At 39.2% G+C, this 253,528-nt stretch overlaps 11 protein-coding genes across 33 annotated transcripts; 4 read left to right on the plus strand and 7 right to left on the minus strand.

Moving 5' to 3' along the window:
* Positions 1-20,373: 20,373 nt before the first annotated feature.
* On the minus strand, positions 20,374-85,674 carry LOC112558727 (microtubule-associated tumor suppressor candidate 2-like). 10 transcript variants are annotated; one of them, XM_025229331.1, is made up of 19 exons: positions 85,520-85,674; positions 64,954-67,057; positions 63,003-63,155; positions 62,337-62,438; positions 61,864-61,909; positions 60,040-61,246; positions 54,765-54,853; positions 54,163-54,271; positions 52,432-52,605; positions 34,551-34,773; positions 33,998-34,079; positions 33,510-33,731; positions 33,122-33,177; positions 32,848-32,953; positions 28,489-28,562; positions 27,194-27,292; positions 26,441-26,560; positions 25,951-26,048; positions 20,374-25,627 (listed from the first exon to the last, which is right to left on the minus strand). In XM_025229331.1, the coding sequence occupies exons 10-19, from the start codon at positions 34,617-34,619 to the stop codon at positions 24,781-24,783; spliced, it is 1,773 nt and encodes a 590-aa protein (XP_025085116.1). In that variant the 5' UTR covers positions 34,620-34,773; positions 52,432-52,605; positions 54,163-54,271; positions 54,765-54,853; positions 60,040-61,246; positions 61,864-61,909; positions 62,337-62,438; positions 63,003-63,155; positions 64,954-67,057; positions 85,520-85,674; the 3' UTR covers positions 20,374-24,780. The 10 variants fall into 10 exon arrangements, with proteins under 10 accessions (XP_025085116.1, XP_025085123.1, XP_025085119.1 ...); XM_025229338.1 differs by lacking the exon at positions 85,520-85,674 and adding an exon at positions 85,088-85,219; XM_025229334.1 differs by lacking the exon at positions 85,520-85,674 and adding an exon at positions 75,869-76,549.
* Positions 85,675-86,436: 762 nt separating this feature from the next.
* Positions 86,437-96,374, minus strand: LOC112559585 (vacuolar protein-sorting-associated protein 36-like). Its single transcript, XM_025230916.1, has 12 exons — positions 96,223-96,374; positions 94,972-95,040; positions 94,234-94,325; positions 92,732-92,855; positions 92,429-92,551; positions 92,097-92,174; positions 91,419-91,553; positions 90,633-90,698; positions 89,891-89,955; positions 89,528-89,612; positions 87,534-87,610; positions 86,437-86,985 (listed from the first exon to the last, which is right to left on the minus strand). Exons 1-12 carry the CDS (start codon positions 96,316-96,318, stop codon positions 86,889-86,891), a joined length of 1,107 nt encoding a protein of 368 aa, XP_025086701.1. The 5' UTR covers positions 96,319-96,374; the 3' UTR covers positions 86,437-86,888.
* Positions 96,375-96,538: 164 nt separating this feature from the next.
* LOC112559923 lies at positions 96,539-99,376 on the plus strand. Its single transcript, XM_025231417.1, has 3 exons — positions 96,539-96,680; positions 97,821-98,023; positions 99,054-99,376. The coding sequence occupies exons 1-3, from the start codon at positions 96,632-96,634 to the stop codon at positions 99,108-99,110; spliced, it is 309 nt and encodes a 102-aa protein (XP_025087202.1). The 5' UTR covers positions 96,539-96,631; the 3' UTR covers positions 99,111-99,376.
* Positions 99,377-100,202: 826 nt separating this feature from the next.
* On the minus strand, positions 100,203-118,353 carry LOC112559922 (apoptosis-inducing factor 1, mitochondrial-like). Of its 3 annotated transcripts, none has more exons than XM_025231415.1 (17): positions 118,212-118,353; positions 117,218-117,441; positions 115,867-115,990; positions 114,944-115,086; positions 113,809-113,939; positions 113,134-113,221; positions 112,126-112,210; positions 111,419-111,495; positions 111,055-111,163; positions 106,078-106,122; positions 105,614-105,676; positions 104,700-104,788; positions 104,288-104,428; positions 102,990-103,132; positions 102,143-102,296; positions 101,785-101,943; positions 100,203-100,555 (listed from the first exon to the last, which is right to left on the minus strand). In XM_025231415.1, exons 1-17 carry the CDS (start codon positions 118,294-118,296, stop codon positions 100,484-100,486), a joined length of 1,932 nt encoding a protein of 643 aa, XP_025087200.1. In that variant the 5' UTR covers positions 118,297-118,353; the 3' UTR covers positions 100,203-100,483. The 3 variants fall into 3 exon arrangements, with proteins under 3 accessions (XP_025087200.1, XP_025087199.1, XP_025087198.1); XM_025231414.1 differs by having other exon boundaries at positions 114,944-115,083; positions 117,218-117,444; XM_025231413.1 differs by having other exon boundaries at positions 117,218-117,444.
* A 957-nt stretch (positions 118,354-119,310) lies between these two features.
* On the minus strand, positions 119,311-135,279 carry LOC112560744. Of its 2 annotated transcripts, none has more exons than XM_025232781.1 (7): positions 132,035-135,279; positions 127,937-128,043; positions 127,521-127,639; positions 126,213-126,398; positions 124,242-124,335; positions 122,550-122,716; positions 119,311-121,875 (listed from the first exon to the last, which is right to left on the minus strand). In XM_025232781.1, the coding sequence occupies exons 1-7, from the start codon at positions 132,079-132,081 to the stop codon at positions 121,642-121,644; spliced, it is 954 nt and encodes a 317-aa protein (XP_025088566.1). In that variant the 5' UTR covers positions 132,082-135,279; the 3' UTR covers positions 119,311-121,641. The 2 variants fall into 2 exon arrangements, with proteins under 2 accessions (XP_025088566.1, XP_025088565.1); XM_025232780.1 differs by having other exon boundaries at positions 122,538-122,716.
* On the plus strand, positions 129,951-163,523 carry LOC112559586 (transient receptor potential cation channel subfamily M member 2-like). The gene is made up of 36 exons (XM_025230917.1): positions 129,951-130,421; positions 136,559-136,577; positions 136,755-136,886; positions 138,525-139,053; positions 139,262-139,441; positions 139,736-139,957; positions 140,196-140,406; positions 140,848-141,046; positions 141,415-141,562; positions 141,847-141,940; positions 142,197-142,327; positions 142,868-143,059; positions 143,538-143,702; positions 143,942-144,123; positions 144,456-144,708; positions 145,125-145,212; positions 145,438-145,514; positions 147,184-147,201; positions 149,433-149,573; positions 150,008-150,151; positions 150,343-150,576; positions 150,811-150,985; positions 151,456-151,539; positions 152,110-152,127; positions 152,379-152,499; positions 152,840-153,059; positions 153,930-153,962; positions 156,641-156,780; positions 156,892-157,031; positions 157,586-157,710; positions 158,317-158,411; positions 158,765-158,968; positions 159,156-159,363; positions 160,155-160,274; positions 160,579-160,782; positions 161,304-163,523. The coding sequence occupies exons 4-36, from the start codon at positions 138,541-138,543 to the stop codon at positions 161,403-161,405; spliced, it is 5,181 nt and encodes a 1,726-aa protein (XP_025086702.1). The 5' UTR covers positions 129,951-130,421; positions 136,559-136,577; positions 136,755-136,886; positions 138,525-138,540; the 3' UTR covers positions 161,406-163,523.
* A 522-nt stretch (positions 163,524-164,045) lies between these two features.
* On the plus strand, positions 164,046-197,636 carry LOC112560740 (transient receptor potential cation channel subfamily M member 2-like). 7 transcript variants are annotated; one of them, XM_025232770.1, is made up of 32 exons: positions 164,046-166,246; positions 167,154-167,333; positions 167,484-167,705; positions 168,212-168,401; positions 168,833-169,025; positions 169,276-169,423; positions 170,027-170,120; positions 170,925-171,055; positions 172,037-172,228; positions 174,071-174,232; positions 174,692-174,873; positions 175,333-175,585; positions 179,206-179,293; positions 180,124-180,200; positions 182,075-182,092; positions 184,369-184,506; positions 185,854-185,997; positions 186,508-186,741; positions 187,502-187,676; positions 187,883-187,933; positions 188,125-188,139; positions 188,735-188,855; positions 189,118-189,340; positions 189,674-189,801; positions 190,351-190,490; positions 192,458-192,582; positions 192,977-193,071; positions 193,494-193,694; positions 194,174-194,381; positions 194,800-194,919; positions 195,603-195,803; positions 196,180-197,636. In XM_025232770.1, exons 2-32 carry the CDS (start codon positions 167,211-167,213, stop codon positions 196,285-196,287), a joined length of 4,500 nt encoding a protein of 1,499 aa, XP_025088555.1. In that variant the 5' UTR covers positions 164,046-166,246; positions 167,154-167,210; the 3' UTR covers positions 196,288-197,636. The 7 variants fall into 7 exon arrangements, with proteins under 7 accessions (XP_025088555.1, XP_025088553.1, XP_025088554.1 ...); XM_025232768.1 differs by having other exon boundaries at positions 164,046-165,670; positions 165,877-167,333; XM_025232769.1 differs by having other exon boundaries at positions 164,046-165,613; positions 165,877-167,333.
* LOC112560742 (centrosomal protein of 135 kDa-like) lies at positions 196,825-225,066 on the minus strand. 5 transcript variants are annotated; one of them, XM_025232774.1, is made up of 25 exons: positions 224,929-225,066; positions 223,944-224,268; positions 223,158-223,325; positions 221,894-222,123; positions 210,663-210,791; positions 210,142-210,357; positions 209,846-209,911; positions 208,434-208,584; positions 207,998-208,245; positions 207,566-207,691; positions 206,947-207,039; positions 206,350-206,412; positions 205,723-205,896; positions 205,463-205,540; positions 204,886-205,037; positions 204,277-204,547; positions 203,709-203,764; positions 203,064-203,232; positions 202,637-202,747; positions 202,263-202,448; positions 201,265-201,474; positions 200,812-201,014; positions 200,146-200,250; positions 199,531-199,683; positions 196,825-199,346 (listed from the first exon to the last, which is right to left on the minus strand). In XM_025232774.1, exons 2-25 carry the CDS (start codon positions 224,257-224,259, stop codon positions 199,223-199,225), a joined length of 3,798 nt encoding a protein of 1,265 aa, XP_025088559.1. In that variant the 5' UTR covers positions 224,260-224,268; positions 224,929-225,066; the 3' UTR covers positions 196,825-199,222. The 5 variants fall into 5 exon arrangements, with proteins under 5 accessions (XP_025088559.1, XP_025088562.1, XP_025088560.1 ...); XM_025232777.1 differs by lacking the exons at positions 221,894-222,123; positions 223,158-223,325; positions 223,944-224,268; positions 224,929-225,066 and adding an exon at positions 218,209-218,471; XM_025232775.1 differs by lacking the exons at positions 221,894-222,123; positions 223,158-223,325; positions 223,944-224,268; positions 224,929-225,066 and adding an exon at positions 213,488-213,661.
* Positions 225,067-226,453: 1,387 nt separating this feature from the next.
* On the minus strand, positions 226,454-233,080 carry LOC112559901 (ATP-dependent (S)-NAD(P)H-hydrate dehydratase-like). Its single transcript, XM_025231384.1, has 11 exons — positions 232,723-233,080; positions 231,612-231,820; positions 231,122-231,257; positions 230,674-230,719; positions 229,978-230,066; positions 229,627-229,735; positions 229,264-229,314; positions 228,590-228,694; positions 228,154-228,274; positions 227,548-227,680; positions 226,454-227,035 (listed from the first exon to the last, which is right to left on the minus strand). Exons 1-11 carry the CDS (start codon positions 232,989-232,991, stop codon positions 226,873-226,875), a joined length of 1,431 nt encoding a protein of 476 aa, XP_025087169.1. The 5' UTR covers positions 232,992-233,080; the 3' UTR covers positions 226,454-226,872.
* Positions 233,081-233,294: 214 nt separating this feature from the next.
* LOC112559902 (ATP-dependent (S)-NAD(P)H-hydrate dehydratase-like) lies at positions 233,295-241,302 on the minus strand. Its single transcript, XM_025231385.1, has 10 exons — positions 241,003-241,302; positions 239,543-239,669; positions 238,986-239,031; positions 238,429-238,517; positions 237,189-237,297; positions 236,813-236,863; positions 236,286-236,390; positions 235,673-235,793; positions 234,926-235,058; positions 233,295-234,238 (listed from the first exon to the last, which is right to left on the minus strand). Exons 1-10 carry the CDS (start codon positions 241,076-241,078, stop codon positions 234,076-234,078), a joined length of 1,020 nt encoding a protein of 339 aa, XP_025087170.1. The 5' UTR covers positions 241,079-241,302; the 3' UTR covers positions 233,295-234,075.
* A 416-nt stretch (positions 241,303-241,718) lies between these two features.
* On the plus strand, positions 241,719-248,133 carry LOC112559587 (coiled-coil domain-containing protein 138-like). Its single transcript, XM_025230918.1, has 13 exons — positions 241,719-241,749; positions 242,082-242,249; positions 242,569-242,640; positions 243,006-243,136; positions 243,476-243,595; positions 243,922-243,999; positions 244,383-244,514; positions 244,674-244,820; positions 245,088-245,210; positions 245,553-245,781; positions 246,268-246,392; positions 246,722-246,912; positions 247,306-248,133. The coding sequence occupies exons 1-13, from the start codon at positions 241,719-241,721 to the stop codon at positions 247,439-247,441; spliced, it is 1,683 nt and encodes a 560-aa protein (XP_025086703.1). The 3' UTR covers positions 247,442-248,133.
* Positions 248,134-253,528: the final 5,395 nt, after the last annotated feature.

A 253,528-nucleotide genomic window follows, 5' to 3' on the forward strand; every position in this document is an offset into this window, starting at 1 on the left:
CAGTCCTCTCCTCTCGGGGCCAAAGGTCAGGGCAGTGTCAACAGAACTGTCCAGAGCTCGCTGGGAGCCTCCTACTCCCTGGCTGACGTGGACGATGTGCTGGCCGAGACCACGGCGGTCCCCGTCGACGAAGAGGACCGCACCACAACCACTTCTGGAAGCTACACCATCAACGCCGACGACCTGTGTAACGAGATCGAACACCTCTTCTTCAACGACGTTGTCGTGTAGGAGGCACGCCGACGACGTCGTCTTTAACAGACCACACAATTCTGTCTTGTTGACGACTTGTGGAGACATATTGGCCAGCCACGCACTGCAGGCACCGCCTACTCATTCAAAAATAAATATAATAATCTGTTATTTTATGTGTGCCGATCGTAAGCGTGTGTATACAACTTGTACTCTTTTGTGGCTAGACATTTGGGGTTGCCTTTTGGGCCACAAGAATAAGACCAGAATGTGTGGCCTCCTCCACCGTCGTGCTAGGGAATAAAAAAAACATCGTCGTGTGCAAAACGGAATTATGGCTGCTAGCATCTAGAAAATTTGCGCCGACGGGAACAGTCGAACACCGAAATACGATTTGTCGTCCTTTCTGTAGGAGTGTCCAGTGTTTCTGGCCTAGAGAGGACGGGTGAAGGGCCTCGCGCCTACTGCGGAATGTTGTGATTGCATTTACGACAAAGTAGACTTGTTGTCGAGGGAGACGATGGCTGGCCGAGACGAGGGTCACAGAGACTTCTCCAGTCATGTGATTATGTACTTGCTGCTGGACAGCACATGTTCCGACCTTGCCAGAGAAGAGGGTGTTCTTGGTGTGGGCACCACCGCACACATCCCGCTGTGAGAAGAAACCTGGGTGGAAAAGACTGACCGAATCAAAAAGCAAAAATACTATTATTCCGTGGCCGATAACAGCATTCCCACAAAGTTCAGTGCATTGTTTTCTGCATGAACTGCGTCTCGCTGTGCATCAAAACCACTGAAATCAGAGTAGACTGCATGTTGGTGATTCCAAGAAACGGTACATCAAGTGTGTTGGTACAGGCGTATGTGTGTGTGTTCACATCTGTACGCGCGTACGTAGATACAAATAGTTTTTGCACTCAGCGAGAACCCGTCGGCGATGACTTTACACCGGAAGCTTTTTAGTCGTCGGTGCTCTTGAAAGGCTTTGCGTCGACGTCATGTGTCTGTGCCTCCTTCCTTATCGATATGTCGCTTCGGACCCCAGGAAGTCCACGAGGATTGGGTGGGGTGGTGGGTGGTGGTGTGAGGGCGGGGAGGTAGCTGAGGACGAGTGTTGGGGGTCGGGGGAGAACCACGTCGGGCAGCACGCGATTATGACGCTAGCGTCACGTTTCTCGGAAACAGCGCCCCCTAGAGTCACAAAGCGGCCTGAGCCGCTTCTTGCGCATTTGCATAATGACGGCTGTCAGATTGAATCACAAGGTAGATTTATGAGGTTTGCCTCCTCATCCCGACACGTCCTCTGCTCCATCCAGCGCTCGATTCAACATCAAACGGACAGTCAAGCATCTTTCTGTATCGCCAATACGCCTCCTCCCTACCCAACCCACTCCCGCCCACCCACCCCAACAAAATGTGCGCGAGATAATTTCAATTTTAAAACTGCGCGCGAAGAATTTTTTCAAATCGTAAAGCATTATTACGTCATTTCCTGTGTTTGCTGTCGCTTTTATCAGCCGACACGTGCGCGTGCAGGGACATAACTGTTGTGCGTGGATGCGACTAACCGCTGGCGCGAACCATTGACTGCAGCTGGCGAGACTGTCGCCGCTTTTATCCTTAACAAAAGTTTACCTCACCTTTTATTGTTTTTGCGGCAGTCCGCATCGTACCGCTGACCTCATTTGCATAATCGGTGCTAGGCGTCTTCAGCGCTTGTCTGCTTGTTACGTTCGGCTTTCGATGTCTTTTAATTTTTAATTATTATTATTTTTTTTTTTTTTGGGAGGCAGCCCTGAACACGCACCTGTGAATTCTTTTACTTGAGTGATCTTACCTTTTTTTGAATGTGGTGTTGTACGAAGGACGAGCCGTTGGCAAGACGGTGATATTTTACAGACTTTTGCTCCCCTTTGGGTTTTGCTGTTCTTACACGGCATCGTGTTTTATTTGTTTGGAGAGCCTGTTACTTTCAGCATCAGACTGACGATGGGAGGAACTGTCTTCGGCAGAAGTTATTTTACCTGTTTATATTTATGTTTTAATCATTGGAATGTTAAGACGGATTTTAGTCTCCTTTCTTTTGTGTGTATAGCATAATATTTTAAAATGTAAATATGTACCATAGTAGGTGTATGGTGAGAAACAGCCGTTGCATACTTTTAAAAGGAAACATTCTTTTAAAGGAAGGGGGATGAATGAGTGTTAGGAACAAATGGAAGATGTCAGGAGTGCGTTTGTGCGCGTGTTTGCAGGTCTGTATGTCTGTGTGCTCATGCGCACTCACTCATGTCTTAGCTTTTATGCATACGTGGTCGTGGGAGTGTTTGGCCAGAGGAGAGAATGGAATGGTGTTGGAATGTATAAAATATTTTATTCACTGCAGATGTCAGTAGGTGTTCCCGTGTGGACTATTTCCTGCTCGCTTGCCTTGTTTTGGGATCTGAAACGTGCAAGCTTTTACATTTCCATCATGATTTTCGTGCCGGGTATATTTTTTAAACCATCGATGGTTGCTTTTTACCAGTGTTTTTAAAGTCCTGTTCATCTTATCCATCTATGTTCTGTCTTTTCTCCCTTTTTCTGTCTGCATTTAATACACTAAGTTTAATCTGCCGTCTCTTTTCTTCAATCCTATCGTCCAGGAAGATAATCAGGGTTTAATTTTAGGGAAGCTGTAGGATTAGAACTTTGAGGAAGCGTATATCGTTTTCTGCAGTTTGCAAAATTTTTACGAAACTTATGCTTTGATAAAAAAAAAAATATTTTGCTGGTTTGGGGTACATGTCATTTTCCACGCTTGCACCTTTGCAGTGGGAATTTCTACACGCCCCTCAAACCAGCACAGAGAAGTGATTCCAAAGATTTGGACGATGAGGATAGGGTCAAAGTTCAGATGGTTTGATAATGTATGCATTAGGAACAACCGACCTCCCCCTCTCTCTCTCTCTCTTTCTGTCTCCAGCGCTTACTCATCATTTCATTCATAACGAAATCAATCTTGTAAATGTCAAATGTTTGTGATAATTTCATTTCACAAGATCTAACATTCATTAAACTGCACGGCTGTGTTCAGCCTGGTCACGTGTAATCAAGAGTTCCCTCTTCTCTTTTGACTGCGCGAGTCAGGAGTGCATGGTGGAGTTGTGTGTCCTCCTCCCCGCCTCGCTTTGTCCTTATTTATCCACTCTTATATTTTCCTTATTTATCCCCTCTTTATTTATAGCTATGTCCTTCTCTCTCTTGTGAGTGTGTGTGTGGTGAAGAATAAACTCTTGGCACTAAACTGAAAAAAAAGTCTTTACATAGGATTGTGGTCTTGTTCTTACACGACATGGCGGCTACAGGAGGCTGGTCAAGGATTTTGATACTGGGCATTATGGATAGCAAAGAGTTCTCTGACCTTACGGTTGAGACATCAGAAGTGCACAGCCTACACACAGTTAGCCTTAAATTGTCTGGAAAAAGGAGAAATGTCAAGAGGGAGGGTGAGTTTTGTATTTCCCTGAAGCATTGAAACCTTGACAGCAACATCGCAGACACAACAGAAGCTAATCAGAGGTGAGCCTCGGTGCTAATCAAACCAGTGAAACGTCCATCACCTCCGTGGTTATCTGGGTCCTCCAATCCCTCCTCCGTAAAGCTGGATTAACCTATTCTCCCACAACCAGGGAAACATAGGACTCGGTCACCAGGAATGAAGATGCTGTCACATTCATGTGTTTCCTTGCCCAAGTAAAGCTTGAAGAATTTCTCATTTCCTGAGCCTTTTCCTGAAATGCCAATCTCAGAAGAGCTATTTATATCTGAAATTACATTAATTTGATTAATATAAACTTTACAATTTTTTTTTAATGCTTTCTTACCTCTCTGTAGGAAATGATCTCGACAAACGGTCTCTAGTACTAATCCTGGATCTTACACGTTTCTACTGAAAGAATTTCTTTGTTTCATTGGTTTGTTTTTTTGTTTTTTTTTTTTTTTAGGTCTCTGGATTTTCAGTAATCTGTGTGTGCGTGCGCGTGTGTGAGAGAGAGAAAGAGAGAGAGGGAGATGCATTCTTTGCGCGTACACACACACACAGACGTGGCGACGAAGAGAAAGACGAGAGATCGATTCAAGAAGTGATGTAAGAACATCTACCTGACGAGTACAAACAACAATTCGTTATCATTTCACAGTTAATTTCTCGTAATCGCCGTCTGAGACGTCGAATCCTGATGATCCGTTTGCACCGCGCTAACGAGGTGGGCAGATCCTCCTGTAATCTGCACACGTGACGCCCACGTGCCGCCTGCATTACACAGGGCAACACTGGTGCTAGGAACACAAACTCTAAAGTTGTGAAAAATGTCTAACAGCTTCACCGCCTGCATCCTATCCTACCCGTTACATTCGCTTGTGTTTTCACTCTGTGCACGTGACTTCCGGCTGACAGTAGACAGGTTCCTGTGTTGATGTTAGACAGGTTCCTGTGTTGAAGCTGGCTTGTACATGGGGTGATGTTAGTGCGTGGTCCTGTGCTGAAAATGTTGTTATGTTAACGTTCGTTAAGGTTTCTCTGTTGATGAGACAGGCTTCTGCTTCGGTGCTGGATTACAAAGCCCGTCCCACTCCACTACTCAAGTCTGTTGTCCTTTGAAAAACTTCTGTCGCATCCTTCTCCTTATTCAGTGAATGGAAGTTAAATTGTTAATGTTCTTTTAACATGCACCTCAGTCGTGCTGGATGTGTGTGTGAGAGAGAGATTCCTCCCTTCGCCGACAGACAGAAAGTGACCAATCAATTTGAAGAGACTTAAGACACCCGCTAAGACGATACACTCGGTAAACGTCATAGGAAAATAATTGATGAAGCGCGGAAGCATCCAGCCGGGTGCAGCTGCTCACAGTAATGGCGGCAGCACCGGGGAGGTGTAAAGGCTGAACAGTCCTTGTCCCCCCACACACCCCACACCCCGCCACCCGGTCTGCTCGCTCGTGCAGTCAACCACACCCGTGAGCTTTCAAGCAGAACCGAGTCGCAGAAGAAAGTGAAACACGTGAATGATTGAACAGGTGAGATTCTCTTCCATGAGTTCCTTTCATCATCCATTCTTCCTTCCATATTTCTGTCTCTCCTTCCTTCGTTCTTCGTTCACTTACACGCATCTACAAGCAATCACGCAATCGTTTTCAGGGGAAATGATTCCCTTGTTAGGGGGGAACTTAGTATAATCTCATCACAGCTCCCAGGGGATGATGGAGAAGGTGCGTTCTCTCGATTCATCGGTTAAAAAATGGGGTGATAACTGTCTTCTGCAAATTACTTTTTCTACAGTCGCAGATGGGATTCCGTCCTCCACCCCACTCCCCAACTTTCCCTCATCCCCACTTTCTTCGAGTTATCAAAGTAATCTCCCGTTTTTCCCTCTGATGGTTTCCTGTTTGTAAAGCGTGAATCACTATGATATTTACTTCTAGGGGTCCGTGCCAGAGAATTTAATTTTAAGATTTTCTCTTTAACGATTGCCTAGCGCATGCGCAGTGCATTTCCTTGCGCCGTCAGGTTCTACATACAAGGATTTTGACTTCACTGTCAGCCCGAGACATTTTGCCTTTGGGGGAGAAAAAAGAATGGGCCTTTGCTTCATTGTCGTATTGTAGAAGCCAGGCCAGAAGGAGCGGAGGGATGAACGCATCACCAAATACAGATTAAAATAAGATGGCCTCCTCTTTAAGAAAAAAGATGAAGAAAAGGAGAGAAAGAAAAGAGGATTTAGATGACAGCATCTGAAATGCATGTTTACGGAAATCATCAATCGCAAGGCAACCTTGGCAAGGAGATGGGAGTTGGGCTTCAGTGTCTCTCTGATGTCCATGGGAACAAGACACAACACAGAGCACAGAATACACCGACTTTCGAACAGATACAAAAAAGTGCAAGTCCACCAATGCAAAGACCCTTTCCTGGGGTGCATTACACAGATTCCAGAAAGCTAGTTTTTCAGGAGGGATGGAAGTGGGTTGGGTTGCTTGGTGGCTTAGCGGGGAGGATGTCGCGGGAGAAAAATGGCGACTGTGGTAGATGCTGTTTCTAAGTCAGTAAAAGAAAACCCATTCCTTCTGTGGCTGTCTCTGAAAATTTTCTGGTGATGATCATCACTCAAAGAAAAATCATTTTATTTTTGCTCAGATTATATCTTGAAGTACACATCAGAATATTTAAAAATGTATGTGAATATGAGGGACAGTAACTTCCAGTTCAATGATGATCTGTGTATTCATAACAAAATAAAGTTTTTTTTAAAATTTCTTTAGACCATTATTACAAATACGGAAGAAGATATACTGACTAATAGACAATTGTATTATATATGATCAAATTTAGACCACACTTAGGGTGTTAATGGTTGTTTTGCAAAGTTAAACTATGCAGAAGACATAGGACATGAAACAAAACCTGACTTGAATAGCAAGAGATTTGCCGCATTGCATGATCAAATATTATTTAGTACATTTTATATTTAATAATCAGATTTGCTTTTAAGTTTAGTGTATATTAATATTTATTATATTAGAATTGTATATTAAACGATAGCAGAGCCCTGGAAGCCACTATTTCGAAATAAAGTAGTTCAGTCGACCAGGCGCTGTACACCTCCACTTGCCACTTATTCTCTCCCGTGATCCTTTTGTCAAAACGCTGGGACTTTTTTTCCCGCGTTTTTGTTAATGTTGACGAAAGCTGGCTGACTCGATCCTGCCGAGCACAAAGATGAAAATAGTGAAATTACGGTTCGAAAAAAGTGTTAAAACCTCCACTTATCTCTAAGCCAGCATTTTTGTGAGGGCGGTGTCCGTTTTCTTTCGCTCTCTGCCTTATCTTCCCCAACCCTCTGAGGACCCAGGTACACATTTAGCACCGGGGCTAACTGGAGGAGGTACGCAGCGTCACTCGGGTATCGAACCGAGTAGTGAGCGTTTCTTCAGATTTGAAGGCCCTTGCCCTTGGACACCCGCTTGTCATTCTTCATCCCCTGCTTTACCAGGTTGTCACAACACACAAATTGAAGTCTGATAACATCAAACAAGTCAAAAGGGCACAGCCCTAACTACAAGCAAATGTACATAGAAATGGTATATACATAACTCAAATACATGTGTACCTAAAAATAGAGTTGAGGTGCAGCCGTTAGTCGCGTCACAGACTTAGATAGAAAGAGGGGGGGGGGCTTTCTTCCGTTTTTTTTTCTTTTTTTTTTTTTTGGTTTATGTAAAGCTCACACTATATGTTTCTGTGCATCTACTTAATCTTTTCTTTAGTATTCATAACATTCGTACGAGCGCACCAGCAACGAAGCGCACGCGCGCACACACAGAGAGAGAGAGAGAGCAAGGGAGGTAATTATAGAGATTTGTTGGAAGAACTGAGAAGGTAAAAGTCTACCACTACAAAAAAAGCTTATTTTTCTAATAGCCAGTTACAGTGTTACTGATAGTCCAGAGGCAATGTTACTAATGGATTTTAGGTATCGATCTTTCCGTTTTAACAGATCTTCTTAAAGGACGAGAGTGGTTGCTCCAGTACTTTACCATTAGAAACTTATCGCTCCCTTCCTTGTACGAGAGCAATGCTTCCTGAGCTATCTGTTAGGTTTTTTCCATCGTGTTAGTCACACCGTCCGTGGAATACTCTCGCTAAAAAGCCCACACTTTGCACAAAAACAGACTTTCGAGTACAGTGTGACCTACATAAGTCAGACTGCCTCCATCCACCCACTTCAGTTGTCTTCCATCTCCTCTTGTCGGCAACACCCGAGATGCAAGATAAGGTAAACCAAGCTCAGGAAAATCATTCCTGTGGAAATCTAAGTCTTGGCAGGAAAGGACACTTTCATCTTTAAAAGGATTCCATTTTGCCAGTCTGTTGACCTAACTTGTATTTTCAGGTCTGTAAAGTCTGTTATTGTCAGACGGAGTAATTCCATCGCATATTCTGCTCAGTGGTGGCCATGTCTTGCCGAGTGTAATAACGAGGTTCTGTTTATAGCAAACAATCCCTTTCTTCCAGCATTTGGACAGTTTTATTCACTTCTGTGAAAAATTATATGTTCGTGTTTTTATGTCGTTAAATGATATTGTTCCAGCGGAGATAATACAGGACTAAGCTGCAAGACTGCTTCTGCGTCTGTTCAATACTTAAATATCCACACACTCCCCGTGCGCCCTGGTGAAGTTGATGGTCACTTGATTGCATACAAGACGATAAAGCCCTGGCAAAAGGCTAACAAAGCACAGGAGAGAAGAAAGAACTGTTTTTGTCTCTTCACAAAATAAATTACATCATCGGGTTTCCTTCTCTACTTCCGCCCCTCCTCCTCCCCAACTTCCTGTACTTCCTGTAGCTGTGGAACTCCTTCACGAGGACTCATGTTTAATCGCTAGGTTACCCTCATAGCCCTGTTGATTGTCAAGTAGAAAGACAGTGCATAGCTACAAGAGTGGAATTATGAACAAAGCAGTATAAAATATTTCTCATTTCTAATCTTCTTATTTACTTGCTTGCTTATTTATTTACTTTCGAGGGCAACAATTTAGAATGAAAAGGTAAATTTTTAGTTAAGAAATTAAACTCCTTTACAGGTTATGAGGTAGAAGTATTTATTTTGTTGAATTTTGCCAATCTTAATGTTCTTTTTCTTGTCAGTTTTTGTTGCCATTAGTGATTTCGTTCGTCATCTTCCGTTTCCCACAATCCCGTTCTCGCGCTACAAGAACGACAACTTCAGGTCTGGACGCGCGCAATTGGTTGGCTTGTCCCCACCCTCGCTTGACATCCTCCCCCACGAACACTATTCTGTTTGTTAATCTATGTTTTTGTAGCACAGCATCTCTGATACAACGCAATTTCCTTTCCACGACTTCGTCAGCCATCGATTGTTACTTTGTCTTGGTCTTGGAGTAGCTACTGGCGCACTCCTATTGGAGGCTGAGCTCCTAGTATAGGTATGGAGCTACTTTCTCACTTGGCCGACAACAAGTCCAAAGGTTTTTTTCCAAGAGAAAATACCAGAAGATGTGGAAGGGGTGTGTGGGAGAGATAATAAGAAATTTAATGATAGAATTCTCCAGAAGATAATGTAGAGGAAGACGCTAAAGCTACCGATGGCATCTGTCACCATCAGAGATGAAGTCTGAAGAAAGTTGTCACAATTACAGCTTCGTTTCTCAGATCCAGCATCACAGACGAAATTTCCGTTTACTTCGTAAAGCTTCTCGTACGAGGGTCAAGAGAAGAAAGACCCTCTGACCTCTGGTTCGAGGAAACTTATATGCGATCTCATCCAGTCGATCTTCAAGAGGCCGAGCACATTGCTGGAGTCCACCGTCTGTGTGAGAAAGGTGTTCTCCGTTTTCTAAACCTCTGTTATCTTCCAGAACTCTCCTCCCACCGCTGATATCAGCAATGCATAAGAATGATGGAAAAGGGGAAGGAAGGAGAGAAACAAATTACCCCCTTGATGGCCGCCTTGTCCGGGGGCTGATGATAAACTTCCTTTTCTTCTCCATTATTTACCCGTTATCCAAAACCTTCACCTGACTAACTTTTCAGTCTTATTTAATCGCTCCGTCAGTTGATGGCTTTTAGCCGACTGTTCCTGTGTTGTTTCACTTGCAAATTTCATGAAGCTGAATGGCACTTTATTGTGACTTCTTTCTGTTCGTTCGTTACTTTAATGTCTCGGAGCCTCAGAGCTCACCTTCTAACCCCACCCACCAAAATCACCAAAAAGCTTTTCTTGGGTGCGTCTTTCGGCGTCTTTGGGCTCATGTTGGTAGATGTGATTATAAACAACACTGTCATTCGTCTTTCGGCGGTCACAACAGAAAAGGAGAAAATTCCTCAAGATGTTGGATACTCAGCTGTCAGTTTTATCATCACTGGTCTGCACAGCGAGTGCGATCTATCTTAGTTGTGGTGCTGGGCATTACAAATACCCATCATCATCATCATCATCATCATCATCATCATCATCATCATCATCATCATTATTATTATTATTAAGAAATATTTGATCCTTTAAATATGCGGTGGTGGTTGTGGAATAAAAAATTTTACCATCTTCCCCTTCGACTCTTTCTCTTTTTTCTTCCTTTACTTAATCTGTTTTACTGTTTTGTTGTTGTTGTTTTCTGTTTTTTATAAACTATTACAGGTTATTCGTGTAATTTAATCCACTCGCGACTATATTGTTCCCAAGGAGTTTTCCGCCTACGCAGACCTTCTTTTGCTTTGTTCCTTCAAATTAATTAGCTGCTGACTGCTTTCACTGAGGTTGCTGTGGGAAAACCATGGGAAGATTCAAGTTTCCATTGCTATTGGACATCTTTTCTTCCTTTTTTTAGTATAAAGTTTTTATTTACTTTTTTCTGGTTATGGGGCTTGGTGTGTGTGTGTGTGAGCGTGTGTGCGCGCGCATCCTGTCGCCTGTGTCAGACTCCATTCTCGGGATGCTGCAGACGTCTGCAATCTGTCGGCGTTTTTGTTTCACGGGCTTCCTATTATTTCCCTCAGAGTGCTTACTTCGTCTAGCCTGGTGTACAGTCTACCGGAAAGATGTCGGGCCGCCGTTTTATGTTGCACTTATCAAAAACGTTTCTACGTCTTCCAACATTTGACGATCTGACATTTGACATTCCGTCATTTCACGTTCTGACATTTGCCTCGGAGACTGACGCTGATCGAGCGTGATCGTCGGGATGAGCGAAGGTCGGGCACCAGGAGGAGGCTGTTCGCGGCACTCCAGCGAAAGACCTTCTAATATATCGCCACCATCGTCTGCTTGACTTCCTCCCCACCCCCTACTCACAAAAAAAAAGGTTTGTTGACGACATTTGTTTGCCGATCACGGACCGCCGAGAAACTGCTGGAGCGCGCGCAGGCCGACACGGGAGTGAAATTATCAACCTCGTTCCGCCCCACTGAGCTCGAAGTCACTGGTGTCTAGCGCGAGGTGTCGCGGTATTGGCTCACGTGCGACTACGTGCTGGGCATGGAGAGGTGCACGAGGTGCGTTACGTTCCACTGTGACGGCGCGAGGCCCTTTGATGTCATCAGCAGGCTGTCAAGATGAACTCTGACCTGTGCCAGCCGATTCATACAGAAGCTTTGTATGAACTGAACACCACAGTACTGTCAATGTTTTTTGTTGTTGTTGTTTTGTTTGTTTTTGGTTTTATTTTTGGTTTTTGTTTTGTTTCTGATTTTGTTTTTTGGTTTTTGGTTTGTTTGTTTTGTTTGTTTGTAATCCCGTCCCATCATCTTAATGAGACATAAATTATAGCAACACTCCCTCCCCCTTCTACCCCTATTCCTTGGGGATCATTCACCAGCAATTTGGCTCGTCGCCATCACAGTTACAGAATGTCCTTATCAAACCTCGAAGAAGTACAGTAGAAAAGAAAGAAGAAGAAAAGCCTAGCATCAGAAAGCTGGGAAAAAAAGATGCGTCCCAAAACATTCACCATCATAGGCCGGTACACCGATTGTTTTGCCTCCTCCATCTTTTGCTTGCCCACATGCCAGCACTAAGTCATCGCTATCCGTGTCCGTGATTCTCGCCACAGTCAGCGGAACCTGTCGTCCACACGGACAGAGGTCAGAGGTCGTGCGCAAAGCGTGCCGTGAGTGAAATAACAGACTTTGCACATTTTAACCGTTTGCCTGCTGAACTGGAACGGCCTGAACACTGAACAGCAAGTATATTAAAATAGTAATTACATTTTAAGATGTAGGCCGTCACTGTAATATTTCAGAAATAAAATAAAAGTCGAGAATGGCAGGTGGGGGATAGAAAGCAGGGGAAACAGTAGAGGCTGAAGTTCGTTTACCAGAAGTAGAAATCAGGGTTATGGTTTCTGGTGAAATTTGAAACTAGTATATTGTGTTGTAGCAGCAAGAAACGAGGAGAGCTCGGTGCAGTGAGAATCCAGCTCAATCACCATGATTTCAGTTTTAACTGACAGTTTTACACTTCCATTCCGCAAGTTACGACATGCCATCGATGTCAACATTACAAAATAATGAGCAAAAGCGTGAAATAAATTTTGAAATAGCTTTCTTGATGAAAAAATGTTACCTAGACCCAAGAACAGTAAACCAAGGGTGACAAAAACTGCGCACCATTAGAGAAAAGTGACAACGGCTTCAAGAATTTAGTCTGTGTGCGTGTGTGCGTTCGTGTGTGTGTGTTTTGTACAAGTTCATGTAGACATAATAACTATTTTGAAATTATCTAGATTTTTTTAAATCGAACACACCTCAAGGTAGATTGAATGCGCCACAAGCTGTAATTCTTTTGAAGAATATTTAATGAATTTGATGAATATTTAAAACTTAGCATTTCGAATGTTTTCGCAACTGTTTGTAGGTCAGCTGTAAGCACCTTTTCATCTTCAGTATGAGCAAAGTACATGGCCTATTATTACTAGTTCTAACAAAGCAGTGTAGTCATTAAGCTTTTGAATTTTAAAAAGTATGCACATGCATCAAAACACTTTTTAATTCTCACCTAGTCTGTCTTGTGCTTCGACCCGCGATTATCGCCGAGTATTATGGACACGAGTGTACACTGTACAGACGACAAGTGGCAGTTTCCTCTGTTTAACGACCACCTCTTTTTTATTATCAGGAGAATCATTGACTATAACTGCTATGGTCTTGAAGGGAAAAGTGGTGCTGAAGAACCTCCAAATTATCTTGCAAACAATTCACGGTAAGAACTCATTTTTCAATCGAAGCAAAACATTTAATTTTCATTCTGACATGTAGTCTACTGGTCTATCATTCTGCCTACATGTACGCACGATAAGTATATATGTAAAGATATCTATATAATTTTTCTTTTTTTTTATTTTAATCGTATGATCCATAGCTTACCACGGGAGAGGTGTATGTTCCACCATCCTAGTTCAACATCCCCGGTAGAGGTTGACCGTGGTGTCGGGTCCCTAAAGTCTCTCCTGCGCAAAACGATACAAAATTGTTGGTGAGGTCAGGCGTGTTCTATCGCAACAACAGATCAACAACAAATTTCGATTAGTTCTCCATTTTCCAGTAGAAGCTGGCAGAGCTATGGATATGGTGAGATTTCTGTGACTGTCACTCGTTCATGGACAGATGACCTTGGCGATATCTGTGGACGGCCTTGACCCAGCAATGTCTGCGATCTGAAAGCAGAACTCTTTTGTTGACACGTGCCACTGTGTGTGACATATCGTGACATACAATATAGTTGCGCCACCTAGGCACCAGCGAGATAAGCAAGGTGCAATATCAACACCCTGCTCCCTGCAACCAATCAGATAAGAGGTAATCCGCGAATAGTCCGAACAGCTTTGTGAAAAGCGAGCAAAGTCGGGCAAAAGTGGCAGGTGAAAATCTAATATCTGCCCTGAAAGTCAGGTCGACACTTGTCTTTAACCTGATTGCATGACAGAGGACTAAGCATGATGCCCAAAATAACATACAGTTGCAAAGTCTCAGTTGTCCGCAGGACGATCGCAGAGTGTGCACCGACTTTACGACGATGGCGCCGGTAGCACATTTGAGGTTCAAAGTTAAGGCACTACATGGCGTGCAATCATGCAAGGTGGGGTGAGAAACAGGAGACAAACACACACAAACCATCTTTCCAACAAACAGATCCAACGGTGGGACTTGCCCACACCGAGGCTTTTCCCCCTAAAAGCGCTTGAGTAGACGGAAGCAGCTCAAATTTCGATGGAAGTCGTGAGGAAAATAGCAATGTGGACTGCAAGACCCCTTACCCCCAGTCAGCAATGCTGAAATGCGATTGAAAATTATTTCCAAGGACCTCTTGGGGTGCAAGTTCCCTCTTCTGTATGCAACATGGCAGAAAGGCGAAAATTTGAAGAAGCTGTATGCAAAATATTGAGTCCTGAGGCCAGTTTCACAACACATGCCTTAAACCTCTAAAACATTTTCACAAGCTACTTAGATGTGTTTTTAGGAAACTGCTTATAAGCTGTTCAGAAGCGTTGCAAGGGCGTTTCAGAATCATTTTAAGGACGAATTTCTCCTCTAAATTTTAAACACCTAGCGGCAGTTCTAAATTGGCTAAACAGTTTTGAAAGCGATGAGCTTGAGTATCAGAATCAGCTTCAGAGAAAAAAACCAGGTGTTGAGAAGCACATGCGACACCAGTTGATGAAATACAATAACGACGACTTGTTTAAGCGGTTTGCGTTTCAACAAACTGTTATCAATAGCCAGAAGAGGTTGCAATGACTGCTCACCAAAGCCCAGGTCAAGTCCGCAATTTAAAGAAAAAAAGTGTATAGACCCTTTAAACGGTCATCAATCAACATGTATAAGGTTTTTTATTTGCAAACTTATATTTCAACATTTAATGTGCCATAGTGTACATTACCACGGTAATTTTACAAAAGAATTTCTGCCGTCTGTGCAGTGGTCAAGGTGTCTGTTGACAGTGATCGTCTGGTGGCTGTATCACAGTACAGCAGCAGCACTGCAACAGATGCTACATGAACAAATAAAGAACATTCTGGGTCAGAGGTCAAGTCGATCTGTTGAATCACGTGGCGATCTGATTACACTTGCCCCATCATCCATGCATACAACTTTATTTACACTATTGTTGAATTTGACGAGTAAACAATGCAATCAGTAATTCTGCTCCCGCTGCGTCTGAAGACATGTTCTTTGGCTGACTCTCTAGTGTAGCCGCCATTGCTTAAACTAGTATGTGCTGAAGTCAAATATGGAGAGCTTTGTCTTGTTTAAAACGATTTTAATTGAAAATGTTGTGAAATTGTGTTGTTGACTGCGTTTAGGACTTGTCTACAAAACTGTTTCAGCCAAATACGATTAAGGTCCAGACGTTTCAGGATTCGAAGTGTTGTATTGTGCAGCTGGAATGAGATGGGCAAGAGAGTCTGGTGACATCTATGCTCGTTAAAAAATAATAAATAATTAAATGAAAGCAGGACAAGCCGTTGCAGCTCCCAGACTTAAGCTGGGAAGCGGGCTGAGCTGGTGCGGAGCTAGTCGTGCAGCGCTGCGTAAAACAGGGGTCGCAGGGGTCGAGTGGCTTGCGGCCCAGATGCCAGTGACGATACAGGGACCAGCGCCTGCGGAGGCTTGCACTGAACTCGGGGTGAGGGGCCGATCATGGTGCGTGTGAGGCCGTGCGGATGATTGCCATCTCGACTCCTTGTGTGCGTGCATCCATGACTCCGTCCACGTGACTGCGATGTTTTCTGCTGTTTGACCTCGTCTTCAGACCTAACAGCAGATGGTTAGCGTCGTCACACAAATGAGACATTTACAGTAACATTAGTTTTCAAGTCTCTACGACTTCAAACATTTTCAGTTTTCTTATTTTCATCTTCTACGATTTTCTACAGTAAGCCGCAAAACGGGGAAAAATCCATTTAATTATTCATGGTAAAGCCGCGAATAATCAACGCTGTGAAAGTAAAAAAAAAAGCTCGAATGCCAAGGGCTAACTTTATAAATAATTATATTTTGCAGTAACACGTGAAAGTAACTTTTGTTCAGTAGCGTTGTCTTAAAATCTGCTAGAAATGCACAATATTGAGCAACAAGGAAGATGCAGTGAATCATGTCTCGCACTGACCCACAAGACACGCGTAAATGAAATGGCCAGAGCACTGACTTTGGGAAGAAACTCGATTTGACTGAGTGGACAACCACAGAGCATTTGTCAGAGGAGTGAAAGGGACTGAATTACGGTAAGGGCAGATAACTGGACTGTCGTATTGACAAGCCCTCAGAGAGCGAGGCAGCCAACGTGAAAGGTGAGAAGACATCTCACATTTGACAAACTGCGTCCCGTGTTGTCATACACACCTCGTCATTTCGACAAGCATGAATCAGGGGAAAGGATTAATCGAATGAAAGAGAGAAAAAAATAACACTAAGGGAAATCTTTGCGAATCAACTCCAAATCTCCATCAATTCCTGAAGGTAATCTAATAGAGCAGCTGAGAGTTGCCCCCTTACTCTGTTATCACCAAGAACAACACGTTGTTTCAAACAATCCAATGTGCAGTCGTTTCTCATGGGGACAATGTTATTAAATTTTCGTGTGATTAGAAAGGAACTGGTTTGTATTGCGGCTACTCAATCACTTTCTAATCACAAGAGATAAAATATTCTTTCGAGCACATTTTGCGAAAGCGTAGATGAAGTGCAGCGGTGCAAGACCCTGTGCACGTGATGCGAGACATTCCGCCTTCAACTCTTCAGCTTTGCTGGGTGGTGGCAGCTCATTCCACGTGCTGGAAATCCCGTGAAGATGGTTCATTAACAGTCCCTATGTGTGGTGTTTTCATTTGATTACATTTTCAAAAATGTTCTTGTTTATATTTACTTGTTTGGCTTTTTTTATTATTTTTAGTTTTCAACTGTCCCGTTGTCACTCGACTACCATCTCCTTGCTCTGCCGACATCGACTTCTAACCACTAACAAAGTGATGATGGCTCAGCTCCCCACCTCCGCAGGTCTCCCAGTTCTTACTTTCCCCTCCTCCCAGCTCGCCTCTCCTCTCTCTCTCTTCTTTCTTTTTATGGGTGTAATCATGCAAATATCCAAGAATCGATCTCAGAACAAACGAGCAACGAGTTAAGCCGCGTATTCGTAGGTTCGCTGGAAAAACGTCGACTTGTAATCACCGCGAACTTGTACTACTGGACTGCTGGCAGACGATTTTTTCCAGTTAACTACTAAAACGAGGCATGATACTACAAGCTTCCTGTTCAGTCACATTATTTGTTTAGGCTAGCCGAGACTAGCAGCGGAGAACTTGGCAAGAGGCTAAGCGTTGGTCTCAGCAGACAGACAGTAATCCGCCAATAAACATCCATGTAATCACTGAGTGAAGCTAACTCACTGACTGAGCCTCGCTCTCGTCCTGCCCACACATGTCGCATAAACAAACCTTCGGTGAAGATTGTGAAGGTGAGTGTGAAGGCGAGTGTGAAGGCGAGTGTGAAGGCGAGTGTGAAGGCGAGTGTGGCGCGTTTCCGAGGTGTGACATGAGGGAAGGTGAGGGAGAACGCGGGCTTGGAGTGTTAGTGGGGAGAGAAACGAAAAAAAGGCAAGACTGTATATTCATTCAGGTACACAAGCGGATATGAGGATCACAGAGGTGGCCGTGTGTTTCTGAAAGCTGCGCTTATGGAATCTCTTTCTTTTTCAATCTGACAGAAAAGGCAGCACACTATACTTATACTCACCTTTGGGATTTCGTGTTTTTACATTTTGATGTCCACTATTTTCGCAGACATTTGCAACAGTGACCACTTAGCACCTGAGCATTGCTTTTGGGCTTCAACTTATGGGTGTCTTAACTTTTGTTTCACAAATTGGTTTATTTACCGGCAAATTAGATTGTAAAGGGTATCAAAAAGGTTAAAGGTTACAATTTGTATGTTCAAGTCATACTGATGTCGTTTTAGTAGTGCTAAATTTAGAAGCCGCTAGTCGAGGTTTGTTATGGGCTTTCTGTGTTTCTGATACTTTTTCATCTTGTTTTACTTTTTGTTAGCTTGCTAGCTTAGCTAAAATAGTAAATAGTGTCAACCATCCGTGTTTGAAAGAAGACATCTAAACTGAATGCAAGGACTTACAAGATTTGATTAAAGGAAACCAAACGCAGGAAAAAACCAAACAGCTACACCTACTCCCACCGAAGCTTCCAAAAACAATAGAAAAAAAAAAGCGAAGCTAGTATAGGCAGCACCCATGTAACATCAACAAAGCTGAACATCACTATGCAAAGAGATTAAACTCGTGACCTCACGTTCGCCCGCACACAGGCCTAATTAAATATTTGGTCCTACTGGTTATCTAATTGCCAGTGGAGACGTATCCGTGTACTATTCTGATGTCTATGCTGTTAACTTCAGTGTGTATGGCGATATTTGTGTCTCGAGAACAAAATGTAGGTATTCATCATTTAAGCAAGCATTTTGAAATGAGCTTTACTCAGTCATTAGATTAGAAGAAAAACACCCACCAGACCTTTAACAGCCCACCCAGTATTACCAATACACTTGCACAAAAATTCCAGACTGTTACTCCGTGAGGGCTGCTGGGTCCAAGACATCAGTACAGTGTTTAACATTGAAAACTTTCGCGAATTGTTTTGAGAAGTCAAACAGCAGGCAGACCACAGTCCAGGAAGGAGGGTTGGAGCGGGGAGGGGTGATGTCTGTTAAGTGCTGTATGGCGTGCAAATGCTTTGCCTTACGTTCCCGCAGTGAAAGAAACGCCCGTTTGGATCTCTTCACACTTGAACGCGCGCGCAACTCGCGAGTCACGTGCCAGCGGCTCCCGGGGACGTCCGCACGGGGGCCGAGTCTTTGATGAATGCCCACCGAAGACGTTGACAGACCTGGCAGGGCCAGCAACTGCGTCCCCAGGGTCCGGGGACTTATCGACGCCAGACGCTCGGGGTTCGAACGAAATAATTTATTACAGCTCCGCTAACAGCTTCTCATGTCGCCCATTGCAGAAGGAGACTGTTGGCTTTAAGCTTATTTCCGGTGTGTCTGGGCGACTGCGCCCCTTCGCCAGTCCAAGGGCGTGACCAGACTGGGAATTTAGAACTGACAGGGCTACGAGGGGATGCCGGGACCACATGATGGAAACGAGTCTCCAAAGGGCCTGCGAGGTTCTACGAGGACTGAAAAGTGTGGAACGTTCAAGAACACACACACACCTTCTCTCGGCATGGCAGTAGTCGAGGAGACTGTTTTCGGAGAACTTTCAATACTCCTTTTGCAGACTCGATCTGCTGCTGGTACTGATCTCATTCTCTTGTTTTTTTATGTGTAACAACTTGCAAGGTTCTGACGGTTTTGCATTAATCCATCGTCTGCTAGGAGAGAGCAGATCTCTTTCTGGAAGATTCGCCGCGATCATTGAGCGCTCGCTTTTCCCTCTTCCCGAACGCGACTTGCGGTTTGTATACATACTTTTTTTTATTTTCCATGAGGTTTTTGTTCATGGAAGCTTCGTCCTTCACTCGATTCTTACTTAGCAGTTATGGGCACCATAAGGAGGCCAACAGTTTGCTGAGCCGTTAACGATCTTCGAATGGTAAAGGCTGCAGGTAGTTCTTGAATTCATTGGTGTGTGTGTGTGAATTCGGCACTATGCTAGAGAATACACACAGGCACTGACTCTAATTTCTCTGTCAGTCACAACACAGGGCTACTTTTTAAAATTATATACAAATATACTGAGAATTTAGAACTTAGTTGACGCAGTCAAGCATGATCGCTCCATACATCCTGTATAGGTGCATAAAAAGAGAAACAGGTAATGCATTCCCAGCCAATTATTTGTGAAGTATATATTCCACCACTTTCTCTAACTCGTCTAACTCTTGGTTGACCTTTTGTCATTATGATGAAATAGTTTCAACGAGACATGTAAGCGTGCGTGTTCGCGGACTTCAACGAATGGGTCACAGGGAAGTACACGGTTTATTCAACAGGAAAGTGCTTCCACCTTGCGGCGATTTCGCACTATTGAAAAAAGGAGGGCGGGGGTGAACCGGAGAAAACCACCGACGCCCTAACCTGTTGACAGGTGTCACATATAATGTCCCCAGACGAGATCTGAACCCTACACCGCTCACGGCAGTGGTGACAAGCGGTGTTTAACTACTACCCTACCGGGCGCCCTTTCACAAAGTAATTCCACACCGGCTTCTGTTACGGTAGAAGTGTGTAGCGCATAAATAATATACACTGCACTTTCCTATCATTTTAAGCCTTTAAATTTTTTTTTGTTACTTTTACACGTATACATAAAATGCTTAATGTAATCGAGTATTGATATAAAAAGAAAAATCGATTATGGCATTCGAAATCGCATTTTGCTGGGTATAGAAATTTGTAAATAGTATCGCTGTCAGCCGTTCTATAGCTCAAGGGAAATAACTGTTAAAAAACACGATGGGAGCTGAATCGCGTTACGTCCCTTATAATACGCGACTGTCTAGCGATTTTTATTTTCTTCTTCGGGTCATTGGCTACAAATTAAACGAGCGTTGTTGAGTTCTCTATATTTCTCGCTCAAACACACACACATTCTGCAAAGCTAAAAAGAAGCAGACGCTGTTTCATGTCAGCATCATGTAATGATACTCAGAAATAAACTGCTGCCTCATTGGCTGGAGATCATACCTTGACACTAAACAGATCCACACAACTCCTTCAGTCACCTGCAACACCACAATCCATCTTGATACAAAACTGCACCCTCTTCTGCGGCCCAGTTTAAAAGCAGCTAATACTAGAGACCCTGCCCCAATGGTTCTACAAATATAGTCAGCATAATCTTTTCTTACTCTGTGAAAACATTTTTTTTTACAATTTTGTACTGTTTACTTTAACTGGACACATTTTTTTTGAAGGTACATGCTTACCCTAAATACCTTGACATGAAATTATGGTACCATGTTTTCTGCAAAGATAGAAATGAAAGTAGAATTGTCCCATTACATCCCTTTTATGGATCCCAGAGATTATAAGTGTTAGGATAAAAGAGAAGAAAGAGGAAACAGCTAATAGTTAGCATTTATGGAACCGCAGTATAGTAAAATCAGGCTAATTGTTATCATCAAAACCAAACTGTCTTCTGCAGTTTCCACTAACATGCAAAATATCTGTGCTTCCTCTCAACTTCATATGATGTACATTTCTTTGAAAGGGACTGGTGCCTGAAGGTGTAGGATGAAAACTTTTAGCTAGAGACTGGCAGAAAATTCAAATATTGATTAGTTCACCGTCTTCAGTTCAACAGCCAATGACTACAAGGATGAAAAAATAGTAAATCTATGACAAAAACAAGTCACAAAAAATAATCAGGTATCAACCAAATTCTCTTTTACAAAAAAATTAGCTGTATGCTGACTTGATCATACAACATGTCACAACACCAATAGAAAAGCTTCAATGAAAAAAATGAACATTGTAATGCACATTCATGCCACTCTCTAGTATATATGTATATGCTCTCCTGTCCAGTTAGTCCTGTTTTTAACACTTCACCCTTGGCCGCTATGTAGACTAAACACCAAAGAAGTTGTAACATTTGGATGTACTGTCCTAAGGCAGCTGTATTTCATTAGAGAACTGCAACTTCCAAGCCTGACTTGAACTATTTTAAAATTTGCAAAATCACTGTTTTGAGGAAAATTGCACAACATATTTTAATTTTAAACACTTCAAGGCCTTAAATAAGTTTAATCAGGTTTATAGAGACACAGTGCACAACACAAATCAAAAACTTTTTTTAAATACTAAAATTGTTTCAGATAAGATACATCTAATTAATCTGAACTTTTGTTCCTGTCAGCAAATTTTTGTTTAAAGGCATAGCAGAGCAACTGTTGAAAACTGTTTCTAAATCTACTTCCTTGGAATTGTTTTAAGTTTTAGGAACACGCTGGAAAATAAGTTATGGTCCATAATACACTGTCACCACATCATTCAGGAAAGATAACCTACAAAGATGGGGGAATGACAACATAAAGGCTGTTATTTACAAGCACATAATCGTCTATATACATGTGCATGGCTCAGTTAGGGCCCATTTACAATGCATGATACAACAAATCTATATCCTTTTGAGGAACACGGTGTTACAAAATCTGCAATAGCGAAACACGAACTTCATAGAATTTTTAGGCAAAGTAACCAACAACAAAGAAATATACTCTTTTCATGCAATAACAATTTAAAACTTTAACTGCAATCAAACTGTACCAAACAAATCTTGCATCTTAGGAGAAGAGGCCATCGTATGTAAGAAAAGTATCAGAAAATCTCTCAAAATCACATTCACTTTAAGTAGTAAAAGATTCTTAATTACATGCATGTTCATCATAGACAATGTGATCGATATTAAGGTTTCTTGTTTTGGGATTTGCATCATCTATATATTATATGCTACAATGAAGGATACTTCAAATCTACAATATCAAAATTATGAAAGAAATTATAAATTTAAGTAACTTTTAAGCTCATTCTACTTCAGCACTACCATCATAGCCTCTTATTATTAAACCCTTTTCCAAAAACCAGTGACCCTAAACATTAAAGATCAAAGAACAGACTGTGTTTATCATATGGTTTCCCAGTTTTATCAAGTGTCTGAGCACAGTGTAGCCAATATATGTCCTGTCTCTATGTGAAAACTGCTTATTTTAAAAGCATCTACTTCAGACATAGCATTGGACTTGATAATAATTCTTTCCACCATAGGAAAACAAAAAAAAAAAAAATTATAGCAGACTTGTGACAAAACAGCTTATAGGATTAAATTCAAAAGACCATGCAGAGAAAACTCTTTGTAAAAATCCATCTCTTAAACGGCAAATACTTATTAAACCACAAAATAACAAATGAAATGTAATTTGGTACAAGTTTAAATAGTGACACACTATAAACACACCCACATACTTGTCATCTTTGTACAACTTGGAATCTACTTGTGTACTTATCACATTCTTACATCATGCCACAAATCTACAGTAAACAACGAAGTCCTGAGCTGACACACATGGAAATGTCTGAGAAATAAAGCACCATTACACACAAAAAAAGGCATTACACCTGTTGAGACTGATGGATATGGTTTTTTTTTACTGCTTAAAAATTGAACAAGCTGTATCAGTTCCTTGTCGAGCGTTGGCCTTGCCAGTTTTGAACTAGCCACTAGGATATTAAAGGGAGAAAATGTAGAGCAATTTCTTTATGTCACTCCAGCAAATATCCTTGACACCTGGAGACATTTTTGGAGAACATGTTTTCAGAGTTATTTTATCCAGCTGTCATCGGCTATCAAATACTAATAGCAAAAATAAACAGCATAGGATGAAAAAACAGTTTAACCTAAATATTATGCAACATTAATGAGCAAGAAAACTCACTACAAAGGTCAATATCTTTTAATTTGCATGTTATAACAGGCAAACTGGAGATGTTTCATGGAAATAACCATCCTATGATGACTCAGTATCCCCCTCTGCAAATATGTTGCAGAGTTGCTGTGAAATCTTTAAAAACTAGTGAAGAATGGTTTAGTGCTTCTAATGGGGATGGAAAATGAGGACATGTTACACATAGGGCCACTCGCCAACTACTGTGATGACTTGACATGTGTGCCTTATTTGTGCAGAAGTGGTTACTGTGATTGTAATGCAAGTTCTGTAGTCACACAAACAGTAGCAATGAATCTTTGTTAGTAATAGCTGACTACAGATACATTTTTATGAATGCAAAAACCAAAAGACTTTCTACGGTGGAAATGCCCTTTAACCCAACTATTTTTCTTTTTAAGGATGATGAATGAAAGTCTATCAAGCATTGAATCTAGTAAAGGCAATTTTAAAAGAACTATCAGGAAAAATATAGCACCATGTCTCATTCCGTACAACAGAAGCACTGTGAACATGAACTACAACTACAACTGTTGGGAAAGTCACTAAGGGAGGCTTTGTTTCTGTTATCTAAGGGAACTATTCCACTCAACACAGGTCTTCAATGCCCTTTATATGGGTTACCTATTTCCTCCTACTAAATCTATTCTAATTCCATTCTTCAAGCATTTACAAACTTGTTTCAGCAGTCATTGCCTTTTTTACCCCTTTACCTTCTCTCCCCCGAGCAAAAGTAGACGCCTTTCTACTTGCCCCTGTTTCATGAAGGATATGCAAGAACTTGACAAATCTGTTTTACATTCTGTGATACATGTTATCACAGTCCCACAATGTCATTAAAAAGAAAGAGGCACTATTTTGAAGCTATGTGTACTCTGGGTCATGGCTAAATCTTGTGACTAGCTTCTGTCACACCACTGACTCAGATGTGAAACAGTTGGCCTGGATGCAGTCATTTCTGGTGCTTTGTACACACCATTATGTACCACATCTGACTAGCAGCAAAATAATACGGGGTGATGGGATAGGGCCGTCTCATTTGCGGAATATGTGCTAAAGGATGTTAAAGTTTGAACCCACAGGGGTTTTCACAAATAACCCCTCACCCCAACTTCACCTTCGCCTTAAAACTGGACAAAGCTGTTCACCGGATCAAAGTAATAAACTGATCACAATATTTCATTTCAAGGACTGCAAATCAGATAACAATGCTTAGCTATCTTTTGATCTTGCAGCTCCCAAAGGCCTACATTACTAAGGCAGAAATACAGGAATACTTTTCAGCAACACTGCTCTAAATGTAGAGCAGTCTGCATAATACAGCCAAAACCCAAAATATTTTTTAAAATCTTTTTTTCCAGTTTTTTTTCTCTATCATTCATTGCTTGTTTAAGGATTTCCCACATGCATCAAGTTAGTCGTGGTCTTCCCTCTTATTTTAAGTTTAGAGGAAGATGGTACACGACTATACACTGACACAAACACGGTCAGGTGCAGGGTTCCTCATTTCTGATGATATGAGGTGTCTGGCATTAGACAAATGAAAACCTGGGATTAACATTAATCATAGATTCAGTTCAAATCAATCCCTACAGAATGATCTAACGTAGAGCTTAACTACTTTCAACAAAGCTTGTAGTGGTTGGTACTGCTGTGGTGGTGGTGTCACATTGGATGAACTGGTCTCCAGCATTTCCATTTTGTTGCCGCCACTGAGATCGGTGATGGTGGTCTCCAGTGTTGCTGCAACAGTGCTGTTAACACTTTTCCCATCAAACACATCATCCTGTGCCTCTTTGTCACCATTGACCTCATCAGCCACAGTCACACAATAGGAAACATTCCCAGATGGCGTCTCAAAGTCTCGGGAAATTTCTAGTACTATGCTACTTTCCAAGTTCGACTGAGCATCATCACCATCATCAGTGCCAAAGTTCCATGATTCATTGTGGTCTGTTGACAGGGCCTCAGCAATATCTGCAGAGTCTGCTGACCTGGTCATAAGCTGGTTGGTCGATGATCCAGAGTGAGTTGTACCACAGTCGTGGCTTGCATTGACTTTAGGCGTTCTGGATTTTTCCATCACAAAAGTTGCAGATCTGCAGCGTATTCTTCTGCTATGGTCCTCATCTCCTCCCGAAATCTTCCGCTGCCTTCGAGTCACCGAGGCCGCACTGTCAGCGTCAACTCCTGCTTGTCCAGTGTTGCTTTGGCTTCGTCGAATGGGACTTGGAGACCCATGCTGGCAGTCTGTGCGGGTGGGCGAATGAGACAGATGGCGCACGTTCAAGTTATCTGAAGAAAGTGAGAAGTCAGCAGACTGAGACATTCGCCACATGGCCTGCTCATAGTCCATAGAAAGCCGCTTGTTGGCACGAGATTCACGGTCATACTTCCTCATCAGGACTTGGCATTTTTCATGAAGCTGCCTGTCAACAAAGAAGAACACACTGTAATGGCTAGGAAAATATGATATATGCAGATATGTTACATGAAACAAACAATGCATTTTGAGATCACCATCTCATTTATCTCACATCTTCAATAAACCTTTCAGTGACAAAAACTTTTTGTGGATGATAAAGTTAACGAAATTTCAAATCATAAAACTGGCTTTAAAAAGCATGATGAGTCAAAGATGGTCCTTTCACCATGACTCAATGTCCAATCAGCTCACACAATCACAGACTTTCCTCTGCCTTTCAGATTCAATTACTTCCTATGGATTAGATTAGGGTAAGGGTTAACTCACTTTTCATGATCTGTCTTGATGCTTATAATAGCCTGGAGATTCTCAACCTTCTGTTGCAGGGACAACACCTTCTCTTGTGCAATAGGCAGTTCCTCCAGCTACACATGCATGAAAGACATCCCATAAATAACATGTATTTCTAGCACCACCTAATCCCTCCCCACCCTTACAATGATATTCTCACACATTCTTCTCTAAACTGATTACATAATTAACATGTAACAAATCATGAGCATGCGGAAAGCTATTTTTGGGGCTATACAGCTGGCTCTCTGCCCCAGCAGTCTTAAGAATGTGATATGAAAAAGGATGCTTTGGGCATATAACACACTGAATACTGAAATACTTCTGTCAACAACCAAGAGACACCATCACTACCTTCTGACTGGTAGGAAACGGACCTCACAAAAGGCATATCATGGCACAAGACAGCAGTCACCTGTCACAAGACAGGACAGGGCAGTGTGAATTTAGCAGCTGCAATCTGTACCTGTTTCTCCAGATCCATGTTCTGTTTTCGAAGTCTCTGGATTTCTTCTGTGCGCATATCAACCACAGTCCTTAAGCTCTCGATTTCTTTGGGAAGGTGAAGGTATGGAGCTAATGCCAGCTGCAACAGAGAAATGTCCAAATGATGTAGAGGATTAGATTACTTTCTGATGCATTTTTAAATTCCTTTCTTTTGTGCAATCCCATTTTTATTACAGCAAGGTTACATACTATCCAAGAATTGATGTTTCAAGGATGACTATCATTCCCATTACAGTAAAATCACCCCATTTTTCTGATAACAGAAAAGTTTGTTGTTTTCCTGAAGAATGAAGATCAGCTATGTGGCAGTCACCATTAACTCCGAAGAAATAAAGAGAAAAATAAAAAGGAAAAAAAAAGAACAATCTTGTCACTATTTTGTCTCAATTTTTGTTCTCGTCCAGTACTGAAGCTTCGATGTCGGACAGAAATTTAGAAATAAAGCTGTTCTCCCAAAAAGATCATGTTTAGAGTGCTTTCACAACTGCTTATGCTGTCTTTTGAAAAAGAAAAAAGCACTTGTGTGTAGATGAGTAAACTATAGCAGGTAAAATTCCCCAGAAAACCTTTTTTGATGTTAAATAGAATCAAAAGTTTTGACTTTACGTGGTGCAGTTCATGTAAAATAGGTCAATGACTAAAGCTGGTGAAAATTTTATGAATATCAACATAATTACCCCAACATCAACCTACCATGAAAATGACCACTCACCTGCACCTTGGTGTCAGCATCTCTCTGAAGAGCCTCTTCACTGGACTTGGCTCGAAAGCGTAAATCATCGCACTCCTGGCAGAGTGATTCTACTTTTTCCTGCAATTGTCCACATTGTAACAAATCATTCTTAAGCCCATCTCTACTGATCACATTTCTCCTCTAATTGCTACATCTGGCACTGAACAATCCATCTACCTACATTCCAATTAAACTACCAAGCAGCTTCGCAGAAGTAAATCCAAATTAGACTGCACAAATTCTGAGCTAAAGAAAGAACACTAGAGTGAAGAAAATATCATTATTAGATTATGTCATGTGCAATCTAAAACTAGTCAGATTCTGGATTTCAGGGCACATTATCCAACATGAGTAGACTTTAAACTTTTCCCCAATATGTTTGATTCTTCTTCATTATCTTTTTCTTCCTTTCTTTTCTATTATCACCTGAACTGACATCAGCATCTTTTTGTATGAATAAACATTAGCAAATATGATGTAAAAATTCTACAGAACCTCCTCTATATACTTGTGAAAAATATAATGCACTGGTAACGTCTTGTTTGTTTACACTATCCCTGTTTGTTTACACTATTGGTCTGTGCAAATGAATGCTGATAGGTGGCTGTTCTGTTAGTACATCACTGAGCTCCTAAGATACCTATCACTGCATCCGCTGTGTCAATAGTTTGTATCTTTGACTGCTCCTAACATTAATAAGAAAAATGCAATGTAATGGAAAAAGGGAAAGCTAAATGATTCTGTAAAGAAATGGTATGGCAGCATCTTGCTATACAAATCCATTACTCATGACAGCTTAAAAACTTCACTGCCAAAGATAAGGACTAATTCTGAAAAGATTTCTAGACAGCTGGCTGAGCAAGCCTCCTGTGGATCTGGCATCAGCGTTGTCTGCGTTATCTTGTCTCCTGTTATTGAAATTGCTTATAGATAGCAAAGCAGGAGCCAAGCCGGTTGAGAACCCAGCTACAGAAATGCTTCATTAAATAAACTATAGCAGACACAGTATGTTAAGATACTTTATTGCCATGCTTTCACAATATCCACATACATACCTCATGTACACATGCATGCACACACACCCTCTCTCACATGGAAAAGCATACCACACAAAGAGCTCCGATAATGAGAAATTGAAGGTTGTAAAACAAAGGAAAATGTGTGCATAAATCAACAAAAGAAAAAGACTCCAAATAACTAGGCAATAAAATGAACAAATCAACTTTGGTAGTGCAATGTTAGTATAATTTATAATACTTTCATTAAAAACTCACTGAGAGACAAATCTTGATGCTCTCAAATCGCCGTGTAATATCTTCCAGTTTGTTTCGGTGTTGTTCATGAAGCTCTGCACAAAATGAGGAAGACACATAAATGCGTGCTGATATTGCTACCACAGTAAATAATAGCAAGCATCTACCCATCACACACCATCAGTCTTTCTATTTTCATCTTCTATTTTACAAGATTAGGATGGCTTAATAGTATATCACAGCATTTTTGTAAAGAAAGTTGAGAGGTATTGCATTGCACATGTGTGTGTATGTCTTCTTCCCCTGCCCTATAAACAGGGTTTGTAATGACTGCTTCTAAAACCTCAGCCAAATGTTTACATAGCGACTACCCATCTCAGCCATCACCTGCCAGGTGAAATGAGAACTTTTCAACCTGATGCTGGCTTACTGTGAATGTTCTGCCATCTTTCATCTTTTACACCTCCTCCTCTTCTGACATTAAGGTGGAGGCAGTAGCTGTATATGTTCTTACCTCTCATTCTCTGACGTATATCCCCAAACAGTCTTCCTCGTAACATACTGGCCACAGTGTGTGCAGACATTGTCAGGGCACTCTACCTTTAACAACTGTAGTCACCTTGTATATGGGGTGTCAGGCCTCGGGTCTCTGTATACCAGTCTAACAACCTTCTAGGTTGGGGCTCAACTCAGGGAAAAACTAGGGGTGGGTGGGGAAGTGGAGGGCGAACTCGCCAGGTGAAAGAGAAATGGGAGGGGGATGGAAAGGGGCACGCATGCCCGAGTACTCTTGGGGCTTCCGCCATCTCAAAATAGTTCCTGAGAGTCTGTGAAGAAAAGCAGTGGCTACCCCATCTGCAGATACAAAGAGTCTAGCTCCTTAAGTCCTGCAGAAATCCGAAGGTACAAGCGGGGATCCTATCAAGAAGCGGCCTATGCAGCCTTTATCAAAAGTCTAACGGAAAGAAACAGCGGGTGTAAGTGTGAGGCGGATGTCAGAGTGTGTGTGAGGTGGGGTGGTGTGGTGGCGGTGCCGGCTTTCCCTCGCCTATCAAGAATGTACATTGACTGTACACCCACCCTCCCCGCCCCTCATTCCTTGTACCGCTACATGTGGCGAGAGACGGGAGAGACAGGGAAGGATTTTCACACAGTTTCTTTTCTCGCGCTGTGCATGAGAGGGGCGGCACACAGGAAGGAGACAGTAAACGAGAAAATGCCAGGCTAATCGCAGGAGCAGCGACCTCGCTCAATCTTGCAGCACGTGCGTGTCGCCGACCTTTCTTTGTGGCGGTTCTAGCGGCGGTCAGCTGACCCACCAGCATGGTGACCAGACCTTGTCCACACCGCGGACCTGGACTGGCGTTCACTTCACTCACTCACACACTCCCTGAGGCTGATGCTTGGTCAAGTTTTGCTCCATCAGGCTCGGCCAAGCTGGTTGTTGACAAAAGTTAACCAAACTATCTGCGAGTAACGATGCATAGCCGTGACCACACCAGTCTACCGCGCGTTTCTGGCTCGACGTTTGCCCGCTACCCGGGCGTTCCAGCATGCACGTGCCACGTAATGAAGCGGACGGGGTGCAAGGTAAATTAACTTTTATTCACAAGCGCACTGGAGGCACCTTCGTGTTGGGGGCATTCATGTGTGCACAAACGCGCGCGTGCGGTGAACGGGTGAACTGCTGGTGGAAGCCACTGGTTGCGCCTCGGGCCTGCAAGTCTCCACAGCACCTGGCAGAGCGCCGACAGGTAAACGGCGCCTCTCTCCATCCTCCTCGACCCCTGCTACAAACTTGTGGGATCCGTCGCAAACTAAAGCGCCGGTCCACGTAGATTAAATCTGTTTACTTCCTTTCACTTTTTATAAAATCCTGCAGCAACACGCGCAAAGTGCGCTCAGGTATATTTCCCAAGTGAACATGCCTCCCCCTCTCCGCCGGTCTAACCTTTCAAACTCCAGCAGCTGCCGTCTGCAGCACTGCATTCCCGACGGACGGGCAACGAACGTTTGGCGCAGGGCAAGCCAATCCTTGATCTCTATAACCCAGTGCCTGGCGAACATCCCACAAGTGTGTAAATAAAGTTGATCCTTTTCAGTCTTAACATCACTTTAGTCGACGCGTCTTGTCGAATTAACATGCTTTGTCTCGTATCTGGACATTTTTCAATTTAATTTTTTTTTACTCTTGGGCCAAAACTGCTTAGAAACTAAGTCATCTGCGATTAACTACTTCTGACCTGCAACGATTAAGAGCACTGACAATAACAGTCTACAGACAAGGGACAGAAAGCGCACACACTAACCACCAGAATTATCTTCTGATGATGCTGATTAGAAATGCTGCAGACATCATGCCTGAAGACTAGAGCTAGGCAAGGACTGGCGGCAGAGAGAGGTTGGGAATGATGAAACAGAAGATTTGAAGGATGCTGATGCAGGCAGACAAGAAAACAAATGAGTTTAATCTAGGCAGGATATAAAATGGCCAGGAATCGCATGCCTTGAAATAAGAGTGATGATAAAAGGTGTAATGCTGATAAAGGGCGACAAGAAATGGTGTAGAGTTGCCATAAATGAGGACAGGCAACAAATTGTTGGAGAGTTGCAGAGATTCAGGAAATGCTGGCGATACGCTAAAACACCAATGCCTAGTAAGATATACCTAAAAGACACCTCTACAACCCTAAGTGAGAGCACCTAGTCTCTTATACCTTCTGCTCTTTTCCCCTTGTGCATGCGCCTGCATGAATGCACAAGAAAAATGAAGTAAAAGAACGAGAGAGGAAATAGAGGGTGGGTGGGGAGAGAAGACCTTGGCATTTGTTCACTTTAATTCAAATCAACACACAAAGTTATTGCACAGCTAATATGACTGCGCATGTGGATTGAAGTTTATTCTTGGATTAGCAGATGACAGGTCGTTAGATAAGCACACCATAACTGCCTCCAAAAACTGAATAGATTGCTTGCATCAAAAGGTTGGTGGGGGATACCATCACAACATAAGCAGCAATCAAAACTTGTCATTTGACCAAGAGTTTTGTTTCAGTTCATTAATCTGTCATTAGGTTCCAATTACTGTGAAGAAATACTGTGTACACTTTTAACAATACTGCTAATTTCTTGTGACAAGATTATCATACAAAATAAATCTGATAATCCAAAAGAATACATGCACATAAACACATCTATGCAAAAGACTACCGTCTTTACACTAATACTTTTATGTGTCTGTGAGATTAGTCATTTTCAAACACATGCTTGACTGCAGTGACTGTTTCTGTCTTGCACCAAGACTGACAGCCTGAGAAAGATTGTGAATGCCGTTTCATGTCTCACGTTATAATGAATGCTTTTTCACTCTCATGTAAAAAAAAAAAAAAAAAGATGACAGGTCACATGAATTTGTGTAAAGAGTTTATGCTGTAGGGATGAAATATTTCAGATAACTCTGTGACTGGAACAAGAACTATTAGTGATTGTGTATGCATTGTTTTTTGGATGGCTTGCTTGGCTGATGGATATACTCTTCATTAACTGTTAGCTTTTATGCATATGCTGTTTTATATTTTTATATATTGTATTTTTATGAGTTTATCTGTGCAACAGAATTTTAAAAACTCTATAAAAAGATCTTTCTTATTTCTTGATTTGCATATAAAATATTTCACTAAAGGAATGCTGGGTGCAGCACAATGCCACTTTATTAATTTGAGTCACACAGATATAAAGCAAGAAGTAACAATACAATTTAAAATTCACTACCAAAAATAAGCCACTATTTGTGCCTTCAGTCTTCCAAAATGCACGATTTCTGTGTTTCACCATGACTTCTCTGGCATGCCCCAGTAGCTTCAGATTACCTCCCTTTAATATGGAGCCCCACTGAATTTTACAGTCCACAGGAACAGCTCGACATCATCTAATCAGATCAGCTTAATGGTTTTAATTTTTTAAAATAAATTTGTATTGAATTATGCTTCTACTACATATTCAAGTGTCATGCATAGTTTAGTTTATTCCTTGTTACTCTTCAAGGAGAATAAGGTCTGCAAAGTGTCATGCATGTATTACCTCAATGTTAGGGAAGACCATGATCAAACTGTCTCACCAGTTATAATCATTCATGTTCCAAAACTTCAGTCAAGTTTCATTGAAATTTGGAAGATGTTCCTGCCACAATTTACACCAAGTAATCTTTCACACCTGTTTATTCATGAGTGGAATATTACTAACCAATGTTCACACAATTAATTGGTGCAAAGCTGGGACCTAATGTTATTGAGAAAAATAAAATGTCATAAGAAAAAGAGGCTATTCAAGGCCAAATACTGCAGCATTTTATAAAAAGATTATGCTAGATAAACATGGTACCTTCCATCTGCATGTCGTGCTTGTTCCTAAGCTCCTGAATCTCCTCCAGGTGGGCAACACGCAACTGGTTGGTTGCCATTTGATGTTCTGCTGCAAGTTCCGAAATCTGGGACCAAACAAAAAATAGCTTTCAGCAACTGAGCAATTATGGTGTACATTTGTTTTTACATCACCATTATCATCAGTTATCGCATCATAGTTCAAGCCTAAAATGAGTTGCTTCCCTTAGATTAAAACTGTGGTTGTGATGGCTGAGTGAAGCTCTTATTCTTACCTGACGTCGACTTGAATCGTGCAGTCGTTCTATTTGTTTCTCCTTGTAGAGTTGCACTGAATGTCAACAAAAATAATAATAAAATGCACACTGTGAGTCTGTACATTTTAATGTAGGCTGGCATTGAATACAAATATGCCATAATCTTTACAGTCTAAACAGAAGGTTCTGGTATAATACTAGCTCATGACAGTTCACCATCAAAATTATTAAATTGAACCCCAAAAATATGCATATTTCAAAAATAAATTCTGTTTGCTTGATTATTCCCTCTCTACTCTAGCATAGTAAAGAGTCTGTCTCTCAGGCTATGATTCTGAAAGTCTGAGGTTTCAGGTCCGTTTCTCAGATATAGAAAGCATCAGTAAGGCCCTTGTCCTTGACTTACACTGCTGGATGGCTTGCTGATGTTGTGCTGTAAGATCTTCTTCAAGCTTGGCCTGGGCTTCTCTGTGGGCTTCCTGCATGGCCTTCATTGCTTCGGCATGGGTCTTCTCATTTTCCTCAATCTCTTCTTTCAGCTTGGTAACTTCCTCCAGTGCTGTATCCTTGGCTTTGACAATCTCCAAAATCTGCTCTTCAGCCATTCCGATCTGCTTCTGCAGCCCATCTGTTAATAAAAGGAAGCAACAAGAGATGAAATTTAAAGCTAACCAATATTTTGAAGCAACCCAGAAAATGGTTCTGGGAGATCTGTTAAAGATAAACTCCTCACCCACCCAACACTCAGCAGGTCTTCAATATATAACAGCCAAGATAAAGGTATCACCATTTTCTTAATCTCAAAATTATTTAACACTGTAAAAGATAAAGCCACTTTGTCACCAGGTGAGTTTCCTTCTTGACAAACTATTTCAGTCCCACTGTAGTACTAACCTATCTGCTCCTGCTGTTCCAGCACTTTTCCTTCAGCAAGCTTTAGTTTGGCTGTCACCTCAGGACAAGAGAAGGCATCCAGCTGAAACAAGAATTTATTTTTATATATACCTATCACAGCTGGTTTCTATATTACTTTACTTTTTCTGATCTTACATACTGTTATTTACATTTTTAATATAATTTATTGTGCTATCATCAGCATGTTTACTATGGTCTCTTTAAAGCACCATGAAGCAAACGCAAAAAATGTGTCCACACCCTTGTATGCTGGTCATAATTTAGTATTGCAGAGCCAACATATCAATGCTCACACACTGAAGGCAACAATGTCAAATATAATCATAGCCAGCTTGCTACAGGTTCATATGACTCTCAGTGAAATAATATTGCAGCTCTCATTCCAGCCCTGTAGCCAGCAGAACTACTTGAAACATCATCAGCAGGTCCCCTCTATCACCACCATGACAACAGTGAACAACATTCTCTGCATCCACTCCCCTCACCACAGATATATTCATGATGACCATGAACAAAATCTCTTATCTCTTACATCCTGAGCGCAGTAGTTGACCAAGCAAGCCATGGCATCAAAGGCCTGCAGTCCAGCCTTCAGCTGCATCCTAGTGTAGTTAAGGTCTTTGGTTCGGGCCTCACACAGGGACTCAAGTCTGGCCACCTCTTGTGCCTGCGTGCCACGGGCGGAAGTGGACACCACATCTGGGGGCTGACCAGATTTTAGCTGACTGCTAACCTACTTCTCAGGCGACTTGTATCTGTGCAGAGGAAAACAAGTGACCATGCATGTCAGCCACAAAGATCTATTACTGGATGAAAACAACTGCACATGGGGAACTGCAAAATACCAGCAGATTAAGTGAAAACCTGCTTAACAAGTTGGGAGGGAAAAAAGAAGCTCAAATCTAAAGTTCAAGATGTCAGTGTTTTCATTTACTACCTTCTTTAGTTTGTATACAAATGATGGAGATTAAGAGCTAAGCATTTTTTCAACAAAACCTAATGCTTACCTAGTACCTAAAATCTATAACCCAACATTAAGATGTACAATTTATTATTTGTGAAGCAATAGTATTATAAAACACTAACAGTGTCATCTATTCACAGATTATTTTATACAAGTAATCACTAACAATAAAGTCAGCATTGCTGGCATGTGAGAGTGTATAAAAGATTATTTATATTTATTGTTAATGAAGTATTTCATTATCATTACCATATTGCAATAAATAGTCAATCTACTTAGTTTTAACCATCTTAACCTTTAACTTTGTTAACTTTCTTTTTCTTTGCATGACTAGCAAATTAGTTCCCTCCTCCTCCAATCCTTAAGAAGGAAACCTACAAAATTTTCTGAGTGAAAATAAAGCTGTAAACAGAAGATTCACTGTCCACACTTACAACTGCTGTTGTTATAGCCTGGCAAATTTACTGGCACTAACTATACCACAGCTCTTTTTACAGTAGTCTGACTGTGCCACTAGATACATCAGAGCTTTTATTTGTGAAGTAGTGTGGCAGTGCTGTTTTAGTGATTTCTATACACCACAGTGCAATAGTAACTAGTCTTCATTAAAAAGTCACTCAACTTGACCTCTGTGTCCTTCGGTAATATTAGCATCCATGAACAGAACGTTAATGAGGAAAAAAAAAATTGTACTTCCTGCATATCTGTACTCCTGAAATACTCTTTCTATGCTGTAATCAAACCCAACACCTTGCTCCAACATCAAAGGACTTCTTAAGAGAAAGTTGATAGATGCACCACCTCCTCTCTGTACATACCTTAATGAGATGACAACCTTTACCGCCTCTTCTCAAAAACACTATTCAACAAAGTTACTGATCTTAAGCTATGACAGGCTGGCACTCTGCGAACATAATCTGATACTACAAGCAATATGGGAGAAGCCACTTTTCACTCTTCATCCTTAATTCAATAACATGAGGCTAAAATACTGAAGGTCTTTTCTGGCCATGTAACCTGAGATTTCATTATAATTTTCCTTTTATCAGGAAGGTAAATTATGCACACCCTTTTTCCATTAACTACACACACTGGCTTCATTCAGCCTCCTACATAATGATTCACCATTCTAGAAGCAGATTAAATACAAAATCGAGTTTGCTTGGTCCCAACACAAAATCTAGTTTGCTCTACCTCTACCACCTAGCGCTGCCACCCGCCCTCACCCTCTCTCTCTCTTTGACACTTCCCTTCTTCCTGTTTTGCTAAAGTAAGACCCTAGCTGCCCCTACTTCTTTTTCGCCCACAACCACCAAAAACTCAAAAAATGCACGCCAAGACATTATGAAGCCAAATGGCTGTAATAGTCAGCCAGAATCGTACACAGCTATGGACTTGCGGTCCTCATTATTGAAGAAGTCTCATACCACCCACAGGAAAACAACTTAAAAAAAAAGGCGGAGCCCAGACTGTAATAATCTCCCCAGTGCCGCTCACCACTGTTCTGATAAGTCACGGGTACCGGTGTATGACTAAGGACGCCGGGTCCGCCAGGAGTCGCCACTAGACAGCCGCTGAAGAAATTGCGACACTTCTTCCGAGACACCTGCTTCAGCAGCTCCATTGAACGTGCACCACACCATCACCACGACTACGACCACGACGGCCGCAGATGAGGGAGGGGAGGGGGACACGTCCTCCAGTTCACGATGGCCGCAACCCTCAAAGTCTTGACGTATTCCGCGCGCATACGGCAAAGGTCTCACAGGCAAAATGCATTCTCGACGTGTCCAGGCACGCCAAAGACGATCCCACCAATCTTCCTTTGAGAAATGCTGGTTGAAAACTGAATTAGTTTTTGAACCCTTGAAACCTTCGTCCGCAATAGCAGTGACCTGTGCAGCGCGTGGCACACACCTGGCGGAGCGTGACACCACAATGACGTCACTGACGCAGTCGGAGGAGTCGGGTTGTTGTCAGTCACTTGGCTCGTCCTCCTGGCTGCACGCTAATGCGCCGTCTCACACGCACACGATCTCACACGAACATATTCCTCTACACCGGACAGGTTACCATAAGCCAAAGAGTGGGAATATGTCGTCCTGACGATCAGACGGTCTTCTAGGGCAAAAGAAAAAGTGTGGCTGCCTCCAATATGCTTCCATACATAACGCCGCTCCAATTTCTGCCTGTACCCGTACCTGCCAGGTGAACCAGTCACCTGCGGCGGGCAGCGGTTTCCTCGTCTTTTTATTACTGCTCTAAGAAACCCTGGCTCATTACGGGTTCTACCTTTCAACATCTTGCAAAGGTAAATGAAGATGAGGGAGTGAAAGGGTGGAAGGTGGAGGCCTAAGACTAAGCACACACGAAGTGGCAGTTGATTGATAAAATGCATCAGTCTCGGGTCCAGCCAGGTTACGCTCAAACTAATAAATTAGCTTAAAAGGTATTGCGGGTTCCTAAGTAACGGTGAAGTGGAAAGTTGATAGGGGAGGGGGGAAAGTTACACCGGGTTTCTTTGAGTCTCTAAGAAAAGATTTACAACAATAGAACTCGCCGAAGCAAAAAATGCTGTATATCTATGGCCCACTTGTCCAAGGGGAAGAGGATAGTCGAGTGGTTAGAGCGCTGGCGTCCAAAATGAGTTCAAATGCCCGATTAGCGCAGCAAACTTCCCCAGTCCACCCAGCTGGCAGGAATGGGTGCCTGACTCCTCACAGGGTCAAGGAAGGTAAGGGCAGCGAGGGAGAGAGATGGGCACCGCCCTCATGTAAAGCTGGCCCCGCGAAAAGTGATGTATCTAACACCTCGACCCCCCGAAAAGGTTAGGGGATGATCTTTACCTTTACCTTCCTCCATCCCACCCCCGCAAAAAAATTTCACTCCTATTTCCGCACCCCGGTTAATAAAAATGTATTAGAACAAATCATAATAATAATACGTATCTATCCAAGAAATGATTTCTAGTCTACAGCTGTACAATCTGAAAAGAACAGTTAGTTGCCGGAAAACACTTAGATTTTTAAAAAATATTCAAGGTCATCATCGTTACCACCTCTCTCGATGCCCTTCCCCTCTGTAGAAAGGAAGGCTCCGTTAATCAAGGCTGGCATCGGAAGTGCTATTAGCTGACGACGGCATTAGCACATCCCCTTTCATTAATCATTTCTCGAGCTCGTTCCACGGACGCCACCGACAGAGCTCTAACCCCTCAGCTAGCACCTCGACACCTCGGACCGTCCTGATCTCGTTATTGCATAAACGATGTGCACATCATTATTAACAGTTTATACTTCTGCCAGAATATGCTGTCAATTCCAACTTTCCTTCTGTTTTGTTTGTGTCGCCATCTCGCCATTTCCTCCTGCCAAGCACAAGAGGCGTACAAGAGGAGGGGCAGTATGAGTAATGGCTTTATATAGCAACAGCATGCCTACCAGTTGTACCACTCCTCTATCACCCCATTCGATGCATGATTTCAGAAGGAGCTACATGTTACACACACACATTTGCAACAAATAAAAAGATTTATCGGCCCTATACAAGAAATAAATAAAAAGATCGATTCATTTGTACGGCTTTGCTGTTTGTTCTTCAATCAAACCTGCCACCCCATTCAGGCACTTACCACCTCGTGTCAACCCAGTGCATTTGCCTACCACCCGTTATGCCCCTTCTCTCCAAAATAAACGAGTAAGACAGACAAGAAAAAAAATCACGCACACTAAACACCTGGAGGTCAGAAGTCAATTGTACCCGGGCTAACGTTCGTGCTTGCCTAAAATCGGGGTACATAGAAGGTGAGCGCATTTGTGTTTCACAGTAGGGACTGGAAGTTCCTTTTGCTGTTGCTTTCGCGCACTTAATTACAAAAATGTCCATAGTGCCAGACTTTGTTCCAGAAGTCGCAAACAGAATTTTCAATTTATTTACAAACTTTCCTTCATGCAGCGGCCGTCCTTTGAGAGGGTGGTTCCCAAGTACTGAACTCTTCATGTTCGTATACATCTCCGCTTTGCCGTTGTCACTGACTGTAACTTTGCTCTCGTCAGTGCTGGACTTCATTCCGCATACGTTTGAACTCACTGTCTCTGTAAGATCTTGCAAGTTCTGTGTTAGTGCCTGCTAACAGGTCGATGTCGTCTGCAAAGCGTAGGTTGGAGATCGGCCTTCCACCGATGTAAATTGACGAGTGACGGTCGTGAAGGGGGACCAAGCGTTTTTTTTTTCCCCTAACTCTATTTGAACATTGAAAAAAAAAAAGCCCACTGCGACGCATGTTCTGATTAACGTACAGCGCATGTGCGGAGTCTGGTTCAAAACGCAAACAGCGCTGTCCTCTGTGACACCCAAGTACTCGCGCTTGCTCATTATTGTACCTGCCTGCACCTAGTCACCCATGAGGCCAGACTGTGTCACCGATGGCCCGTCACATCTGCTTGGCACCTTAACTCACCCTCCCCCACACTCCCTTTCCTCAATTTTTCTTCTTAAGGGAGGGGAGGTCCTGTGTTCCATTTATCCGTGTGTAACAAATGTGAGACTCAAGTCGCCGGGGATCATTTTTAATCTAATGTTCTTTCAAAGGCAGCTTTACCGCCCCGCCCCCTTCCAAGCAATAATAAAAAATTCAAAATTCAATATGGTTGAAAACACAACAATCCGGCCACCTCAGCTGATACAGACTGTGTCATCTTTCATGATCAACTGTTTGTGACCATCATTCACGGTACTTCTGCAAGCTAAAGCAACGGGTACAGGAGAAACAGAAAACACTCCCACATGGCCAGTCAAGTTACGTGGTCTTCTCGTGGTTCTCCTGATCAGCTTCCGTAGTCGCCAGAGATCCAAACGCCGCCATGTCGACAGACGCTTCCAGAAGAAGTTAAGGCAGGCTTCGGGTCCCCCAACCCCCAGGCTCCCTTTACTTCGTTACCATCTATTTTTTCTGTCCCCAACTTGTCACCAGAAGCCCCCCCTCAAAACCCCCAGATTGTGACCCTTCCCCCGACTTCAGAGTCTGCCCTTGCAGTCCCCAAGCTTGTTTTCCCTCATGTCGACAGCTCAGATTATCACACAGACTCCAACAACAACATCGCCCCCTGACATTTCACGACCCATGTCGCCAGCAGAAAGACGTTGTTGTACACATGCCCTCTGCTAACCACATAATTACCTTCGCCCAGCTGCGGCCTTGCAACAATTACACCCTCTGACCTCTCAGCATGGCTTGCCTCCCCCCAGACCTCCAAACCACCTCAACCCCAATCCTTGTTTTTCAACAAGCAAGTAAAAAAAGACACCGCCATTTACCGTACACTTCTCTGTCAGAGAGTTCTCGTTGTCGTGGTGGTGTTTACTAGTTTATAACACCCGGAACTGTCTGCAGACTGACGGACCTGCCTGCCACAGCAAGTGCGCCAGCGTGTTCACTTCGTGTTCAAACATGCAGACAACTGAATGGAGGTCAGGACATGCTCCCAAGTACTTTGTAAAGACATCCAAAACATCTACATGATCTGTCTGAAAAGTAACTGGAATGGTGTCACAAATTTCAGTTTCAAACAACAAACCAAATGGTTTTCCCTTCGAATATCCCTCCCCACCCCACCCACCCGATCTGCCAGAACAACAGAGAAACTGGGAGATTATCAGACATCACAACGTTCTTAAGACTTTGGTTTATTCCATTTTATCAGGATGGAGTTTTCGCGGTGAAGACACTACAAAACATCCCGGAGAACGAGAAGAGCGGCTTCAACGCCATCCCGATGGAATGTAAGTAGCCGAGATTAGGCCTGCACAATACAGACTTCCCATACCCAGCATGAGAGACAGGTGAAGCTCTCTGTCAGAGAAATACTGAAATACCAACGGTGACAGTGACCAGACGCACACCGAGGGCAAGCTAATCAGCCTGAGAACTCGCTGAGTGCAATGAGCTTCATCCTGCTCGTGCGGTCATGAACTGCCGCCGTCATTAAACTCTCAGGAAACAAGTCATTCCACTTGATTCTTAATCTCTTCCTCCATGGCGTCTTCTCTCCAGCAGGAAGGCCTGCTGCTGAGTTTTTATTCGAAGAGGGAGTAAAAACCAGTGTTTCTTGTCATCCATCATCATTTCAGGAGAAATGGTAACTTCTACTAATTGCTACCGGAATCAGGCAAGTCTGGCACCAGACTAAAGCTAAGGCAGCGTAATTCAGACTTTGGCTCTAACTCATGAACCGTCAAACACAGCCAGCTGGTGCCAACAGGAATTAGAAATAACGCTTTGTATAAATGCGCATTTATATACAGATTATTTAAATACAGCTATTTCTGCATTTCGAGACGTCATTTCCTGTCTACAGACCGTTCTATCATTTTATTGATGCCCCCGCCCGCGAGTTTCTTGACAGTAATGGCCGAATGGAGGAACCAGGTTAAAATAAGGGAATAAAAAATAATTCGCACACACACACATACAGAGAGAGATCAGCAGCGATATTCTCTGGTGACCGCTGCGATTCCAGAAACGAAGGCATGGCAACGTGAACTTGGCATCGCTTCAGAGGCTTGTAAGCAGCAACAGTTCTGTGTGCGTGAGAGAGAGACAGGAGGAGTGCATATGGTTGCATAATTACTTAACTATTTATATACCCCACACAAATGCCAAGCGTTGCAACATATGGCAATATAACTGGCGACATTTGTATGTGTATGTGTATCTGCGTGCTTGTGACAGGGTGCAGAGAGAGAACAACAAGAACTCCATTTTGGCCACACCGTGGTATAATCGTATTGTTCTCACGCGGTAATAAGCACCTGCCCACTATTCCCATCCTCTTCCTCGGCCTATCGCAAGCCTTCTCTCTTCGTGTCTGCGCTCTACTGCACGTACAAACTAGCCATCCAGCCAGCTGCACCTTCTGAAGAGTCGGTGCAGCTTGGGCAACCTTTAGTGCTCCTCCCCACACGTGCTGCACCGTCTTCAGCACTATTGTGCAGCCTGTGAACTCTTCCCTCACTGATGCTTTACATTCGGCTGCTCGCCAAACATTTCTGGGACATTCGCTGCATGGAATAAAACAAAGGCCATGTTTAACGTTCTGTTGAGACACTTTGTTGATAATGTGATAATAACACCTGTTATTTTAAATGGTTAGGATAAAACCTACGTGGAAACATCCGTAGAAAATAGAAAATCAGGCATGACATGATGTAGCCATTTGGACCAGTTCAGGGTTAGTTGCATAAACTAGACCAAGCTCGGTTTTTCAGAATGCCGAAGCGCCAGTTAAACTCCTCTTCCAAAGTATTTTGTGTTCACGCCCATCTCCTACCTTTCAGTCCTGATTCCAAGCCAAGATTTGGGGGCTACCTGCGTCACGAGGCGCGATGTAGCTCTAAGCAAGGAATGCAGACGACTCCACTTCCAGACAACGCCAGTGTTTTCTATGACGTGAGGAAGCCAAAAGGGTCTTGAAAAAATAGAGAGACAGAGAGAACTCGACAGTTCCCGCGCGCAGTACTGTGCGATAATCATCAGCATTGAAGACAGCTACCACGACACATGCCTGCAAGCAACCACCTGCACCCTTCTGCACATCATCCAAAAATAAAAGCCGTTTTCAATGAAAGTATGTCCTCCCACCCCATCTGCCAGAGGTCACAAACAACAGCCTAGTGACTCGTGGATGAACTTCAGTGGGAAAAAACCCCACTAACGCATCAGGGTGGTAAAGAAGGCGGGAAAGGGGTGGAAGAAAGACGACTCATTACATGTACCATCTTGTCTTTCCCCACCCACCTCCCATGAAAGTAGCAAGCAGTTCTACATGCACGCCACCTAGCGTGGACACGACTTACCGTTGCTGAGGTACTTGTAGTCATATCTAGAATGGTTTCGGCTATAGTCGTAGGAAGACGAGGTGGAGGTGCCGGTGCCGGTGCTGGTGTAGCCCATGTACCACGACGAGCGATGTCCCAGGGAAGTGGAGGTCGTCGATCGTCTGGAGTAGCTCGACATGGCGAACAGCTGATTCCTTGGCTTCGTCAAGTTCTTCTAATCACAGCACTGTGCTTCCAACGCAGCACGTGAATAAAAAACCCAATGGAGAGTCTTTGTCTTGTCTGAAAGAAGCTACTTCTGTGTCTCTTTGTCTTTAGGGAAATGTGAACGGCATCGACAAAATTAATCTCTGCGAAAAGTGGAAACAAATGGCCGGCCCACCGAGCAGATAAACACAACACCAACAGCAGCTTCAAACAGTGACTGTCTCCGTAGCTGAATGCTCACTCACTGTTACAAATGTCCCTGTTAGCGCATGAACATTCTTTCCTTTGACAAAAACAAAGAAGCGATGATCATGTACCTACTGTCCAGAAAGTTGGGAAGGAGGTTTCTCTTGTTATTTCTAAACAGGAAGGTGAACTGAACCTCTTTAGAAAGTACCTTCTTCTGTCTTCCACTATACAGAATCCGATCGCGTCCAGATGAATACCAGAACTTTAGGCCGGTTAAACTCCAAGGCGACCTCCTGAGATAAATTTTAGCGACCTAAAGCTCACAGTTAACGCTCAAAGAGGTTGACTTCTAAAATGTAAAAGGTCAGTGAACATAATCCCCCAAAAACTGATGTCGTAATATGCCAAATCAGCACATCTCTACTGCAAGATCGAAAGCTAGCTATGAAGCTGGCACCTGCACGCTCCCCCCATGTACACCATACACTCGAGGACTGACGTGATGGTCCATCTGGAATCAGTCGCAGGAACAACAATCAGGAGCAGTGACAGTCGTTCTAAACTCCACCTCTCTGTGGTGGTGATCCTGAGGTCGACGTTGTATCACCTGCTCCGTTAGCGACGATTACCACAGTTTCACTGACAGTGGCGCCGACACACAAGCAATCGCTCGTTATTCACACGATACACGAGGGCAAGAGGGAGCGAGCAGCAGCTCTGTGGGCCAGACAGCCAAATCGCACATCCCTAGAAATCATCCCGACGGGCATCCTAGCGAACGATGAGGAGAGGTCTTATCGTTCCCAACGAGCAGCGCTGATCGTATTTCTCGCACAGTGAGGTGCTTCTGTATTCCACCCCTTGACACAGCACCGTGGTGAGCAATATATTCAGCCAGGGCACCCAGACAAGCCAGCTTTTGTGTGCACGATACTTTATATCAAACGACTTGCGCTCTCACGGAAAGCATTTGGATTTCGACTTAGAATGAGGCGCAATCGGGGACTGCCTCCCGTCCCTTTGATGCCACCGTTTTGACACGACACACTCTCTCTGTCCCCGTCTCTGCAACTCCTCGTAGGGCGTGCCTGCGGGCCACTTGGCTGGCTACCTGTAACACCTGTAACTCTCCCTAGGTAGGTCGTCTCCTGCAATTTTCCAACGCACCTCTCGCGGTCGCCCGACGATCACAGTGAACCGAGAACGGTTGTACGTGTGCAGGTAAGCTGCACTGTCGCCGGAGCTGCTCTAGCCAGCAGCAGCAGCTGTAAAGTGCAGTTAACAGGTAGAGGTGCAGATCTGCGCCAACAACCGACTGTCGGGTGGTAGCAGCAACAGCGTCATCGCACAACGCTGTGCCCCCCACACCCCACGTCCCGTCCCGTGCCCTGACACCTTGCCAAGCATCCAGCTTCAAGACGAGAGGGAAAACAAAAATGTCCTTTTACATCACAGTGGTAAAGAGATGTAGTGGTGGCGTGGGTGGTGTGTGCGCGAGCAAGCTAGAGTGTGCGTGCCGTGCGTGTGTGTGAGAGAGAGAGAGACGAATACTGTGTGCACACTTTCACGTCATCGGCCGGTTCAGACGTTTTCATCCAGAACTACTGCACCTCACCTGCCTGGCGATGAATAGCGTCTCTGCCTGCCAAAGATATTTACTTCTTTCCTTCAGCTGAGAGACTGTCTCTAATACAACACTATCGTGAATAGTAGTATAAACCTGTCATAGTTATTAGTGGTTCTTCAGGTTTTTTTTTTTTATGGACATCCTATTCTCACACACATACACTCCTATCCTACAAGCCTTCCCCTTTGTTGCCACTAGCTTGTTATACCTTTTTTCGAAGTAATTCGAATTAAAAAGTACCCTTGACTGCAACAGGCATCTTCCTTTATTTTGTATTATTATTTGCCTTTGCTTTTGTTAATACATTTCGTTCATTTTTGTCCTAACATTTTGTTTAAGGGTGACGAATTACACAATTTAGGGGTTCGGATTATACCGTATTCTCTCCCATTTTTCTATTGAAATTTCGATGGTCCTTTCAGTAAAATAAAATGTGTAAAACCATGTCTGTCCTAGTATACACTGGTACACACACAGACAGGTGTGAGAAGAGGTAGGGTAGACGGTACAAACAAAACAAAGCAGCCGCTCTTGCAGTGCACGCTTTCCTTACTCTAGTCACTGAAGCGAGACCTGCTCCTCGTGCTGGTGACACGGGAACTGTGTGTTGACAGCCATCAACACGGCCAAGTAAACACTGTGCCAACAGAGAATCTTGGCCACGCGCTAGTGTTCTCTAGTTACCATAGCCGCAAACAAACACCAGCGCAGACGGATTCACCTCCCCAACCCTAACTTCCACCCCTACTCCAGAACCCGATTTAATTAAAGCTGTTCGTCACTCTGCATCAATCAAGTAAATTTAAAGTATAGAAATACAGTTTACAAATACAGTGCCCTCAGGCAGGCGCTACAGAGTGCCACGTGTACGAAAAACTGCCTACCGAAGGTCCTTCGTGCCAGCAGCCATCACCATCCTAAATAAAAGACACAAGGACTCGTAGATCTACTGGCGTCCTGCGAAATTACCTATGTGTGTGTGAGAATGTGTAGGTGCATGTGTGTGTTAAATGTCTGTATGAGTATGCATGCCTGCCCGACATATTATATGTCCTTGTGAGCGAAAGAAAAATTTCTGTCTTGGGTTTCCTCGACAGACAAAAAGTTAGATTTGATTTGATTTGAACACAGCAAGAGTGTGTCTGTGTTTGCGCACGCGCGTGCCGCTGTTTCTCACCTTCTCTCGAGTCATCAACCCTCATCCTGCTGGTTCTCCTTGACCGCAAGGTGCTGCACGTCCAATACAAGGAGAGTAAGAAGGAGACCACAGTGAAGATGACTGTCCCCTCCAAGAGCCCGAGTCCCACCCCCGCCGTGGCGACCATGTCTATTGCTGCGGTACTCCTCTCGGAACTGTTGTGCACGCGCCGCGTCATCATATTATGACGACATCAACGTGTGACGTAGAAATGACGCATGTTGTTGTGTTGACGTCCACAGTTCTGCACTCCAGCGAGTTGTCGCCATGTTTCCTTCCACTCAGGCTCTGTGTCCTTTGCAGTAAACACACTTCTACACCCGAATCCTAATCAGTCTTACTGGCTGATTCACACAAATCACCTGCACTTGAAAAAAGCATCACGAAACACGAAGTCTGCACGCTTTTAGTTGTCCTGCATCTACAGTATCCATGGAAGATATGCTGCTCAAGGCGACATGTCATGTCATGTCAGGTAAGGTTGGGTTTTTTTTCTCGTAGATATTTGTTTACTTTCCTCCTAATTCCTTTATCGAGATGTTCACCACTCGCGTGCCTGCAGGTAATGCCTTCTCTGATCAAATCAAACCAAAACAGAATTCCTCGAAAAGCGCAAAGGCACGTCCGGAGAGGAAGTAATGGAAGCCTCCCTGCCTAGGATTCGTTCTTTCAGAAACTCACACCCGGCGTCTGGGGTCTGCCTGTTAATGATACACCAGCCCCTAGGGCGGACAAGCTGCACAAGAAGCTGACAATGGCTGCAACGCCCAAGTTAGCCGGCAAATGGCTGGATCCTATCTCTCATACACTGCCAGTGATCTCGCGAGAATGTTCGGTGTATAAACTGCCTGCAGATCTTAGAATCATAAACAAACCTGCCTGGTAGCCCTCGTGTAGTTGGCCAGCCTCGTGGAACCAGCAAAAAAGCTTATCTCCTTACATAACCTTAACGCCGAACGGCTGAGTTTCGACACGTCACACCTGGCCCGCCGCCTGGCCCGCTCTCATAAAGCCAACTGGAGGAGATAGGCAGCGATCACAGGAGAGAGTCGACACTACACAGCCCCCGGAAGCGACTTGAACGGGTGTGTGCCAGTAGGTAACTCGAGATCCCTGTGCTACTAGCAAATCAAATGAAGACTTGAGCTTCGTCTCCGTCGCTGGTCTACAAGTCACCAGGATCTGCGACTGCCGCGATGTAAGCGGTTCGCGGGGTCAGGGAGTTCAGGGTTTTTTTCTGGAAGATCTCGACTATGCATGCTAGTTCTGTTGTCTGGCCGCATTTTTTCCTCTTACAGTGCCTTCAGACACATAATTGTTGTTTGTTTTTTTTTGTTTTTGTTGTTGTTGTTTAAGAACATATATATATTCAACAATATGTGTCCGGTTAAGAATGTCCTGTAGCCAATAGAAGGTACACGGTATTATCAACGAAAAGTGATCAAAGTATCATTGCCTCTAACGAACTATTTTCAAAAGTCTCTTCAAAAGGTCCTTCGGGCGGCAATATCTAAATCTTTCATCTATCCGAAAGACCCGCTCACCGAATCTCTGTCATTTAAAGACCGTTCTCACGTGATGATCAGCGACAATTGTATAACTACATATGACTACTGCGCAAAAGACAACGGCGTTTTCACACACGTCGTCCCCACAGACAGGGGGAAGAGGGGGAAGGTGTCAAAAACACAGCACGGGAACCCATCAGGTGGGACAGATAATAATGAACCATGTAAAACCTGTCTTCGGTCACACATGAACTATTTTCCTATAGTTTTTGTTGCACGAAGGCTCTCTTTAGTGTGTGTATGGGTGAGAGGCTTTAAGCTCGAGGCCAACTGTGAAGAAGCCATCTACTGTTCCTGCCTGTAACAAAGGCCACCTAGGTAAGCTGGCTGAGTGCACAGACACTCAAAGAATCTCTTTGCCAATACCTTTTTCTCTTTTCTCTACCTTCCACTGTAACTTGAGAGAATAGTAAAGTGTGGTAGACTATGTTCGAGACCAATGCCTACAATACCAGTCAAAGGACGAAAGACTATTTCACAGTACAAATGTATCTCGTAGATCATGTGACCTCGGTTGGTTTGTGTGATTCCCAGTGGAAGTGATAAGACTGCATTTACACCAGCACCGAGGTAGTTATTCAGACCAATAAGTCAGACAAGTCGACAACTCATCTCTTTTTTCACCTTGATTATAATTACGTTCTACATCAGGGACGCCGTTCAGCCGTAGCTCCCTCCCACCTCCCAAGTACGCAGTTTAGCCCACTGCTAGTGCACCACGACTGACATGGACTATTGTATGAGAGGTCAAACTGAGATGATTACTGCTTGAGAGCTGTCGTGTACCACATCAATACCCTCTAAATGTGAGAGCTTCACACCGCAATACCCGTAATGTAGCTCTAAGACCGATACAACATGTCACCTTCTCATACACACTTAAGTGTCGGCAAGTGTACGTCACTCCCACCCACACAATTATACAACAGTAGATTCTGTAGGCCTCACTAGCCAGCATCTGATTTCATGATCAGTTCTTGAAACAAATATATCACCACACTCCCATCCATCTATCTTTAAAATAAAATTACAGAAATAACTATACGTTTGAATAAGCAGCGTTTACACCCTACAGAACGATCCGTTACCGCCGAGTACTGCTAAAAAAGGTAAATACCCGTTGTTACGTCACCTTAGCGCACAGATGACCCACCCCGGTGGCCATGCGCACAATGTTTCACAGTCTAGTTTTCTCTCTCCGTGTGCAGGAGAAGGCGTCTTAGACAAGATTAGCAGCAGACAGTTCGCTTGTTGTTGCCACGTCGCACAGCGGCATTTTGTAAGAGATTCCAGAGACTGCGGCCAAGAACTCTACACTTTGTCTCGCCATCCCGACTCTTGGAGTGTCAGTCAGCGAAGAACGGCCGCTCTGTCCCTCTGCTTATTTCCCCTGCACATCGCGATTACCTGCCCTTGAGACGGCGCCCCCTACTCAGGTTATCAGTGGAAGAGAAGACAAAAAGCCCTTGAACTACCATCGTGGAGGCTTTCCTCCCTCGCGTCCTCGTTCTCAGTGCGATTAGGGATGCTGACTGCACAGTCTAAAATATTCAGGACCGCGATGCTGCTACCTAGCCGCCTGAAGTCCATCAGTCTGTAGATACATTCAATCGCCACCAGGAGGAGCACCAAGAACATGTTTTTACAGCAGTAAAACGGTGAAAGTTCGATTGTATTGATCATGTCAGGCGGCACAATACACCGAGACCGTGTTTCATGCTACCTTGACCAGGATGACGCAAAGATGAAACAGAAGGAACTAGATGGCACACTTAAAGGACCGCCTTTGATACCTCACTGTGAAGAGCTTGCTTAATGCCCCTACACAGCACACAGAAACGCTTTTGTAATAAGCTTTGTAGCGAGCCGTGAAGTGTATTCAATCCTTATCCTCCTCGCCCCACCAAAAAAAAAAAGAAACGCACACACACACACTAACCGACGAGCTGTACGACAGCATGGGTTTTAAGCAGTTCACGGCTAAATATGAAAAATACCTTGGAGAGGGGTGAGAAAGAAAAGTAGCCACTAAACCAACCATCCTACAATACCACGATTTCCGACACGACCAGATCACGTAGGTGTCCGCTCCTTCCTGTCACGTAGCGACGTGAAAACGTTCTGGCAGCGCCCCTAGTGTACGTCACTACTGGCACCGCTCCACCCGCGGACCCTCGCAGACTCCTGTCTCTGTGCTCCGACGTTCGACTAATTTGCGCGTAAATTGTCCTTAATGGTAATAAACAGTTTCGCGGAGCTTGTTTACCCCAACACAGTTCCCACCAAAAACGTATGATGGGGTAGACCAGACAGGGGAAAGAAGAAGTGGTTACTATTTTGGTGGGTTGGGTGGAGAAAGCACGTGTGATCTCTGCATCACGGAAACAACCCACGTGACCCGTTGGGTATCAGTCGGTAAATCTTGATTAACCTGCGCAGCGCTGCACACACCAGGTGCGCTCACACTCAGTCGTTTACGTGCCACTTAACTACAGCAAAACTCCTACTCTCGGCACATCAAATAAATCCTTTAAAAATATTACCCCGATGTGCTTGAGAAGTGGCCATTTACACATAATCAATTGAATTTATTTTCATACTTTATTCCTTGGGGCGAGCAGAACAACATGTTCTAAAATTTTCAGGTGTACTTTTTGCGCATCTTTGCCAGATTATTTATACACCACACTCAAATCTCTTAAAAATGATGGGTGTCCTCCTTTCTGCCAGCCTATTTGCCACGGATGAAGAAAGCAGTTAACAGGAAGTTTACAGCCAACCATCTCTGACTGCATTTCCGCCTACAACAGACCTCATCAGTGCTTCCTCCCTGTCGTCAATGCTGAAAATCAGTCAAAGATAACTGCCACCAGCGCTGGAGCAAGAGAAACGTTCGAGCCATTAGCGCTGCTCTTATGACAAGTTCTAGGAAATACTGTGAAGACATGGAGGACAGAGAAAAAAGGCAAGGAGCTGGCCGGAAACGACAAACCACCCGTATCGCATACTGAGCGTGTGTAAAACATTCTAAATAGCCAGACTCAGTCTGCCATGTAAAAGCTCCATATACATGTCAGGCGGTTACTACCCGATACCCGAATGAATGCCAGCGACGGAAGAGGACGTAGAGGATGCTATGGTGCTTGAAAAGAGGAGGGCGTGCACTTAGGTGCTGTTCATGAACTGCTTTTAATTAACAGTGTGACGAGAAGCTTTAAGCTTTTTTTTTTTTTTTTTTTTTTTTGCATCGGTTAACTGACTCTACGGCGATGAGGTAAAGCTTGTCTTTTTTGTTTCATTTCATTCAGTCTGTTGCAATAGATCCATAATATATAAAATATAATATTTAAAAATATAAATCAGACATATGCACATAAGTTTAACAGTCATTTAACAGTGCATCCATCAGCAAGCAAGTCGTCCAAAAGAGGCAAAGCTTGTCAACTGTTGGCTCGGTGAATGGACCTGTCAGAAACAGTTTTAACTGCCACAAAACCCTGTAAACGATTTTCAAACCACAAACCACTCGTTTAGGCATTGCATGCAGACAAAATTAAACTTAACTTGATTTTTTTTAATGAAAATATTGTCTAGTAAACTGAGCAAACCACAAAACAATCTGCTTACATGATTCAGAGTCTACATATCAATGTACAACTTTCTTTTTAAACACCTTTAGGTTGACTTACCCATGAAGTTTACTGCACTAAGTAGGAGCACATGCATACGGCAAAACGTTACAACCAGAAAACTTTAACAAAACATTATAAAAAGCTGTAATGCCCGCTCTCCCTCTTTAAAAAAATGAAAACATCAGTTTTTGATAAGGACTTGCTAAGCTGCGACACCATCATGCCATGTACACTATGCACTCACAGTAAGCAGAATATAAGTAAAGGTGGAGACTAAACATATAATACGCAATGAGGCATGAACAAAGCAGGAATAAGCAGGAACCTCAAACCAAGAAATGGCTCTCAGCTATAAGAGTGTCATAATATTACAACTGGACACGAGCTGTTCTCGCGACTTCACTATCATAATTTCCCGCTTTATATAATAAACAGTAGTGTTTAACCCAGTCGCACAGCTCCAGCTTGTTTTATTCACAAACATTAATGTAACATTTATATACTAATGCAGGATAACAATTCATTAAAGAACTGTCCTTAGTACATCATAATCCAGTCCCTTTCCACCACCCACCACCCTGTTTCATAAAAAGTCAAGGAGGAATCACAATACTGTGGACAGAGCCGTTGTATTTTTAGCACGTGATATTCTATCTTCTCTGTTTCATATAAAAGCCAAACTGTCAAATTGTTTTACGATTGTAAAATCTTCTGCACAATATAAATAAATTTTTTTAAGGCCACAAGGGTTTAAACCTCAAATAAGACAACATTACAATTTAACATGTGTACCTCAGGATCCAAAAATCCAAGAAACAAATAGTTTTACGGATGAGTAAACTTTTTTTGAGTGAAATAAGGGAAAACGAGCAAGCAATGCACAAAAGGAAGGAGGGAGAAGCGAACCGACACCAGCATAAAAAAGCCAATCAGTCTCCGACAAGCGACAGTTAGCAGGGAGGTCAAAGCACCAGCCACAGCACGACTGCAGAATATGACGTCAGCGGGGGAACAGCCGAGGGTGTAGTGAGGAACGAGGTCTGCCACAACAACTGCCCCATCAAACCTTCATGCAGCAGTGCACAAAATCCAGCAGCGAAATGTGAAAAAATGTGATTTTTGGAACTAAAAAAAAAAAAGCCGATGGCGTGAATGTCCGTGAGGGCGTGACATCACACACAGCGCCACTTACTGCAGGTCAAGGTGGAGCGTTTGGGCAATGGCCGCCCACTGCTGGCCCCGCTCTTGGTGTCTGGCACTCGGGTGGTGGCGGGTTTGCGGGTGGCCGAGGCGCTACTAGCGCGCTCTGGTGGCGGCGGCTGCTGTTTAGTGCTGGGTGTCGCTTTGTTTTCAGCTCGTCGGGGTGCTAAATACGAAAACCACCCAAGTAGGTACACCACCGAGATAGTAAGATCCTGTCAAGATGGCTCACCACTTCTCCGACTGTCCTAGCCTTTCTTACGGACTTCCCAACTCCGCTATGCGTACAGCTTTTTTATATGAAAGTTTTTTTTTAGCTTACATTTTTAAATAAATTTTTCTGAAACCGTTAAATCTAGGCAGGTCTTACATTGGGGTCGAAGCAATGAGTACCTGCTGATGTCATGTTTTTAAAGATTACATATAGTGACGGTGGGAGGAATTAATGGGAGAAAAAAATTCTTTTAGCACACTACCTGGATATACACGATCCATATCAGTAACATTAAGGTGGGGTGGAGATGTGGAAGAGGATATGGGGTGGGTATGTAAACAATTAACAGAGATATAAAGGTTTCAAACGATCCAAAACAAAATCAAAACTGTCTTCATCCCTCTTTCTTTCTACTTCCGATTACGTAAGTTCGGAGTAAGCAGCAGAACGTACAGGTTATTCAACTATTTATCAGTAAACTGAAATGAGGACAGCCAGCTGACATAATAGCAAGCTTGACAGCTTTTGCATTCAAACATGCACATATACAGCAATTAATAAACAAAATGTTTGCATAGCTCGTCAGATGTTCGATCTGCACAGCGCATCAAAAGACAGCTTTTGCAGCATGCATCAAAAATACATGCTGGGTAGCATAGAACATTGTCTTCAAATGTGAGCCAGTCAAAAAATAAATGTACTGTCTTCTCCTTGCAATATACTAGATTTCTTAATAATCCAAAAATTTGCTTTATGACACTAAGTAACATTTGGTACCTACAGCGTGAAATGATTTTGCATATACGAAGACTGAGCTTTATAATATTTATTGGTCTAGTGGTTTTTGTGTCTACAAAGGAACTTTGTTTAAGTTGTGCACTTTCAACCATATGTAACAGAGAGGGAGTGGGCAAGGAAACCGACAGATGGAGTTTGTCTTCCCTGCATGTGTGTGTGTGAGCGCGTGCGAACGGTCTAACCTGAAAACCGATTAAGAGGATGGATGGAGAAAGAGGGAGACAGCTAGTGTCCAAAGATTACAATTCCTGCTTAAGGTATAAGACACTACACTCTGTTATTGCGCTCACTAGCGCCATTGACAGTGCCTCATCGTCTGTTCTAAATGCCGCCAGGTCAGGGTGCCCACCCCTTACAGTGGAAGGGAGAAAACTCGCTTTCTGTTCAGTTTTGATTAAATCTGATGTTTTCTTGCCTCTTCTCTCTCCCTGACCTTTGCCCTCTCTCCCCTACCCCAACCCCTCACCATTTCTTTCATGAAAGTGATGTTGTTTAGTGTTAACCAGCACGCATGCTACACGTGTGAACATGCCTGCCTGCCTGCAACACTTGTTGAGGTTGCGGGGGACGGTGCGTGCACACAAAGCAGTCAACTCAATAGGCTGGTGTTACCTGCTAATGACAGCGAACTTAATGATACTGCACACAGCTGTGACAAAAGTGATGCTCGTATTAATATGCACGCTAACAACCACACATAGCCACACTTACTCAGAGGTGGAATGGAGCTTTTGGCAGACGACTTCTTGACTTGGTTGGCTTCGGAGGCACGACTGTCCGTTTTGTGGGCGTTCTTCAAGTTCATTGCCTTCACAGAGCGCTGGATTTGCGAAAAGAGAAGAAAAAAAAATCCTTTAATTCAAAATTGAAATAAGGTGTTATGAGAACAGGCTACAGCCTTTCTGTGCTGCCCACTGTTGTGTACAAAAGCAATAAAGTTTAGACAAAACACTGTAGCAGAAAAAAAATAAAGTACTTATAATTAATCATGTCATCACTCCACCGCCCCTTCTTTCTCTCGTTCGCACACACACTTTAGGCCATGCAAGTATTGAATGTATGTGTGTATATACATGTACGCTTGCATAATGAATGAATGGGGTGGACGACTAGACAGATGGAATGACGGGTGTTATCGGTCAAGCCAGCTGCTAGTTGTTGTTTCGTTTATTGCACTACATCAGTCAGAAGCTGGCGATCTGTTTCTGTTGATCTAATGAAGTCGGTCGGTCGGTCCTGTTTGTTATATAACTACTGGTCAGATGCTAATGGTCTTGACGGTACCATCTGTAAGCTGATTCTGCTGTACATACCTGGGCAGTGCTGACGTCAGACCTGGAGCTGGCCACGCTGCCCGGGCGCTCGCCCTTCAGGCGGGGGACAGCGCGACTGGCGGAATTGCCTGCGACACATCACAAGACTCAGTTTACAACACGACAGTCTCTCACTATCTCTAGCTATCTAAACAAACACTATATTTCTGGAGGAGTCATCTGACCATGAAACGCATTTCATTTTCTTCTTTATTTTCATGATTCCATGTTAAAGGTACCATGACCTCAAGACGAAGAAAGAGTCTGTACCCAGTGATTCTATCAACATCCCTGGTGAGACCGAGAGGCGTGTCCTATACCAGTGATTCTAGCAGGCTTGCTGAGACGTCAAGATGCTGCAGGTTCTAAAGGAATCTCTTTCCTATTTGTGTTTGGTGTTTATGTGCAGCTTGAAATGAAGGGTTGTATGCGCGTGCGCGTGACGCCTTGACGTGCAGTGAGAGATGCTAAGGAGCCTGCATCATCAGCCTAATGCCCTCGTCTTCCGGCGTCAAGGAGGCGCTAACGTTGTGGTGAGTAGAGCTCGTCCCTCGTGTCAGCTCTGTTCTCACAACCTGGTCCTTGTATATTTTGGTTCTTCCGCATCCAGTTCCAGTGAGGGGGAGAGGGGAAACAAGGCTGCTCTTACAAAGTGCTGAAGTCGCAGTTCAAAGCTACAGCGCGTGAAATCATACCGAAATAGAAAGGAATTGAGAGAGAATAATTATATTTATCACTACAAACTAGCCGCTTCTAAACTGTAGTCTTCACTTTAAAGATATAGACGCCAGGGCCACAGCCCCTCCGCTCATTAACACGAAAACCTCTCATCTGTAACTAATTATGAAAAACAAAGTCGGTGATCAGTGTCAAAATGCCACCAATAATTAGCCGAAGCTGGCTACAGCCTTTTCTGCCGCAAATGAGAAATGTGACGAGGACAGGGCGATGTACAAACTGAAGATGTAAAAGTCTTTACAGTAGAGTCAGTTCTGAGGGAGAGATGCGATACGTGCACGATGCTTCCCCTCCCCATCCAACCTTCCAAGCCACCCACCCACTCTTCATATCAGCTGACAAAATGCTCCATCCACGATGGCAATCTGCTGCGCCGGCTGCGTTTAAGGGGTTGCAAGTATATAACTGCGACGTCAATTACAATATTACCAATTACCAATATTACATTGGTAACACGAACATAGACCAAAACAACAAAATCTCGGAAGTTTCATAACAAAACCTTCTTGTCGACTCTGAGTTACGTCACGCATGTAACCGTGCGGACGTCCACAACTGGTGATGAACTACAGACTGACCATGACACGCCATGCGGCGTATTCGTCACACACTTATCAAGATACGTCACAAAGTACAGAAAGTATAAAAGAGTTGACGACCACCAAGATACGTCACAAAGCACAGAAAGTATTAAAAAAAAGTTGACAACCACCCTCAACAATTAAAGTTACCTACCTCCCATGATGATGTCGTAGGTTCGTATCTCTTTCGCCCACTAAAAACCAACCACCGCCGCCAGTTGCTCTACAAGCTAGGTCTCCAGCAGCTGTGCCCAAGCCCCGTGAGTGTGTGAGTGCGTGAGCAAGCTCCCTGTACTCTCTGGGTGCCGGCTCAGTGAGCAGACAGCCACAAAGCGTGGTGGGAGCCGGCTTACGTACGGGTCCTTGCCATCTGCGCCCTCGGCAAGCGGGCAACCCCATTAGCGCAGTGAGCGTTTGTGGATGCGCGTAGAATATATATGTTTATGCACATGTTAGCGAGTGCGTCAAGAGCGAATGGATAAAAAAAAATTGAACGAAAGCATGATTTTACTGCTTGGGCTATAGGATCACATAATTTCAAGGGTCTGGGTTTTGAGTTTGTGTGCACAAAGTCGACTGACCAGAAGCTCGGACCTCGGAAGCAGACTGATGCCCTTTAGGTCTTTGCCATTGACCAGGCCCAATAAACCTAACACATCGCTGCTACAATGAGGCTAACATGCCTTCCACAACGACGAGACTGCGATGAACTAGCCTGATGCCTTGTTATTTTAAAGCTTGTAAAATTCTCGAAAGTTCCGTAATCAAGTTTGTTATCAGACTTTACCTTTCCAGTTTTCGTTCGGAATTTTATTTTTTTAAAAATCACTCTCAATTTCTAAGTGCCTGGATGTTGCGCCCAACCTAACCGGTCCAATCGTCGGCAAACAAGTCCTCCAGCAGGCCGAGAAAGTCCTACGGTTTTTTTCAGCTATAAAGGGGCTGCGCTGTCTGAACTGCTCAAGTAACTCTTTAGCAGCAGTCGTGGAGTCGGAGGGAAGGAAAACTGTGGATAGTGGAAGGAAAGGTGGTGGGAAAAGGATGTTCCTCCCGACGATGGGGGTAAGGATGAAGGGTGATGCCAACGCCGACACCACCACCACTGATCTGGCACCTGCATCCGCACCCCACCCCACCTAACCCTCCTTTCCCCGCCGGTCACGCCAGCCATCTGCTCGCACCGCCACCCTTTGTTTTGCATGCCTTGGGTACAGAAAGGGAAAGGAACTATGAGGGGGGGGGGGGATGAAACATTTCCCAATCTTGCATGAGACCTTCTTTTAAAACAGCTGAACGTGCAATATTCCGAGTCTGAATACCCCCATGTACATCAAAGACCTGACGCGCCTTGTTTACTATGACGCCATCATTGTCATGTCCACACATCAGCGGGCGGAAATAACCATTAAGCTATTTATAAACGTCAACCCAAGTAAAAATTGTGTATCCCTTCTTACTCTCAACCCTTCCCCAACATTTACCCTTCCCATCCCTTGCCTTACCAAAAAACCGGCTACGACCAGACGCCTGCCTCCCTGTCAACATCGTTCACGAGCGTACAACCGCGAGAAATGCGTGTACGGACGTGACTCAGAGGTCATCAACACGACGACGAAGCATTATACATCGTCACGACCTAGCTTCTCCCTCGCCACCCTCGCGTCCACGAACCTCGCCCAGCTTTTGCACGACTGGCATCTGCGCTAATCGTCTGTAGAGCAGCCTGCCACAATGCCACTCCAGGAACTGCAAGAGCGGCAATGTGGTGCGGGTGTGTGTGTGTAGGATGGGTGGGTAAATGTCAGCGTTTAACTGGGAAGACTCTCTTGTCCTAGCACTCACTATTTCCCTGCACCACCATCCACCCGCCCACAAATCTCTTCCGGCCTGCAGCTCCATTCCTCCAGCAAACGCTCAACTCGCTGCTTCTCCAATTATCCTCCCTTAGCTTCCTCTTGCATCCCCCAAAACCCTCCCGTTACTGACGCTGCTACTTTTAGAATTTGGAGGATTCCTCTAAACAAGTCCGGCCACCATCATGCGAAGTTTCTTTTACTGATCCCATCTCCTCCCACTTTCCTCCACGTGATCATAAAATGAGTCCCTTAACAAGAGCTGACATCAACGAAAAGCGGCATTAAAAAAAAAAAACCTTTCTGTTTGCGCGGCTGCTCTGGTTTATAGAAAGCACTTTCTTTCCCGGTGGCCCGAGTTTTGTCTTCAGACACACAGGTGAAGACACGCACGGGTGCACGTACGAACAGGTGCATGCACTTCCGAAATACAAAGAAATATTAACCATGCGTTTGCAATGCTTTCTTTTTCTCCACACCTCACCCAATGTCTCTTTTAACATTTCTTGTTAATGAAAACGCACTAGCCCACCATTTCTGGGGGAAAATATTGCCACAGCAAGAATCCGATATGCTACCACCTGTGCACGAATATGACACCTGACTCAGCCGTCCAATGCGATGTTCATCAATGCGCATCCATTCCAATAAATCGCTGGAGCCACCTGTTACTAAGTTGTTATACTCTAGTCTCCCAGCGCTCCACCACATAGCATCTCTCCCTCTCCTCTCTCGGCACACACACATAGAGCAGCACCTACGAACCCACACCATGACCATAATATTATTTCGTCCTAACCCTCCTACTAAGGGTATCGAACATCGATCCTATCACATGTATTTAGTCAAATAATTAGAAAGACAAAATTTCCTAGGACACCGTGGACAACTATTTCGCACTGTCTACTTCTCCCTCAAAGAACATGCAGGTGAACCGGCCAACTGCAACAGGAGGCTCGAGTGCACGTGCACGTAGGCTGAAGTCGAATGAAATAAAAGCTGAACTGGTGACTAATGATCCCCACAGTATCACACTACGTAAAGGTTATTACTTCCAGTAGTCAAGTACTGGAAATGCCCTTGTCTACAGAAAAAGACGGATTCCTAGTACAGCTACAAAGTTTGTATACACGAGTCATACATCTGTGCACAACCTGTCGTTACAAACACTGCACGAGAGGAGGACCGGCTCGTCCTGAGCTGTTGCATGCCATTACACTGCGTAAATACGCAGCCACGTAAATGTTAGAGAATTACATGGTCATAGCAGACTGCATGCACAGGAAATGCATGTGCAGGGTTTACGTTAGCATGCAAAACACAATTTCTCTCTCTCTCTCGCACGCGCGCGCGTACGTGCGCATGAGCACACACATTGAAACGTTTTTTTCTCACTAACACACACGATACGCAAACACCGCCTGCACATGCAAGAAAACAAACAAACACACAAATGGCCGTGAGGTTGTGATTAGTTTATGCAAAGCACAATAACTGGTTTACTGAGGTGCCTGCAGCCACTGCTCACTGCTACACCACCCCATTGTTATTTGTGCCGATATTCTTTGTCACTGGTTATGAGAACTACAACGATGTCGATGAGCCCGGTGCACCCGTAATAACGTGACGTTTGTGTGTCCACACGGCTTTCACACTCACAACGACAGCAACACCGACAACTCTGACCTCACGTTGCACCGCAGTCGTCGAGGACAGGACACGATGAAAGGCTAAACACAGAGCCAATAGACTTGATCGATGACAGACCTAGCAATAGCTTGTGACAATCTGTGAGGCTGTTTATGCTGCTGTCGCCGCAAGCAAGTGGTTACTGAATCACTGGTGTGCGCAACTCGCAATCAGCAATGTACAGAAATCAATTCTCCCCACCCACACTCTGAATGTTATATAATGTCCGCCATCACTGTACACAGGTCAGGTTATAAGCCTGCAGGCGCAGATGATATGAACCAATCTTACCCTCAAAGCAATGAGAGATAGCGTTGAATGAGGTGAGGGTGAGCATTAACAGCAAACAAAAAAAAAAAAACGCGAGAAGAGAAAACGGCAAGCACGTCACAACACACAGCAACCGGAACTGACCTTTCTTCTCCACATCCGGCTGTCCGGGCGAAGGCGAGGCGCTGTCGGTCACGTCGAAGACGCTAAGGTCAGTGCGGCTGCTGGTTGCCGAGGCTATGGACCAGTTGTCCACTTTCTCGTTGTAGTCCAGCATCAGTAGCTTGCCGCCCACCTTAGGCGCACCCTTCCGGGGGTTGCACTCCTCTTTGGTCTGGGCGTCCGGCTCCCCGTCTCGCTGCGCGGACGGCGGCTTGGGGAGGAGATGGAGATGTTCAGCTTGCTGCGCACGTTGCTGAAGTCCGGCTTGGTGTGCCTGGCGATCTTAAGTTTGGGCTTGGGCGGGGGCATGTCCTCCTTGTCCTTCTTGGCCGGCAGGACGGGAACTGGAGTGCTGAGGTACGCCGCAATCGAGCTCTTCACTTCCGTCTTGGGTTTGACCTTTCGTATCCTTGTTGGCCTCGATCTGCGACATGATGTTGCCCCACTTGCTCTTGGGGGTGGCTCGTTTCACCTTCGGCTTCTCTTCTTTAACTGACGCCTGTTTCTTCTCGTCTGTAAGAAGGCTGTCACCCTTGGATTTGTCGGGGACGCTGGCCACGCTGTTGTCTGGACTGGCGTCCTGCTGCTTGAGGCTCTTGCTGGTGTTGGCAGCGCTGTTCCTTTTTGGCTTTGCGTCCATTTTGTTCTCTTCCTTGGGTTTAACGGGAAGAGGCGCCTTGATATAGTCGGCCAGCTTGGAAGTGGCGGCCTTGACGTTGACTTTTTTGTGCTCGATGACTATCTTTCGTGGTACTGCCTTGCCCTTCTTGTGAGCGGAGGTGTCAAGAGATTCCTTGCTGTCTTTACGCTGATTTTCCTTTCTCTCCAAGTTTTCATCCCCTACCTGGGCTGAGACCGCCCCTGCATCGAAGTCTGCCAAGGCTCCGTCCTCAGATTTGGTTGGCGTTACTTCCTTTACGGTGGAGTCGCTTTCTTCCTTTTCTTCGTCATGGGGTGCCAAGGGTTCGGCGCTCTCTGTCATCTCGCTGTTCAGCTGGACCGCATCCTGGCTGGTGATGCTGTCCTCTTGCGAGGACTCTCTGCTCTCGCCAGCAGCTCCTGCCCGAGTCGTTCTGCTCGTCTCTATCAGCGGCTGGTCAGCTTCTATTCGATCGTCCTCAGGTCTTTCGTCGGCCTCATTTTCTGACGAGCTGGTGTCCGTTGCTTCGCCCTCTTCTTCGCCTGCTTTCTACATTTACAGACAAAATCAGAACGCCTAAGTGATGCTGCACCGTCAACGTAACTTTTCACTTCAAAGCAATTTAGTTATTTTCCTTTAAGTATTTTGCCAAAATCTTTCTAAACAGACAAAATCTTGCACTTATGAAGCATACTAAACACAGACATGTGTGAAAATTTCATATATCTGTGAGAGGGAGTGGACAATGGTTGTTGAGTGCTGGTAGACACCCATAAATGAGATGGACAGACAAACAAATAAACCTATTCCTGCCCTCGAAACACCATTCCGAATATCCTCACACTGTGCGTTTACAACTCCCATTGTATGTGGCTCAGTTACTGGGGGCCACCACTAAACTCATCAACTTCCAAGATTTCCAGCGCTCACAGATTCTAATTTTAAACAAGTAATACAACCTAGAAATGAATCATTGCTACCATATAAAAATAAATGAGCCAAATAGCAGTATTTTACATGTTTTCCACTGTTAACAGATGCAGCTCACAACAAGCAAATACAAATGTACAAATATCTTAAATCATCACTGAGCATTAAGGACTTTTCAGCAGCCTAACAAAGGCTTAATTCCATGAATCCTGGGAATGAAAAAGAAATCATCTTACCTCACTATTCACTGACTCGGGGCAGTCCGTCCTGTCTAAATCGTCTCTGAAATGTGAAATATGCAAGTCACTTAGAGCTGATGCTATTATTTCTAAACCTGTTTACATCTGTCATTGCTTACTTTACCAAACAGCAACAACACTTAAAATGCAATTTACATATACAGCACAAAGACTCAAAACATAATTTAGATGAGAGAGAACAAACATTCAGAATATACATGAACATACAAGATTTAATTTAGGTTTCTCAAGAAACTGCAAAATAGGCGAACAACCCATTTCAAATATGTAAACTACAAAGGACTTACTTATCTACAAACATAGCCATCAATAATAACTTAACTACAATCAAGAAAACTTACTTTTCTAACACACACAGCCACAATACAGCAAAGTTAACTTATATTTCCACAAACAAACAAACCAGAAACAATACTTTCTAGTGATGATAACTTTTTTTTTATACAAACATTTCTGATGGAGCCTCTGCCTCCAGGTCTATTACTGTCACTGCTGTGTCGCTGTATAGATCTCCATCAACTTCTACTCATTCTCCTTTAATCCTTGGAGCCCTGAAGGAAACAGAATGTAAATATTAGTAGCTTGTAAGTTTAGTATTTCCATTTCATGTCTCTTTACTATCTGCTCCATTGAATGTAAATGTAAAATGACACAATGCATAATGATTTGACTTTAATAACCCTACATCCATAAAGAAAAAATATTTTCATATATATAAAATTAAATTAAGTTTAAATACTATACTGACAAGTGGAGGGGGAGAGTGAGCATGCATAAGGGAGACAATTCACATATCAAAGGATCATTGTCAAGAATGCAGCAATTGTCTCCCTTTCAAACTCCTCAATTCTTTGTAATATCTTGAATTAAGCATTTTTTTTTTAAATTCTTAGTTTCACTTCATTGCACATACAGTTAGGGAGGTAAAATCATTGCTCCAAAGTTTCTATGTCCCTTTAAAGGCTTTCAGAATGCAGTTGACTTCTTGGCTCCACTTTTAGAAAAATGTCTTGGGAGACAGTCTAAATACATTTTATAAAACTTTTACAAGGTTATGTACCAGGAATTCTTAAAAACTAAAATGAAGAAAAAAAATAATCTTCAAGCATTCCTACCAGATGGTTGTCTTTTCATTAATCCCAACCCTTTTGCTTTGACATCTGAATGAGCTGCCACTGTTTGCCCACTGAGCTGATGTTTTTCTGTCCAGTCAGTTGGGGAATTGGTTGTTAAAGTTCCAGCTTCAGAATCCGTGTCAGGAGCATATCCTGAAAACAATTTTTTTTTCTGTGATTTCTCAGCTATGAACAAAACTCAACATCCGATACAATGAAGAGAAAATTTACCTGTATGGAAAAACTTAAATACCAAACAATTCTCCTATCCCTCTAAAAATAATGACATAGAAGTACAGTTTGTCTGTGAGGCAGTTTCATTACAATAAGATTATTAGAACTGGCTCTACATTTGTGTCCCATAAGAACAATAGCATGATGAAATGCTACTAACTGCTAATCAAAAGCCTTTAAGTCTTTATCCTTTCTTTTAAAAACAGAAAATTGATTAATATTACACTGCAGTATTTATTTTATTATATAAAAGAATCATAAGGCATGTATACTGATTTAATTATTACATGATAATTCCTTCAACAACATTATTTCTACCTACCTGAAGTATTTAGACATATATCAAGCAGTTTCCATGCAACAAGACAGGTAAGGTAAACAACACACAACGTTATCTCTTGAAAGTATATTGGCCTAGGCCTTTAGAGTGTTTCTTAAAAATTCACATTAATGGCTTCTTACTTCAAACAAGATAGTAATTCCCAAAATCTGAGCCCTATAACTCTATTCTATTTCAAAAATAAAAGCTTTTAAAGATTGATACACACACACAAAAAAAAGTTCAGACTTATGGTGTCATGCCATCTCCATAGTTTAATTTATGCTAGCTGCATAGCCTGTCCTCCACTGTTGAGGAGAAAAACCTGTTTTTGTTAACTTAGGTTTATTTTTAAGTTTGCTGCTAGTCACCAGACTACTTAAACTGATGAGTTTCCCAAAGCCTTCACCGATACCAGGCTTCTTATGCTGTATAGCCCCCACCCCCACCCCCACCCCCATATGACTAGCTAGTGTGACAATACATCCAATGCTTTGCATCGACACAAGTATTCAGACCCTCCCACACCTCCCATTCCAGGCTGTCACCCAAGTCAGAATCTGAGTCTACATTCCTTTGCTGATGCAAGGGTGAACATTATACTTAATGGTCATACCTTCAATCTTTCGCATCTTTTTATGCGTTGTTATTTTCTATTATTATTGGTAAGCCCCATTTCAAATTGTTCAGGATTATGTGCAAGGGAGGTAACCAGGAATGGGAGCTTCAAACTGGGACTGGAGACATCATAGCTAACAATCTATTGCATATGAAAAAAACTGGTGTCACACCAAAAAGATGGGATAAAGTAGCTGTTTCTGAAATGCAGGTCAGCTTAAAGCTGTTGGAAAAACAAAATTTTTAATATACCTTTGGGTGTCACTGGGTACTGGAATCTAAAATAAAATCAAGTTTTCCTAACCTCTGTGAAGTTGCATGCATAGACATGTACCATATTAACCCTAATCCTGAAAGTGCTATAAGGTTACAACCAATGGAGGGGCTCAAAATGAATGTTAGTTAGGTATTTCCGTGTTCTAACATTACCTCACTGATATGACATCTTTCCATGGACGAGTAAAAATGTCAAACTCTCAAAAAGTTTATATCCCCCATGGAAGTACCACCCAAAGCTTGGGAACTAGAATCTAATTCCAAACTACCCATGATTTTCTTTTTATTTACTTATTTTGGTCCCCCCCCCTTTTTTTTTTTTTTTGTCACCTTGCTCCTCTCAACGTCTTATGCATGCTCTTCTACATCTGTATCTGCAAATCAGTTTCTCGGATCAAAAATTTTAATGGGATTCTATGGCAGCACAAAGTCAATGAAACCACAAGAGACAGAGGGTTCCACATGTTATGCAATATTTGTTATATGTTCTTAAATTTATCCTACCTGTGTCAGCACTTGTTGTAGAGATCAAAGAAAGTGGGCGCTCTTGCTTGTTATGTCCATTTGCTAAATCCCTAGAAAGGTTTTCATCTGTGACTGGTATACCAGCTGAACCAGACTTTGCACCAATGTCTTGGTCAGAATGTATTACAACTGTTGCATCAAAGTCTACTGATCTTCGATTTGACACAGCATCAGTGGTCTGATCTCCGAAATCTTTCAAGTCTTTTTCAGAAATCCCAGAATCAGTCATAAGATGTTTAGCCTCTTTAGACATACCAATGGGGAAATCTTCAATGCTGTCAATGTTTTCAAAACCATCTTCATTGTCTTCAAACTGGTTGGATTCATCCATTTCATTGCAGGGCAGCTCCAGGTCAGCACCACTTTTCTCGACCAAGGGTCCCAAGGGATCCACACTGGTCTCACTGCAAGAATCTGATGTACTGGTGGACATGCCATCTTGGCTCTTCTCCAGAAGCTTTACATCAAATGCATCGTGGTCGTAGTCCCATTCTAGTACTTGGGACACTTCAGGAGAATACCATTAGAGCCTTCTTCCTGAAGTAGTTCCTGTTTCACTGGAAATGCAGCACCACTGCTGCTGCTGCTGTCACTATCCCGATATCTGTCCTGCACAACTGAGAAGTTCTGTCTTATCTCCTCTGTTTTTGTCTCATTTTCTGTGATATCCTCGCTTCTCTGGACATCCACATCCGAAACACTAACTCCCTTACGACCAAGCAGTTTTCTTAAATTATTTCCTTGCAATGGGGTTGATGTCTGACCCTCACAAAGGTCAGCAATAGCAATGGAGGTCTCTTCCAAAGTACTAGAATTACCAGAGAGAGAAATATCTGATTCACTTGTTGACGAAACAACTCTCTCGCCACCTGACAGATTGTCCAGGAGGTTTGTATCATCCAAAAGAAGGTCAGGTTCCAAAAGACCCAAGCTCATGTCAGAAGCAACAGTGGATGCAATATCTTGGGCACTTTGGGTCTGATTTAGTGCACCAGGGATCTTGCTGTGTGAAGGTGGAGAGGGAGTAGGTGAGGCAGACGAAACCACATCAGGCAAATTACTGACTGACTGTGGAGTCCCAGGCAGACCTTCTTTATTGAATGTGATGTTAAAATACTGACGGCTATCAGATTGCAACTTCTTCTCAACTCTCTGAATGTAGTTTTCATCTAGACTTCCTTCCAGATCCAAATCATCAAAGGAAGTACTGCTTCTGTTGACAGACTGATTCTCAACAACAAATGTCGAGTTCAGCTGAGAAACAGGAGGTCTATCCCTCCTAATAAAAGCTGCTATTCTGGTCAATCCAGATTTTACAGGGGCCTTGGGTGTGTCAGTGCTATCCTTTAAAAAGCTCTCAGCCGAAGTGGATTTGACCACCTTTTCTGCTGGTCCTATTCTTGGGATGCTAGAAAGGCGTGCAATCTGCGACTTTCCAGAACTTGCTGCTTTAGCCTGAATAGGTTCTCCTGCAGGATCTCCAAATGGAGTTCTTTCAGGGAGATCAGTTACCAAAGCAGTTAATTCTACATCTTCCTTCTTATCAAGCGTCTGTTCATCCTGTTCCTGAGTAGCAGTAGGAGGTGGAAAAGATCTAACTTTCACTGGCTTCTTCAGGCTTGGGAACAACTTTGTCCAGAGGTGCAAAAATTCCATGGAAAGGTTTGCACGAAAAGTAACGCTTTCCATCTACCTCGCCATCATGCAAACCTGATGCATCGAAAAGCTCCACCCCACACCAGAAACCAGGAGCAATGTGTGTTTTGCCCACATAGCGCAGTATCCCAGGCTTGACACCACCTATGGTAACCTTTCCATTGATCTTTAAGTGAGATGCTCCAGGTATCTCTTCTCTAACTGCTTGAGATTCTTCATGAAAGTTGTCTTTTTTCACACTCCCTGGTGCCTTGATAGAAGGAAGAGTCGGTGCAGCTGTGTAGTCCGATGAGATGACTGACGTGGAGGACAACCCTGGGGTTGGTATTCCCGAGTAGGATTTTGGAGCAGGCAAGAATGATCGTCTTTTTTCTCTTCCTCCATATCCCCCTCCAGGTCCTGGGATTCTACTCTCTGGTTGAGATGCCTGTAAACAAAGCCAAACATTTATGAGATATCACAGAAATATTTGTACCATAGTTTCTGTGCTCCTTTTTTATCATTTCAAAACAGTTACAGAATCTTGAAGAAGTCGTTCAAGTACAACCATGTCTGTAAATCTAATGCAGAACAAGTTATTGTATCTTCACTGCAAACTTTTTTCATATCATACCTTTCGAATTGTTTACATTTGTATATTCTTTACTAGATACAAAATCATCTAAATTTCAAATAAATGATTGTTAATCACATCACGGATACGACCAGAACTGACCATTTCTATATGTTTGTTTTTGTTTCTTTCCCTTAATTTTTCAACAAAGTGCATAACTGGAGAAAACTTACAACTTTTTTTAAAACAGCCACAAGAAATCTCCTATATTTGGCAACTTAAAAATGTTACATGTGAAGTGTATTCTTCCACTGAACAACCATTGTAAACAATGGCTGAGTGAATGCCTGATTTATGCAAAGCATGTTAGCTGATCATAAGAATCACGAGGTGCATTTTATATCGCAATCACCATAAAACACGGTCTTTTCCAAAGCCAAAAGAAAACCATTTTATTGCGACATTTCACATTAGGAGGCTGCGTGAGTGTTTAACGCCCGCCCTCAGCAGGGTCAATCAGTAACCTTTATCGATTTCATATGGTTCTCCTACCATATATTGAGTAACCACCGGTCGTCTGCTGCCAGAAGCTGGTCAGACGTGAAGCGTCGCGCTTGAGTGACCGCGAGAGTTCGATCGTCAGCGCTGCGACTGCGCGGTCTATTTTTAGACGCGTGTATGACGTGTTGCGTCCGGCTGGTCAGGCGTGAAAGTATATACAGGTGAATGACCAGCCACCAACAGGTAAAACTACTGTTGCTCAACTGATGCTCGGGTCTGTTACTCTCCTATTCATGACAGTCGACTGAACTCTTGAACCCGTCACGTGTAGAGTGTACTTTTTGAAGTAGCAGTTCTTCATCGGTGATGTTCCGCTGAGGAAATATTAATCTACCATCTAGATAGTCGTCTTTCATTTAAATTCCTACTCAATGTTCACGAGTTTTATTTCATATAGTCTCAATGCCCTTGTTAAGAGAGCATCTACAATGACAGCTTCGGTGAAACGAAAGATAAAGATGATTAAAGACTGACTATTTGAATGTCGTGTGTAATTGAGCATTGCATCATTACATGGTTTACAAGCTGTATTCCGATAAATGATAGATAAGAAACGCGAACGGCTGTGTTGCTTGTCGACACACGGCACTAATACCGTGGGTTGGATGAAAGGCCGACACTCCGATGAGGACATGTCAGTCATGTCCACGGCCTCGGCGGACTCCAGCTGATAAATGAATCAAAGGATCGTCAAAAGATAAATAAATACCGAGCCTTTAGCCGTCTCACATGAAGTGCACACACACACACAAAACCTTTCACCGATTGGTATGTCCCAATCGATCGATGGTTTATTTGTACAAGATTAAAAAAAAATTCTGATGGATAACCCAGGCCAGTAAAGATTTGTGCCAATACACTAGTCGATTGAATTTACAGATTTTTTTTTTTTTGAAACCTCGAAGAAGTCGGCTGATCGACCTCTACATTCAACGTGTCAACAGAGCAAGACTGAACAGAGTTCACTCCATATTCACACACTGGTTGCTATATTTTACATACTGACGATTATTGTTATTATTATTATTATTAAAATAGTACTGAAACGGTTGCATCGAAACTATTTCCGAACGTCAACACAGCCATAGCAAGATATTAAGACCACCAGGGACAGCACCAGAACTGCTGAACGAAGAAAAAAAAAAACATGGGCAGGTCTCTCTCGACCTTGCCACACTCACCATGTCGTGTTATATCTCCCGTCGTCTGCGCCGCACACACTGAACACACACACAGCCGGGTAGGCACGGTCGGTCGGTCCACCCCAGATCGCTCACAAATGTGTGAACACCCGTGTCCACTTGATTCAACGTCGATGACAATTCGTGGCAAGCAAGCAAGCTCCAAAATATTTCAGCTGTGGGGACTGGCTGCTGGTGGCGCGGGCATAACATTATCAACTCACCATAGCAGCTGTAGGCTGTGACGACACCACGCCGCACCCGCGCACGCGCGCCTCACCACTCGCGACCGCCACCACCACCAGCATGCGCGCTATCGATCATTGCCAATAAGTTATGCACACGATACGAGGCCTACAACAACCACGCCACCTTCAGCATGGCTCTATCTCTCTTTCTTTTCATGTTGAAGTCTTCTCTTAGCTTTTATTCATATTCGTATCAACAGATACAAAAAAGACACAAGCCTGGCAACCAATGACGGTTTTTTTTTAAAAGATCACCACCGTGGTTATATATATATAAAGACTTTTTAAAAAGTGGGGGTTAGGAAATCGCACACCCATGCAGAATGACAGACAGGACAAGTTAAAAAAAATATATATACAATGATACGATTGTGGCTGGGGTTGTCATGGGACCAGATATTAAGGACGATCGACGATACTCAACAGTCTGCGTCACTCCTTCCATCCAGTCGTGTCTGGATGCGGCCGTTGGAGGGAGGCTGAGTGGGTGCTGGAATATCGATCACCTTCACAGCTCGTGTCTATGAGAGGAGGGGGGCTGTGTAGTCCGGTCTGCATATTCTGGCGTACATCCACTAAATATGCAGCATCCACTACCAACAAAATCATGGTTTCGAAATCCAAATCATGAACATGAGAGACTGATGCTACCCATCCGTTGGATGACCTGAGGCCGAACTCCTTAACGTATGGGTCCTGGGAAGCGGGGGATATTTGGTCTTTTCTGGAAACATGGAAACACACTGTGTACGCAGTTCTCTAGTCCACGCGCATAGTCTATGCTTGAGATATTCACTTGCGCCAAATACGTCCGCGGAAAAAAAAGGATCCTTATTTTTTTTTAATACCTCAACCATTTGCAAGTAAATCAAACGCTATGGCACCGAAAGTTATCCATACTGTGCGCTTGACCCACTTAAAGAGACTAAAAAATCCTAACCCTCATTGTTATGTTTGCGCTGGTGACATCATCATTGAATGATCTAGGTATCCTGAACTGAACACCACCACCCGGATACACACCGGATCGGCAGAGTTTCAGAGACTCCATGGTACTCGTTTGCATGTCCGATAGGACGAAGTACCGTGGTCAAGAACTTGTCACCCTGAAAACCTCCGTGCTGTGACCTATACCATCATGTAAACTCCTCTTCTGGGTGACTTTGTCATTAAGCTTGCTCCTTCGAGTCTGCCATCCTCCATCTGAGATATGCGACAGAATGCCATCACAAATAATGTATCGATAATAACAATAAATCTGGCAAAACAAAAAAAAAGTTATCGTCTGTAGTGGTGGAGCCTTATACATAAGCAAAACATTGCATGGCGTATCCCATGGTTAGCTTGCTGTCAGCGATCAATGTGTCCATCTCCCACTGCACCTCGGTACAACAGCAGCCACCCTGAGGGCCACACACCCTGAGCAAATACTTCCAGCTGTTTCAAGCCACAAGAAGTGACAAGACGAGTGTAGGGAGAAAGGGCAGGCAGACCAGACCCACTACAGCATTCGTGCCAGAAACAATAGTTCTAATGGGATGTTCATTAGCACTGACAGTTGATGATGCTCTTTACGGGCTCTAACCTGATTTTGATGGCGTGGTCACGAGAAGTCGGGATTGGGGGGAAGAGAAAGAGACAGAGTAGTTTGGATCGGATGCATTAGCATTCTCATAATTTTTTTTATTTTTAATAGATTCTTTTCCCCAGGGACTATTCTGTTTCACAGTTGAGTTCGCAATTAAACCTGCAACAGGAAATATGGATTAAAGCCATGGAAACCAAGGCAGCAAAGGACTAGCAGCAGTGCAGAAAAACTGGTGTTGCCTGTAGGTGCGCCGACAGTTTATTGGACGATAAAACTTCCATTTACATGCATGTCTTATGTTCTTGAACAAGAGCACCGTGCCCTCGTCTGAGGCCGGCACTAGAAAGAGAAACAAGAGACGAAGACTGACTGACTCACTGATGAACGATTATGAAAGGGTTTATCAAAGACGAATGCTTGACACAAATAAATTTTCTTTCAAAAAAACGAAAGTACCTCGAAAAAGAGGTGTGCGATCGTTGCTTTCGTTACAAGAACATAACCAATTCTCTAGAAACTTTTACTGCATTGAAATTAAAAAAAACAACATATACAAAAACATCTATCGCTCTGCTACAGCAGCCTCAGAAAAACATCTTTGTTTATCGCGAGTCGTGGAGCCTCTCCAAGCATGGCCGCTAGAAAAATATCTTCTCGGTCTGAATTTAACTGTGCCATAGCAGCATTCCTGGCCAGCACTGTGGCTTCTCGCTGCGATGGCAGCACTGTCATTGTCTCACCACAGTGACAGTAAGCCAAAGCTGTGACATCGTTGTGACAGCGCTCGTGGTCGCATCACGCTCTCCCAGCGCAGTGTTTCCAGCAGTTAGTCCTGTTTTCGTTGGGCCGACATACAGCCACAGTCAACACTTAACTTGTAATGAATAATGTTGCCGAACGTGTTTGAAATTTTTAAAAAAGTTTACAAAAAAGATAGGCATGACAATGTCCAATTAAACCCAAGGCTGGACTAGGTATGGGATTCGTTGACACGTACTTCCGCAAGCAAAATCCATCTCACCTGGAAAACGTCCAGTAAATGTTTAAACACGCACCCCATTAAATACTCGCCTAAACTCACTTATCACCCCCAAAAAGGTCTGTGACACGAGTCACCAGCATGATTTCTGCAGAGAAATGAGAGGGAATGTTGAGGAATTTGGTGTCCGAGGTGTGCCTGGTCTTGAAGTGTTCTCATCAGATCACGCATGTCGGTCTGTGTACATAGTCTTCCAAGTCTGACCTACAGGTCCTGAACTAAGTAAGGATCCCAGTTATGCATTGTCCACACACTGACATATGAGCAGCAAAATGGATAAATTAGAAAAGGCAAGATCTAAAGAAAAGGTAGTTACCTAAGTTACACCAGAAAAGGTAGAAGTCTGAGCCCCGAGCAGGACAGAATTCTCTAGTAAAACCTCATGCCACGACCTACCGCAATATTTCCGACCTCGTATCTTGATGAAAGACCCATACAAAGTCCTCCTGCAAGAGACCAGATGACCCACTAGACTATTATGGGACTTAGCTACAAGCTCTTCTAAATAACGATAGGCGTTCTAAGAGCTCGTTCCTAGATGAAGTCAGATCTTCAACAGTCTGGAACAAGAACGAAGTGCTGAACAAAACGCTGACTTTTTCTTTCTCCCAATGAAAACTGTGTGCACAACAATCTTCCTTACCTCCCACTCGATCCTTTTCAGCAGAGAACAGCGGAATCTCCTGACAATGGGTAGTCACAGACCGCGAACACACACACACCTCATACAATGGCGGTAAATGTTGCTGACATTTCCTGCACATTTCCGAGAACCATCAAAAACACACCGAGCCCTCGGTCTCGTGGCAAAAGCCAAAACCTGAACCGCGGCCTCCCCCGCCAAAAGTCACGTGACCCTCAGTTTGCGCCTCCGAGCAAAACGTTGGTCAGTCGTTGCGTCAACCGAGGACTGCGCAGTTGAGGACAGCGTGGTGTCGGCAAGGAATTTTATTTGGCCTCCAGTCCCCCACCGACAAACGGCGGCTTTATTGCCGCGTGGGTACATTTATTGCAAAGTGTACGCGTAGCTCTTGCATTTTTCTTATGCAGATTTCAAGATGAATGGGATAGTTATGCATGCCATTAGTTTTCCCGTTGAAGTTTCACCTGAACATAATTTTCCAGGTGGAGAGCGTAAAGATTCACTATAGCAACTTCGTTGAAAGTTGTCCCCAGTACAGTTGGGCCTGTAGGTAAGGTGCCATAGAGAGTAAAGAAGTCAACGTGGCCAAGGCCTTTGTCGGAAGGAGAGCGGGGAGGGGCAAGGAAAAGCGCCCCCCTTGCTTGCCTCCGGTCTCACTTGCCAAGCGATGATGACACCAAGACAATGGACAACCGACTCACAAACAACGAAACACCGATTACCCGCAAAACACGAAATACAAATATTCACAAAACACAAAATACTAACGAATACCCACAAGATAAATACAAAATAATACCCACAAGATAAATACAAAATAATACCCACAAGACACCAAAGGTAATAACTATTTACGAAACTCACACAACGAATAGTCGCAAAGACACAATAATAACGACAAAAAAGATTAAACAAGCCGCATATGGATGCATCAAAATTTCCAACATCTAAAACCACAATATTTTATATCTTATAAAAAAAACACAGCAAGAGACTTACTCTTGTCAGTGCAGGGATCAAAGTCTTCCGACTAGGAATTTTAGAACTCAAGCGTCTGCTATGCCCAGAAACACAACTTTCACCCTCGTGCATTTAAGGTCGTTCATTTAGACAAAACAGAAATTTTTCAGGAATGGTTCAAAAAGTTCATCAGTCGCCTTCTAAGGACTGAAAACAATCTACAGCACAGAAGCCGAACACACAACACACAAGTTTGTTTTTAACGCAACGAATGTTGGTGACGACAGATTTATCATTGATTTCATGAATTCTGATAAAATGTAGCATTGAAAATATCACTCACCAATGGCAGAGCGATCTAAAGGCTTGTTTATCTCTGTTATCCTGTGAGGAGAAGCAACGCCTACATCAGCATACAGCCTCATTGTAGCAGCGAAGTCGCCCTTCTGGCCCCGGGCAAAAATTCTGAGACAACATCGCTAAGTGCACTTCAAAGTGCGATGCAATGCGAATGAACCCGTAGTTGCCTCAGAAAGCGCGTGCTGATACATTCGCGCATGCAACCGCCGTATATCCCCCATTCCCCCACTCGTCCCTCAGTTTGCCCCTCCCTCTGCACGAGGCCGAGCGCCCACCCTCATCCCCCTCCGGGACGTCAGGCATCACCATGCACTTCACGATGATAGGGAGCCTGCCTTACATTAACCGTTGGTGCTGAGCTGAGAACGCCAGCGGTGGAAGCGACAACAAACCGTCTGTCTCACAGGGCTGACCATAGCCATCGCATCTTGTCTTCGCCCATAGCTCCACAGTTCGGTCCTTAACTGCCCATTACTATCTTTCCCTGCAAGAAAAAAAAAAGGTCTCAATCTCGTCAATCTCGAATCTTCATTCAAAATGTGAATGTGCTCAGAATGCTGATAGGCCCTCGATCATCGTTGCTGTCAAGTGAGCAGCACTGGAGGACCGCATACCTTCGACATGCCAGCGCATAAAAAAATAATCATAAAATAAAATTCAGGAATTTGTTATAGGGCTACACTGTCCTAGAAGAAACAGGCAGAAAGAGAATGCTCTGATTTGCACAAATACGCCAAGAAACAAACAGCAATTCAATCTGAATATGTGTTTCCATTAAAGATTTATGGTCACAGCCAGGAATAGTGAGGACTGGAGACAAGGCAAGCGAAACACGAGTTTCAGCATACTCATCGTCATGATGTGAGTGTGAATGACAGAGAATTTTATTGTTTTCATTATCTGTGCCGGGATAACTGTAGTTTCAGGGGAATAAAACCATTGCCTCATCAAGCACACGGCAGATAATGCACGGCTATTGTTACTGGACTTGTGTTATAACATCCCGACAATGATAACAACGGAAACAAGACTCCAGGCTGAAAGCACAGAGGATGAACTCGAGGGTTTGTGGAAACTATTCGACATCGCAACATCACGAGTGAAAAAAAAAACAATTAGATGTAGATCATTAATCTGAGCCTAACTGACGAAATGAACGATTCTCTTTATCTTTCTTTCTTTTCTCTGTATTTTATGTATGTACGCGCGCAGTATATTCTTCTGCCGAACCGTGGGAAAATTTGTCATTGTCACCGTTTGATCTCGAAATGGTTGTTGACCCACACAGTGGTTTTCAATACTACAGGTGAACAGCAACTGGTTAAAAAGAAATAAAAAAGGAATGGAGTACCAGAGCTATGTAAGAAAGAGGCACAAAAAGGTTAAACACAGAAAAGAACGACAGAGGAAACCTAACCTGTCTCGAAACAGCCACGATGTTCTTGACCTATACACACACCATCAAGTTCTGCACAGCAGCTGCCACTGGCAGCCGAAGCAAAAGAAATGATAAAAATTTGTAGCACCTGCTGAAATAATGGCAACCACCGTTGGCAGGTACAGACGCAATAGCAGCCAAGATTTTAAATGAGAAAAGGGGAGAGAACCATAAAATGTGGAAACTGTTATACAAAGTGACATTTGCATTACAAATGTGCGAAGAACTGATGAAGTGGTTGGAAAAAAGCACTGTCGAGTGATGCCTCCAGACACCCAGCGAAACAGTCATGTTTCCGGGTGCAAGCCAGGCTGTGCAACTTCTCTCCTGTCTGCACAAAACCAAAGGTCAAAGGTGATCCATGGAACTGCACTGCCAGGTAGTGGCAGGAGAAAGAGAAGCCATGGCGCAAAATGTTTGTACATAATATGGAACTACATTGTTAACAGTTTGAAGTCTCAGACACCTTAAGGACACATGTTTTGGACTGTTAAGGCTATTTATATTTACATACATGCAAATATACATTTCTTATGACACTTCTCACCAGCATCCACAACAACAAAAGATAGAAAGTACTTATGACGAAAATTTGATACCGGTTCCCTCTGTGTGTCTGTGTGCGTGCGTTCGTGTCTTCATTCTTTCATTCTTTAATTCCTCTTACCTGCCATGTTGTTTGTTTTATCTGTGCTCTCTCCTAGATACAGGTGGTACAACACACACGGCACTTGTCGACGTTTACAGCACCACGCTACCTGGCCACCTCCAAACTCTTCAAAGGTGTTAAATCCCCACAAACTAACCCCACTTCTCCAGCCTCTTCGTCGATCGACTCCAACTACTCTCAGAAGCACCTACGATTCCATTTTTTCCCCTTTTCCTGTGGCGGCAGCCAGAGAAAACCTCTCAGAAGCACGGGAGAGCCTGTTGACAAACCGCCGGAAGTAAACAGTCCACTCCTCGTTTTCTCCAGAGCCCTCCAAACACACGCACGACAGTGGCAACCGTACCTTGTTCCCTCGGTCATTTACAACACGTGAAAGGCCACAAACACCCGATAAGGCACACATGGTGGCCTGCCAGAGTTGGTGTGAGAGTAGGTTAGTCACCGCCCTGCCAGCCTGCGACACGGCGCTACCACCACTGCACTCTACGGACTGGGGAGAGGTTTGTCACGGGGAGGAACACTGCCTTGAACCCAGCTGCCCCCGGACTAACGGTGTTGCTTCATGCTCGCACAGCGTGAACCATGGCGGGGTGCCGCCTGCCACTCGAAATGCTGGAACCGAGCGGATGCGGTGTGATAGCTCACCCACACCACAACCTACATCGGTGTGGAAGTCAAATATTCAATCGAATGAGTGCCGAATATGTTTACGTTTCACTGACGGTAAAACACGGGGGGTATTCCGCATTGTTTATGCTTCAGCCCAACGGTGGGTTTTAAGAAAATAAACTGGATAAACATCTTAAAGTCTTTTTCCGGTGCAAACATAACGCGCCTTAACACGCGGGTCCCGAAAGAAAGTCAAACTGCGGGACACGAAAGCAAAAGACAAACACGCGGCGTGTTCTCGTTCCAAGTGCAAACTATGCGTAACCATAGGACAAACATGACTGCCCAGGTGAACCAAATAGATCTTTCTTTCTTTCCCGTTTTCGGCGACAAAAAAAGACAATATGAGATGAGAAAAAAGAATGGCAATGGAGCAGAGGATTATTTCTGTAAGTGAAGCGTCTTTCAACCATTCACAAAAAGTTCTACTCACGCCAAAATGTGGTAGGAGCTAATAAAACAAACCAGATGAATGAAAAATAGGAAATGAGGCAAATGGGAGGGTGGGTAAGTCTGATGTAAAAAAAATCCCTTCTATTATTCGTCCTAGGTATAAAAAAAAAAAATCAGGTTTACTCTTGGCAACGGGGCGCCATCAAGGTTCCGCTTAATGCTTGACACTTGTCTGTCCCAGCAGCCAGCACGAGTGAATAATCTGTCGCTGGATAGTCGCAGGTGTGCTCTAAATTTCATTACAATTCCTCCACCACCTTTTTTTTTTCTTCCCCACTTTCTGCTCCACCCCACCCCCAACTCAAAAAAAACAATACAATAACAACAAAATCAGTCGTGCTCGTACCTGAACCCGGCACGTGTTACTAGCAGTCGCAAAGCTGCACGTACGTTGGACGCAGCCCTTCCTCCCCAAAACCCTCCATCCTCCCGCATAAGATGGGCGAGCTCTTCCATAAACAATGACGTCTGACCGTGGGAAATGGGGTCATGGGGCTGGGTGAACCTCACAGAACTTTTAAACATCGTGCTCTTGAAGCATGTCATCTCATCTTTCTCTACAAATCCTGTTGGTCCCAACTTCATCAACAAACAAGCACCAACAACAAAAATCGAGTGCAAAGGCCCGACGTCCCCGCTGCTGTGACATTTGATAACTTGCACGCGCAGCCCAGCGGCGCCAGTAACCTTATGAACTCTTCGCTCCGGCAAACACACGCGCACGCTAGCGGTCTCTCTTCCTTAATTAATTGTGATGATAATGAACCAGCCCGTGACTGATGGAGTATTATTGTCGGACGATGGACATTTACTGCCTACACGTGAATTAAAAAAAAAATCCGGTGATTGTGATCGCCAGTTCTAGATCGCATCATCCAGCCCGCCCTGTCTTAACATTCTGTCAACAGGATGTACACCAAAGCGGGAGGCAGTCTTACTGGAAAGGCACACAAACTTTGGCCTCAAGACTTTAACAGCAGTGAGGGTATGTCTTGATAAGCAGGTTCGGTCCTGAGCACGGGTACCACACCCAGAAACAAACTATAAGTGCTGGAGGTAAGATTTGAACCCACAATCCTAACTAGCTGCACTGGAAAACACTTCGTAACTTGCGAGCGCTAACAAGGTCTACACGTACAGAGGTCTGAAGGACCGCTCGAATTGAAAAAAATTTAATCAACACGCTCATATACTTGCGATTTTTTAAAATCTTCATCTTCTAAGAACCTTCTGGACCTTAAAGGCTTCCACCATCCACCTCACGATCTAAGGAGTTCTTCGCTAGCCTGTCAACCTGCCAAACTTCCAGATGCAAACAATTTATTTCGTGATTCACAAGCACGCTTAGTGCTTATGAATGGAATGTAAACACAGACCTAAAATCCAGCCGATCGTTCCTCTTCAGTTCCAGACAAAACAAACAGACTTTACGGTCCTGTTTCAAAGAAAGAGATAAAAGTCAGATATTGGCGTCAAAGAATACAGTCTTTATCAGACAGTAAGGTTTCCCCACCCTACCTTGTCTCAAGTATCCCACGTGTTATATAAATACAAGGACTACCTTACAATCACTGATTAACTGATTGATTGATCTGCTCAAAAGTAAGGATGGACTTAACGATTGATCCCATTAATGCTGCGTACCCTAACGCTAGTCAGATCACGAGACTACCTTTATCTTATACATGTCTACCACACTTGTTTGCACGATCATCGTCAACGAAAGTGAGCTAGATGTTACAGTAACGCCTTATAATCTCTCCCCGTCGCAGGTGAGAGCCTTCAATAACAAAACCACGCCCCCAAATAATTAGTGCATTTGTTTTAGCAAAACAATGACAGCAGTGAGCTTTATTTACCATTCAGCATCACTAAGCTTGTCTCGGGTGCCTAGCCTTGCTAAGGCATTCGACGATGGTAGAGTGGAAAGCCGCTGTGTCAAAGCTCGGTTGGGGTTGTTGCTGAACCCCACCTAACCCACCCTTTCCCTCCACACAGTCTTTCCTCCAGCAACCGCTTACTATAAACGGGTACCTGATTTATCAAGGGAGGTAAGACCGGCGGAAGAGGGTTAAGCTTTGCCTTCCATGTATCACGTCCAAGACACGTTGAACCATTTTAGGTTCCTGCTCCTCCAGCATCTCGGCTATGAGACTCATTGCTTTGACCATTCGCACTAACGGTGGAGCACGAGGGAGCTGCGCATGTCACACGCACGGCGCAGGAACCGCTGGGTGCACGTTCATGTTTTCACACCCCAGGGTTGGGGCTGCCGGACGGAACTACAGAATGATGATGGAGGGATTTCTTCCCACATTTTTACATCATCGCCTCTCGCAGGCCTTACGTGTCAAAAGAAGAGGCACGTGTTTCTCCACAAGATATTAGGGGTAAGCGCAATCGGACAAGAGCGATGGCAGGGAGGATTTGAGGTGGAAGAGCTTCAGCCGCCCAAAAACAGCGGAAGTTAAAGATGCTCATCTCTTAAGACCGGAAATCGCTCTTCCCACGCCAGTCCTCCGCATTCTCGGTGCTTATGAATGAAAAACGAAAGAAAGCGGCGATAAAATGTGAACGCAAAGTACAGGTAAGATTCACTCCGGCCTCACGATCACTTTGTATAAACTCGCTGGGTACGATTTCCCATTTAACTCATTAAATCTCACAGGTCAAACGGTCGTACTATCCACCCAAAACTTTTCTAGACCTCACTAATTAAATCTTAATAAATTACTCAGTCACGCTTTTGAATTCCTCGAAGATGACGCAGTCTTTTTTCAAATGTTCTTAAAGCAGAAGAAATGTTGCAATTATTAAATTAACTGTTTTAAAAAAGGAATCTTGGACTCGAGTGTTTCACATGATAAACACTCAAACATTTACACGTATCTATGATGGAGGTGTCTACTACCTTCTACCGAGTTTTGCGTGACTTCTGGAACGGGTATATACGTTTACCTCCCTTTTCACGCAGACAAAGACCCTAAAGGTATAATTATTCCCCCTTAACTTGTTATCACTTTGCGGGGTACTTTTTCAAACAGCCTCGTTTGCTGGAAATGATATAGCACTTGCTGTTAGATTGTGCAAGGAGAAAAGTAATGGTAGGCAATATCAGCGGAAAGTTGAGAAGCGCGGCTGCGTAGATGATGAGATGTAGATGTGCAAACAGAACTCGGTGAGAAACGAACTTCCTCCAGCCAGCTCCTATGTCACATATTTCATTCGGAAATTTGCACTCTCCCATCGCTTCTGCCGTCCTCGGCGACAAAACGCATGCATTAACGGCATCTGCTGAAGATTTCCATTTCATAAATTATCCCTAAAAATCCAAACTCAACGAGAAGTTTTTTTACACCCTTGAGAAGCTTCGTGAAGCAGTTCTGAAGCGACTGAAGCAAGCCCACTCCACCCATCCGAGAATTCCAGCTATTGCCCTCCGATCCCACCCACAGCAGTCCACTGCCCTTCCCTCCTTCCTGAGGGGCCTTAGATGGAACCAAACACTACTGAATCCATGAAGGAACAGCGTCAACTGAGGGCACCATTAGCTTCGATTTCCACTGAAAGCCGCGTCTTGCCTGAACCGTTAACATCCCAGAGTGCAAGCTGACGTCACTGTGTCATGGTGACATCGCACAGCTCCGCGCGTCTTGATCGTGTTGGGAAGAACCAACTTTTTTTTTTCTTTCTTTCTTTTTTCAGAAGATCAGGCAGACGCAACGTTCGAGTTCAAAGGAATCTCTCAAACAGTTTTTTTAAAGGTCTAATCGCGGTAAGACACGCTCGCCCCAAACTTTCAATGACACACACACCCCACCCTTCAATTATTTTTTTTTTATTTGGAGCGTGAACGCAGTTTTAGCAATTCTATTTCATGTTGATGGTCTGAATAAGCCCAGTGTATTAATATACAACTAGGGTACCCGGTTTTCCCCGGATTTCTTTACGCCGTTAATTCTTGCAGCTGCGGTTTTACTGTCAATTTTCTTTCATTGTCGCTTCGTTTGAGAGTACGGTATTCATGCGCAATTTTGGTGCATTGAAAATGGACACAGCCGTACGCATTCTAAAGCTGCGAGTTTTAGAGCTTGGTGTTTTGGTTGGGATTTTTTTTTTTTTGTGTGTGTGTGTGTGTTTTTGCCCAAGTATAACAACATTCTGAGTTCTTGTACTGCACCACGGCAAATCGAATTTATGTGTAAAGGCCGGTCCTCTCATTTGGTTTTCCTTTACCGTCAGCGTGGCACGAAATACAACAGTAACCTGTTCGTCGCGGCCTATTATTTAAATGGCGCACGACCGGCCGTGCTATAGCATTGTACCTCGGCAGATTTTGCACACTGGCAAAGACACTATGATCTTTACCTCGATCTGACACGAGCCGAGAAGGGTTCCACAGCATCCATTGCTCTCCTGCCACTCATTTCACGTGACATTAGCGCAGTGGCTGTGACAGGAGGGCTGTTCCATCCCTCCCTCCCCAACCCCCAGGGGACACCTTTCCGCTGACTTTGCCCCGAGCAGTAGTTCTCTCCCACAGCGGTCGTCACATTTTCTTTCTGCTTCGTCTTCTTCACGCATGCGGCTACAAACCCTGGAAATAAGTGTTTGCAGGGGGTGGAACTCACCAACACATACGTTGTTGAAAAAGAGTGCGTGTTCGCCAACACATTAGTAACACATACATGACATAAGGAGAATTCGATTTGTAAAATACGTCTACGAGTTCTGCTCAGGGAGTTTCGCTGCCAGAGGGAGAGGGCGGGGTACGAGGATCGCCCTCCCTGAACTCTTCGCCTGTCTGTGTATATGTGTGTGTGGCGCCTGGAGGCGGCCTGTTGTTGTCGCACGCTGACTGCTGTACCCAGCCTACCGGCCGACAGGTTTCGATCTCATCATCTTCTACCCTTCCAACGCTTCAACGCAAGTGTTGTGGCGCGGTGTGACACCCGTTCACTAGCGGCACCATCGTTACGTGGGCAACATTGAGAGGTGTGCACGTGATACTATGGAGGGTCGCTGGACCAAAGCTGTCGTATTCAATCGCACCGACTACATCTTTCCCGTGCAGCATCACGGCATCGTTTAATAGCACTTGCGAGAAGGGTGCTCTGCAATGTCTTCGGCCCGTCTTACTGTCTAACAAACCACCCGGATCCTAATTTCAGTTCTTGTCAGCATTTTAGCCCAGTCTAAAGCCCATAAATCATCCAAACATTTTCAGGCCTAGCGTTTTGAAGAAACTGAGGCCGGCTAAACCTGCATCAACCTTTCGTCGATCGATTCAAGATGTGCCGTTGAAACTTGAACACGCAAAACACACCAGCCGGCGTTAGGTGCATGTTGTATTATTCTCGGTCGACTGAAGCAGAAAATGACGACGACAATGATAATGTGACTGAGGAAGCGACGTTGTAACAGTGTCTCAAGTCCCCGGAGACTTTGCAAAACAGCCGACTGTCATGTTTGCTGGGCTGGGGTAGGCGGGTGGGAGTAGGGGGAGTTCCCGGGGGAGGGGTGCGGCAATCAATAAGCGTGTCAATTTCAGCTTTTGATGCAGCCTCGTCGGGCTTATCTACGGTGACTGTAACAGATTTTGTTGGTTAATGCATGGCAGCACTCTTAGTCACAACGATTGTGCATGTAGGACAAAGTTGCCTGGCGGCGGTGCTTAGGCAGACTACACGAGTTCAGCTTTCTAACATCTGGTTGACATTTTTTTTAATCTCCTTGCGTGCTGCTGCCAAAGTTAACGATGTGGGTATTTGAATCTAATTGTGTGACAGAGCTCTTAATGATGTCATTTTTTTTTCTCAAGTTATAACTTCCCGTTATTTAAACTTTTGTTTCACGCATAATGTCATGTTAAGATACAGGTTTAGCATAAGATTCTCGGAACACCATGTATGTACCCCTTGTAAACTGCAAGGCTTTTGAGAAAAGTATTCTTTTAGTACTGGTTAAATAATAAAAGAACACGAGTGGAAAACGGAAAGGAGTCAGCAAAATGCTACAACGTGTTTGAAGCACACAGAAGACGAGAGATATAACACGTAAATATTCCGTGACGTGCGTACTGTGGTAACCAAGGATTGTCACGACTGGCATCAAGGCAGAAACAAAAAAATCTAAAGGGAAACAACTTTGTATAGATGACTTACAAAGACTACGTGCTTGTCTCTCTTTGCCTAGATGCCAAGTTTTGGCAAGCTGGGAGGTTTACTGAAACTCTTAGAGGTACAGAAATACTTTTGAAAGTTTTGTGCCTGCCATTAATTTTATGGTATTTTAGTTTACACTTTATACATCAAAACAAAATGCTGACATCTGGCATGTACCTATGTATGGTGTATGTGTGTGTGCGTGAGAGAGAGAGAGCTGCCCATGATCATGTCCCCTACTATCCCCTCTTTCCTGAATCCCCGCATAGACGTTATACCCTATAACGTCTACGATTCCCGCAACAGTTTTCTCGTGTTCTGTACTGCAACTTGGTGGTGAAATGGTACGTGCCTCCACACTCCAACTATCATGATCCGACGACCTTCAAATGCACGAAAATAACAATGTGCCAGGATACGACGCCAAAACTCGAAAAGTACAGCAGTGAATGAGACCTTCTGGCACTGGTGAGAGCGGCCCAGACCGCGAGGGTGGGAGGTGTGTGTTGGCTTGGTGTCACGGCAGGAGCCAGCCGCTACCTCTGAAGGCGATCGCCGCATTCCGGTATCACCCTGTGACGCCATCCCCTACGCCCAACCTATTTTAGGACGGTGCCTGCTGTTACAGTGTCTTGGTAGCACTGTAGTGTTGCGTTGATTAACCCTTTCCGAACTGCCTTCCACATTCGTTACTTTTAAACGATTTTCAGATGAGATAGAAATGGTAGTTGGATGGTGATCTCTAATCACCAACCAACATTACTACCAAGGGTCAAAATATTTGCATTTTCACCAGAAACAAGGGTACCATATTTTCTTCAGTCTCCTATCAAGAATTGATAGTGCTTGTCATCTCAAAGGATCATCATCACAGAATACACAAAATTGTAATACTTTAATGAACGGTTCCATATGTATAGTAGCTCTTAAAATGTGTCATCAAAAATCTGACTGGTGTCTTAGGCAAAACCCAAGAAAGTCCAAAATCCATGTCTCCTGAAATTTCTGTTTCATTTCATTCAGTTGCTACATACTTATTAATTTCATTATAGTTCCACAGAAGACTGTCTAAAACATCTTTCTAATCACTGTATAAATTGTAATGAGCAATTGTACAGAAGCAAACTCACAGTTTCATGGTTGTATGTCATGTACAAGAATCATTGCATATTATTACTATGGCTTCTCGTGCCTGGTGCAGATATGTTTGTTTCCACTTGTCAACAAAAATTAGAAGCAATTTTTAAAATTCACATCATGTATTTTTTTTTTATTTGTTCACCAGTTTCTATATGTTTAGCAATTATAAAAAGTCACCACCTTCAACTTTTATCCCTGAGCTCTTTTAAAATCAGAAAAACCAATCATCTCAGCAATATCCTTACTGCCATCACAGATACTAATCTGAACCATTTTCAATTCATTCATTTTTAATTAATAAGATCCAAGCAGTAATATCCCTAAGGCAAATACAATTGCCTCTTAGTAATAGCAATACTGATGTAGGAGGTGATTCTAACATGATAGAATGTTTCCATGTATTCTCAATCTTTAAATATTTCATCATTTTGTTCCAATCAAACGAAACGCTAAAAGCATTTATTTTACTTATTTTTTAAAAGCGTTGATTTAGATTTGTGTAGCAAGATGGATAATGCTGAACTGAACGAGATATGCGTTTGCCAACTGCACTCTTCTTATATGTGTCTATTTGCTGCAGTGTATACCTGACTAAAGGGAGTGGAAAAAGAAAAAAATGTAAACCGGCCATGAAGGTATACTTTTATCTGGTGTTTTATACACACACAGAGCAAAAACTTTTGGTCATTAAAAAAAAACAACAGTTACTGCGATCATACGTGTACAGCACACAATTTTAAATCTAACGGGATGTACGTTTAGTCTTACACTGTATCTGGATTTTACTTACGGTAGAGTATCTCTTATTTTCTCTCATTTTGCTGATCAAGGTACGTGTGCATTGAGCTCTGCACTTCCCTGACTCGGTCCACGTCGGCCACCGCCAGTGGCGCGCGAGTTTAAATAAAAGCTGTCACCCTTCAAAACACACAAACGCACACCCCGACCATTCAGGGCGTCAGGGCTATTGTTGTCACATGCTGCATCGAAAACGCCACGCGCACTAAACTTGACATGACCATGACCCATGAACAGTCGTGTCCTCTGCTGACAAAATAACGTGTCGACAATCCACAGGTACGCATATTATGGGACAACAGTCTTGGCGCCATCCTCCGGAGTTGCTACTAGATCTTCATTCAACAACAAAGAGATCAAAACTGCCCATCCACCTCATCGATTCTCCCACCTGTTGTAAACAACCAACACATTTTTTACTCACCATCACGCAGAGGTAGATATCCAACAGCCTAGGTGACAGCCGAAAAATTACATGATGCTGGTTCTCTCTCCTCTCACTGCGCCCGACGACGAAAGATAAGCGACACTCGTCTGTTTCATCGATCTCTTTTCTCCCCTGGGGCTCTTCCCATTTTTACGAAAGAGGGAAGTCAGGTTGGCATTGACACCACACCTTGGCTCAGGTAGGCGCTTAACGCCGTTAGTTTTTGTTGGAAGATGTGGGTGCGCATAATGCTACTTTAGTTATGGGGTGAGGATGACATTTTGGCCCTAACTCCGGTGTATGTAGATCTTGTCGGCCTGCTGTGGGTTTGCCAAGCGATGTCGTCGAGAGGAGTAGCAATACGCACAGCAAATGTTGTGTTTACTAAACTGGCTTAATACGATAAATTGTAAAGGCGAATATTTCAGATTTGGCAGAAAGCATTACGGTTGCGAATTATCTATGCAAAACAGTGTTGTATTGTTTTTTTAACGATCTAACCAGTTATACTCTCTTTCCTCACCATCTCACAATTTCCCCTCCCGACTTTTTAAAAAAGTATCAAGAATGTAAAACATGCTTTATTATGCATCCATGATGATGTGATCGTGAAGCAGAATTAATTGAGTGGTTCCACTTTTTTATGGGGAGGGGAAAATGCAGATTTTAAATGATCATAGTAAGCGTTGTCATTTATTTTGAAAATATACCAAAACTTTTATGCTGTTATATTAGATTTGTTTTCTTTAACATATAAACCTTTAGAGTGACATTATCCAACACTTGCGGGCGCACACACACACACAAAACATATATACAGACTCACCCATAATGTGCATATGTATGTGCACATATGTATACACAGGTAAATGTAACCAAACATGCTCCAAGAATGATGACACTCTAAAATAAAATTTTGTACTTCAAGTTTTATTGTTATGTTTTTCACATTTTAAGTATACTATTGATGTTCATATAATAAAATACATATAAGTACCATCAGAAATAGCTATAATTATATACTAGATGGTCGATGTTAATGGGGCAGAAACTGTATGCTAGGAAATTGAAATGAAGACTTTCATGATAAGCAGATTTGCCACCATTCTTTGCCTGAGAGCTAACTAGTTACAAGACAAACTTAAATGCAAAGTCATGCTGTCAGACAAAATTATTGCTGTCAAAGTTAATCTGTTTCTAGAATTTAAAGCGCACAGGTCCATATTTTTGTACTTTTCTTTCAATTCATATACATGTGTGTGTATATATATATATACACACACAGAGAGAGGCCGAGAGGAAAAGGATGCAAGACAGTCACACAACAAAGAGGTACACATGCACACATGACTAACATCACCAAAATCTAGCTCATGATGTGTAGAAATAAGTTAGGATAGAATCGCAGACCCTCAATGTGCTCATCACGACAAACTCCACCCATTTTTTCTGTTAGCAAAAGTCTGGCAACAGAAACAAATTTAAATTGTTATAACCTAATCTACACCATTTAATACATAACAAAATAATCAGCTTATAGATATATCTTTAGTGTCATATGGTTGTTGAAACAAACGGAATAAAATCAACAATAATTGTAAATATAGGTTTACCATGTCACTTTTTCTACCTCCTCCTCTCTGTACTCTTTCGTGTTCCTGGTAATGTTCACTGTGTATGTATGTTTGTATGATTGCTAATTGCAATGCCGTTCTAAGTCATACGACATCACTACCTCCTGCCCTTGAAATCTTTTAAAGCACACTGAGCTCACCACCATGTGGAAAATGTGCTATATAAACATTATTATTATTTTGCTTATATAAATAATTATGTAATTTACTATGTATATAACGTATCTTTGCTTCTTATCATGACAGGTTATGACTTGCTATACTATAATATTTTTGTGACTTGCATCCTAAAATACTTATCAAGAGCATGCCTGCTACACAGTCAATAATCCTACACAATAGTCAACAAAAATTATCAGCAATTAAGGACCACTAACCTCTCTTTTGCCAGTAAAACAGATACACCAACTAACTGGGAGAGTTCTTCAGCAGATAATGACTCGCGCTCAGAAACCTGGAGGTAAACACAGCTTGAGGTTTAATACACTTTGCAAACTTTTTCTCCCAGAACAGAAAAGGAGAAGCTTCACATACAAAATAATAAATACAAGGTACTAAATTACTCAAAAGAAAATTACTATGTTTTCCTGAAAATCATTTGGCAAATTAATGACAAATCATTATTATGAACTTAATTTGAGTTTTTGCCCTGCACAGTGTCTATACTTTCAACAGATGCTTCTTTAACCTTCTTGCACTTTGAGTCATGCGGTCATTGATAACATCCAATAATGACCAAACCATCTGTCATATGATAATTTTTTTCTCAGTTCCCATGAAATTATATTAGTTGCTATTCTTATTTAGTAACTGTAAACTCATCTTCACTGTAATATATATATATGATACATATCACTAAAGGAGGTGGCCTATAACAGGAATAATGTAAAGGAATTTTCCAAAAACAGCATATTCTTTGGAAACTAAAGCAAGAAAGATCAAGGGAAGAACATCCCACTGTCAATATGACACTGTTTTGATGAAGATGAATCCTGTTTTAACTTATGGTAGTCTATATTAATTAAAAGAATAAGATGGTGGTTAAAACACTAAAAGGGAGTAGCGTCCCTTAGCCTGGCAGGTTTTGAGGGAGGCGGTTCTCCGCAATTTTTGCATTTTTAATAGTTTGCTGTGTTTTTGGTGCCCATTGGTTAGCCCGGTGCTTTTTTTTTTTTTCGTTTCGTCGTTGCTGTGCAAGACTATTTGTCTTTGGTTTCTTCTGCGATTTCGGATTTTCCGTCGACTTCTGGTCTTCTCTGCATAACGGTTTTTTTCTGAAGATCTTGAAGATCACACAAGTCAGTCCTTTGCTTTCAAAATTTTCATGCAGTTTTCCTCTGTTTTGTGATTTCATCATTGTTCTATTCTGCGTTGCTACTGTATGACGACACTATGGCTTTCCAAGCTGTAGATCTGAACTCAGGGCCGTTGAGATCCAGTACGGGCCCAGGGCAGACGACTTGCTCAACTGCCTGATTGTACACCAGCAAGTCAGCCTTACCATCGACATCACCTCCCCACCATTGTGCAGATAACAAGACCCTGTTTTCCTGTTCTGTGAACACTGAGGACAGGCTGATGCCACACGATATTTCCGATACAAGAGCTTTTCTCGGAGTTTGCTTCTATGGCGGACACTAACAGTCCTTTGCGCAGCTGATACTAACACTGGCAGCTGAGAGTCTCAACCGTTCCACGAGAAAGAAGTGCAAACTATTTGTAGTTTTGTGGTTATTTGTGGTTAATAAGGGCGATCACTGTAGATCTAACGGCGACGACTTCAGATAACAAGGATCTATGACATCGGAAAAATTTTGAGAATACACTGAGAACATCTTAAGACTATGAAGGAATCTTATATACAGGTCACAGAGATACGACCACAGTGCATGTAGCTCAGCACTCGTCAAGAGGACTGTGGACTGTACTGCAGGGCCAAGCACCTGATGATCTAACCCTTCATTTTTGCCCATGCAAACACCTTTTTTTTTTTTTTCCTTTTTCTGATTTGTGGTCCTGTGTTGTGAGTAGTGGTCATGCGCTTTGCAGCAGCAGATCGTTCGCTCACAACTGTGGTCCTTTTTTAGCCGTCCGATCGTTTGCTTCTAACTTTCCTTTTGGTTTTCTGCAGCTGCTAATGTTTTATTGGTGTACTTTTCTTTAACATTTCGGCGCATTGAGCGTTTCCCAAGGATTCGGATTTTGCGCGTTATAAGTCTCCTTCATATCATATCATATCATAACACTCTTGCAAAAAGCACACACTACTCATCTATCATCCAATTAAAACTATAAAAAATGCTAAAATATGTTCCATTACTCTAAAGATGAAATTATCCTTGAATGATGTATAAATGGCTGACAATCTTACCAATGCCATTGTGGTGTTGACTAGTTCTTCTTCATTCTGGTTCTGTGCCTGCAGTACCATGACACCACTGTCAAATGTTCTTAGCCTGATCAGGAAAAAAAATGTGCCGTTAACACAATCCAGTCTTTCCAACTGTTGAAAACCCATCCATATTCTCCCTTCTGTGCAATTAATGGTATTTCCATTCTGATCAATAATTAGCCACATTCAAAAGAAAATAAGCACACAAGCATATTTCGTTCATATAAAAGAAAGATGTGTTTTGCATTGACTGTGAGAAATGTGCAAAAACCTGGTTAATGTATTATTACTATAGTGTAAAGGTAATGTTAGTTTCTAAAAATTCAAGATAGCTATCCTTACTTGACAGAAAGTCCTAACAATTCCATAAGTTCACATGCATGAAGAAGGTCTTCTGGAGACAAAAGCTGAAAATGAAATTGCAGACTTTTAAATTTAAATAAAGTCAAAACTGCATGCATACAAATGGACAACTGAACCTATCTGCATCTATACACAAATGTAAGCACACACATGCACATTACAACTAGCATTCCTATTAACCATGTTCAACCTCTGAAGTTTTAAAAAAAATTTAAATGACAATCTTTTCAGTATTTTGATATTGACACATTTTCATTTTACCTCCAAAGAAGATTTAAGGATTTTTTACATAAACATAAAATATAAACATTTAGCCTGCTGGTTATAAATAAAGGCATTGAATATTATTTATGGTGCATCATATCTAGGGCATGGGGTTTAGCAGGTGAAACCCAACCCTCTCTTTCTGGTGACTTTACGTTCCCCAACTCTAGTACTCCCTTCTGCTTTGTTTTCAGACATAAGCATGAGCAGGCCTTGAACTAATGATCTTCTACTCCAAAATCCAGTGTACTAACCAGTATGTTTTAGAGCGTCTTTAATTTTACAGATTTGAAACTGTAGCCATTACTACTCAAAGAAAAATCAAGCGAAAACAACTTTTAAAAGACTTGGTTCATTTTTCCATTCTCACTTCTTAAACATCACAACACTTTTTTAATAAATAAAGAAATTTAATGAAAGGTAGAATAAAGAATTTATATCTCCAGCTATCATTTACCTCCATGCCTCGTGCCCTGTTCACCCTGCAGTACACATCTGTCAGAGTCATCATGCCACCACTTTCCTGAAGTCAAAGAAATCCAAAGAATCTCGAACTACAAAATTATTTAGAAACTGTGTTGACTGAAAAGCAGATGGCAAATAATCTTTTATGCATTTCTGAGTATACCCTATGCCAGGTCTTGAAAGACTTTCAGGGTGCAAAATTTGTTTTAATGATTGAGGAAGGCTCAGTTTGAGATAGTGTTTCCCCAAATCCAGAGAATAGCCTCCTTCCATTCTTAAGATACACACCAACAAACATCACCATGCACAGAGTGAAGTCAACATCATAAACATCGGGAAAATGCATGGATACATTTATGTTGTGAAGGTCTCAACCAAATGGAAAGCTGAGACAATATGTTAATTAGCATAACGTAGTGTCACAATTTTAACCTCTGCATAAGGTGATGTTTGTAGGTGTTTATCTTAAAAACAGAAAAGGGAAGTGGGTAAGAGGTGCCAGGAAAAAAACTGTGCACTTTACTAGTCTCTTAAATTACAAGATGTATTCAGATAAGTAATTATTGTCAATAAAAGCATGTGCAGGATATTTAGTAAGTCTAACTGGAAGTGGCAAATGACATCACCTAAAAATAACCTTTCAGAACTTTATTTCTATTTTAATATAGGTAAGATAAAGAAAATCCAGTTTCATAGTTCTTGCATACTTTCCTGAAAATATATCAACGCTAAAATGTGGTTACTATCAATTAACAAATTATCCTTTATCAACACAAACCTCTATGGGCCTAGATAACATTGTGGCCAATTGTCGAGCAAGTTCTGTGTAGTATTTGTCACCTGTTCCATGAGTTTCTCTTGTAACAGGGTTTGGGATACCCATGCTCAGCAAATATGACTTGAATTTAACTGTCTGGAAAAATGATTGTGCATGGCATATAATACTAAACAGCAAACCTAAATATAAATAAGTAAATTTAAATAGTTATTTATATTTAAACACAAATATAATGTAAAAATGAGAACTGAAGACCTCTCTATTACCTTGCTGAAAACAACTTTAATGTGGCTTTATTTTCAACAATCTCTTTTCTCGTATTGCACTACACAGAAGCCAAGGCAAATCAATCAACACTGTTCCAATTGCCTTAAATAAAACAAAAATAAGGTCAATGTAATTATGAATATTGCAAATGCATTTCAGTTCTTTCTTTCCTTGTGATTCCAAATCATAATTTTTGTCAAAGTTGGAAGCACTTAAATGAAGACCACTGTAAATAAAGTTCCAGAGAAAAATACATAACCCAAACATGGTCCAATAGATATAAGGAGTAATCCTGAAAAAAATGGTTACAATCACATGGTACAGATTTGTAAAGCACACACACACAACAGCCTGAAATATTTTTTTAATATTTAATGTACTCTAAATAAAAAAATAACAAAACTTAGTTACCTCATCTTCAGTAATAGCTCCTTGTTTTTCCTTTATTTTGGAAGCAATAGTTTTAGCTGTAGTAACCATTTCCTTTGCCTGAAATAAAAGTCTTTTGAGACTAAACTCTTTTGGATATTTCTTAACGATATTCCATAGAAAAAACTACTTTAATTTAAAATAAAACTACATTAAGAATTTTCTTAACAATTAAATTATGTGAATGAAATATGATTTAACAATGATTTTCATGAACAACACTGCACACCCGGATACTTTTTTCTGTATATCACAGAGATGCAAAAAAAATAAATCCAGTATCAAAAGGATACCCCAATGTTCAGAATACATACCTTCTCCATGAGCCTATTGAGATCTTCAAAAGCTCTGGAGATGTTTCGATTCATTTCCATATTTTTCTTTTCCAATGACCGTTCGATCCCAACTATCCCTGCTCTGCTATGAGGTAGCTTCATCTGCCATAATAATTTTAATCAAAGACCAAAATAAACAATACTTTTAAAAGTAGTCGATTTGGCCCTAATTCAGACACATCTTAATATGAATACACCTAATCTGAATAGCATATCATTCCCCCCCTCCCTCCCAGTTTCATGCAACTTTGTAGACACAATGACATAATTAAAAGGCAGTACCTGTGAGTTCATTGTGGATGTACCAGGAGCTGAAGTTTCCCATTTTGCTTGCTTAAGAACTTCTTGCAATGCTCTGTGAAACTTAAAGCAAACAGTGTTTTCATACTTCTCTTTCTCTTTAAGTCTTACTTATGCCATATCTCTCACTCACACACACAGAGGGTGTCCCAAAATTTGTATACACACTTTTAATGATTATAAAGGCAGTATGTATTAAAATACATTTCATTTCCAAAATGTATTAGATTCTACAGACGTCATTTGTGTCAGCGACTGTTTTCAAATGGATGTCCATTATTGTTCAGGAATTGTTGATAACGCAAAGCAATGGAACTGCAAACATCAAGAAACATTTTGTTTAGAATTTAAGTACATTCATTCAATGGCTACTCTCAATTAAGCGATTGTTCAGCTGCCAAGTTCTGGTAAGTGCTATCCAAGACTTTTAATCTTTCAACCTTGCAGTATACACACCCCAAAAAAGTCCAGAGGTGAGATCTGCTGAACAAGGTGCCACTGTGTGTATACATTTTTGCAAGACACCCTATACTTTATATATGTTTACATATTTATGTAAAACTTTTCAAAATAGTGTAAAAGATATGTAGAAAGTCTTGTACAACAAATTCTTAGTTCGAAGAAAGATTCAAGAGGACTGTCTCCATAATATCTTATTTTCTCCAAGACTATGACAAAACATGTTTTTCACAAGCCAAGTTCACCTTACAGAGACTCTCAAGTACAATTAAAAGGACAACACTAAAATCAACAGTAAAGAACTCAAATCAGCCTGCAATGATGACATCTTTCCCTTTCTTTTTCATAGGTTTCTTTTCCTTCGCTTTTTTTTAATTTGGTCATTTCACAGAAAGACAGTAAAACCAGCTTTTTTTTTTTAAATGAGGTAGATGGTACTAGATTAGATCCATGAGATTTGTTCAGAGGGAATATCAGGACCCACTGCACATAATTAAAAATCCAATTTGTCTTGTAATCGTGCAATTTACCTTCCCTTTTCGCATCCAGAAACCTCTCGACGCATCCGCGCAACACAAGTCTGAGCATATCCTATATGTGACTGGACCCATAGCTTTCTTAGAGATCGCACACTTAACACAATAAAGATCTACACTGCCACTGATAGAAACTGGCACTTTCATGGCGTTTTCCCTTTTTTCAATGTTTGTCTTCAATCATTTTACATCATCTACATCCTACCATACAATCCTTCCTCGGGAACCACTTGTTTTTTTTTCTTTTCTCTCTCTGAGTCATACAAATTTTATGCAGAATCAGAATACTTCATTTCCTGTTAAATTACACCTACAAGACTGGCATTAGAAATGCCTGGGGGATAGGGCACTTAGACTGCATGGGAAAAAAATTGATAAATAAATAATCATTGATAAATAATCTAAAAAAATCACTAAACAAATCACTCATATTATTCTTCATACTCCTCATCATTTGAATTTACTATTTATATGCAACACGGCACTTGCCTAAAGCCAAGAAAAACAAACCTCTTTGTGAACCCAGAAGCCTGCTCTTCAGTGTTTATGATGAGCGACAGTGGCAAACAGATTACACAGTTCTATTTAAAAAAAATGAATGGGAATGCATTGTTACAAATTGTAATGTACATAGATAAACACAAATACTTATGTGTATCTATGTACATCACATTGAATGGCATAGAGCAAAGATATACAACTCTTACAACACAACATACTGGTATGTACAGGAGAAAATACAAAGTGATGGAGCTAATAATGAGCCTACAAAGTCAGTAGCACATATACAACTGTTTACATGCATGTAAAAGGAGAAATACAACATCATTTTTAAAGCTACAGGCGTGAAGAGGTGGTGGAAATAAACAGATGGTATAAGCTGGAAAGATTCCATAGCATAAAAAAACTAAAGCATGAATAATTTTATGTTCTCATGTACATAGCTGTTCACTGAATTGCTGCTTTACCATTTGATAATCAAGTGATATTTAGACGTTGGTTGTAACCAGATAAAGTACTATACCTTGAAAATGCTAACCAATTTCTTCAACCTACTGCACTGGAATAAAGCTTTAATGCAGCAAAATGCAATCAGTTTCCAATAGTGTGGTAAATGCACCTTACAGTTTACTTTGTTTTTAATATTAATGGCTATTTTATTGCCATCCTTTCATTCCTTAATCCGAATACAGGAAACATAGTCTGATACAATAAATGGCATATTACCCTGTTTCTCTGGTCTCTCCATAACAGGCGATGTGTTGTTAGCATAAGGACCCCAAAATCAAAGGCTGTCTGTAACAGTTAATTTTATAAAATCTTATTTTCTAGACAAGCTGCTTGAAGCAAGTTTTCCAATTTTCCTGTTCTACACAATGTACATTTTTGTGGTCCTTGGCACTTTTTTTGCTGTAACTTTCCAGCTTAATTCTTCTGAGAACACAAACTCGGTTTAGTTAGGCTAATTCACAGAATTTTTAGCAGCACGTCATAATGATGCATGTCAACTCACAGTCAGCAGAGTCCATTATGGAGTCTTATTAACTCCTGTTCTAATTAAAGTTGTCTCACCTTATATCCAGCTAAATGCCATTGGATTACATTTCTTAAGATAAACAGTAGAAGAATCTGCTCATGAAAGAATTAAAACTTTTACATTACATCTGCATGTGTGTGCTTCAGAAATTTATAGAACAGTGCATAATACCCAAATCCTGCTCTATGCCATATATGATTCTAGTTCACATCAAGTATTAAACTTTTGCATCGATCTGAAATTTTGATTCCATCTGCAACAATTATGTGGTGAGAGATTTAACTTGATTTAATCCTAGAAATTAAAAACAAGAGATACTGCTGGACCTGTCCTATCCCTTAGCTAGTTGGCTGCTTTAATTGGAAAGTGTTTCCATCTTGAGTTGATGTTGCACTATAGATGAAATTGTGATGGAGAGGTGAAGGAAACCCTTAATGGCATCCCTATGAACAAAAGTCACATATACAGAGCATCCTTGGACTGAACTTAAAACCATTTTATTGCAGGGGGGACAAACTGCAAGACTCCCATCAACCGATGGTTGTGACGATTAATTCGTGCAAGTTTCAACGAAAAGCTGACTAAAAAGTAATCTTGGACTTGCAGACTTGGCTTCTGTACCTCTTCACTCTTTCGTTGCACTTTGTTCTGTTTAAATGTCTACATGGTCTGAATCAGATTTTAATGTTAATAATGCATTTTTTTTTAATTTTTAGGGTATAAGATTATTTAACACATTCATTTTTTTCTCTTTTTTAATTCAATGATATTAATCATTGAGCACCAAAGTGCTTAAGACTGAAAACATTGATCTTCTCAGTGCGTGTCGTGGTCAATGTGTCAAAGCCGATCAAGAATTAGTTAATGTCAACGCCGTCAACAAATCTGTGAAATAAAGACTACCTGTCATCAGATTAAGCACTTTTTCAATCGACACTTACTTTTTCACTTCCATCATAAATAGCTACACCAGTCTGTTGATCTACAAGTTGTTCTGATGTTTGTAAAGAACCATCACACCATTCAAAGCGATCCATTTTAATGTTATTGTCGAGTGTTACATTTTTTTTCCGATTCCACTTTTACAATCACAACCTTGGTTACCTCCCTTAATTATACCGAAAAAAAAATAAATATACTTAAAATTAAATATCATTTAGCAAATGTTTAATAAATATTCAAAATTATTTAAGCAGAATTTAATTAATTTATGATCTAGAATTGCTATGAATTTTTAAAATGTCATGTAGCACTATTCCTTACTCTTCGAGCCGGACACATATTTTTCACGCTCCCTATCACAAGGTCATTCTGTTAACTGGACTGGTCACTTCTCCGGTGCAAGAGAAAATGTTATCACGATTCGTTCTCGTCGCCAGGACCGTGAACAATGTTTCAAGTAAGATGTTCATCTCTTATTTTAACAAGCCAAGATGCCCAGTTTGGTGTATTTGTCATTTCTTTTGACTACCGGTGTGAGCCAAGGTTGATATCAGTCGAGTTCTTTACTATCAGCACGTAGCCACCCAATTGTTCGATTTTCTCGCTAGTTAAATCCGAGCGATGACAAATGAGTATTCTTTATTTCATCTTTTACATCATTTACTCAGAGTTTTTGTTTTTACATCGGATGATTTTTGTATTTTGTGTATATTCAGTTTTTAGTTGTTTTCAAAACCCGTTTTAAGCGAGTTAGCGTCGATCCTTATGCTTTTGAGTATCTCAATTTTTACAGTCCGCTTAGTAATGGAGACAAACAGTAAAATCTTAAAGAGAAAAGTGTTTTCTAAAATTTCTTACAACTTCATTGCTTACCGCTAGCAAGGTCTTGAAATCGGTATCAGTAACTTATCAAAATATCAAGTTAGTAAATTGTGACGGACCTGCAGTCAAGTTCGTTTTTGTACATAAAGCAACATCTTTATCACCTAATAATTTTTATGCAAATAATATACTAGAATAAACAGGATTAAACAACCATTCGATTAGGAGATCCATATCAGAAGCTTTAAATGTCATGTATTCCCCAGAAGACAGAGAGGTCTGATGGTGAATCTCAATAAAAGTTCTCCAGAACAAATTAAATAATCCATATATTGATAAAAGGAATTCAATCAGTACTAGGATGTAGCACATGCTCAAAACCTTAGATCCTGTGAGCAGCTAAGTTTGATTTTAAATATCAGAAGCAAAAACAACAATTGAGAACAAATTCATTTGATATCCCACATAGTCTTCAGTGATTTCTTTGCTCATAAATGCTCATTAAAAGTATTTTCAAAAGTCCATTTCAAAGGATTCACATCCAAAGGGCATTACTATGCACTTTGGCATTTTTAACCATTTTGGAGCTATTTCACTCACTTTATTAATGTACTAAAAGAGTAAAACTGTAACTTTCTATGCTTTATTTATATTTTAATATAATGTAATATTGTAATTTCCCATCTCAGTATAATTTTTAATGAATATAATTAAATATTAATTAAATTTTAAAGGTTCCTTACACAGCAGGATGTGCTTTTTTTCCATGTTGCAGGGCAGCAAGCAGTACGCTGTATGGGCAGCCATGCCCCTGCACACTGGAAAACTGATAAACAAATTGCTATTGAGCAGAAATCTAGTATGAATGACCTTCCAGTTCCAGGAGGATCTTGGCAGGAATATTATAATCAACGTAATTCTAAATGGAACCTTTTATTGGGTCTGTCTGCTGTGTTTCTCCTAACCACTATAGTTGCAGTAAGTTGATATTTGTGTTTCTTTTTTTATTTTAAAAAAGCATTTGGTGTAGAATTATCAGCAAAATAAATATTTATGAGGGTGCACAAGTATTTATCACTTTTCATCACAATAAAATAATTGACAAAACTGTGGTATGTTCTTATTTTACTTTCCAAGATATAACCCAACAATAATATTTTCAAAGTAAAGACGGTGGATGTAATTAGAATGTTTTTTCAACTATTGTATGGCTATATACTTGTCATCGAATTCTAGCAAAGCCCAGACTTTGGTTCCCTCCCTTACTCAAACAAAAACAAAACCAAAAAAAAGTCCATTTTTGCAGCTGCAAGCTAGTGAGTGTTTAATCGCACAACTTTAGGAATGTGTGTTGGACTGTTATCTCAGAAAAAGGCAGTGTACCTTAAACTAAAGGATGTTTCAGTAGTCGAAGTCACTACAATTGTATCAAATGCAAAATATTTGCTGGAAGGTTTTGCAGAGAAAGGCATCCTCTGAAGTTGAATACCTCTTGTATTCTGTATTTAAGGATTTTGGATTCTTATTTCTTGAAGAGGAAATATTGTTTATAAATTAAATTTCACGCATAGTTTCCAGTACTTTTGAAGAATTTATCAAGTTTGTTGGACATCTATAAAGTATTTGTGGAAACTCGAGAGTTGTGCAAGATGATTCAAAAATTTTCCAAAAATATATCTAGAAATGTCACACCTTGCCAACGATTGTGAGAGCACAAGTTGTTATTAAGCAGTTCATAGAAGAATGTTATCATCAGTGTGATAAAACTTTCAGAGTTACAATTGTTAGTAGTGGTAGGATTTAGTAAAAATTGTGCTTTCTAATAGTGTTTCATGTGCAGACTTAAGCTTTTATGCTTGCACTCACCATAAGTGATAGGAATTTCCAAAAGATGAAACAGATGGTCAGAATCATTGTCTTGATGTTCTTTTCACTAACTCACCACAGTAAAGTCTTGAAAAACCTGCAGTTAGTATTTTTCATGTTTTAATGTCATTCTCTGCTACAGCTTCAACGAGCTGGATGTTTCTATCTGCATACTACACCACCTCTGAAGAAAAAGTGAACACCTCCCAACAAGACCTGTCAACGTCAGACATGATAAATCATGTTTCTTTCCATATCAGTGCACCAGCTTCAGGGATGGATGTTTATGTAGTCTCTAAGAGTTAAAATCTTGTTTCTCTGAAACCTGGTTTCTCTGACTAGATTTTCATGTTCTGACATTTTTTAGTTAAAGGTTTCAGCTGTTTATATAGTGATGTCTATGGACACCATCAATATTTCCTTTTATTAAAAAAAATGTGATCAATAAAGCTGTGAAAACTTGAATCTTTTGTGTTTGTCATTTGATGAAAGGCAAATTTCTAACCATTAATCTTTTACTTCTCTCACATTACCCCCTTCCCCAAATTTTCATGACTAATAAATTGGCTCTAACATTCCAGTAAATTGGTAAAACCCTGCTAAACCACCTTGTTTACCTGCAAAAAGCTTATTCTTGGTGGAAAATAGACTGCTTAATCATGCTTACTCTTTATTATGGGAATTCTAAAAGTGCATCAGTGTGTTAACTTTCAAGATTGATAATTGGAAATGGAACAAAAGCCAGTCAGTACTCTGGGGTAATTTGTAGTGTTTGCGGGAATGGAACACGGTGTAATAAAAAATGTGTTTAACGGATTTTTATGAAAAAACCCCACTTGATGGAGAAAAGGTATGGCAAAACTTTTATACTGCAGGAAAAAAATAGTGGATAAAACTAAAATTGTACAAATTTCCGTTAAAGATGGGGGCAGGGGAGTTGGACCATACTCCTTAAAATTAGGTGCTATCTAAAGAATTTCTTAAAGGCCTTGCAGCCATCATAGCTGTTGCTGCATTAGTTCACTGACATCTTGTGTTATCTTTGAGACAACTAAAGAAATAGACCTGATTCCAGAGGCTAAATATTAGCGAAAAAGACAACCTATAAATTCTTGTGTTATGTAGGTACTACTTTGCAAAGTCTGCACTCTAACAATTGTTACAAAGTAATTTACATGCTTCTATAATAATAAGATAGTGTTCTTGTGATTGAACTGCTTTTCTTAGCTGCATCAGCTTTATTTTACAAAACTGCTTGTATCATTCATAATTACAAGTCTTGAAAACTTGAATATGGAAACACTTCTTTTTACTGAAGATTTTACATCCCACCCACAACGGGGAAAAATAAAATCGATAAACATAAATTTTGAAACATGCATTCTACCAAAGTCTCATTCAAATGCTGAACCTTTAAAACTTCACATTATTGGGAGGTTTCCCTTGACCAAATCTGGCTATTTAAACATGCTTCTGGATCACACATTGTACAAAGTAGCTGATCATGACGATGTCTTGAAAAATCCATCTGAAAATTGACATGCCTGAGAACAAAGCGTGCGACAACATTTATCAAGATTCGTGAATGTTGAACAGCTTTGCAACTTCATACAGATCCTCATTTTCTGCTCCATCTCTCAAGATCTGAAAAAATAAATTGTGTCACTGACTTGGTGAATTAGGTGAATCAAAATGAAACTAGATATTAACATTGAAATTAAAAAAGCCTTATATGGTAAACACATTTCCCACTAGTTTTGCTATGCTCTATTATGGAGAATGCTTTTTGCTTTGAAAAATAATGGTCACAGCTACAGGCTTACATGGAAATTCAGCTCTGGCTGCTGGACCTTAACCCCCACATTACCTAGATATGCACAAATGTCAAGCATTTTCAACAAAAAAATTAAAAAAGGAAAACAAAATGATAAATCAAAGTTAAAAAGTATGCAAAAATAGTCTGCTCATAACTTACTCCATGTAGAAACAAATTTTTAAAAACCAAAGGGAAGAAGGTATTTATTTTTAGAAATATATTTGAACACAAAATATTTGATGAATGGTCTGTCTAGTTTTATTAGCAGTGGATTCTAATGGGCACACATGTAAAAATGAACAAACATCACATTTGATGATAAAATTCAACCATAGTGTGTAAAATAGGCTTCAAAACATGAAAAATGCCTGAATATGTCACCAATGCTCTCTGAATGTGAACCATGTCCATATTACTATGAATCAGCACTATGAAAGTCCTGATAAAAAAAAAAATCACTAAATTTTTTGTAGGATATCACATGAGTTGTGCTATTCCAAATTGTTTTTACTTTTGCTATTTATCATGAAACTACTTTCATGATCTGAAATTTTGAGCACATGCATGTGTTTCCATATTGTACTATTTGTCCTACAACAGATTGGATTTTCTTCTGAAGAAAGGGATCTGGAAATATTACAATTTTCAACAAAACTTATTCCTGTTTCTGTTCTAAGCAATTCATCTATTGAAAAATGGTTCTCCTGGGTAAATAGCCGAATTTCATCCATTTTTAATAAAGACTGCTTGCATAAAAATTACTAAAAATATAGCTAATATGGTTTGAAAAACATGACTGAAAAGCTGCTTTTGCTCTTTATGCGACATAGCAATTTGTTATTAAAACTAAAATCATGCTTGTAACAGGATCTTAAAACACTTACAAGTTCAAAGATGTGCATTTATAATAAATTGTACATGCAGTCCAACCTTCTCTCACATTTACGAGCACAAGTTTTTCTTCTTGATTTTCTTTGCAACTTTGCTGAACTAAAATACTGCAATGAGATTACCACTGCTTGTCTTCTATAACAACTATTTTTTAAAACTCCCTTACCTTTCTTGCAATAGGCATCTTGTTAAAGGTGTTCCAAAGCAGAATACCCACAATGATATTGTTTCTCCGATAAAAGACAACACCTCTTCCGAAATCATCACTCTCCTGTGGTACGCACAATGCAGGTTTTCCTGCAGAAGGTGCACTTGGCAGTGCAATCTGAAAAGTAAACCTTTCTTAAATTCATATCAACAGTGGATTGTGAAGCTAACTACAAGGAGGTAAAGGCTGGGAGTGAAGAGAGATGGGCAGAGGAAAGGAGTCCAAAGACTTGCTCTTCTGAGACCCTAAAGCAGACTTTCACTCCTGTTTTAAATGCTGAACAACCATTACTTGGATTACAAGAAATTATAATCACCCTCTCTGTCTCCGATCGCAAGCCTTCTCCTGTTTCCTCCACAACAGCCTGAGGGGTGTCTTTGGATGTTGCTTTGGCAAACACCCCAACAGTAGGCAGGCTGGAATCCACAATCCCTATAGCCTCATAGCCTATGTGAGGGCCTAAATCAGACCTGCATTTAAGTAGCAGAAATTAGGTGATTACCATACTAACACTGACTGCTAATCTCAGATAAGTATATGTCAACAGCATATTTTAACTACACAATGGTACTGCATGTGTGCAAAAATTTCAAAGGGGCTTCTCTGAACAACGAATAAACAAGAAAATTTTTCTGGTAAATTTGAATCCCCCCTTCCCCACTTTTGTGTAAGAACAGTCATGTAAGGGGAACTGCTGCTTACTTAAGCTGAATACTCTCCAGTTTCTTCCTATTAAAGGCGTGGATAGGTAGGGAATGATGCAACTTAAACTAAAAGGCCAAACTTCTAGTATATGGCAGAAAAGAATGGTTAGATCCAAAGATGGCTGATGAGAGCACCTGCTGGGAGAAATGATGGTATGACCATTAAAGCAACCAGCACCTGTGCTCCTTACCTCTCTCCTCTGAGTCAAGCCATCTTTTTTCCATGCTATATTAGACCTTTGGCCATCAAGAAAAAGATTTGGGTGTTTAAATGGTTTAAAGTTTTTGATGATATATTTACTATAATAGTTTGCAATAAAAATATGCAATTGTCATTGTAACTTAAAAAAAAAAAACCTATCTTGTTTAAGAATTTTTTATTTTATTCAGGAGGAATGAGTAGAGTGTTTCTTCTCATTACAATGCTTAAACATGAGATGAATAAAAATTTCAACTGACCAGAACATAGACTGATGCCAGTATGGTTTGGATGCCCCTGTCATGTTCTCCCCAGCCAGCCGGCCACTGACAACAGCATGATCATGATGTTCCACACGTCTTCGACCAAGTTTAATGTCATAAAAACAGAAGGCATCACCAGCCTGCAAACATTATGATTTACACCTTCTATCTGGCAAATATAAACTCATCTTAAATCCATGCCTGCATGTATACACACATTTGCATGCACACACACACATATGCACCTGCGCATCCAAACCATAACACAAGAATATACTTTACCAATGGTCAGTTTTAGTTTAATGGCTAGGATCTGTGACAGTCTATGGCTGGGTTAGGGTCAGTTTTAGTAGTTAAAAGTGAAGGAACTCTTGGAAGTTTTTTTTTTTGGCTGGGATTTTTTATTTTTTAGGAAAGCTGAGAAAGAGGTTTTTTTCGAGAAGGGAGAGAAAGAGGTTGAAACTGAGGTTTCAGAAGAGTCTGGGATGTTCCTTTCTTGTAAATATGCCTCCATGATTTTGTGCATTGTTAGCTGTACTGAAAAATGCACACACAGACTCATATGCCTACACACAACAATTTATTCACAGAATGAGAGTTCTGTTTCTTCGCATAACAGGCTGAGGAGATCAGCTCCCCTTGATTTTATGTTTTGTGGTCATGCTTCGATTAGGATAAAAGTGTTGGACCTTCATGTTCACACGTGCTTCTGCTGTGTTTTTCTTCCTCTTCTGGTTTGCAACAGGACTGTATATAATGTTATTGTGAAGAACAAACTGATTGGATTTATTGGCTGGATTCCACTCCACTGTGCATCACTCACTTCAGCAGCAACCTTGAGTTACAGTGAATAAACTGAAGTGATGTTTGCAGTTTTATACGATAACATTTCTTCATATTCTCATGATTACTTAATATCTTCCCAGTATTCTCCTGATTTCACTAACCTTATTCTCTGGAGTCATTACTGCTAAATCTAGTGATCACCCTTTACTGCCGGAGCGCAATGAGTCTTCATATTGTTCTTCATTCTACATCTTTGTTACTATTGTGTGATGTCATTCTACATCTTTGTTACTAATTTATGATTTTTTTTAAGCACAAGCCCATCTTTGGCTGAGATACTGCGCTTCATAAATTCCCACATCATTATTATTATACAAAGCAATTACCCTGATCAGAAATCTGCTCCAAAAGCCTGAGAGGTCTTAAATATCTTTTGTAGATACCTTACAATCATCTGATCTCTACTGTGACAAACTTAGAAATTTAACGCTGTAAATGTTTCAACATACCACCCAAATGTTGGATCGTGCCTCAAGTTCTGCATTGACACGAAAACCACCATGAATTTCATCTACCTCCAGACCAGATGTGCTGGCAAGATCTACATTTGGCTCAATACCCACAGCTGCCACCACACAGTCAACCTTCACCTATTGAAAAACCATTAGATGAAACAGTTATAGGACTGGGTAATTTGTGCAAACTTTTAATGAATCAACTCCACACCTCATTTGTTTACTAAAGAGCCCTGAACAAATACATGTAAAATGCTAACTTTTTAAAGATGTTATCACATGATGATATTACTGGAAAGTGGAATATGGTTTTTGGTTTAGGAGACTCTACAGATGGTGAATCGTGACTTTTTGTACTAGCTATCTACAACTGATTATGGTGAAATTGGTCAGCTATTTTCCTTACCTGTTTACCATTGTCCAAAGTCAAGATAACTTTATTGTCCCTGTAGTGCGCAGCAATGACACCACTGTTGGCAAAGACCTCCACTCCCTCTGTAACCCCACAGATGTTCTACTCAAAAAAACATCAACTCCATGAAACTGGCGTACAATATATCTGATAGATTGCTTGGCTGATTAGTTTAGTTTTATGACATGCCGGAGATATCTGATGTGTATGTTTATTGCTTTAACTCTTTTGCTGCCATAGTCAACATCTGTCAACTTCCCAGGCCAACGCTAGAGTCGAAGCATGTCAATTTATGGGTAGACTGCCACTGTCAATGAGCATCATCCTGCACACTTTATCCCATCTTTTTGTTTGCTTGTGTGAGGGATATGAAACAGAAGCTACTAGCTTAGAACACGGTTCATTTGTGTGATGGTGGATGGTCTGTAGCAGATGATTTTTGCATATTTTTGCAGAACCCTCATGCTGGGAATGGCAGACATATGATGCTGAAATCAAGGCCTCAGACAGCAATAAGAAATGGAAGTGTCTTCAGATTCTGTTGACTGTTAGGTGATGAAAAATTGAAAAAATGAGCAGTAGAGAGCAAGGCAAGGACATCTGAGCCACATGGGCCCAACTGAAAGGGGCTGCCCAAAACCAGATCTGCTGGCGAAGTGTTGTTGTGGCCCTATGCTCCTCAAAGGAGCAACAAGGAATAAACTAACAAACTCCTGCTGACTGGTTTAGATTTTTATGTCAAATATAAATAAAGTTTTTTAAAGTTTATCACAAGATCTAATGTACTCTAATAACGAATCTAGAATGTTAATCTACACAAAATAAGCATTATCATATCTGGTTGCTAAAATAATTCTTTCAAGGCAAAAAAAAAAATACTTTTGCTAAGAAACTCATGAAATAGTTACCTTCCTGAACTTTTTTGGTTGTCCATTTGCACAGATACTCTGGCAGCACACGGCCCATATTTCCTGCAAAATGATGCCAGTATTTGAAAAATATCAAAATTTCCATTGCTTTTTTCCTTCAGTAAATATTTTTAACATTTAAGCACTAAAAGAATAGGTTTCTGTGGATAACTGCATTGTTTTGTTTTGACACATTTTTGTAAAAGATAGATTTTAAAGGTTTAGAATATATAAAAACTTTTTAAAAAAAAAAACATTAATATATAAAACATGCATATATTTAAAGATAATTTTTACCTTACCTCTCTCTCATTTGTGGATCAGGAAATCACACTTTTTAAAAATTTCCTTTTCCTCATTTGAAACTTCAGCACATGAACAAGCAAGCGTACATTGGATAGCATTTCTATACCTCAAATTTACACACCAAGAAAAAGTACACTCTTTGTCTTATGCATGTCTACCTTTTTCTGGAAATATCTGATACACTTTCAGTCCAGTCTCCTGACCTAAAAAAAAAAAAACACATTACACAAAACTTGTCTTAACTTAATGAGACCAAGACTCCAATGCCACAGTCTTCACAAAACATGAATAATACAGATTACAAAAAAATTAGCAGGAATAGCATTTTTAAAAAATCATCATTATAAATCCTCCCAAATTGAAAAAATACTTATTGCTCATACCAAGTCATAGTTCTTAAAAACAAACGCGAGGGACATTCGGATTGTTCAAGAATTTTACATTTAAAATGCTTGACTTTCAGTTCTTAAAAATTAATAAGTGCTTACCTGTATACTGAAATCATCTAGTCTTGTGACTTGCATTTATGACAGGTGGCAACGTTTGGATATTTTGAAAAACAATCAACATTTGTAAGGGTTCCCAGGATCAGGGATGGTGCTCAAAGGACTAAAAGGAAAAATTTTCATTCGAAAGGCTAAGTGAAGTATATGAAGTTTTTCTTTCTTGGTGGTACGGAAGATGGTATTTTTATTGCATTTGTTTGGTTTTCACTTCTTATTTCTTAAATACATGTATTTCTAAATATAAAGAGTTAATTTTGATTGCTGTCTCAATTTGATTAGATATTAAAAAAATGTCCCTTTGGGGTGTAATAATTCCAAGTTTCTAGAATCCTAAGTATAATATTGCATAACTGAAAGCATTCCTTTGGTGTATAAAAATTGTCCGTGTTTCATCTGTCGCAAACCACCTAATGAAGAGAGATAGAATATAAGCTATGCACAGTAGTACTAGAAGATCAAAGTTCAAGAAAGAGTAAGTTTCTAAAGAACTTTTTGAAAAAAAGAGCGTTTTTTGCGAATACTGGAAGGCAACTAGTGTTGTACAGATGTGTAGACCAAACATTTTCTTGTGACTACAAGGAATGCCAAGGATTGGAGGATCAGATGAGGAATGAAAAGAGTGTGATCCTAATGCTAAACCAAAGATGGAATGAGTCGAAACTGTCAAGCATTACAGCCATTTATTTTTAACCTTGAGATATTATTTAAGCATTCTTATTACACATACTGTAACACATGCAAACATTACATAAACAGCATGATATACTAATACACATAAGATTAGATTACAAAATGACAAGCAATCCATCTACTATAAGCAGAAAGTTTCATTGATGAAATTCAATTCTTTGTCACCCTACAGCTTTACCAATACTAAACAATACAATTTCTTTACACAACCTAATTTCCTCTAAATAGTTCTGGTTTTTTAACATGTTCCATAGCATACATGTAAAGATTGTGCAGGCTTATTAACTGAAATAAACATTAATTCTGAATGTCACAATTCAACACCTTTTAATTTCTTCCTGTAATCTATCAATGTCTGACTGAATCTTTGTTATCTCTTCTTCTTGTCTTTGCTAACAACGCAATGTTGTTAGATTCTTTCAATAAGTGAAAAACTTTTTTGCTCTTCAGCCTGGAAACTATGTCTGTCAGCCAGTTCCAGCAGGTGTCGTCTTCGGCACTGTGGTCTTTAGCCTTTTGTTGAGTATTACCAGCTCATCTTCTAATCTTTCTGTGGACCTGCTTTTCTTCTGTTTCCTTCTGCTGCTTCTGCTCAGAGAGGTAACGTTCATACCTGCATAGGCACTAGAAGCGGATATCATCAGTGGTTTGGAGATCTCAACATTTTCCACCGCCTTCCCACACTGTGAATATGATCAAGATTAACTCTGCGTGCTTTTTAGTGCAGTCTGACTAAGATTGTCAGCTACTGTTTCTTTGTTGAATGAAAATCCTCTTTTCCACTGTAGCTTGACCATGAGAGAGTAGGAGTAACTGTCTGACAACAGACCACAACACCTGAACTCTGCTTTTCCAGCAAGGGCATCATAAAACCAACTATCCAGTCTTTGTGTCATAGGTCAAAAAGCCTTACTACCCACTCACCTGCAGAACTGTCAAGAAAATTACGGAACTCTGACAATACCTTGTCACAAGTCACATCATCAAACCTTTTCACACCTTGGCAATACAACAAACCTTTTTTCATTTTTGTATTGATTGTCTTTTCCCCCATGGTCTTTGGGTTTAAGAAAGTTATGTTTCTCACTAGGGTTGTACTTCAGTGGAGATTTATCCTGCAATTTTAGAACAACTGCTTTCAAAAAATCTCTGCATTCAGCTCTGAAGGCCATGAGAGTTCCATCGTTTACTGATGACTGTTTCTTAGCTACAGCCAGTAGTCTATCACCCCTGAAGCCAGTTCGATCATGCTCAGATTGACATGGTTAGAACTGTTGCATATATCAACCTGCACAAGTTGGAGGGCAGTTTCACATTTATTAAGTACATTTCGACTTGATAAATTTGTGCATCAGATTTTTCATAATGTCATGTAAGTCTAAACAAAGGAAAGGAAGAAGAGGCTGATCAGCTTGGTATTTCTCAAAAAAGGTTCAAGTATACTGGCAATTAAACTAAAGAAAGCCAGACGACATGAAAGCAAAGGGGTAGATAAGACTCCATTTTTTACAATATCAAAAGATTTGTTCTTTGGCAATGTTATTTTTTTTTTTCCATTGCAGCTTTGACAAATTTTCCAAGTATGGAAGCATAACAATTGCTTTTTTTCAGCAACAGAAATGTTTTTCAAGCATCGGTGAGCACAGAACTTGCTGGAAAAGATGTGGAACAGTTACTTTTATATAATCTTTCTCTTCTGGCTGGGCTGTCTCTGAACAAATATAACGATGTAAGAAATGACTCAAGCTCCATGTGATGAAGCCTCGCACCCACGCCTAAATGCATTGTGCATAACTGGAGTCCACAGCTGCCACATTTAACAACCAACATTGTGATTGGTAATCATGTCGTATATTAATTTTCTCAAGAAGTTTAGGTTTACAGAAGGTCCATCCATAGAAATTTGAAGTAAATTAGCTTGCTTGAAGTTTGATTCGCTAATACCTTACTGAAACTTTTGTTGAAGGTCTATGGCCGCGAATGACCCAAAAATTCCGAGGTCAGGTAATGATCCTTACAGCATTGTCACTCCAGTAACGAACATGGAAATCCAGCTGTTTAGTTTGAGTCTTATGGTTAGAAGATTCATCAAACAAAAGAACATACTCAGGCGACGAATTTACACAGTCCAGAAGCAATTTCGAAAAGTGAGGAGCAAGCCCAAATGAAGTTAGATAACTGGCTTTTTTTGTTTGACCGCACTTAAATTCTGCAGCTACTTGGCTGCTGGGAACATAAGTCGAAACAGTTCAGCAGACTTTTTCAGCAGATCTGAAACTGTAGTGTGATTCCACAATCTTGAGAGTCCACAGGATCTCTGCCTTCAATCGTTCATTGCTCATCACGAAACCTATTCAAAAGAAAACATTTAAGTTACCATTATGTCTGTAAACATTATGTTCTGTCTGAATAAAAGACAGGTTTCAAAAAGCAATAATTAATGACATGATAATATAAATAATACTAAACTAAGTTAAAGTATAAAGATGGCAGCATAGTTGAAAATGAAAGTTATTTTCAGCTAACTGATTTAGCTTTAATGTTAAATTGTTTGATTTTAAAAATCCAAAAAATAATGTATTTGCTGGTAAAATAGGATAATAAGCATACATTATTAATTATACTTTCTTTTTAATCTTTCCTGATCAGATGCCAAAAATTCAGATCAATTTTCTGCAGCAAAGCTGTAGTAGATTCGTGATTGTATAAAACTCTATTTGTAGTTCGAATCATGAGAAAATGAAAATCTCAACTTTTTAATTTAAATAATTCTTTGCTATTTACTGATCTTTAAGCTATTGGCTTCACCGTAAATTAGACGATAGGCTTAATAAAGAGTGGAAAAAACGCAAAATGTTATGCACGCTTTAATTTAATGTGTTTTTCTAAGTACCCACATCGTTAACTAAATGAATCGCTAAAGAATAAATAATTGTCAACTTACTGGACACACTTGCAGAGCTGGTCGGTGCCGTCTGATTTTGAGCGGGCTGTGGATGTTCTCGATGACGAATAATCAGTTACACAAAACGCCGCGCATCTTTCAGAAATACTTTTATTTGCCCTTTGGCATTGTCTTTCGGTAACCATGTGCTGTTTCAGAAACTTTCGCCCATTGATGAAAGATTCAGAGATATTTTGCAGGCAGCACATCGTGCCAAATGTTTATGCTCGAGTCTTTTATTAACCAATCTTTATACTTGTCTTCCTTAGCCACTTCTCCTGAAAAGAGCACTTCCCCGGCATCTTTCAAATTGTTAAGCAGACAAAGAAATGTGGTCGACACGACGAGAGTGAACTCGCGAAAGGCCGAAACGGACGTTCCCGCCGCGAGCGAGACTGGGTAGTCATGTGATTAAAATAGCAATGCAGCGAAAATCGTCGGTATTTTGCGCCAAAGTCTACTCCGGAAATAAATTTGTTGTAATATTTTATCGATAAAAGGACTTAAAAGGTCACAGAGAAAATGTAAGGACCTGTTGTGAGAATTTGAAAGGACCGCATGGCAAATAAAAGGACTTAAAAGGCCTTTTGGCGAAAATTCAATATAAAAGGACTTAAAAGGACCTTGCAAGGACCTGGGAACCCTGTGTACGGGTAACAATTACAAGAAAAGAATTTAAAATATTCTTGAAACTTTGAATGGGACTGTAGCCACTAACTGGGTTAGTACCAAAAACTTCCAAAGATCTTTTGCAGAGATCTGGAACAGCATGATGTTTTTCTTATTTTCTTGTGTAGTCACAATGTGTTTAGAAGTCTATTAAATGTATGCCACTCATATAAAGGAATGGTTAACTTGAGACAATTTATTACTGCTGACATGTTTCAAGAAGCTGGTTTGTTTGTATTTAACGCGGTGCCAGCAACAAGGTCTATATCACAGCTTCAAGAAGCTTGAAAAAATTGTATGTATACATTTTCTCAATAGCTGCTCACTTTTTTTGCCCAAAGCACAGGCCAGTTCACTTCCCAAGAACCCTCCTCCAATGATTGCAATTGCCTCTGATGAATTTACAGCTGAATCCAACTCCACAAAGTCATCAATCTAAACATAATTACCAGGTGTGTTAACAACCAGCTAAAAAAAAATGTATCTGAATAATAAACCATTAATTAATTGTATACTAAATTTGTATTACCAAGAACTGAGTGTAAGTATAACAATAATAACTTCTAATTCATGACCTGAGACATACATTTGTAGGATCAACATGTCATAAAACCTACAAGGAAATAAAACAAATTATAGAATCTGACACAATTGCCATGGCTAAAAAAAAACTATACATAAGAAACTCACATTTCGAAAAAGGATTGTTCTCGCACGCACTTCTTCACTAGCTTTTTCAAGAACAGGATGATTCTTTGGCCTTCCACCTGAAAACAATCATAATGCAAAGAGATGATATCAAACATGTTAAAAATTCATCTACCAGTGAGCTCAAATATTACTATATTACACACAGTAAAAACAACTTTATTTTTAGGATAGATTGCATTGCCTGGCCTGGATGGGAGACTTGAAAATAAAAATAGGTCACCAACGTTAAGTCAGAAAATGAAAGGCTTTTAATTTTTTGTTTTAAGAAGGGACATTTGCTGCTGCTTTGTTTATTGTTGTTATTTGTAACTGACTTTGCTTCATACTTTTGCTCCAGTTTCTGCAACATTTAGCCAGAGAGAAAGAGATCATGTTTACATATGCACTTGTTGATATGCATGACTTGGTACTCTGGAAACAAGTTCTTTCAGGCATTAAATTTTCTAAAATACCGGTAGTCTGGGCTGTGTCTCTATGCTCAATAGTGTTTGAAGCGTTTGGTGCCTGGTGCATCTCAGCATCACTTTTAATAACAAAACGAAGCCATTTGTCCAATAAGTAGTTGTTACACAGTCACCCTTAATAACAACAATAAATGAATGTTTTTTGGTCTAAGCATCAAAAACACTGAAACACAGTCTAGAAATGTGTCAGTAAGAATCAATGAAGTTAAGCTTTCAGCTGACCTGTTGCTATAAGGCATTTATCAAAGGAAATTTCTTTTCCATCATCCAGGAGGACTTTCTTTTTTGATGCATCCAGTTTCACAACCTGTCAAAGCCAAAATAAAATATGTTTTGATTGATGTATTTTATCTGTATTAAATTTATGATTTATGTATATTAAAACTTATACTTTATATATTTATTTAGCCTCTGTAAAATGGTTATAACCCATGTTCATCTCTGCCAAAGTACATTGAAAATATGCATAACCTGAATGTTTGGATGGACAGGTGGCTTAATAAAATAACCAATATACCTATTTAAGTTGTTCAACAAATTGCTATACTTTTAAAGATTTCCTATTATATGTTTTACATTATCTGTAATGTGTTTTCAGATTTTGCACATGTGTTTGCATGATTAAAGCTTATGCTGGATACCATCTCCCCTTGCTCATATACCTTGATATTTACACTGTTCTACTAATATCAGTGACATCACTGACAGCCACATATATACATGCCGGTAATTGTTATTTCCCTGATAAACTTAAAAAAATAAGTTATTAATTAGTACACTGAATTTATTGGGTAGAACAGTGTTGGCTTACCTGGCTGCATCAATGGACTAGGGATTTGGGAAAATATTATCTTGCACAGAACTTCATAAAATTATAGGATAAAAATGCATTCCACTCATTCTTTAAAACATTGATTATGCATTCCATGACTGATGACTGATTTCCTAATCAGATGACTGATTACGTAATCTGTAAAAACCATTCTTCCATCTTAAATTCCAGCCCTTTAACACATGTGACTTTTATGCAGATTACTTTTTAAAATCCACCCTTCAACCGAAATGTGGGCTGAGCAAGACACACATCACACAGCTAATCAGATATTTGCAGGTTCAGCAATCTTTTGGTAGATGTGTTCCACAAATGTCATAACACATTCCCTAAAGATCAATCATAGAAAATTATGCCAAAACAACAAAGAAAATGTAAAGTTAAAATATTTTTCATACTTTCCCTTGCACGATGGCCACACCTCCATTTTCCTGTCCCTCTAGCTGATCTGGTTTCATGTAAAAGCTTTCAGGCTCAAAGAATATGCTTGGCACAAAAAAAATAATAAAAGAAATTCTTAGAGTTCTGGTTTTACCTTCAATAAAACTAAGAAATAAACAGGCTACAACCTTAAGTTTAGTAAGTTTTACCATGATAATATGGTATGTGTTGGAGAGAAAATCTGAATCATATTAGTCAAAAAGCATAACATTTTTAACTTTTGGTCTTGAAGGAAAATGAATGAAGTTACAAAACTATAACTAACAGTAAACAGCATCAAAGTGCAGTGCATCCAGGTTCTGCTCTTTGTAAAGCATTATGATCCACTTTTTCAAGATGTGCAGAAATGCTGCATTACTCAGAAGTACAGGAATAAATACTTCAGCAGTAGTATAAGCCAAAGTATATTCAGAGCTTCTAGTTTCTGATATTTTTGCCACACCAGTATAGTATTGATGATTGTAAAAATAAAAAAGGCCATCATAAAAGTCACTGTCTCCTTCCCTCACTGACATATTGTTGACATAATTATGCTAGTTGAAGAAAGAAATATTCTTTTAACACCCTTTCATTCCTGCTGATCCTTTTCTTAGCTCTATTCTAGTTTTCTATGATGCAAAAAATATTCCTACCTGCGCTCTTTACCATTCCACTGTTTGAACTTCATCTGTTGCAAGGAGGCTCTATCTTCACTGAACCAAAGTTCTTTAGACAGTGGAGGTCGCATGTATGGTAAACGGCCTTCTTCTGTTATAATAAGGACCTATGCATCAAACATTTTAGTATTATAAACATTGGACAAAGAACATGCATGACATCAAGGCTGAAAACCCATTGGGGATGTTCCTTTTTTCTGTTTTCATGCCCGAATCAATCAATGGGCCTAAAATAAACGTCAAAGTGAATATCATATAAACAACCTCATTGGTACACCTATCTGTCATTGGAATTTGAGCCCAAAAGATTGTTTAATTTTGAATAAAAACTTCATGGGTTTTAATCCTGAAAATCTAATGTGGTGGTACCATGATACTTTTCATTAATTTGTTCCAGAACAAAGGTCTAGTATCAAAAAGGTTGAGTACCAAATAAATTTCCATAATGTAAAGTAAATGGAATAATCTTTTTCCAGACATCCTCACTATATCCATTATTTCACTTAATAAGCATTTAAAATATGCAGACATTAAGAAAAACAATTATTAGATTAAATAATGTTCATTTTACCTGTATTAATATCTTTTTTAACTATGGTCGTTTTAACTAATTTCATTTTCTGCTGGGTGTTATCACTAACTTTTAGGCTACATGATGACATTTGTACAAAAAATGTAATGAAAGGCACAAAATGTGAAAACAAAACAGAGCACTTTGGTAGAGCATCAAAGCTAATACATAATTCTTTGTTTCACCTACAGCGGGCATTCTCTTCCTGGGATTACACTACTAACAACTTCTAGCAAATGCGTTTAGTGCCAAGCAAATGTCAAATACTGCAACAATTTTTTCTCTTCAAAATGCATCAAAACCATTGAGCACTAAGATCTGTCTGTACTAATATCAAAAATCTACAAATCAAGGAAGTTTAAAAAGTAAAGAATAACATACAGATCATCTGAACATTAAGAAAAGGAAGCTGTAAATACTATGTAATGTCATTATTTAATAGACATCATATCTGACTGAACAAGAATGTCCAACAGAATGTAAGAAAAGGACTGCACATAGCGAGCTATAGCAATTTTCACCGGACTTCTTATTTTATACCTTTGCGGTTGGGTCCCTGGCTTTGATGGAACGAAAAGCTCCAAAAGAGGCTGTGCCACCTCCAATGAGCAAATACGGCACATGCTCAGGAATGGCTTTGGCAACAGGAAGCCGTTCTGGAGGTGTCAAAGGTGGAGGTCCTGCTGAATTACACATAATCATCACTACACAATCTAGGAGCTGTTCAAAATGTTTTTGTCTTCCTACCCCACATTAGCTTTGCATTGTACAGCCAGTTTTAAAGCCACCAAAATGACCAAATAACAGAATGTTTCATACAACTTAACTGAAATGTTTTGAACTGTTTGTTATAGCAAGAAAATTCTCAACTTAAAATCTAGGAGCTTGATCTCCCTCTCTAATGCTATTAATATCTGTGTGCAGAGGAAAGCAGTCCTAACAACACTAGCTTCAGCAAAGTCAGAAAATCATATCAAAATAAGCTAACAATAAACAAGAAAACATCAGCTATAACAGTCACTTGAGAGATTATGATTTTGGATACACAGTAAAAAAAATGTGTAATAACTACTACCTCAGATGGTGTTACAATAATACCTACAGCAACAACTATTAAGCAAAGAGTCAGAAATGTCAGATCTGACTATTATCTCTAAAAATACATGTTAATATTTAAAAGGCAGTAAAACTTATCAATGAAAGAACATTTCTTGAAATTCTATTAAAATGCTATCTTAAAGCAAATGTAATCGGCGTTTCAAATGCTGAAAAGTTCAAGTTGATGCTTAGCAACCAATATTCTATGAATCTAGGAATGGTAATATAAATGGAATAAAGTAGTTCAAATCTGAATTTTTCAAGTATCCTGAAAATATGAAAAGTAGCATATACACACAGCACACATGAATTTATGAGAAGAATGTCATTGCACTAGAAAGGTATCGATAAAGACAGGTTACTACCTTTCTTGGGAAGGGAAGAGGCAGGCTTAGATGCACTCTTTGCTCTCCCAATCTTCTCTGCATCTGGCGTTATTTTTTTATAGTCTGATATATTATGAAGGTAAAACACCCCACTCTTCCACATCTAAGACAAAAGCAGTTAAAGCAGCTTTTAATATTGCAAAATGAAAATCAATTATCCTTTGTGGGTTTTGTTCTCTTTAAAATACAAGCTAGTACTATGGGAGCTTTAACAGTAGACATTAATACTACATGTATTAGACAACAAGCATATAGTTTATATAAAAGTACAGTTTTTTTCCCTAAATAAAATATTCAAGTGCACTGCAACTACCAACTTCTACTTCCCAAAATCTAGGTGAATAATACCTTTACAGGGTAACCCCTTTCCATACAGAAGCTACAACCTATGGGAGAGCTAAGAGGGTTTATTAACCACACACTTCTGTGGTATCATGGTTATGACGTTACACTGCAGAGGGGTTTAATTTTATTTATTTTCTATGCTTGAAGTTTGTACCAATGGTAAATACACAGCAACCTTGACGATATGGCAAATAATTAAAAGAAGAAATAAATCTCAAGTTCACCTTAAATCTTATTCAAGCAACTTGCAACCATCACTTGAGCTTCAACTTCATTATGAATAAGATATTACTAATATTAATCGCTATTTGACAAAAAAATGTGTTAATGTGTTGATGTAATGCAGTGGTGCCCAACCTTTTCTCGCCCAAGGGCCACACTGGACATTATATATGATCTTGCATGCCAGAACATGGTGGCTTTGCCAGAATTATGACGTCAAAAATGAAATTATGTTGTGTCTGGTTAAAATGAGTGGGGCAGATGAGGTATCTTCACGGGCCATAGGCTGGGCACCCCTGATGTAATGTCTTCAAGTATATACATTAAAATACATACAGATTAAAATAAAGATAATAGTAACATAAAGAATATTAATAATAATTACTTTATACAACATGAGTTCAATATAAATTTTGTTGTTCTCAACAATATTGTAAAATACTGATATTGTGATAAGTGCCTTCTATTTTACTTTTTAGGATGCTAAAGAAATAGTTTTAAGACAAATATGATAATTCACAAAAGAGTTTAAGGAAACGACTCGTAAGTTTCACAGCAAAATCGTACAGTGCCCAAATAACTAGTGATATACAGTATCAGGACATAACAGAATGGTCAAACCATGCAGAAGAATCTAACAATTAAAAATAAAATCTAAAATACACATACAAAATGAGCTTTGTTTGTCATCTGCTCCAAAACTCAGCTTCAAAACTAGTGCTTCTATATTGAAAGCTTTTTACAAATTTATCTTTTTACTTACTGCTATCAATGTGAAGGCCAGAAAGCCAATGCTGCCAAAAAGAAGCATATTCCATTTTGCATTGCGTTCTCTGTAATTGTCATACCATGATCCTTTTGGAACTGGCAAAAAGTTCATGTGAGACTTATTTTCTTCGGCCACCTGTTTATCAGACTTCCAATTCGATGGAACATCACTACTCATGAAGCGGGCATGTTGGCTAATTGAGTGAACAGGAACTGGTTCTGCTGAAAGTTAAAACATAAAAAATATAAAACAATATTTATTCAGAAAACTGAAATAAAGAACAATCCAAGATCTCATTCTTTATTAGATATTAGCAGTGCTGAATCTGTTTGAATAACCATTCTAATGCAAAATCAAAAGCTTGAAGGAAGACACTTAAGGTACTGTCTGCTTCAAAAAGTTTCGGCTACATAACATGCTTGCAAGAAAACTAAGTCATCTTAATTTATATGACAAAGTATGATAAACTGTTTTCACTTTTGCAGTTTTTAAAAAATCCTAGGACTTTAGTCATTAGAGTTATATATGTTTATATATATATCAAACTAAGCAAACTAAACTGCGTGTGCATGTGGACAGACACAACACATGCTCACGCACGCACATACACACCCATATCTGAAAACACTGTTCAATATGTATAATCAATGGAACGAAAACTTACGAACTTTGAGCGGCTATCGAAAGATGCATGCCTTGACATAATGTAAAATCAATTTACAAAACTTTTGGATCTAAATCGGTCTTGTTCGACAGGTACCTTCTCATATTTATCGCCTATTTTGTATCCCGTAATTAATTTACTGAAAAAATTCACATTTGAATAGACACAAAAGCTAATAAAGACCACAGCACTGTATACGGAACAAGCGAAGGGCAGATAGAACTCGACTCATGGTGACCTTAGGAAAGGATATTCCACTGCTTCAAAGACTGGCAGATGACTGTAAGCATACAGCTTTAAAAGTCTTATACAAATTGCACTTACCAAGAAAAAGAGATAATTCCCTCGGAAGACTGTGTAAACACCTCTTCGCTAAGTGCAACCGGCAGAGAAGTAAACAACGTGACATTTTTTTTCGCAATCCTCCACTTCGCCACTGAAGACTTCTCAACTTGACTTACGTCCCTTGAGCTGTCTGCATAACGCTCCAGAAGGCGCAAAGTTTCGAAATAATTTATATTATTTGTACCTCATTCCAAAGTGATGCTCTCGTTTTATTCCGCATTAAATATATAATTTATCTGTTTTCAGTACTTTAAATGTTTGTCTTTGGTGTTGGATGTCTATACGGTGTGACTGTGTAGGGTAGACAACAGAAGTGTTATGTGTATGGGTTCTGATCGAAAGTAAAACGAGTTATTGTTACTAGCAGTGGATTTGTTTCAGTAGTATCAGGCACTAAATTGAACACTTAGATGGGTGTACAGTGTACTGATCAGTTATTCTTCTTGTATAAGTGGCCAGAATGATTGGTTACCAGTAGATGATAAGTGTCCAAATCTTTTTTTTTTTAAAACTTTGTGGTCCCCAAGCATAGGGGAGAAAATTGGGTGTGATATCCGTGCGCCCGACTTTCTCAAACCCCCTGGTAGAACACTAGATTGCGAATACAGTAAATAAAATGAAAATAAATATCTTCAGGAGAAAGTAACAAACAAAAGATAAGCTGGAAGTCTGTCAACTATTTCCATCGGAAAGTAGTATCATTACAGTCATAGCTGTGCTGTAATAATTACACCATGGACGTGTATATAATTATAAGTTCGTGAATCGTGAATTACTCTATTTATGTATATGACAGATATAAATGACTTCCAGTTTTCCTTAACTACATTTTTTTGCCCTGGTTTTGTCATTCTGTTCTAGTACTTAGGGATTACAGATTTGCAAGAGATTTTAAATGTGAAAGAGTATCAGCTTTCAATCAGTGTGTTTGAAACGCATTTAATTAATATCATCTCATTAACGACACCAAAATGGAAACTGGTTTTATGTCCAAGAATATAATATTGTATGATGTTGAGTGTTCTGGGGCTACTTGCAGATGTTAGTGGGTAAATGTGGTCCTTTGTGTCCTTAAAGCTTTTCCCGAGATATTCATTTAATGCCAACCAAAGTCAAAGGATCAGGCATAGGCGACACTTTTGTTCGCTTATCGGATTTTGTTTTAATCCTATCAATTAGTTACAAATGCCTGCTGCTTACAAAGGTAGCACACTAGCTATATAGACAAAAAAAAAAGCTAGCGTTTTGATGCTTCTTTTCCTCGTTTTATAAATTTGTTCATTCATGACCAGACAGACACAACAAAACAAAAACAAAACAAAACAAAACAAAAAAACAGAAATTAACAAAACCCGCATTAATCACGCACGATAATGATAAGCCTTTCCCTTCAACTGCCTAAATGCTACTTAAACATGTGCATATGATATTTGTAAAGCCGGCGTGGTCCATATCAAAAAAAAAGAAACACCGAAAATATGACTGGCCGGAATAATGAGCTATTGCGTTGTTAATTTTACAAATAGAGATGTTCACATAAAAGATAAACATTAAGAAAGAGAAATGATAGAAAATTTGAGAAATTATATTTTTTCGTTTGATCGTTTTTATTTTTAAGTTCTTTCTCGGGATAAACTATTATCGCCGTAGTAAACTAACATATTCCAGCTAAGTGACATTAAGTTCCCTCGACCGGTGCAGTTTTCTCCGTGATATGTCAACCACCGCCTTCCCCCACTCCCGCCCCACGTTCTCCCCACCCCCGCCTCTTTTCCCCACAGGCCCGTTAATTAGGTCGGCCGTCCACGAATAAACTGCACAGACGCATAGATACACTCGACTCCTTTGGTACACAGGCGCGGGTCGACATTTTCAACTCGTCCGCACACGTCAGGACAAATTCTATGCATGTGTTTATCTTGTGCAAATTCGACCTCGTTGTGGTGCATCAGTGGTGAGAACGCCAAAGAAGGGTGTGTTGTGGTCTTTGATCTTCTTTTACATACACCCACCACTGACTAGTCAGTTGCCATTTCCGACCCGAAGCAGTGGAAATGATGAGAAAATAAGTTTTTAAGGTCCACGTGCGATAGACTGTTAAGCAGCTTGTTCGAAGATCCAATAGCTCGGACTTGTCACTGGAAAACTTCTTCATTCCCCTCCACGGAGAGAGAGAGAGACAGGTGAAGAGAGTTAATAAAGCAGTGATAAGAAAAGGTAACAGGTGACATTAAAATATCGAAGGTTGAGCAATCTAGTCACTATGCACGCGTTGAACCACTTGGAGACTTTTCCGCTGGAACCTAAAACTCCGCGAAAAGGCACACTGGATTGGAAATAAAGTGTTCCAGCCCCGAATTTGACGACCGTTTCTGCCTCCTGACATCTGCTTGCAGTGCCAGGATGTGGTCTTTGCGCCGCAGGCTGTTGAGTGCAAGATAACGTCTCCGTGAGTCGTTGGGTAACCCCCAGCGCTTCCACGACTCCAGCTGCTTAGACTTCTGAGCCCCGGTACCTTTCAGCGCTCCAGTCGCGACTGCCAGACTGTTCCTGGGGTTCATCTGCTGGTCCTTGTCCTCGTCGGCATCCACTTGAGAAATCGTAACCCCAGTGACCTCAAGCCTAACCGTTGTCTCCGCTGAATGTTCGGGATTTGTCCTGCAGTCAAAGGAAGTCGGACCAACCGGGACAATGTCTTCGATGTCTGACGTCACATCCTCAAGTTCGATGTCTACTACATCGCAATCATCTGCATCCTTCATTGACGACAAGCGCCTTGTCTCGAATATTTTGTCACCCTGAATGTGGGTCTCGGATGATTTATTTTTGTCGATCTGGTATTTTCTTTTACTTTCAGGCCAGCTCGTCTCGTTCCGGACGTTCGTATCTGAAACTTTTCGCTGCTCAGAGACTCTAAAAAAGACTCTAGCCTGTTTGGCAGCTTTTTTATCTTTTAGTATTTTGACAGGTGTGTACTTCACTTTGTCTATACTCTTTAAACTTTTGAAAGGAACAGCAGCACTTTTCTTGTTTTTCTTGCTGAGGTCGAACATCAGATCAGATTCCCTAACAAGTGTTTCAAAATCTCTCCCTTCGCGCGTGTTCGTCTGTGTATCTGTTGTTTCCAATACGTCTTCAAGCACAGAGTTCGCGCCCTCCGTCTCCCATCTCGATCTGAACTCTTGTCGAAATCCTCCCACTCTTTTGTCCTCGACGAGCCACATATTTCCATCTACAGTATTACTCGGTCCACGATATTGTTGAACACAGACTACAGTCGGCTTGCATTTAGGGTCGACAAGCGAGTGACGACCACGTCTGATGGCAAAGCTGTCTATGGTCGGAGTGCCTCTTGAACCGTCAGGATTTCTGTCTAGAACCGAAGACCCCGATGTAAAATGAGCACCACCTAGCGCCGGGGGAAAGCTGATGTCAAACAATGATTCTGAAGGTCGGTTGAAGCGGTAGAATGAGGGGCCAAAGGTTGCATAGTTGTATCCATTGTACTCTGGATCCGGGTGACGGTCTGGTGATAGGTGCCCCGAGTGCTGTCGCAGTCACTCCCGCTATTGGCCAGCGATGCAGATTCACTTGCGGTGTACTTGGTATAAAGGTCGTCTGGGGAGCCTCTTTCCACATCAGTCTGTACCACGAGAGAACAAACGATCAGCAAAGGCTATGGTAATAACTTATTAACGAAAATGCTAATGTCATCTCTGGATGTGTGTATGGGTGGGGGAGACATATAAGCACGGACGTGTATAGGTGGACAAAAACTTGTCTACAAGCAGTCCATTAATACAAGTTCATGATATAACGCTGTGCTGATATACTGGTCCGTAATTTGTGTCACAATGTTACAATGTTTCTATAGACTGCACCGTAGTGTGAGAGTGTGTGTGTGTTTACAGTGTGTGTCAGGATTTTTGGCCCTTCTTGCTTGTTTTCTAAGAATGCCGACACGACAACGCCTAGGATAATAAACATGCCATTCTTAATTAATATGACCAGAACTTCTTTTTATCGCATATAGTAGCATTTCAGCTGTCGAGATTATACACACTGTCCTCAAAAGTCTTAGAGATAATAATAATAAATGCAAAATCTGTAAAGCTCATACTCACACTCCTAAGGACTATGCTCTTAGCGCTTAAGAACAAGAACGAAACATGGACAGCAAACGAGGGACAGGAAAACAAACAAATAACATATGAGCTATAAAAGAATAAACAGCCGTACTAAACGAAGAATAAAATCAAATACAGAAAACGCAAAGAGGAACCAAACAATAAGAACATTTATTACAGAGTGATAGACCTCCTCAGCCTGGAGACTTGGTTCATCGTTTTCATCGCAGTCGTCATCGTAACTCTCAAGGTCGCTGTTGGATGTCTGGGTCGCAACCTCCACCGCCTGACGGTTTTTCTTTATCCGCGCAGGCGCTTTCTTAGCAGAAAAATTCTCAAGAGGAGTTTTGTTGACGTCTGGAATTTTGAAAAATGATGCGTTAATAAAAAATGTGCTCATTTGCCTCATACAAGCTACATTTGAATGAATGAACCCAAGGGGACGAATATATAGATCAACTGAAACACACATATTATAGACAGACAAGTAAATAAACGTGTTTCCTGCGCAAGTCTGAAAACATCTTGAAGGACTAGTGGACTGCATTTTTTTTTTCTTATGATAGGGTCAAGCTCTGGGCATGATACTATTTTCCAACATCTGGTTAAATGTCTGTTCTGTTCTCGAGCTATGCGTCTACAAGTATATCCATGAACAGAAAAAGGTCCAAATCAGGATCTCACGATATGTCTAATTGACATAATTATGTTCCCAGCTCTCACATCCGCTTAGGCCTTTACAACGTTAAGTATTCATGCACTATCCTGACATTTATTTGTCGACATGTATTTCGATAACGGAAGGGAAGTCTTCATCGTTTCATCCAGAGTTGGGAAAATACTATCGTGTACCGAGCAATACAATGCAAACTAATTTTGCACTCCACTGAAAGGATGTTGAGATCATATCAACATAAACGGTGCTGAGACACAAATAAAAGAATCGCGACGAGGGAATAAATAATCATCATAATCATTAATCATTTAAGAAACGCGTACACATAGTGTATCATCGATCTTCGTGAAGCAATAAGTAAAGATCAAATTGCATACAATTTTACTGCCTGTTTACAAAACATTAAAATTTGCTTACCCCGAGTATATCAGTAAGGAAGCTTTTAAAAAAATCCAACAACAGTAACATCAACATATTGTGAAATAATTCCAAGTGTCAGTTTCTATCTTGTGGTTTTGCCACGTTGGACATGGAAGGATGTGAACTTATTGTGTCTGGCCTTGACTGTAAGCAGAGACAAAAACAATCGGCATCCTCGATGAAAAAAAAGGGGGACCATATATTGGACTAGGTTCTCTACAATCAGGGAGTGTTCCCATGCAGGACACAATAATTAGACTGGGGTGTCTATAATCAAGTAACACGCCCATGTAGTGCACCTCCTGACCCCGACATCCACAGAAAGATCTGAGCCTGGGGTCAACAGGTATTGGCCTCAAGTGAAGTAAACGTTCGCCACACGTAGTCACGTACTCAGCAGGATATCTTGGCTCCAACGGTGAGTGGAGCCGTGCTGTCGGAGCTGTGACGTCACAATAGAACCTTCTAAGCTATTGTGTCTGTCAGACCACGTTGCTCATTATACCACATTGATTGGGTTAAAAGGCTTCAGATGACTCAGGGCTTATAGTAGCTCTTGCTCTATAGATTGTAGAGTCTGTTCACAGAGACTGTTGGAAGCTTATACCTCCACGTTAAAAGGTCTTACACACAGACATTAACTCTTAGGATGGCTTTTTTGTCAGGGTACTATACAGAATTCTTCATTAGCCAATTCCCTTTTCTAACTCAACACTAGTTCAATGGAAGCACTTAAATAAATCCACTAAAAGCCACTCATGTGTTCATCTTTACAACCATTTTCACCTGCACACTGCTTCAGCTGGCCAGTCCTAGTGCACAGAGTCAGTTCCTCATCTTGAAAGCAGATAACAATGTCGCAGCCCGACATTCTTCGGAACTGAAATCAGATCAGGTTTAGTCTCAGACCATGAAGTTAATCAGGGCTAGGCTGCACGGAAAATGTCTGACCCTCATTGTACCCTGATAGCACATAAAAAATATACATAAATAACAAGTATAAAGGTAATGTTTCTAAATTGTTTTTATGTTTCCTTGCCATCAGGGCAAGTCTTCGGTCTCAAATGGAAGCCGATTCCCCTAAGTTTGGTCTGAACAATCGACCTGCCACTTGAGACCGACGACTGAAGATGAATTACTAAGGCCACACATGCACTTCATCCAACGGCGATTCTTCGAAGTTAACCGCAATACTAAGTGGGCTTAACCTCATATAAAACCAACAGTTTGAGTCTATAAATATTAATGTGCTCCTTGACTTCCTGGCTTCGGTCGGCCAGTTCTCTGCATTTGTTGTATTTTCTTGGTTGATTTGTTTTTAGTCTCCACTATTTGACATACGCGTGTTTCTTCTTACCCTTGGCCTTTTATTTTTCATCTTATGCATTGAACTTGCCCATCGACTGCCGGTCTTCTCCAACGGTTTTTTCGTTTTTTTCGTCATTAATTATAATTGTGATTTACCTTACATCAATGCCTGTCACGTGCTTAAGCATTTTCCTGAAATTTTTCTCAGCTTGATGGTCATTTCGATACCAATAATTTCCTGACGATTTTATCTACCTGCCTGAGAACTGATTGCTTTCGTCACGAAAGCGGTATATGTCTTTCCGATCCGTAAATTTGAACTGTACGTAACTCGTATCTCATCTTTGCCTGTGAAAAGGATGTAATCCGGCAGAATAGCGATTTGGGGCTTCCATTAGCTTCACTAAACGAGCCACAGGATTTGTCCTGTTTATTGTCGCTGCATATTATTTGCATGATTATGTGTGTCAGAGAGGAAGAAATACGGGTTTTATAGAACTATTATTTTCCTTTTATTTGTTCTTGTTCTTGTTTATTTTTATTACGCAAGTAGGTTGTGGTCTGTATGCTTCATAATCAAATATTTTGTGTCGATATTTTTACGTCTTTAATTTTGTCACGTGCACTGGACCTGTTAATTTAGTGGGGTAAAGCTCTATATAAATATACTGAATCTATATAAATATATCATCGTCATCATCATCATCTCACTTTATAAGATGTGCATGTTAACATTCTGATGACAGTTTCTGTTATGCTGATCGTGTCTGGCAGCAATGCTCAGAAAGAGATTCGTCTGGGGTGTCCGTTTTATGACTGAAACTTCGAATTAATTCGCGCCAAATGTTAAATGTCAAAGTGCATGTAAATACCACCCTGATAATTGAGAAAGTGCGCAGAGTTTAGAAAAAAATATTCCGTTCAGCCTGTTGTATATTGAATTAGTATCACTATTTGAGACACTGGCAGGCTTTGCTGGCTAAATCGGAGAGGAAACTTAACAGAATGATTACAGAGAAAGAAATTAGTGAGGTTTTAATAAACATGCATATCTCTCGCATATCAAGAGCATTTACGAAGAAAACCAATTTGATCAGCGGCATATGTACACACCTATTTCTCTAGCAGAGCACGGGCACAAGTAATATGAATCAAGCATTTTCATCACACCAAGCTGAAATGACACATTCATACCGCATAAGGAACTCGATCAGTTCCACAGTACTTACAAAATTTATGAGTCAACTATGCCTTACTTTAAAAACCGAAACATATTTTTTTAACAGGAAAGTTTTCCTGACCTTTGTATTAAAAGGAAAAGTATTTCAGTGATAATTTTCCTCACTAACAGTGTGTTGGTATTGAAAACTAAGCCCATAATACTTTTGCTGATGCTTTATAACTTAACTGGGTATTGTACCCCGTAATCCTGCTGTTGCGTGCGTTTACCTTATAAAAGAGTTTCCTCAACCCTGCCACTGGGAGACAAAGGAGAGAGAATGGAACCTTGCCCATCCAAGAACAGGAAGTGGTTTCCGTTATTTTGTTGGTGATGACCAGACGTCCACCACAAACTTTGCAAGAGGTCTTCAGCACCGAGCTGCACCATCGCTGGACTCGGCAGTTCAGGTCCAGCTGATAAAAAACGCGAGCGCGCGCGCACACACACACACAGACGCAAGAAAGAACGGACAAATCATGTCATTAGAACTTGTAAAAGTAAGTGTCGCTTTAATAGTTAATTTGTGCTACAAATTGCTCCCTTCACAATGTATTAAGACATGGAATGTTGAGAACGGAAGAAAGGTGGCTACAACGTCCGCTAAGAAACCATAGAACAATTTTTTTTAAGATTGAGTTTCTATAAAGGAAGGCACACGCACATACTACCCACGCTGAGAAATCTGTTACAGAGTGAAACATTCATTTTTAACAATCGGGCTGTGATCGGGTGCCGCGTGCACACCACGCAAATGGGCGCGAACTGGGTAGCTAATGATTAGCAGCTAAAATCCATTTGCTATTCTTGACCTCAGAAGTGACAGCCTAGATATAGAGTTCCATCATATTTACTCAATCATCAACATATTGCTATCATATAAGCCTAAAATGTATTGCTTGCTTGAATAATTATGAACTTACTGACTGACAGATTTATTTATTTATTTTAAAGAGGTTAAACCCACACAATCTGCTGTAGTAGGCGTTGGATTATTTTGCTCTGTCCGGTTTAAACACTGATTCAGTATAAAAAGATTTCTAGTGGGAAAGGGAAGGGGATCATCGCCAAACATTTCTTACTGAGAACTGGAGGCCCAACGTGTCCGAATACCATAGCCTACACGTGGCCAGATAAAAGCAGAAGCTGGAGCGATACCTGGTACTTCTCTCTCATGACGAGGTGTGCAGCTCATGACACAAATCCATCTGGATTTTCTCCAGCTTGATTAAGCTGCTGTTTCTTCGAAATGGCCGGTCCATAACGGGTACAGAGGTGATGTAGGCGGGGGGTTAGTTTTCTATTGATCGGATCAAAAGGTCGCTGATTCGAGACTTGCCTAGAGGCTAGAGGCCAGGGCCTTGAAAACTACCATCTAGCCTCACCCAAAGATCTTCAATAGAGATAACCTTCTCTCTCCAGTTTGCGTCGACTGTTGTTTGTAATGAATGATTTACGTGCTATCTTTCAATTTTCCTTCCACCCAACCCCCTTACATTGTACGCACACAAGCTTTGAAATGAATGTCCTTTACTTACCACCACGCTGAAGTCGCGGTGACTGAGGAAAGCTGTGGCAGCGCTGGACAACGTCTGGTGAAGATCAGACCTGACTGTGTCGTTGTGCGGGTTGACTGCTATCACCCACAGGTCTGGAACTGAAAACATTCAAATCTTTTTTTTTTCTGAGTCCACGTTTCACCTTTATTCGGTTAAAACAAATCGACTGAAGAGAAAAACAAACATGTCTCAATGCTTCTCTAAGTTTAGTGCCTTTTTATTTATTTATTTTTCACGGTTGTTTGTTTTTTTCTTATTTTTGATCTATTGTTTTGGTTCCCTGAAAAGTGATAATTGAGTCTCTCGTGGATGATGCTTTTGTCATATAAGATGAGACATTGTTTGGTATATAAATCCAACGTGGACGGACGCACAAACACACACAGAGTATGCACCTGTTTTGTTTCCTTTTGACAGGAGCTGAATAAGCAGCAATGATATCCGGTCTGTAAGCCGGGAGTGAACAGCCATGAGGTGGTTGTACGTGTCCACAATAATTGTCCTGGAGAAATATTGTTAGCCACACCAGATCAGCCATTGTTGTTTACTAATTGGTATATAGCGATTATTTATAACTGACAAGAAACTAGGCGTGACATATGAACTGGGATCTTGTGTAATATATCACAGTGCTACTGACACTTCTCAGAGTTTCATCCATCCCTATCTCTCCCCCTCTCCGCACACCTGTTTATTTGGTCTCTCTCTGTGTGTGACTGAAACCACTGATGTCCCTCAACAACCCATGAATTTACCGCTAGAATGTGAAAGGTGTACAAGACCAGATGACATAAAGCATCCTGAGACGAATGATGTCATTGTGTCAGACTTGGCTTATCTGTCAGGTGCTAACAGTCATGAGGTGCATCGGATATAGGCGGCTTCTTCCCTATTCCCTTGCTGCCTTCGTGCATCCGTCAGCTCGCACCTCTAACAGGTGATTTTTTGTTTTTCGGTTTGCGTTACCGGTGTGCCTTATTCGAACCACCTTCGCAGGAGTGGTAAAACACGAAGGAACTGAAGTCAACAATAAAACAGGGTTCATGGTGTTGGCACACTACTGTTTGTTTATCGACTGCTGCCGTGTGGTTTTCCATTCTGTGGTGTGCGCTTGCGTTGCCACATCATCGATCGAATGTTTTCAATCGTTGCTCGTCAAACGTCCTTTGTACCAATCGACAAACGTTGCAGAAAAATAACATACGTAATCTTCTTCATTGATAATGTATGTTCCAGTATCTCATGTGATGGCGACGATATTGTAGCAGTTAATCTATCTAAAAAGACGGCGCTGTTTTGTATTTGGATGTCATAAAAAGCACCTTCGGTATTTGAGGACACGATCAACCGGGGTAGAAGATACTGTTAGCAAATGGTGCGTCACTATCTGCATTCCATGACGGAAGGGAGAGAGAGAGAGGAGGATGGAGGATACAAGAGACAGGGTGAGGTGGAACTGGCTCCGAGATCGATCGACTGCCTAGAGTTCGAAACGGTATGGTTGCAGACTATTTCTACTGATAGAAAAATAGCAGATAAAGGGTTTAGTCAGTCAGTCTGTAGCGACCCTTAGACAGCCTAGGTGCACTTGTGATGCACCTTCAGACATTTTCTCGCGTAGGCAAAGCCTTGTCATTGTGCGCGTGTGTAGGTGTACGGGTGTGTGGGTGTGAATAAGGGTGTGTGATGGAGGTGGTACAGTGGTATTGTATGTGCACCTGTAAGTTAGCATGTGTATGTGTACATACATGTGTATGCACTTGCATATGTGATATTTTAATGTGTGTATGTGTGTGTGTGGGTTATTACTCATATTCTCATGCCTCTCTTTTATCATTCCTTCCTGTTCATATCAATTTGAAAGTCAATTTATTTAATGTGATACATATTCAGTTTTGTGTGTGTGTGTGTGTGTGTGTGTGCGAGTGCGAGTGCGCGTGTTTATGTCATTCTTTACTACACTTAGACTTTAACATAATAACCAAAGAAGTTTTAGGAAGATTTTTTTTTTGAATTTGAACATGTACTATTTTCTTTCCTAAATTTCGCCTTGCTCAGTGGGACCACATGATTCTAGACACAGGAAAAGAAAATATAGACAAGAAAACGACAGCATCCGACTTTTGCTCTCAAAAAAGGCGAAGGAACTGACAGGAAAGGGAAGCATGGACCTTATAAATTGTTTGATGATGGTCCTTGCATAGTAGTGCATCTGTGCATGATCTTGATCTCATTGAGCAAAGGCTGCCTGGAACACAGTACACTTGTACAGACAGCTTTTTCTGGCAGTGACTCGATCCGCCTTTACATTAAGCTCCTATATAACGAAAAACACTCCCGTCGTGTACTTGTGACCCAACACGCCGGGTGGAAATAATGATCTGGGTGCCAACAGGCTGCGTGCATTGTAAGCCTAATACTGAAGGGTGTGTGTGTTTATATGTACGTCCTGCATCCGGTCTGCGGTCGCGAGCTGCAGCTGCAGACGTGGGTTTGAGGGTCCTACACGTTTCAAGGAAGAAATATTTGACAGATGAGAGATATCTTTCGAGGGCCGCTTCCCTCATCCGCCACCCCTACCACCTCCCCCTTGCAAGACGAGTACGATGTAATAATTTATATCCGCCTGAGAGATCAGTCCACACGTTTCCGGCGGCGAAGCAGCTGTAAACAACACGAGGTCACTTGCTTTATGTATGTCACCTTTGTCGACCGAAAACGAGGCTGTGACGTCATCAGTAGAGGTTCGGATCGGCCTGACTGAACTAATGTCAAGTTTGTATAACTCGCCTGCGACTTGAACAGCTGAGCCAGGTCTGACGAGGAGAGGAAAGCTGTGGGAGCTTTTGCTGAGCTAATGATGAAGCTCGAACAATCCTGGTAAGTTGCAAGAAGAATGCTTGTATATGGTGTTCTATACTTATACTGGGTCTACACCTACTCATCCCCTGAGTACAATTACTGGTAGTGGTGGTGGTAACAGTGGTATGTGTACGTGTATGTGTACGCGATCTGAAGTTTAAAACAGAAACTGTCAGGTGATGGCAGTCGTGGTGCAATTTCTGGAATTTCTGTAGCTCTGTTCAAAGGCTACGCCTATTTTTGCGAATTGTCGGGCAAGAAAGTTTGCGGAGGAGTGCAACGGCCAATGCTGACGCCCGACCCGTCACCTGATCCCAGGTGTGAAGCAGGGGTAAGCATGCCGCATGCTAAACACTTTCTCCGCCTATTCAGGCGAGTTGTAACTTAAATTACTGTATCTCCTGATAATCTCTCTCTCACGCACGTACACACGTTCGCGCACTCTTTCTTACTCATTGTTTACTTTAGCGGTATATTTTCTTTTCAGGTTTTCCTCTTTCTAGACTCTTAGTCCCTTTAAGCCTACGGAAGTGCTCATTAAAAGTCAACAAGCGAGATGTTTTTAAATGACAGGGCTGGGCTCAGTTCGTGATAATTTGTCGCAGAACATACTGAGTCAGACATAGCCCTTCCCTTTCTAGAGATACACGCCTACAAACATTCCCATGTTGAGAACACTGCCAAAGGTTCTAGCATCAGGAATATACATGAGTACGTTAATGTGTTACCAAGGGACAGCTAGTACTGTATGTTAATTAGGCATGAACATTCACGATGTCACATGTTGGACTTTTTCTGAACAGGGTGATGCTTGTATGCCTATATCTCTAGAATAGGAAGAGGAATATTCAGATTGTGGTTAATAGAAAGCCTGCACTGAGTTCAATCCTTTGATTGAAGAAATAAGTTTTTTCTTGTTGCAGACATGCAACTTCTCTGCCAGGCGCTGTTAGTGTCTACTGTTAAGCCGCTAGAGCGCCACCAAACGATCTAAGCTAGAAGTAAATGATAACATGGTTTGAAAAAGCGATCTGTTAGTCGCCACGAAGAAAACGAGTAGCCTAATGGAAGGGTTATATCCTAACCTAATGATAAGTCACAGTGGTTCCAACCTTTTCGCGCCCGAAGGCCGCACTGGACATGATATAAAATCTCGCGGGGCAGAACATGGCGGTTTGTGCCAGAATGCTGACGGTAAAAATGAAATTATGTTGTGTCTGGTTAAAATGAGCGAGCCGGATATGGCCCGCGGGCCGTAGGTTGGGCACCCCGGGATTAGACCAACGGCATCCGAGCTCGGAGGCTTGAACACCCTTTAGATACCCGTTTGATTCAGCGTTCTTCACCTTTCCCATCTGATCCCCCCCGTGAAATAGATACATTAGAACCTTCGGGATGGTAAAGCAACTCAGGATAGGAGACGGGCACCGCCATCATTATGAAAAAGCTAATAACCCCGAAATAAGTATATTTGCTAGCCTCTCGCTCTCAAACAAACCACCCACCCCGATTTTTCAAAATCTCATGTTACTTGTTAAACACACACCACATCTAAAGTATACTTACCCCGAAAAAAATCCATAAACGTAACATGTTACATGTTAAATATTGGCCACACCTATTATACTTACCAAGAAAATCCGTCCCCGGAAGGAGCCCCTAGAGTTGCCGGCTCCATACTTGCACTATGAATGAAGACGTTCACCTGTTCGTCGTTGAACTGGATGACTTCTTGCTTGCGTCGCTGGAACAACCCAGCCAGCAGGGATGGCTGTTTCTTGAAATTCTTCCCAGGTGATGATGCTCAGACCAGGGAGGTCTTCGAGGTTCTCAAACGGAAGCGTCACGTTAGGAGGGTTCACGTCTGCGCACAGCACACAGTCTCTGGTGTCCGTTCGTCGAGGATCGGTCATAGCAGCCTTCTGGATGTTTTTTTGATTTTTTAGGGAGAAGGGGTTCCGCATACAGGTCTTTCGTTTATTTTAACCTTCTTTTCTTTTGGGACTCTAGGGCTTTGTTGCTTTGCTACAAGAGTTCGGCAACGTCTTGTTGCGATCACAGGATAACCGTTGTAGATCCGTTCTTCCTTAGAGACATCAGTTAGTGAAGATGTGTTTAAGCGAACAATGGAGACGAAAATGTCGATGAGGGTTTCTTGCCGTTTTAGAAGCAGCCTTCTCTTACTTCATTATGACTTCTCTTTCATCAGCTTTTGTCACCGTCTTTACTTCGTCCTTTTGCTCACGCCTTTTTAACTCACATGCGACAATTTCGTTTAGAAACAGCTGTTAATATTGCTAATGACTGTCTTCAGAAACTGATTATGGGCTCAGTTCGACGACAAAAGAAGGTTATGAAAGACAATTTTGTCAGACACCACGTGCAGCTTCTAGCATAATATAATATATCCCGTTGTTAAAGTGTCACAAAGTGGCGTGAATGCGGCCATTATTTTTTATTTTTTTTTGTTCACATTTCCTCACGTACCCTCCTACCTCTGCCGTACGAAGAAACAGGTTTTTTCTCGAACACAAGACAGCGTCACTATCAGCCATAGACACATGTGTTTTGTTTAGGCGTTTCCGTGTCGCTAGGTTATACATTAATCGTGGTGGTTGACTGTTGTGTCTAACGAGCCACCAACCAAGCCATGAACTTCTTTCAATTCTTGCTTCAATGATTCGATGACGATTTAAGTAGGACTTAAACTGAATCTTCAAGCTCTAAGTAATGCATAGAGCTCATTAGTTCAAATCAGTCTGATTTCTTTTATAAATAATCAAGTCAGTATCTTAAAAAAAGGTTAACTAATGATTACATGGATGGCTAACCTGTTTTATTCTTTCATTCCTCCAGCAGTGGCGATAGGAGTAAGCAAAGTGGCAGCCATAGAGTTATGTACATATACCATTAGCTCCGGGATTTCAGTAGCCCTTCTGCTCACAAGTTTGTCTCTTTTTTGTTCGTTCGATCCTTTGATCTCCTATTTGGTGAACATCTGATATTCCAATCAGTTCATTGTTCTGGAGTATAACATGTTACGGCTTTCCATGCAGTGAATTTCAGAATTCGTTTTCTTCATACTTAAGCCATCTCTTTTTAAACATTCTGTAGCTTCTCGTCCAGAAAACCTGTCGAGAGAACTCCAAGACATTCACGAGACTCCTCTTAGCCCGTGGCTCCACGATGTAAGCAGAAGTCGTACGGAACTGTCGATCTGTGACCGTGTCGTCTGTGCTGGGGGTCTGTTGTCAACGGTTGGTTACACAGATTACACACACCAGGTGTGGTCGTCAGGTGATTGTCTTGTACCGCGTCTACAGTTCAGTTCTTGATACCTTTAACTTTTTCGAGGGTGTATGCTGCGTTAATGTGTTAGTGTGCTTCGAGAAACAAACGATCAGTTTATCTTACTGTGTGTGTGCATCCTTGCCTGTGTACATACGTGATTGTGTATATGAGCGGGGAAGTAGTACATCCCTAGACAGTCAATCAAAGAGACAGCAAAGAAAGTACAAAGCTTACCTGTCACCAAACCTAGGAGTTTCTTCTCTAATATTAGCATCTTTATTGTCGACACAGAAAAACCAGGTCAAGCGCACTGTGTTGCTGCAGTTGGAGGATAAGTTTTTCGAGCATTTTTCTTCACTGCCGCTTGTCGACTGTTTTTAGTTTTGTTTAGGGTTGTTGTTGTTTTGTTTGTTTGTTTGTTTTTAGTCTTGTGGTTGTGTAGTATGAGCTTGACACCCATCATTACATTGTATTATTGTCAGAGCATTCTACCTGTGAGCTCATGTTGATGAATTTTTCCATTCTTTAATTTAAAAACAAAATAATGCTTGTGAATTATTTGAGAAACTGCCCTGACCGGATCGTCAAATGCGACTGGTGTTTGGGTGGAAATAGGAATGAGGACACCCCCTTCACAGTAATAAACTTGCGTTCCACAGCTAAAATGCGAATGTTGTCGAGCGTCTGACCGGCTTTGGCCAAGTTGTGCCTCAAGGTAACATAAAACCAACGGTCTTGGGGCGAACGTTGGGACATTAGAACTTTGGTCAACATGTTGAGAGAAGTGAAGCTTGTCGACCAGCACAACTGCTAACACAATGACTTTAAGGCATTTGGGAGACTTTGATGCTTTGGTACTTTGTCCCGTTAGAACGACCTTTAACACAGTCTTGTTTGTAATTTGATGAAACCTCGCTAACGCATGTCAGTGTGACAGTGTTCCCCATAATATTTCCAAGCTAACACCCTTTGGACGCTTCGGGTCTGTGACGTGCTGGCTGAGAACGGTTCGCGGACTGTCAAAGTAAACATGTACGTGGCTAATTCATTTTGAACTTTTCCGCCTTTACATATATCCCTCCCTCGACCCCATCACCTACCCCCGCCCCTCCCCACACACACACTCACTTATGCATGATGCATTTCTTGCGGCGTAGTCTCTTATCAGCTGGAGAGAGGGGGAAAAACAATGGTGCAATCGTCTTAACTTCGATGTATCTCTTGGGGTTGAAGATGGCAGATCAGTTTTCGTGACCAACTGACCATCTATAGATCATAAGAAGCATGAAGTATGGTAAGAAAGTCTTGCACAAATGACCACAATGCTGCATCCGAAATAGTCTTGCAGATCGCCACGGCTCGGATTTTATACACGTCCGTGGTCACGGCATCTCGCAGCAAAATAGAACTTGCCTGTGATGCGATGGAGATCAATAATATTCACCTGTCACCAGTGATTGAAAACAATCGACGTGGTTCAAAATCTGTTCAAGACCGATAGTCTGGGAGGGAAAGTGCTGGAGTGTACCTTAATTATTTTTAAGCGAACAATACTGAGAGAACGTGTTTTATTTCATCAATCATCGTTGTCATCATCATCCCCCTATTGGCTATTGGAGACGTCACACTCTCGATCTTACTACCAAACCTCTCCTCTCGTGTTTCTTTCCCGTTCTCTGGGATCTGTTGAAGGCCTGATTCTAAAGGTCATTGACCAGCTTGTTCTTTTGTGTGTCTTGTCTTGACGCCTCTCTCTCTCTTTTTTTTTTGTCTGACACGCCTATCTGTTCCTGTTGTGCCCCAAACAGGATTGCAGACGACCTCTCCGGGCCTCTTGTAATTGTAATCGTAAATTATTTTCCCAGTATATAATAACGCTTACAATGCCATTGTCACTATTTAAATTTCATTCAGTAACCTAATGTAGACTGCAAACATGACAAATGCACTAGGATCTACACCATTACTTCAACAAAGCGTTGTTTACACATGAGTGGTTAGTAAATCGGGAAAAATGACAATAAAGGACCAAACTTGTAGCACCCTGCTCCATAGAAAAATATCCCCAGGCCCGTCGATCACTACCCCGACGGCCCACCTACCTTCTGCCTTGAAATAGTACCGCAGGCTTGAAACTCAACATCTGCATATGTAATGCGTGGGTGTTCTTTCCTCAGACCTTTCTTTTTTAAGTGAAAAAAATCCACTGACCAAAGACTGACCAACTTCACAGCCGCGGACCCGGGTACAGCATCCCCACTGCCATCCCTCTCGTCAGGTGCCTGGATTTGATAGGATTTGAAACTATACACATAACTACCACAATGGTGCATATATATATATAACTGAACACAACTCTCTAATTATCGTCATGCATGACCATACATATATACTTGCGAAGGGAACCGATAGAGGATCGAACATTGTAAGAAGACAGGGATTAAATCAGGAATGATAAGCTGCGCAGGTAAATGTAAGTTGTATATATGTAAAGAGTGAGAGATACTGCATGTGTGTCGTACAAGACAGTTTATATGGGTTTTGCCTGGTAAGTGGTAATTTATAGCCCTTCATAAACTAATAAAACACATTTAAATGCTACAACCTCATATAAAGACCATATCACTAAGCCAAAAATGACACGGGATGGTATTGATCATACCTGCTGTAATTTACTGTAAGAATGTGGTCGCGATGAGTTTATTAGAGGGAAATGTACATACGCCTCATATATGTGCTTTAAACTGAAACACAATGACGCTGGACAAGCGATATTTCGTGTTATTATTTTTTTGTTAACCCCATGTTTCATGTTGGACACCATCGATCTGGCGCCATGCGAATGCACTCCACGCCTCCCCCAGGCAAATGACGGGTCAATAAGTACGTCATGCTTTTCTTCTCGTCAGTACAAAGACACTTGATAATTTACCTTGAACATGCACGTTTGTCTGAGAAATCTGCTGTGTCCAAATAATAACAATAGGGTATGTCTGTTGTATTTATAAAATTTTAGGCAGCACTCCTTAACATTATGATGGAAATTCCCCGCGTCCACAGGGTTTACCTTTCTCTCGGCGTGACCCCCGAGTGCCAGCGTCACGTGACTAGGAGGGCGAATAAGAAAAGTCTCAGCAGCCAAGTGAGAATAAGTCACGATCGGCTATTCACAGATGAGGTCGTCTGCGTTCAGTGAGTTTCACTTTTTTAATTCATTGTAAACTAATAACCACTTAGGCTGTAAGCATCAGTGTATAAAATTGAGCATCGCTTTCTGGAAGATTTAATACACACAGTCAACATTAACCACGCGGAACTCGCCGCTCGGTGTGGCGTGCTCTGTGTTTAAACCTCACACAGGCTGCGAAGCGCGAACGCTGTCAGAAATACAGTCGCGATCGGCGACAGAAGGAAGACATCATCACAGTAGAAAGTTCATCTTGTGGCAGTGTCAAGCCTTCTTTCCTCAACCAGTTTAATGCGGTCGGAAAACGAACAGAGTTGAGTGGTTGTAGTCGCTGTGGAGTAGGCAAGAAGTGGACCACATAGTGTGCGATAGTCGATATCAGGAGTATAGAATGCTGGTGGTGTTGTTGTCATTATGTAACATTAGGCAGCGATGAAGTGAGTGAGTATCGTTCGACCTTAATAGTGGTAGGAACATTTAGCAGCAAAACTTCAAATATATGCATACACGCAGATACCACAAAGCAAGCAAGCGCACACACACACACACGCGCGCGCGCAAGCATGCACTTTAAAAAATAAAAAAAAAGTGATATCATTTTAGGCCCACTGCAAGACCGTTTGATAGGAACATTAACAGATTGATGATGACGAATTTTGTAGTAAATCATTTTTTACATATCTAATATTTACGTGATCGATTTTAACAAATGCAGTGTCTTGGACATTGCTTATTTAAAGTCATCTGCTCGGGACTCTGGTTTAATGTCAACTAATTTGCAATAGAAAATATATAGATGCACAAAATTAATGAGTTACTTTTCATATTCATGCTTCTGCTAGAATGAAGTGAAAATGCCTTACTCTTGCCCATCCCATTCTTAATTTGCAATCATACTGTAAGGTCTTTTGTTCTTTTGTTTTTCTTTTCCTTTAGTCTGATTATTAAAGCATCAAAGAGTGGTAAGCAACATGCAGCTATATATACATGTACCTTTCGACAAAGAATGGTGAACTTTTGTTTTGTTTTTGCATGGACCAGAAAATGGACTCTCCCATGAGCTGTAATTGTTTATAAAGACATGCACAGATTCTTTTAAGGCTTCTTGTTCAGAGTGAGAGCGAGAGTTCCAAGGTACCAGGCCTGAAACTGTTTGTCTAAGAACATGGGAGAACTTAATTTATGAAGAGGGTGTGGTTGTGGTTTATGTCTTACTCCTTATGTAGAGATCTAAGTATAGCAGATGAAGTATATCTGTCTCTCTTTTGAATGGGGCAAGAATAGAAGTTCACAATTTGTCTCATTGCTTGTGTGAAGGTGTCATTGATCATGGTTATATCCAGATGAACAGTGTCCTTTTCCGTTGTATTAATGTCCTTTTCCCATTCATCTCATCACTAAAGGAGATTCTTCAACTAAGTAACAGTCACACATGATGCTGCATTGGCTTTTGATGAACATTTGTTTTTGTTTTTTAAGTAGTGAAATCCTTGCGCCTGCTTTTTATTTTTTTCTTTTGTATGTGTTTAATACACTGTGTGGGTGCGTGTGTATGAAAGACATGCTTACACTTAATGGTTTTGTTTTAAACCTTTGTGTTTATGCCATAAGTATCTGTACGTATCTTTTCAATATTTTCTCAGGATTGTCTAACAGACAATGAGCTGCACTGAAGAGCAAACTGTGAGAATGTCAGGTATTTCAGAACATAATGGACAAAACTTGACTACTTCTGCCACGCCCTCTACACCAGTTTCACATGCCTCTCCACAGACTCCACTGGAGAAAAAGACACAAGACTTTGATGTCCCCCATGAAGAATCATCTTCTAAGGTCACTCCTCCTCGGCATCGGACAAGGAAAAATACTGACAGAGACCTTGCTGCTGTCGCACGAGAAATCGCCCAAAACAGAAATGTGTATCTCGGCCAAGATGGAAAACCCACACGTGTTGACTTTGAGGAAGGTCACACTGTGTTGGGCAAAAGTAAAGAATCAGGAGCTAAAACAGGAGGGCAAATGTATTTGTGTTCTGACATGGGCTTCAACATGTATGACAATTACAACACCTACACTAGCATGCATAGCAGGGACAGCTCAGAAGGGATTCTCTGCCCTTCGTTCCCCGCAGGTGTCATTCGTTTTGTGTTAGAAGGGGGTGAGGACCAAAAGGTAACAGCCCATGTGGTTCTTATTATGCTTTGTTATTAACCACTTATCGTCATTTTGCATTTTTAAGGTAGTGTTATACAATTTAATAACTCTGTTTTGTTTTTGTGATGATGAATGATAGGAAATCAAAATATGTAAGTGAAGATTTTCTGTTTATATTAATTATCTTTAACTTGTTTTTGTGTTTCTCTTTTGGTTCCCTCATTAGGACCGATATTATGTATCGGTACCAAAGGATGCCAGCATGGATGATGTAGCACGTTTCATGGCCTCTGCTTGGCGGAGACGAACACCTAAGCTTGTCCTCACAGTCATTAATAGCTCACGTTACTTTCAACCTTGGACAAAAGAAAAATTTGCTGAAGAGTTTCAGGCAGGCATTATCCAGGTAACATTACCTTCACATAATGGAGGCTAAACAGAGTTTTTGATGCAGTGGGGTTTGGGTGTTTGTTTTTTTTTTTTTTTTTTTGTTTTGAAGATTTATTTTCATCCTGTATCGGAAGAATTTATGATAAGCACATTAAATTGCAGAGCATGTAAGCGCACTTGTATGCATGTTCATGTGTTATATAAATATTAAGATAATTTTTATTGTTATATTTCTTTCTAACTAAAATTAACGAAACTTTGGAAATTCCAAAATTAATTGTGTGTTGTGTATTTTATGGATTTCCTTTAGGCAGCAAACCTAACAGAAATGTGGATATTAACAGAAGGTCTTGATCTGGGAGTCTCCAAACTAATTGGAGATGCTGCTTTTGTTGAAATGACAAGGCGAAAGAACATGGAGCTAAATCCATTGCACATAAAAAATATCAATGCAGAGCGCTTGCCTCGCCTTAACATCATGGGAGTGGTATCTAAGAGCTGCATTGTCTATGCAGACATTTTGAATGGCTCAGTAAGTAGCACTTGTTAAGTTTCATGTTGGGTTAATGTTTTAATGTTTGTTGTTATGCTGAGAAACTTCAGCTAGTCATATAACTTAACAGTCCCCAGAAATGTTGTCCAATGCAGAACTTCAGCTAAATAAGTTTGGATCATCACATCGCCTGCTATATTTTTGTACCACAGAAGTCATCGATGAAATGATTATTTTAGAAGTTATTCTTCAACAAGCTTTTTTCTTGTGTCAACAGCATACTGCAGCTTACAGTGTACAGAATGTAGGAGGTAAGCCTAACCTGCAGCTGTTTGAATTGAATCCAGACCACACTCACTTTGTTCTTGTGGAAGATGATCTTGTTCCTGACTCAGAGGCCTTAACCAACTTCCGTTTTGCCTTGGAGATGCGTTTTACCAAGCCTGTGGGCAGGCCTCGGAGATATTGTCAGAATTTTACCACTTTGTGTGAGTGTAACTCATTTTATGACATTATTTTGTGGCTAATTTAAAGAAAAGGGATGTCTAATCATTATTATTTTTTTCTTATTAGATTCTCAACTGCTTAGAGATTATCTATATACTATTATACAAGATCACTGCTTCCCTTAAAACATTTGTAGCTCTATTCAGTTTTCATTAGATTTATTAAACCATTTCATCAAGAGATCATCAGGGATAAAGTGAATGCTGGTACAAGATTACAAATAAAATAAATATCACTGAGTTACAATCTTGTATTTGCATAAGAAAATCTATAGCTTAGATGCATAGTTAAATATGAAATTGTAATTCAAAATGCAATTATTGTTCATCATTGAACCAGATATTATAAATACTTTTTTTCTTCTTTCCAACCACCCTTGTAGATAACTATATGAAAACTTTGCTTGATTTCTATGACTCCAGTGGGTAGTGAAACCAACATCTCAACGCATGATGTGGATCCTGTGGTTACACCAGTCATTGGCCTCCTTGTGCAAGGTGGGCCATCAGATATTGACCACACGCTTGGTCTGCTCAAGAAGAAAATTCCTGTAGTGGTTATACGTGGCAGTGGGTTAGCTGCAGATCTCGTATCATTTGCATATCAGGAGATGGAAGAGAGGTATGTTATTTTGCATGCAATAAAATAGTAACAGATCACAGAAGCTAAAGAACACATTTTTGATAAGCACAAGCAAAAACATAGAAGACGCCATTTTCAGGTTTTTGAAAAAATAACCGTTAACCAAATAAACTACAGTAATCTATTTTTATTCAGACTTGGTTGCATTAAATAAAAACTGTTAGCTATACCAGATTGCAGACATATCCATGAATTTTGCAGTAGGGTAATCTCTTGAACTATTAAAGCAGAATGGAATTTTCAACAGACTTAATTTGTTTTATCATCAAGTCAAAGTAAATTTAAGACAAATAATGAATTTTGTAGAAAAGTATGCAGGTTCTGCTATGTTCTCATTATTATTTTAGAGGAGATGCAGAATACCTGGATACTTACATCAAACCAGAGTTGGTACGGCGAGTTTCAGAAGCTTTTCCTCAAGACTTTGTCAACAACGAAATTGCACGCAATCAGTGCAGGGACAAAATTATTGAATGTGTCAGATATGCTCATCAGGTAAAACTAAAATACTCAAGCATTTTTTCTTTAATTGTGTTGATTTATGTAAATTAATTGTCTTTAAACATTTTAATGGATCCCACTTTATTTTGTCAGTTTTCATGAAATGAGATAACAAAGATTCAGTTTATATTTTGGGAAGGATGACAACTATATTTAAAATCTTTCTCATATTAAAATGGGATCATCTAACCCATGAAAAATTTCTTAAATTAATAAAACAGTAAAGACATATTTTGTGTATTTAATGTAATGATTTAAATAGGGTCTTGTGTGTGCAGGATAACCTGACGTTCCTGACAATTATCAATACCTTTCATCATGATGTGCGACTCAATGACCTCAGCAAATACCTTCTCATGGCTCTTTTTAAGTGTATGATGCGTTATGTGTTTCAGAGTTACAGCAATGTGTGAGAGAATTATTTTTAAATACAGTTGCTTCCCAACTTTGTCACCTAATTTTTAAATTTTGCATTAGCAAGTCAAGGAATTAAGAAATTTAGTTATTTGTTTTATTTTTAAGAGGTTATTGTTATAGAAGAGCTGGATTTGAAAACACGAGTGAAATAGTTTTCTGCTTGATTTAAATTTTTTTTAAAGCAAAATGATAATATACTTATGATCTGCAGCTCAGTTGCGAAAAAAGGGTCGCCAATGGAAAGAACAGCTTCAGTGGGATCTGCAATTGACACTTGACTGGAACCGACCAGACTTGGCACATTCTGAGATATTCAACCGGTATAATCTTGAGAAATTCAGGGTAATTTTTTTTTTAAGTTCTTCTAGCAAATATGCTTTTTTGGGAAATACTTATATACAGGAGTTAAAAGCTTTTGAACATTCTAGTGGCCAGAGATGTAAATTTCTGATTAATGTGTTCTGTCTTTAAAAGTAGTAAGTCAGTCTGCCTGCTTTAAATATGTCTTTCTCAATAGATTTTATTTGTTTACCTTCCTGTCAAGAGTACGCCAGCCATGAATAAAGTTGCATTTTTTTCATAATGCTTTTCCATGACAATATAATTATCTTTATTCAGTTTCACATGGAGAAACGGTTGCAGAATCTAGTGTCTCTGGTATAATCAAGATTGAGCCTAGCTGTAAAGGCATAATTAGTAGCACCTTTAGGTTGTGCAAGTGTATCTCTAGATATTGAGGATTTGAGATATTGAATCTTTTAGATTTGTTACTTTGTTTCCGGCATGTGATGCACATTTTAGTTGTGATATATTGATATATAAATCTGTGTGTAAAATATATATATATGTTTTTTTTTCGATACCTTTTTGTGCAATTTTTAGGTAGGAGATCATATATTCCATCAAGCTCTGATTCGGCCTAACAGAGAAGCCTTTGTTGAACTTTTTCTTGATAGAGGAATGGAAGTGCACATGTATCTAAACCACAAACGTTTGCACAATCTTTTTGAAAATGCAATTGACAAAGATTTCTTCATTGGCGTGTGCATAGAGACTGTGCTTGGAAAGACTGTGGTATGTATAAAAATGTATATATGTAGCATCAGTTGTTTTCAGGGAATGAGCTATTTACTGTGTTTTGGGTTTGTTTACCTTTGTACCTCAACAGAGACAGGTGAATAAGTATATGTGCAGAGTTCTTTGTCCAGCAATCCTTAAATAAAGCTTGTGCATGGGGGTGGAGGAAGTCTCTAAAAACAATCTTACGTGCTGAGACCATTACTGCATCAAAAATAAAGATGAATTGATTAAAAACTGTCCTAGTATTCTTTTCTTTGAAAATGGAACTTAACATTCAGTTGAAGTGAACCCAGTGTAATGAAATTTGATTCATGATTTATGTTGTGAGATAGCCTTTAAATTAATATTTTCAGCTAAACATACAATTCAGTAACATTGGCAGTTTCTGAAACTGAAAGTTTTTGCTCTGGAGATATGAAAATGCTGAAATTTTTTTAAAGAATAATTTATTGGATTTTTAATTTCCATTTAGGTTGGAAACACTGGTCTGAGCAATGACTTCATTGGTGATGTTAATTGTGATCTCAACCGGTTGCTATACAAGTGCACAGGCTTGCAAAAGCTGGTCAACCCTTATGAGTTGTCCATGAATTCTTTGGGCTCCTATGTCACAAATCGTGCTGTTGCTGAGAGAAGGGTAGGAGTATCTTTTGCGTTTGTGTTAAGCAAGCAGGAGGTGGAGATATAGTTCATTTGATTGTAAAACGTATGCAAAATTGTAGATACAGACCAGGTCAAGATAAGTTTCTGATCCAGATTCCAATGATTTTGATGACATATTGGATGCTGAGTCTAATTCTAGTTAATAATTGGAATGGAAAAGGATGGTTTAACAACAATTTCTTGACTTGAACTTGAGTATTTTATTTTTATTAGGCAATCAACACACTGGTGCTTTGGGCAGCATTGACCAATCGGCCAGAACTAGCCAAAGTCTTGTGGAAGCGAACTGAAGATCCCATGGCCATGGCACTCATTGTTAGCATGATCTTGCACCGCCTTGGTTCCAGGTGGTGCAAAGACCTTGATCTGAGGCAACGGATTAAGGAGAGTGCTGCGTAAGTTGGGCTGCAGTATTGATTTGACCAGTACATCAAATTCTGGGACCTTTCTGTTTCATTAGATTTTCGGCATGATACCTATTTTTAAAAAAATATTTCAGCGTAATGTTCTTTGTGAGGATTTTGAAAAAAAAACTTCATCAAAGGGCCATGTTTACACTTTTTAAAAGAAATTTCATTTGACTTTGTCATATATCTAGAAAATAAACAAATTTTTCTAAACTTTATATTTTTGACTTGGACATTTGGTTTCATGTTTTCAAAATGTCTAAATCTTCTTTGCTGTATGTAACAATAAAAATACTTGATTTATGTTTCTTGCCTTTTAGAAAATTTGGCAAAATGGCTGTTGAGATGCTAAAGCTGACCTATGCAGAATCAAGTACCTTTGCCTTCTCTGCTCTAAGCAAATGTCTAGATGACTTTAACAATCGAACTGTGGTTGAGTTAGCCAAGATGAGTGAAAACAAATACTTCATTGCTCATCCATGCTGCCAGAAGTGGCTGGCTCAGCGATGGCTGGGAAACATCCATGTCCGCGAGCTTGACTGGGGCTACTTCAAGTTGCCAGATTTTATCAAGGTGCATTCTTAAGTCAGTCAATTTTTTAAAATGTATAAGTAGGCTTTTGATGTGTCCTGAGAATATAGCTGTTGGTAATGGCACTGAAGTTTATTCCTTGTTACTCCTTGATGAGCATAGGGTCGCAGCAAATGGCACAGAAAGCATTCTGAAATTATAAAATCTTAGCAGCATTTTAAATGTTGTCAAATAGGAAAATACTTGTGCTTGATGAAATTGTTCTTTTACAAAACTTCACAATATTTCTTCACTCTCACTACCCCCACCTCCCACACCCAATGAATAAGATCCTTTTCTGTATTTTAGCAAAATGTAATCTTTTAATCAAAATTCCATTAAAATAACCTTTCATTTCTTGAGTCAGCAATTTGCAAATTTATACATATTTTGATCTACTCGTTTTTCTTTTGCTTCAGATCTACTTGAGTGTGTTCTTGATCTTTCCCATGTTCTTGTGGATCACCTTTGTGCCAACAGACGGCGATAAGAATGTCATTATTGAAGGTAAGCTAGCACCTCTTAAAACAGTTTTTTTAACAGTACAAGTCTCCCTTACTATGAAGAGTCCGAAACATTAAATACCTTGACACATGAAGCATATATTTATGGGGGTTTATTTTAATGTACGGTGTGAGTAGAAAATTATTGGCTGTATGTGGTTGGTTTGTGTTAATGTGTATATGCATCACTTTGTGTACTAATGTCAAAGCACTTTTTCCCCTCCTCCAGAAGATGAAGATGAAGTGATAGATGAAGCAGCTGAAAATTCTATGCTACTCCGTATCACTTCTGTGGAAGACAAACTGGTAAGCCAATCTTTCAGGATAGTCTTTGGACATGTTCAAGTGACAGGAACAAGAATTGTAAGAGCCTGGTCTCCGTCTGCCACAGGAACTCAGTGTTCAAGAGTTTGATGGCTAGTTACAGTGTTAACAATGACAAGTTTCATAATATTTTTTTTTTTTTTTTTAACAATAACAGTATACTCAAAAACAGAACTTACTTTCAATCAGAGTACTTCAAAGCCCGGTCCACTTCTATGACTCCATGAACTCACACATCCCTTTCATAAATAGATTTTTTTAAAGCATGACTGAATATACAAACCTAGGTGCAAGAAGGCTTGTTGCTTTTTAGTAAATATTTAAAATTAGATTTTCCCCCCACTTTTCCTTAAATCATCAGTTTTTTTTAGTTGAGACTAATTTAGGATAGCAGGTTCGCATCAATCAAGTTAGTTTTCTTTCATTCTGTTTATGCAGTGTTGATGAAATTGTGATAAGTAATTTTTAGCTGAAAATATTTGCAGATTCTGCTGGAGGGTTTATTTTTTTAGGACAATTGGGGGCTGAGAGCTTAGGGCTACTGTAATCTTTTGTCATCAAAGGACCTGTATCGCCATATTAGTGCAGTATTCACGAGCAGGTTGATAAGTTTCTTTTATGGATGAGTCTCACAGTGCAAACATAATCAGCAAGTGTTGTGCATGTCATAGGTTTTTCATGACCATGAGATTCAGGTATTTCTCAAACTTATATCTTGAAATCCATTGCAGTCTGACTGGAGGCCGCTTAAACTGTATGTGATTGTTACATGTATAAAGTATTATTTGCTTATTGCCATTGTTTTGTTGTGAGTTGTGTTCAAAAGATAGCAGATTTACAGTTGTTTAGTTCATGTTATCTGTGTTTTGAGTTTCATTTTAATTGCATGCTAAATTTTAAGGAATATTGCAAGTATTGATGTATTTACTACATCTTTCCTTTCCAAGACCTCGACAGCTGTGATCATGAAGATTTGCTAACTGTTGTTGAATGATACTGGTTTTAGAGCCAGAAATCATAAGGGTTTTTTTTTTTTCAGTAGATACTTTCAAATAATTACTTCAGAACATGTTGATCCTGTTGGAAACGCCAGCTTTAGCTATAAAATGTAGATCTCAGGCTAATCAAATTTGCACCCTTTGTCTAGCTGAAAATCTAATGTTCTTTATGTATTTATAATTTGTGTTATGTTTCTCCCTGATACTGCCATATCTGTATAAAGTTGGTATACAGTTTGAATATTTCCTTGAAATACAGCTTTGATAGGATCATTAATGTAGAAACGGTGGAAGATGTGGTTGAAATGCATACGCTTACATGAGACTTTGCACATTTTTCCCCAAACAAGATGCAAAAATGGCAGCAATGAACAGAAATAACCAAATTTTATTAATTTGTCTTTCAAGACAGATCCCAAAAGTACTTTCTTGTACTTAAATTTTTATATCATAGAAAGCAAGATTTGTGAGTCCCATTGCACGTTTATTGCGTAAACATTGTCTTTGCACGTGCATTTTATTATTGCAGTCCGACTCGATCTTTACATGCAATTAAGGAACATCTTCATTTGTTATAAACCTATTAACACCAAAGAAGGCTTTGAGCGCACAACCACTACCCTTATGTATATTTTCTTGTTTTTTTTTCCAAGCATTATTCTGGGAAGAATGTAAGTAAAAATTATTTTCAAGGTAGTTCTCTCTTCATTCTAATATTAATAGACATATTTTAAAACGCTTTTTGGTCCGGTACAATTAACAAGTAGTAGGTATTATTTAGAGGATAAGTGCTTCAGGTAATTTTGCCACTCTCATTTTCTTTTTTGTTTGATAAAACAACACTGTCTAGTTATTTTATTGTTTTCTTATTGATGGTGGCTGACAGTTATTTGGTGATATACTAACATGGGGTTTCTATATGGCTGTCACTCTTTATATAGGCTTTTAACTTTTTTGCATTTCATAATATATTTAGCACACATACTGGCTCAGACCAGTCTATGCCTTTATTTTACTTAAATGCACATGTTGCATTCAGCATAATTATAAGGTTAACTTAAAAAAGACATAGAATGAATTCTTTCATCATTTACCTATTATAGTTAATCTTCTAGGAACTGTGAGGGGCTATGCCAGAGAACATTTGCTCTATCCTATTCTTTCTTTCAAGTTTGGATTAGTTGTCTGCAGCCCATTAATCTTCCTTGACAATATTTTATTCATTATTTTTTGAGCATGTGAAGTGAATTTTGTAATACATTTTTTGTTTTAGGGCTTTTCCATAAAACAGAAGAATAAAATGCCTTATTATGTAATTTGCTTATTTGTAAGATTATTTGAAACGTTGGCAGGCATAGTCCTGTTATCCATTCGAGAGCTGCTAAAGTAAAATAATATTTGACTGTAGTAAGTCATACTAGAAATCAGAAATTAGCAGTCAGTCCAAAAGTATTGCATGTTGCACCATAAGGGAGAGGCTTGAGATTAAAATTTTTTGTTAGTAACATTGTAGAACATACTTTGTATTGTCAGTTGCTTAAACAACATTTGTTTGTACAAAATGTCCTGTGTGACTGAATGCAAGTATGTTTTAATATCCTTAGGATTTTGAGATATGCCTTGTACATTCAAGGAGACCTAGATTTTGACTTCTAAAAGTATTCACAGTTGTCAGCCATAAGTCAGGTTAGGGAGGTAGTCATAATACAGATGACATTTATATAGCAAAATGAACCTGTGAAAAATATTTGGGTCGTAACTAAGAGGGGTGGGGGGGAGAGCATAATCGTGAAGGTCTGAATAAAGAGGAAGAATCGGGTAAATTATTTCCATTGCAGACAGGTTTTTCCTATCTTTTTGCTCACATCTTTGTTTCTGTGTCCCTTTATTCATTCATTCTTAATTCTTTTCTTGAAATTCCTGTAAATTAAAATCTATCTCAGAAGTGTTAGGTGCATTAAATTGTACATCAGCATGTTGCCTCTTTGAATGTGATGTGTCGGCATGTATCTTCTGCAGAGTTCTCTCCTTTAAGGAGTTGATGCTGTGTCTTGATTCTTTGAACCTTCTGTTAATGGCTGCACTGTCTTTGACCTGTAATTTGTACCAAGACATGCTTTACTTCGTGTATCAAAAGATACTATGTGACTGTGTATTCTTGTGATCTTCTTAACTATTTGTGAAGATATCTAATGAAAGGTCTATTACTACAATAACTTACATTCACATGCTTATATCAGGCTTGTTTATAAATATTTCATTCTTGTTTTCTCTGTAAGTCATCAAAGCCACTATTATCCTTTATATAATATTTAAGTATTTGTTTCATTATATTTATGTAAAGAAAAGGCCTTTCAGTGGTGATCACAAGGTAATGACTGTTTATCTTTATGACAATGTGGGCAGTCCAGTGGCCCAACGGTTAACGTCTGTATTCATTACAGTGAAGATTGGCTGTCCTAGGTCCAGATCTTGTCTCAGCATGCTGTTCTTTCTCTGTATGTGGCATCTGTTTACAGGGCTTGCTTCCTTGCCATGATATAGGCTCAGTTCATGGCTCGGCCTAAAACGCCAATTCCCCCCACTCGGTCGTGGTGATTGCATGCCACGACTCCATGAACATTAACATTTTCTCAAAGTAACCTGTATATTTCATTCTTTGCAGTTATTCATAACTAGGATGGACAGTATTAGAATGTTTTGTGCTTTGCGAAATACAGTAATTTTTTTTTTTTTTTTTTTTTTGAGAAATCGTTGTCTGAAGATAGCATGATTTACATTGTCTGTTTCTGTTTATCAGGAGCGGTTCATTGGAATAACTACTTAAGTACATACCTGTGCCTACAGGCAACTAATTTTGTTTTTGTGGTCATTCAGTTCATCTTTTTATAAATGTGTGCAGCGAAAACGCAAGAAAAAAGGCGGTCTCACAGTGACCATTAAAAATGCTCTGTCTAGTGGCAATGGTTCATATCGACTTCCTTTCTGGAAACAGATCTACTACCTCTGGGCTGCTCCAATCACCAAGTTTTGGCTGAATTTGGTATAGAATAAATACTTTCATAGTTAATTATAGTGATCATGGCTGACATTAATGGAAATCTGTTTTAAAAACTCTCTTTCTCAAAAGTCTTTATTGGGTGCAGTAGTAGAATTCTTGTTACTGAGACAGCGAGGATCATGATTGTGGTTGTAGCACACGTCTGTGACACATAATTTATCTTTGAATGTGATTCTTGTTTACGTAGCTGGACTAGCATTCTATGAAATAGCTTCATTGCTTGCTTTGTATAGAATTCTGACAGCTGGCCATATTTTTCTGTTACTAGTTTTTACTTTAAACTTCACTTTGGTCTAGAAAATATTATTTGCTTTATTATTATATCCTGTTTTCCTTAAAGTTGACAGCTATGTATGCTCCCCTTCAAGTTTATGAGTTTTTTCATATCAGACATAAAGCTGTTTGTTTATTCACAGATGTTCTCCATTGCGTACTTGGCACTATTTAGCATTGCTCTTATGATGCCTGCCTGTGGTTCTGTGGTTCTGAATTCCATTGTCTTTGTCTGGACTCTGACAATCTGGGTTGAGCTGACTCGGCGTACTTTTGTCAAGAAAAGAGTAGGTGGAACATTATTATTGAAACTTAATTTCTCTCTTAGGAATACATTTTAAGATTATGTTTGTGAATGAAAAGCTGAAGATTCCTTAGTACATGTATTTTCAAAAGGAATTGAAGTGAAAGGGGCAGGTAGGAATAAAGCTCTTAATGTATATGTTTAGTCAATAAATGTCTTACATGCTTGTTACAGCGCTACCCTGAAGTGCGTATCAAGTGGCACTGCATAGAGATCATTGGTATTTTGTTGTTCATCCTCACTTTCCTTGCTGTCCGCATCCTGCCTCACTTTGTGGAATATGTGACCTACATGACTAGCAAATTCTTCATGAGCCTGGGGCTCCTATTCTTCTATTACCGAACTATGGGGACTTACATTCCAATCAGCCCAACTCTGGGACCAGCCATCGTCAGTGTTATTGCCATGGTTAGTGATTTCCAAGTTTGTTCATAGCACTGACAATGCTTGATTCTTTAATAATAATCCTGTGATTATTTTTTTTGTTATTTAATAGTAATGATATAACCTTTGCACAGTTTTCAGTTTTTTTCATTCTGAATGCAGTAATTTCAGCATATGCCATACCTGAGAATCAAGCATTCTTAGGTCTTAATTCTGATAGATAACACTGCAGTGATGGAAGATGGTTTATCTTTTCAGACCAAAAAAGATTTTTATAACTGGATGCGACTGTACCTAATGGTGCTAGTGTCAGGAGCTATAACAATACATGCAGTCATCTATCCTAGTGCTCCAATTGCTGAGGAGTCTATTCGTGCTGCCCTTCAACGTGCTATTTTTGGCCTTTTTCTGACAAAGATTGATGATTTAGATGGTACGTTATTCTCTTTTAATTTTCAGCTCACCTTTATTGTTCACTTGATTAGTGCACATTTAACATGTTAAGTAACCAAACTGCGCATTTATAACTTGGAAAAATTTTAAAATAACCATAATAGTAAACTTATCACGATAAACTACTATTAATGTTTTGTGCTAAAAAGGTTATTCATATCTGATTTAATTTGATTTTTATTATATTCAATGTACCTAACAATACAACTCATAATAACTGAGCACATTGCTATAGCATAAGTTTTCAGCTGATTATTGTTCAACATTCATAGCATAACAATATTGTCTATTATAAATCATCAGACGACCCAACTATAGGAGCTTAAGGGATCACCTGCTCTTAAACTAATGATAAAAAGTTAAAACTGTAAGAACAGTCACAATACAGCAGCAGGCATTGTTCGCCATTCTAGAAGTAGCATTTCAGAGTATCTCCTTGTGGAGAACCAGGGTTTTTTGTAAATTTTATTTTAAAATTGCAGGTCAGCCCTGTTCAAAAGCTGTACCATGAAGAAGGTGTTGGGTATTGCAAAGGTAAGTTAAAAGAAAAGCAAATAGCAGTTTTCATACTGATATGTGGAAAAAAATTTTAAGTTCCAGGGGCAAGATTATAACTTTTTTTTTAAGTCTTAAGTCAGATTATCAAGTCTCAGTTAATGAAGGAAAGATTACTTACAATGAATTACAGCCTGAATCCACTAGGGGGATGTGGAGCCTTGGGGGAAATAGAATTGTGGGACCTTTGGAAGCCAGTACAACATATGCAAGCATTAGCACAGGACCCTTTTCAGCTTTGGGGCCTTAAGCGGTTGCCGCGATGCCCCCCTCCCCCTTCCAACCGCTGGCTCTGCTGAATCCATGTATTAGTTCACTGGATTCTAATTTTTCCTGCTTAGATTACATCATTTCTACTTAAAGCTATAGCCAGAACTAGCATCTTAAAGACCAAAGATCGGTTGTGGGGAATAGAAAGATTTTGGGGTTATCATAAAAAACATTCATCAGAATATCTTTAATAATATATTAAATAAATAGTATTTGTAATGCACAGCACCACGACCAAGATATATTACACTCGCTAATATGAGGTGATTTCGTTTGCAGCAGACAGCGTACTAACTGGTAAGTATGATGTGTATAATTACAAGGTATAACAGCCTGGAGAAAATTTTGAGAATAACTTTAGACTTAACTGAATTGTGAAGCATTTAAAAAAAAACACACACATTTTAAGGGGGTGCACTGCTGATAAGAAATTTCTAGAGGACTTAAAAATGTAATAGTCTTTGATTTCTTTTAATTTAGGTCATTATGTTCAATAATACCTTTTAAATCTTATCTTTTGGAAAAGTTACAACTGAGATTTTGTGCAGCATCTCAGCTGAAAACCCTAGAAACTTGTCCCCATGGTAGCTGGGCAAACTATGTCATGGTTGTGCAGTATCTCTTCAATGTGAAGCTCATCTTTGTCACCATTCTCTATGCTATGTTTTCGTAAGTATTATGATAAGTATATGCCTTATTAGAGAAAACAAGCATTCGTTATCTGATATTTCAAAATGTAAATATTAGTAAATTTACTGTTTACTTGGCTGAAAGTACATGTACCTTGAATTTCTTTAAACAAATATTTTATAAGATGCATTCTTTAATCATTTGATGAAATATGCCAGTTTGGTAAATCTTGAGTCCTTATGCTTTTATGCAGGGATGGAAAGTTGTAAAATGTCTTCACACTGATGTTCTCATTTTTTAAAACAGTTGACAGGTTATGCTTAAATTAATACCTCTTAACTGATATATTTAAGACCAAGAAAGTTAAATCTGATTCCAGTTCAACAATGGGAAAGGTTCAGAAGGAGTCCATCGAGATTTGGAAATACCAGCGCTACATGATGGTGGTGGACTTTGAAGAACGGCTTATCCTTCCTACTCCCCTCACCTTACTTACTTACATTATGTATGTCATCAAGTGGACTTGCCAACTTATCTGGATGGCCATTCGCAGAATGCTGAACCTCTGTCGCTGCTGTCGTAAAAAGCCTGACTATGCAGTAAGAAAGCATCCTATTTGTCTTTCCCCTTTCATCTTTTTTTTATTTATATATGTGGAAATGTCAGTCTTTGCACTACCCATTGCTTCGTTTTTCACTGTTTTGCCTTCACGTTTGACACAATTTCTGCTTTAATGTGTTACTTTCAAAGCCATTTGGAACACAAACAGTATTTAAACTTTGATCTACATCACTCTGTGTTTGGAAAGTTCAAGTGGGTTCAGTCGCTAAACTTGCTTCCAGAACCATTAATTGGGACACCTTGTCAAGAGATATTGGCTGCTGCAGCAGTTTTGAAACAGAAGTGATTAACATGGTGTTTTAAAGTGCATTTATCTACCAGTATGTATTCTTTCTCTAAGAACATTGAGAGAAGTTTGTGTAAAATTAATTTTTCTTATTCGGATAAACAAAATGGAATAAAAAACTTTATAGTTAAGAATGTTTGCAGTCCTCATTTTTATACATGCATGCATTACAATGTGCTTGCATAATTTTGTAAATGCATGTGCCTTCATAGGTAAGCATTTTTCTGCACGTATGTACACCTTTTGTGATATATTTATGCAAATTAATTTATACCTGTATCCAAAAAAAAATCTTTGATCCTATTTGCTTTGAAAATTAAGTCAGGTTTGCTCTAATGCACAAATAAAACACCTCAACAAATCCCAGTAGGTGTAAGAGAAAGGAGGCTTGCTGTCTAGACATTGTATTATTACCTAGCATGCCTCCATAACTGCCTGGTACCCTACACCTTGTCATTAAAAGGTAAAGACAGCGTTTACACTTACAAATTCTTTATCTTTTTTATTTGAACTGAAAAAGTTGCTTAAATTTTTCGTTTGCTCATGACCACCATGGTTGCAGTTTCTAAAAGGAAAGGGATCTTGGCGAAACAAGGTCTGTAAGCATGCAGCTGCTAGTGCCTAGTGATCTGTCAATTATGGCTTGCATCTCTCCTGTGCTTTGTTCTCCTTATTATAATAAATCGTGTATCTGGAGCTTTGGTACTAAAACCCATTAGTTGATTTATTGGGCGTCAAAGGTGTTCATTTACATAACAAAATGAATTTCATTATGTCATATAGTATGTTCTTGGTGTGGCTTTTCTTTGCATATGTTATAGTTTATTTATATATTGTTTTTATAATTTCCAGATGAAGCAGGTGAAGGTCTCATTTAAATTTGCTTGGTTTCTGTCTGTTTTTAGCAGCTGTGATGTTCTGCATTAAGTGTATATATAGAGTGGGATGTATGAGTAATCACTGTTTGGTTGGTTCTTGGTTTGTTTTTCTTTTGTTTTGTTTTTGCAATGTCTGATTTGTTATTTACCTTGCAAAACATTCAAAAAATCAGTGAAAATAGTCTGGTGATGCAGGAAAAAACTTATTATAACTTCAAGAAGCTTTAAAATAGTATTTTTACATAGCTTGCTCTCAAACTGTTTAAAGAATAGACACATCCATCTTCAGCAAGTGTACAAAATATTGTGATTCATTGTGCCCTACTTAAAGACCACATTGAATGGTTTGCACTTTTTGCAGATATTGATAGATGTTGCAAAATATATCTACTCCGTAAATTGTGGTGTCTTGCAATCATTTATTAAGTATCCACTTGCAAAGTATGTTTCCAGCTGTAATCAATGCAAGGTGCAAAATCATAATCAAGCTTAGAAAAGTGGTGCTATATCATGCTAAAGTTACATCATCTCTTATAGTTGTTGTTTCTGAGGTGTACAATTTGATTCCAGTGGAAAAATTTCACCTTTTTTTTTCTTCTACAATATCGTAATAGTTTAAGGGATAAAAAACAAAAGTGTTTTATAGTCTTGAAGTCATTAAACTAAATTGCAAAATATTTCTGAAATGTGCTTTGAGAAACCAAAATTTGGAACAAAATTCACAACCCATATATAATCTGCAAACTTCATGTATGCATGAGAACAACTAAAAAAAAACAGAACTGCAAAAAAATTTGGTTATTGAAAAACCATAAATTTGCACAGTGCACATTAAGAAGCACATCTGTGCTCAGATACACAAAGAGGGAGAGAGACACTAAGAAAGCATGCAAAAGGAGTGATCTGCTCGATTTCCTTGCAGCCCACAATGCCAATACAAAATAGGTTACATCAGCGCATCTGTTTGAAGTTTTCACTGCCCATTGAGAAGTGAAAAGATTGTCCGTGGACAGAAAAATGTGTATTCAACATGTGGCTATCAGTTGAGTACAAAAGTCTTGGATTTACTCAGAAACCTTTGTATTCTATAGAGAATTTCTGATTTCATCTAACACTCCTTCTTTGCATTGTGATGAACGTGTATGTTTGGGGCAGCATAGGAAACCACTGTAATGCACAACATATGAGTAAAAGAAAGCTGAGGTGGTATGTATTCAACATCACAGCTGTATCCCCTACACCTGTTTTTAACATCAGACATTTTCTGAGCTTCTTGCTTAGCCATGATATATAGTAAAGTGCAGGCTTGCTCACCAAATACTTCTGCTGCCACAGCTTTAGAACAGGTGAGCCACAACAAATTAATTAAAAACCACCTTTTCTCTTCATAATTTCAATTTCAAAGTGTTTAATAGTGCTTCACATGTCTTTAGAGCACAACATAGTTTTGTATTTGGTTAGGTCATTTAGGTATAGAGAATAACTTAGCAGCAAAAACTTATGTTAGCAACCTAATACCTGTTTCACATCTTTTTGTCAGATAAAAGCATGAAGAAAATAAGCATGATAGTTGGTACAAACCGATTAAACATAATTTTATAAGATAAAATGTCAGTCACATTAAAATCAATTTCAAAAGATGAATCCTGTTTGGCTTCTCAGGGTTAGTGTGTGCTCTGGGTTTAAGAGCATCATGGCTTATTTAGATGTTGAGATTTTTTTAAAGTTGCGTGTTCATTCACTAGTTCATTAACCAGATGACCAAGTTATTTTAACTCATGAAATTTGTTAAAATGACAGACTTTATGATTGCAGCTTTTAATTAGCATATTTTAGTTTATTGTTACTTTTGGAACTGCATCTGACATTATCTTCATGGATGGTAGACAATGGTTTTATGTGTAAATGATCAAAGCCATACTTGATGTTCTAATATTATTTTTAGAGAAATTTATACAGTATTGAAAGTTGAGCTTTATGGATACGTTAAAATATATAAATTATTTAAAAACTTTTCTCACCATGAATCCTTCATTCTGTCCCATCATAGAATGCGATAAGTATGTAGTTCAGCATAGATATTTGCTCCCACCAGCCATATCAAGCAGCCTTTTTTGGGTCCTAAAGGTTGAATCTTTTTTCGAAAATACTGTTGTCTTTCAATGCATGTGCGCGCACGCACACACATAAACAGATTCATAAATATTACAATGATTGATGGTTTCTCATCTTACCATATCAAAAGTATTAAAAATCAAGAAAAGTAAATGTAGAGAATTTTAACCTCAGTGACTATTAAAAAATAGTAGCTGAAATCCCAGCCATGCCATTTTAATTTATTATCAGGGGCTCTATCTTCTAATCTGGTGAGTGATTAAAATTTTTTGTTTTACAGGATGCTGGTTCAAAAATTCAGATCGTGAAGTTCCGACGGACACAGGACTACAACTACTGGAAGAGCTGCATTGAGCGCTTTGTGGAAAATGAGAAAGCTGTTGAGAAAGAAGAAAATCGGGCCAAAGCACAGAGTGAGAGGCAAGGCCTAATTTATTACTATAAGTGAGGTGACTTTTTTCCTACCTGTAATACTGTGTAAGAATGTAAACCCCACTTTCATATATATATATATGTGTGTGTGTGTTACAGTCTGGACCAGTTATTGGAGGAGGTTAGACAGCATCGGGCCCTAGGCCGTCAGCTGAATGACCGCATCATTCAGATGGAGACTAACTTCACTAACAGTTGTCTGCTTCTAGAGGAAATGAAACACATGATAGAGCGTCTCAGTAAGTAGTGTTAAGTAGCATGGCTCTTCTTGATTTACAAGCAGGGTCAGTTGATCAGTAAGGATTTGTAGCTCTGTAATTGTCAGCTTCATTATCATTTGTATGATATTTGTAGTTTTTTTTTCCAAAGGGAATACCTTATGTGGATCATTCTATTTGGATTTGTGGTATAACATTTTATCTCCACTGTATCTAGTTTAAATGGGGGAGTTTGAAAGCTTTGGGATGAAAGAGAGAGGGGTTTTAGGATCTCATATTTGAATGTATTCAATATTTTACTAGAAAATGGTGCAGAAATAATAAACCTTGAATATAAACTTTAAATTTTGAATGAGTGTTTGGGTATTTTATAACTAAAAACTATCTTTGAATTTAAAATCACTCATTTGGTTTTATCAGGTGTAATCCAGATAAAAGACTTAAGACATGTTAATGAACAAGTCTTTATGGAATTATCTTTACTGTCAGGTTTGTACAGGAACGCTGACAGAAGGATGGTTATGCAGACATGCAAATGTGTTCCAAATTTCTACTTGCAAAATATTTCTTTGCAGATCCCAAAACACAGGTTTTACCTCAAGAGCCACAGAAACTGCTTCATATTTCTGCTCGACAGTCCCCATATCCTGGAACACGCATTAGACGTTTTCCTGTCTTTGACAAATATGTACTTTGGGAGGTAACATTATCTGAATCTTGAGGTCTCTTTGTGTACCCCTTTTTCTTCCTTTTATTATTACTGATCCCATTAAATGTTCCAGCCTGCGGACAACAAAGAAATGATTAGTATTGAAAATTTCACCCTTTCTGTCCATGAAAAAATATTGGCATACAAATTTGGCATGGGATGAAAAATATTCTTTTTTTAGCTAGTTGCTTTATTTATTCAGGATCCTGAACACCAGCTGTTTATGCAAGTGGTCTTCTAAATACTTTTTGGTTAACAAAACACATCTTGAATCTGAAGAGATTCAACTTGCTATCCTCAGGGAGTTTTAAGACTAACTTGGATGAAAGAATAATACCTTAAGTAAATTGCTTTGTACTTATTGTAGATGGAATAATCCTCCTAATTATAAGAGATATACGCACAACTTTTCTGAGCAGAAGGGAGAAAGAAAAGGTTGATTTGCATTTTTAATGATCATAGATGGAGAAATATTTTAATCAGCAACTTTCATCACAGCACATCCTTTTTTTTTTAATCTTATTTAAAATTTGTATTTTATCATTCCTTTCTTGGGGGTTGCTACCTGTGTAACTTTTAAATTTTCTCAATCAACAGGTTGTGTACGATTCATATGACCCAGCTGTCTACACAAAGCCAGTTTCTGAATTCCCTGAAAGGATACAAATATTTGTTGACCCTGATATTCTGCAGTAAGTGTTATTTCCAGGCATTAGTATAGAAGGAATTCATGGCTTGAAAGTAGGGTATTATCCTTAGGTCGTTTGTGAACTCCTTTTTTTACCACAAGAATCTACATTTGAAGCTAACATTTTAAAAATAATGACAAGGGCTAGGGAGAATAATCAATTTTTAGGTGAGGGTTGTTGGACAGCTTGGCTATCTTATTTAATCAGCTTTTTTGTTGTGGGCATTATAAGGTATAATGTTTGAATGTATTTCTGAAGTGTCAGAACTTCATTGAGAAAGAGTGAAGTAACAGAAATTGGTTAATGTTAAATACCTGCATTTATTGTTGCACATAGTGGAATTGGTTATTTCCTAGACTCAGACAACAGTTAGACGAACGGCAAAAATTGCCTGCTGAGGAGGCAGAGCTGTTACCTTCTCTGCCAGAATTTCATCCCCTGCACAATGCTTTGACTTCTACAGTCATAAATGACATTAACATAGAGGTTGACAGGACATCATGGATTGCTGTAGACAACCATCCTCTGCGATACAAGCTTGATGCCACAGATCTCCCTCAGTAAGTAATTCTACTCATTTTAGATTAATATTAGGAACTACAACATATGCCTGTGGTGCAGAAATGAATGCTTTTAGTTGCACCCCTACTGTGTTTTATATCAATAAAGCTTTGTAACTTAAAATGAACTATGTGCTAAATATATGATGCACATATGACCTGGATTGTCTGTCTGCTTTTCATCTAGAAACCCACTAGGAAGGACTGGCCTTCGTGGTCGTGGTAAGCTTTGGCGATGGGGACCAAACCACAGCATTTCAGCAGTTGTTACCCGCTGGCGGCGAAAATACTCTCCCTTGGGGCGACCCTTGGATCCACTTCTTGTTGAGGGAAAACGTGTTCTTGAGTTCATAATTGTCCAGCGGCCAGACACAGGAGAAATGACATTACCTGGGGTAGGTGTTGAAAGGATTAGAGCTTTTAACTTTGTTTACTACTTGTAGGTGTATTAACATAATTTTTTTCACCACTCAGATAAATGCAGCATGATCATTTTTTTTTTTTTGTCGTTCGCCTCTTTCACACTTGGAGACCAGCTCTTGATATGAAATCGGTGGTCTTCTGCAGAGACTCCACTGGCCCGTACAGCTTGTTGTGCAGGGTCTCCGACTGTGGCCACGTCAGGTACGGAGATTCCTACAGTCCTGTAGGATGGTTCTACAGTCTGGTCTGCCTCTCCACAAGAGCATCTCGGGGACGGCACTAGGTGCAACTTCCTGTGTAGGTGGTGAAGCAGCCTGTTGTGCCCAGTCCTGAGTGATAGCGACCTGGTCGGTCTGGACAGCTGATGGTAACTGTCCAGTGGTTGCTGTGCCTGTACAGAACTTAATGATGTTTCATCTCTGACATTGTTGACTGCACTTGCTCGTCCTCTGCACCCAACTTAGCCATCCTGTCAGCTTCCTCATTCCCATCTATCCGCAGTGTGATGGATCCACTTTCTTTGATGTTTAGCAGCGCGGCTTCCAGGTCTGGCACCTGCTGTCATGGTCTGCTCTGCTGCTGATGATGCTGCTTCTATCTGCTCTTAGTACAGTGGCAGTTGCCAGCATGATCATTATTTTTGATAATATTTATGCAGCCGACTAGTCTCAGAATGCTATCTTCAGATTAAACTTTCATGTGACACCAGAAAACCTTAAGTCTACAGATCCATCCAATCATCTTTTTTACTGCTATGTTTCAGGGCAATGTTTATGGCAAAACAACGGCCTATAGTGTGATGTGTGAACAGTTTCTTAAGGGTGTGTTTCAAGAAGAGGAAGTTGAAGGCAGCCTTAAGCTGGATCAGGAGGACATGGTCAATGTGAGGACAAAAGCCTTTTTTTTTTATTTCTTGCTTGCAGTCAACTAATTATGTTTGAGTGAGACTGGGGAACTGTTCAACCAAAGGAAAATTCAGATTTCACTATTTCCTCTTTACTACTGTTTAGTCAGCAACAGAAGACATGAAGCCGCAGGTTCAAGGAAAGATTGTCATTTAGGGTGCTGAGACTGCTCTTTTAGTACCAAAATGTGTTCTGAATGTAAACAGGACAGACATTTTACTTGCAACAGGGATACACCCTTGCTTAACTTTTTTTTGTTGTTTTTTTTTTCCCCCCTTGTAGTTCTTTGCCCAGTTTGCTCGATCTTCAAGCTCACTGACCTTCACAGACAGCCGGATGGACATGGCAGCTTGTGGATTTTCAGCCTCCATTATATATCGTGGCTATATTGATGATATAGCCAATACTGACAATGCTTGGCGTGAGGCAGAGGTGTGGAACTTCCATTATGAGCTGTGTGACATGTTTGATGATAAGATCAAAGAGGTGAGAACTTTTTAAAAGCTTGCTTTAAAGTACTTAACTGTTACAAGCCCTTGATTGGCCTGTTTTTGTTTTCAAAATGCGCCAGAGATATTGTTATTGGCTGCCCGTTCTTTTTGTGTTCACGCCACGATCACACGGTTTTAGTTGGGATTTTAAGTCATTTTTTCCTCAGGGATATCTCGTCTTTTTCACCGACAGCACGCTGATACACATTACAACATTACGAATAATTTATTTGTAAGATATGTCAAAAGCGCGGGGCCTTGAAGGTAGGCAGATGCCTCGTCCCCTACGGTAGTATAAATAACACTTGTAAGTTCATTTTTATGCCTGATCTGCCAGGGGGTGAAAAAAAGATAATTATTCTTTGAGCTGCAAAGCAGTTTAATAACTGTTGTATGTGCATGTAATATCAAACATTTCCTTAAAAAGAAAAATGACAAAAAGGAGATTAAACCCAGTTCTTCACTGTTACTCAGCATGTGTCTTACCTTTGTCTTTTTTTTTTTGGTGACTTTCAGAGAGAGAAAGTGTGGCGTGAAGTGTCACCATACATGCGTCTCTATGGCAATCAGGATTCCATTGTTCTGAAAGCTGCCCACATTCATAATGCTTACCTGTGATCCAGTCAGAGAGAAAAACTCAAGACACAAACAGCTGTTTACAGATTTTGGAGTGGTAGCAAAGCAAATGTTTATCGCTTTTTGTAGTTGTTGTTTTTTTTTGGGTTTTTTTTTGTTTTGAAAAGTGTTGCACATTTTGGAAAAGAACAATGAACCATGGAAGATTTGGTGAAATTTTTTATTTTACTCAATGCGATCTTGAGTCCTTATCCTAGTTTGTTGGATTATAATCCAACAGACTGGATGAAAACAGAAAATTGCTGCTGAAGATGAATTTGAATTCAGTTTCTCATTTCAGGTTGTCTTCCACCCATGGATTGCTTATTTAACAGGGTATTGTTTGAATAGTCTCCAGCATATCAAGTGCTTGAAATCTTCTAATTGTAAGAGTCTCTGTTTAAATAAGCAATATTTCAAGATTGCTACTAAAAAAAACTTTTCTCCACAAAATCTTGCATTTATTCTTTGCTTCATAATACTAACGGATGATTAACTTCATGGTAGTTAGGTGGCCAAAATCTCAATCTGTGGTCTGTTTGCTGATCTACTCCCGTGAAAACATTTAAAGAATTTCTATGCACTTTTGTTATTTTAAAAATAATTGTGTCATAGTCAAACTTCAGAAAACTTGCTTAGGTCCTAACTTTTCAATTCTAGGCTTGTCCTGGCAATGACTCTACAATGATTAGATGACCTATGTTCTAGTTCATCAAATGTGCTATGAGTATTATGGTACTTGTGTAACATACTGCAAAACATTCCATTTAATATGTGTATGGAGGTAATATTTATGACTGTACCTACCTCTGCCGTCAGTGTGTTCATCTAGTCAAATAGGTAGTTTGGGATGATGAAGCTTTTTTGTTTGCATCTAGCTAATTACTGTCAATGTAGAGGGTGAATGCTAGTGAAATGATAGATTGTAAAATGTTTAATCTGTAGAAGTCAGTACAGTTTACATGGACTGAGAACTTTTAATGGTGTGGGTTTCTAATGACCATTATTTTTACTTTAAAATTTAATATTAGGTTAACACAAGCAACACTTGATGAAATAAAACTGTGCATATTTTCCCCCATTTATTGCATCTTTTCATTTTAGCTGGACAGTCATTTGAAACTACAAAAATTTTTCTAGATGCACATCTCCAGTTCATTATTGTGACATATGAGTCATTACATGAAATTAACCTGATACTGGAAACATGGTATTCGAAGAAAATACAACTTGCCACCTCAAAAATAACCACACCATTATCGTGTTTATCTGCAATTTTCCTATTTCACTAATTATTGCAAAGGGCGTGGACTAAACCTGTTATCAGATATTAAATCTGTGTGCATTTTAAGGTGAGATTTTAGGGGGGAGCACATGGCTTGCTTATGCTAATATATGAATGTGTATTCACCCCTCATACACATACCAACATTTTTTTTTTCCTCGTACATTTTTCTAAATTTCAAAAAGATTTTCTAAAAAGGCATTGTTGTGTTCTGTGAAATCACTGGGGTAAATTTGTAGACATATAGTCTTAAAATTACTTAAATAAAGATTTCATTTATTATAAATTTGACATCTGTTTCGATGATCGGTACCATCATAGAACTATCTTAAAAGGCATAACTTCTCATTTTTCAGTGGTCTGTTTTAAAACTTCTTCTGTACCTGTTTTGAATATTGTAAAATGCCTTGTGATATTCCTTGCAATTTTTTTTTTAAGAGTATCTGTTGATTGCAAAGAGAAAGTCGTATTCTAAAATTTTTTTAATTACTTCCAGAGGACTTCAGACTTTGTTTTAAGAATTCCCATGTGTTCTTGAAGAAGATAATGTGGGACTTTGCTTTTGTGTTCACTTTGTGCTTCAGTCTATCATTCAGAATCTTGGTGAACAAAGAAGCATATCATCGAAACTGAGCAAGATAAATTTACATCCATTTTCATTAAAAATATATTACATGGCTATTTTTCTGCGATTGCATTTATTCAGTGGATCATTATTATGGCTTAGGTTTGTTAGGGAAGTTTTCCTTTGTATTGAGTGGAGAAAGCTACTTAGAAAAGAGTGAAGTTTTTTATGTCTTTTTTATTTTATGAGAAATAAATGATGAGGTTTATTATTGTTGGTATTTTTCCCATATAGAATGCTGTTTTCATTTTATGACTATTATATAAGATACAGGTGGACATCTAGAAGTTTTCTGGTATAACATGGCAGTGCAACCAATATTTACCACCAAACAGTCATATATCTATGCCTTATAAAATGGTGAAAATGTTTGAGGAAAAAAGTCTTGAAGGCAACTGATATCAAAAGGAATGCAAACCTAGTTGTCTATATCATGCGATACGTTCCCAGTAGTAGTAGTAGGGGCCAGCTATCATTTGACTAGGCCTCACTGTTGTCTGGGTATGAGTTTTAAGCAGATTACAATCAGGCCTGACGAGAGGGGGGGACGGGGTCTGGTGTACCCGGGCCCGCGGCTGTCAAGGGGGCCCGGCCTTGGTCAGTGGATTTTTTTTTCTTCTTCTTCTCCTTTACATTATATTATATACTGGGAAAATAATTTACGATTACAAGTACAAGGGGCCCGGAGAGGTCGTCTGTCCCGGGGCCCGGGCTGGCTCTCGGCGGCCCTGATTACAATGTATTTTGTTAACTATCACAACTAAAATAATTCTACAAATTGTAGACTGTTATCTATAGAGTTCTTGAAGCTGTTCAAATTTTAAGTTAGTCGGCAGCAAATTGCAATTCGCACCAACTCTTTAATTGTGAAAAGTAACATTTGTGCTTAGTTGTGGAGCAATGTCCGATACTTTCCCACCTGAATTCTAGCAATGTTAGTTTGTGTTTGTGAGAAAAATACATGCATATCGATGCCATCACAACCGTGAAAATTTTTCAGCGTTTAAATTAGGTCCCCGATTCTCCTTCCCATGGTGTGGATCTTTAATTGAAGCAAAGATAGTAAGTAGTATTCAGTATCTTTGAAGTATGTAAGTCTATCAGAGCAAGATATATCTTTACATTTTAAAAGTTATTTATTAGCAGGTCTTTGTACTTTTTCTGCTTTTGATTGCCTCTTTAAGATCGTACTCCAGATATTGGCATGGTACAAATGTGGTCGCACAAGTGCTTTGTACCATTTCAAAAACGTCTATCCAAATAATTTAAAAGTGCTCCTAATATTGCCTTACTTACCAGTCTCAATATGCACCTTAAAAACATCAAAACTAACCCACAATTCTTTTTCCTCATTATAAGCTTTTATTATCAGAAAGTCTTAAGGCACATTTAAGAAATATCTCGAATTTTAAGCGGCATCTTTTATATTTACCGCTTCACCGTTTTTATTTGTTGTGCAACATCTATTGCATTATGTTAATTGTTCGTTCTGTTGATTTGCGCTCTGAGCATGATCGACCTGAATGTTGTGGGAGAGCGCCATATACAGATATGCATTTAATTATGCGTTTATTATGCTCGCCTCAAAACATAATGAGAAGATAAACGACATGTAACATGCCAATCAACCATGCAGTAAATGGTTATAATCGGCCAAGTAATTAAAAACTCGATCTTTTCAAAATTTCAGCTACAGGGAAATCTATGTTGCGATTTTTGTGATTCCGTACGTGGCGAATCAAATCCAATATTTACTTTTTTTTAAAATACACATCTGAACTTTAAAAAATAAGAAGAGGACGTAGAGAAACTCTACTTCAATTTGTGGTACTCACAAAGAGTCTGGTGCGTTGCATCCCGTAAATCGAAACGAAAATCGTCTTTGAAATTTACGAATTATGCGCATAGATCTAAGTATCAATCTTCAAATATTCAGGGTTAAAATAAAATGATTCTGAAATTCCACAAGTGAATGGCCGGTGTTTTATTGACAGACATACTGGTTGATTGATACAGATTTTGTAAGACGTCAGCAACTCCGCAATATTCAGTTGTTCATATCTAGAAATAGTTTTCCTTAGACACCGAAGATCTAAGAAAAATACTTGTCGTGTCGGTTCGTGTTTGACGTTGCTGATAATACAGATTTTGAAAACGAAGTCTGTGCACGTACAAATATGGCTCCTTTGTCGTACAGTCGGTAACTTCGCAAGAAACGGTTCCACATCAAACCTTCACTTGCAAGACTATCGAGTAAACTACTGTTGTCGCAATTACGTGAAATGAAAGCGTTTTATCAGCGTACGTATTTGTTAGCTTATCGTCTGATGTTGAGCTGTTAAGCTCGTTCAAGCAGAGGTATGACAATTAAAATGTTAACAATTATAAGTATTAATGATGAAAACTCTAAAACTAAACTAACGTCCACGGTGAAAGCATATGGATCAGTCTGGTAATTTATTTGATGAATACATTCTCACGAAAAGATTAGTTTTTACACATTTGCATGAAATCAATGTATACGTTAGGCAGCAGAAAACGAAGTTGACTGTGAAATGTTTCAGCATCGGCTGAGTAAGGTACATGAGTGCCACATCTTCAAAGAGCCCAAAGACAACGTACAACTGAATCAGTAACACAAAAAAAAGACATGCAGTCTGATTTGAACATTTTTGAGCGTGCCAATGATTTAGATGAAGCTGACTTGGAGAATAGTGTTGATGGTTCTGTGGAAACCATGGTTGGTGGGAAAAAAATTTCAGTAATGAGCAAATTCCCATCGAAGAAAAATTTGCCTGTGTGCACTGTGACTTTTGACGACTATAATCCAATTAACACTCCACAAGTGAACACAGCAAGGGCAGTTTCGATTCCGCCCCTCCTTTTCGAGGGGGCCTTATCCGATTTGCACTAGATGGAGGTGTGGATCAAAAGGTCAGTTCTATTTGTTTTCTTCATTTTACACTGCTGTGTTACGTGGCTCTAAATTATATATGATCATCATATAGATAATTTATATTTATACCTTGAAACAAGTTTTTGTTATCTTGGTGTTGTATTTATATTAACATTCTTAGGAGAAGCATCAGCATAAAATAGAAATTAGTAAAAGAGCTTTTTAAGTACAAATTCTGCATGCTTACCTTGACATAACCCTTGAAATACCAAAATGCATATTTTATATATTAAATGATACTAACACTCACCTGATTTTACCAAACAAAATTAACGTTCCAGTGGTGCGCAGCAGTCGTATATAGTGATGATCAAATGTCCTGGATTCCGATTTTATCTTAGACTATTCTTTCTCTGAATTTGGCATCTGTTTATAGGGCCAGCTGGTTGGCCATGATATAATTAGTTGTTGGCTTATCAAACACCCATTTCTCTTCCCACCCCTCCAAAAACTATTACATCTTATACATACATAAATTCTTACATGAATTCATAAATGCACAGATGAACCCAAAGTTTATCTTTAAAACATTAGTTGATATAAAAGGTATTACCTGATGCTTATTAAAGTTTAGTCATATTGAACCAAAATTGTTGGTTTTTTTAAAATATTTTGACATTTTAAAGTTTAATTGTTTCTCACATCAGCTGTTTTGCATCATGCATAGTAAACACACACCTATAAAAGTTTTTCTTATTTTAATCATCTTTGCCTTACGTGAAGACAAGAGATTGACAGCGTGAAGTACATGTATAGCAGTTTGGTGAAAATAAAATCATCAAAACACAGTTCTGCGAATGATTTTAATAGTGGACAGGAAGCTGTAAGCGTTCAGAAGCATACAGAGAAGAGATACTTATGTTACAAACCATTATGCCATTGCAGGACCGGCATTATGTGTGTGTGCCAAAAAATGCTAATGCTGATGATGTAGCAAGGTACATGGCTGTTGCTTGGCAAAGACGAACACCAAAAATGATACTTACAATTCTCAGCTCCCCTGAATACTATCAAGCCTGGGAGAGAGAAAGTTTTGCTGAAGATTTCCAGGCAGGCCTCATACAGGTATGCTGAGCAATTTGATAGCATGAAAAAACTTAAATTGTTGCTTTTTAAAAAAAAAAACTGTTTCTGATCTCTTCAGACTTGATGGTTATGGTTCACATGATTAACACATATGGTTTTAAAACTTCTTAAAAGATTTCTATGTCACAGGCTGCTAATTTGACAGAAATGTGGATTCTTACTGAGGGCGTTGATGTAGGAATGAGCAAGCTTATAGGAGATGCAGTTTTTGTTGAAATGACAACACGACTAAACATAGAACAAAATTCTCTGCATCTTAAAAATATCCAAACAGAACGTCTTCCTCCTCTTAACATATTTGGAGTGGTTGCAAGGAGCAAACTACTTTATTCTGAATTACTGCACGGCACAGTGAGTTAAAATGTTTTAAGTTGTTTAAGCCTTAGTTTTTCTGTTTAGCTGCTTATGCACTCCATCTGTAAGGGTAAATGGGCTGATACAAAGTCAAAACATCAGCAGCATGTCACGATGAAAGAAGACCATTGTTTTCTCCCGCTCACTTGGCCATTTTCAGAGCAACTGCCTTTCTTAATACATTTTTCGTCTTCAAGGGACATGGAAGAAATGACGCACACAAGACGTCAGACACACGTACGACACCATTTGTACACGAAACAATACAAGACCTACCCCAGCTCATTACACTGTCCATTACCGTTTTATAGTAGACAGTTTTAATCCATCCACTAGCCAAATCAAAAAACAAAATCATAGTTTCTTACCATCTTCTTCAAAGAATAAAACTAAGCAATCTTATCTCAGTTTGAATAAAAGTTTTAGAGGATACAGCTGCTGTTGTGCAGCATTCTTTCCCTCGCATATGTTTTTTTAATTTTAATTTTTTTTTTTTTTATCAGAAAGTATTCTTCAATGTGAACAGGGAGAATACAAATCAGCTGTTTGAATTGAATCCAGACCATACTCACTTCATTGTAGTAGATGATGACTGTGACACAGACTCTCTTAACAGCTTTCGCTTTGCTCTGGAGATGCGTTTTACCAAACCTGTTGGGAGACCTCGGCGTTATCGTTCATTATTTACACATGGTAAGTACTTAAAATGCCCCCTTCCAAAGAAAAGGAAAGAAAAAAAAAGGGCCAGACAAGAACAACAGGAGATCCAGGTGAAGTTTTAAAATGCTTCTTCGTCATGATACTGTACTAACATTTTTTTCCTCCCTTTAACTAAGGTAAATTTGAAAAGTCCTTACAGTATTTTGATGTTTCAATATGAAGTGAAACTGGCCTTGCTTCAACAATCACAAATACACTCACATGAATGAACTCACACATGTCCTCCAATGCATAGATACATCTTAATTCATCTGCTTGGATATTCATGCCACATTAAAATATGTATTTTAAATATGCTTTATAAAACATGTAAATTGCTGAAATACAGTTAAATTGTTAATAGCAAAAATTAAAATGCAAAATGATTAAATAAAATACGTAAAAAGTGTTTTTTTTCTGTGCAGAGAAAGAAGAAAATAAAAAATCTGATGCAGAATCCATGCTGACTCCAGTTGTGGGAATTCTAGTACAGGGTGGCCCACCGGATATTGAACATACTCTCAACTTAATAAAGAAAAAGATCCCTGTCATAATAGTTCATGGAAGTGGACTGGCAGCAGACCTAGTGTCTTTTGCCTACCTGGAGATGGAAAAAAAGTCGGTTATTCTATTTTAAAAAATGAGATATTTTTGCAAGAGCAATTACTAATTTTGATCAGAAACAGACTATACCAAAACTAAACATGTATGTAAATGAAAACAGAGGTCCTTGTACTCGTTTTAATAACATCAGGGGTTTTATTTTACAATATGTTTATTTTATCACACATATCAAACAGGTTTTTGCCTTTATTTAACACTTTTTTATGATGTTTCAAGCATAAAATTGAACTGTACATTATTCAAGGCAGGATACAGAATACTTAGATGGATATATAAAGCCAGAACTACTGCGAAGGTTGACCGAAGCTTTCCCACAGAATTTTGCCAACAGTGAAATTGCTCGCAAGGAGTGTCGCGACAAAATCATTGAGTGTGTCAGGAATGCAAAGCAGGTAAATCATTTTGAATTTAAAGCATATATATTTATGCTTTAAATTTATCTTTGATGCAAGATGGCGGGGAAAATATCTCTTCTGGATGCCATTATAAGAAAACCGTTGTTCTGAAATCCCATATGTTTCAGAACACCGATATTTATTATTTAATCGCAGTTTATGCTTTAACTTTCTTTACTCTTTAAAAGATTTCTTGTCCTACCAGAGAGCCCATAACTGTCCTGTTCGAGCAGAAATCTAAGTATGTCTTATTTCATTACATTCAAATTTTTAAAGTGATATTAGATTAAAAAGCAGAACAGACTTTCTGTTGCAAGCACATTTTTTTTATTGTCTTTATCAAGCATGACTAGGTGCAAACTAGAAAAAGGCTTGTTTACCGTTTAACTTTTAGAAGTCTAGGTACTTTACTTTGCCATTTAGGGTATTAGGAGGGAAAGAGGAAAACAAGTATAGAAAATGCAGGAAGTAACAGTTTTCCTTCATGGAGGTCACAGTTTATGTGTATTTAATACAACATTAGACTTTATCATACAGCTGTATCATTTGCTCATCAGTATGTGATGAAAAGGGATACCAATGACATGTAGTTTGTTTCAGGAGAACCTGACATTTCTTATTATTATCAACGCCAAGAAACCTGAAGAGCGCCTCAGTGATCTTAGCAAATACCTTCTCATGGCTCTTTTTCAGTGTGAGATTCTTAATGAATTTTCTTTCACTTCATAGACCATTTTTTACCACTTACTTTTTATATTAACTTGTTGTCAGCTTTTTAATTAATAAATCAACAGTATACAACTGTATGCTATATTTTTCCATATATATATATACTCACATATAAATAATGCTTTTTCTGATAATTTAAAATATTTTCTCATTAAGACATTGTGTGATATAGCATATGAAGGCTGGTATTTGTAATTACTTGGGTATCAAATATCAGTAACATTTTACTTGCATGGAAACATGTACTCATAATTAAAGCAGTTATTTGACATTGGTGATCTTGAAAATATTGTTAACTGAGGAATATGTTTACATTGTTTGCATTTTTTTCTAACAATTAGTGAATAAAGCCTCTGTTTTACTGTATGTGTTAAAAAAAAAACCTCATAGTTTTAGTTGTCTGACCCTGTCGTTATTGGCAAACAAATTAATTTTCGAGACCACTTCTATAGCTTTAAGTTATCACAGAGATAACTGAAAGCATATGCACTAATGGAGCTGAAAAAGTTCTCATTCAGTAACACATTTTTAATTTTTATGTTGCCTGATTACCAAACAAATGGGAAATATTCATACCCTTCATATCCAGTGGTGTTTAAATGGGAGATTTAAAAGAAAACTGATAAAGTAGGTTTGATGCATTGCAGGGAATTATAAGTTGAAGAAGGCACATCCATGGAACCATGTCAAAAATATGTTGAGGTGTGAAGTTTGTTATTATGATATTATGCTAATGATATTAACAGTTGTTTGTAAATTTTCCTTATAGCTGAGTCCATGCGTAAAGATGCACTTTGGTGGGAACAAGTACAGTGGGATTTACAGCTGGCCCTTGATTGGAACCGACCAGACCTGGCAAATTCACATATCTTCCATAGATACAATCTGAACAGGTTCAGGGTATGTGCTGACATTTTTAGATGCTGGTCATTTATGTATTATTTAGTATCAAAAGATTAAAAAGCATTTTCTTGCCACTTACTTTTTACAGCAACTGTGTTCTCAGCTTGTTCATAACAACTGTTTGCAATTCTGGGGTTTTTTTCCCTTTAATGATCCTTTTTCATTGATGGCCTAATAACTGGTTCTTGAAATCAACCTTCCAATCTCATTTGTGTTAAAACATATGAAAAGTGAAAGTGAAGGAGGAGGATGTTTTTACTCAGTGTTTTTCTTTGTCTTAAAGAAAATAAAACAATTGCATCTTTTTTCCCCTTTTTAGGTTACAAAAATATTTGCACAGCTCATCACAACCACCAGCTTCACATACCATGCTGATTATGTTTGTATAAGAGGGTTAGGGTGGTACAGATGAGAAGACATACTGAGCTACATTGGCCTTATTTTCTTACAAGAGTGTTCCTCCCTTTTCTAGGCTATCCTCTTTTGATATCATCTGAAACCACCATATTTTTAGTAATAGCCTTTAGTCTTTTTATCTTATGATTATTTCATCATGAAACTAGGTTTATTTATAAGTTATAAAGTATGATATTGAAATACCATTCTTAGTGATGATTGAGATCTCCTCAAGGGTTTGGGCTTCTGTTTATTTTGACAATCTCTAGTCCAGTGGTGACCCAACCTTTTCTCCCCTGGGGGCTGCACTTTTCATAATACAAAATCTCGTGGGCCAGAATAAGACTGTTTTGCCAGAATCATGCTGATGTTAAAAATGAAATTATGCAGCAATATACCAAAGCATAAGATTCGGTTAGAAAGAAAGAAATTATAAGCCTATGGCAGCATCTGGATTGTCACCCTGTGTCTGATTAAAATGAGTGAGCCGTAGGTTGGGCACACCTGCTCTAGTCTATATCTTCATTTTTCATTTGTCATCTATATGAAGCTTGCTGCATAACTGCTTTGAATATGCTACAGGTTGAAGATAATATGTTCCATGCTGCATTGCTCAGGCCTAATCGAGAACGTTTTGTGGACTTGTTTCTTGCTCGAGGGATGACAGTGCATGAATACCTCAACCACAAGAGACTTCTTAACCTTTTTGAAAACGCCCTGGACAAGGATTTCTTCATAGGTGTTTGTCAAGAAACAATCCTGAGAAAATCCTTGGTACATATTTGATAAATATTTTGTAAAACGTAAAGAAATGTGAAGATAGTTTTTAATTGCTGAAAGCATATTAATATATAATTTGTTTTCATTGTAATTTATAATACTTCCATTATCAAGCTGTTTAATTTAAATGAGGCAAAGTATTAAAGAGATTAACAAGGATAGGGTAATACCTGTGCTAAAATAATTCCTAACCCAAGATTTTCACTGTTTCTTTTATTTTTAAAAAAAAAAAAGTCAGAAAGTTGCCAGCTTTATTCATGTTTATTCATCCTGCAATGACACATATTTAGAGAAGAGAAGGAAGAATTTTTTTTTATCTCCTAATGAATAAGATCCTTGACTCAGAGAACCTGTTTATCTTCGGAGATTTTAACAGAAGACAAAGAATACCTTGAGAACTTTACCTCGTCCCACACATTGATATTGTCACAGACAGCAACTACAATGGGAAACAACTTTTGAGCCCGTGTGCACAGTATCAACTTTTTTATTACCAACACATTCTGTCAATGCAAGGACAGTCATCGGAAACCCATAGTACAAGTGGAATGATCTTGCCAGAAAATCACAGACTTCCTTTTGGCAAGAACTGCCATGAGGCTCAACATACTTCAGAGATGCAAGGGCCATACCACACCAGCCTAAACACAGATCATAGAGCCATAATCTTGTTCTACACAACTTTCATACAGAACAAAATAGAAGTAAGAAAACTGTGGCAGGTTAGGCAGAAGATGTAAGAAGAAATGAAGAAGAAAAGAAATTTTCAGACAACTGAAGTGTGGAAGAATGCAGAAAAAAATTTAAAGCAACCTTATTAAAACCTTAGAAGAAATGTGTAATGAGAGAAATATAGGAAAAGATGATGTAATGTTAATGTGAACAAGCAAGTGAATGAGAAAAAGAGACTGCTTTGGTCCATTCCACAAAGGATGATGATCATTTGAAGTACAAGTTGACCAGAAGATTCTGCAAGAGAGTGTTAAAGGCAGCAATAGATTGTGGGGAAGAACTATTTACATCATACAGGTGGTCCCCCAGAGAATTTTACAAGTGTGTCAAGGCAGTGAGATTGAGAGACAAGTCCTCTGACCCAACAGCAGTTATCAGCAACACAAAGAGCAACCGACTATTTCATCAAGCAGGTTCAGGGAGAGTGGAAAGGATATTTTAAGCAGCCCCTGACTTAGTTACAGACCAGCAAATTCAGCACCACTCATATCAAAATTTCTAGAACAAGAGACACCTGCTATAACTGAATCAGAAGTCAGACAGGAAGTATGAACCAGCCCAAAGAACAAGGTAGCATGATCGATGGATGAAATCATCTCATAGTGGTACTAGCCTCTGGGGAAATAGGCATCATGTATCTGACCAAGATTTTAAAGGCCTGAAGACACACAGAAGCTGCAAGAGTACATGAACAAGGTGTACAAGTCTTACAACATACAAATCAGCACATTGTTGTTTGGGTGGGGTGGAGCCACACCAGTCCACCAGCACATCCAGGGAGTCAAGTGTCTAGTAAAAGATGGTCTTCCATCCAAGCAAGAGAATGATCCACAAACACTAAACAAGTGTATTTTAGAGACCCTCTTGTTACATAACCTTACTGTCAGCCTCGCGCAAAGCTATCAGCTACTATTTTCATCTCCCCACGACACTCAAGGGTACCAATGGATGATAAATAATAATAGAATCAGTTCTTGATTGAAGAAATCAGAGAAAAGAGTAACCCATATTCTTTTCCTTTCCTACACCTTAGACATTCTATATTGCTGTCAGAGATGCTTCTTTTTGAACTATGATTGTATATCTTTTATGCGATTTTTCCAGGAAGGAAAGGCAGTCTGTAAAAACTTTATTGGTGGTGCAGACTGTGAATTAAACAGACTGCTGTTCAAATGCACAGGCCTTCAAAAGTTGGTAGACCCTTTTGAACTCTCCATGAACTCTCTGAGACCTTATATCAGTGACCGGGCTGCTGCTGAAAGGCAGGTAGGATGTTTTTTAAAATCTATATTAGACCTACTGGCATTTTCTTTATATTTAACTCATTAACAGCTGTTTGGACTAAAGTCAATTTAAGTCAAACAGGCTATTAAAGATAATGTTGTAAAGTGATCTTCACAGGTTCCAAGATTGTATTTTAAGGTAGACAGCAGCTTCCTTATACAGAGGAATCACATAACCATCTCAAAACCCACTCAAGGGCAGTCTAGGGAAACCAGTCTATATAAGTGTGTTTCATACGAATCATTTGTCCATTTCTTAAATTTGGTCATTTGATTACCATTGTAATCTTAATTTTGACATGAAATAATCATTAATAATTGGTCTATTTCTCCTTTGAAATAAAAAAAGTAGCAGACAAGCTTCTACCAGTCTCATACTAAAAAGAAGAATGCTGAAGGTATATATGAGGTAAATGCTCACAATTTATGCCTTTAATTTCAGGCAGTCAATGCACTGGTGTTTTGGGCAACACTAACTTACCGTGAGGAGATGGCCAAGGTGCTTTGGAAGCGTACAGCAGACCCCATAGCTGTGGCATTACTTGTCAGTATGATCTTGAGTCGCATAAGTTACAAATATTGTGACGATGTTGACATGAAGGGCAAAGTCAAAGCCACAGCTGTGTAAGCTTTTCTGTAACATTGTCTTTTTTTAACAGTTAAATTTAGATGAAGTTTGGGCGAAAGGTTTATTTAATGTTTCATGTACTCCATTTAATATTTACCTGCGAAGTGGAGAACATGAACTTACTAGGGTTAAACCAAGTGAATGATAAAAATGATAAAGGATAAAAGGATGATTGTTGATTTTATGCTATTAAGACAGCTCTACTTCTAGTCAGCTCTGTAGAAGATTACTTTTATTGTTAGGTCTATTCAGATCAAAATTTCCAGCCATTTGTTGTATTTCTTGGTTTAAAAGTGGTATTAGAAAGATTCATGCTCTGTGTAGTTAAGTAGACTGTTCAGCAGCACTAGACATTACTGATCTTTGAAGATGATTGAATTGGAAAAGGGAAAACTTATTTTACATGTTTTTCAAAGTATTGTTTCATGGTATTTGTCATGATACTTTTTATTCAGAACATTTGGCAAGATGGCAGTTGAGATGCTAAACCTCAGCTATGAAGAATCTAGTACCTTCACATTCTTACTTTTAAACAAACGCCTGGAAGACTTCAACAATCGTACCCTAATGGAACTGGCCAGACTGAGTAAAAATAGGCGTTTTATTGCGCATCCTTGCTGCCAGAAGTGGCTGGGTCAGCGATGGACTGGAAATATATCAGTCCGAGAAGTAGACTGGGGTCTGTTTGCACTGCCAGACTTCATCAAGGTGGGTGCATTTCATTTTCACATTTTTGATTATAAAATCACATTATCAAAGCAGCATAGGTGTTTTTAATGGCCAACCTGAGTGGGACATAACATAAAGCTGAAAGTTGCCGTGATGTTAATAGTTTATTCCTTGTTGCTCCCTCAAGGAGCATAGGGCTGCAAGAGAGATGTTAATGGGGCTACCACTTATTTGTGATAATAGATTTTTGGGGAGTTTTTAAAATTGGTAAGAAAGCACTTGTTGATTGACCTTAATTCAGACCTGATGCCATTGAAGACCCCATCTAGTCAACGAGGCTTTGATCTCTGTGTAAATACAGTTTAGCATTCTAATGTTTGAAGGCTTGTATCTTGTGAACTCATTTATTCAGGAGTAAGTAGTTTGTATTGAGTGTAAGCTACTCATTTAATAATTATTTTGCACCTTTCTTGGCTTTTATCATTTCTGTTGGTAATGAGTAATACAAATGGTTTCTACATGCATGTACCTCATTTCCTGTCATTTTGAACAAGCTGTCTTTGATCTTAACTGATGTACATTCAAGTCTTTTACTTCGCAACTTAAAAAACTCATTCAAGTGATTATTCAGTTATACACAGATTCAAGTAGTAGAGTCAATATAAAAAGATACTCCAAATTTCAACACTTGCTTAAATATAACCATCTGTTATCTAATTTCAATATACTATTCTTACCTTATATTCGCCAATAATTGGAAAGCATCACTCCTGCACTTAAACCTTTGGAAGTCAAGGTAGAAGATGAAAAAGAAGGTGAAGAGCGACCATACTATCATAGCATAAGTTGATGTTCATCAAATTTTGCAAGTTGCAGCTGACCATGAAAGAGATCAAACTTTTGTTGAGCAGCATTTTAAAAATTGTGTTTTGTGGATGTAGAGAGTAGGGCTTATTGTCACAACATGCTTTATGCTTCTGGCAGAGAGCCTGTGAGAGCACATGTTTTTTTACTTAGTAAAACAAAGATCTGTGGGCTTCCAAAAATACTTAGCTCAAGATGAAACATGTAAATTTCTCATTTTCTATTTTTTTCGTTAAAAAGTAGTGAGCAACCAGCAAATGAACGATAGACGAAAAAGAGAAAAAAATAATTGGAGAAGTACACATACGCGTACACATGCCCACGCACACACACACACACACGCAAAAAAAACAGGGGACTACCCCACGCAAAAAAGTTGTAATGAGAGATGTTTGTAAGAAGGTATAATAATAATTTTTTTAAAAAGCCATGCACACTGCAGCAAAGTACTGTCAGAGTTCTTGCCCCTGAGGCCTTCAGGCCTAGTGTTATAGAACACTGTGTACTCTGTTGACACTTCCTTCAGTTTCTGTGGCTTTATGTGGCGCTCTCGCACTGACCACCACTGCACTGTCCAATGTGCACAGGGACCCTTTGCTGATCCACAGTCCGAGCTGCCTCGTTGACCACCCGACACACAACCGGATGACAAAGGCGACGGAATGAAGAAATGAAAGGAGGACGAAGCATAGAATAGTTGAGACTCCGCACACACAGGGGCAGAAAGGGCGCAGAAGAATGAGCGACGACAAGAACAAGGACAAGGTTGACAAGATCATACAAGGATACAAAGAATATAAAAAGTTCACAAGAATAGGAAGTAATAGATAACAAGGATGGTAAGGATGACTATGACAAGATCATACAAGGATACAAAGAATATAAAAAGTTCACAAGAATAGGAAGTAATAGATAACAAGGATGGTAAGGATGACTAAGAGGATAAAGATGTCAAGTTTATGAAGTGTCCGGTGGTCACCTGCTCACAACCAACAGTACCGGAAGCCCACTCATGTCTCACACTGACCCTGGTGGTCACCAACCGGCTACCTGAACCACTTGCAGTCCCCAGGGTGTGGAGAGAGCCAAGCAGGCACACAAACAAGTATTACTTCTGCTTGGTTCCTCCTCTTTCCAGCAAGATAATGAAGCAAAAGAAGTCGAGAATAATCTACCCCAACATTCCATCTTCATTGAGACCAGTTCCACATGGCGAGAAACTTCCTATTCCAGAACCTCTGGCAGAATGTTCTCTTGATTCAGCTGATGGGGATAAGGGTGAGCCAACCTGTTCTTCTCCTGGTCAGCATGCAGTGATCCAGATTTTACCTGTGGTGCATCAACCCCACAGAAAATAACACAGGAAGAACTAAATGACCTGGTTCATGATTTGGACTTATCCAAGAACAAGGCAGAATTACTAGGTTCAAGACTTCAATAATTGAATCTTCTATGTCACAATTAATATTGAAAGCGCCATCAGCAGTTGGAGCCTTTCTTCAGAAGGGAAGGTAATCTGGTGCTCTGTTCCAATATTGAGGGCCTCCTGAATGCCTTAAAAATCACTTATGACCCACAAGAATGGAGACTATTGGTAGTCTTTGAAACTGAGTCTTAAGGCTGTGCTTTTGCACAATAGAAAGTGTCTTCCATGTATTCCAGTAGCGCATGCTGTCCACATGAAGGAGACTACGATAACTTAAAGCAGAAACTGAATTCCTTTGAGTATAACAAGGACAGCTGGCACCTCTGTGATGATTTGAAGATAGTTGCCCTTTTATAGGGACTGCAGCAGGAATTTACAAAATACATGTGTTTCTTATGTGAGTGGGATAGCCAAGCAAAGGAATTGCACTACTTGCGGAAGGAATGGACTCGCACACAAAATGTAGCAGTTAGAGAGAAGAATATCCAGCACCCAGCTCTGGTCGAGGCTCACAAAATCCTGCTACCATCCCTTCACATCAAACTAGGTTTGACGAAGAACTTTGTGAAAGCCATGGACAATCATTATGATATCTGCATGAAAAATTCCCTTGATTCAGCGAGTTTTATGTGGGTTCTCAGATTTGAGAACTCTTCAAACATGACTGCTTCAACAACTTGCTGCAGGGTGATGTGAAACAAACATGGAATGCTTTCACGCAGCATCTACAAACTTTCTTGGGAATGTTAGGGCAGAAAACGACAATGAGCTAGTAAAAGAAATGCTAATGCAGTTATCAGAATCTTGGCTGCTGGGTGTCTCTAAAATCCACTTCCTTCATTCCCATCTGGATTTGTTTCCTGACAACTGTGATATGGTTAGTGAGGAACATGGCACACATTTTTATAAAAATATTTCAACAATGGAAAAAAAGATACCAGGGAAAATTTCCACTATCATGCTGGCTGACTACCGCTGTCCACTCCCCAGATTGAGATGCTTCTGAACAGCTGTACAAGACACAGGCAAAGAAATCTAAGACGTAGTCTATGACTTGATTTTGTACAGGTATTAACCACAGGTCAATTACTATTAGCATGCATTTCGTGATGTACACAATAATTATTGCATATTACAAAAAAACTAGACTCAATTTTGCACTTTGATTGTCATATTCATGTTGAGCACAAAAATTTATAAGAAATGACTAATTTTATTTCAGTAACATAACTTCTGTAAAAATTTGTTGACCAGTGTAACAGGAACATTTTTGTTTGAAGCAGCATATTAGATTGTAGATTGTTTGGAAAATCCTACTGAAAGATCATTTCAGATTCCTAAAGGTATAAAGAAACTTTCTTGTTTACAGATCTACCTGAGTATGTTTTTCATCTTGCCTATGTTTATGTGGATCTCATTTTTGCCAACTGAAATTGACAGAATTGGAGGTCCAGGAGGTAAAATTATTAGAAAAATGTTGTATTTTTTTATATATATATATAATGAAGAACAAATCAAAAGTATTTTTTAACACCAGCAGCAAATTTCACCAGCAGCAAATAGAAAAATCTGCTGCTAAACATAGACTTTTCTTACAACTAAATGATGTACAGGTTTACATAAATGGATTGAGTTAGATCTGTATGTTTGTTTTCAGGGGTCATATTCTAGACTCACCTATGACAAGACTAAAATTCTCAGCTATCACTCTGATATAATGCAACATCTCAGATATGTGGAGATTTGGGGCCTGGTGTGCATTGGATGCTCAAATAATTGTGTTGGGGATTCCATTTAATATGCATTATCTGTCTGTGGAAGATCAATGGCAGGCTCAGCTGGTATAGCTATGTAAAATCTAGTAACCTAACAAATGCAATTTGAGTTTTAGATTTGTCAGGATATACCATCACTCCTACACTAATGGTCGAAGTAATGTCAGCCTCATCCACAGAATTCACCTATATGATATTTTGAATCATTATTCATTCTTCTGTTGTTATCTGTTACTGTTTACCTGTATAAAGTTTCTGTATTTCTTTATGTGACATGAGACTCAACATGGAAATATGACTTTTTTAATTTGTTGTACAACTCTCATAGCCTTGGCTTTCCTTCTCCCCCTCCCCCTACCTCTCCCCCCATTAACTTTTGGTATGTTGCTAAGTTTCCATGATTTAGTATAAAGATGACAAACCAAAATACAGATAGCTCACAAAATAGTTGCAATAAACTACTGAGCCCAACCATCAGGAAGAAATACTCAACAAAGAATTCCCTTTTTCAGCTGAAGATAAAGAATTGGCAGATGAAAGAGCACAGGAGAAACTGCTTCTTCGCATGTCTTCTGTGGAAGATGAAATTGTATGTCGCAAAAACGTTAACATTTTAAAAAATAATGTTTAAGTGAACTTATCTCATGGCACTTTATAAAAAAAAAACACACACACACACACACACAGACATTCTTCGGACACACGCAACATAACATGCAAAAGTATGTTATACAGAATGTTGTCTAAAGAATGCCATCAGGATGAAAGTTATGTAGCCAGAAGCTGCTCCCAGCAGCTTGCATAATTTATTTGAAAAAACAGTAAGCAGACTGAAAATTCTTTTTTTTCCCCCATACCACAGTTCCAGTCATTGAACGGATCTATGTGGTAGAATTTTTTTATCTGCTGCTCATAGGATTGCCTACAGAATACCTCTTTGGGAAACCATAATGAATTCACAAACTGTTGGAAGGGAAGCAGTGCTAATCCACCGACATAATACTTTCAAGACATTCAACTGTTCGTCATCCTTCTGAGTCATAAGTCATCTATGAATGGTCAAACTCTGCTTTAATCTTCTGCAAAAAATGATGTAACAAAATTTCTACTACATTTATACACCACTAAATTAATTCAGCAATAGTCATAATGTCAAAAGCAGGAGTGTAGCATCTAGTCACAAAACTCAGCATCATCTGTGTGACCTTCTCAATGGCGAACTGCACAAAGAAACTGTTACGGAAAGATAAAGCAGGGACTGAGAGGCAGGCAGGCAATAGCAAGAAGTTGATGGAAAGTGCCGTGTAAGTGAAGATGATCTGGTGCAGATAAAGAACAGTCCAGATGAGTCAAGAGGAGACATAGATCCAAGAACAAGACTAAAAAGAGAGCAGTTTCCTCCAGTTAGGTGAAGGGACATCCCTTCAAGTACAAAATAATAATACATATTTTTTAATTACAAATTAGTTCTTTTGTGGTAAGAAAGTGTGCTTATATGTCATCATTAAGGCTGAGGGTTTGGGAAAAAATTGTTTGATGTCCTTGTCTTTATTTTTTATATTTACTAAAACTTTTATTTTGATAAAATCAGTACAGCACTCTAGTAGTGTACTAAGTTATTTCTTTATTTTGTAGAGGGTAGTGGTCAAACAACTTCCAGGGTTGTCCCTTCCCGTGCATGCTGTGTATGTAATAGGCAACCTTGAACTGTCTTGCTATTTACTGGACCTACTGTTACAACCAAAATTACAAAGTTGCCTGACCCACTTGGGAAGGTCGTGACCAGACTGTGCGGGATGGGGGTCTTTTGCACACCCTTCGGACTATCACACACATGCACACACACTGGCATATATACACAGTTATTACATGCATACACACATGCACACTTATCTGCATGTGTACCCACCATTACACACAACCGTTGCATGCCCACATATGCACACTTACTCAAACACAATCACACTTCACATGTGTACACACACAAGGCTAGAAAGTCCGACCTTGGACTCAAGGAGTTGGGGGAACCACTGCCACCACAGGGTGGGGAAAGATCAAGGCTATGTAACCAGGCTGTGGGAAAAGGAAAAGAATGGTTTCTGCAATGTTTGATGGGGATGGGATAAGTATAGTGCAGGTTTGGAGTTGTAGGAGGCTTTTTGGATTTGTAGTGAGAGTGGAGAGAAGGCAGGCCAGCTGCCAAGTGAAACTCTGAATAAAAAAATCTACAGCTTGGCAACAATATCCATCTTTGATGTGTTCAAATGTGACTAGTTACCCCTTTGTAGCCATCAGGGACTGATGTGTTGGTTACATAAGCTTAGATCTACACAGTCAATTAAATATCTTTTAGCTTAGTAGGTGTGATAAATAGAATATTTCACTTCGTGTGTGTGTGTGCACATGTGCATGCATGAATGCATACATCTGATGTTTGTATCTTGTGTTTTTTTTCTGCTTCAGCTCAAGATGATGCCGAAGGTATGGTGTAAAATTTAGGTTTTTATAAATGCATTTTATAAAATTCCAAGAGCACTAACTAGATGACAAAACTGTAAGAAACAAATAAAGGAGCGACAGGATTTTATCCAGAGACCCTACATAAGGAATTACAGAAACTAAGTTTTATACATCAAAGCACCTACAGGCAGACTCAAGAGTTCTGAGTGACCCTCAGACCCTCCTCTGTTTGCATTGGTAATACTAAAACTGTGAAGAGGTATCCTAGTTAAACCTATTCAAAAATTACAATTCTGAGCATGTAGCTACAAAATATACATTTGTCAGAGAAAGTTTTTGTGTAGCACTAAAATTAACAACCATGTTTCATGTAATATTTTTCCTTAATACAAGGCAACTACTATAGCAAACATAGAAACATGCAATGCAAAGTGAATCAGATAGGGAAATACAAAATATTTGATGTTTATTAAACAGGAAAAATGGAGATGCTTGCCCAGTCTCACCATAATAATAAAAAACAATCAAGACTGATGGGTAGAACAGGCTTTACTCATATGCTGGTTGATGCTGCTGGCAAAGGCAAAATGTTCACAAGCAATCTCTAAACTCCTCAGTGGGATGATGCTCCCACCTCACCAACCCTCTCTCCCCAAATCTTTTCTGCTTCACCCTCTTATTGTCATCCCTAAAATATTGTAGAATGTCTCCCCCTCCCTGGGAAAACCAGGTCATTGGGTTGCTGACCAGGAAAAAAAATCAGCTTCCCCATCTATCTCTCTTTCTCTGGATAAACCTTAGAAAGGGTAAAAGTTCATTGGACATCAAAGCACCATGGTAGCTCCCATGTGTGTGTGAGAGCATGTGTCAGTCCCTGTCTAATCCTACACTATCATACAAAATTGCTGCTTAATCAAATCACTTAATTGAAATAGTCAAACATCAAGTATCAAACTAGTAATAATCTACCACAATATTATGTGCTGAATGTAAGTAGTAAGACCAGACAGGTTAATTTTTATAGAGCATGTTGCAAAAAGAAACCATATACAAAGTAATTAAGAAGTCAGTTGTGGATATCAATCACTGATGTACCAAAATACTTGAAAATATGATAACCATATCAAACAGAGACTTTGAAAATAAACTATAGATCAAGTTTATGATAGTCATAGCTGTATCTCAATAAGTATGATCCCAGGAGTGCAACAAAATGAGTGATTAGCATGCAGCTTATTGTGACTTTGACTTTACCCTACCCCTCTGTGTCTTGGTTCTTACTCTTCTACCTTTTAAAAGGATGGTGTGCAAGCATTAAAATTGCAGTAAACCTTTCTTCGGTATTTTTATTTCTGTTAGATTTTGAACTGCCTGACAATATGCAACAGCAAAGTGAGTAATATTTACTCCCATAAATAAACAAGACTGAAGACCTCTTATAAGTACACCACTAATAAATTATTATAATCTTACCCTGGGTGCACAAGGCGTCCACAAAGTCTCTTAACAATTTCAAGATTTTGTTAAAAAAATAAGTGAACAGACAAATATGTGAAAATTATTTCAAAATGAGGAGTAGATATTGAAGTTTGTTTCATGAAGTACATCAAGATAGTGCATCCTCAGACATTCATTCCAGCATGTTAACTGCACTCTTTTCATCTTAGTTTATCGTTGTGCTCAAGTGCCTATAACAATTGCACTTTATAAGTATACAATCACAAGTTCTAGTGTAGGACCTTGTACACGGTTGAACATGGTAGCTGTAACTGTTTGGCAGTAGTACAGATAGATTTTCAAGATGGAAAAGCAAAGGATTATCTTACATGATTGATGTTTTCCTCCAATGTTCTTTGTCATCCACTCCATTCTTTATACCAGTCCTCATAAATTTCTTGTGCTATGCACGAATTGACTGAAATGACGGTGGATGTTTTCCATAGGTAGTCTTGTGGTTTTGCTGTCAGTGTATCTGATTTTGTTTCAGTAAACCCTGATATACATTGTCCCTTTTCTTGAGGAGCAGCCTTTTTTTTTTTAGAGGTTTATTTAATAACCTCTCTTTCCTTAACAGGATACCTGAAATACACAAATGCAATGTGATTACAAACTTTGATGATAACCACTGAGTACATAGGACAGATTTGATTAACATATGTCATCACCTGCCTTTTTGAAATTGTAAAGAGACTTTGTGGAGACCCTGTATATAAACTTAAAACAAGTATTGTAATCTAAATAGTGCAGAATTTTATCTGAAAGGTATCTTTCAAAACATTGTGAATGATCTACTGCAGATTGAAAACAGAGTTGCTCACTTTGGAAAGTATATCAAAACAATGTTGCCTGTGTATGGTGGAGAAATCAGACTACCATTCTGGAAAAAGATTTATTACTTGTGGTCAGCGCCTATCTCCAAATTCTGGCTGTATTTGGTATGGTATTTTAAAATAGTGTTGATGTGCTTTTCTCTGATTATTGCAATACTCATTTTGGTTATATGTGTCCTAGCATAGACCTGTAAATGTTGACTTTTGCACATTCATTAATACAAGAGCTCTTGTATCATGAGCACTTTCAGACAGTTCAACAGATACACAAATAATTGAGTAGGTGCTGGAGGAGACTGGACAGGGAAAAAACATCATCCACTAGGTTAGTTAAAGGTCATAGGTAAAGATACCTACTTTGGTGAGTGATTGTACTTAACAGACTCCACTGAAGCTAATACTGCATTAAAAAAACCTGTCTTTTGACAGTATCATGGTGACAGCCTTCACATGCCGCCATCTTTGTATTGATATTCAACTTTTGATTGGAATAGCAGTCTTCCCTTTCCCCTCTCTGCCTACAGTCCTGCACAAACATGCATGGGAGGCACAAATGTCTACAATTTGGTTCTTCACATTGGCAATTAGTGACTGTCAATGTTCTTTTTTGTTTTACCCATTACCGAGAGCATGTCTGTCAGACCTCTATTCTCAATGATAATGAAGTTAGAGGGTCATCCTATTCATATTGGCTTTGAAGCCCTTGAGTTTTTCTGCCAGCGTGGCTCCCTGAAACCACAGCTTTGTCTGTGCCTGCTTGTGTAGTAGGCAGAGCTGCAGGACATACTAAGGGGTCTATGAGCCCATCTTGCATAGACAGTGTTTGACAGACCCAGGTGGCGTATATATGTGTGCAATTGGCAATGTCCAGTGTGCAGACAGACAACCATAGTCTGCTGGTAGCATTTCAGCATCTGTTCATCTGATGGAAAGTAATGGTGTTTATTTGTCCACTGGCTTTTAAAGTGGTGCTTGAAGAGGGCTTTCACTTTGTTGTAGATTGTCGTACACAGTGGAAGAACACACAACTCATGAGCCCTTATATTAATGGAAGTGCAGTAAATTGACATTACATTGGGCCACACAGTTGTGGTTAAAGTGCTTGTCACCACTGCAATGTGAGGCCATATAGGTTCACATTTCATTTCAAGACAATCTCTGCATGAGACTCCAGTTAACAGGGCTGGCCATCAGGTTCTTTTTTTTTTGTCTGGGTGTGAAATAACTGCTATATGGAAGCATTTTCCTGCCAGATCAACCAACAAAACCTTGACATTACAGGTCAATGTTTAGCTGCATTTTTTCCTGCTTAAGATTGCAATTAATATGTCGCATATAAAAGTGTATTGTGAACATGCATGTCTACACATAAGAGATAAATAGATCAAAAGAGAGACATTACCAGTTTTCCTTGGTTTTAACATGTCTTTTTTTAATTATTATTAATTGCAGATGTTCTATGTGGCTTACCTTATTGTTTACACCCTTGCTTTATGGACACCTGACTGTGGTGACATCTTTATCAACACTGTTGTCTTCCTTTGGACTCTTTCTATGTGGATGGAACTTATTTGTTCAGTTTATATCAAGCAAAAGGTAGGAAGTCTATTTGAATAAAATAATTTTATTGTTTAATTGTCAGCACGTGTGGGGTCCTGCGCGCAAGGATTAATTTGCACTCGCATGCACCCGTCCAGCATGCGTCCACACGCTCACTCCAAAACACTCCTCAAAATACAGATTGAAATTGCTGTATTATACATGGAGAAGAATTTATATTCTGTAAATTTTCTAAATAAACCTTAGAGAAAATTGAAGACATAAAGTACAAATAATTTTCTTGATTTCTTAGTAGATAACTCTTCATGAATTAAAAAAAAAAAAAAAGTTGGAAGCTTAATGGGATAGTATATATATAGAAGCTGGTCAAGAATTAAAGTTGTTTCTTAACAGTTTGTGCCTTTATAATGCTGTATTTTACTAAAATTTGAGAGCTTGATGCAAATGGCTGGAAAACTTTGGTCTATTAGATTAAGATTCTCTGACAGTTAAACTTAAAAAAATACTTGGCCACAGGTAAAAACTTCATGATCTTTGTTTTTGCAGAAAAACCCAGAGCTGAAGATAACATCTGAGCTCACAGAGATTGGCATTGTTCTATTGCTTCTTATTGTCTTCTGTGCACTGCGAATTCTTCCCCACTTTATTAATATCATCAGCTTTATGAAAGCAAAATTCTTCGTAAGCATTGGGCTCCTTTTTTTCATTTATCGTGGAATGTTCCTCTTCATTCCTGCGAGCTCAGAACTGGGTCCAATGCTTATTAATATCATTGCAATAGTAAGTGTAATCTTTGAACGAAAAATAATTATTGTTAAATGCTGCTGCCTGGTAGTTTTATTTTACCCATATCAGTCAGTATGTCATTTTATTGATCATGTTTGTTCAAGATATTTTAAAATCAAAATGAATTATTGTGTATCTGCTTTTCACATGTGAAGCTTAATTCTTAATCATATGAGTTTATATGTATATGTGTGTTTTGAGATCAGTATGTTGCTGATGATTATTTATATGTCTTGCCCATTGCAACCATACTTGGAATGTGTAATAGATAATAGCTAGGTTTGAGTCATTATGGAACACTTATTGTATTATTTGTTTTGTTACTAAGCATCAGCTCAACCTTCCTTTAATTTCCAACCAACAATTCAATAATAATAATACAGCAAACTTATATAACACTGTATCCCAGACAGGCTTATGGCACTTAACAGAAAAAAGTTTTCCCTTAGTGGTAAGAGGCTCTCTGCTATGTGGTTATTGCTATTGTTTTGATCACTTGATGTACATGCTAAAATGAAATCTTTCCCTGTCTGTGCTGCAGACTCTATGCTCTATGCAGACTCTCTTGCACAAACATGTACATGAGAGGAGTCTTGAAAATTTATCCGTTAACATTCTCAGGCACAAAATCCTTGAAGTATTTTATTCATAACTTTACATGTCCAGTTTGAAGAATTGGACAAATCTTAAAAATACTCTGGTACAAATTCATTGTCATTGAAAAAGTTCACTTAAAATTGTTTTGGATTTTCAGATGGGGAAAGATTTTAAAACCTGGCTTAAGATCTACTTAATAGTAGCAATAGCAGGAGGCATCACAGTACATGCAGTTATCTACCCCAGTGCAGCTGTCAGTGAGGAAACATTTCGCAGAGCTTTCAAGCGTGCTCTTTTTGGGATTTTTCTGGCAGATATCAGTGACTTGGATGGTGAGTTATGAACAAGAAATTTAAATCTCTTTATGTAATGAAGACAGTGACATGGATGCATGCATTGTATTAACCAGGTAAATAGAGTTTGTTATCTTTCTTGTTCATGATGATGAAAGTAAAGTTAATGAATGGGTTAATGAAATTGAATGGAAAGAGTTTGCTACTTGTTTCTTTGCTTGTTGAATTGAAATGTTATTTTGCAGGTGCTGAATGTTCCACCATGTATGATAAAGAACAAATTAAATATTGCAAAAGTAAGTAAGGCCAAAATATTTATATGTGATAGTGATGACTATGTAGTTTCACATAATAACAATTTTCTTACATGTCTAACTATAGTGTGTACAATGTTGAGAACAAAAAGCATCATCCTTGTTATATACCCTATAAACTATAGTTTGTTTTACTATGCTATTGTAATCACAGAATAATATTATTTTTACAGATAATCAACTGAATGGTAAGGATCATTTTTCTTTTTCTTTCTTCTTTAATACTTAAACAAGTAATAGAAACATATGGTAGTCCTTTGCAACATAAATATAAAGCTGAAAGTTAAAAGGTTCAGTGCTTGGGAAAGAGTTAACCTTATGCAAGTTGTGCTAAAGAATCACTATTTACTTTATTAAACTGTGTTTTATAGAAGAAAGGCAAGTGAAAAGAATTTAATGCCAACAGTGTATGATTACCTCAATGAAATAGCCAGCTATAGTAGCACAGTGCATAGTGCATAATTTTAATGCTAGTGCAAGTTTGATAATATCCTTTTAAAAGACACTATATATAAGATGTCCAAATCTGTTTATTATGTTTTAGTAGAAATGGGACAACCAAAGTGCATGAAGAGCTGCATAGATGATGTAAATTGTACTTTTAAGTCTAAAGCAGTTTAAAGAATTTTTCAAAGAAAAGTTAAAGAGGGCAGTGTCAAACTCAGCTTCAAAATCAATCAATGCTCTGTGTATTGTTAAACTGAGATGCATCTGTCTACCAAAAATATTTTCACATTTACTGCAGAAAACTTAGAACAAAATGTGATGTGTAATTTTCTGCAGCATCAGAAAGGTTATTGCTGGAGACTTGTCCTCACAGAAGCTGGAACAACTATATTATTGTTGGGCAGTACCTTTTCCTGGTCCGACTCGTCCTCTGGGCCACCATATATGCCATGTATACGTAAGTGAACCATATTTAAATAAATGATTGTTGAATTATTATATGAAAGAAAAAGTGTAATTGGTAACGATTCCATCATTAAATTCTTCAAGAATGTAATACAACAAAAACATGGCTAGAATTACTTTATTTTGTTGTCGATTTTGAGATTATTGTTTGTGCTAGTCGGATGGCACTTTTGCTATAACTGCATTCCAGCATTTCTCCCCATACCTTACAGCTCAAACAAAATGCATGGAATTTTTAAACAATACAATTTCAGGGCAACAGTTGGCAGGCTCAGAACTGAATCTATTGAGTTGTGGAAGTATCAGCGCCAAAAGGTGATTCTGGACTTTGAGGAGAGACCCATTTTGCCCCCTCCTCTGACATTCTTCACACACTCTGCATACCTTGTGAAGGGGGCTGTTCAAGTTTTATGGAAGTGTTTTCGTCGATGTGGTGCTATCTGTGGCCTCTGTCTTTCCTCATCAAGCATCTCACAGGTAAATCCTGACTGTCCTAAGCAAGAATTGTAAAATATTAGTTGATAATAAACATACATTTATAGTACATAGTACACGAGTTTGGTTCCTGTAAATAAACCTGAGATTTATTATGGCAATCATTTGCTCATTGCTACATGAAGCACAAAATATCAGCTTTATGTGCAATTAAAAACCACAGTTCTGATTAATATTAGTAGGTATAATTATGACACATTACCTGTACTTGCACTGTTTTACCGGTATTCATATGTATGCATATACGCATTGGACTATTCCATTCTAAACATTTGCATCTGTATGCTTTTTCTTATGCCTGTTTGAACCCCATAGGAAAAAGTAAAAATGAAATTCAGAAGTGTAAAGGATGACATCCACTGGAAAACCCTGATCAACCGTTTTGTGGAAAAGAAAGAGAAGGAAAAGATGGAAGAAACAAGAGCACAGAGTCAAAGTGATAAGTGAGTTGGTCCCTCTGCACCCATTATCTTTAGGAAACCACTGACATCCTTTCATGGCTGCACTTTAAAATATAGTGACAGTAAATAGCACTGTAACATTAATCAGAGATTTACAGAATTTTTTGCTTCACTGTTCTTACTGTACCTCTTTTGTAAGTTCTGTCTAGCCCAGTGGTTCTTAACCTGGGTTCGATCGAACCCTAGGGGTTCGGTGAGTCCGTCTCAGGGGTTTGGCGGAGCCTCCGCCACGGAGGTCAAGACACACCCGCAATTAGTGATGACACTAAAGGGTTCGGTGAAACGTGCACATGAAACTAAAGAAGGGTTCGGTGAATGTGCATATGAAACTTGTGGGTTCGGTACCTCAAAAATGGATAAGAACCACTGGACTCTAGACATTTTGTATGTTAGGGCATCCGTTTAAAACAATCTTTGTTTCTGTTTAAAAAAAACAACCCATTCAGTCTATATTAAGCCTGAACCTAGTCAAGAATATTTGACCTGTGTGTTTGTGTTTGTTTTATGCACATGTGCTCATTTGTGAGAAAGCCTAAATCGCATTTGGGAAGAAGTGAAGCAGCAACAAGTTCTTGGTCGTCAGTTGAATGATCGCATCATGCAGCTAGAGAATCAATTTACCAACACTTGTCTGCTCTTGGAAGAGATGAAGCACATGATTATAAATTTAAGTGAGTACAAAGGAGTTAACTGCTTTAATCTATGATCCTACTTAAATAAGTCGTACTTTCACAAATTTAGCTATATTTAGAATGTATCTTTCTGGCACTAAACTAAGAATTTATCATATTTACCTGCTTTCATTTTTCTTGAAGACTTTCACAGTAATAGTTGGCACTTGCGCCTCACTCCTCCTTAACATTTCTTGTCTTCATCTTTCTAAGGAATTATCATTAAAAAATAGGACTTGATAATTATGAGATGTTTGTAGAGCATGGCATCATACTCAACTGAACATGCATGCAGCTCTAAGTACACAGCTTGTCTAGTAAAGCTACATTGGCAAAGAATTGCAGAGAATTACTAACAGTGCAATTTGCTTGTATCAGAAAGACTTTATAGCCACTGAATTGCGGATGTTAGTTTGAGATCTTGTATGAAAAGCAGTCCAGAGCTTTTTTGAATTTGTTGAATCCTTTAAAATATACAAAAAGTAGATCAATCCTGGGAATAATTGATAATAACAGTATTTTTGAAGCACCAGTTCTTGAAAGAGTAATTCAAGGCACACACATACAAGCACTCATATATGCATGTGGCTGCATACCCACACACACAGAAAAAGGTGTCAACAAGAAAATCATATGCACACAGCTTAATTCAAGCAGATACAGGAAGGTCAGGATTGTGGCAAGAGCTAAAGGATTTCAGAGAAGTTTTGAAAGAAGAAAGAATAGATTTCTGGAGAATTTGGAGGACAATGTGTTCTAGGTGAGTGGGCCAGAAATAGAAAAGAAGGATGGACCCAATGTACCATGTCTGGCTGGAGGGATGCAGATGTGTAAGGTATTGAATGAGGTGATAGATTGACCTAAATTGAGGTCGCACGAGAACTTGTATTGAGTGCATTTAGATATAGGGAGCCCTTAGTGTGCAGCAGAGGAGAGAAGTCATTTGATTGGTCTTCTGCTTCCTGAAGATGAGGTGGGCAGCACTAAACACATTGAAAAATATAGATGGAAGATTCAAGAAACCAGACAAAAAAGATTTGCAGTAGTCATTGTGAGAGAATGACAACTAGAAAAATGTTAATGGTGGCATCAGTAGAAAGATGTCTCCATATCTAGCAATGGTGGTGAGGAACACTGCAGGTCAGTTGAACAGGGTTGGACTGTAAGTCATTGATGAGAATAGTTTATAGTGTATTGAAAAGGCAGGAAGAGAACAAAGAGAAAGTAATTTTCAGTGAGCATAAAGCCTGGTGAGAAAGATGTAATGGTTAATGGTGTCAAATGCATTAGTGAGCTACTTGAATCAGTTAATAGAGTAAATGAGTGCAGAATCTGAAGAAAAGCAGTTTCATTGCTATTGTATTGTCAACTGAAAGGGATTTAGCAGGTTAACATAGGGTTAAGTATTTTTGCTTGAAGGGTTTCCTGTATATCTGAAAATGATTAGACAAAATAGTGGAAGCAGACTATAATCGATTCTTTAGATCACATGTTGGACCAAGAATGATGCCAGCATCTATCCAACGGGAACAGGTTAACCAGGAGGTTTGGCTTTCATTGCAAAGTCGGTGATATATTACAAAACTTCAAACTGATTATCACTTTAGGTCATCAAGTAATAAGGTTTTAATTTCATAGCTACTAAGCACATTTTCTTAAGCTGAAGCAGTCATGATTACAGAATCAACAACAATACCAACCAAGATAAGGAATATTATCAGGGGCATCCTTCCACTGACTGGACACTAAAATACAATACAAAATGACATTTAGTCAGTGTTGAACATGGCACATGCCTTGACTGCAAAACAGACCTATCAGATAATTTTAAAGAAGTCATAGAGGCAGGAAAGCCATCATACCAGCTAGGCCCAGTCTTATTCTCACTTTCCTTTTGTCTTCTTGAGTCAACAGACAACATATGTTTGTCCCCTTCTTCCATTGTTGATGCATTTGTTTCCTTACAGACCCCAAAACTGAAGTTCTTCCGCAAGAACCTAAAAAAATGCTTCATACTGAATCTCGGCAGTCTCCATACTCTGGCACTTTCATCCGTCGGTATCCTGTCTTTGACAAATATGTTCCATGGGAGGTACTTTATTATGTTGCAACACACCCAAAGCATTAAGAGATAGTAAAAGAAATAGTACAAGTTTTTAAACTACTTATGCCCTGCCAGCAACTAATCTATCCATCATAACGAGAGTTACACTTCATCAAAACCGTAAAAAATAAGACTTCCAGGTGATACAATAACAATACTACTGACAATATAAACTAACAAAAAGGAATTAGAGGAAGATTTATGCTGCTGTAAATTCCTGACTGAAAAGGTAAGGAAATGAGAACCAAGTCTTATGGACATAAAAAAATGCTTCTTAATGCTGGTGTGGTATGGTTCTCATTTCTATTATCTACTGATAGTATTTCTAGTATAACTTAATGCTATCTTTCCATTTGAGTGTATGGGCATGTGTGTATGACAGGTACCGTATGAGTCATATGACCCAGTTGTGTATACAGCACCAGTCAGCGAATTCCCAGAAGACATACAGATGTTTGTTGATCCAGATATCTTTGAGTAAGTTTTAAAGAAAAATTACCTTACATTTTTTTTATTGTTCCTTGAAAAATATTATCCAATGATTAGAAACAAAATCTGCCATGAAAATTGACCATCCAAAGAAACCAAAAAAAAAAAAAAAAAAAAATATTTGACACTTTAAAGGCCAGCTTCAGCTGTTCTGTCACTACACTATTCTTTTAGTCCTTCCTATTTGTCTTTATGCTTCTACCCACCTTTTCTAAAAAATTTTTTGTTTAGCTGTACAACTTTCCGTAGAGACATTGAACACAAGCTGTTGTACCACATTTTCTGACGAGCTAACTGACCTTATCACTAGAACCTGGCATGCAGTCTTCCAGCAACATGCAACACTATAACACACGAGGGCTGAGTCCATTCACCACAGCCGTGCTTGTCATTTAAATTTTCTTTCTTAGGATAAAGCGACTTGCAGAGGAACGCCAATTGTCAGGAGAAGAAACAAGTGATTTGCCACCACTGCCTGAATTTTCACCAGTCTATAATACTACGTGCATCATCTCCATTAATGGCGTCAATGCAGAATTAGACAGAACGTCCTGGATCACAGTTGATGGGCAGCCACTATATTATAAAGTTGATGCCTCCAACATTCCGCAGTGAGTGCTACATCTTGAGTTCTCTGTGGCTTGTATTCAAATTCTGGGTTTAAAGCACCTGAATTTTCATTGAGCAAATGACTTGATAACAGCTGGGTTTCCAGGTAGATGTGTTGAATGTGCACCTACCTCTTTATATAGAGTTTTTTGAATATATTTAAAATGAATTGTACATGAAATGAACATATACTACAGTCTTGTTTTCATCGATTCCCCAAACCCAGTTAAGAGTGAACTTTGTTTTCTTATTTAAAAAAAGGGGGGGGAGGGGTGTAACAATTTTTTTGGAGATAGGATGCAGAAAAGATCAGGGCTGTGGAAGGAGAAAACCTCTCCTTCCATAAGCCACACCCTAGACATAGTAGACCTCTTATGTTCATTGCCCATACAGCCTTTGAGATTCTTTACCATTACCTTTTTGTCCCCCATTTTTTCAATAGACCTATATATATGTATGTGTGTATTTTTTTTTAATCCAGGAATCCATTAGGAAGGACTGGCTTGTGGGGTCGTGGCAAATTTTGGCGCTGGGGTCCCAACCACAAAATTGTAGCAGTCATCAGCCGCTGGCGAAGAAAATATTCTGCCAAGGGTCAGCCTTTGGGTCACATGGTGGTTGATGGAAAGCGAGTGCTTGAGTTCATTGCTGTCAAGCATCCAACCACTGGAGAGCTAACTCTTCCAGGAGTATGCAGACACTGCTTTTTCCCTCTTGCATCTTCTCAGATGTTAAGCTGATAGCACCACAAGCTAGAAAAACCGGCAATAATGCTCTTTAGGAGGAGAGAGAAAATCATCTCTAGCCCTGTTTTACACAAAACCAAGCACATGTTAACTCTCATAGGCCAAATTGTACAAACTGCAGAGGTTTGGTAGACGTAACAACTTTTCAACATTTGACAATTCTGCAGCATTTCAGCTTTAATATCTTTTAAAACAATAGCCAGATGTTAGCACTGATTACAACAGTTGGTGTTTTAAAGAGGTGACAAAAAAAATTTGATCTCTGTCATGTCATGGTCAGCCTTCTATTAGATAACACCTACTTTAGGGTAGTACCAGTCATTAAATATTTGAAACATTCATTCTTTCTGCTTACTTTTAGGGTGATGTTTATGGTAGAACAACAGCTTACAGTGTCTTATGTGAGGAATTCCTTAAAAGTGTGTTTTTGGAGCAAGATGTGGAAGGCAGCCTTAAGCTGGATAAGGAGGACATGATTAGGGTAAGTACCTGGATTAGGGAAGAACCTTTTTTCATTCACACCTGTGACATTTCATGCAGTTCTTAAAGGTGAGCCTATGTTTCACCATTACCAGCTAATCATCTAAGATTCAGGAAGCAGGAAATGATTAGTACTTAGAAATAGGTTTAAATGTGTACATGAAGACATGAGTCATATGTTTTTATTGTTTTTCTATTTTATTTGTGTTTGTTGAAGCTTGTCACTGTGTAATTGACATACAGCATTGTTGCTTAAATCATTGGGTTTGTTTTTTTTATAGTCTATTGATATTAAGTTTGATGAGAAAAGACTCTGCTCAAATTGCAGTCTAAAGAAAATAGTAATAATTTATATAGAGCCTTTCCAAAGGTTTGCTCATAGTGCTTTACATAAATTATACATAGGCTAAATCATCAATAACCATGCACCCATATTCACATATGACAGACACACTCACTTCTACAACACACACCCACTCATATACAAAGTAAATAGAGACACACGTTATGCATGCTCATGGTCAGGTCAGGGTCATGGTGAAGTCAGTCATTGTTCTGAAAGGATGTGTCTTAAATTTAGACTTAAAGGTGGTAAGAGAATCAGAGTGACAGATAATTCTAGGCATCTATTCTAGAGTGTATACATATAGGTCTTCTTAATAAAGTAAGCTTGCTTTTTTACAGTTCTTTGCTCAATTTGCTCGCTCATCCAATCCATCCACATCTTCTGACAAAGATACAAGCCAGTCAAGTGGATTCACTTCATCCATCTTGTACAGAGGTTACATTGATAGTGTACTTAACACTGATAATGCTTGGCGAGAAGCTGAAGTATGGAACTTCCATTATAACGAGCAGGACATATTTGATGAAAAAATTAAAGAGGTAAGTAGGCTGGCAAGTAGTTTGTGAGGTTAAACATATCCAGGATGAGCAATGGGAAGGAAGCCTTAATTATCAAACCAGTACAAGCATGTATTGCTAGCTGTTTTTCTGTTGTTCAGTAAGGTCTTCCATATCTTATTGAGGCTGTGTTCAAATATGCTGAAATGACATTTCTAGCCCAACAGAGTACAAAGGAGTAAATCAGAAAAATTTTCAAGATAGCCTCTTCAACCAGGAAATTTTTTTTTTTAAAAAACCATTAATATAAACCATTTAAGAGATCTGATACTTTCATCATTTATATTATTTGTATTTCTCTTGATTGTAGATTAAATGGGTCATCAGGTTTGTTTGTTTTCTTTTTTCTTTTTTGCAGAGAGCAGAAGTTTGGCGAGAAGTGACACCTTACATGCATCTTCATGGCAACCTGGATACAATTGTTATGACAGCAGCCCGTATTCATAATGCCTATTATGTTGAATAGGTGGACATATTGTATAATTATACCCGAATTTTGTGTTATCCAGATCGACATGATAGTGAAGGACTTTATGCCATGTCATTTTCTAGGTAACATTTCAATTCCAGAATGTGGATTTCAATAATCTAAGTAAGTCATAATGTTTGTACAAAACATGGGTATAACTTTCATTCTTGAATGATTTTTGTTTAGCTTATTCTCGTCAACTTCATGATGTGCTGTGCTCCAGTGGGAAAACTATTGTATCTTTAACATGATCCTGTTGGTCTTTTATTGTGGTGAATGTTTGTTTGCAGAATAAACTAAGAAAGGTGCAGAATATTTCTCTCATCTCCTTCAGCTTGTGTGTTTGATTGATTTTCATAATTTTTATCCTTTAATCGTAATATGAAATACTTTGGGACAGTTTGTCCCTTTTGGTCCTTATCATGCAAATGCATTGGCATGCATTATACTTCTGCATAATGACCAGAATGGATGAAAGAAAAGATTCCATACATTTTCGCTTCACTGCCTATAATTACTATATCACAAAAAATGTCTAAGAACATCTTTTTTATTGGTTGGATGTAATTACCATGAAGTTCTTTTTTTCAGTAATGAAACAGTTACGAAAACTACTATAATACATGCCAAAGATGATGCAAAACATAGGCAGTCTGTTGCATTTTGATAAAAACTGGCACACAAATATGCAACATTCGCATCTGATTTTGAAGAGTGAGAAGTTATTGTAGTCCACATTTTACATTTGTCTTACAAATAAGTATTTCAGAAATAAGTTTTTTTGTTCCAATAGAAAATACTCCTTGGGTCATTCACCAAAAATGTTTTCATAAATGTCCAGACACCATAAAGTATATAGGGTCAATCATTGTCTTTGCCTGCTTTACGCATCCTTAACTGGTACTTCTCAACAGTTTTCTCTTTTCTGGACAGAATTGCCACCTTTACATGGCCAGAGAGCATGCATGCCTCTAATTCAAAAAGTTAAGGAGGCTAAAGATTTGGCCACTGAGAGTACCACCCAAAAAATCAAATGGTAAAGCAGATGCTAAACTAGACTTTAATAGGCTGATGATCTGCAATAGGGAACCTTGTTAAACATCCATTGGCTGAAATGAAGATGCAGGACGTATGTGGTTTCAAGATTGAGCTCTTGTGCACTTTTTTCCCTTCTTTTTCTCACTCTGACACAGCATTACTGGGGATACAGTGAAAAGGTGTTGAACAGGGGCAGTATCTTTTGTGTCCTCTTTTTCCAAAAGAAGAAATGGATGTTTTTATAATAAGCACCATAAAGATTACACTCACCTTCATTTAATAACCATCACACTTAGCCCCAAAATAAAGAGGAAAAAAACAACATATAGAAGAAAACAAAAGAAAAAACTTTAGTCGCAAAAAACATTTTGATAGAGTAAATAGTCTGAACAGTAACCAATCAAACATGCATAATGTATCCTTTGATAATTTACATATAAATCTTAAATACAATAGGACAGAATAAGATTTTGCATAACTGCATTAAGGGATGTCCCAACATTGAGTTACACATAATTTAAGTGGACGGAATGTTAAAAATATAAACATCTCAAATGTGTTGGTTAATATATCTAGAAACAGCTGTATGAAATTACATTAACATTTGTCATCTCACATAAAAATCTGTATGAAAAAACTTGCATCCATTTATACATTGAAATAATAAAAAATATTACTTGAATAATTTTTAAAGACTTGTCTCGCATCTCGTTTTCGTCCCCTTTCAAACTTGAGAAGTAAAAACTAGCATATAAAATGTCATCAGCTATCAACTGTTAGTTTCAAGCTGAAAGTGCATCAGCTCCAAGGTTGTTAAAGAAAATAAAAAACCTCTTGCATTTCTAAGCTGGATGTAGTGTCACATATGGATGCCATGCAGATACAAGATATCCTTAAGCATATACATGCTCCTCAAGTCCACTACTCTCATGAGACTGCTATCATGAAAAACTATTTATCACAGACAAGCTGATCACAATGGCCAGAGATTTGCTTCTATTGTAAGATCTGAGGTAGTGTATGTTTCTGTTATTTTTAAATCATTAAAATTCTTTTTTTCTTTTATTTTGAATAAATGTTCCACATAGTGTGGAGGCTTTCAGTATCAATGGTATTAACCAATATTTAAAGTGTAAATCCATATATGAAAAGGGAAAAGACTAAATTACCTATCATTAGAAGAATCCAGTGGAGCAATGTATGAGGATTGGATAACACCACCAGAAACCTCACACATTCTTACATGTAAGTACACTGTAAAGACACTATTTTTACTTATTATTTTGTAAGACAATTTACTAAGTTCCAGATTTTTGGTTGCTGCAGGATTCTACAAAAGTCATGATAATAGATTCAAATTTGTGTCGTACATATTTACTGAGCAATTCTTCTAATCCAAATCTGAGATGAATCTCAACTTAGAATTTACTATTTAATTGAAAATGACTTTATAGACTAATAGGAGAAGCTGATGAGTTAATCCTAAGATCATAAATTTTCCAAAACTGTTGCATAAATGCCTCAAAGCTGACAACTGATTTTTTTGTTTAGGGGTGGACCCCAATACATAATGGCATGCACAAATTTGGAATAAATGTCAATATCTAACAACTATGTGTTTTCCCAAGCAGTGGTGATACATAATACACAAACAGAATACAAAATAAATCCACGGCAACCGGTAAGAGAGAGCTTTTAAAGTGGTCTACACAGCTGGAAACATGCTTCTTTCAAATCAAAATATGTTAATGACATCACTATCCAGGAGAAGCAACCAGCCATCATGCAAACAGCTGAGACCAGGTCATTCTACAGGCTGATGATGCATGTCATCTCTCTATCTCATGCATTATATTGAAACAGCAAGCAAAAGCTACATGACAAATGGCAGCGGTCACAGAACGTCGTGGCCATAGGTTTTTGGCATGGTGTCTAGGTAATCGGAGTCAAGGTAGCTGCGGTCTGGGGAGCGCTGACGAACACTTGCAGCAAACGATGTGTTGGGGCTGTTGCGATACCTATGAACCAAGAGAGCAACTGCATACCCAAATTCAGATTTTATTCACGTTAAACCAAAAAAGTGTTTGAAAAATAGAGGCGAAATGGACATTCCCTAGTAATCTCCCATGCATACAGTTTAATTTTGCAGTAAATGCAATCTGCAATTTAAGAGACAGATACAGATAGAGCAAGAGAACTTACCTAGGTGGAGGACTAAGAGACCTTGATCTTGATCGAGATCGTGGAAGAGTTCGTTCACGGCTCAGTGAGCGAGGTAGGTGCTCTCCAGAGTATTCTGATAATGTTAAAGGTGGTGCAATGCCATTACGTCTTAGTTCTTGGACTGCTCGATCCCTACAAAGAAAACAGAACCTGGCATAACCTCCACCATCTGTGGCATTTTTAGTGTTCTGCACATGAGGCCTGCTGTGATCAGTCTTAACTGCATGCAGTGATCATCTTCAAGAAATCTTTTCATTTCTTAAAATCTTCCTTGTTCATTTTGAGCATTCTGATATTCATCAGAAGGGATGTTCTTCCACATTCTTGCCACAAATTGAAATGAAAGAAGTATTCAAGATTTTGTGGATTATTTAGGATTTTGTGAAATATAAAGGCTATATCTCAGCACACACACAGACGGAAACAAAAGTGTGCTATTCACTTAGAAGAAAATGGGGTGAACGAGTAGGCATGGAAGATAAGGTTAACAAATAAAGCTAATACAAAGATTTTTTTTTTTTCAAATGGCAATAATACTACATGTGGGTATGATTCTGTTCTTAGATTGGTGCAAGTTTTAAAGAACCTCCTTACCTTTCAAATTTTTCATTTGACAACTGCCGACGAAGTCGCTCTACATCTCCCTCAAGTTCAACATTGCGAGTCCTTAGCGAGGCAATTTCACGACTCTGGCTTTGACTGGAATTGTATGAGCAATATATCTTTTATTTTTTGAGTCAGTCTCATGACAAGAAGTATACAAAAGCTTATTCCAACTGGTAAGGAGTACAATAATAATCTGCCTAAAGAGCAGCTGTTCATTTATAGCAGTGTCAAATTATTCCTATGAATACTAATGCTGCTGTAAAACCCATCGAAGCTGCTAATCAGGCGACAATCTGCCATTCTCTATCCCAGTCAGAAGTGGGTTTAGGAGACGTTCCAGGACAAAGGGAACAATAAGGGTCGTCCCAAGACCTTAATGTCATAGAAGAGCGAGGTGTTAGAGCAGTCATTTATCTTAGAGCCAACTTTTCTGAGTGCGATGCCCATCTCTTCTCCTTCACTGCCTTTCCTTCCTAAACTCTCCAGTCAGGCACCCAGTCCACAGCTGGGTCAGCTGAAGGAAGCACCTTACATCACAAGTAATGAGCTGGCCTCTGCGCACACCTTTGGGTTCAGACAGCATTGCTCTAACCACTAAGAATCAAGGAGGCATTGTTTGAAAGCTAACAGCATCTTAACAAGGAGTAGCCTTACGTCTTGCTGTCATTAAGAGACAGGCGATCTTTCAGCATCTGAATCTCAGTGTTGCGTTCCTGGGATAGCAGCTGACCCTGGAACTCTTTTTCACGGTTGGTCTGTAATAGTGCCTCAAGGTTTTTGACAGTGGCACGCTCCTGACTCAACTGACTTTGTAGCAACTCACTTTCTTGTCGCAGGTCCTCCACCAAAGATTGCAACTTTAAAGCAAAAGAACATCTGATTAAACAAAAATAAAGAAAACCCTATAATTCTGAGTATGGTTCTCTATGTGTATGTTTATAGACAGGGAATGGGGAGGAACAAGTGAAAGAAAAAAAATAACTCTGAATGATCAGGTGAAAGATGCAGTCTGATTCCTTAAGAAATGAACAGATGTAACACTAAAGGAAGTTGACCAAAGATTAAAGAAGGAATAAGCAAACTTGCTGGCAACAAATCCCAGGGTACCTGTTCTTTATCCAGGTGCATGGCAGTTAGTTTACGCTGCAGCTGTTCTTTCAGAGCATCCAGTTGCGCAGCATTCTCTCGGGCAGCAGTGTAGTCTGCACGCAAAACTGCCTTCTCATCTTCTGTCTGGCGAAGATTCTCCTCCAGTGTTGTGACAGAGCGCGTAAGGGAGATCACCTGCTGCTCATAGGACTGCTGGGCATGAACATGCTGTGAAGAAGAGCAAAGGTTAAATACTGCTGCCAGAACCACACTCCTACTTGCCAATGTCAGCAAGCACTTTACTCATCAAACACATCTAATTTTCCATCAGTACCTTGCACTCCTCTTAAATACAAGACCTCCCAATCAAAATGTGAACACACTTATATCCAAAGTTTGGCATAACTAACTGCTTCTAAAGAAATTGGATGTACACAGCATCCTTGCAAACAAGATTGTAAGTGAAATGTGCTGCTGAAAAAGAAAAACTTCACTTTGGGCTTGTGCTCACTTCAACTGTTTGTAGAAATGAGGAACGATATGAAACGAAATCATTTAAGTTTAAATGAAATTTATCAGGGCCTTTCTCATATTTCAACATGTCCAGATCAATTCAGTGGGGTGAATATATTTACAATAATTAGAATGTTGTTTTGCAGATCACATTTTACACAGCTTGGTGCATACATTTGTGCACCCTCTTCAATAATATAATAAAGTATGGCGACGTCTGAATAATTTTTACATAAGAAATGTAAGACCATTTTTAAAAAAAGAAATACAACCACTGGCATAGAAATAGGAAGACGCTTAGTCAAAGACCAAAATTTTTCTGCCTGTTCCCTTCTTTTAGAAAAAGATTGTGATAAAAAAATCATACAAAATGGCTCACATCAATTACCGTAACGTTATAACTTTTGAAAACCTTGATTCCTCTGAAGAGTTTGTCAGTTCTTTCAAACCCTTAAACTCTAAAACCAAAACATTTCACTATTTATAAGCTGTAAACTTGTCACCTCTTCAATCTCTCGCTCCAGGTTATCAATTTTGTCGTGCATACGTCGCAGTTCTGATTCTTTCGTCATTAACTCCAGCCGTAGATTGGAACCCTCACTCTCCAGCTGGTGAGACGTGGTCTGGTACTGCTCAGCCTCCATGGACAGCTTTCGGTACTGGTCAAGAAGATCGGAACGTTCTTGCTCCTGTGCAAGTGGACAGCACCAATGAGTTGAACACTCCTGTTTTGTCCTAAGTAACCAGCAGTCATCCTTCTTATACTCTCATAAAGATTCATGCATCATACTACAAGTCAAGTCCTGCTAATGAACAGCACTCTTTGAAGGATCTCTTATGGACTAGCAAAATTCACTAGCATAACTCAAAGTATTGCCTTTGTGGCCAGCAAATCCTCCACTCGTCTGACTTCCAGAATGTACTGCTGAGCCTGAGTCTTAAGAATCTCACGCTCTTCAAGGGTATCCTGCAGCTCTCCATTTAGCTTCTGTTTTTTCAATACATAAAAGGAAAAATGTTATGAAAACAGAGAAAAGGAAATGCACTATCATCTTTCAACTGGACATGCACATTGGTGAAGTAGACTCATATACAGGCAATAAAGTTAGCTCACATTTGATTTGTTCCAACTAAAAACTGTTTTAAAACATAATTAAAAGTGTACAATTATAAAGATTTATAATGTTCTAATTAGCTCTGTTTTTCCTCTCTCACACACAACTTCAATTCTCCCCACAATGAATAATGAAGTTAAAAACAAAACAATGCAAGTCTCTCTTATTCCACTGATACTGCTAGAGTACCTGATTTTCTTTGCTCATCACAGTCAAGTCATCTTGCAACCGTCGGTTTTCACGCATAGCTATATCTCTGGAGCGACTTGTTTCCTGTAGATCTTCATTGGTACCATCAAGCTGTCGTCTGAGACTTTTCACTTCTCTGTCCTTTAAACTAAGGTTGTCATTAGCATGTCTGAAAATTTTAGAGAAACATAAAAACTGTATGTTCTCAGTAAATGTCCTTAGAAAAATTGCAACTGTGAATACATATACATATGTGTCTGCAAGAGAAAAAACCCCCAAAGATGAAATATAGCCTTGTTTGTCTATCAACCTTTGCACATTTTTTGTACACATAAAAACTAACAAAATTATATAAAAGTTCCATTACTGTAAGCCATGGTATAATCATTCTCTCCGTCTGAAATGCAGGTAAGTTTCCTATGAGCAGTAATTATTTATAGTTAAATAATAAATACATTTTAAATCAATCTTTACTATAATTACTAAGATTTAGGCCTTAAGTATCTTAGACATATTTGAACTTGTACATGCACATGCCCACAACCATACCCACAAAAAAAAAAAACCTCGTGCATATGTGCATGCACACCTCTAATTAGTCAACCAATATCATACTCGTATAATAATAGCACATATAACACTCACTGTAACTGGGCTTCAAGTTCACCAACGCGTACTTTCAAATCACTGATTATGCGTTCCTGTAAGTACAATCCCAACTTTGTTTATCAGGAATAAGGAAGATAATAAAAGATGAGAGATTGGGTTCTGTCTGATCTTTAAAAAAGGGACAAAATAAATCATTCAACTGAAAAAAATACTAAAATTTAACAGATCTTGAGAAAAATATGTAGAAAAAAGAAACTATCTTGACGACCGGATCGATAAACTTTAATATAACTCCATTTGCCATACTCTCTTAGTTCAAACAAGTAAGATTTTCCTCTATTCTTTTGTTCTCAGGCTGCCCACAGAACCTATTTCACAAGCTTTTCCTTCCTGATTCTTCCCCAATTTATTTGTTTTTAGCATGCTGATTACATGTTGCAGAGGCCGTGTGTTTTGTGCATTACAGTGTCATTGTTAGTGCTTTTTTGGTATATTTTCTTGTGTTATTATTCCTAGTCACTACAGACTGCAACCTGTTTTGGTTGTGATGCTGCATGATACTAAAGTTCAAATGAATTAAATTAATGTAAGTTAATGATCTTACCTTGTCGTGAAGCTCTGCATTGAGATAAGCCACTTTCTCAGTCTTTTCATCAACAGCGATCTGCAGTGCATCTTTTTCTCTATCGACAGCTGCTAGAGTTGTTCTCATGGCAGACATTTCATCTCGCTGCACAGCTGCCATGCGCTGTGCACTTGTCAGCTGATCTTCCAGACTGATGGCCCTCTCTTCTTGGGCCTGCAGCTCTTTCTCACGGCGCAGCAATCGCTGTTGAGTGTCAGCAAGAGACTTCTCTGTCTCCTCCACAATCATCCTGCCATCACATGTCAAAAGCTCAAACTGCCAATAAGTCTTGGTTACAGTTTGTTAGGATATACAATTTAGTGATTTCACAGACTAAAAATGAGAACAATGAAACATGAAATGTCCTGATCATCAGGCAATAATGTAACCAACAGTCTTCGTTCAAAACTATGCCAGTATAATCAGCTTTGTGCCCCAGTGACACACACAAGTTTTAATCAGCTTTGATCTGTGTATTTCAAAGATTTCATTTTTTACCTAATACTAAGAGAACTGTGCTTTGCTAGCACTAGATATCTGTTAATACTATAAGGACAAACCTAAAATTAGAGCTGACATTAGACATACTTCAATTGCATAGCTGAAGTTTTCTGGCGTGAGGAATCTTCGTCCATCTGGTTTAGACGCAGGGCTTGATCCTTGACTTGGTCCTCCATGCACTTGACGTCTTCCTTCAGGTTGGCCACACGCACCAAAAGTTCGTCCCTCTCTGCTTGTACCTACAGAATGCCCAGCACCTTAAATATTACAATTTTCACCAGCAAACATGATTTTGATGTAAGTTTCTCCTATGCATACAAGCAGCATGTCAAGCAAAATCTCACATCACTTCAGGAACTGGTTCTCTTAATATCATGAATCCTCAATATCTTCACTCGAGCACAGGAGTTCTTATCAACAGATTTCAAAGCTTTATAATATTACCTCTACTTAAAGCTACAGACCTGTACAGTTATTTGCATTTAAAAACCAGAAAAGACCCAACTGGTAATGACAACAGCTCTACACCTCCAAAGAACACCACATGACAAACTGATATGTAAGACAAATTAAGAATGCAAGGGGAAGCACTTTTAGCAACTCTTTGAAGTTTCTAGCTGATAATGTTAGCTCAGAAGATAATGGTATGTGGCCAGCTGCTTACTGTATGGAGGGTTGATTCCAGGTCCTCCACTCTCTGTTCCAGTTTGGCACGATCAGAAAGAGAAGATTCAGTGGCAATCTGACAAAATCAAGGAAACAATTGCAGTAAATTAATGGAATTTTCATATGTATTTGCATAGAATAAATTTTTCTTACTTTCATTGAGTTACTGAGCAGTAACTATCATACTTCTAGGTAACAGTACTGCAGAGTGCCAGCATTAATGACTATGTTTCTTTTATGTGAGAAGACACAACCTACTTTAATTCGTTCTCGCAGACTATCACGCTCTGTGGTCATGCGCCGCAAGTCAGATATTGCATCATCTCGCTCATTTTCGACACGTCGAAGGATGGCCTGGGCTGCCAGAGAAGTCTTGGGGGACTTTGGTGATGCTATCAGTTCTCGTCTGACAAGCATTAGCTCTTCTTTGGTCTAGAAAATAAAAAGTCAGAGAAACATTCAACTTATATGATGAATGAAGCTACAGATATTCACATGTTTATTTCTCTGCCCTTTTAATTACCCAATGCAGAAGATCCTTCTGAAGGGGCGCATGGTAGCATAGTGGTTAAAACACTCACTTGTCACCATTGCAGAGAAAGGCCACAGGTTCAGATCTCCTCAGTATGTTCTATGACAACACCACCTGTCAGGGAGTTTTCTCCAGGTATTCCAGTTTCCTTCCCCTACTCCCTACTCCCTTTATAGTTCAAAATCACCTCTAGGCGGAAGTACTTTTCCACCAGCGCAAACAAACCATGATCCCCTCTGTCTCTGCCAGAAATGCCAGTGCATGAATATTAGCCCATGCATATCTCTCTCAATAGGCATGCATGAGATAGGTGACCTTGAAGGTTTACTCATTTTTACTCAATGTGTACTCACTTCTTCATACATGTTGTTAAGTTTGTCTCGTTCTGCAGTCAGCACCTTCACATTGGCTTGGATCTGAAAAATGTCATTAAAAATTGTTCAGCATATCCCCCAAAATTACTACCAATAAAATAATAATAAAGAACCTATAGTGAAAATTTCATGATGGCGGCAAGTTCAACATCTCAAAAAAATTAAGTTTTATTTTTATGATAAACAGTTACAGAAGCCCAGCTTGAAAACTAGAAAAACAAGAAAGGGAGGGAAAGATGGTCAGGAAAGGAGACCTCCAACTCTCGGAGGTATTCACAAAAGAGGTGGTCTTAGGGACCATATTGAAAACCTCAATGGCAGTCACTCGACCATTAAGGCAATTGGGCAAGGTTTTTGAATGTAGGATTTAGAGAAGAAAGAGAAAAAATTTCCAGTACTGCACATCTGTCTTTTGTGACAAGAATAACACGAACTGTGCAGGTGGGAATGAACTAGATCATTCTGACAAACAGTAGTCACCTTCACGGATGAAAAGGAAAACATAGGTGACCAATTAAAAGAAAAAAACTTATCCAAAGTCACAAGATAATGTTTTTTGACATAAATCTTAGCTACCTCTGCCATGTGGCGCTCAAACTTATCCAGTAAGTTCTTCAATTCATCCCTTTCTCGTGTTAAGCGCAGCAGTTCTGACTCTTCGGCTACACTCTGTGCATCATAGACAAACATTTTCCTCACTGGCACATGCAAATTCTTTTTTTTTTTAAATATGCTCCTGCATGATTCTTTATTTACAAAGAAGTCACTATTGTTTTATTGTTTCCTATCATGCATATATCGGGCTGCAAGAACAACTTCTACAATGATCATGAAAACGATTTGCCATATGAAATCATATCATGCCTCTGTATCACAAGGCTCAGCTAACAAAGGAAAATAAGCCAGATTTTCTGATTCTGGACAACAGGATACATAATAAAAGACCAAGAAACAAACTAAATAAAAAAAATTAATAAAAATGAACAACTTAAAACGATAAAAGTTTCTTTAAAAAAAAAGTCAATAAGCCAAAACATGTAACTTTACAATTTAACATTCTGCAATTGAAAAGTTACAAGATAACTAATATTTGAATAAAAAACACACAACTAAAGGAAAGTTAAAAATGTATCAAATATTTACTGAAAGAAGGAAGAAACAGAAGGAGAAAAAAGGGAAAGTGTGACCGAGATACCTTGGTTGGAGTGAGTCGTGATGGAGTTACAGATCGTTTCAGAGCCTTCAATGTCTCATACTCCTTCTTATAATACTCTTTTTCTTCCTCCAAAACTCTCACAATAGCTTCATGCTGAGCCACCATCTTTTCATACACACACAAATAGGTGAATTCTTTCCTTTCTTCAGTATTTAATAAAAATCTAAAACTTTCTTTACATTAACAGAAGTGTGCTTCTATTTATTCGAGTATTAGAAAGAGTGTGTGTGCGCCTGCACATGCATAAGCTGGCCTGTATATGCTTAATAAAGTGGCACAAATGTGGGACACAAAATGGTGACAATGTAAAAATGTGCAATATACTACAATTGGTGACACCAAATTATGCAATGAAATAAGCACATTCCAAGTATAGCCAGAAGATCGTGAGCTTTTCAGAAGTGAACAAACCTTTTTGTCAGGCCTTTCCCTCACAGGACTCCCTGACCTTGAAGAAGGTCGAGAACGGATGGGACTGGAACTTCGTGGAGGCTCCCCCCGAAGCATTCTTTGCAGAGCATCAGCTTGCTGCCGATAATACTCACGCTCTTCCTCAATGCCACGTATAAAAGCATCCAGCTTACTGGGTATCTTACCCTTCTTGGTGCTGGGCCCATTCTTTCGCTTTAGCCGTTCTATTTCTAGCACCAGTTCTTTTTCTGTAACAAAAAAATGAAATTTTCCTTGTTCAGCTCATGCTTACATTTCCTGACACATAAGGTGCCAGCTGTTCATAAGCATTCTTAACAGGAGCCAAATGAATATTTAACAATAAAAACTTCTAAGTATCAAGAATATAATGCAAAGTACTCTGAAATTATACACATAAAGGAATAAGTTTTATAACCATTGGCAGTCAGTTTGTTGGCACGTTGTATCAGGCGCTTCTTTTCTTCCTGAAGTCTGTCCAGCAGGTCTTCCAGCTTTAAGGTGTCTGCTTCTCGAACTGTCAATCGTGCTTTCATGTCAGCATAGTCCTTGGCTAATCGACTGTTCTCCTGTACAGAAGTAATGGCAAAAGCACTTTTAGATGCTTCATAGCAGTAATGATAAATGAACAGTCCATTCTTTTTTTCTTTTGGCAGTGATTTTAGGACTGCCGAAAGTCTTTCCAGTTATAAAATTTGGCACTATGCTAAGAAAGCCTTAAGCAATAATACACATAAATATGAGATTATTGAGATAGTGCATCCAAAGCCAGGCTTACTGCACTTTATACACACCAACTTACTGTTTTACAAAATAAAAAATGTTCAAGTTTAAACTCTCTCTTTCATTCAACTACTCTATACTCCTCCCTATTATCCAGCCTTAGATAAGGTTGTGGCCCTATGCTCTACTGGGGGCGGATAGGAACAAAAAGACTATCAGATAAACATACAGGAATGAACACTCTCGGACAGCACAGACACCAACAGCAGGAAAGGAAAGAGGAGGTGGAATAAGAAAACTGAAATATGAAGAACAGGACAGCAAAGGTAAATATATCATGGACAGATTGACAAACAAAATTAGATCAGTAAATCCTTTCCACATACACATGAACAAACATTGTGGACTGATACACTAATGTGACTAAGGTCATGTCCTACATCATAATAAAAATAACGCAATTTGTAAAGTGTATTTCCCCATGCAGATGCAAGTTCAATGTCCTGTACACAAAAGCGTACAAACAAAACAACAGTCAACCAAACAAGGAACATAAGTATCAGCAAACAGGTGACAAAAGCATGAACTAACTGCATGGATATAGATGAAGAAATGAAGAAGTGTGAGGAACAGTCTTGGCTATACAAGAATAATATTTGGCCTTGCTTGCAAAAAACTTACAAAACTGACAAAACACCGTCAACAATTGACATCAAGGAAACAGATGATAATGACAGTGTTCAATTAACTCTAATTGTATTTGACTCAATCTCCTTAGAAAGTTTCACAGGTAACTCATTTAATACAGATGTATTGATGCAAACTGAGCTATGAAGACATTCATGGTCGCAGGTATGAATCGTATAGGAAGAGTTAAGAAGACAACATCTCAACCATTTAGTGACAGCAATACTTACACATGTCAAATATGTGGTATACGACACAGCTACAGACATCAAATATGTGTGAAGAAGACTGATGATAATGTACAGGTTTATTAAATAAACAAAAAACAGTAAAGCATGCAGTGTAACTCTTCAACTTGCCACTACTGAAAAGGTACCAGAAGAATCATCAATCACTCATAATTAACACACAACCACTCACTGCCTTCAGCTGAGCTATTTGCATATCAAGGTCCTCAAGTTCATGTCGAGATTTTTCCAGCTCTTCCTGCAAAAAGCACAATAAAAAAAATTAATGTACATATTTGTAATTTCCTTGTCTGCAAATATGGTCAGTGAAATTCAAGCACATCAAATCCACATGTGCTGACAGTAGATTAAGATGTTCAGATGATACTGTATTTTCTCCAAGAAGTCTCTGAACACTGATTTAGCATAACAACTTCAATGTCTCTCTCTCAAGACATTTTGTGGAAAAACGAACTGTGGATATTTTACCTTGGCTTCACCCATTTCCCTGTCAGCTGCTCGAACAACCACGTCCTTGTCTGTCTGCAGTTTCTTGGCCATCCTGTCTACACCTTTGAGTTCCATCTCCAGCTCCCGGTTCCTGGCCACCGACTTGACAAGTCGAGATTCTGCATCCTCAGCTGAAAGGCGGTAGTCTGAAAGCTTCCTTTCAAGATCTCTGTTCTTTTGTTGTAAAAAGTCTACCTATCAAAACAGTCACCAAGAGAGCAATTAAAAAAAAAAGCTAAAAGCAAGTTTCTGGAAGCATCAATATGTGTGTGCCAAATTTCATACCAACATTTGGATATATGCCAAGGTAAAAGCCACTTTACTAACAACTCCATGAAAAAAATGTGTGCAAACATGAATAAATTTGTATGAATGAATGATTTAACAAGAAATAAAAACTATGGTATCTTGATGCACATCTGCCGCACAAAATGTGTTAACTATGAAAAAAATAATAGCATCTCAGCAGCACAACAATAGCAGCAGCAGCAGCAGCTGACCTGTATATTGAGATGTGAGATCATACGTTCATTTGCACGGTTCTTGGCATCCAGTGACACCACATCTGATGGCCGTCCTCCGTCCAACATTTTGGTCAATCTGTCTATCTCTTCATCACGAGCTTCAACCTGAAAACACAAAATAAAAATTGCCCATAACCTGACAAAAGCTGGCCAATGTTTAACTGTTATGATGATGTGCAAGCAATGCAGCATGTAAGGATAAATAATTAACATAAATGCCTTAATCATCAGCTTTATTTTTTAAATTCTGTGATAGATGGTAATTATATGTATTTTTTTTAAAACATATTTTCCTATAAAACTGATTTCATCGCACTATTTTCTACTGGGTTAAACACTAACCAGGGTTAACTTTTGCAAGTGTGATGGTCTATGCTCTTAAGATGTTGGGAAGAGACTGAAAAAAAGTTTTTAAAAATTGGTTGCGGTCTTCAGTCTACCACACAAAGCACCCAGGTACATACCTGTCTCTAACAACAAAGACGGCAAAGTCAAAAAAGCTGAACCCTTCAGAGCTAGAATTAAGTGTTTTTACCTGGTGCCAAATAAATAGAGTTTGGAGTCCTGCAGGCTTGGCCTGCCACTATGATTTGGCGGGCCAGTAAAGTAGGAACAAGTCACAACAGGGCTTTAGAGGGGAAGTAGCCGTTCTGCTTTTAACCTAACCCCCGTCTCCCACTTCGTCCCACTCCCACTGCGTTGTGCCACCGCTCTTTGTAGTCAGCCGAGCACTCGCGACCCGCCTCTTTACTGCCTAACCTCTGGGACACCACGACCAACTCTATTCTGACACTGGTGCCGGGATACAGTTTTCGCTCTTATCCGCTCTTTCCCGGCGTAGTCTTGGTGAGGTCAGTGTTAGTATGCTGCAATTTGTAAAGCGTGGTTCACGAGTTTTAAAGTCCGACAGTCGCCCGAATAGAATCAGGCAATTCAACAGCTATCATCTTAAGCATTCACACATTATTCGCCCCCTCCTCCCCACTCATCCGCCCACACTCACACCCCACGCCCAACACACACACAAACACACTCTAGACCCGTTCTATGTAACCACAAGAAAACAAAATCGTGCAGCTTTACCAAGAGAACATACATTCCCAAATCCCTCCCACTCTGAATGCTACAATGATACAATGAGGTCAACAAATCAAGAACAAAATATAAAAAAGGAAGAATGAAAAGGAGGGGGAAAATCTCAGGACGGTGCATTTCTTCACCCACCTACCAGCAAACTTCTTCCGTGTTCCTAAGAAGCCTAGCAGACAGGAGTGCGCACTATACATGTAGTCTCCACCAGAAAGCGCTTCAAGGCGAATATTTTCCGGCTATGGGATACACGGACGCACTAGCTGGATGCTAACCCTAGCTAAATAACCTATAAAATATTAGCAGTTTAGCAGACTGTGCACCCCGCCCCTGGTAATGGCTGGCAAAACAGTCAGACCTTATTCAGCATCCCTTCACACCCTCTCCCATGTCCAGCATGCCCTGGATTGTAATGGTTGACAGGGCAGTCAGCCGTGGACTCGGTCAACAGCATTTAAATTTTTCTTTTCTTTTCAGGCGCCTTGACTCGCTGAAATGCCCCTATACTGTCTGTCAACTGTATTGTTATTTTATAAGTTAATGAGTAGCATAGAACGCCCATGCGATAAAGTCACACGTCATTCTGAAAGCAACACTGAACGAAGGATATTAGGAATGAGTAAGGAGGGAAGAGGGTATGCTATGGGCGACCGCAGAATTTTTTTTTTCAAATGCATGTTCCTAAAGAACAAAAATTTTTACGAACATTTAAATGGAACAAGCACGGAAGAATGAATGGACCTGCACAAACCCTTGGAGCGGTCTGAGGGTCTGGAGTTCAAAACTCATACAAGTCGTCACATTTGGCCATTTATATATATACATAGAAAAATACTTGTCTCACAACAATATAATTTCTAATGATTTTTTTATCAGATATAAAAGAAATTATGTTCTTATCTTCAGGTGTACCTTATTCTTTTACAGAAATCCATACGTATAAGCTTACCTAAAACTGATTTTCAAAAATGTAAAAAATCTTATAATAATGTAAAAAGATAATTCTAGCAAATAAATCATCCAAGCAAACCGAAATCCTTCTAACGTGAACAAATGTTATTCAGAAAGAAAACAATCACACGATACAAAGTAATTCCAGTGACTTGGCTGCACCAAACTGTCAAAAGACTCGTCGGTCATGTCTCCGTGATGATATGCTTTCCTCCACTGAATGTACATTTGAAAACACCGGATATCTCTTACACTTGAGCCAAAGGAGGTAGCGTGCAGAGAAACGATTCAGCTTTTAAATGCAGTATTTAATTTCCCCCAAAAGGGAATGAAAACAAACGTTTAAAAAAACACGTTATACATTTGTCAAATGCGTTAAAGAACAACTCGCCAGGACGGGAAAATAATCTGCTGAAAAAATGACAACATGATTAAACTAAAATTAATATTATAAGAGAGACCTGCAAGATGGTTAAAAAAAAAATAAAATAGATAATGGACTTCTTGTCAGCTTCGCCGGTGGCCACTAGCGGCTTGCAGTGGGGACCAGTAGGGCTCCCCTCCAGAGAGAAGATGAAATAAAAATCGGGATAGAAGAAATAGAATCAGGAATAAACGAAAGGTCAATCAGGTTAAAAAAAAAAAAAAAAAAAAAAGAGGAAATGATGAACGTAAGGAAATAAAAACGAGAAAAGACCAAAAGAAGAGAGTCCGGTTTAATACTGACATTGCTGTGGGTTTTACCCTTCTTACAGGCGTACATAGCGTAAGCGTTGCCACCAATCTTTGTCGCAGTCAGAAAAAACGGTTGTCATGCGCATGCATCGCTTAAATAGTCGGCTGGTGATGATTCGCAAGGAAGGCACATTTATCAGTACGGAACTACCTCTCAGCCCTCTGACATCATTGCGTGACGCCATGATAACACGAAACGGAAGAGAGGAAGAGAGGGAGAGAGGAAGAAAAAGTGTGAGTGTGAGTGTGTGTGTGGAACTGCTGTATCATAGAGACACCTCTCCCCCACTTCCGCTGTACCTACGCATCAATCCATGTGAATCTGTTTTGGAGACGTGCACTCCCCGTTGATCAACTGTTTCCTCTTCAGTGACTTTTCATCCTGTCTTCATAAAACTAGGTGGTAAAGGAACCAACAGAGTGGGCACAGAGGGACAAATGCTTTAAGATTGAAAAAAAAAAAAAAAAAAAAATCTGGAAGGTCGAAGCGTAAGTTCAAACAAAGCCGTCTGCTACAACCTTCCTAATCACCCTCGCGAATGACATGTCTGTGCTCGTGATAACCAACTGAACTGCACAAACGTGGGACTTTATTGTCTACTTCTAATCTTTTCACAATAGACGCAAATTGTTCCTTTGTTGGGAGTTCTCATAATTAATAAACCGAACAAAATACAGTCACATCTCACACACCCATACAATTACTACACTCAAACTTAAGCCCCTCTCCTAGCAAGGATTATAAGAGGCGGGCACACACGCATACATAAACGATACATTTGTTAGTTCTGTTCAAGAGTGATACTGGTGTTAGTATTTAGGGGGGTCCCGTCCCATCCGTCTTCTGTCCTACTTGGCGCTAGTAAAATAAATACCTATCACTGAATATCACTCTAAACCCAACTCTCCTAAGCTAGGCGTGGGGGGAGGGGACTGGCTGACCCCATCAGCACTTGCTGATATGATTCCCGATGCGTGCCTCGACCCTTGGAGTGACACGCTACCCCCAGCTAAGGCAGTTGCCTTGAAACGCCATCGGGTGGCTCACCGACGAGGATCGTTGACAGCGCCGCACACGGTCGCGCCGCTACTTTATGGCCGCCACAGTTCAATACCGCTTTTGACTGCTATTGAGCAGCACTCCCGTATTCCAAGGACAGTCTTCTGTGTTTCACTGACTCCCTGCTTTGTTCTTTGCTGTCTTTCCAACCTCATAAAACAGCTGTACTCTTTCAGCCAGGCTTCATTATTCCCCGGGATCCCTAAAAGGAGAGACTTTCGCCGTTGTGTTGGCACCGGAGGACGGCGGTGCTATGCTGGACAACCACAGACAAGCTTTGCCACTTGCAGCTTGAGCAAGAGAGGATGGGGGCATGTCAACATGTAAGAATTCAAAGAATATGCACCAAGAAAGAATTAAAAGGAATTTATAAGAAAATCTTCTTACTTAAATCCTTTATCTGACTGGTTGTTCAGTGGGTGGATGAGGCTGGTAGAAAAATAACTTATTTCTTAAATGTAAAGGGAAAGAGAGGGGTAACCCCTACTACTGAACAATAGGATGAGGTCACTGTCTGCAGAAGTTACGCTGCTACTTCTCGAGAAAAGAAATGCTAGAAAAAAAGTAACCACCTCATAAGCTAACCAGTAATTCGTTTTTCAGATTCAGCGTGACGATGTTAGGGTGGAGACAGGGGATAATGACAGGACATAACCGATGACAAGGATAGAAAAACACCATCATCGGTGCGTCCAATTATAAAAGAACAGGCCAGCAGACAACCGAAATAAAGTCAGGGTAAGGGTTAAAGTCAGTTATGGGATCCATACGAGCTTTAGTTCCGAGAAAGATCGGCCACAATTTCCTAGACAGCCAATGGACCTTTTCAGAGAAGCATGCATGCATGTGATCTTCCTCCCAACGGCCGGTCTGACTTCCTTCAGTTTTGAAGTAGGCACACTGATGTCTGCATTATCAGTACCATGTCTGTGCTTACTATTTAAAAAAAAACTCGTCGAATATTGTTAGTTAACTACATTCAACCTCGGTTTCAAACGCCCAACCTTGTTTCTCGCGAATGTTCTAAACAGAAGAAACAAAATGGTGTGACTACTGCAGACGATGAGCGCCTCTGGTATTAGCGAAGCCGGTTTCTTCATCAGCTTCAACATGCCGTTACGTTTCCCTTTCTGAGAGTTCTATAACAAGTTCTATAAAATGTCAACGTTCAGATTTTTAATCATTTTATTATTGAATATTCAAGTGCCTAAAACTAGTTTAGCTTGCACACTGTAACGCTAAAAACGCAGTATAGTCTCAGATGGCGAACACTGGCTGTTTAGCGCCTAACCTCTTCCCACACTCGATGAGGTGATAAATTAAGCTGCTATTCCTGTTGTGTGCCTTTCTTCTAGCGTTGAGAGCCTATGTCCAAGACCTCTATTTCGCCCTCCATCATCTTTGGTTCGAAATCTTTATTACCCAACACAATCGTAGAAACCAAGCAGAAAGTTCCGGACAACGACCTTACACGTGTTAGAGCTCAGACGGAAGCCATTAATCTTTGTCCTACCATAACTAGCACAAGGTATTGCGGAGACAGGCTGCGGCAGGTTGGCCATTTGCTTTTTAGCGCCTTTTGTCGATCGTTTCCTAGAGATAAACGACACACTAATGGTTGTGTCGGCTCGCGGAGATGGAGAAGGATCAATAATGTACAAGGGTCGCGGTCCCTGGCTGCAATCAGCAAGAATACACCGTGATCAAACCCACTAAGGACGTAGTCTCATGGGTTATTTTCAGGCATAAAAACTTTTCTGAAACAATTGTTCGCCTCTTGGCATATGCCACAGTAGGTTTCACAAACATGTTTCGAAAAGTAACTAGTGCTTAGCCCTTGTATCAGGAATGGTGTTTAGTGATTCAGTTTCGCACCTCTTGACCAGAATATTTCCTGCAACATTTCTCAAACACCACTTTCGTCTATCTGACATTGGAAACTGGTTCCAGCCTTGTGGTTAGTTCGCACGCTGCTCGGTCGACGGAAGTCTTGATTTATCAAGAAAGGTAAAAGGCGAAAAGACCAGGGTGAGCTTCGCCTGCTGCCTACCGTTCCCTAGTCACAGTGAGCCACTTACAGTTTATTGCTCCTACCGTTACCTCTCAAGCTTTTTATTTCACTGTTTGTTTTCATCTAGTGATGCACAAAATGTTTGTAAAAAGCGCTTTTCGCGTGACAATGCTGCTGATGTACAGGACATGAATGATTGATGCACAAAGAGCCGCAGCACTCAACAGCAGAAAGAACTATTGTTCAACCTCAAATATTTATTACCGCTCGTGCCATGGTCAGCGCTACAGACGTGCGCTAAGAGATGCCTGTGAAACGTATGAAATATGTCGGGTACTGATTTATAATTACTTACTGCAATATTACTGCGATCACTGTCTGAAGCTTACGGTGATTATATGTCCAATCGTCTAAATAACAAATTTGATTAAAATCATGCGAGTTGATGAAGAAATGGAAGAAAGACGAACACCTTACACGTTGGCAGCTGTTCATTTTCCGTCCAGATTTGTCGGCAAAATAATAAACGAGCTACCTTTCAGCCCAGGTTGCCTGTACACCTTTCAAAAAAATTTTTTCTCGAGCCTAAAGTGTTCGCAGGATGTCGAATCAAGTACTCTCGACTATATATTGGCTCCCGTCACATAAGCTACCCGCATGGACTAAATCAGGGGAGAGAATCGAGTGAGGCAAGGGCAGTGGAGTGGCCAAACGTGCGCTTAGCTCGAAAAGCAGCTTACAGTCGTCTGCTCTGAGGATTACATACGCACTTGTTTCGGGTGACAGATGAAAGATGGACAGACTTCTTGGTCGATGTAAACAGTTGTCCACCCTCTAAACTCACATAAACACATCAATCCCCCAGAAACAACACCAGAAAACAACTGGGGTTGGGGAGTGGAAGTATGCTCCTAAAAGGGAAAGGAGGGGAAGGAGTGAATGAGAGAGCATGAAGGAGGTAAAAACGTAAATGTGGTATTTGGATACACTGAAAAATATGAGACAAAACTCTTTGATGTGTTACAGCTGGTATTTTTACGGTAAATAAGAACTATTAAATTTTAACAAGTCCCTTTCCCAATAATCAATTCATGCAGCAGGACAACGTGGCGCCATACACTACATAAAGGTTCACAACACAGCAAAGAACTCTACCAGTCATTACGTGAGAATAAATAAGAAAACAACCAACCCTAAGATGCAATTTTCTGAACGTAAATGCGCGTGAGTGCGCGTGCACACACACACATGTTAATGCATGCAGCCATCACCACTCAAGATGCAGAGTGGCTGGTGTCACCCTTGTCCTTTCCCGCCCGCGTAAGCCAACGCTGTTTTCAGTGTCTCCTTGACATGCACGGACATGCGGTGACGAGTGCCCACCTAACGCGCGCCTTGACACCAACCACTGACCTCTATACACTTCAACGCCTTTTTGCGTGGCTTGGCCAGTACAGAGCAAAAGGCACAGCAAGACGAACACACTAGCGGCAGTCCTGCAAACGTACATTATAGATGTATGTATGTACATGATCTGCTACCATTTGTACACCCCAATAACGTGCGGTTGCACGTTTAAACTACCAGTTATTTAGCCTTTAGAGGGGTTGGTGGAAAAAAAAAACCCGTCAAACTTTTCGCGTCGATCTTCACAAGACAAGAAAAGAAAAACTCACCTTCGATCAAAAATAAAACTTGTTTTGCTGTCCGAAAGTACCAAAACTGAATCCTGTGCCTGCACGCACGAACAGCACTACGGAGGTACACCTATCGATAAAAGGCAACCCCAGCCACTCTCGACGTCGGCACCCACCACCCCGACTGTTCCCGCGACGAGGGCTCAAAGCGGTACACACACAAGGGAAATCGACCGCTAACTGATTTTTATCGAAGTTGTTGGCAAAGCTCAGTTGAAACTGCCAGCTCTGTTCTGGTGGGTGTAGCTCTGTGGCACCTGGGACAAAAGCTCCACTCTCTACAAAGCCCTGTCCGTGGTTAAAAAAAAAAACAAACACACGACTCAAGGCCCCCCGCTGTCACTGCTCCCCTCCCACCCACCCCTGGAGACGGATATCGCGCAAGCCCCGCCTTCCCGCCACCTCAGCCAATCGCGTGCAACGTCTCGACTGCATGAATATCTACACTAAACCCCCTTAGCAACGGTACGACGCAAGTGTTGTACTCGCGCTAATGCGAAAGGCATTTGCTGTCTCGCGATTGACTACTCAAATTCCAGCACCCCCCTTCCCACTTAACCCTCCCCACCCCCGTGCACCTGCGGCATGGCTTTAACCCTTTACTAGTAGGCACTGGTCAACGCAAACTGATGTTACAAGAAGCTATAAGTGCCTAAGCAGCCCATACAAGGTCCGCAACGCTCGAGTTACACCTGCCGTTGAAGAAAAAAAAAATCCTATGCTACGGTACGTCAAGACATTTAATCACAACCATGCAATCACACCTTTCAACAGAATACCACTACGGGCAATTATGTTGGGGCTTGATCTGTAAGTATTCCAAATGGGCTGTGCTCCTGTGTGCTTAAGATTAGGATTCGATCTTGAATGCAAAAGTGCATGGGCGATTTGGCACCCGGTTTAGAAAAAAAAAAGCGAAAAGTATCAGAAGGGAAGGCCTTTTGTTCATTACACTAGAAATTCGTTCCTGTTGTTTTCGATGATCGATATGGGAAAGTAACCACTAAGTAAATTAGCATAAGCCTAAATAGAGTTACTGGAAAAAAAATTGACTGAAAATTTACTGTGTAAATGTTCAGCTGCTGGTTGCTTTTTCTACCTTGCAGATATATATAAATAAACAGAGATGGTACCTGCCATTACCTAAATCATCTCTTACAAATAAAGGGGAAGACGAGAGAGGGAGTTAATTCTGATATTACTCATAGCAAAGTACAAACTACATTTGAAAACAAAATCAGCTCACAAACTTGTCAGCAAAATCAGGCACATCTTAAACACATTTTTTAAAGCAGCAACCCCCCCCCCCCACAGATATTCAAATTATATTCAATATTCATTGAATTATAAACTTGATTTTAAGTTTATATAAATATTTGGAGTGAACATGCCTTACAGCACATATTTTCAGAACACCGTATGCAGATTTTTATGCAATAAGGTGAAACTTTGCATGGTCTTCTGAAATCTAGCTTGGAAACAGACAAGGAAACAGGTACTAGCAGCACACTGGATACGCTGAAGTAGCTATGTCTTGATCCTGTTGGTGGCTTTCAGTTTCTAAGCAATGGAGAATTAATTACTTTAGACCCCAATGTTATCTGCACTCATGAAACAGCTCTGCTCACTCTAGAAAAATAGTGCCTATGTGTGAACCACTTGTGCCTGGAAGTAGTCACCGACAGCATTTAAAAGACAAGGAATACCATGCAATTTGTTGTTAGATAAACCAATCCCTTTAGCAGTAATAAATAAAGCTTGCAGATGTCAAGTCATTTAGGAGTCATTTATCAAGTAAAATACACCAAAACTTTCTGTTTACAGTGAATCCTTTTTTCAAGTGGGTTTCAGCTTACAGTGAGTCTTTTTTAATAGGGGTCACCTAAGTGAAAATGCAGTCATAACTTTTAGCTGCAGTCTGAGCTGTACATCTGACCAAAGTTTCTTCCTCTTGGCTGCTTGTATCAGGTGTTAGAGTACAATTGAATAATGGAATGTTGTAGACTGTGAGAGTGTATGCATGCATTCTCAAACACTCCTACAACAAACATACACACTACTGCAAGTGCACTCAGCAGCTGTCAGCAAAGTCTGTTTGCAGCGCGCATGCTGGATAGTGTGGAAGCAACAAAGTTACTACTATGTACCTCCACAACTAAATAAATTGGACAGAATAAAAATACTTCTGCATGCGAAAGATATGTTAACATGCTTTTAATCAACAGGTGTTTAAGAGTTAGGTCATTGTCCATCATATGTAAGTACTAATGTTCATTGTTAGCATAAGTTACTAACAATAAATGTATACTCAATAAATGTATACAGGCACATCAACTGCTGGTACAGATAACACAAGAAAATGATGTTGGATTTCAGTAGCAAGAAGACTCTATTTAAGCTTGGTTTTAGCTAGGCCTGGCTTAGCCGAGATGTGAAAATCCATTTACTTCTCTCCTCAGTCAGAGGTTAACACTGAATCGGCATACTTATTCAAAAATGTAATGGCATGTTAGATGGAAAAGATATTCTTATGTATTTTAGAGCATACACATTTTCATTTTTCTCTAAAAGTTATTTAGAAGTAATACTTTACAGATGAAAATTGACCCTTGAATTGTACCTTAATTAAAAGTATAACTCATTCAAAGCAGATGAAAAGCAGTGTGATCAAAATTTTAAAATGATAGTGGTGGCACAAAGTATGATGGTTCCAATATTTACATCTATTTAGCTACAACAAAGACAACCATCACTGACACACAATTTTAAACAGCAGTTTTTAAGCATTTAATCGATAGGATTTGCAAGAAATATAGATTTTGTTTTTCATACTAAATTCAAATAAAAGATGATAACTGTATGAAACAGAGACATCTCCTATGAAAGTAGGTTATGAAGCAAGGTGGGGGGGATGGGGAATGGATGTTTTCGCCAAGCCAGAATCTAAGGCTATATCATGGCAAGGCAGTCAGCCCTGTAAACAGATGTAACATGCAGAGAAAGAACAGCGTGCCTGAGACAACAGCTGAACTCAGGACAGCCAACCTTCACTGTATTGGTGACAGGCACTAACTATTGCACCACAGGAGGTGACAAGGCAGAAATTAAACAAAATAATTTACACAATATATACAAAGATAAAGTGTCAAACAATGAAACATTCTATTATTCTATTCTATTATACATCAGACTTCATATACTATATATATCTTGTTATTTTCGGCTGTTGAAGCACAAATCTATGTCAAATTAAGTAATCGTCTCAAACATAGCTCCTGACCAACTGACTCACTGCCTACTTTCAAATATAACAGCATATCTGATTGGTTGGCTATTTCAGCTCCTATAAGGAAGTAATTCATAGTAAAATAATCCGTGAAGAAACCAAGTTACCTCCCTTATATGTTCATTTATTACACACAGAATGTGTTATGTTACACTACCAAGTTCACATTACACATTAGCTCAATGAAGATATTCATTGCTGTGGAAGCAAATCATATAGTAAAAGTTAAACAGGAATATAAATATAATATAAATAAAAATCCTTGTACTTTGCTTTAGTTATATAATGTACAAGCATGCATGCACATGTGAATGCACACACACGCACGTATGAACATATTCAGACAAACATCTGAATTATAACACATTATAACCTTACCTGTTGACGGAAGTTTTTCAGCTTGCGGTCCATTATATCTTTTTCGTCCTCAATTCTTGAGACTTCTGCTTCCAGCTGTGCTATTTTAGAATCAGCAACCTGTAGGAGATCAGCAACATATGGATCTTCAGGTGGGGGTACACGGAAAGAGGATCCTGAGTAGGTATCAGGAACTGTAGCATCAATCTCCATACGCTGTCGTCTGAAGGGGATGGTCTTCTTCCTGCCACCTGACCCAGAATTTTGTAAACCACTCAGTTGTGCTTTATGCTTACATGAAAACAATTATATTTTACATCATTACTATTCTTAGTAGGTGTCTAACATATTTTACAAATATGTGACAAAGAGATGACAAAAGTAATCTCCCTACACACTCTTGTAAGCTCTGATCAACATCACAAATCACCATGCGACTGAAATTTTACTGAGAGCGAATGAATGCAGCTGTCTGAAACATAAATGCATGAGTCTGTTTGGTGGATGTGAAAAGGTTATGGCATTGTTTTGTGCTTTTATATTGAGGTACTCCATTGCCCTCTTGGATAAATAAAGTGTTATCTTAATTTAAAACAGAATTACCACTTTACTTTTTTTATTTTACAACCTACAACACTGAAAAAGATAAAAGACCGAATCCTTCAAAGAAAATACATGCCCAGCCACTCATATCCTAAACACACATTTTTCCATCATACTTCAATATTTAACTTCAAAATTTAATTATTTTTAAGCAACGTTAAAGGTGGAATAGCCTTATCATTCTAGAAGTAGAGAACTGTAAGTGGATCCCCATGACTAAGGCTTGATGTACTGAAGGTGGAGCCCAAACACCCCCTTCCTCTTCATTTTACTGCCCATAAAAATCAAGAACCCATCACAGGTGAATAAGCAAAAGGATTTTTTTTTTCAATGGACCATGTAAGTCTTAAACAAATGACTCTTTGTTCAATGTTGAGCATAAAGCTAGCATAGGACAGAGCAACAGCATCGGCATCTGAAGGTTCACACAGTAGCAGATTCAATACCCATGTGACACTGCATACTCCTCCTACAAAGGGTTGGAAAAGGTGAAGGGGAGGAAATAAGTACCCCGTTCAATTAGCCGGTCCTGAGATAAAAGACAATATCACTTTTTATATCTATGGCACAATATATTATTAAACTATCGCAGCACATAGAAACAAACAACAACAAAAATCAGAATAAATGGTCTCAATATAGTTTTTTTTCTCTAAATGTTTCGCTTGCAGTCCTTTCTTACCTGGTGTTTGTACAACAGCTTGGAAATTTTTCTCCTGTAGCTGTAAAATACGCTCTGATTTCTCTTTTGATTCTCGCTCAAGCTGACGAACTTTGTGCACATATTGGTTATTTAGAAATTTAAGATCTGCATTTTCATGTTCTAGTTTCCTTAATGATGCTTTCAATTCTGCAAGACAAGAAATAAAACATTGTTACCTTGTAGCCTAATAATACAGTATTTATAAAAAAGTTGGTAAATATTAATGACTACACAACTTGTCATTTGATGATGTTATTACATTCTGTCAATGATCTCAGTATTTATATAGGTTAATGAGCTATATACATATATATATATATGTCATGCTACAATACCAAATCGAATTCTGAGCATTGTAAAGAAACCTGCAAGCAGAAGATTGAAAACAAATAACAGACTCTAAGCCAGTGGTTCTTAACCAGGGTTCAATCGAACCCTAGGGGTTCGGTGAGTCGGTCTCAGGGGTTCGATGGAGCCTCTGCCACGGAAGTCAAGACACATCCGCAATTCGTGATGACACTAAAGAAGGGTTCGGTGAATGTGCATATGAAACTTGTGGGTTCGGTACCTCAAACAAGGTTAAGAACCACTGCTACACATAAACATATCCCCCTTCCCAACCAATAAATTAAGCATTTATACATCAGCATTTTTTTTTTAATTTGTCAAGTAGTTTTTGTTATCTGTCACCAGTCTGATGAGACTCCCAACAGCTCTTAAAGCCTATCTAATATATTCTCTACACACACACATATACTATCCCACCTCTGACAACAGCATCAGCATCTTCTTTCTGCTTGATTACTTGCATGTGCAAATCGTTGTTTTCTTTTATAAGCCTGGCATTGTCACTCCTATAAGGTGCCACAGCTGACTCAAGATCAAGAGATTCTGTTTGTTTTTGGCCTAGCTGCTGTTTTGCATTTTTCAAGCTCTCGGTGGTATGGATAAGATCAGCAAAAAGTTTTTCCACAAGTGGGAGTGACTCAATCCCAAGTGGCTGCTGATAACCAAGCTGGTCCAAGCGACGTCGAAGATTTGTAAATTTCTGCTGAGCCTGAGCAGTGGCAGTGGTTGCCATTGCAGCTTTCTAGATCATGTTAACAAATGGATGCATATATTACAACAGCATAAGCCAATTTGTTCTTTCTCAAATGCAGTCACACAAATGATTTGTAAACATGACTTAACAAATCATATATAATACATATATATAATATTTGTACCTATATCAATGAAGGTTAATAATAAGATGTTAGCATTTAGTAACTGAACAAGTAGTTCATGAGTATCTGGCATATTAAAGTGCTAAGAGTGCGTTATTTACTGTGATTTATTTCATGTTGAAGCTGTGCAATAATGTTTTATTGAGTAGGTTATGCCCTTGTAGGAATCTTCCCTACCGCTCATCACATGTCTGGTGCTGGTAGCATTTGAAGAATCCATGCTATTAGTATTACTTCTTGAGACAGCAGACGATGCATGTTTGTCAGCCAGTCACTAAAATGTTTTATGAATTTTAAAGCAAAATGTTGCTATTCCTAAACTCGCCAAACCATTAAACTATCATTTTCTATTAATAACACGTTAGTTTAATGAATAGGTGTCGCATTAGGATGAACTCTTGTTTAAGTTTACTTCTCCCAACCCCCAACAGATCGGTTTTATTTTCATGACTGCTGCGGTTTACTAGCTGCCCTTAAGTATCTGATTGATTGGCAATCTGAATGGGACGATCGAAAATACCTACCGATTCTTCCCTAAATTTTCCAAAAGGATTTATCAGTGAATTGTCTATCAGATCATTTTGTCGCTGGTGACGAACATGATAAAGCTGTTGGCATGTCACAACAAGCACACAACCTTTTGAATATGGCGGAAAAACAGTTCTTCCTCCACGCAGTGAAGAGCTTACCTATCACAGTTCCATCCCTTGCAAAAGCGTTCCTATAGCGACATCACTGCCTCTAGTAAAATCACGGAAAAGCAGCTGGCCATGTAAACATGTAGAGAAACAACAATCTGCTCGGTCTGAGAACTGATCCTCATTGCACTTGTAACAAGAGCGTAATCGTTGCTGTTTAAAAGGTTGGCTCATACATATAATCCTGGAGTGTAGAAATATTATTGTATTTTAAGAAAGGCTAAAAGAACCCTTAGTAAATGAAAACTTGCAATAAACTTGTGGAAAGAGTTTCTGTTTATAATATGTGAAGATAAAGGTACCATGGGTTATTGGTCCAGACTTGCACATTTTCCTTCTTTGGGCTGAAATGTCTTGACACTGCATGACCAGTTTCAAAGACACTCATCTTTGAATATCTCCATAGGGAGGGTAAATCTTGCTCTTCTCTGTTCAATATCCATGACATACTACTGTTACTGTACAATAAACTTCTACACTTCATCTGTGACTAATTCATCTTCAGGATCTAGGAAGATTTGGTTTACAGTGTTGGAACTATATAGTATTACTTGGGATGATATGATCACGGCTATAGGAAGATTTGACTCAGATGGTGGGGTATTAGGGTTTGGGGCAAAATGGCCAGTGATCATGTTTCCAGTAGTAGGTGGTCTTCACCTTTCCTCATAGTTTTTCTCATCTTCCCCCTTGGTTTTGTTGTATGCAACATGCTGTGAAACTGTGTTTCTCATGCTGCTCTGTTCAAGCAGCTTGAGCTCATTGGTTAGACCATACCAAGATATCAATAGCACTGGACAGTAATTTATGTTCCTCAATAATTCATTTATTTATGCAAAATATTAATAATAATAAATAATAAATGTGTGATTTGTATAACACATACTCCCACTTGCAAGAAGCATGCTCTTTGCAGTTGAGACAAAAACGGGACACAGACAACAAACGAAGGAACAGAGGGACAACAGTACTGATGACTGATAAAAGACAAATATAGAAAAAGTAAAGAGAAATCACATAGCAAGAATGGAGAGTGTTGTGATTTAGCAGAGGACGATAAGTAGGGAAGTAGCAAGATTAAGGAAGGGGATGGCGGAGGGGGGTTTAAAAAAGGAGTAGTAGTCTGTGAACTGTTATTAGTAGTAATGCTCAAGGAAGATATGTCTTCAGTGCACATTTAAAAGATTCAATGGTGAGTAGGCTGGAAATATGGAAGGGAAGAGAGTTCCATTGTTTTGCTGCACAGGAACTAAAAATCCTGTCAATGTATGTTGTTGGTCTGGTGACAGGAATTATGAGGATATGGTCATCAGACAAAGAGTAGATGTCTGGCTATATTAACCATGAACACTTTTATAAAAGATAATTTATTGACACATAAATCTTGGCAACAGCTGAAGACAAATTTATACAATTCATCTTTTGTCTGAAACGTTTTATGATATGTATTAACTATAATCAACTAAAGTATACATATTTATATTTTGGCTAAAATTAAGACCGGTAGAGTGTCTTTATAGGATGCATAACACTTTTTTAAAATGTTTCCATTTATCGCGTTCATATTTAAGAAGATAAAAAATTGCAACATTGCAATAATATAAAGATTATTAAAAATATATTCATACAGATGAACTAATCCTTCACTCACACCTTTTTCCTCCATCTAACAAAACGTTGACTCATAAAATTACTAGAATAGCCGAACTTACTGCCCATGCACACACCAATGTCAAAAACAATACCGAATGAGTTAATTTTACAAAAACATTAGTTCAAGAACATCCCCTCAAATGCAGCATGGATGTTGACCAGCATGTCCGTGGCAGTCATTGATCGACCATGCACAGCGAAAGCAAGCCTGCTGCATTCTCTTGTCAGTCGGCATGCCATGAAAGCAGCAAGGACACCAGGCCCAAGAATAGCATCTGGCCTATCATGAGAACATTATCAAGGTTCATCATATCATCAAAATATACCTCAAGTATACACAGGTGGGAAAAAACTCATAATCTATGATTTCTAATAATGGTTACACAAAGTGAAATAAACTGTGAGTTACTTCAACCTAATCAGAAAGAGTAATTTAAATAAAGCCTTCAGTGTAAGCATATCATCACATTTTTTTACAAGCTATTTTTTTTTCTATACTGAGTTAATGGTATGACAGGAAACTCCTAATTTAGAATTCAAGGAACGGCCTTCTCAAAACCTTAGAACTATAATTAACAGAGCATATTCTCCCCACAAAATGAGAAAACAAATTCATGAGCTTTCAAGGTTTCCATGCAGAAAATGTCAAAGCTAAACACAGCTATAAAGAAATCATAGACTTAAGATTAATGGCAGTGGAAATGTTAGTACAGAATGAAAGGTGCTCAGTCTTCTGAAAACAACCATACAAATCAAAGGTATACAAAAGAATAAAAGCACAACATAACATACCTTTGCTGGATGAGTTTTGTTTTGGAGTTATGATAACTAAGAGCCCAGTTAAAGAAAACACCAGCAACTCCTGACAACACATCACCTTGACCCCCACATCGCCGAGGACTCCCATCTGTGCTACACATGATGACTGCAACATTAAAATTAGATAATGCCTCTAAAATTGATGTAGTCATATAAGCTCCTCTATAGCAGACAGTCTGATGAGTGTAATGTTCAAAAGCTGGAGTTCAAAGAATTATGGTTTTCCTAATGTGGAAACTAGGTATAGGCTCTGTTGTGTACAGGTTTTGTGTGCTTGAATAATGGACTGAAGGAAAGTAATGAGAAGCCTTACCACAGTTATAGTGTCATAGTGAAAAATCACATGTCTGTCATATACAGATTGAGCACCCTTGCAATGCCTAGTAATGGTGAATGAACACAGTGAGGTGTAACTGTTTATTATCATGTTTCTTAGCCACCTGCACAGGTATTGATTTCACTGTGCATTGCATCTGACTGCATGAATTCACTGTAATTTTTCATAAAAAATCGCTTAATGGTCTCAAATAATTATAAAGGAATCACAATATAGATAAATTGAGAGAAAGACACTCCTACCTGTACTTCCATCAGAGATAATATCATCACTGCCTTTTCGAAGAATGGTGACATTTCCTAGACATTGTGCAAGCAGTTTCACATTAGATGGCTCATCAGTCTGACATGGTCTGTCCCCTACCTGTTTCAACAGCATTGGAATAATTAAAGAATCAAATATAAGTATAAATTAAACTGAAAAATCACAATTATCACTTATAATAACCACAAAAGAGTGTTAACAAGAATGTCCAAAAGTAAGGCACCTGCCCTCCATAAAGAATGCCTGTTGATGTGGTTAGTGGAATAACCTTCAAAGCATGCACTACTGTTAAGATTTGAAATTCATATTTAAATGTGACTTTCTCTTAAGAAAATAAGGTAATGATGCTTTGAATTATGAAACAGTAAATTGATGGACTTAATACAAGTCGCTACAAGTCTCAAAAACACTCACCATCTTCTCAAAAAGTGTCTGGAATTCTATGATATTTGGGGTAAGCAGTGTATTCTGATAGTTTGTAATCAACTCTGGGGTCTCCGTTATAAGAAACAAGCCATCCTGTCAGAGAAGATTGAGGGATGACAAATTTGATCATATAAAAACAAATGAATCACAAAAGAAACAAAATTTGCAAAAATTATTTACCTGCACGGATATGCATACATGACATGCTGGACCCTTTCTGTCGCAAAAAAATAATAAGACACAAAAAGGTTAAGGGACCGAAAACCCATTGGTTGTAGGGGAAGAACATGAGTGGTTCACCATGCCAAAGGTTTCGTAAATGGAAAATGAATACAACCTAATCTCTGCCACCTTCATCTTCCCTGATATATCCCACATCAATTTTAGCTGGGTGGTCAAGGTCAATTTTTTTATTTACTGGAAACCCTCTGTAACAAAGTCATATGCACCAGCCAACAGCTATGGTGTCTCTTACAGTGTGTGATGCTTAATGATGAGAAGCAAATGAACAAATTTTGTTGTCCTGAACTTTCCTGTCATTCTAAATTTTGTGTATTTTTAAGACTGGGACCGAGTTTGATTGTTACATGCATATCTACACACATGCACTTATTTACTGTAGTATGAACCTCTCTCACAATATTTTGAAAATTAATACTTACTGCGTCTATTACCAGTGGTATTCCCCTTGACTTGGCTTTAAGAATCACCGACTTCAAAAAAAAAAAAAAGAAAAAGAAAAAGAATCAAAGTCTCCAGTTAATTAGATTTCTCTATATGACCATAGACAACTTGGAATGACCATGTACAGTCAAACTGTACTAGTTTAGATATCTGTTGACATCTGGATAACTTTTATGCATTTAAATATATGAGATTTGTCATCATAAAACCTAAACAAAGGGAACATCATGACCAGAGATGATACAAAGAAGCAGCAGCAAGAAAAATCAATGAACATTAGCATGATAATGAGTTAAAATAAAACATAAAAATAATAACAGATATAAACACAACTAGCTTACGGTAACTGTCTCAAGGACTTGCTGGTCTCGTCCCAGGCCAGGACCAACAACAAGAGTATGTAGTTTTGGTAACCATTTTTCAAACTCTGTCAAAGCTGTAGAATGGTCTCTGTACATAATAATGCAGAGTATCTCTTCAATCAAAACATTAAAATCACTGCAGATTCTGCATATTAGATCGGTGAATGTATGATTAAGTCCAGATAAGGTCTAACATACCAACAAGCCACAAAAAAAACCAACAGTAAATTTCTTTGTTTATCGAAAGCTGTATCATAAGATTATTTTTTTATACACTCTTACAAGATCCTTCCTTTGAAAACTTTCAATCTAAGAATAAATTCTACTTACAATATAGGGAGAACAATGAGATCTGGACTATAACATTTGATGATGATTCCTGCATCTTTTGTACAGAAGACATGTGACACATCTGCACCCTGAAATCAATTTATTTTTTAAAACACTATTACAAACTTCAATTCTTGTAGGCTTGGTTTTTCCCCCAACTATAACTGGTAAATATTGCTCTTGGCTTTATACTAGTTCAAGACTTGCCTAAGCATCTAGCGAAAACAAATTCACCTCACATACCCAGCAGATGTGTACCTGATTTTCTAGGAAGGTAAAAAGTGGTCAAAAGATAAATGAGGGCTCAGCCTTTCAAATGCCATGACATTATACACCACTTACAATTCACCAACTTTCACAACCACAGGGTACCTCTGCCTTCACTTTAACACATGTAAACAGACCTATAATTCCTGTTGTCCCTTAACAGCTGCAATCAATAAAACTTCCGAAAAAGTGGTAATTGACATGAAAGCAATCTACATATACTATGGAAATGTGGTCTCGACCTCTTTCTAAATACAGGTGAAAAGACTGATGTTCAAAGGCATGCTTCTCTTGAATAGAATGGTGCTATTCATTCAAATTTAGACATTTATTATTTTGCAATGAACCCAGTCATTTAAAAATAATGTTTTGCCAAACTGGAATGAATGAATGAGCTTTTAAGAACCATAATATCTGCTTCACACAAACCACTTTCAGTGCTGAGATAGCAGCAAAGTATGGAGCTCCAGTATATCTGAAATCATAAAAACAGCTCATTACAAATATGTATATCCTAACAGTTGTTACTGTTAGCAATAAATTGTAAGTTAATCTGTAAGAAACAAATGTTTAACAAATTTTTATGTGCACTAGTGCTGTGCATGCAGAGTTCATTTCACAAATATCATGAACGGCTACAAAAATTTGAGTTTTTAAAGTTTGTAGTCTACAGTGTGAAGTTCCTGCCTCATTGTTTGTAACATGATCATTTTATTGTCAATGTAGAAATACCCTAGTGAGTGTCAAAAACTGATTAAAGTCACATTTTAAATTCAACAAATCTTGTACAAGCATGCAACCTAAATACAGCATGACATCACAATGCACAAAATCATACTGCACAATGAGCATGTGAGTTATGAACAGAAGTACTAACTCTTGACAACCTCCAATGATGCCTATACATCCAGCCTGTCCCTTGAAGAGATTGCTGGTTAGTGGAGGGATTATTTCTTTTACTGTAGCCTGCAGTTCACTTACGCCAATGCTGTTCCCAACTGATTTATTACTTTCTGTTGATGAATCAGATAACTCACATTGTTATTATCTGGTTCTAAATATCTCATATAATTGTAACTAGTATGCTAAAGGCACTGTCTAAAAACACCATGAGACGCGTATATTACTAATCAACTTTGTTGTTGATGGTTGAGAAGAAGATGTTTAAAATCCTTTACAAAAATTAATAATCACATTTGTTTGATAGGTAAAGAAAAAGTTTAATTGCCTATATAAAATAAACTATGAAATACAGAACTCGGAAGTAAGCAACAAATATTGTATGCTCATGGTAGCTGTGTAAATACAGTATAGATGACAATTTCAGACCAAGAAAACACCTAAAAATTATGTCTTAAAAATCTTACGCAAATCTGGGACCGGGTCCAAGATTGAATTGAGCTTTTTCTTTGAAGACCCATTGCGTTGCAGCTCTCTAATTCTCGGGGACTTTTTATATGAAACATCAGGTCCTATTGGATGATTGTGTTCAGTTACCAGTCGTAGAATCTCAAGACATCCTTTGAAACGGTCTCCCTTTAAGTACATATGTGCTTCACATCCACTCCTGTAAGAGCTTTGCAAGCAAAATTATACACGGTCATTTAATTGTTTAAATAAATCTAGTAAAATAAATATAACAAACATAAGTTCTGCTTTAATAGCCTGAGGTCTATGGCCTATAGGCAGTGAACTGTAAGTGGTTCACCTTATCTAGAGCATGTTTACATTCCTTGACATCATCTGCTGTGAGGGCTGAAGAAAGTGAAGCTTACAATCAAAGGGCGAGACATGGTGTGAACTACCAACCTTTGCTCAGAATTTGGGCACACTAATCACTGGGCTACATTGCCTACTAGTAATAATTCAGTACCTTCTACATGTATAGACTGGTTACTTCGTTCAGCCATGGATAATGAAACTGGTACTATATCGCTTAAATACACTTTGACTTCTGTACTGATTATGTTTTTACTCAAGGAGTCTCTAAAATCTGTCAATCAATCACCACTGGAGGCTGTGAAAATGATACTGATTTAACTCATTTTTTTAAACAGATTCATTACCTTCCTTAAGATTCAAAACATAACTTTCAATTGAAGATGGGTGACCTTTATCAACATTTAAGCTCAACTTTATTACATAATATCAAAATAATATATATTGTCATATGTGACCAAAGAAACCTAACTACTGAATATTGTCAGTTCACAGACCAACTGCAACAAGCCCCACTTCACAGTGTAAATAAGCAATCTTGTTATCAAATTATGTTACGGTACTATTTGCCTAATGTAAGAAACTTCCTTGAGCTAGTGCAAATCTATCCAACTTGTTTAAAGCGAAATTCTACTTTAATTCCTGTATTTATACAATAATCGTGTACACCCGGGGGTTTAGTTGCAAATTACGACCACGAAAAACGGTTGTTTAAACTCAAGGCACAGTACAAATAATACAACTAAAAACTATACATACGTTCTTTTCCTTAAACCTTTCGAGGTTGATTTGAGCACACCTTGTCGAATACATCGGTACATAACATAACTGTACAGCAAATGTTCAGGGTAGAGTGGCTTCTGTTCGACCTCATTTAACCGTTTCAAGCGGTTGTTCAAGGTTCTGACTTTAGAGCTGCCTCCTATGACAAATCGTTGGTGTGTATGCGCACAGTAATCTTTAAATGCTCTGTCAAATTTCTTAAAAGAATAAAATGTCGCTCCTACATATATGTCAGTATATGCCATTGTAAATAAAAACTTTGAGCTGGCAAAGCACACAAAGCGCTCTACGAGACAGTTACAAGTGTGGCTACTGGCTTTATTTACACTTCGCTACGCTAGAGTGGTCCCTCTTGAGCGTGGCTTGTTCGCACAGTGCATCATTCCTAACCATCTTGAATTCAAGCGAAAGTACACAGGTTCAGGAACGACAAAGTCAGTGTCTTGCGGGAAAATAGATCTAAATATAACATTTTTATTTGATAAACAATGTCTTACACTATATGATTACACACACGAACATGCATGCACACACACACAGAAAGAAACAACAGTATTATCAGTTTATTGATACACATTTTCGGAGAAATAGCACAAAGCTATATACAAATATAAGAAAAACATAATTTTCATAGATAAAACGGGGTTGACTGCTGCTATAAATATAAACTGCATGAAAATAAAAAAATATCTTTGTCTCTTAAACTGATCAACTCGATGCTCCAGCAAACACTCTTGACTCCAGTATATAATGATATTAAATATAACATAAAAGTAATATGTAGCACTAGGTAAATTAAGGTAGATCAGTTGATTTTTTATAAACTCAATGGTTTACATCTGAAACATGGATTAGTGATAATTTCTGCAGTCTGAAGAAAGAATGAGGACAAGCATAATTTTTTGGTTGGTAATACATACAGTCATCATCTTGTTACTTTTTATTATACACTCACCTTGCCTTACCATTAATGCTGACTTCAAACTATTTTCGTCTTTAAAAAGGAAACACTTTTTAGGAAACACTAAATGGCTTTGAAACAGATATAAATAACTAACAAAAGAAATTTGTAAGATTTTCTCCTATGTTCTGAATCATAGTGTATTGCCATTTTCTCACAATACTTTATAGATGTAAATGAAAAGTTTGATTTTCCATCTACAAAATCAAGAAGTTTAACACAATTTCACTAATGATGGTGAAGCAGCATACATATATATAAGCTTTGGCAAAACAGCTGGTAAAGTCATTCTATGTAGCTCAGACGATCATAAGATTGTCATTGCTCTTGCTCTCGCCTGCCCCTTCTTCACCAATTGTTTGCTTTTTCTAGCTGCATAAAACCCCTTCAAATGCTGTGTGGATATTGGCAATCATTTCCGTGGTAGTCATAGACCGACCATGAACAGCAAATGCCAAACGGCTGCACTCTCTTGTAAGTCGGCTTGCCATGAAGCCAGCAATCACACCTTTACCAAGCTGGATTTCTGACCTAATAGAAAACAAAATAAATTAACACATTATAGCCTTTGAACAAGAAATATCACAGGAAATAAATATATGACATCTGTCTTACGAACTGAAAAATAGTGAAATTATGGCTCCAACCATTTGTCTTCATTGTTGGTTTTGAGAAAGCACAGTAATCAGGAAAAAAATTATATTCACAAACAAAAAAAAAATTTCAAAAGAAATTTATATTCATTTGCAATAAAGTTGTTTCTAATTACCAAGAAAGCCATTAAGATCCTCAAATCTGATTTCACTAATGCAGACTATTAATATTAATTTAAACTGTAGAATTTTTAAAATGAAAATTACTCCATTATCTGTGTCCAAATGTAGTGTTTTAGACAGAGAGATCGATGTTTTCTTACTGCCAACGCCAACACAGTAGGCAACAAAAAATTTGCAACAGCTACAATGTTGACATTTAATAATAATTAAAAAAAAATCTCTGGCATGATAGCATGCACAGTTTACAAATATTCTTTTCCATACAATTTTCTGCATAACTTTTTTCCTTCACTGGCAGCAATTACCAACACAAATTTAAAAGATATACATATACGTTTACTATATTTTTCTAAGAAATAACCTACACTATTAAAGACTGTCCATGTGAAGTCTTAAGATTTAGTCATTTTATGTAATAATAAAAAATGCAAAAAGCACATACGCTTCTGTAGCAGACTCTTTCTTGTGGTTGTTGAAGCTAAGAGTCCAGTTAAAAAAGATACCAGTAGCACCTGATAGCAAGTCACCTTGGCCACCACATCGCCGAGGACTGCCTTCTGTATTGCACTTTATGACTGGAAAAAAAAATGTAACGAGCTTGTCAATTCTAAAACTAGATAAGTGCAGTTTGAATCAACTCGATCATGTAAACACAGAGGAAAAAAAAAAAAACAAGCAAACTGATTAAAATTATAATGGACAAGTTATGCTGTTTGATTTTCTCTTGCAAATGTTCAACAATGTTACATTTTCTAAATGTAAGAAATAATTTATTACTTAATGCATTCACAAAAAATAAAATTTCAGCAGATACTTAAGTAGCCATTTAAATTTTAATTGTTTTATTTTTATATCTTATTATTTGTTTCTACTAATCTCTCCTGGCTAAATGTTTATATCAACCACAATCCAAGGGCAAATTATCAACATAAAAATTTTCCACAAACTTGTGAAACAGCATTAACAATTTACTCAGGCATTTATTATAAAATATCACAACTACATTTACATAAAAAAATAAGTATTAAAAGTGTTGAAATCTTTAGTGTAATAAATCATACTTTGAACAATAAAATTTGGAAGGAATAAAGAACAAAACCTGCAACAAAATTGAGTGAACCAATCATTGCATTAAGGTAACTCTATGAAATTCAAATTATGTAACACACAGCAAGACCAATAGAAATACCAGAGTTTCCATCAGAGATAATGTCCTCTCTCCCTTTTCGGAGGATAGTAACATTTCCAAGATGCTGTGCAAGTATCTTCACATCTGATATCTCATCACTGTTTTCAGGTTTGTCCCCAGCCTAACCCAAAATATTTTTAGACATAGGTCATTGAAAATGAACATCATCTTGAATTGTCTTCTACTGGAAAATCTTAGACAATGACATTCTGATCTTCAATAACATGACATATAGTCTGTAAAAAAAAAAAAAAGACTTTTCAATAAAAAAAAAATATTCTATGACCTATAACATGTCTTGCCTTTGACTAGAACAAAATAACGATTTGCAGACAATAGGCTGCAACTCCTTTGGTCAAAGGGAAATGAACAAATGTTCAAGTGAATGTTAAAAAAGGATGGGCAGTGAATATATTATTTCTAACATGTAAAAGATAATCAAAATAGTACAGTGTGTATACATTATACGTGTCTCACAGAAAATGTAGTCTAATATAAAAAAGAAATGAACAAATTTGAACATCAAAACATTATAAACCAGCATCATGTCACCATAACAAATAATAATGATCTGGTACAGAACAATCAAGACCAAATACCTTTCCATACTCACCATTTTTTCAAACAAACGCTGAAATTCTATGATGTTTGGTGTTAGAACAGTGTTCTGGTAGTTTGTAATCAAATCTGGGGACTCAGTTATTAGAAAGAGACCATCCTGAAAAAAACAAAACAAAAGAAAGAACATGTTTCAAAAAAAAAAGCAATGACAGGATCTCTTTTTAAAGATTTGTTATCACTGTAAGATAAGGATATATACATATTTCTATCACTTCATGGGAAAGCGGATAGCCAAGTGCTGTCATCCAAAGAGTCCACTGGTTTAATACCCGAATAGTGCAGCAACTTTTCCCAGTCAACCTCACTTGGCACTTACATGTGTAACCACATACACTGTGACAGTCTGTATATCCCTGAGTATATCAATTTAAAAGCTTAAAAATCAAGGCAGGGATAACTAAAAAGTGTGAAGAATAAGCTCATGCTTTTCCATATGTGTGTGCGCATATGGACATACTATAAGTATTTCTGCTCTGAAATACACAGCATTAAAATTGTTATTGTATGTTGAAAACTTACTGCATCTATTACTAGTGGAATTCCTCTTGCCTTAGAATTCAAGATCACTGCCTGAAAAATCCAAAACAAGATAAAGGGTGCGCATCATGTATGAGGAAATGAATAAGCACAGGACAAATCACATATTTTAGATATTATATAAGATACTATAAAATATTACATAATAGTTTTATTTTTAATGTTTATCTCCAGAACAATAATTATGTATGTCTCTCAGACATAAAAATAACAATAATTATATTCAGCTTAAAAATCTTTAAAAAGATAATAAGTTTCAAACTTAGTTTCAGTCAGATCCTCATTGCCAAATACAAAGAAAAAGCTTCACTTTAAAGACTTCCATTCTCCTTCATTATAAAATTATGAATTGACTTACAGAGACTGTCTCTAAAATTTTAGGGTCTCGTCCTAGGCCAGGTCCGATGACCAGTGTATGTATCCTTGGTAACCATTTGTCAAACTCTGTCAAAGCTGATGGGTGATCCCTGATTTTGAGCATAATTTGTTTTTTTATAAGTATAGCTCTGTGCGTATGCATATCATTTTCTAATATAATAATAACTGAATTTATAGAAAGCGTTGTACAAGCGCTGTACATATAAGATTAAAAATGAACAGACAGTCAACCAAACAAACAATAGAAGGATCTGCACAAGGATAACACCACAGCATGTGCATGGATGAAGATGAACTGAGGAGTAAGTGGAGTAGTACGCACGCTTGATTAGGAAAGATATTTCCTGAAAAAATGGGTTTTGAGGCTGGTCTTGAGTTTCCATCAGAAACAGTTGGAGGAGAAAGGGATAGAAAACAGTTGGGACTGAGATGGAAAAGAGTATCTGTAGAATTTCTCCCATCTCATGCATGGCACAGTATATAAGTAAAACACAAGCAGACTGAAGAGAGACTGGTGTTTTATACCGAGCCAGCAAGTAAGGCTAAGGCATGGCAGCCAGCCTTGTAAACAGATGCCACAAGTAGAGAAAGAACAATATGCCAAATTGACAGCTGAACCCAGGACAGCCAATCTTCACTGTATTGTTGACAGGCAGTAACCATTGTACCACCCAGATCAAAGAGAGGTGATAAGGCATCCTTAATTCAGACATGTATAATATACACACACACACAGAGAAAAAGCGTCAAATTATTGCTATATTGCACAAATATCATTATACCACAGCGAGAGAGAGAGAGAGAGACAGCATGCACTTTTTTTTTAATTAAATAAAAAGTTCTTTCTACCAGAGAGAGAAAATGCACTGTTCATAAAATTAAAATATTATTAAACTTTAAAAGATTTGCATGGTAATTTTTTTCTGCAAAATCTTCAGACCATATTAATTTCCAAATAGATATGCACTCTGCAAGAATTTAGCATTACTGATTGGTACTGTATTATTGGTAATGAAAAGCTCAGCCCTGAAAGATATCTTAAAATAAGTGTCTGGAATATTAAACAGTTCTCAAAAAGGGATTCATGAAATAATGGGAGCTGCTTTCCTAGCTTTAGGCACTGCAATGTCCTTTAATAGAATGCTTTTATATAAATTGTCAAAACAGACACTGGAGAACTTGTGCAGCTATACAACATAACCAATTTTTATCCCACTCACAAGATTGGATGAACAATTAGTTCTGGGCTGTAAGATTTGATAACTGGTGCAGCATCTTTTGTACAAAAGACATGAGACAAGTCTGCACCCTGCAAACAAAGTAAAAGCAAAATTTCATTCTTCAACCTAATGCTGCAAATAAATCAAACAAAAAACATTGTTGCATTTTTCATACTTTAGGGAGATGAATGTCGCCTAATATCTAACGACAGTGGACAGTATCTTTTAGACAACATGCACTGCTTCATTCTCCATCCCTTTCAACACCACTGAGCTATTTTATAAGTGACTTTGTGTATGCATCCATTCTAAAAATTTCCTCATCTCTTGGCTGCATTTTGCCCCCCTCGCCTCACCATTCTTTCTCTCTCAATCACATATGGATTCTCTCAGGTTTCTTGTGATTTAACATGTTCAACTTTGCATGTGCTTACTTATTATAACTGTAATATAAGTCTAAATTCAACTCCTTCATTTGTTTTCCTGGTAAACATGTTTCCAGGTGTATGTTTTAAATTAGGAAGGTTTAAGAAAAACACCAAATGCTCTGTACAAACCACTTTTAATGCTGAGATTGCTGCAAAATATGGTGCACCTGTATATCTGAAAATATATATTTGAATACAATAAAAGTCAACTCAAGTACATGAAATGTTGAGTATTAACAAAGATAGTAAAAACAAAGATAGTTAACTGACTTCGTCTTGACACTATGTCAAAGAAAGAAGACAAAAATTCTACAATTTGGAAAAAGCAGCAACTGTGTAACAGCAATAAATGATGCTGTGCAGCTTTCTCGTGACTGTAAGTAAACAAACTTTACCAAAAGTACTGTATAAGGTGAATTGTAAGAAGACTGTCAAATTATTCTAGCAAATAAATCACACAGAAATTTCAGCACACACTATCGTGTACTTATAGAAAAATACAGGTTTTCTCAAAAACAAGCACTAATTTGGTACACAAAATAAAATTCTGCAAATTTTTTAAATAAAAGTTTATAAAAGTTATGCAACAGGAATCAAGTAGCATTTTATGTTACTAAAATGTCTACTGAGCTAATCTACATAAACTGTTTCACTTGAGAAATATTTTGATTCAAGCAAATACTTACTCTTGGCAGCCTCCGATGATTCCTATACGTCCAATCTGCCCTTTGTGAAGACTGTTGTTCAGTGGAGGAATGATCTTCTTAATGGCAGTTTGTAGCTCAGTTACTCCAACTGTATGCCCAGATTTTTCTGTGAACCATTTACATGGCATATAATTGTAAAAATAGGATTATTGTTTCATGTTTTACAAACAGCAATGTTTATATAGTTTTTATGGTTAGAGCTAATGAAGTGTTAGACTATCCAGGTAAAGTATAGAGTACAAGTAGCACTTGCTGAAGAAAAAGGAGATCAACAAATAAGCAGAAAAAAGGAAATATACTTTCAACATAAATAATGAGGTTACTTTGAAAATCCAGCCACTTGAAAATAAATGAGGAGACAAAGAGTAATTTTTTCTCAAAATGTATTCAAAATTTACTGAAATATTAATTATTCTTTCTTGTTTGTTTAAAAGTAGATAAATCTGAAGGTTCATATATACTTTCCTAAAATATTACATAAACAAAATGTTGGAGCAGAACCCAAAACAATTATGGTTGATATGACCATGTACTCCTGCACAGACTTAAAAATTACTTTTCATTAGTTTTTTTAAAATGTTAGGGCAAATATATTGTTTTATAATTAAGTGTATTATATATTGTTGTCATCCTGCTCATTGTTTTAAATTTTATATCGTGTAGAAATCTTAAAGAATACAATAATTACTGTATAATGTATAGCAATGCTTACATCCTCCTATTTTGCCATGAACTCCAGCACAGACTATTTACAAAGTTGCCTTCCTTTTTAAAGCAAGGATGGTTTTTCCCATTCTGGAAAGCAACTTTTGCAGCATCAATTTTTTTTTCTTTCTTATCCATACTACCATGTATAGTTATAAATAAAATGCAACAGATGAATTTTTTTAATCAAGGGTGGTACTATTATATATCATTGACTGTTGTTGTCTTTATTGTTGCCTTCTAGTTTTCGGGCTAATAAATTACAACTCATCAACGCGTCAAATTAGTATATTCTGACCCCTGCTATAAATGCAAGATGGAAGGTATAGTTATTGTCAGCGCATGATTGAGTCATTCAGCATACATACAATGTTTCCCTCACACCTTTCAAAGTAGATCCGTGCACATCTCGTCGACTGCATGTATATTAGCGTACAGCCGTCTTTTATTTGTTTACTCTCTGCTTCGTTCAGTACAGTTACAACGCAACAGAGAGTAAGTGCACATGCAATAGTCCTTAAAGGCTATATCAAATTTCTGAAATGAATGTAACGTGACATCAACATAGATTGGTGTATTTTTAACTGTAAAATAAGAGTTTTTATTTCTATATTATAGATGCTACGCCTACGGCCGTACTGTACATGTACGGGATCCGAAGTCGCGATTGAAGTGGTTGGGCTTGATCACAAATGACGCATCAATTGTAATTAACTTCTTTTAAGTAATCTCACCTAATGCTGTCACACCGACAGCAGTTGTGGCATGTCCTCTTACAAACGAAGAGAAATTTCTCCACATCCCAGACATCTCACCTTTTCTTTCTTACCAAACTTTCGATCCAAAATTAAACGTACTTAATTGCAGAGTGGCAGCAGACGATACGGGAATGCTCAAACTTGTGAGATAAAGCAAACATTTAGCATCAATGGGACATTTAGAATATTTACCTAAACTTCCAAGCAAATTACTGTTGTTTTATAATTATTTATTATGTGCCATCTCATGACAATAGTTTATATAGAAGAAAACGTTAACTATCTTCAAAATTATTATTTTCCCATTCGCGTATCCCGTCATCGGGGCTAGCTTCAGTCCGTATTTGTTTGAAAATGGCGGCGTTAGTGTTCTTGCTTGTTTTGTATCTGTTACACTTGTCAAGCTCTCTTGAAGTAGCTTAGTGCTGTTGTGAATCTCTTTGCGTTTTTGTGAAAGTCAGTTCTTTGGGAAGAAATTGTTCGATTGTCACATACATACCGAGTACAGTTGAAAGTTAACTTTTTAGCCACAACGTGTTGAAACATGTAAGAAGATTCACTGAGTCCTTTTAGAACAGAAAGTGCATAATAATTTACATTTATACTTAAATAATTTAGAAACAAATGCAGAATCTTATGAACGCAAATCTCTTTCGGTAACACTGTATCTTCTGCTCCTAGATGATCGCTAAATGGACCTCTTGGATTATCCTAGCGACCTAGGTATGCTGTAAAATATATATATATACTCACACATACAGAAGATTTGAGATATGTACAAAATCAAATATAAACAGAATTAACAGAAACAGCGTACCCCAAAATGGAATCATTTTGAGAAATTAAAGGCATGAGGTATGATGAGAATTTATAGTAAGATGATTTGTAAACAAATGTAGAGATTTACAGATATAAGACTATTTTTACAAGGTTTGTCAAATGAAAATTTAACATTGGTAAATAATTAAATTTTAGCTTATCTACCAGCATTTCTGAAAGGCATATGCCAATTTATTTATGAGAATGAAATAATACTAACTGTTAAAACATTTCAGATGAAACTGTCACCCCAATCATGGGCTCTCCATTACCCAGCCATGGCCAGGTTTTAGAATCTGACAGTCCTGACTGTTCACCTGAACCTGTTCAAAGACCCTATCACAACAGAACAAGAAAAGTGAAAGGTGGAAGAAGAAAAAAGGCTGAAGTCAGCTTTAGTTTAGGTGGGTGCAGATTTTCTAAGATTGAAAATAGTGTAGGATGGAAGCAGAAATAGGCAATATGGATTTTTGCTTTATATATTAAGGTTTTGGATGTATGCATAAAAGAAAATGTATTTGTGGGTGGGTGAGGGATTATTGGAATATGCATGGGTATTATTATATGCATGTTTGTGGATATGATGTTTGCTTATGTGTGCTTCACAATTTCATAGGCGTTTTAGTTTGTGTTTAAGGTTGCGAGAATGCACGTATATTTCTGCTTGCTTGAAAGTTCTGTTGGTAGATGTTTAAGAATGAATGTCATTGAATTAATTTTCAGCTGGCTCAGCTGCTGACAGACCAGTAACCCAAGAGTATTTAAATGGGATCTATGAAGAATTGCAAGCTATCAGTGAAAAATTAAAGGTATTATTCATTAGCAAACATTTACAAGCATATTTGTGGTCTAGCATTGCCTTCTGATATAGGTGTGTGTGTCTGCAGGTGCTTGCACTCATCCATAAGCATAATGACTTATGTATCGCGGAATTTGGTTACAATAGTCATGCATTATATTCTTATATGAGACTTCTTAATGAAGTTATAAAATCTATAAAGATCAAAGTGTAAGACTATATTGCATGAAAGCATTATTTATAATCCTAATTGTGTCCCATCTTCTATCGTTTTATCTCTCGGCACTCCAGATGACACAATTTAAGCATTTTAGATGACAAAGATTACAAAATAGAAAATTAATTGTTTCTTTCTTTACAGGAGGAAATCGACTGCTGTATGAACGAGAACAAAAATTGAAAGAACGAGAACGTATGCTAAGTATTTCACAAAGCAACTTGCAAACCATTACAGACCATCAAGCTAGACAGCAGGTGGCTGCTGTGCAACAGGTAAGATGTATTCTTGTCAAAAAGTCTGTGGAAAGTAACATCTGCAGAAAAATAGATTCTCATATTTATTGATATAATGAAAAATTCTTGTCTTCATCTTTTACATTTTGTGATGTTTTTTAAGATATTGCCTTGAAAGTTGAACAAGATATATTAGAATGTACACTAAATTTATTCATTCATCAATACTGAGTTCTACTTCAGATTTCCCAAGGTTCCCTTTAGTAGGATGTGATTAAAAAAATCGTCCCCTAAATATGTTGTTTGACTATATTTGTTCATGATTGATTACCTGAAAATATATGAAGGTTATACAAATTAATTTTTTTCTTTCAACAGGATTACCTGAATCAGATTGCCCACCTAGAACAAGCACTGAAAGAAAAAACAAAAGAGAACAAACGTTTGAAAGAAAACTTTGAAACAATGAAGCAAGCCAATGACACACTGAAGAAAGAGGTATGTAGCTTATAAGTTTATAATTTTTTGCATATATTAACTGAGTTGATTTTTTTTAAAGAGTTTAAAGTATCCTTAATTAAAAATTAGTGAAATAAAGCAAATTTTAGAAAGCGTTCTAAAGTTTCGGTGAAATGTTTACATCTGCTTTTTAATGTTTGACACTATGGATGTGATAATTGGAAAATCATTCTGTAATCTACTAGACATTAGGAGGGAGAGGAAAAAAGAAAAAAAAAAGTGTGTTTCTTTATTTTTTAATGTATTTTTTTACACACTTGTTGATAGAAGGATTATAGCTGAAGTTATTCTTTTTTTGGTATTAGATTGGTTTACTCCAGAATGAGAGTGAAAAGCTTGCAAAACAGCACAACTCTGTCCAAGCAAGACTTTCAAATCTACAGGTGATGACTGGGTTAAAAAAAAGAAGGTGGGAGGGAAAGATGGAAAGTGGTAACAGTCACGCTCATACATAAGTTGTTTGCTTGTTAAAAGAAATATTAGACTCAAATATGATTAATGTTTTAGGTGTTTATTTTATTGGTTAATAAGTTTTCAAGGACCTTTTAATTGATTTAATAAAAAAATCATTTTGCATATCTTTGAACTCATAAAATTTGTATATATTAAAAAAAAACTGATGGGAATTTTAGTTGGTAAAAAATTGGCTTTTCTATGGTTACTTATTAAGATAACATTTTTTCTTTTGATAAATATCTACATGCTCTGAATGCTACTTGTCCACAGTTTATGAGTAATAATGTGTTTGATCACTTTGTCAATACAGAAGAAACAGGAGTTTGAACAACGTCAGAGAGATGGAGAGGTGAATGCACACCAGCTTTCTGTGGAACCAAGGGTAGTCAAAAACAGCAAAGATACAGAAGAAAAGAAAAACAAACAGCAGCAAAAGACTAAGGTGATTTTTATTTGTTTGAGTAGGTTTCTCTCATGATGACTTCATTTTAATAATTTTTTTTTTCCCTCCTTGGAACCTATGTACAGTTATGTGCGATTTATATTGTTTTTTGGGGGGGTTGTTTTTTATTATTAAAAGCTATTTTTGTATCTGTTGAAGGCTTCTAACAGTCCAGTTTACGACATCATGTCTGTATTATTGGAATGGGTTTGTGATGCTCATCTTCGCCAGTCTATAACAGATCAACCAACACACCCATCAGAAAAATTCTGTGCTCCGGAGTTTCTGCAAGATAAAATCTTAAAGGTAGGCTTGGATAGTGTTGTAGTAGCTTATATCTATCTCTTTGCCTATGGAAACAATTTTGGAAAATATCTGTATTTGCCTAAAGGGGTTATTTTATGTAGTGGGGCAGTGATTTATATTAAGGTTCTCAGTTTGCATTGGCACAGACCTGCAACTCCATCACAAAAAGTATACCCGTCAGTGATTGGTTTGGTGCTAACATGGGCAGGCTTACAAGAGCAAAATTTCCAGGTCTAGGATTTTTTGTGAATTATACCTCTTTTTCAGGTGCTGCCATCTTTTGTGGATATTCTCCGTGAGACTCATTTAACCAGTGTGAAACGCAGCTTACCTTGCTTACAGTTCATTTACTGGTCACTACTTCTTATTGAACAAGGAAACAGTCAGCAGGTGAACCAATTGATAGCTCTTTTTTTATAATCTATTTTTATTTATCTGTCCTAAGATTTTATTAAGAATTTTTGTTGGTTTTTATTTAAGCTATCATAAATTATGTTGTTTTCTTAAAGGTCTGTAGTCTTGTGGTGGAGATGTGAATTTAGCTATATTATACTATGTGCATTCAACTGACAGAAGATACAGACCTTACAACCACAATTACTTAGTTAAAATGTTCATAGAAGTCATGCATGGACATACAATACTGCTTAATTTAAAAATAATCTGTGAGTTTTGTTGACATGTAGTTGAACATGACAATGCAACAATACTAGGAATTTATACATTTGACAGAAAGCAAGTTTATCATCTACATTGCGCCGCCTAGGAGAAGAAATCTACCGTCCAAGGTGGCTTCGTTTAACAGATGATAGTGCTGCAGGAATAGCTATTGCTGGACGCATGTTGGAACCAGGCGAGACTGTTGGTAGTGAAGCACCAAAAGATGGCCTCTTTCTTTGCAGCCATAACCAGCATATAAGGCTCTTGTCCTGCCTCATAATACTCAAAACTCTGTCTCAAGGTCAGTGTCAATATGAAAGCACCTCTGTGTGTGTGTAGCAGGATTCATGCAGAGAAGGTTTTTCTCTCCAGCTTCAAAGAATTATTCTGATTTGTCACTTACTTCTTAAAAAGAAGAAAGGTTTTTATGCTTTATTCTAGTTGCTCTTAGTTTTTCCAACAGGAATTTTGTAATTTGCACTTATTTTTAGTAATCAAGTTTTTCAATATTTTGCTTTTGAATTTCCTTTAAAATTTGTTGTCCTCAGTTATTGTAAAGTTGAATTTACCTCTTAAAGTTAAAATAATTGTGTCTTTTTATTGACACGGTACTTTGTGGCTTTTTGAAAAAGGTGACACTGTGAATATAAGCTGCATAAAAATGGCATAATTAAGACACTTACACATGACTGAGTATTATAAGATGGTTTTTTTGATAAGTTTTAAAGTGGTAATCATGGATTCATTTGTCCAACTCTTTCATGATGCTTGTTGATGGCTGTGACAGCTGATGTTATAGCTCATGCTTTTGAAGTGCTGAAAGTGGAGCTGAAGTCTGAGGTAGCAAAAGAACTGTTCTTGTATTACCAGGCCACTCAAGTTATCATACATTATCTCAAGCCTGTCAACAAGGTCAGTTTTTGTAATTCTTTATATTTCCCTGGTACTTTTTATTGGTGAAATGCTTATAATCTGTTTTTTAAAGTGTTGCTTGAATTTTTGGTTTTCTCAAAAGGTATTCCTTGTAATTGGCTATCTTTTGTCTGCATACAGCATGGGCTATGTTCTAAGCATTTGTTGTGATTTGAACCTTAATCAAAACAAGTAAATGAAATGAAAAGGTGAATCAAACCAACCAATGAATAATAAAGCAAGTTTGTTATCATCATTCATTACTGTATGTTTAGTTTGTTTTTTAGAAAACCATACAGTTTGCAGCATCTGATTTTGTCTGTGGGCAGGTGTTTATGGGGACAGCTGTGGATATCCTTCTTCAAATGTCCACAGATTCTCCTTTTCAAGCTGCTTTCCTTGAAAGCTGTAGCACAGAAGCTTTCTTTCGCACAGTTGCCATGGTGATACGCACACCCGTGTCGGATGCCAGAATAATGGAACGTCTGAGCATCATACTTCAGAAGCTGTCTAAGATCAAGTTAGTAGTAATTTTGTTCATGTCTGAAATATGTGCAGTTTATTTCTTATTTCATCTTAATTCTCTTAAGATCAATATTTTATGCTAAAAATAATTATGTTGATAATGAAAAGTGGTGACCCATGTTCATGGAAAGATCAATAATAACCTTAATATGAAGTACAATTTTTTGCATTATTGCATATTCATTTTTCATGTGGAGAGTATGGGGAAGGGCCTGCTGTCCTTCACCTCTCATTTTTACAAGGGTTTTGTCATTATATACCACTGTTTTCCTTTCTTCTCTTTCTCCCTCTCCGCCAGATGCTCTATCACTTTCTTTTTACTTATTTTTCTGCTGTGCTGCAATTTATTTCACTTTGTTTTACTGATTTATGTGTGTGTGTGTTACAGATCAAACAAGAAATACTTTGAGGTCTACACCATTGTGACCATCATCCAGGAGCTTTTGAGAAACTGTGGCAATGAGAATGCTTTCCTGGCTCTAAACCTAAAATCAATTTTGTTCAATTTGAACTCCGCTTCATAACAGTCACTGATTGATTAAGAGAAATACTGTCAACAGCAGGGAAAACAAAATCTCCAGCATATTACTTACAGTTATATGGTAACTGGTTTTAAAAAATATATAGTATTTATTTCTTTTAAAATATGTGCTGTTTGTTGGGTTTTTTTTTAATTCTTCAAGGCTGATTTGTTCCTTTAAACCCTTTTACTGTGATGGAAACATGTCCAGTGGTGTCCAGTCTTGTTATTATATCAACAAACAGCCTGGTGTTTTATAAAGCTTTCTATTTTTATTTCTTTTGTAAATAAAATTTTTGGAAAGCTCTTTATTGTTATTTTTTCATATTTTATTAAAAACAAGAAAAAAGGAAGCAGTGTGACTCAGCCACCTTAATATCTTTTTTTCACATTTTACGCCGGTTCCTCCCTTGACATATTTCTTTGTAGGCTATCTGATGGAAGGTATTTCAGGAATCTGCTTATCTTTAATTTCTTTACGACTTCATGCTGCATCAGATCTTGCATGCTTATGGAAACACTGCTTTAATGTTTGTGTTAAGATATGCAGCTTTTTTAAATGGAGATAAGCTGGAACCTCTATATTGGTTTGATTTCTTTTAAAACTTTTAGCATGTAATGTACATTGTAAATTATGCAATAAATACCAGTTTTATTGTTTATTTTGATGAAGACATAAAGACATTTTGAACTTTACAGCAGTTTTTATTTACAGTTCTCAAAGTGCTATGCTCCTGGCCTGTGATTGCTTTGTTGAATAAAAAGCACACTTGATTTATGAAACATTGACAGATTCAAGCTGCCTTCATCTTTATTATCAAATAACTAAATACATGGAAACTACATACATAGAACCTGTGCTAACTGTCGGGTTACAGGACGCTGAGAAACTGCAGTAATAGGTGCACCATACAAAACAGAATTACCTGTTTTGTTATGGGCCCCTGCTTTCATGTCATTCTCTTTTAGTACTACCTCTTCCTTGTTTTTCTTGAGGGTCTCAGTCTGAGCCATCTGTGTCTCTAGGATGCCTGTAATTTGGACATTGCGCACACAGAGGGAACATGGTTTTTCATTAGGTCATTTTTTTCCTGCCGTTTGCTCTTCTAATTGTATGTAAATATTTTTTAAATCGGGGGTTGATTGCAGAGGGGTTTGTTTCCTCCTTTTCCATTTTAAGTGTTTGTAACTTAACAGTGAGAGGTACAGATGAAGATGTAAAAAGCCGAATAAACAAAGCCAGGCTTGCATTCCACACCTTATGACCTATCTGGAACTCCAAGGTTTTATTTTTACACACCAAGATCCACATCTTTAACACAAATGTAAAGTCAGTCCTTCTTTATGGATGTGAGACATGGAGTGTGACAAATGCCATCACCAACAAGATACAAACATTCATCAACAGATGTCTGCGCCACATCCTCAACATCAGATGGCCCGAGAAGATCTCCAATACAGACCTGTGAGAGAGAACCAACCAAAAACCTGCCAGCCAAGACATAAAGAAGCAGAAGTGGGGCTGGATTGGTCACACCTTGCGAAGGCCAGCCGACAATTTAACGATAAGCTTTGGGCTGGAACCCACAGGGGAGATGCAGGGTTGGGAGATCCAGACAGACATGGAGGAGATCAGTCCACAGAGAGGCGGAGGCAGCTGGCATGACATGGTCCCAACTGGAAAGGGACGCCCAGAACTGGGTCCGGTGGCAGGATGTAGTTGCGGCCCTATGCTCCACTGGGGCAAATAGGAACAGGAAGAAGAAACTTAGCAGTGCTTCCATTTGCATTTTTAAATATATTGACGCTGTTTTAAATGCAAAAAGAGAGTAGAAAGCTCCAGAAAATGAATTAAAGAAGTTGCAATAAGAAAATGAAGAAAAACGAACTTATACATCAATATTATCCCATGTACCAGAAGCATTGGCAACCCTGACCCACATTGGACGCTAAAATCTGTTGTGGAGATAAGTCCACCAAAAAATTGAGAAGCCAAGGCATAAACAGCTTATCCAGCTACCATAGGTATGAAAATGCCATCTTTCATTAGGAGAAGACAATCATCAGCAACTAAACATGTCTAATTTGGAAGAAAACCCAAGAAAGTCAAAGTAATGTCAATGTCACTTATTGAGGAATGGCTCATTTGTCACAGGTGCGTGAATGACTTGGGAGTGCAGCAAACGCAAAAGAGGTGTAGGTTAAATGTTACTATGAACCACGCATGTTTGGTTTTAGCATTTTTTTTAAAATATCTGTTTGAAGAACAATGTGAGACTGATCCTTAGGTCTCTTCTGCATCACCGAGGAAGATTAGTAGGACCATAGGATTTTAAGTTGAGGCTCCAGGTAAAGCCATATGGTATTTTACACCGAGTCAGTAACATTCAGAGCTTGTGTGCCCTAGACCATATCTTTGTATTGGTGACAGGCGATAATGGTTGTGCCGCCAGAATGTCTAACTGTAACAGGACAAAACTAGTAGGGGAAATGGCATGAATATACTAACGAGAGCAGTGTGGTGTTGCTTTACTGTGCAAAAGTTAAGAGAACAGTGCAATAGATGGCAAGTTACAAGATGAGGGTGTTGCAGCATGACTGTGTCAAATGTGTGAGATTGTGATAAAATAAGTTTAAACCTGTGTAATTAATAAATGAAAATATTTCTGGTTGTTTTTTTAGTCTGTTGAGTTTTTATTTATTATACTTACTTGAAAGTTATGAAAAGGTCAGTTAGGGAAGTTATTTTGTTGTGCTGATAAAAATTTTTTTTACATGATATTTATAAGTGGTTTCATTAACTGCTTGCTTCTAATTTGAAAGCAAAAGTTCCTTTAGGTGTTTATGTAACACAATTGTGCATTACTAAGCATATGTGCAAAAGCATTCCTCTCCAACGCATCACGTTAACAGCCTTTTAAACACTATTAGCAAATAGTAAGATTTTCAGGACTATATGAGGCACGATGTCTCCAACAAATTTATTCAACCACTACAACAACTTTTTCGTCGTTTGTTGCATATAGTGTAGTATTTTCAAAATATAGAGATAACTAAATTTCATAATCATCGACTTCGTATTCACCAATAATTTCGTCCTTTGTTTTTCTCGATTTTTGCTTATTTCCAGCCTTCTTTCCTTTGCTCTTCTCTTTGCTGTCCTTCTTTCTCTTACTTTTCTTGTTCTTTTTATTGCTGTTCTTCAGTTCTTGTATTTCTTTTCATTACCGTTCTTTTCATTTTTATCTTTATTTTCCTTGCAGTTTTTGATTTTCTTTTCATTACTGCACTCAGTCTCATCCTTCCTTTCCTCGCTCGTGTTCTTGCTGTCTTCCTTACACTTTATTTTATATTTTTTCTCTCGCTGATGTTTATCTGTGCCCTTTTTGTCACGCTTATCACCTTCAGTTTCATTCCAACTACCCCCTTGTCTGTCGACATCTGCAGTGTCGTTGCTGATGGACGATGTCGATTCAAACGCCGGGATCGACGAGACTGCACCTGTCCTCTCGTCCGATGAAGGATTCTCGGTTAGGTTGGTGACGATGCTAGAGATGAGCGAGGTGGTAGCAGTGCTGGAGGCATCCGAGGTAGTAGTGGCCACTCTGGTGTTCGGGCTGAAGGATAAGAAGGCAGTGGATGCGCTGGACTCAGAAGTGATCATAGTAGAAGTAGCAGATGCAGTGACGTCGTAAGAACTTGCCGAGGCCGTGGTGTCGGTCTTGTCAGTGACTTTGGTGCTGGACGTTGTAGAGGAGGTCAGGCTGGAGGCTGCCGACGTTGTCATACCGCTGGACGATGCTAACTTTGTGGCGTCGGATGCCGTCGAGGTGTTGAACGCTGCAGGGATCGTGGTGTTTGACGCTGCCGTTGTTGAGGCGCTCAACGTTGCAGTGGTTGAAGTGTTGTACACCGCATCTTGCGTTATTGCAAGAGAGCTTGTGGTGTCCAGTATACCCATCTGTGATTGAAAAAAATATATATAAATTCCACAAGCTTGAAAAAGCAATATAATATTCTTCGAAAGCATGAATTTCGCGTCAAAACGTCGACAATTCTACACGCCAACCAGACAACAAGATCAAAGGCTCGGATACAGAGTTTTCTCCACATCTTGGTATAAAAACAACAATTCATACGTAAATACAATTGTGTAGAAAGCAGAGAAAGTAGATAAATGACATTTAGGCAGAGAGAAACGATAAGACTTGCAATACTAGTTGGGCTACTTCTGTAAGACTTATGCAACTCATCACACTCGCCTACCTTTTTGAGAAAAAATTGAATAGCACTTCCGATTATGCCAGCGCTGGTTGTGCCAGACTCTTGGCGTTTAACGATGTTTCTGGCGTCAACGACGACAGCAGCAACCAGCGCTAGAGCAGCGACCGTCAAAAGTAGACTCTTCATCCTCATACTTATTTGAAATCACAGCAAGCTGGCCTTCACAATAGTACTCTGAGGTCAACAGTTCCCCAATTTTCTCACAATCTGAGCTTTCCTTCAGGCTGTTTATACAGCCACAAACCAATTTTTTAAAAAATGATCCTGTCTGAATACTTTTCAAAAAATCTTGTTTCTTTTTATTAAATGTGATTGAGCAGCTTTGTGCTCAATTTAGTCTACCACTATTTTCGCTGCACTGATCTCCTGCTAGCAAAGTATTGAAACATATATATACCCGAAGGTTTGTAAGTGTAAAGAGAAAAAGATCAAGCTCTCCCCATCGTTCTCTATGAGCGCGCGCGGAGAGAGAGAGGGAAGATGGGGGAGGTTGGAGGGACGAGTTCGTGTGTTAATGCTAATTACAAAATCCATGAAGGGGATGTTCATGGATTAGCTTTCTATCCAAAAAATGTGAGCGCACACATGATTATCTTTCTTTTCCAGCTCTAACAAGATGATAATGAAATGCTTTTGTGGGAGAAGAAGATTTGGAAGAATGAACATACAGCGTTGGCGGCATCGTCGCTGTCCACGCAACAGGAGGCCATGTATACGACAACTGATGTCATAAAGCTCTGGAATGCTGTTACCTTCCCGGACATTATGGATATTGTTAAAGCACTCGCATCAACGCAAACGAATTTTAATTCCTCTGACGAGGGCGACAGAAGGTATTCTGTAGTAAAATGGGCGTGGGGAGGGCGATCGAGCTTTGCGCAGTCTGCGTCAGAGTTCAGTGTATGAGGTGAAACTAAACCAAACTGAACACTCCTCAATCTCGATCGTCAGAGCCTGCATGTGCAAACACGTCGTTGTAAATGGGAACTTCCGGGCCTGTAAAATCCTTTGCTGTTTGAAAATTGCTGACTACAACGTTAAACGATTTGTGACAAGGGTACAAGTAATGAGGTGACACTGTGACAGAGACTATATAAACTAACACTATTATACATTTGCCCTCTAGTACTTGGCATCGTAAAAATACATCTGCACATTTCTTAGCTAATGTTAGTAAAATATATCTGCACTTTCCTCAAAAACGATGGGGAAGTTTAGTAACTCTGATGTAGATGTGCATTATGTTTCTCTTAGCATCGTCTTCTGTTTCTGAAGTTATCTGAAAATATCTGTCAGTCGCTCTCCCTTCCCACAACCTGACATAAAACATTTACAAACACCACCATTTACATATCTCTCTCTCTCACACACACGGGGTAGGGAAATGAAGTCACACTCCAATGACTGATAGGACTACTCTCAAAGGCAGGTGGTGTTCATGTTCAACATACACCCGTGGTCCTGGCAGGTGAGCAAGTGCATTTGTTTATTCTGTGGAACCTGTTTTATGAGCCGTGCCCTGTGCATATCAGTATTTAAAATTGCAAACCTTGACTCTAACGAACCAGCCTCGCATTGTCACCATCCATCCTTTGGTACAAGCTGATCACCAGGTAAGCTGCATCTCTGGTACAGGTCGCCGGGAGAGACCTGGCTAGACAGCAGCTGACAAGCTTAGGTTCGGTCTTCAGTAGGTACTGCATGGGACAAGAAGTCCATTCCTTCACATTCACCATACGGATGATACAATAGAGCGGTTTTAGTCAAAGGGCTATGCAGGACATGGTCGAGCCAGAGCAGCTTGCGC

The sequence above is a fragment of the Pomacea canaliculata genome, linkage group LG3 (genome assembly GCF_003073045.1).
Source record: "Pomacea canaliculata isolate SZHN2017 linkage group LG3, ASM307304v1, whole genome shotgun sequence".
In the NCBI taxonomy this organism is placed as follows: domain Eukaryota; kingdom Metazoa; phylum Mollusca; class Gastropoda; order Architaenioglossa; family Ampullariidae; genus Pomacea; species Pomacea canaliculata.

Excerpts from the sequence above, each read along its gene's own strand:
- LOC112559586 (XM_025230917.1), top strand. The coding sequence starts at position 138,541 with ATGAGCTGCACTGAAGAGCAAACTGTGAGAATGTCAGGTATTTCAGAA. Across the intron at positions 140,407-140,847 it reads TCAGAATTTTACCACTTTGT|TGGGTAGTGAAACCAACATC; the intron begins GTGAGTGTAACT and ends CTATGACTCCAG. Across the intron at positions 160,783-161,303 it reads TTGATGATAAGATCAAAGAG|AGAGAGAAAGTGTGGCGTGA; the intron begins GTGAGAACTTTT and ends GGTGACTTTCAG.
- LOC112560744 (XM_025232780.1), bottom strand. The coding sequence starts at position 132,081 with ATGGAGCCGGCAACTCTAGGGGCTCCTTCCGGGGACGGATTTTCTTG. Across the intron at positions 128,044-132,034 it reads TCCGGGGACGGATTTTCTTG|GACAATTATTGTGGACACGT; the intron begins GTAAGTATAATA and ends ATATTTCTCCAG. Across the intron at positions 124,336-126,212 it reads TGAGGAAACTCTTTTATAAG|TTCCGAAGAATGTCGGGCTG; the intron begins GTAAACGCACGC and ends ATCTGATTTCAG.
- LOC112559902 (XM_025231385.1), bottom strand. The coding sequence starts at position 241,078 with ATGTCTGGGATGTGGAGAAATTTCTCTTCGTTTGTAAGAGGACATGCC. Across the intron at positions 236,864-237,188 it reads AAATTTTAGAGACAGTCTCT|GCAGTGATCTTGAATTCTAA; the intron begins GTAAGTCAATTC and ends TGGATTTTTCAG. Across the intron at positions 235,794-236,285 it reads AGCGTTTGTTTGAAAAAATG|GCTGGGGACAAACCTGAAAA; the intron begins GTGAGTATGGAA and ends ATTTTGGGTTAG.
- LOC112560740 (XM_025232767.1), top strand. The coding sequence starts at position 167,127 with ATGTTACAAACCATTATGCCATTGCAGGACCGGCATTATGTGTGTGTG. Across the intron at positions 171,056-172,036 it reads ACAATCTGAACAGGTTCAGG|GTTGAAGATAATATGTTCCA; the intron begins GTATGTGCTGAC and ends AATATGCTACAG. Across the intron at positions 194,382-194,799 it reads GAGAGCTAACTCTTCCAGGA|GGTGATGTTTATGGTAGAAC; the intron begins GTATGCAGACAC and ends GCTTACTTTTAG.
- LOC112559922 (XM_025231413.1), bottom strand. The coding sequence starts at position 118,296 with ATGTCACGTTGTTTACTTCTCTGCCGGTTGCACTTAGCGAAGAGGTGT. Across the intron at positions 106,123-111,054 it reads CTGTGCTTTGGGCAAAAAAA|GTCAGGAGACTGGACTGAAA; the intron begins GTGAGCAGCTAT and ends TTTTTTTTTTAG. Across the intron at positions 100,556-101,784 it reads AGATGCCTATTGCAAGAAAG|ATCTTGAGAGATGGAGCAGA; the intron begins GTAAGGGAGTTT and ends TTATTTTTTCAG.
- LOC112559587 (XM_025230918.1), top strand. The coding sequence starts at position 241,719 with ATGGACCTCTTGGATTATCCTAGCGACCTAG. Across the intron at positions 242,641-243,005 it reads TGAAGAATTGCAAGCTATCA|GAGGAAATCGACTGCTGTAT; the intron begins GTGAAAAATTAA and ends CTTTCTTTACAG. Across the intron at positions 245,211-245,552 it reads AACAAGGAAACAGTCAGCAG|AAAGCAAGTTTATCATCTAC; the intron begins GTGAACCAATTG and ends TACATTTGACAG.
- LOC112559901 (XM_025231384.1), bottom strand. The coding sequence starts at position 232,991 with ATGGCATATACTGACATATATGTAGGAGCGACATTTTATTCTTTTAAG. Across the intron at positions 231,258-231,611 it reads GGACCCGGTCCCAGATTTGC|AAAGTAATAAATCAGTTGGG; the intron begins GTAAGATTTTTA and ends ATTCATCAACAG. Across the intron at positions 227,036-227,547 it reads ACAAAACTCATCCAGCAAAG|GCCAGATGCTATTCTTGGGC; the intron begins GTATGTTATGTT and ends TTCTCATGATAG.
- LOC112560742 (XM_025232774.1), bottom strand. The coding sequence starts at position 224,259 with ATGGCAACCACTGCCACTGCTCAGGCTCAGCAGAAATTTACAAATCTT. Across the intron at positions 210,792-221,893 it reads TGAAAAACTTCCGTCAACAG|GTTGAAGCTCGTGATGAAGA; the intron begins GTAAGGTTATAA and ends TTGTGTTTTCAG. Across the intron at positions 201,475-202,262 it reads TGGAGCGAGAGATTGAAGAG|CATGTTCATGCCCAGCAGTC; the intron begins GTGACAAGTTTA and ends TCTTCTTCACAG.
- LOC112559585 (XM_025230916.1), bottom strand. The coding sequence starts at position 96,318 with ATGGATCGCTTTGAATGGTGTGATGGTTCTTTACAAACATCAGAACAA. Across the intron at positions 89,613-89,890 it reads TTGTTAGGACTTTCTGTCAA|GCTAAGAACATTTGACAGTG; the intron begins GTAAGGATAGCT and ends TTTCCTGATCAG. Across the intron at positions 87,611-89,527 it reads TCAACACCACAATGGCATTG|GTTTCTGAGCGCGAGTCATT; the intron begins GTAAGATTGTCA and ends GTTTACCTCCAG.
- LOC112559923 (XM_025231417.1), top strand. The coding sequence starts at position 96,632 with ATGTTATCACGATTCGTTCTCGTCGCCAGGACCGTGAACAATGTTTCA. Across the intron at positions 96,681-97,820 it reads GACCGTGAACAATGTTTCAA|GGCAGCAAGCAGTACGCTGT; the intron begins GTAAGATGTTCA and ends TCCATGTTGCAG. Across the intron at positions 98,024-99,053 it reads TCCTAACCACTATAGTTGCA|CTTCAACGAGCTGGATGTTT; the intron begins GTAAGTTGATAT and ends TCTCTGCTACAG.
- LOC112558727 (XM_025229333.1), bottom strand. The coding sequence starts at position 34,619 with ATGCAGCTGAAGGCTGGACTGCAGGCCTTTGATGCCATGGCTTGCTTG. Across the intron at positions 28,563-32,847 it reads GCACGACATGCAGATGGAAG|AGCTTCATGAACAACACCGA; the intron begins GTACCATGTTTA and ends CATTTTGTGCAG. Across the intron at positions 26,049-26,440 it reads ACATGGATCTGGAGAAACAG|CTGGAGGAACTGCCTATTGC; the intron begins GTACAGATTGCA and ends ATGCATGTGTAG.